At 47.5% G+C, this 259,382-nt stretch overlaps 7 protein-coding genes and 1 non-coding gene across 32 annotated transcripts in view; 3 read left to right on the top strand and 5 right to left on the bottom strand.

Annotated features, from left to right (window-relative positions):
* Positions 1–27,754: 27,754 nt before the first annotated feature.
* On the bottom strand, positions 27,755–80,820 carry TFEB (transcription factor EB). 7 transcript variants are annotated; one of them, XM_009205125.2, is made up of 9 exons: positions 80,712–80,820; positions 34,803–35,037; positions 34,465–34,719; positions 33,544–33,624; positions 31,710–31,830; positions 31,556–31,612; positions 30,901–30,976; positions 29,875–30,022; positions 27,755–28,853 (listed from the first exon to the last, which is right to left on the bottom strand). In XM_009205125.2, exons 1-9 carry the CDS (start codon positions 80,729–80,731, stop codon positions 28,374–28,376), a joined length of 1,473 nt encoding a protein of 490 aa, XP_009203389.2. In that variant the 5' UTR covers positions 80,732–80,820; the 3' UTR covers positions 27,755–28,373. The 7 variants fall into 7 exon arrangements, with proteins under 7 accessions (XP_009203389.2, XP_009203391.2, XP_031522694.1 ...); XM_009205127.4 differs by lacking the exon at positions 80,712–80,820 and adding an exon at positions 79,919–80,180; XM_031666834.1 differs by lacking the exon at positions 80,712–80,820 and adding an exon at positions 79,470–79,493.
* A 1,190-nt stretch (positions 80,821–82,010) lies between these two features.
* PGC (progastricsin) lies at positions 82,011–95,987 on the bottom strand. Of its 3 annotated transcripts, none has more exons than XM_009205130.3 (9): positions 95,593–95,987; positions 89,640–89,790; positions 89,379–89,496; positions 88,272–88,390; positions 87,285–87,484; positions 85,598–85,717; positions 84,908–85,055; positions 83,017–83,115; positions 82,011–82,298 (listed from the first exon to the last, which is right to left on the bottom strand). In XM_009205130.3, exons 2-9 carry the CDS (start codon positions 89,751–89,753, stop codon positions 82,146–82,148), a joined length of 1,071 nt encoding a protein of 356 aa, XP_009203394.1. In that variant the 5' UTR covers positions 89,754–89,790; positions 95,593–95,987; the 3' UTR covers positions 82,011–82,145. The 3 variants fall into 3 exon arrangements, with proteins under 3 accessions (XP_009203394.1, NP_001162218.1, XP_009203395.1); NM_001168747.1 differs by lacking the exon at positions 95,593–95,987 and adding an exon at positions 92,251–92,309 and having other exon boundaries at positions 82,146–82,298; XM_009205131.4 differs by lacking the exons at positions 82,011–82,298; positions 83,017–83,115; positions 84,908–85,055; positions 85,598–85,717; positions 95,593–95,987 and adding exons at positions 85,778–86,226; positions 86,794–86,841; positions 92,251–93,446.
* An 18,426-nt stretch (positions 95,988–114,413) lies between these two features.
* On the bottom strand, positions 114,414–123,935 carry FRS3 (fibroblast growth factor receptor substrate 3). Of its 5 annotated transcripts, none has more exons than XM_009205132.3 (7): positions 123,851–123,935; positions 121,829–121,958; positions 120,721–120,809; positions 119,212–119,398; positions 117,018–117,179; positions 116,056–116,204; positions 114,414–115,771 (listed from the first exon to the last, which is right to left on the bottom strand). In XM_009205132.3, exons 3-7 carry the CDS (start codon positions 120,784–120,786, stop codon positions 114,857–114,859), a joined length of 1,479 nt encoding a protein of 492 aa, XP_009203396.2. In that variant the 5' UTR covers positions 120,787–120,809; positions 121,829–121,958; positions 123,851–123,935; the 3' UTR covers positions 114,414–114,856.
* A 326-nt stretch (positions 123,936–124,261) lies between these two features.
* PRICKLE4 (prickle planar cell polarity protein 4) lies at positions 124,262–133,553 on the top strand. 3 transcript variants are annotated; one of them, XM_009205144.3, is made up of 10 exons: positions 124,262–124,845; positions 125,361–125,532; positions 127,137–127,280; positions 127,798–127,905; positions 128,607–128,744; positions 129,004–129,207; positions 129,786–129,990; positions 130,422–131,484; positions 132,893–132,997; positions 133,226–133,553. In XM_009205144.3, exons 2-8 carry the CDS (start codon positions 125,368–125,370, stop codon positions 130,790–130,792), a joined length of 1,335 nt encoding a protein of 444 aa, XP_009203408.1. In that variant the 5' UTR covers positions 124,262–124,845; positions 125,361–125,367; the 3' UTR covers positions 130,793–131,484; positions 132,893–132,997; positions 133,226–133,553. The 3 variants fall into 3 exon arrangements, with proteins under 3 accessions (XP_009203408.1, XP_017812888.1, NP_001162220.1); XM_017957399.2 differs by having other exon boundaries at positions 124,262–125,532; NM_001168749.1 differs by lacking the exons at positions 124,262–124,845; positions 132,893–132,997; positions 133,226–133,553 and having other exon boundaries at positions 125,368–125,532; positions 130,422–130,792.
* On the top strand, positions 131,103–133,553 carry TOMM6 (translocase of outer mitochondrial membrane 6). Its single transcript, XM_009205166.1, has 3 exons — positions 131,103–131,484; positions 132,893–132,997; positions 133,226–133,553. Exons 1-2 carry the CDS (start codon positions 131,357–131,359, stop codon positions 132,987–132,989), a joined length of 225 nt encoding a protein of 74 aa, XP_009203430.1. The 5' UTR covers positions 131,103–131,356; the 3' UTR covers positions 132,990–132,997; positions 133,226–133,553.
* A 149-nt stretch (positions 133,554–133,702) lies between these two features.
* Positions 133,703–242,962, bottom strand: USP49 (ubiquitin specific peptidase 49). Of its 9 annotated transcripts, none has more exons than XM_021936560.2 (8): positions 242,892–242,962; positions 239,373–239,454; positions 217,150–217,223; positions 149,117–150,500; positions 147,294–147,498; positions 143,411–143,519; positions 142,308–142,513; positions 133,703–140,353 (listed from the first exon to the last, which is right to left on the bottom strand). In XM_021936560.2, exons 4-8 carry the CDS (start codon positions 150,470–150,472, stop codon positions 140,163–140,165), a joined length of 2,067 nt encoding a protein of 688 aa, XP_021792252.1. In that variant the 5' UTR covers positions 150,473–150,500; positions 217,150–217,223; positions 239,373–239,454; positions 242,892–242,962; the 3' UTR covers positions 133,703–140,162. The 9 variants fall into 9 exon arrangements, with proteins under 9 accessions (XP_021792252.1, XP_009203414.1, XP_031522696.1 ...); XM_009205150.4 differs by lacking the exons at positions 239,373–239,454; positions 242,892–242,962 and adding exons at positions 234,009–234,108; positions 234,832–235,650; XM_031666836.1 differs by lacking the exon at positions 242,892–242,962 and adding an exon at positions 241,497–242,195 and having other exon boundaries at positions 136,320–140,353.
* LOC116275569 lies at positions 177,460–177,599 on the top strand. The gene has a single exon (XR_004184686.1). It is a non-coding gene; the product is annotated as a small nucleolar RNA SNORA8 (small nucleolar RNA).
* Positions 242,963–253,133: 10,171 nt separating the features above from the next.
* Positions 253,134–259,382, bottom strand: part of MED20 (mediator complex subunit 20) — a 16,208-nt gene continuing 9,959 nt past the window's right edge. The window contains exons 3-5 of one of the 3 annotated variants that reach the window (XR_002521277.2): positions 257,596–257,849; positions 255,023–255,294; positions 253,134–253,288 (exon numbers count right to left, since the gene is read on the bottom strand). Coding sequence is in view for 2 of the 3 variants with exons in the window: in XM_009205158.3 (XP_009203422.1) it covers positions 255,079–255,294; positions 257,596–257,849 (470 nt within the window). In the remaining variant the exon portion in view is untranslated. 3 annotated transcript variants of the gene reach the window in all.

The following is a 259,382-nucleotide window of genomic DNA, read 5'->3' on the forward strand; positions in this document are numbered from 1 at the left end:
GGGGGCATCCACTTCTCCCACTGCCCTGGAGAGACAACGGTGGGAGAGTTTCCCATTCAGTCCTCAAGGCTGGGGTCTGAGGGGTGTTAGGGAGGCCAGATCAGGGGGTGAAGGGGCTCCTGACCAGCTCGGTATCTGGTCCAGGTGGGCAGGAAGGCCTGCTCCTGGTCCTACCCGCTCCGCAGGGCTGTGGCAGGAAGAGGCGCCTCTGCAATCCAAACAGCGATTTCCTGCTGCAGGCTCCAGGCTGTTTTCTTTAGGACAGTGGCTGAAACCCTAGAGGCTAAGCTGGGTGGGGGCAGGACTGGGGAAGGATTTAGCCAGCCCCACAACACACGCACACACACACACACACACACACACACACTCCAAACACACACCACTTCACACCTACATGTACACACACACACACTCACACAGACTCCATACAGTCACATACTCACATACATTCCGCAGGCTCATACATTCCACCACCCACACCACACACACACTCACACCACATCTGCACACACACAGACACACACTCACACATTTCACAGCCTGCAGCCGCCGCCACCCCTGGCCCGCCTGAGGCTGGGCTGCGGAGACTCATGCCTGTCCATTCCCGTTTCGTCCCACGCCTGCCCTGCCTTCCTCACCTCCCTGTCTTTGCCCAGGTGGCCCTTATCCCTGCCAGGCAGCAAATGGCAAGCCCTGGCTCCGGGCCCTTCCTTCTCCTCGTGGTCCACTACAGGCTCCCAGGCTCTGCTTTCCAATGGCTGGGCTGAGCCAGGAGACAGTTCTAGGCCTGGCTGTGCTGTAGGCCCCCCGGGAAGAGGCCCTTTCCTTCCCAGGCCTTAGTTCCCTGTGTGTATGACGGAAGAGCGGGGAGACTGCAGCCGTAATGGTGGCCACAGCATCCAGGGAACACCTGCCTCTCTCCAGTCTTCTTTCATCTTTGGAGCAACAGATCAGGCCACTTTTGTCCGTGAGACGTCTTAAGAGGCCACCTCCGCCCCCTGGGTTGTCTAAACCAAGGTGAGCACCCCCTGCTTGTGGGAGAGAGGTGGTGAGAAGTTAAGCCATCTGTGTCCAGTACTGTCCATGACCACTCAGTGACCTTGTGTGCCAAACCTAAGAGAGGGCCCCTAATGGCGCAGCTGAGCTTAGGGGCTGGGTTTGCAGGAGGGAGGCAATCAGCCGGACCTCCCCTTCGGCCTGTGGTGAGGTCTCCATCAGCCCCTCTGTATTTGATTTTTTTTTTTTTTTTTTGAGACGGAGTCTCGGCTTGTCGCCCAGGGCTGGAGTGCAGTGATGCAATCTCCACTCACTGCAAGCCTCGGCCCCGGTTCACACCTGGCCTCCTGCCTCAGCCTCCCGTAGCTGGGACTACAGGCCCCACCATGCCCGGCTAACTTGTATTTTAGTAGAGACGGGGTTTCACCCAGTAGCTGCATTACCCCGATCTCCTGACCTCGTGATCCGCCCGTCTCGGCTTCCCAAAGTGTTGGGATTACAGGCATGAGCCACCGTGCCCGGCCTGTATTTGGAACTTTAACTGGCATGGCCTGTTCTCATACTCAGAGCGGGGCAAACTGAACTTCAGGCCCCGTGGCCTCCATGGCTCCAGAGCTGCCAGGACAGAACACCGCTAAGCAGCTCTGACACTGGGCTGAGCAGGTCCACCGCTGCCCCATGCCATCACCCTTAACGGCTTCACCTGCTCCCCAGCATGATGGTCCAGTTGTGGGGGCTGGGGCTGGTCCCTGGGGTTTTCAGGCTGACTGACACTCCTGGGGCTGAGCAGGGCGCAGCAAGACTCCACTTGTTGACCAAGCAGGGAAAACAGCTTAGCTGTCCTTGGGGCTGACCCTGGGCAAAGAGAGGTGAGGGAGAAGCAGGGACAGGAGGCTCAGGCCACAGTGGGGGAGTAGCAGGTCGTGGGGACAGAGCTCACAGACCTGGTCCCTTGTCATCTCTGTGCAGGTGCTCCTCTGCACTCTGACTTTCGTAGGCTGGTGAGGACACGCGGTATGGGATGGCACTCGCAGTCACAGCCCTCTTATCACCCAAGCTGGCCCCTCGTCTTTCACCTGCTCTGGAGAATAGCCATCTCCCAGCCCTTCCTTGCCTCTCACCTGGTTTCACCGCTTTTCCCCGGCTGTAGCCACTTTCCCATTCACAATCCCTGCCATATCTGGGTCTGCTTCTTTCTGGGGGTGGGGCACATTTCCTCCTACTGCAGACAGATACAGGTGGAGTGCGAAGGGGTAGACACACTGTCCACCTGGCACCGTCTCAGTTCTACCACCTTGGGGCCACAAGGCAAAGGCCAGGGAGGCACTCTGATTGGCCCCGCACATGCAACAGGCTCATTCCTGAGCCAATCACGGTGCCAGGGGATGGAGGGCTGCAGCTGGCCAGGCCTCATTGTGTGCTGCCTCTGTGGCCTGGGCAAGTGGGCTACTTGGCCACCCCTCCAGACCCTGATAGAATCAAGGAAGGGAAGCCTCCCGAAGAGGTAGAGGTGCTGTAAGAAAAACAGGGGGAAAACTAACAGATTAAAACAACAGAAGTTACCGTGGGGCCAAACTACCACGGGTGTTACAGAGAAGTCCCTGAGTGGAGGAGACCCAGCTGGAAACCTCAAGTTGTCAAGTGCAGCTGAGCACATTTAGCTGGAGAAGAGGAGGCAAGAATGGCTTTCGAGTACCTGGAGCTTGGGGAGGAGAGCGCAGCTTGTTTTCAGCCTCCAGCAGGTAGGGATAAGACCGAGAAGCAGACATAACAGAAAGAGCATTCCCAGCCCCAGGAAGGAGAGAACGCTCTGCTAGCAAAAACTGCCCCAGGGAGGATGGACCGCCACAGCGGTAGGCAGGGTGGGGGTCATCCCTGTTCCAAGGACTATTCTGGGGGAGCGGGTGTAGATTAGGTCCCTGCCCAGGTATTGACAGGGTGGCAGAAAGGACAGATGGTGGAGAGTTTTTACAGGTGGCCCCCACAATTCCTTCTAACTCAGACCTTCTGTAGCTAACAACATAGACTGCGGCCATCTGATAAGAGAGAAACACAGGATTGAAGGTAGTCGGGGAGGTGGAGTAAGATGAAGAAAAGGAGACAGAGACAAGGAGGCAGACAGGAGAGGGCAGACAAAGTAAGGCCCTCAGAGACAGAAAGGTGAAGCGGCAGGCTGCAGGCACACAGCCCCCAGCCCCTCCCAAGGTCGCCCGCTGTGGGCTGTGGGGCCGTGGTGCCCCTTAGCCCGGGTCCCTCCCGGGCATGGAGCCTCCGCAGAGCTGGGCAGCTCAGCATTAATTAGGACCTGGCTAATGGCTCGGAAGATTGGCCAGTTCTAGGGACGCTGATGAATAGAGACCGCGCTGAGATTTATTCCTAATTATCTCATTTGTCTCCCCCCATTACTCTTTATGGCTGGGATTTATGGGACCATTAGGGGGGCCCAGCCAGGCCAGGACGAGTGTGAGCCTCGAGATGCTTCATGATAATAACAATAACAATGCTCCTCCTGGCCCGGATTAATGGAGAATTTACCTTCTTGCCCTCCCCATCCCCTGTCCTTGGGACCCCAGACACCAGCTGCCCCCATGTTCCTCTCCCATCCAGGACCCCTGGCCCTCAGCCACCTGTGGAGTTCAAGCCTGTGCCCCACTCTGCCTCCTGCTCTACCCCAAGGGCTCAAGGTAGTAGTGGGAGGACCTGATTTCAAAGGTAACACCTCTGGGACAAGGCTTGTATCAATATTGATGTGTTCCGCAGCAAGCCACAAAGAACCCAAATAAATGTGGCTTCAACTGTAAGGACATCTATTGTCTCCTTAACTAGAAATGCAGAAATGGGTGAGCCCTGAGCTGATCAGGAAGCTCAAAGACACCATCAAGGATCCTGGCTTCCATCCTTCTGCTCCGTCATGCCCAGAATGTGGTCCATGGCTCCCCTCCTAGTCACAAAATAGCTACTGCAGCCCCAAGCATTGTGTCTTTACACATGACATCCCTCGAGAACAAAAAGAGCAGGTGGGCTGGGCACGGTGGCTCATGCCTGTAATCCTAGCACTTTGGGAGGCCAAGGCGGGTGGATTGCCTGAGCTCATCAGTTCGAGACCAGCCTGGGCAACATGGCGAAATCCTGTCTCTACTAAAAATACAAAAAATTAGTTGGGCATGGTGGTGCATGCCTGTAATCACAGCTACTTGGGATGCTGAGGTACAAGAATCCCTTGAACCCAGCAGAGGTTGAAGTGAGCCAAGATCATACCACTGTACTCCAGCCTGGGCGACAAGCAAGACTCTGTCTCAAAAAAAAAAAAATAGAAGCACAGGTGGAAAAAGGGGCCTTCTTCTCCCTCACCTTTTACCAGAGCAGGGAGGGAACAATTTCCAGAAGCCCCAACAGGCTTCTACTTACATCTCTGCCCAGATTGGATCATATTCCATCTTAGGTCGGACTCCTCCAGAAGCTGACTCTAGACAAGAATTGAAGTGCAAACAGTTTACTTAGGAGGGGGTTCCAGGAAACACCACTAGGGCAGTGAGGAGTGTTATCAAGCTGGTTACCACTGTGGGCAACTGGACACGTGCTTCTGAGGGAATTGTGATATTTGCACAGCAAACCCATGGTCACCAGTTGAGGACTGTTCCCAGCGGGGAGTGTTCTCCAGCGTTCCTAGCCTGCTGGGCTGTGGAAGAAAATCCCCCAGAGGCAGAAGGGGGCCAGGGTGCTCCTCCCTGAGAAGGACCAGCGAACAGGCAGGCATTAGCAGAACCTGCCCTCACCCGCCAAGGGGAGTGATGACTGATGGTGAGATGAACCAAACTCACTGTTGGGCAGGGAGAAAGGAGCTAGCTTTAGGGACTCAGCCCCAGGGTCTGCCACAGAACTCCTCCCCACCTCCTCTCCCCTGGACTCTACTACCCAGGCCAGCCACAGGGGACAAGCTTCAGTGTGAGGTGAACATGAGAACAAACCACATAGAGAAGGTGTGTTTCAGCCCCTGTCCTGTTTAGAGGGTTCGTGTCAGAGTCCTCTTCAAGAAGATTTCTGGAAGCCACTGTGTGAAAGTTCTGTGAGCTTCCCATTAGCCAGAACTTAGTCACATGGCCACATTCAGCTGCAAGGGAGGTGTATTAGTCCATTCTCACACTGCTATGAAGAAATATCCGAGACTGGGTAATTTATAAAGAAAAGATTTTTAAAGGATAATTGATTCACAGTTCTGCATTGCTGGGGAGGCCTCAGGAAACTTACAGTCATGGCAGAAGGCAAAGGAGAAGCAGGCACCTTCTTCACAGGGCAGTAGGACAGAGTGAGTGCAAGCAGGGGAAATGCCAGATGTTCATATGTTCATCGTCAGCTCTCGGGAGACTCACTCACTATCACGAGAGTAGCATGGGAGAAACTGCCCCCATGATCCAATTGACTCCACCTGGCCCCACCCTTGACACCTGGAGATTATGGGGATGGTGGGGATTACAATTCAAGATGAGATTTTGGGTGGGGACACAGGGTGACTAGATATGAGGGGACAGCTAGATGTCTCAACTACACTACCCAACAGCCATTTGCCTCTTTTTTTTTTTTTTTTTTCTTTTTGAGACAAAATCTCTCTCTGTTCCTCATGCTGGAGTGCAGTGATGCTGCAGCCTCAACCTCCCAGGCTCAAGTGATCCTCCCACCTCAGCCTCCCAAGTAGCTGAGACTAAGGCGTGCACCATCACACCCAGTTGATTTTTTATATTTTGTAGAGACAGAGTCTCATTATGTTGTCCAGGCTAGTCTTGAACTCCTGGGCAAAAGTGATCCTCCCACCTCAGCCTCCTACAGTGCCAGGATTACAGGTATGAGCCACTGTGCCTCACCTTCTTCCTTTTTTTTTTTTTAACAAACCTTCATTTAATTTACTCTTCTCCAAGCAGCCATGAGATTCAAAGAGAGCAGACGCCAGCTCCAGGGGATGAATCATGATTGCTCTAAGCCAACCTTGGTGGTCTCATCCCCCCGTCAGTGCCTGGTTTAGGAATGAGCATATGACACCATCCTAGCCAATGAAACATAAGAGTAAAACTCTCCAGAGGCTTCTAGGACATCAGACAGGGACATTCCCATTTCTGCCCTAAGTGGTTGTTGTCCGTAACCCAGACAGAACAAGCCACCTTGGACCTATTGAAGGCAGCCAGTCTAGGAGGTCAAGATAAGCTCCCAAGGACTCCAGGGTGGAAAGCAGAGAACTATCTACTCCTTATGACATCTTCACCCCTGAATTAACCAGCACTGGAGCCGCACTATCTGTGAACTTCCTGGGATAGAATCATTCTTAAGCCACTTTAATTGGGTTTTCTACTATTTGTAGCTAGAAACGTACTGACTGATGCCCTCCCTTCTCTTGGCATTAGTTTATCTGTGAGACTAATGGAGGGGTTGCCCTAAAGTCTCACTTTCCTGGTAAGGAATTCAGAGAACTCTGTGTCTACCATGTTAGTGACAGAAATCCTGTGCAAACCAACTTAAGCACAAAAGGAATTTATTGGCTCTCATGGCTAGAAGGAACACTCTGGTATTTGTAAAATTAAAGAAAGAGCTTCAGGAATCAGGATTGGAGCTGGGGACCCAGCGCCACTGGGATTCTCTCTTTGTCTTCTTCCTTCTGTCTCAACTCTGAGATTCCCTGTGTGATGGCCTCAATGTCTCCTATTGAAGATAGATCTCCTCCACATTGGTGGGTGGGGAGAAAATGAGGTGAACAGAAACCAGAGATATTGGCAACCCTGGTGAGAGAAAGGACCCTCTGCATAGTTTCTCAATCGCAGGACAGGACGCTAGATGGCTCTCTGGGATCACATGCCCATCCTCTGGATGAATCAGTGTTGCATTGGATAGATTGATCCAGAGGTAAACAGCCTGGGTCATCTGTTTACCTCTGTTGGAGAAGGAGCTTTGGTAATTGATGGCTTCATCAGAACCACATGGAGGGGAAGAGGAGCAGTTCCCAAAGTGTGGGGTATACTGTTCTAGAAGAAGCAGGGAAGCATTGAGAAGACAAAACAAAAACAGATGCTCAATACACATCTCATTCCCCTAAACGCAGAGGCCCCAAGTGATTTTTTTTTTTTTTTTTTTGAGATGGAGTTTCACTCTTGTCCCCCAGGCTGGAGTGCAGTGGCACCATCTTGGCTCACTGCAACCTCCACCTCCTGGGTTCAAGTGATTCTCCAGCCTCAGCCTCCTGAGAAGCTGGGATTACAAGTACCTGCCACCACACCTGGCTAATTTTTGTATTTTTAGTAGAGACAGGGTTTCACCATGTTGGCCAGGCTGGTCTCGAACTCCTGACCTCAGGTGATCTGCCCACCTTGGCCTCCCAAAATGCTGGGATTATAGGCGTAAACCACCACACCCAGCCCCAAGTGATTCTTTTCTACTAAAGCTGCCTTGCATCTTGCCAGTATATTGAGTGAAAGCAACCCTGCTACCCAGAGAAGGGCTTCAATTCTATGTGAATGGTGACCCTTGAAGTGGGACAATGTGGCATCCTGAACTCGATAATACCTTGAGTTTGGACCACAGATGGGTGGCTGAGCCATAAAGGAGACCTGCCACCTCTTGGGAATCTTGTCCTAAAACTCCAGCCAAAGGGGGCATTCCATTTTGGATGATGAATCTATCAGCTGGAGCCAGTTAGGACAATTCAGAGTATTCCAAATTGTGTGTGTGGTGGGGGTGGGGAGGTTGTTAACATGGGGGAATAGGTTACATGGATGATGGAAGAACCAAGATGCCAGTGGTATGATGAGGCACCCCAGAGATTAGCAATACCAGCAAGGGATAGAGAGAAAATAGGAGGAGGAGTGTTAGGTGTTACCAGAGCCCAGAAGCCAGAACCATGTGGAAAGAGCTGGTGAGGGGGCTGCCCAGCAGAAGCTGTGATGGTGGAGGGCAGTCTGGGGAAGCTGGAGCCGCAGAGCTGCTTCTGGAGAGCCCACCCAAGGCAGAGAAAGGGAGACAAATGCCCTGGCTTCTCCCTTCCTTCTAGCTTGTGGACTCCCTCCAGTGGCCCCGCTGGCTGAACTCAGATGGAAGCCAGCTGAAATAGGAGCCCGAGAAACGGAGGCTGCAAGGGCCATCATCCCTGTGGTGCACAGCATAGCAGACAAAGGGCAAGGAATGGGTCTGAGGACACATAGGCAAATGACAGACACAATGGCCAACTGACCTGCGGTGCACATGTGTGTGTCCCCTCAAAATTCATATGTTGACACACTAAGTCATCATAGGATGCTATTAGGAGGTGGGGCCTTCAGGAGGTAATTAGGTCATGAGGGTGGATCGCTGTGATGGGATGAGCGTCCTTATAAAAAGAGGAAGAGACCAAGCTCTCTGCTTCCACCACATGAGGATACAGCGAGAGACAGCCGTCTGCAACTGGGGAAACAGTCCTCAGCAGAACCTGGCTATGCTGACACTTGACCTCAGACTTCCAGCCTCCAGAACTGTGAGGAATAAATTTCTGTTGTTTATAAGCCACTCATTTGTTACAGCAGCCCATATGGACTAAGACGGGGCCCCATCACATCCTCTGCCTTGCAAAGCATGAAGGCCACCAGAATAATTTTCACGAAGCCTGTTGACATCCCAGTTCTGGAAGCTCGGAGCTCCTGAGTGACGACAGTGTCTGCACATTCCTCAAAGTCGCACGTGAGCCCCATCTTCTGAAAGGCCCTTACCATACACATTCCCAGCTGGGATCACCCTGTTGTTCTGCAGTCTCCAGATCCAGCCTGGGGCGGCAGGGTTGCTGCCAAAGCCCCAGCATCCAGCTGCAGGGAAGGGAAGGAGAAAGTGGGGGCCCTGCAGAGGAGGGGCAGCCTGGGGTGCCAGCGCAGGGTTGCAGGAGGGAGGCCCTCTCATGACTTTCTACCCCCACCACTACCACACGCCAAGACATATTTTGGGCAGAATGAAAATAAAAGCAAGGCACAGCATATCAAAATTTGTAGGTTGCAGCCAGGCACGGTGGCTCATGCCTGTAATCCCAGCACTTTGGGAAGCCAAGGCGGGCGGATCACTTGAGGTCAGGAGTCCGAGACCAGCCTGGCCAACATGGTGAAACCCCATCTCTACTAAAAATACAAAAATTAGCCAGGAGTGGTGGCGTGCACCTGTCATCCCAGCTACTTGGCGGCTGAGACAGGAGAATCGCTTGAACCTGGGAGGTGGAGGTTGCAGTGAGGTGAGATCGTACCATTGCACTCTAGCCTGGGCAGCAGAGCGAGACTTCGTCTCAAAATAAATAAATAAATAAATACTGTAGGTTGCAGCTAAAACAGTAGTTACAGGGAGATTTGTACCACAGAATCTTTTTATTTAAAAAAAAAAAAAAGGCTTCAAACCAATGATCAAAACTTCTACCTGACAAAACTAGAAAAATAAAAGCAAATAAACCCCCAAATAAGCAGAAAAACAAATATTGAAGAACAGAGCAGAAATCAATGAAACAGAAAGCAGACTAACAATAAACCAAATGAATGAAACCAAAAGCCTATTCTTTGAGAAAAATTGATAAAATGTATAAACTGCTAGTCAATCCAAAATTACCTGTAAAAACATTTACAATAGCATCAAACACTATTAAATACTTAGGAATAAATCTCACAAAAGATGTGTAAGCCTGGGTACACTGGAAAATTAAAATATATTGCTGAGCGGAATTAAGTAAGAAATGGAAAGATATACTGTGTTTATTAATCAAAAAAATCAATATTGTGAAAATGTCAATTCTGTCCAAAATTGATCTATAGATTCAGTGCAATCCCTGTCAGAATCCAGCAGGATTTTACATGGAAATCAATAAGCTGATTCTAAAATTTATATGACGAGAAAAAGGATCTGGAAGAGCCAAAATACTCTGAAAAAGAAAAAGTTTGGAAGACTGATACTACCTGATTTATAAAGCTACAGTAATCAAGACAGACAAATAGATTGCAGAATAGAAAGTCCAGCAATGGACCCATACGTATATGATCAATTTGTTTTCTTTTATTATTATTATTATTATTATTATTATTTTGAGACAGAGTCTCACTCTGTTGCCCAGACTGGAGTGCAGTGGTGCCGTCTTGGCTCACTACAACCTCTGCCTTCCAGGTTCAAGTGATTCTCCTGCCTCAGCCTCCCAAATAGCTGGGAATACAGGTGCACCACCACGCCTGGCTAATTTTTTGTATATATATTTTTTTTCTTGAGACAGAGTCTCGCTCTGTCACCCAGGCTGGAGTGCAATGATGCGATGTTGGCTCATTGCAACCTCCGCCTCCTGGGTTCAAGTAATTCTCCTGCCTCATCCTCCTGAGTAGCTGGGATTACAGGCACCCACCACCATGCCCAGCTAATTTTTGTATTTTTAGCAGAGACAGAAATACAGAAAAATTTTTGTATTTTCACCAGGTTGGCCAGGCTGGTCTTGAACGTCTGACCTCAGATGATCCACCCGCCTTGGCCTCCCAGAGTGCTGATATTACAGGTGTGAGCCACCATGCCTGGCCAATTGTTTTGTACTTTTAGTAGAGACGGGGTTTCACTATGTTGGCCAGGCTGGTCTTGAACTCCTGACCCCAACTGATCCATCAGCCTGAGCCTCACAAAGTGCTGGGATTGCAGGCATGAGCCACCGCACCTGGCCTTGATCAATATATTTTCAACAAAGGTGACAAGACGATTTAATGGAACAAGATAATCTTTTCAACAAATGGTCCTAGAACAATTGGTTATCCATCTGCAAAAAAAAAAGAACCATACTTTGCACCATATGCAAAAATTAACTTAAAATGGACCATAGGCCTAAGTGCAAAATCTAAAACTATAAAACTTCCAGAAGAAGCAAAGGAGAAAAATATTTGTGACTTTGGGTTTGCTACATATTTCTTAGATGGAACAACAAAAGCACAGATCTTTTTTTTTTTTTTTTTTTTTTTTTTTGAGACGGAGTCTCGCTCTGTCGCCCAGGCTGGGGTGCAGTGGCCAGATCTTAGCTCACTGCAAGCTCCACCTCCCGGGTTTACGCCATTCTCCTGCCTCAGCCTCCCGAGTAGCTGGGACTACAGGCGCTCACCAGCACGCCTGGCTAGTTTTTTGTATTTTTAGTAGAGACGGGGTTTCACTGTGTTAGCCAGGATGGTCTCGATCTCCTGACCTCGTGATCCGCCTGTCTCGGCCTCCCAAAGTGCTGGGATTACAGGCTTGAGCCACCGCGCCCGGCCAAGCACAGATCTTTTAAAAAAATTGATGGATTCAACTTTATCAAAATTAAGAACTTCTATTCTCCAAAAGACACTGTTAAGAGAATGAAAAAACAAGTGACAGGCTGTTCTTTAATTAAGCCCAAAGATGGGGAGACAGGAAAAGGAGAGACAAATATAGTCCATACTGAGTGTCACCAACAATCCAGACTGAAGTCTTCTGTTTTAATCTCAATCCCTTGTTCTGCTTTGCCACCATGGCTCCTCAGGCTGGAAACAGTCTCACTCTTGGTTCCCAAAAGCACTTTCTCCGACTGCTGTGACTCAGTGAACCTTGCCCTTTGCTTTCTATTACTTGTGCATTTGCCTCACCTCTGACCATGTTTTAAATCACCTCTGTATCTCCTTACCTGCTCAATAAATATTTGAATTAAAAAAAAAAAAAAAAGAGTCCCCCTGGGCCTATTGAAGGGAGCCAGTCTAAGAGGTCAGGAAAAGCTCCCAAGGACTCCAGAGTGGAAAGAAGAAAACTATCTACTCCTTATGACATCTTCAGTACTGAACTAACCAACCCTGGAACCACATTGTCTCTGAACATCTGTTATAGCATCATTCTTAAGCCACTTTAGTTGGGTTTTCTATTATTTTTAGCTAGAAATGTATTGACTGATGTGCTTCCTTCCTTTATCATTAGTTTCTCTGCGAGACAAATGGAGGAACTCTCTAAACTCCTTACCAGGAAAGTGGTAAAGAATTTGATATCTGATAAAAGATTTGTATCAAGAATGCATTAGGAACTCTCAAAACTCAATAAAGAAAACAAGCAACCCAACAAAACTGGCAAAAGAACTGGACACTTCAGCAAAGAAAAAATACAAATGGCAAATAAACATAGGAAAAGACGTTCGACATCATTAGTTATTAGGGAAATTATAATTCAACCCACCATGAGATATCACTATATATCTATTAGAATGGCCAAAATTAAAAACTGACCACACCAAATATTATTGAGGCTGTGGAAGAATTGGAATTCTCATATATTGCTAGTGGGAATGTAAAATGATATGATCACTTTGAAAACATTTTGGCAATTTCTTTCTTTTTTTTGTTTTGTTTTTTTGTTTGTTTGTTTGTTTTTGAGACAGAGTCTCACCCTGTTGCCAGGCTGGGGTGCAGTGGTGCAATCTCGGCTCACTGCAACCTCTGCCTCCCAGGTTCAAGTGATTCTCCTGCCTCAGTCTCCCAAGTAGCTGGGATGACAGGCACGTGCCACCATGCCCAGCTAATTTTTTTGTATTTTTAGTAGGAACAGGGTTTCCCCATGTTGGCCAGGATGATATCAGTCTCTTGACCTCATGATCCACCTACCTCAGGCTCCCAAAGTGCTGGGATTACAGGTATGAGCCACCGTGCCTGGCCAACAACTTCTTAAAAAGTTGAACATACACCCACCTCATGACCCCCATTCTACTCCTAGGTATTTACTGAAGAGAAATGAAAGCACTTGTCCCTATAAATATTTGTAGACAAATGTTTATGGCAGTGTTATTCATGATAGTCAAACTTCTAAACAACCCAATATCTTTACATTTGAATGAATAAACAAATGGTGGTATATCCATACAATGGAATATTACACAGCCATTAAAAGGGAAAGAAATACTGATACATGCAACAACATGAATGTGTCTCAGTTATGCATCTCATTAGATTCACAGATGAAACTAATTATGCCCACTGAAGGAAACCAGAGAAAAATAGGTGCATTCTCTATGATTCCAGTTTTGTGAAATTCTATACAGTACAAACTAATCTATTGCACAGAAAGCACATCAGTGGTTGCCTGGGATTGGAGGTGGGGTGGGGAGAAACATAAGGGAGGGATCACAAAGGATCACAAGGAACCTTTTGGAGGTAATGGATATGTTCACTATCTTGACTGTGGTGATAGCTTCACGGGTGAATACATACATCAAATCTTATCAAATTGTATACTTAAATATGTGCAATAAATGGCTTTATATCTCAATAAAGCCATTTTATTTTATTTTTTATGAAGTAGGCTTTTTTCTTTCTTTGTTTCTGCACATAGCTTGCTTTTAGTTGTTTTTTAAAAAAAAAAAAAAAAAAAACAGAAAAATTTATTTCCATAGGTTTTTGGAGAACAGGTGGTATTTGGTTACATGAGCAAATTCTTTAGTGGTGATTTGTGAGATTTTGGTGCACCCATCACCCAGGCAGTATACACTGAACCAATTTGTACTCTTTTATCCCTCATCCCCTTCCCACCCTGTCCCCAGAGTCCTCAAAGTCCATTGTATCATTCTATGCCTTTGCATCCTCATAGCTTAGCTCCTACTTATAAGTGAGAATACACAATGTTTGGTTTTCCATTCCTGAGTTACTTGACTTAGAATAATAATCTCCAATCCCTCCAGGTTGCTGCAAATGCCATTAATTCATTCCTTTTTATGGATGAGTAGTATTCCATCATATATATATATATTTTATATGTATATGTGTGTGTGTGTGTGTGTGTGTATGTATATATGTATGTGCCACAGTTTCTTTACCCACTCGTTTACCGATGGGCATTTGGGCAGGTTCCACATTTTTGCAATTGTGAATTGTGCTGCTATAAACATGTGTATCCAAGTATCTTTTTCATATAATGACTTCTTTTCCTCTGGGTAGATATTCAGGAGTGGGATTGCTGGATGAAATGGTAGTTCTTTTAGTTCTTTTGGTTTGTTTGTTTGTTTTTGAGACGGAGTCTTGCTTTGTGGCTCAGGCCGGAGTGCAGTGGCACCGTTTCCGCTCACTGCAACCTCTGCCTCCCGGGTTCAAGCGATTTTTCTGCCTCAGCCTCCCGAGCAGCTGGGATTACAGGCATGTGCCACCACGCCCAGCTAATTTTTTGTATTTTTAGTGGAGACAGGGTTTCACCATGTTAGCCAGGACGGTCTCAGTCTTCTGACCTCGTGATCCACCCACCTCAGCCTCCCAAAATGCTGGGATTACAGGCGTGAGCCACCTCACCCAGCCAGTTCTTTTAGTTCTTTAAGGAATCTCTACACCGTTTTCCATAGTGGTTGTACTAGTTTACATTCTCACCCACAGGGTAAAAATGTTCCCTTTTCACCACATCCACACCAACATTGATTATTTTTTAATTTTTCGATAATGGCCATTCTTGCAGAAGTAAGGTGGTATTGCATTGTGGTTAGGAATGATTTCACAGAGAAGAACTGAGGCAGAGCAATTTAATGGAAAGGTGCGATATGGAATAGCACATGAGCACTCAAGTTCGGACTATCTGGCCCAGCTCCGCTTGTGTTGGACGTTATAAATGACACCATGATGGACATCCTTGAACATAAAACCTTCAAGCACATCTTGGATCATTTCTTTAGAGTACATTCCTATATTTAACTTGACCTCTTAGTACCTCAGTTTTCTCACCTGTAAAATGGGATTAACAATGATGCCCATATCAGTGGGTTGTGGAATTTAATAAAGCTGTCTGTGCCTGTGTATGTGTGTTACTTAGAACCGTTTCCCACACCTAGTAATTCCATGTTACCAAAAGCTGGATGAATTCGAGGGAAACAAAAACACAGAAGTCCCCATATTCCTGTGGTATTGGCGGATGGTTTCCAGCTAGATTGCCAGCTCCTGGAACTCAGTGACCAGGAAGGGCACACAGCCCAGTGTAAGCCTGAGGAGGGACAGGTGGCAGGAGGCGGTGTTAACAGAGGCAAAAGAGAGCTCAGAGAACCCAGCTTGTCTTCTGGGCAAAGTGTCTGAAACAGAGAAAATCCAATTGTTGTGATCACATATTTTTTCCCCAAATTTCATGCTGGTAGAATTACTGGCCAGTAATTACCTAGCAAATTAGAGAATCTACCAGGTCCCCAATTAGGTACCCAAGGACATAATTGGTCCCTAATTAGAAAAAGTTGCCAAATGGGAGCAATTATCTCTGTTCTCCATTTCGTTTCCTCCCTCCTCCAGCCAAATCTCTCTGCTTCCCTTCCCCAGTGGGTCTTCCTGCTACCCCTTCGGGGTTGGGGGATGGGAGGAGGGAGACAAAGGCTCCTGCCAGTCACCACCAGTAGTGCCCACCTTGGAGGTGGTGCTGGGGGCCTCTCCTTTGCATTCCCAGGAGCCCCAGGCACTCCCCACGTTGCTTCCTAAGGGGTTGTTTACTAAACTATAGGTAAGGGTTAGTCTTATTTGTCTGTCTGTCTCCTGACCTAGGTCAGGGCCTGGCATTCAGAAAACGCTTAGAAATGATTGCTGAAGTGCAAGGATGGCTCTGGGCCAGAGTGACGATGCTGAGTGCCTCCCTCCATTCAGAGAGTAGGGGACTTACTGCACAACCCTCTCTGACCACACGCTGCCATGGCCCAGCAATGCCATCTTGCCCACACCTGGCAGGAGGTCAAGCAGGAGGCATAATCTCTACCAGTCTCCTTCCTCTGTTGCTCTGAAGTTGGAACTATCCCTCTGAGTGGAGGGAATCAGGAAAAGTTTCACAGAGCAGCTGGTGTTTGGTTTGGGAAATTTGGAGTTCGGAGGAAAATCCAACATAAGCAGTCGCAGAAGGTCAGAGATGGGCACCTCTGGGCAGGAGAGGAGCCTTGTCCAGCTGAACGACTGGGGGAACTCAGAGAAGCAGCCAAACGCAACAGAGGGACCACCAAGGACTGTGGGTTTTCTCGCGGAAGCACCAGGGAACTATCCAGGTCAGAACTTACTGGAAGGTGAAGTCAATTGGTGCTCATAATAGCATCAAGAGTAAAAAGATGAAAGGCAGAGGAAGCAGGCATGTGGCAGCTGCAGTGGGGCGAATAGACACTAGAGAAAAGAGGCCTTAAGGCAGCGATGGCCCCAAGCAACTCTGATTAGATGGCAAGGGCAGAGGGGGGTTAGCAGAAGATCACACCAAACGCCTCATCTTTTCTCGTAGTCATGTTCTAAAGAAATGATCCAAGATGTGCTTGGAAGTCGTACATTCAATGATGTCCATCATGGATGAAGGGAGTGGTAAAAAGAGTAGGGACGGCCAGGCATGGTGGCTCATGCCTGTAATCCCAGCACTTTGGGAGGCCGAGGTGGGCGGATCACCTGAGGTCGGGAGTTAGAGACCAGCCTGACCAACATGGAGAAATCCCGTCTCTACTAAAAATACAAAATTAGCTGGGCATGGGGGCTCATGCCTGTAATCCCAGCTACTCAGGAGGCTGAGGCAGGAGAATCGCATGAACCTGGGAGGCGGAGGTTGCAGTGAGCCGAGATCACGCCACTGCACTCCAGCCTGGGCAACAAGAGTGAAACTTCATCTCAAAAAAAGAAAAAAAAAGAAAGTTAGCCAAAAGCAGACGTAGAGAACAGGGTGCAGTCGCTTAAGAGGGCCTTCCACAAGAGCGCCACAGGATAGCATCACTCCGGGGTGAGCAAGCCCTGGTGGTACAAGACAGCCTTGTAGGGCCCCGAAGTCCTCATGACCAGGTCCAGCCAGGTGGGGCTGGGGGCAGCAAGTCACTGATCCCAGAACTGGGAGGGGCACAAGAGGAAGTGGGGCCCCCTCCACACTCACTGTTCCCTCTTCCATCTGCCTCCCACTCCCCCACCTTCCATTCCAGAAGCTTCCAGCAGGAAGGTCTTTCAGGCTTCTCTGAAGAGGGGACTAATTAAACCTTAATTGACACAGCACTAATTAACTTCTTAATTACACGGAACCACATGATTAGCCACGCAGCAGACACTAATTGTTCATTAGGAGGCAGCCCCCTCTGTTCCCCACCCCTTTCCTAGGACCTACCAGTGAAGGTACCTGAGGGGCGCAGAGTTGGTGGCAGCCCCACCACCCAGCCCAGTGCCCGAGCCCAGCCTGCTCCAGAGCCTCAGCTGGAATAGCACTCGCCGCCCTGGCCTGAAGCTAGCTGCCCTTCCAAAATCATGACACAAATGATCACTGAGCATCTTGGATCTTGGCCTTTGCAGCCATCCTCCTTCAAAACCCCCGGCACAGATCGGGAGTAAACATGTGCTCCAGAGCACTGAGCTTCCTCCTCCCTAGGGTAAGAGGAGCCCAGGACAGGCCCAGCTCAGACAGTGAGAGGGAACCAGCCTTCTCGAAAGGCCACTCATGCCAGTCGCCTCCCACAGCTGAGAATGTTGAACCTCCCGACGCCCAACGGAACAGGCCTCTCCCACGTTGAGGAGACCGGCTCCACAAAATTGAGAAATATACCCGGGAGGTTCACCCTGCAAGTGAGGGGTGGAGCCAGGTCCAAACAGGCCGTCTCCAAAGCCAAGCTGCTGTCTCCTGGCCCGGCAGCCTCCTGCAGAATTTGCTGGGTCCCACAGAGTTGGAAACTGGGACCTGGGGGGCAGATGGCTCCTGGGAAGCCCCTTCCATGGAGCCATCTGCCCCCCAGCAACACAGCTTAACTTCTTGGCAGAGCCAGGAGCAGGGAGGGCCCCAGGGAACAGGAGCAGGCTGCCTGGGCTCAAATTTCAGCTCTGTCCTTCCTAGCAGTGTGACATTGGGCAAGTTACTCAACCCCTCTCTGCCTCAGTTTCCTCCTCTGTACAATGGAGACAAGGATAGTACCCTCTCCATAGGCTTGTTGTGGGGATTGGATGAACAAATGCATGAAAAGTACTCAGAGCAGTGCCTTCTTTGTAAGCAGGTGCTCCACAAGGGTGGCTGTCACTGTGATCTGGAATGGGGGTTGTTCATACCTCCAAGCCTGTCTGCAGATTTGAGTCCCCCGACCCCGCTCTCCCACCCTGATTTTTTCTCCTCTGTCTAGCCTTGGGGGCCACTCCCAACAGCTCCACCTTCCTTGTGTCTAGGATGTCACCTCTGGCTCCTGAGATTCTGCTCCTACCTCTCTATACACCTCCACACCCAACCTGTTCTTCTTCCCCAAGGTGAACCAGCCCTAGCTATTCCATGTGTGCACACAGACGCCCCAGCCCATCCCACCACGGCGGGTGGGCAGAAAGGGTGCAGACGCTTCATAGACCAGTGATCACGCATCTTGCTGCTCCGGAGACAGTCCCAGTTGTCGTGTGTTGCCCTGGTGTGACCTTTAACAGTGTCCTCTTCCACTTTCAGGGTCTCCTTATCTGGACAATAAATGCTGTGATCCCTCCTTGGGTACCACCCCGCCCCAGCGCGGGGCAAGTGCTGTGCTAGCTGCTATTCACACCAACCCCGGGGACACCCCAGCCTGGGAGGTTGCATTGTTGTCCCCACCTGACCAAAGAGGAAAAAACAAAGGCACAGAGATAAGGGTGGAGGACTTCCCCAAGCCCCGACACTAAGAAGGGGAGGAGGTGGGATGCCAACCCACGTCCCGGGCCTCGGAAGCCATGGCCCTTCCACTCCTTCTCCACCTTGCCACCTTCTCTACGCGAGCAAGAAAGAAGGGTGGGTGCATGGGTGAGGAGGGCTAGAGGTTATTTGTGGGGCGGGGGAGACAGGAAGTTATTTGTGGGGAGCTGCTTGCTGAATGTCAAAAACTGCACTACAAACAGGAACAGCCCATGAGAAACACTGAGGGGAAAAATCTATGATCTCTCCAAGGGGCGGTGAATGGGCTTGTCAGGCCCTGCAGAGTTTAAAGGACATGAGGCAACAGGGATATTAAGGCCGGTTTGAGGGGAGCCTCAGCGTCCTGGCCCACAGTTTATTCCTCATGTAGACATCTCCAGGAACCAGCCCTGGGGTGCGGCAGTGCTGGCTTCAGGGTGGAGCAGGCAGAGATTTGCTCACTGACCCCTCACCAACTCCTCCATGCTTCTCACCTGTCCAGGTCCCTTTCCAGGGATCCAGGCCCGGGCTCCAGGGCCTGAGCGGGAGGACCCACCTCTTCCCGAGCTGGGTCAGGCCCTGGCTCTTGGTGGGGGAGGAGGCAAGGGAGGCAAATCAGATGCCCAGCTCTGGCCCCTGCCCTGAGCATGCTGTGGGCAGTGCCAGCCACTCCCACTCCCCACAGGTCCCTGTTGTCACTGCAAGAGACACAGCAATTAGGTCAGCGCCCCCTCCAGATGCTCACCCCCTTCTCATTAACTGGAAACTGTGACAGTGTAGCAAGGAAAGCCCTCCGGGTGCGTTTCCCATCTGTTGCTCTATTTCTAACAGAAGCTGCACATCCCGCCTGGAATTCCTGTGCCTCCTCTCCTTTTCTTATCTAGGCCCTTGTTGTCCTTAGATGAGTTACTGAGTCTCTCTGCACCTTTTCCGCCTCATCTCTAACATGGACATAACCATGGTCACCTCCCAGGGTTCGCAGAAGGCTCACTGGGATAATTCATATAAAGCATGTAGCACAGGGCCTGGCACAGCGCAGGTACTCAGTAAATGGAACTACAGTTTTTCAAGGCTCAGCCCTAATCCCTCTTCCTACAGGAGGCCCTCCTTGACTGCCCCAGCCTTATATGGGCATTCCCGCCTCTGCCTTACACTGCCTGCTCCTTGGTGCTTGTCACACCCCAGGTATGTTACTTTGTTGTAGTTGTACACCTTATCACAACACTCACTGGGGCTTACTGCATGCCAGGCACTAAGTGCTTTACATCTGTCAACTCATTTAACCTGATAGCATCCCTTGAGGCAGATACACTATTATTATCCCCATTTAACAGAGGAGACAATGAGGCACAGAGAGGTCAAGTAATTTGCCTGAGGTCATACAGCAAATAAAGTGGTAGACCCAGGCCAAGAGCCCAGTCAGTCCAACTCCAAAGTCTATACCTTTTTTTTTTTTTTTTTTTTTTTTTTGAGACGGAGTCTCGCTCTGTCACCCAGGCTGGAGTGCAGTGGCGCGATCTCGGCCCACTGCAAGCTCTGCCTCCTGGGTTCACTTGATTCTCCTGCCTCAGCCTCCCTAGTAGCTGGGACTACAGGTGCCCGCCACCATGGCCGGCTTTTTTTTTTTTTTTTTTTGTATTTTTAGTAGAGACAGGGTTTCACTGAGTTAGCCAGGATGGTCTCGATCTCCTGACCTCATGATCCACCCGACTCTGCCTCCCAAAGTGCTGGGATTACAGGCGTGAGCCACCGCGCCTGGCCCAAAGTCTATACTTTTAACCTCTACTGTAATCATGGAATTGATACATATTTCTGGGGGAGAGGAGGGAGGGATGTAGTGTATACATATGACAAGTACCCATGGGCTTGTGGGGTTTCCATTTTCACTGGCAGGTACACTTAGGGTACTGCACAGGTGCTGTGATGTGTGTTCACAGTGTGTGTACAGTGTGTGTGCAGAGATGTATCTAAATACAATGTTGTACGTACAGAGAGCTTAGACGCCATTTGGACAGTGCGTGCACAATCGTACAATGCATGTACGTGCACCCAGCGTGTGATTCTGCTGGGGGTTTGTAGAAGGGCACGTCGCAGTCCTTTGTGTAGCTGTCATTCTGCTTTAACAACAGTTAAGTGCTGGGGAGGGAAGTGGAGTAGGATTTATTTCCCCTTCTTTAGAGATTGAGATGCCGAAACCTGGAGCGGCTACATGCCTAGTTCCCCATGTAGGAAACTAGGCTTCCTTCTCCATGATATCCTGCTCACCACGTGTGAGGGGTGCAAGCACCGTGTGACACATGTGCACATATGTGTGTACACACCAAGCACACCTTGCATATGTGTGTCAGCAATGCATAGGTATTTGAACAATGCCTTTGTATGTGTCTTTGGGTGCACAGAGGATCTACGTGATCTGCGGGTGATGACTGTGTGCACACATGCAAGCCCGTGTGTATACAATGAGAGGTGTATATGCATGCATACATAGGAGGAAATATGGGGGCTGAAAAGATTGCAAAGTAAAAACAGCTGGATTCCAGTCCTGTCTCTGTTGCTGCCTAGCTGTGTGATCTTACACAAGTTGCTGAATCTCCCAAGGCTCAGTTTTCCTGTGTCATAAAATGAGAATAACACCTATTTCAGAAGAGATGGGAGGAGCAGAGTTCACAGACATAGAGCTCATAGAGCACAGTAGGTGCTCCATGCATGTGTGCTCTTTGAGAATGTATTTGTGTGCATGCGTGTGTGTGTGTGCTGTGCAGGCTGTGTATATGGAGCAGTATGTATCTGCAGAGTGTGGAAGTGTATGGGGACGCATAACGGGTGAGTGTGCATGTGCGTGTGTGTGACTATGCATGTGCTTTGTGCATACTGGGGGAGTGCCCAGGCTGTGGAGTTATGTGTGGAGTGGGGGGTGGAGGTGCACAACAGTGTGACTGTGGCATGTGTTTTGCATGCCATGTGTGCATGGGGCAAGGGGGCTGTGCCCACGCCCCTTATTCTAGGTGAGGCTGGAGTCGAGGGGCCTGGCTGGGTGGAACTGGGTATCTCTGGCTGTCAATCCCATGCTGGGTGGGGGTGCCCCCGCCAGTGGTGATTGAGCCCCCACTCTCCCACCAGGCCTGCCAAAATACAGCAAGACAGGGTGTAATTACCGGCACTTACCGCGGCCATTACCCCCCTCGCTGCGGCGCGTGACACACGACCCGTCAGCTCCGCGTTTGCACCATTAAGGGGCCTCATTAGCATCCCGGCTCAGAAGCAAAATTACCCTCACTGCTCATTTCAAGATGTCATCAATTTTAATTTAGGGCCCAAAGATAGTACAATGGGAAGGCCCTCCCTGGCCTGCTGCACATGGAGAGAGAGGAGGGGTAGGGGAGGAGACTGTTGCGGGGGAGTCAGGGCGGAGGGGGTGTTGCATGAAGGGAGAAGAGGGGCAGAGGCAGGGAGTGGGGAAAGATGGGGCTGAGCCATGAGGGGAGGAAAACGTTGATTTCCCCCCCCCAAGAAATGTCCCCAGGATAGGGCCTTTGCTGGCACCCCCTCAAGAGGAAAAAGGAATTTCGGGCAGAACAGAAGGCATGGCCCTGACCCATCCACCCTCTCGAGGGCCATGTGTAGGCTAAGATATCTGAAGCCACATCATGTGCTAAATGCAGGGCCGACCTCTTCCCTTCAGTCATTCCTTTAATTCCTACAACATCCTTAGGAGGGAGACATTGCAATCTCCCATTACAGATAGGGAAACTGAGGCACAGAAAGGCTCTATCACACAGCAAGTCATGGCAGAGCCAACGTTTAAATGCAATCTGGGCCCGGCGTGGTGGCTAATGCCTGTAATCCCAACATTTTGGGAGGTTGAGGCGGGAGGATGGCTTGAGCCATGAGTTTGAGACCACCTGGGCAACATAGTGAAACCTAGTCTCTACAAAAATACAAAAAGCAGCCAGGTGTGGTGGTGTGTGTCTGTAGTCCCAGCTACTCAGAAGGCTGAGGCAGGAGGATCCCTTGAGCCCAGGAATTTGAGGTTGCAGTGAGCTATGATCACTCCACTGCTTTCCAGCCGGGGCAACAGGGCGAGACTGTCTCAAAAACAAGGGGAAAAAAGCAAGTCTGTTTGGCTTTGCTGCTCCCTGCCTTTCTGGACCCGACCTATGGCCTTGTCTTCCTGTCAACATGCCTGGGCCCGTGGGTGGGGATGAAGGTGGCCACCCACCCAGCCTCATCTACTGTCCCACCATTCCCTCTTATCTGCAGGTACCCCCATTTGTCAGGCCTTTGCACACTCTGTGTCCAATGCCTAGAACGCCCCTTACTCTCTTTCCGTGCGCCTTCCCTCTCCCCTTGTCAGTCTGGTCCCTCACAACCCAGCTTAATGTCACTTCTACTCCTTTTTCCGAACCCACATGGAATCATGATTGCAGGCTCACGTCTGCCTCCCTGTGCCCACCCCATCACCAGGACCAGCTGGCCCTTATCCACCCACATATCCCCAGCTCCCAGCACAGGGCCAGCTCAAAGTCGGTGCTCAGGGTGTGCTGCGTTAATGAGCACCCACTTTGCTCCACAAACCCACTGCATCCCAGCCAGTCTTCTTGCCCTCAGGTTGAGTTAGGACTGCTGTCTGGACAGAAAGGGACCATGGAGGTCTCCCCACCCCACCCTCCATTGCTCAGATGAGCAGCTGGGGCTTAAGATGAAGTGGGCAGGGGCTCAAGAGGTGATATTTAAGTCTCTCTGATGGCACAAAAGCAGGTGTGCCACAAATGTTTGTTGAATGAACATTTGACTGTGTATGAATAAATGAATAAATGGGTGAAAAGCAGCACTCCTTGGCCACTTTCAGATCCCTCCAGGGACAGAAATCTTAGGCCTCACAGCAACTGGAGGTGTCAATATTCCTGGGGCGTTTTCATTTTATAAGCAGAGGCTGGGCACACTACACACCCGGAAAGAGCCTCTTTTGGAGATGGAGAAGCTTCCCAGGCAGCTCCACAGACCTCTGGCTGGTGGAGATTTTCCAGAAGGCCTGGTTTGGGGAGTATTAGGGAGGTCCTTCTTGTCTTCTCGGTATTTCCAGCCAGCTCTGCCACCTCAGTCTGTCCTAACCCACAGTGGGTCTAAGGCATGTCCCTGAAGCCCATGAGCCTCAGTTTCTCCAAGTGTAAAGAAGGAGGCCATACCCCACTTCTCAGCTCTTCAGGCCACCATGGCATGAGGCCTGGTGACATGGCAGCAGGAGGGCCGGACCCAGGGGTGGAGAAGACAGGCCAAGGGGAAAGGCCAATACCCACACCGCCCTCAGCCCTGACCAGGTCCAGCCTCTCTTCTTTCATGTCTAAAAAGCCCCTAGCTCCTTGGCCACTGCAGGGGTGAGAGGAGAGGGAAGGGCCCCCATCCTGAGCCCTGCGCCAGAGTCCTCGCTGGCGGCAGGCGCCACTCCCCGGCCTCACAGAAGACAGATCGCTCCCTTAATCACTCTGGAAAAGAACCCCAAGCCGATATAATATTATAATTAATTAATTCACTAAAAAGGTATTAAATTTCTCTCCCCCCTGTGGATATTATCTGAATTCATTGACCTTTAGAAAAATCACCCTCTAATTGTAACCAGGTCCAAAAGCATTTGCAGCCTGTCCCTTTTACATTAATAATATCTTCCCGGACTCAGCTCTGGCTGCTTAAATATTGTATAAATTCCACTGCCCCCCTCGGAAAGAACAGAGCAAAGAAAAAAGATGAGGCTGGAGGAGTCTGAGAGGGGGACGGGGCCTGGGCCCCGAGAGGTGGGAGTCCCAGGAGGTGAGGGGCGGGAGGTGAGGGGCAGGAAGTACACCCAGGTGCCTGGGAAGGGGCTCTCTAGCAGCTCCAGCTGAGCCAGGCAGCTTGAAAGACAGGGGAGGGGCATGGGCTTTGAGATAGAGCATGGGGCATGGGTTGAGAGCACGAGTGCTGAACCTGAGGTTAGTTTTTAGGAGGCCATGTGTGTGTATGGTCGGGGGAGAAGGTATGTAGTGTGTATCAGACTCTCAACTAAGTTAATGACGTCAAATAGTAAAGGAAGAATCTCTGCTTTAAAGGAACCATGGAGAATGGAAACACGGCATTCCAAGCAGCACATTCCAAGGCCCTGCAACCGCCTCCCGCCTCCCGGGCTGCCACTCCAACTCTCGCCTCCCAGGCCCTGTTCTGCCGACGGTGGAGCGGGCCGCCCAGCAGATGCAGCTGGACATGCAGAACTTCCTAAGGCTGAGGAGGTAGGTACTAAGGCAGGGCGAGCAGCTGGTGGGGACAGACAGATGCAGGAACTGGAGCTGAGGACAGCAGGGTCAGGGGCTGGGGCGCTGTCTGCATCCTCCACGCTCACCACCTCTGCTACCCCAGCAGCCTGGCTCCTGCTGAGGGCCCCACAAGGGATCTGAGGGAGCTACTGCTTCTTGTCCTCTCTTGCCTAGCTTTGACCTCTTTCTCTGCTTCCTCTCCTACTGTACATGTCTGTTTGTTCTCTAAGCCTTCTTAAAATGAAGGGGCTAGACAGGCTTATCCCTCTTGTGTCCACACCAGCCAATGTCCTTACCTGCCTTTTTATTTTTAGAAACAGGGTCTTGCTGTATTGCCCAGGCTGGAATGCAATAGCATGATCATAGCTTACTGCAACCTCAAACTTCTGGGCACAAGCAATCCTCCCATTTCCGCCTCCTGAGTAGCTAGGACCACATGTGTGCACCATCATGCTTGGCTAATTTAAAAAAAAAAAAATAGAGTTAAAGATCTTGCTATGTTGCCCAGGCTGGTTTTGAACTCCTGGCCTCAAGCAATCCTCCTGCCTCAGCCTTCTGAGTAACCGGCATTACTAGTGCAAGCCACCACACCTGGCCCTACTCTGTTTTTTAAAAAAGGATTTCCAGGCCGGGCACGGTAGCTCACACCTGTAATCCCAGCACTTTGGGAGGCCAAGGAGGGCAGATCACCTGAGGTCAAGAGTTCAAGACCAGCCTGGCCAACATGATGAAACCCTATCTCTACTAAAAATACAAAAAAAATAGCTGGGCATGATGGCAGGTGCCTGTAATCCCAGCTACTCGGGAGGCTAAGGAAGGAGAATCACTTGAACCTGGGAAGTGGAGGTTGCAGTGAGCCAAGATTGCGCCATTGCACTGCAGCCTGGGCAACAAGAGCAAAACTCCATCTCAAAAAAAAAAAAAAAAAAAAGAATTCCTCCATGGACCTGACACCTGGAAAGGTGTTGTCCATCAAATAAATATTGCTAAAGGATGCATTCCCCTCTTATTGAATCAGAATCGTTCATAATCACCAGTCAGATTCCATTCCAGCCACAAGGTGAGGGTCCTTCAGGCTGATCTCAGAAACAGGAACACCTTCTGGTGGCTTATTGAAATACTGGAAGTAGTCCCTGGGCCGGCCTCAACCAAATCGGTAGGACTGCAGGACTCCCAGGCAGAATGGAAGCCACCCAGGCAGACTGCTTGGAACGTACAATGAAGCTGAGAGTCCCCCAACCCCACCAGCCTGGGCAGGCAGCTGCCTAGTCCTGGCCCAGGGCACCCTCTTGTGGACAGAACCCCACTCACACCCTCTGTCCTGTCGAATGTACAGTCCATACTCCAATCCCAGGCTGAAGGAGCCCAGGGGCAGGAAACCAGTAGGCAGGTGGAGGGGGCGATATCAGTGATCTTTTTTTTTTTTTTTAAACATGTTTTAAAACTTTATTTCTTTTTAGCAGACCTCTGCTAGCAGGAAGGGCTATCTGTGATCTTGAAGGGCTGTGAGAGGAAGCAGGTGGGCAGCCCTCCACTCCACTAGGTGAATCTCCGGGGTAAAGTGGAAGAGCCAGTAGGGTCGGGAGAGATTTCTCAGGGGCCTGAAGGACGGGCCTTGGGACTTCCCGGAGCCTTCACCCCCCGGCCAAGGCAGCCCAAGCCTAGATAGATCATCAGGTGTCTCCCAGACTTTAGGGCTTGACCCAGACGGGGCTCAGAGGAGTTTCCAGGGCATGGGTAAGTCCCAGGTAGTGGGGTGGAACCTGGAACTAGAAGGAGACGCCAGCGACCCGGCTGGTTCCACAAGGTCATCCCTGGCTCCATCTGACCTTGAGATTAATCCTGCAGCCTCCGCCAGCCCGGCCACCATCAGCGCCCAGCCGCCCGGCCCATTTTCCTTCTCTCCCCTCGCACGTTAATTGCTCAACGTTGATTTGATCTCCCGTTCTGCACAGAGGAAATTGCCCTCTTACCCATTTTCATCCTGGGATTTTTTTTTTTTTTTTTTTTTTTTTTTTTTTTTTTTAATTAGGCTCCTTCAGCCTCTCAGGGCGATGACGAGGAGCCATTTTGGTCTCTGCCTGAAGCGGCCGTGGAGAGCGGAGGGGAACTGGATGAAGCCCGGAAAGCCCTCTCCCCGTTCCCGCCAGGCACCGGGGCTCGAGCAGCCGCCACTCGACCCCTGACTGTCCCCAGCGCATGTCCCCTTCCTGGGCGAGGTATAAGCACCAACGTCTCCAAGCAGAGGCCGGAGCACTGCAGCCCGGAGGAAAGGCCTCGCCCAGGCCTCGCTGCCAGAGCCAGAGTGGGGCGGGGGGACCCGGGCCCGTAACCCCCACGCAGCGTCCTGGGCTCCCGTCTCCTCCCTGTCTAGCTCACGGGGGTCCCTTTCCCCAAAGCCCTAGCAGGACGCAGCCCCTCAGTTACCAGGAAGCCCGTCTGGCAGACAGAGGGCGAGCGCCGCCTCCAGAGCGCCCAGCTACAGCTTCTCGAGCCGGGTGGCCGCCCACCTGGGGAGGTCACCCCCAGAACAGGGGTGGGACAGAAGCAGCATGCCCCCCACCCCGGGCCCAGGGTGCCCCAAGTAAGCAGCTAACGGCGGCAGACTTGGTTCGCCACATCAACTGGTCTCGCTCGGGCCGCCGCTAGAGGCGTGGGACTGGCGTGGCTGCAGCGCCACCTCGTGGTCGTGAGGAGGGACCGTGCCCCCTTCAGCACCCAAACCCCTCGGGTTCCCCGGGCAAGGCTGAGGCGTGGGGACACCAGGGGACAAGCGTGTTCCCTCTTCCCTGTATCCCCCACCCCGACCCCCTCCAGGCAGCATCCGCACTCTGGAGGGGGCCCACTGGGTTGAATCCTCGCGTTCGCTGTCAGCCCTAGACCCACTCCAAAGAGACAGGACCAGAGGGTACAAAGCACAGTGTTTACTAAAGGCACAAAGTGGGGGGTCGGAGGGCAGCTGCTCTTCCGGCAGTAACCCCTCCCGCTTCTGGCAGCCCCCGCGCTCACACCACCTGGTGGAGAGCTGTTAGCACCAAAGTGGGGGGTGCCCACCTGTGGGAGGGCCGAGGACCAGGCTGCGGGGCGGACCTCCTGCCATCTGAGTCCCAGAAAGGCAGGCCTGGGCACCCCCAGGACCAGTTGCCTCAGGTAAGGAGTCTCCCCGACCCTCCAGCATGTCCTTCACTGGTAATGAGGGGTCGGGCTCAGAAGACAGGGCGTCTCCACCAGGCCCTCTTCTCACCTCTAGAACACCCTGCCCCTCACTGCCCCACGATTCCATCTCCGGGAGAGGGGCTGAAGGCCTCTTCCCACTGGGCCAGTCAAGAGGGCTGCCCTGGGGGTGCTTCTCCTGACCCCACAGGTTGCCAGACAGGCACTAAGTCCAAACAGGGGCCAGCAGGGAGGAGGAAGGCAGGGCAGGTGGCTACTTCACACACAGTGCAGCCTGAAGGGTGGGAGGGAGGTGCCCCCAGCCCTCCCAGCCCCCAGGCCGGCCCCTGTTCCCTGGCACAGGGGCAGCCAGGGTCACAGCACATCGCCCTCCTCCATGCTGAAGCTGCTCCGGCGGCTGCTGGCCTTGGAGGCCTCGGGGGACATGGTGGACAGAAGTGGATCAGAGGCCAGCGGTAGCAGTGAATCATCCAGGAGCATGAGGTCCAGATCCTTCTTGGACAGGCTGGGGAATGGGGAGCCATGCTCTGGCGCCAGGGGTTCGGGGTAGCCCGGGGGACCCTCGTCCTCCCTGCCCCCAAAGCTCAGGCTGTGGCTGAAGTCCAGGTGATGGAATGGGGATGGTGGCTGGGTGGGCAGGGGCAGTGTGGCTTGTGGGGGCAGAGCTGGCAGTGGCTCAGGGTCAGGGACCTCAGCCCCCAGCATCAGGGCCTCCCCTGGGCCCTCTTCGCTAGGCAGCTCCTGCTTCACCACCTGCTGGGCCAGCTCAGCCATGTTCATGCCGGACGGGGAGGTGGTAGGGAGGCCGTGCACTCGAGCCTGCATCTCCAGCTCCTGCAGGGGAGCAGACAGAAAGCTGGGGAACACACCCATGGGTACCAGCCACCAGGACCCCTCCCCGCGCCTCTGTCACAGCACTTGCCCCTGCCCTACAGCACCCAAGACCCAAAGTGTTTCCACTGGAAGAAAACATGAGGTAGCTCTAGAGTCTAGACCAGTGTTTTTTCAGACTACAAGTGGTAACTCATTAGTGGGTTGTAAAACCACTGTAGTGAGTCTTGACCAACTTTCTATTTTTTAATTGAAATTGACTTGTCTAGACTAGACTAGAATAGAAATTATTAGAATGCATTGCATCTATTAAGGATGAGTGGAGCGTTCCTTCATGAAACTTTGATTTTTCACTTTGAGTGTGCCTGTGTGTGCTAGATTTTAATGTAAATTGTATCATCTACCATAAGAAAGAGAAACAAGGTGCAGTCCAATCGCCCTTTGTGTAAAGGGCCAGCCTCAGGTCTAAAGAGGACAAGAGAGCCTCAACACAGAGCCCGGACTAGAACTCTCAGTTCCAGCTGGTAGGGCTGACTCTGCCAAGCTCCTTGTTCTTTAGGTTGGCCCTGTGGAGATTCCTAGTGCCACCCACCAAATGATTGCAGCTCTCCACCTTCCAGGTACGTAATAGGTTTGCATTTTCCTGCCTCTTGAGGTTAGAGTACTCACAGAGTGTGCTTGCATTGGCCAAGCCCATTGAACAGAAGTGACATGTGGCACCTTAAGAGTGGCAATGGCTTTAAGAGCCAGCTCTAGATGTGCCATCAGAGAGCTAGGTCCCAGCAGCCTGGGTCCCAGAATGAGGGTCTCACAGAACAGAACCTCCAGCTGATATATATATGTTGCTTAAAGATGCTGAGGATTGTTTGTTACCAAAGCAAAATATCCTAACTTGATACATCCTCCTTCCTAATGGGCATCGTTCCTGTGTCTCCAACTTCAGAAGTCTAAGTACTGCCCCCCTGGGGCCAGGAGCCAGGTTAAGGGTCAGAGTTACCAAAGAAGTCCAAGTTCAGAACCAGACCTGGATACGGAGCCAGAGTTGCTTGTTGGTCATCTCCAGGCGGCGAGAATGGTTCTCCAGCTCCCTGGACTTCTGCAGGTCCTTCTGCATCCTCCGGATATAATCCACAGAGGCCTTGAGGATGGTGCCCTTGTTCCAGCGCACGTCCCTGCAGCAGCAGGCCAGGCAAATTAGAGGTGTATTGCTCAGAAGAGTGGCCAAATCCTTGCCACTTCTCTGGTTGCAGAGTTTATGTGGCCTGTCCCAGTCTTACCCAGCAACCCCAGACCTAGAGATGGAGGTGGCTAATCTCAGTTTGCACAGAATAGGCCCTCCCTGGTGACTTCTGTTGCCACTGCCCACCTCATTAATCTCATGAAACCAGACAATTCGGAGCAGCCTTCTTCCCAAGACTACCAAGATTCCAGCCCAGCCTACCCTGGACTCTCATTCCTCCTGCCCCGCCAACACCCTTTTTTTTTTTTTTTTTTTGAGACAGAGTCTCGTTCTGTTGCCCAGGCTGGAGTACAGTGCAGTGGCGAGATCTTGGCTCACTGCCACCTCTGCCTCCTGGGTTCAATCAATTCTCCCGTCTCAGCCTCCCAAGTAGCTGGCACTATAGGCACACACCACTGTGCCCAGTTAATTTTTGTATTTTTAGTGGAGATGGGGTTTCGCCATGTTGGCCAGGCTGGTCTTGAACTCCTGACCTCAAGTGATCTGCCTGCCTCAGTTTCCCAAAATGCTAGGATTACAGACGTGAGCCCAGCCTCTTGTCTACCAGCCAAATGGCCTTAAGAAAACTTTCTCAGCATGACTCCTCCTCCAGGAATCCTCCCTTGACCTCAGCCTCACTTCCAGGACAGAAATTCATCTGTCTTGAGCTTTCCTGATTTGGGAGAGGGAGAGATCTTTTCTCAAATAGATGAGCTTCTAGAAGGAATTCTGCTCCCAACCTAGCAACTAGCACAGGGCTGAGGGCAGATAATACTTGTCAGCTGCTGCCCACCACAGACCCATCACCCTCCCCCTCAGAAACCTGCTCACAGGTCATTGGCCTTGGGGATCAGCATTCCCAACTCCTTGATGCGGTCGTTGATGTTGAACCTTCGTCTCCTTTCAACTAAAGGTAACAGATTCCAGAAGGAGCAATTAGAGGGATGGGGATCCCCCGCCCCATGGGGAGACGTATCCAACCCAGGGAGGGGTGCTTCAGGGCAACCTGCAGCTTAGATTTGTCCTTCTAGGAAGTAAGAGGTGACAGATTTGGATTTCTACAGGGATGAGGGGGTCCAGGGCAAAGGCCAGACACAATTAACAGCGCTGAAAGGTAGAATCAGCCCTAGTGATGCTGGCAGCACAGCAAAGCTGTCTGGGGTAGGACTCTTCCCCGCTACACAGAACTCTGACGCCCCAGCTCCCATGCCTTAACCCAGAAAACAACCTGATAAACTGGGGGTTTCATGAATATCCCTTCCAGAAATCCTTCCCACCCCCTCCTAAAGAGGTCTAGTGGAAAGACAGCACTAATAGACCCAGGCACCACTGAGTGACAGCAGTGGGAGGGCTTAAGCCATCTGCAAGTGAATTGGCCATGAGCAGGGAAGCCTTCCACCTGTGCAGGTCAGGGAGTGGCTTTTTAGCCAGCCCAGGTGAGAACAAGGAAGAGGGAGGCAGGGAGACGGGGAAGGGCAGGACTCACTTAAGTTGTGATTGTCTTTCTTCTGCCGCTCCTTGGCCAGGGCCCTGCTCTCAGCATCTGGAGGCCAAAAGAGAAGGAGAGAGGAGCTGAGAGGGAGGGAGAAAAGGATGAGGAGTTGGGTATTCAAAGGCACAGGGATAGAGGGAGGCAGTACCTGTGAGCTCTCGCTTCTGGGTCAGGTCCGCAGGGCAGGAGCTGCTGGTGACACCCACCAGGGAGGCTGTGACCTGGGGGTCGCTGCTGTACACATTCAGGTGGCTGCTGGACAGGGGTAGCTGTGGGGTGGGGGGTGAGGGAGACCCATGAGTATCCCCCTGTCCACGGGGAGCCCCTTCTGGGGCCTGTCATCCCAGAATCAGTCCTTCCCGGGGACACCCAGAGTGTCAGAATTCACCTTGGACCCCTTCACCCAGCAATTCACCCTGAAAGTCTGCAGAGTCCAGAGCTGAATAAGATGCATTCCCTGCCCTCAAGGAGCCCCTGGCCTAGAGTGGCTGAAAGAGTGATCCAACCAATAATATGTGATAGGATTAGGCCCCAACCAGGCATTATGGAAGCCCTAGAGCAGGTCATCTAATCAATTCTAGAGTTTCTGGACAGTTTCCTGGAGGGCGTGGAACTCAGTAGAGTCTGAGCAGAGATGTGAGACCAGGCACTCCGGGCAGCCGCCAGGGCACAAGCAGACAGGGCCGCTTGGCAGAGCATAATTCCAGCAGCTCAAGGGGCAGAAGTGGTGGGGGTGGAGGTGCTGCAGGCAGGGCAGATGTATCTGGATCCCCAGTACAGTGTTTGACTTGCAAAAATACTGGAGTTTTGGAATGGGCAGCCAAGAGAAGTTTAAGCAGGAGTCTGACAGGGAGAGATCTGAGCTCTGGAAAGATCTCCTGCCACAGAAACATGCAGAACAAATCACAGGCCCAGACACCCCACAGTGTACACAGGAACTACTAAAGGGACCAATCGCTCGCACCCTCCCTCCCTCCTCAGCCCTCGCCGCCCCTGCTAGCTGTAGTTTTGGACCCAACCAGTCCCGGCCAGCTCCTGCTAGGCCACTCAGCGATGTCACCAGGGCAGTGGGGACTAAGGATTGACTCCCCACCACAGGAACTGGGGACTTTCCCTTGGTGGCATGGGCTGGGGCCAGGATCAGGGTAAAAGGCTCATGCCCAAAGGCAGGAGTAAGCAGCTGAGATTCAGGAGCTCCAAAGAAAAGCGGGCGGGAGAGGCGCTGGCAATCCCACCTGCTCAGTGCACACACCCGTCACCTTTATACAGCGCTTGCCCTCAACTTCTTCCCTCATCTAATCTTCCCACAATCCTGTGGGTAGACAGCATCACCCCCATTTTGCAGCTGAGAAAACTGGGGTTTAGTATGCTTGAGGGATTTCCTAAGGTCACAGCAAAAGCCAGAAGCCAAGCCTTTTGACTCCAAGCCCAGCTCCTCCCCACCTGCCACCCCACCTCTGCCAGGAGACGAAGGAAGCTGCCAGAGGGAGTGTTCCTGTGGTTGGGGACAAGGCCAGCCCCAGATCACTTGCCCCATGGAGTGAGGGACACAGACAGGCTTTTGCCTGTTGGGCCCCGGGCTTGGTAAAAGAGGGGAGGCCCAGGTCCCCAAAGGAACTCATTAGTTCCACACCTTCCTATAGACACACTGTCCCTCCACCCGTGCAGTGCTCTCCCTGCCTCCCCCTGCCCCTTCCCCAACCTGGAAAGCTCCCCAACCAGGCCCGCTCCATGTCCCCAGCCCCTTCTCCCCTCTGAAGCCCCATGGTGTGCAGAGGCTGAGGCACATCCTTCTTGCTTCTTAATTCCTCTTGGCCCTGGCCCTTGTCACATTATTTAGTGAAAATGACCGTTATCTCTACAGAAGCATGCCAGCTCTGCCCAGTGAGAACCCTGTCTCCAGCTCTCTCCAGGCTCAGAGCCACTGTGGATGCCCCCTCCCTAGAACCCTTGCACACCCACCCCACCCTGGCCAGCAGTACCGTGTTGGGCATCTGCATTTCAGGATTGATGTAGCCAAGGACATCGTCCAGACGCATAATGTTGTCAATGACATCATCAAACTGGAAAAGAGAAAAGTCCATCTGGGGAGGGCCCACCAGGAGATGGGCAGGGGAAAGAGGCAACGGGACAGCCACTGACCTGGAGGGACCTTGGAGCCCACCTCACCCAACCTACTTATCTGGGGAAAGAGGAAATAGGCCCAGAGAAGAGATGAGCTGTCCAGGTCCCACTGGCCCAATGTGAAGCCACGGTTCTTGCCAAGGAGCCTACCTGCCCAGGGAGCTTCCTTGATCTCACTTCTGTCTCTGGCTTGGGGAGTGTGCTGGGCTTTCCCAGATACGCCTTCTGTTTCTCCCTAGCAGAGCTTTTTTTTTTTTTTTTTTGATAAGGAGTCTCACTCTGTCACCCAGGCTGAAGTGCTGTGGCGCGATCTCAGCTCACTGCAATTTCCGCCTTCCTGATTCAAGCGATTCTCCTGTCTCAGCTTCCCGAGTAGCTGGGATTACAGGTGCGCACCACCATGCCCAGCTAATTTTTGTATTTTAGTAGAGATGGGGTTTCACCACGTTGGCCAGGCTGGTCTCAAACTCCTGACCTCAAGTGATCTGCCCGCCTCAGCCTCCCAAAGTGTTGGGATGATAGGCGTGAGCCACAGCACCTGGCTTCCTAGCAGAGCTTTTGAAAGTAAGGATGGCATTTCCTCTGTGAGGCTCCCTGAGGGCAGGGCTGTGTCTCCCCCCCGAGATTGGGGCTCCCTGAGGAGGGCTCTGTCCCCACCTCAGACTGAGGCTCCCCGAAGGTGGCACCCCTGCTTCTGCCATTAGACCGCGAGTCTCAGAAGCACAGCAGTGGGCACGAGCTCTGCAAGCAGCACGGCCACTGGCCAGCTCCTCACTCACCTCCCTCTCAGGGTTGGAGCCAATGTGCAGCATGGCCATGGGGCTATTGGGAGCACTGTTGCCAGCGGAGGAGGACAGCACGTGTCCAGCTCGCACTCCTGGGGAGGCAGCTGGTGGGGGCTTCGGAGAGCCCTGGGCCGGGCTGATGTGGGCGGCAAACTTGTTCCCGTAGGTCTCGGACAGGTACTCCCGCACCTTCTGATGCTGCGACTGCTGCAGATGGTAGGATGTGGGATTCTCCAGGTAGGACTGCACCTGGGACGGGGAAAAGGCAAGGGCTCTAGGGGAGGCTGGGACTAGTGGGGACAGGGTAGGGGGCAGGCCAGAACAGGCCCTACCTTCAACACCTCCCCAGGCACAGGTGGTGGCGACTGGAAGTGGACGGGGGTGTTGATGGCCGGGGTGGGCGGCCCCCCGAGCTGCTGCTGTTGCTGCTGCTGCTGCTGCTGCATGTAATGCATGACAGCCTGCTGCTGCATGCGCTCCCGCTGCTCCTCCTGCTGTGCCTGCTCCCGCATGAGCTGCATGCGCAGCCCTATGCGTGATGCCATGGTGGCTGCCGGCGCTGGCTCCCTGTGGACAAGAAGGGGCGGCAGGTATATGAGGTATGTGTCCTCCTCAATGCACAGGGGCTGGCAGGGATCGCATCCATTTTACAGGAGAAGACACCAAGCCCTGAGAGGGGAAGAGATTTGCCCAGGGTCGCTGAGCAAGCGGGTGACAGCTGAGACATGAATCCAAGTTTCCTGGTTCCTGGACCAAAACTGAAGGTTCTGTCTTCTTCACTCATTGCAGTTGGTAAATCCCAAACTCTAAGAGTCAACCTCCGCTCCTCTCTGTGTCACGCCCACATCCTGATCCTGTTAGATCTGATCTCAGATCCATCCTCCTTTGCTGCCACAAGGTGGGCCCAGGTTATCCCAGGTCTTACCCGGAATCCCGCAGGAGCAGCCCAGTATCCAGACTGCCTCCTCTGGCTTGCCCTCAGACGTTCTACTGGCAACTCAGTAGAGCAACTCATTTAACTCCTGTTCAATCCTAAGTCAGATCCTGTCCTCCCCTCTGCTCCCAACTCCCCATGGCTCCCACCTTCCTCAGGGGAAAAGATAAAGTCCTTACCATGACTGGAAAGGCCCCCTAGGATCTAGCCCACCTCACGTTCCCCTTTGACCCCATCCACCAGCTCTCCCTCTTGTTTTATCTGCTCCGGTTACATCCTCCAGGCACTTTACAATCCCTGAAACATCCCAGGCATGCCCCCACCTCAGGGCCTTTGCACTTGCTGTTCCCTCTGCCTGGAATGCTCTCCCCCTAGATGACATCATGGCTCACTCCTTCACCTCCTCCAAGGCTCATATGTTACCTTACAGAGACCTTCTAGGACCACCCTATTAAAATTACAAAGCCCCCCATCCCCACTCCCTATGCTCCTTCCCTTTTATTTTTATTTTTCTCCCTATCACTTACCACCATCTTAAGTACTATGCATTTTTGCCTAGCTGTTTCATTCATTGTCTATCTCTTTCTTACTGGGAATGCAAACTTCCCTGAGGGCAGGCATTTTCTGTCTTTTTCACTGCTATACCTTGGGCCTCTGGCCCAGGACCAGGGACATGGCAAATGCTGAATGCATGTGTGAAGAAATGTATCTTATTAGTGAGCCAGGGAATGGGGATACAACTGTAGTTCCTGAGCTCGTGCAGCCTACAGCGTAATAAAGAGGAAGGCAAGGCCACAGGCTTAGGAGGGCCTGGATGGGGAAGGCCACTTCCGAGCACCTGGCACTGCCAGAGCCCAGCGAGGACTTCACCACCCAGTACATCAGCCCTAATCTTCTACAGGTCTCAGTGGGACAGGTGTGACTTAAGCCCCCCAGCCCAGTCTAGAAGGAAAGACAGGGAAGAATGAGTCCTACAGCTGGGCCCATTCTGTCCCTAGCTCATTGAGTGACCCTGGGTAAGTCCCTTCCCCCTCTGAGTCTCCATCTCTCCATGCACAAAATGAAGGGGTTGGACCCAGTAATTTCTAAGGTCCTCCCCAGCTGAGACAGGCTGAGACTCTGAGAGATGCAGGGTTCCTGAGTGTGTCCAGACCCCATGAAGGTCCTGGCAGGTGCTGGAGGGTCCCATCTTGGGGATATTGCAAGAGGCAGTATGACTTTGTGGTTGAGCAAGGACTTCTGAACTGAGAAAATATGGGCTTGAATCCTAGTTCTGCCACTTCTTTGTGTGTGACCTTGGGCAAGTCACTTAACCTCTCTGAGCATCAATTTCTCATTAGTAAACAGTCTCTACTTCAGAAGATTGGAGTATGATATGAAATTAATCGGTCTTGCACAGCATGTAGCACCTGGGAGGCTGAGTGCATGAGACATGGATGGGCACATGACTGGCAGGCAAACTGATCAGTGTGGACCAGAGGCCAGAGCTGTGTCTCAAGCTCCTAACAACGAGGCCCAGACCTCAGTGGGTGACAAAAGGGAAGCAGCAAAGGCTGACATGTTCTGGCTAATGCCAGACAGTGGACTTAGTCAGCATTAAAAAAAAAAAAAAAAAAAAAAAAAACTGGCAAATATTCAGTGAAAATCACCAGATCATAGAAATAATAATAACTTGCATTTATTTGAGCATTTACTGTATGTCAGGCAATGTTCCAAACTCCTTCACCTCGAACAGCCCTATGAAGTAGTTCTGCGTATTACTCTCCTTTTACAGATAAGGAGAAACAGAGGCACAGGAGATGAAGTGTCTTTCGGCAGTGAAAGGGACAGAGCTGGAACCCAGCCCCAGGTAGCATGGCCTCTGAGCCCATGCTGGGGAGCAGAGGGTCTCCACACAGAGCAGGGAGGAAGCTTATTGCAGGCTGCCTGGCTGCCAGGCCCAGGAATGGAGCCCATGCCACCTGACTGCCAGCCAGGCTTCCTCCCACCACCACTGTGCCTTCCCGACAAGGTAGGAAGGCAGGCAGTGGCCCTCACCCACCCTCCTTCCTTCTCTGCCCCTCTACACCATGAATCAGTAAAGGGGCTGTCTCAGCCCCTTGGGTCTCTCCGCCAGCTCCCAATGGGGCAGTCCCCAGAAAGAAAGGAGCAGATGCCCACCACCCCCTTCCCATCCTGCACAGGAACACAGCTGCAGCCTCCACCCATGCCTTCACCCACCCCCTTCCTATGCTGCTACAGAGGGGTATCCCTATCTTTGTACCCCCACTGCCAACCACACACACACTAGCCCTACAGACCTCATAGGCTCTGACCCCAGCCCAGCCCACCTCCTCGCAGCTGTACCCCCTACACACCCATCCACACGGCACTGGGTCACCCCCCCAACCCTTGGGGACAATCTGACTTCAGTTGGCCCTGGTGGGGGTGTGGGCACAGGGCCTGGTAGTGCCAGCCGGCACAGGGAGGGCTAGGGGAGAACGATCCCCTTGTTTCTCTGACAAAGAGCTGAGCGTCTGGCCTGGCCTTGCCTGGACTGGAGTTGGCTTTGCTATGAGGAGAGCCTGGGCTGGGCCCTGCCTCTCACTGGCTGGACCAGCCTCAGTTCCCTCATCCGCACAATGGACTTGGGAATCCCTGCCCCACCGCGCCCTGCCAGAATCTGGGGAGCCTCCCGGGAGAGGACGTTGGAGAAGTGGACACAGCAAGGTGTCTGTGCATCAGTGGGTGTCAGTAGCCTTAGCTACCGTCCCCTGTCCTCCGACAGAGGCTGGCAGGGTAGTGAGGCTCCCCATCCCCATTGCTGGAGCTGTCACACCCACAGAGCTTGTCCTCCAGTGAAGCTTCAGTCCTCTCCCCTGGCCCCGGCTGCCAGCCTGGGTTGCTGAATGTGGTGTGGGTGGGATGGATATGGGGTGAGGGAGGGGCCTGAGGGGATCAGAGAGCAATGGGGGTGGTCCAGGACATGCTGGTCCCCCCACCCTCAGCCTCCAAGCATGCCTACTCACTCTCAAACCCTGAGGGGCCACTCACCGCCTCCCTTAACACCCAGTCTGGCCAGGAAGAACTAAGAGGATGGACGTGGGAGAACCAAAATGTCCCTAGCCCCACCCACCATCTGGCCCTTCAGACCCACCATGCCTGGAAAGGGTCCACCGTGCGCACATTCAGTAACACTGGGGGCCTGGAGTGCCTATTGCATGTAGACACCAGGGATGGGGCATTTCCCTGGAGAGCCATCTCCCCTGCCCCTCCCAGGTAACATTCTCCTCCTGAAAGGAAGGGTTTGATGCCCCAGAGAATCCCTGCCTCTCCCCCATCGCACAGCTGTCCCCATCGACACCCCCAGGACCCTCCAGCTGCCTCCTGCTGCTGCCCACCCAGAACCTCTCTGCTGACTCCGCCTCAAAGCCCAGACTGGGTTCCAGCTTAGTCATGTCCAAAATGAGTTCTGCAGTCCCACAGGCTCACTGCCCCTACTGGCTAGGCGACTTCAGAAAGCCACTTCACCTCTCTGTGCTTTGCTGTCTTCCTCTAATCACAGCATCTGCCTTTTGGGGCCATTGGGAGGATTCAAGGTAAGTGTGTGGCAGTGGCTTCATAACCAGGGATCCCAGTCTCCTCTGATCAGGCCATAGCTGGTTTCACCCAGCCTGTGTGTGGGCTTTGCCTGTCAGTCATTTACACCTTAGTATGAACCAGTCTTGTTAGAGCCGTACCTGAGGGAAGATGTGGGCACAGGGAGGAGAAAGACAAGGAGAAATCACTGGTCTCCATGAGAGAGGCAATAAGAAAGAGGAGCCCAGAAGAGAAAAGTCTCAGATGTATGAAAGAAGATATCAAAGATATAGCACTGAGTGGACAAGGTAACCTGCAGAATAAAAGGCACAGCTTGAGCCCATGAAGCATGAAATGGCGTATATGTAGAAAACAGGACGATCATAGTAGCAGCCGCTAAATGCTTCGTGAATGATTGCCACGGGTCAGGGCTGGTCAATGTGCTTTTCCTAATGTGAATTCTGTTTTTTCTAGTATTGTCCCCATTTTTCCTGGAGGAAACCAAGGCACAGAGAGGCGAAGGTACTCACTCAAGGTTACACAGCTGATTAAGCAGCAGAATGGAGATATGATCCAGGCAGCCTGGTTCATAGCCCCCACTCTTTAACTCCTATTCTGGGCTCTCCCAGCACCCCAAACTGTTCAGAGTTGTTACCGCTGGGGAGGGGAGTGGGAAGGGGTGATGGAGGGGGAGGGATAAAGAGGGATTTTTATAGTTCCTCGTTTCACTGGAGAAGCACTCAGCTCTTATAGTGGGAATATGTGTGACTTGTGTGATTCTGTTAACAGGGAAAGGAAGCACAGCAGCTTCGGGGATTTATGGGGGGCCCGACCTGCTTCCAGTGCTTCCAGTCATGTCCACAGGTGGGTCGTCAATGGGAAGGAACCCCCCCAGCTCCACCTGGGCTGGCCCAAACCCTGCCCTGCTCAGTGCAGTGGTCATGAGGCCAGGCGTGGACCCTGGGTGAGGACACCGAGTGGCCAGCAGAGGCACAGAGCCAGGGCCAGCAGCCACTGAGCATTTGGAGCTGGAGGGCCAGGGACCCACTCAGGTTCCACCACAGTCCCAGACAAGGGTTTCTTGGGGGCGTACCACCTTCATGCAGTGCCCTCAAACTACCCTCAGCTGACGCCGGTCCATTCAGTGGCTTGTGAGGCCTGAACTGCCTTGGGGATTTTTCTGCCCTCTAAATGATCCTTTAAAACATGGAGCAGGAAGCTGAAAACACACTCTGCAATCCATGGATTCCACTCCTATGCATGCCCAACAAAAAAGCATCCACGTGGTCACCAAAACACATATACCAGAATGTTTGCGTGTATAGGAGCCAAAACTGGAAACCATCCAAATGTCCATTAAAGAAAGATAGATAAGGAAGTGGTGGGCCGGGCACGGTGGCTCACGCCTATAATCCCAGCACTTTGGGAGGCCGAGGCGGGCAGATCACTTGAGGTCAGGAGTTCGAAGCCAGCCTGGCCAACATGGTGAAACCCCATCTCTACTAAAAATATAAAAATTAGCCGGGCGTGGCTGTGCATACCTGTAGTCCCAGCTACTCGGGAGGCTGAGACAGGAGAATCACTTGAACCCAGGAGGCAGAGGTTGCAGTGAGCCGAGATGGTGCCACTGCACTCTAGCCTGGGCAACAGAGTGAGACTCCGTCTCAAAATAAATAAATAAATAAATAAATAAATAAATAAATATTGAAGTGGTGGTACATCCATACAATCAAATGCTACAAAGCAATGATGGCAAATGCACTGTTGTCACACATGACATAGATGACTCTCGCAGACATAATGTTAACAAAAGAAGCCAGGCACAAAAGCATATACAGCATGCTCTGTGTATATGAGTTCAAAAACAGACAACAGTAATCTACTATGTTAGAACTCAGGATCCTAATTACCCTTGGGGGAGTGCCTGGGAGGGGATACAAGATGGCTTGGTGGGTAAGGAGATTAGGAAAGTTCTGTAATTTGATATGGGTGTTGGTGCTATGAGTGTCATATTTACAATAATTTGTACAGCTGCTCCCTTACAATTTATAATTTTCTGTATGTGTGTTCTCATTTTAAAATCACGTAAGAATGAGGGTGGACCGGCCTGGCATGGTGGCTCACACCTGTAATCCCAGCACTTTGGCAGGCTGAGGCAGGCGGATCACTTGAGGTCAGTAGTTCAAGACCAGCCTGGGCAACATGGTGAAACCCCATCTCTACTAAAAACACAAAAATTAACCAGGTGTGGTGGCACATGCCTGTAGACCCAGCTGCTTGGGAGGCTGAGGCAGGAGAATCGCTTGAACCCGGGAGGCAGAGGTTGCGGTGAACTGAGATCGCACCATTGTGCTCCAGCCTGGGTAACAAGAGCGAAACTCCATCTCGGAAAAAAAAAAAAAAAAAAAAAAAAAGAATGAGGGCAGACATTAAATAGTTTAAAAGAAGAGTTAGGTAAACTACCTTCACCAGCACCATCCCTTCCCCCAAAACCCCGCCTTCCCCAAGTGTGTCTATGACTTTAAAATGCCTTTGGTACCAGGCACCTTCAACACAACTGCCAGAGCATACCTTGGTACAACCTCTTTGGAAAAGCAATTTGGCAATATATGTCAAAGCCTTGAAAAACACTCACCAGTCCAAGGAAGTAATCATAGATGCAGAAAAGGATTTTGTGCATAAAGATGCACTTCACATTATACAGAAAAAAGTCAAAACTAACCTCAATGTCCAGTTATAGGACAGTTAAATCAATTACGGCGTGTCCCTCCTGATGGACTGCTATACTTACAATAAATAACATGGGGACATGTCAGGTGACAAAATGTAGGATGTAGGGGGAATTGTATATAAAATCTGATCATCACAATGTAAAATATGTATAGAAAAACCTCTTGGGAGGAAATATACAAAATTATTACTGACTTCTTTGGATGATGTAACCATAAGTATTTTGTGTGATTTTAAAAGCCTTTTGGAACGTTACTCTTTCTCTATAATGGACATGTATATCTTTCTAATTGAAAAAAATATATATGTTATGCTAACAGCTAATGCTTACAGAGTGCTTACCTTGTGCTAGGTACTGCTCAAAGCACCTATGTAATTATCACAATTATTTCATGATATGAGTGATGTGGGTACCATTATTGTCCCCACTCGAGGAATGAGGAAACACAGGCCCAGAGAGGTTGTCACTTGCTGAAGGTCACAGAGCTAATGAGTGGCAAGGCTGGACCCTGGCAGTCTGGCTGCACCGCCCCAACCCTGGGGCTGGGAGTTTGGCCTCAGTCCTGCATTCAGGGTGAGGGCGGCCACGTTTTGTTTCAGGAATTCTCACTGAAGAAGTCTCCCTGCGATCAAAGAGTTTCAGCAGCTGATCTCTTTCATCCAGCCCAGGGGCCAGAGGGTGTCCAGGATGATGGAACAGTCTGGAATCCCCAAACACAGGCAGAAAAAAAAAATTCTACCCTTCCTCAAAGAGCAGAGATAATTTCCTGTATTCCCAGAAAAGCATATGTCTGGCGGCTGAAACAACAAAGTGTGCAAGCCCAGCGGCTGGGAGGCCTGTTTAAGCCATTGATGACGCTCTGCACCTCTGTGGTCGGAAGAAGTTTTCTTCTGATTCAGTCTGTTACACACTCTCTCTTGTGGGGGAGCTGCCCGGTCAGTCCTGGGGAAAGAAACTGACTGCTAAAAGAAGGCTTCCTGAACAGGTGTGAGGTTCCTGGAGGCAAGGGAAGGACTTTGTGGCCTCCTAGGAACCTTTCAGCCTTGGGAAGGGAAGAGAGGAAAAAATACCAAACTTGGGGTTTTTCTCAGCCCCCTCTGGCAGAGGAGGCAGCAGAGGAAGTCCTGATGAACTAGGAAACAGAACAAGGACATCACATAATCCTCATGGACAAAGCCATTCCAAATTATGGAGGTGGTCATGAGTCACTGCAGGGCCTGGGGAGGGGGCATCAGATGGCCCGGACCCAAACAGGGTGAGGGGTGGAAAGGTGTCCTACCACTCCCAGGAGCCAGCAATCCTGCCCATATGATGCTGTGGGAAAGGCCAAGTGCTTGGGTTCAAGCCGTAGCTTTAGACTGGACTCAATTGTCTGGGCATGGCCTCAGTCTCCCCATCAGTCAAGCAGGGCTTGCCAGCTGGGGCCACGTCTCCCTCAGAGCAGTCGTGCTCTAAGTGAGGAGGCTGGGTGTGGAGGTTGTCTGCAGGTGTGAATTTGTGGGCAGAGGGGAGGTGTCACCATTCTGATCACTGTTCAATGTTCCTCCATCCAGGCCCACTGGGGGCATCCCTGCACAAGTTCCTTTGGGGAAAAGGGTCCCATCCATTCACCCATTCACACACACACACACACACACACACAGACACACACACACACACCATCTGAAAGCCCAGACTGGGGCAGAGCAGCCTAGTGGTAACCCCAGCCTCAGTCTCTCCTTACTAGATAGGGGCAGAAAGCCCTCAGGCCAGCTTTTCCTATTACCAGGAGCCCTCTGTTTCCTCTCCAAAAACCTTGGATCTTTTAAGATTTTCTTTTCCAGAGCTTGTATATCATGTCATTCACTGCAGGAGATGAGAGAGGCAGGTGAGCAATAACAATGTCCACCTCTTTGGGTTCTGAGGGATAAGTAGGCGGAGTGTTTAGCACAGTTCCTGGCACACTGGAGATACTTCATAATATAGCCTTTTATTCTATTAGCTGGCAACTTTCTGATACTGAAACATAGCAAACCCAAGACACCTGGTAAGTGTGCACTGTTTGATTGGAAGGTCCTTGATATCAGAAGCAGAAATGAGGTCAATGGGACACGCAAACGCTTTTAACAGTTTTAATGCCATGTTTTGGTCTTTTTCCCTTTTAATGAAGTGTAACTTATCCTAGCAAAATGCATATATTTGTAGTGTACAGCTCAATGAATTTTTACAGGTGTGTGGCCTTGTGTAATCACTGTTTAGATCAAGATGGAGAATGTCACCATCACCCTGACAGGTTCCCTCCGGGACCCTGTCCTGCATCACCATGGCTGAGTGCTACTGGTCTCCAACAGCACACAAAGGCTGCTATGCAGGATGTGGTCTTCAGTATCTTTCATGAAATGGAACCACTCTGCCAAGTGGGACACTTACTGAGGACTGACCAACCCCTGTTTGTGATGAATAAAGATCAAGAAACAAAGAATGAATTACATGAGGAAGCAGAGGCTCCAAAAGGGGGACCTGCACTATGCACTTCAGTGGCAGCAGAGCAAGACCCCAGGATTCGTTCTGCACCACCTCTCCCAGACCCCCTGCAGGGGATGCACTGCGGGAGACTGCAGGGCTGGGGGCAGGGGGCAGTCAGGGGCTTGTTTTTAAATCTCTGAGCACTAGCAGGAGGTGGGGAGGAGGGAAAGGAAGGAGAGAAGAGAGGAAGGGCGGTCACACAAGCTCCTGGCCCACTTAATGGCCTCCCGTTCCCACAGCTCAGGCCCATCAGCCCCAAGTTTCAGCTCACATCCCACAGGAAAGGGTGGGAACTGGCGCCTCCTGGCTGGCCGGACTGTTGGCCCAGGACAACAGGGGGAGCAGCTTCAAAGGCCATTGCAGACCAGAGAGTCGCCCTGTCCTATCCCACAGGGACCAGCTGGGTCCTGGCAAAGAAGACTGCCACTGGGCACGGCAGGATAGGGACGAGGGACATGTAGCTAAGAGGAACATGAAAGGAGAAACCAGAAAAGGATTCCACCCCTGTGATATGCATGGACTGGCCCAGCCACTCATGTGGACCCTCTGTCTCTCTGTGTCTGCTCCTCTCTCTTTCTCTCTTCTCCCTCTTTCTCACACATGCACGCACACATGCACACATGTCCATGTGCACACGCGTGTAGCCGCATCCCTCAGCTGCCGCTTGCTGTCTAAGGATCCCCTTAGCAGGCAGCCACCTTTCTCCTGGGTTGGGGAGTGGTGATACTGAACCCCCACCCCTTGTGCCCCTGCACCTGCCTCCTGGGCACTCCATCTACTCCAGCCTCCGGCCTGTGTCTGCCATGCTTTGTTCTCTAGTTGTTTCCTTGCCACCTACCCGTCTCCTCAGCTACAAGGAAGTTTCAGACAAATCACATTTCTTCTTCAGAACCTCCACGCCATCCCACCCATCAGACTTTCCAGAGAGAGATGCAGGGCCCTCAAGGGCTGCTGGTCCAATGACCCCCACACACACAGTTGTCACCCACTTGGCAAACGCTCCGAGTCCCTCCCACATTGCACTGCTCGAGGGGCCTCTGTTCAATCACATTCATCCTCACAAACACTTGATGGGATAAACAGCAACAACAGCAGGATAGGAAACCGAGACTCAGAAAGGTTAAGTAGGGCGGGTGCCTTCTTAATCCCAGCACTTTGGGAGGCTGAGGTGGGCAGATCACTCGAGGTCAGGAGTTTGAGACCAGCCTGGCCAGCATGGCAAAACCCCATCTCTACCAAAAATACAAAAATTAGCTGGGCATGGTAGCACATGGCTGTAGTCCCAGCTACTTGGGAGGCTGAGGCAAGAGAATGGCTTGAACTCAGGAGGCGGAGGTTACAGTGAGCTGAGATCAAGCCACTGCACTCCAGCCTGGGCAACAGAGCGAGACTCCGCCTCAAAAAAAAAAAAAAAAAAAGAAAGAAAAGGAAAAGAAAGGTTAAGCAGCTTGTCAGACAGAGGTCACACTGCAAGAACACAGTGAAGTGGGAATTCAAGCCCAGGTCTCTCAGGTATGTGACCACCACCAGCTCCAGCAAAGGACAGGAAACCTGGGACCCATAGGAAAGGTGTCCCCATGTAGATGGCTTGCTGTCCCCTGCACTCCCAGCCCTGCCCCCCCAATTCCATGTCACCCTCAGCAAATCCTACAGAGGTTCCCCAGAGAGGCCTGCATGTTCCTCAGCCCTCCCAACCCCACCCACAGATACTTTTTTTGCTAAATAGCCAAGGTTCATGCCCAGGAGGCTCAGAGGGTGACAAATCTGAATCTCACTGAGACGGTTAGTCCACCCGAGGGCCTGGGTCGGAGGGGGCGGAAGGGGAGGCTATATGAAGTTGGTCAGACAGAAATGTGATTCCAGGGATCAGAGATCTGGCACCAGATCATAGTGAGGTGAGGGTGGTAAGGGTTGGGGGAGGAATGGGGCTCAGCCATAGATGGCTCCTAGGACAGGAAAGGGGCCTGAGGGCGAGAGAGGGGCTTAGAGACTGAAACTCCACTTGCCCCAGGTACCCTCTGACCCACCCCGGTGAACCTGCTCGCGTCCCCTGCAGGGAAGATCAGCTAAGTTTTCACGGATGCTAGGTCAGCCTATGTGGTCAATGAGGTCCCTCCCCAGGGAAGATGAGGCCTAAGACTCTATCTGATTGGCCAGTTCATGCCATTGTGGATTTGGGGCCCACAAGCTCTGACTCTTTGAGATGAGTCTGTTTTGCAAGGGCTCCCTCAGCCCCCACGGGCCCAGCACAAAAGCCTACCTAAGGCCAGAGTGGGACTGGAAGACCTGCATCGGTATGCACCACCCAGCTGCGTGACCTTGAGCAAGTCCTGTCCCTCTCTGGACCTCAAGGCCCTCACAAATAACATGCAGAGGCTGTGTGGGACCTCTCATAGGCTCCCCGTCGTCTGCCTGGTGTGCTGATGGCTCTGGCAGCATGGATGTGTGCAGGGCTGGTCTGGTGGGATCGGCCTGCGGGGCTGGGAGGGGGAAAGCCAGGCACCAGTTTCACTGTCCCATGTGCTGGCTGCCCCGGCATTCGGGAGCTCCCTCTCCGGAGCCATGGCAGCCTTAGGATCCAGCCTTTGCTTTTCCATCTCCTCAGGAGAAAAGAATCCACACTCCAGCGTCTTCTGCTAGCTGCCAGCTGCTGAGGGCAGGGAAGGCTCGTTGACTCCAAGTGTGAGAAGAGGCAGGCACAATGAGCACAGCCGGGCACACAGCGGGCACACGCAGAGCAGCTTCTGGCTCCTGGTCCCAAACCCAGTCACAGGCCCAGGACTCCCTGCATCTATCCTGAGTTGGCTAATAATGGCTCTCAGGGCCCCAGTACCTAAGCCACCCCTGCCTGAGCCCTCCCTGCCCCAGGCCCAGAGTCCTCAGAGCACTCCGACCCCACCAGTGCCTGGCTCCTGCCCCTGCTCCTTCATCACCTGCTGCCCCAGCCTGGCCCCAGCCGCCCCAGCCTCCGTGTGGCTGGTCTGCTGTAAAGAACGACTCCCTGGCTTTGTTTTTAAGAGTCGAACCTGCTTCTGAGTACTTTGGAAATGACCACTGTACAAATGAAGTAGCCAGGTCTTCCTAAACAGAAGACGACACTGGAGAGAGGAATGGGGGAAGAAACACCTATGAGCACGGACAACTGCATTAAATTCCCAGAAGGCGGCCTGTTTTCTCTCAGGTGCAAACCAAGAGGCATTAGTACTGTGCACACTGAGTGCTTGCTCTGCACCAGGCGCTGTTCTGCGTTGATATGTGTTACTGATTTAATCCTCACAACAGCTCCATCCACCATGATGGAGGCGTTCACAAATCCCTATTTTACAGAGGGGGCTGAAAACTTGCCCAAGGTCACACAGTTGGTAGGAGCGGAACTGGGGCACCTGGTCTCCCCACAGTGTGCTGGGTGCCCCTGTGGAGAGTCTGTCTGGAAAGTGCCAGGGGAGGCAGGTAGGGGGTCTTGAGCCCATTACTGAAGGGGCCCTTGGCTAAGCAGGTGGGGGCAGGACGCCAGCCTCCCCTCAGCTCTTGTTTCCTCTAGAACTACTCCCATTCAACCCTCCTTCCCCTCAAGACATTCTTTCCACCCAGAACCACCCAGGACTACCCTTGCAGTTCCCCAACAGAGCCTCAGTTCCCCTGCCTCCACCCCCACCGCATCATCTGTCCCAAGTCCGCCCTCTGGAAGACAGCCGGGCTTAGTGGATCACGAATGTGCTCTGGACCCTGATAGACCAGAATTCAAATCTGGCTTTGCCATTTGTCAGCTTTGTGACTGGGGCAGGTGCTTAACCTCTCAAAGCCTCAGTTTCCCCATCTGTACAACAGGATGGCAGTAATGCCACCTTCCTCAGAGTCAGTGAGGGGGTAAATGGAACTGAAGTATGTGATGTGCCTAGCACCTTGGAGGTGGTCTGTGAGTACTAGCTCGCTGCCTGGGTGACCACCGACCATCTGGCTGGACAGTGAGGGCCTTAGATGGGAGAGGGCCTCTTAAGGCATCACATGTCCTGTTTGCTGGTTAGAAACAGACTCTCAGGCCCCGCCCAGACCCACTGAGTCAGAATCTGCGTTTTAACAAACTGCCCTGGGAGATGTGTGGGCACATTAAAGAAACTTTACTTGTTGTCTTCTGGGGACTTAGTTCTCTGGTTCCAAGCATGAAAATTGGTGGTGGGTGGGAGGACACAGCAGGGAAGCACAGGCCCCTGGTGGAAGCACAGAGCTATTTTAAAGGACAGGCAGGGCCCTTCTGAGCCCCACAGGGACACTGAGCAGGCTGATTCTCAGGCTCAAGAGCCAAGGCGGAGGCCAGAATGCAAGGCTGCAGGTGGGCTCTGGCTCACTCAGTGCTGGGGCTCTGGCCCGTGCGGGAGGGGAAAATAATCCAGGTCTATGGTGAAACAGCTTCAAAGCTGAGATGGTTACCAGTGGAAAAGCAGCCCAGACAAACCATATGAGACACTCTCATTCATGCACATGCCACCTCTTATACACAAACCACTGTCCACACATACACACTCACCATCACACACACACTGCACCAGGACTTGCCTGTCTGCCCAAAGAGCGGCTCCAGAAGAGAGCAGACAACCTTTGGGATAGTGTGTGCCTGGGCCTGTGTGCTCCACAGGAGGCCTGGGAGTGGGGAGGCTCCCACAGCAGGTCTAGGAGCCCACTGGCTCCTCTACAGGGCTCTGCCTCTGCCTCCCACTTGCCTAAACCCCAGCTCCTTCTGAGCAATGAGAAACCCAAGTCCTGCTCACCTGAGGTTGGCAAGGACCCAAATTTTAATTGGTCACCTGCCTGCTGACTCCCCCTCTCCCCCAGTACACCAACATCTTCCTCACCAGGTTGCTCGGGGGTAATCAGCAGAGTGGAGCTCTGACCTCAGGGTTCCCTGAGAGGCAGCCGTACCGCAGAGCCTGTGCCCACTCCCATGCACACTCACACGGGACAGCTGTAAAGCCCATCCTCTCCCCAACCACACAGCTTCTGAAGGGCCAGGGACACTCATCCACCCTATCCGTGAAGAGGTGACAGCTCTCAACTCCACACCCATTTTCAGCTCAGAAACACACACCCACTGACCTCTTTCACCACCACAGGCTGGACCTCTTCCACCATCACAGGGCCCCCCAGGCTCAGATGGGCTCCAAAGAAACCCTAAATCGTGGGGCCAGAACCCCAAGCAGGCCTAGGATGTCCAAAAAAGAACCATCAACTAGGGAGGGTCAGTCTGGCCGCAGCACAGTGTGTGACTTCATGGGTTCTGGAAAGGCCCTCAGCCCCAAAATATCTTCCCTCTGGGTCCGGAAATCCCTCCCAACCCTCAGATTCACTGCCGGGAGAGGCTCCCACCTGAAGCTCTCGTCAGTTCACACTCCTGGGAGAGGCAGCTGACAGCTGGCCTGAGAGCAGCCAAAGATGGGCAGGGGGAAAGTGGGTGCCAGGCCTGGTGACCGTCATCTCACCAGGGCCTCCCTGCCCACGAGTTCCCACCAGAAGAGGGCGCTCTTTCCTCCCTGACCCCAGAGTGCCGGTCCCCAGAATCCAGCACCTCTGGCCACGGAGAGGGGCCTAGCAAGGAGGGACCTCAGCATGGCCCTCCACATCCATGCCAGGGGAAACCAAGGCCTGCCCCAACTGTCCCCTTGAGTAAGCTAAAGGGCCAGACAGCAGGAGGGTATGCGAGCCCTGAGAGCAGGGAGGTCGGGGGCAGAAGGGGGAATTAACCAGGTTCCAAAATAGCACAGTTGGTTCTGCCTCACTTCACCCTGCTCAGTGTCTGGCAGCTTCTGCTTTCGATCTGAGTCACGCCTGGTGGGGGCAGGACGGGGCAGCCAGTGCTGGCAGAGGCCACTAGACAGCACAGGCAGCGGCCCAGGAACTCAGTGGGGGCTCTTCTCCCCTCATAACACACACCTACACCCACCCCCAACCACCCTTATCCCCTGTCCTGCCCAAGAGTTGGGCTTCTGGGAAGAGCTAACAGGGACACAAAGTCCAGGGGGCTCCCGTGCCTGAATCCTATCCCAGCCCTGGGCCTACCCCAGGATTCCCAAATGCTGTCAGCTGCCCTAGACCCAGAACTCAGCTTTGCCCCTGCCCTGTCATGTGCGCTCCAGCTGGCATCCCCACCCCATCTCTGTCAGGGAGCCAGAGGAGACCTGATCTGGAAGCCACCATCTCCCCCCGCCAGAGGAGAAATGGCCTCCTACGGCAACATTCCAACAGCCCACCAAGCTACCCGACCGCCGGATGGAGTGAGTGAGCTGCCCCCCACCTGCCCACATCTCCCCCCCCGCCCACACCCAGGTATGAAAGAAACAGGAAGCAAAATTCACACACACACACTTCCAGCCCTTTTCCTGTCCTTAAACACCATAAGAAGCACTTTGCCTTTACCAGGACAGAGCGAGGAGTCAGGTGCCTTGAACTCTGCGTGTGGTGGGGTGGGGGGAGGAGCATTGGGAAGTCTGCTCTCCCTTCAGCATTCTCTTCCACTCATCTGGGCTCCATGCCCTCCTGCCTGCCCAGCCCCAAGGCTCAGAGCTGCTCTTCTTTCCCCCATAGTGGTGAGACTCAGGCAGTGGCTGCCTTCTACCTTCTCCCTGGACCCAAGATGTTTGAGCTCAAACCTGAGACATAAACCCCACCTTCCAATGCCTGAACCCATCCTCTCTGTTCTCCTCCCAACATCACACCTGCCTGGAGTGAGTGCAGCCACCTTCCTATCCCAGCGGCGGAGTGGGGAGGTGATAGACTCGGGCTGCCATGGCTGGGCCTGCCCACAGGGTAGGGAATGGCACAGGCAGACACACTCCTGCCCCTGCCACCCCAGCACATGCACCCAGAGCAAACTTGGTTTGGAAATGAAACATCAAGGGGAAAGGCTGGGGCTGGCGGCTAGAGGAAGAAGTCAGAGAGGCTGTGACTTGGCACGCATGCCTGTGGCCCGGGACCACGTCTCCAGCGGGAGAACACCGCCAGGCCCAGCCCCTACCCCATCCCCATCTCCTTCCCTTCCCCTAGCCCCCACCCCAGAAGGTCTTACTTACACGCCACTTCCCTCTTTTAATTCTTCCCATTCCCTCAGCCCTGTAGGGTGTGAGACGTGTAGCCTGAAGCTGGGAGGTCTGGGGATGGGAACAGGTGGAGCCCAGGGGGAGAAGGCTCCTCTCCAGGAAGTAGGCATGACAGAGCCTGTGCCAGGGCAAACAGGTATGCCACTGCACTGAATGAGTCCCCCACCAAAATGTCCCTGAATTGCATTCTGTTCTTGACAGAGACACAGAGGGAGGTTACTAAGAGGCTGAGTTCCCGGCTGACTAAAAGGCAGCCACGTGGCAGCCATGGGGCTAGGGGAAGAGGCAGGGGCAGTGAGAGAAAGGAAAAGGAAGTCCGAAAAACCACTACAATCACAGTCTCAGGATGCTAGAGTTGGGAGGGAAGTGGAAGATGGCTCTAGGCTCTGTGGCGCCCAGCACGTCTGTACCTCCCTCTAGGAGAGGATGCCATGACACGGGGGCGTTGCTGGCCTTGCACAAGGCCTGGGAAGGGCGAGCCAGTGTCTGGCACATGGCAGGCGTCTCAGTCACACAGGTCACTTTCCTCTGCTGTGAACACCTGGAGGCATCCTGACAGCTTCCTCTTTTTGTCCATGGCACCTTGTAGATGCTCCTTAAGTATCTGTGAAACACAGTGAGCGTGGAACCGGCAACTGGGGAAGAGTATGCCTGGGGAAGCCTCTTGGATATAAAAAGGGAGATGTGGGAAGAGGGCTTGGCAGACCCCTAGGACTGGGCTTGGTGAGCTGGCCAAAGCTATCAGGGCTTAGCCACATGCTCTGGGCCCTCACGATGTCAAAAGTGCCCACCTTAGAACTTCCGGGTGCCAGCACCTGAATTGGTGCCTGAGCCAATGAAGTTAGCACCCTCCCTTCCCCACCACCCCTTAGTCAAAGACCCCTATCACTTGACTGGGGAACTCTAAAGCATATTCTGCAGAGGCCTCCAATGGCAGTGAGCCTCAGGTGCCCAGTCACCTTGCTCCTTTGCACACATTTTATCAGCTTCCTTCCCTTCCTGTCTCACGAGTCCTACTATACCACTGGTGCTCCCTGGGGGAGCCTCCCAAATAAACTGCACTCACATCCTTGCCTCAGCCAATGGGCCCCGAGGAGGCAGTTATGACCTGACATTGAACAGCTAGCTCTGAAACTTAGAAATAAGGGCCAAGAAAAGGGTCAGAGTAATGCAAGCTGGCCCACCCTGCAGGGAAGGAGAGAGGCAGGCGTGTAAGACTCAGTCACTGGGGAGACTGGTCAAGCTGGATGCAATGGTCAAATGTGTACTTGGAACTTCCCCACTTGGCAGAAGGTAAGACCCGGTCCGCAAAGGGAGAGCTGGGAAGGTGGAGAGAAGAAAACAGGACTTGCCAGAGTTGCAAGTTGCGTGGAGAAGAAACCTCCATACCGGGGGTAGTGACGGCAACATTAGGTTGCCGGTAGCAAATGCCAACAGGACTAGAAGCCCAGCATTGCCTTCTGCCCCTAGGCTGCTCCTAGGATAGAGTTATAGAGATCCAGCATTCCAGAACCTTGGCATGCCCGTTCATTCGATAACACGGCTGTTATGTTCCACACTTAGAACTAGGCACTGGTGACACCAAGAGAGGCCATTTGATTAAATGCTAAGAGAGTGTGCTTTGAACCTAGTTGAGCTGAATCCCAGATCTGTCACTTTCTAGCTGTGTGACCTTCATCAACTTACTTAACTTCCCAGGGTCTCAGTATCCTCATGTGTAAAATGAGGACAATATCCATCCTGGAGAATTTCTGTAAGGATTAAACGTAAAGTATCTAATGTAGTACCTGGCACAGGATAGGTGCTCAATAAATATTTGATGGATGCACGTATGTAATGGATGGATGAATATAATGGATGCATGCATGAATGGATGGGTGGACGCATGAAAAGATAGATATAATGGTGGGTGGATGGATGGATGGATGGATGGATGGATGGATATAATGGATGCATGCATAAATGGATGGGTGGACAGATGAAAAGGTGGATATAATAATGGGTAGATGAATGGATGGATGGATATAATGAATAAAAAGGTGGATATAATGGATAGATGTATGCATGGATGGATGGATGTTTAAAAGAAGATGAAAAAGGCACTAGTTGTCTGCATTGTTCTCATCTGGTTCAATATTCCTTTCCACTAAATTTATTTTTTATTTTTATTTTTGAGACAGGGTCTCACTGTCATCCAGGCTGGAATGCAGTGGTGCAATCACATCTCACTGCCGCTTCACCTTCCCAGGCTCAAACAATCCTCCCACCTCAGCCTCCCAAGTAGCTGAGACCACAGGTGTGTGACAATACACCCCACTAATTGTTTTTAATTTTTGTAGAGATGGGGGTCTCATTATGTTGCCCAGGCTAGTCTTGAACTCCTGGCCTCAAGCAATTCTCCTGCCTTGGCCTCCCAAAGTGCTGATCTTTCCACTAAATTTATAAACAAGAAAACAAGATCCCATCACTTCCTAATTTATCTATTTTGGAAATCTACATTTTCATTAAACAGGTTGACAAATATAAAGTAAGATCCTTCTAATGGGCCTTAGCCACATAACTGGGGTAGGGTCATTCCCTGAAGGATGTATACGGTTACGTCAGAATAGAAGATATCCTCCTGGCTCAGGTGCCTTCATGCCAGCTCCCACCATGTGGTCACGCCATGCCAGTACCCATCTCTCAGCAAGTCGAACTCCACCCAACTCCTATTCCAGAGAAGGTGGGTCAGGGATCAGGTAAAGGAAGGGGAAGCCAGGTGAAAGCACAGCAGGGAGAACAGGCCAGGATGGCCAAGGAGAAGAAGCCAAGAACAGAACACAGCGATTTGGGACAGGGGTGACTAGGGATCAGAAAGAAGAGACTGAAAAGCAGAGAAGATTTATTGTCTTCGGAGACATGAAGAAAGAAAATAGTCCTCAGAGAACAAGGGAGCAAAAACAAAATGAAATAGGCCGGGCGTGGTGGCTCACGCCTGTAATCCCCGTACTTTGGGAGGCTGAGGTGGGCGGATCACGAGGTCAGGAGATCGAGACCATCCTGGCTAACATGGTGAAACCCTATCTCTACTAAAAAATACAAAAAAAATTAGCCGGGTGCGGTGGCGGGTGCCTGTAGTCCCAGCTACTTGGGAGGCTGAGGCAGGAGAATGGCGTGAACCCGGAAGGTGGAGCTTGCAGTGAGCCGAAATCGCGCCACTGCACTCCAGCCTGGGAGACAGCAAGACTCCGTCGCAAAAAAAAAAAAAAAAAAAAGTTAAATTGACTGAGCAACATAGAAAGATCGTTTTCCTGCTCCATCACCCCCAATTGCTCTCCACTACCCACCAGATAAAGTCCAAGCGCTCTAGTTGGGCCTCCAAAGCATGCAGGATCCCTCTCCTTAAACAAGCACTGGGTGCAGCCAAGGGGACCTCCTTGCTTTCTCACCCCCACCCAATTTGGGCCCCCAGACCCTCCCCCAGTTCCTCTCCCACAGATTATCCAACTTCTCTCTGGAAGCCCTGCTCCAGGGTCTCCTCCTCCTCCAGGCAGCACACCCTGACTTCACCCACCTCTGATCACCATTTGGGAACAATTACTTACCCTGTTCCAAGCCTGGTTCTGTGTCTAACACAGGAATACAAGGATGAATAAGACAGTCCCTGCCCTATGGTTCTTATAATCCAGCTTGGAAAAAACATCATTATCTGATATCATATATTGTATTTCTTCCACCACTATGGATACTACTAAAACTTGTATTGAGTTGTAAAACCGTCTATCAAGGGTGGCTTCTAAAGTCATGATAGAGCCGGTGCCAGGCCCTCAGCTTTATCATGTATTAACTCATTTGGCCTTCCCAATGACACTAGGAAGTAGGAAATACTACTGTACTCATTTTACAAATGAGAAACAGCTACAAAGAAGTCGCCTGTCTGGTTTTCTCAGCTGTAGTGTGAACTCCTTGAGGGCTGTCCCTTGGTTTCCTCCTCTCCCACACAGGCTCCAGGTAGAGGACACTCGGACATGGTCCTCTGGGCTCAACGTCCCCACCGCTGTGGCCTTGGGTGAAGGTATGCTGACTGGTGGGTGGGAATGGTATACATGCAGGAAAATGAGCGCCAGCAGAATGGAGGAGACAGACCTCCCATGTGGGGTATGAAGGGACATGGTCTCAGTGTCCCCTTCCAGCATCACTCTTTCCCCGCCTGTCCCCAAGGTCCAGCCCTGGCATTTCACAATCCTGCAGTCACTGCAGAATTCCCTGTCCCTTGCTAAGAGGGCCGAGGTGGCGTAGAAGGAGGGAGCCCAGGCTTCATGCCCAGGACAGACAGGGGAGCAAAAGGGTGGGCTATTGGAAAACAGAGGAGCCCTTCAGCTCCCCCCAGCCCCAGGGGGATCAAGCCTCTCGGAGTGAATAAGCCTAGCCTGGAAAGTAAAACACAGGGCAGGCCCCAAAAGGGTCACGTCTGGGCACCCTCACCTTGGCAGGGGGGTGGAGGAACATGGGCCTGTGGTAGAGGCAGGGCCTTCATGGCACTGAGCTGGGCTATCCCCTTGGCAGGCTCACCCAGCTCAGAGGCCTCTTCAGGCTGGGAAAGCTGAGGAGGTGGGCGACTCAGACCCAACTTAGAACAGAAGCATCAAGAGGCATTGAGTGGGGTTCTGGGTTGGTGAAGGGGGCTTCACACCAGCCTGTAGAGCTCAGGTGTGGGGGTCTAGTCCCCAGCCCTGGCCACACCTCACCTCAATATTCCTATCCCCTCCCAGAAGGCACAGTGGATGTACAGTGTGGGTAGAGCAGGGAAACTGAGGCACAGAGCCTGTCCTCCAGCTCTGGAAACCTGCTCTGCCTGTGTGGCCACCAGCACCATCCTTGAAAATGAACCCCCATGCTTCTCACAAGCACACAGGACTCCAAATCCTATAGTCGCAGGGTCCTCTTCCACCCTGGGGACATGTATTTTCCAGAAAGAGGCTCCCCAAGGTGGGGCTGTGGAAAGAGGGCACCATGCCTTCTCCTGAGTCCTGGTCTGGGATTGGGTGATGAGCACAGTAAGGGGCTCAGCTACAGCTCTGGGCTCCAACCCCAGCTCTGCCTTTCACTAGCCATGAGGCCTTGGACAAGTTACTGAAGCATCTCAGGGCCTCAGTTTCCTCCTCGGGGAATGGGGCTAAGTCTCCCTGCTCTTGTCTCTCATAGTTGATAGTATCCAAAAAGGTCCTGGTACCCCACCCAGGACTCATACCCTTAATCACTAGTCCTCCCTCTTCCTCCTCACCAGGGGCCCAAGGGCTCAAGCGCTGGCAGGGGCTGCTGAGGAGCTGACGGAGCCACTGCTGTTGATAGAGCCGGTGCCAGGCCCTGGGCAGGCACGGGGCCCAGGCACACAATGGGGCTGTGTGTGCACCCAGCGTTACTCTGGAGTGGAGCTGGGCAGGCTGGCATCTGGGGTCAGGCCAAGAATTCATGTCTCTGGAGAAAGCCTCCCCACCCCCTCCCAGGCAGCACAGCTCTTTCCAGGGGTGAGCGAGCACCACCCACTCTCCCACCCAGCCCAGGAAGGGAATGGGAACTTGCCCTGGTGGCAGGTACTGGGGAATGGGGACTCCTGCGTCTAGCCACTGGCTGGGCTGCTTGCTTGCCAGGCATTTTGGACCCATTACGTAATCTGGGGTTGCAGCCTCCTCTGTGGCCAGAGGGAGGGTGAAGTCTGCGGGGGCCAGGAAAAGGAGCAAGAGAAGTCTGGCTGCGACCCCCACCCCATACAGAGGGCCTCAGTCCTCCCTCCCCAGCTTACCAGGGCCCTGGGCTCAGCACAGGTTTTCTGAAGCACCCAGGACTCCTGGCCAGCCAGCCTGCACCAGGGTGCTGGGGTACCCCAGGAGAGGAGCTGGCTCACTCCCCAAGGGAATGAGTCACCAGCCGGCTGTAGCCAGGATGGCAACGCGAGTGGTGGGCAGGTGGAGCTTGTCCTCTCCCATCCCTGGCAGGTCTTCTTAAGCTGGAAAGCCACTCAGCTGGTATCAGTGCTGACCATAGCGTCCCAGCCCAGGCCTCATCGGACCACTTCCTCTGGTGCAGGGATCGCCTGGCTGCAGGAAGCAGAGGGACTTGATGCCCTCCGGTCCCTACACTGACTCACTCTTATAGCTATAGGCATGGGCAGCCCACTCCTCTGTTTGTTTCTGAGAGGGTGTCAGGCTGCGGGGAAGGGCAGCCACCTACCCCCAGGGAGAAACGGGCTCTGAGGCAAGGAGGGAGGGGAGAACTCGGGCACCTGGTGGGCAGCAGGGAAAGGCAGACAGCCAGGCCACCTTACTCCTCAGGTTGTGGCCAAAACAGGGAGGGCCCCTTTGCATGAATCACTTTCTATTGTCCCCAGAGCCAGGAGGCACCCAGGAACAGGAGCTAACTGGCCCTGCTCCCTGTCTGGCTAGACATGTGGCACCCTCCCTCACGACCAGTCAGAACGACACAGATAGGCGCCCTGATGCACGCCCCTTCACTCCCTGAAGGTCATACACAAAGTCACAGTGACGGCCCAGCCCAGTGGACACAGTTGAATGGCCACCCATCCCCTAACACCCACAGGAACCCCCCAGCCTGAGCTAGAGCGGGCCACACCACATCCTGTAGGCCCCAAATGGTGCTGAGTCTGGGAGCACCTCAGCTCCGAGGGCTCCTTCCTGGTCAGAAGGCAAGGACCTTTCCCAGCCAAGACCACTGCACTGAGATCTCTGTGTGTGTGTGTGTGCGCGTGTGTGTGTGCACGTGTGTGTGTGCGCGTGTGTGTGCGTGTGTGTGCGTGCGTGTGTGTGTGTGCGTGCGTGTGTGTGCGAGCGTGTGTGCGTGTGTGCGTGTGTGTGCGCGTGTGTGCGTGTGTGTGCGCATGCATGTGCTTCTACCACCCCTACCCTGAGAAATCACCCCCATGCCCTGAGCAAAGAGACGGTGAGAACCAAAGGGCCTTCAGAACCTGAGCATATTGTGCTTATTTTCCAGATGAACAAACTGTAACTTACACTGGGGAAGTGTCTTTGTTCTAACTTATGAATAAGGCTGAATCTGGAACCCAGGCTTGGGTAGCTTAAGGCTGGTCAGACAAAGCAGAGGATGGGGAAGAGGGAGCAGGGGTGAGAAGGAAGAAAAGGGAGGCAGGGGAAGTTTCACCACTACATCAGAGGTGCGGCCTTGCTGGTACCATTTCATTCATTCATTTCAAATATTTCTTGAGCACTTACTACATGCCAGCACTGTGGCAGGGCCTTTCTGCCCATATCACCCCTCCCTCCTGTGAGAGACTGCTTCTGAGATGGACTGTCGTTTCAGGGGACCCCCATCCTGAGGGTGCAGGGAGACTGGGGCAGCGCCGGAAGCTCTACCCAGCCCAACCCCAGAGAGGCCCTGGAGGCAGCCTCCTCTGTGCTCCACACCCTGAGGGACTCCAGCCCTCAGGGAATCCAGTGAGCACAGCACTCTAGACCCTGATGTACAGGTTGGGAGTCCATGCCAAGTCAGAGGGCACAAAACGCCAGACGACAAGGAGCCTGGGAGTCACCTACCAGAAAGTCCCAGGTTGATTTTAGCAGCAGAACTCCCATTTTCAGACAAAGTCGGCCTGGACCCTTCATATGTAAAACATGAGGATGAAGCAGCTCCATGGAGCACCTGGAGTCAGTATGAGGAGCAGGAGAGCAGCATGGGGAGTGGGGAGGATCACCCCACCTGGCCTCCAACCAGGGCCTCCCCCACGCTCCCAGAGAGTATACAAGGCACCTTCTGGGATTGTGAGGAAGAATCTGAAAACCTGTTTTCTCTGACCTCTCCACATTGCAGAAGCCTGGAGGAAGCAGGGAGTGTGTGAGGACCACACAGCTCAGGGAGAGCTAGGACCACAGCCCTGGCCCTCCTGACTTCCAGGCCAAGCTGTTCCCGACTCTCAAGACAACAGGACCCCATCCTGCACATGGGAAAGGGACACAGCAACACCTCCACTCCCAAAAAATTCTCATGGACCAGGCGCAGTGGTTCACGCCTGTCATCCCAGCACTTTGGGAGGCTGAGGTGGGCGGATCACCTGAGGTCAGCAGTTTGAGACCAGCTTGACCAACAAGGTGAAATCCCATCTCTACTAAAAATACAAAAATTAGCCAGGTGTGGTGGTGCATGCCTGTAATGCCAGCTACTCGGGAGGCTGAGGCAGGAGAATCACTTGAACCCAGGAGGTGGAGGTTGCGGTGAGCCGAGATCATGCCTCTGTACTCCAGCCTGGGCGACAGAGTGAGACTCTGTCTCAATTAAGGCAAAAAAAAAAAAAAGTATCACGGATTCAGGTCCTCCCATGCTCCCAGTACAGGGCAAAATGCTCCACGTACATCATGCCTATGGCCCAGGTATTATCATCTCTTTCTTGTACATAAAGAAATGGGCGTTCAGAAAGATTAACTGATTCATCCAAGGTCACCCAACCTGTGAGTGGCAAAGCCCAGATTCCAACCCAACACACAGCTCTTGACCCCCACTGCAGCCTTGCAGACATCCCCACTGTCATGATGCCAGGCTATAACCACTTCCTCTGAGCCCCACTGCAAGCCTCATCTCACTCAAAGAAAAGCGCTAAGTCTCCTACCCAACTCACCCCAACAGGATGTCACATACAGAGCTTCTCAGTAATATAGCACTACCATTGCTACTAATACCACCACCTCTCTGTTAAACAGCACTTTCCACTTAGGCAGTTCATACAGTATTATCTTACTTAAACCCACAACACTACACTCCCATCTCCATCTCACAGAGGAGGAAACTGAGGCATACAGAGGTTGATGAGTTGCCCAAGTTTACACAGCTAGGATTCAATCCCAGGCAGTCTCACCCCAGTGCTACATCCCCTCCCGATAATGTCTGCTGGCTCCTCTTTCAGTGGTAGCTGTCACAAGCACCCTCAGTTGGGGGCTTGCCTCCCTCCTGTGAGGCCTCTCTGCAGGGGTCAGAGGCCAACTGGACCCCTGAGGGGTGGATGTGGAAAGCCTATCTGAGGAGCACCTTCAGCTCATCCTCTCCAGCTGTGGTACCACCACCCCCTCTCCCACCCACTCACAGGAGCTAGAGCTGGAAGGATGAGATCCTGGGAGAGCAATCAACGCACAAGCATGAATAGGACACTTACTGCATGCCCAGCTTCAAGCTGTGGCAGGTGCAGGAAGTAGAAGACTCTGTCCTTACTCTCCTGCCAGAGGCTCCAGTCCCCAGAAATGTCCAAAGGAGTAACCCCTGCCACCTCCACCCCCTTCAGTGCTGGCTGCACCAGATGTTGGCAACACTTAGAAACAGGGCTAAAAATAGACTCTATAATGAGTCTGTGCTAAGAATAACTTGGGCAAACAGCCCTTCAGGAGAGGACACTGTCTGCCAGGGAGCCACCACCTCCTCCCACCTCCCAACCCGGCCTGGCCTACCCCCTGGCCCATCACTCGGAGTCCCCCACAGCCAGCAGAGGACCTGGAGCATTTCGATGCTGACTGCTGTGTTGATGGAGGCACTGGCATGCCCGCATGCACCCTACATCACAAACCAGGTGACCAGTCACCCCCCATGAAGGGCAGGGGCATCAAAGGGCTGGGCAGAAGCTGGTGGGGACTCCCTGCTCCAGGCACAGCTGCCCTGAGGCGCCAAGTCACTTGAGTTGTTTCCCCACTCTAACACCAACTCCCAGCAGGAAACCAGGAAAACAGGGCCCCCAGCTTGAAGTTCGTGCTTCATTTCACATCTCACCTGTGACATGGGTCCCTCGAGTCAGCTAGACTGGCCCACTTCAGACATGTTCAGGGGAACTGAGAGCAGAGAGGGGCAGCAGTACACTGAAGGGCAGACACCAACTGTGGCCAGGGGAAGGGATCAGAACTTTAGGGCCCAACCATGCTAGCTCCCACAGCCAGGGCCTCCTTTTCCCATGTCCTCTTTGCCTCCAGAAATTATAAAAACTGTCAGACTCATGGATCCCATATCTGCATATGAATTGAAAATTACAGAGCCCGTTCATATCAGAGCTGAACTTCTCAAAAACTCCAGAAGACAGACAAGACAATGAGCTTCATTATACAATTGAGGAGAATGCGGCTCAGGAAATGGAACTAACTTGCTAGGGGCCCTGCAGCTGGGATGAAGCCTTATTGCCATCTATTAGTCTGGGAAGGATCTCCCAGCAGCCATAAACTAGGCATAGCTCCATCTCAGAGCAATGCCTAGAAGGAAACAGACACCCTCTAATGCTGGAAGCCAGCGGGAGGGGGTCAGAAAAAGGTAAGGAGCCCTCAGGAAAGCAGCAGCAGCACACACAACACTTCTCTGAGGACAAAGGAAGAAGGAAGAGGAAGAGGTGTCCTGGGCAGAGCACTGGCCACGGAGTCAGGAGCAAGGAGTCTGGCCCTAACTCTGTTACAGGTAACTGCATAACCTGGGAAAATCCCTTCCTAAGTTTCATTCCAGGTCTTAGTTTCTCTATCTGGAAAATGGGGCTTTAAACACCAGGCCTTTGAGATACCCTAGAGTACACCATGACCACATATTGGAGATGTACAACAAAAATTAGCATATCAAAGGTTCTGACAAGTCCTACAGCAAAGAAACCCATTTGGGGTTTTGTGTAGTTGCATATATTTATGGAGTACAAGGTGATGCTATGATTTATGTGCACCATGTGGAATAATTAAATCAAGTTAATTAACATAGACATCACCTCAAATTCTTGTCATTTTGGGTGGTAAGAACATTTGAATTTTTGTTTTGGGTTTTTTGTTTGTGTGTGTGTGTGGTTTTTTTGGAGACAGGGTCTCGCTATGTCACCCAGGCTAGAGTGCAATGGCATGATCACAGCTCACTGCAGCTTCAACCTCCCAGGTTCAATTGATCCTCCCACCTCAGCCTCTCCCATAGCTGGAACTACAAGCATGCATCATCACATCCGGCTAATTTTTGTATTTTTTTGTTTGTAGAAACGGGTTTCACCATGTTGCCCAGGCTGGTCTCGAACTCCTGGGCTCAAGCAAGCCTCCCACCTCAGTCTCCCAAAGTGTTGGTATTATAAGCATGAGCCACCACACCCAGCCAAGAACATTTAAAATTAACTCTTAAATGATTTTGAAATACACAATACATTATTACTTACTGTATTCACCATGCCGCACAATACATCTCAAGGAAAAAAACTTAGTCCCCCTGTTTAATTGAGGTTTTGTACCCATTGACTAGCATCTCTCCCTTCCCCCAACCCCTATTTTTCTTTTTTTTTTTCCCTTTGACTTACAGTCTCCTGTGCCTGCTTGACCTCTAAACCTTTCCACAGAAAACATCTTGGGAAACCCTGGAATAGATGTGGAGCCACCAACTGAAATGCCTGCAGGGGCCAACAGGAAACATGAAAGCCTGAAGCAGGCCCAGACACAATCCGTCGGGACCTGCGGTTAGCTGCAAACCCTAAAGAATTCCTGAGAGCTCTGGAGCACAGGGGTCCCCAATCCCCAGGCCACAGACCCATACTAATCCACGGCCTGTTAGGAACCAGACCACACAGCAGGAGGTGAGTGGCGGGCAGGCAGGCAGGTGAGCGAAGTTTCATCTGTATTTGCAGCCACTCCCCATCACTCACATTACCACTTGAGCTCCACCTCCTGTCAGATCAGCGGTGGCACTGGATTCTCATAGCAGTGCAAACCCTGTTGTGCACTGTGCATATGAGGGATCTAGGTTGCATGCTCCTTAGGAGAATCTAATGTCTGATGACCTGTCACTGTCTCCTGTCACCCCCAGATGGGACCGTCTAGAGGCAGGAAAACAAGTTCAGGGCTCCCACTGATTCTACATTATGGTGAGTTGTATAATTATTTCATCATATATTACAATGTAATAATAATAGAAATAAAGTGCACAATAAACGTAATGCTCTCGAATCATCCTGAAACCCTCCCCTGCTGTCCATCCGTGGAAAAACCATCTTCCATGAAACCAGTCCCTGGTGCCAGAAAGGTTGGGGACCACTGGTCTAGCACTTCTATTTCACTGAAGGTCTCCTTCAGGACCCACCAACATCCTCAACAACGCTATTGAGAGGATCAAGGAAGGGGTCAGTACCCTGTGTCACACAACTGAGGAGACTGAGACCTAGAAGGCCAGACACCCGGCCCAGGGTCACACGGCAGTTACTGGCATGCAGGAGAGGTCATGAAGCAGGTCCCATTTATTCAGCCCTTATTGTGTACTACATACTTCTCAGTCATTACCTCACACAGCTCTCACAACAACCCTTTGAGGAAGGCACAGAGGAAGAAATCAGTGGTCAGAGAGATTCAGTCACTGTTTGAGGACCCACAGCTAGAAAGCGGCACTACCCAGATTTGAACTCTGGTATCCTGAATCCAGAACTCAGGCCCTCAGGCCAGCTCTCTCACTTACTAGCTAGGTAACCTTGGGAGAGAGATTTAACCTCTCTGGGCCCCAGTTTCCTCATCTGTAAAATGGGATAATAAAAAGACCTGCATTTGATTATTGTATAAAGGTTGCAAATATATAAAAGTGCTTAGCACAGCGCTGGCACACAGGAGTGCCAATATATCTGACCTGTCATTAAACACCACATTCTACTGCGGGAGCTCATGCCTGAGCCTCTGGGCTCTGTGCTCAGTGGGTTGGAAGCCACCCACAGCCTCCTGGAAACTGGCCCCTGCCAGTCAGTCCTGGGTTACTGCCTCTCCACCTGCCACCAGAGTCCCTCAAGCTGGGACTCCTAGGGTACTCAAGGATGAGTGGAGCTTTAGAGGTTGGGGGTTCCCAGATCAGGCCAGAGCTGAGTCTCGTCCTCTGAGGCCCCTACTGGGCTGCCTGCACTCAAAGCTGGGGATATCCCCAGCCTGCCATGGGTCACAGGCTTCTCCTCCCACTGCCCTAGGTCACAGAGTAGGGAGGCCAGGGGCTCTCCAGACAGGCAGCTGATGTCCTCATGACTTTCCCCAATTCTCCCAGCCTTAAAGACAACAATCGTAACCCACCCAGAGCTCTCCATACTTCCTGCAGCTGGTTCATCCACAATAGGTCACAAGATGGGCATTGCCACCCAGGAGGCTGGCTGCTCAGGACAGTGTGCCTCCTTTACAGATGGAGAAACTGAGGCCCTGACTAGGCCAAGCACTTGCCAGGGCAGGGATCTAAATAGTGGGAAGTCTTCTGGCTTCTGGACAGGGCTCAAGCTGAGAGCCAGGTTGCAGGCCAGGCCCACATGGGTCTCACCCATAGTGACTATAGATCCTGCAAGCTGGGGGAGGGGGCATCAGTAAGGCCAAGTCCTTCTCTACCCCACCCCACCCCAGCCAGGGAGACTGGCACATCCCTCACCCATGTATAATTATTCCATCATATATTACAATGTAATGATCGTAGATATAAAGTGCACAATAAATGTAATGCTCTTGAATAATCCTGAGCCCCCAGACAACCTCCACCCAACCCCCTGCTCCAGAGAGCAGCTCCTGCCAGGCCTGGCCCTGCAGCCTTCCACTGACGGCAGCCTCCCACCTTTCCAGGTAGCTCTCCAACCCCCAGCCCCCAGGACCCAGGCCAACCATTCACCCCACCTCCTCTCATCGTCCCCACCTGACACAGGGTCACCGCCCAGGAATCCCTCTCTTACCACTCCTCTGCTGACCCACAGGCTTGGTAGCCATCTTGCTAAGAACTGGGCCCTGATTCTCCAGTCAGACCATGAGGTTTGCTGAGGCACCCTGGCCATAGTACTGCTGCTGCGTCTTATACTCAGTAGGTGCTCTATAAACATGGCACAGGAGGGACAGAATCTCTCATGCGGTGGCACCAAAGTTTTGGACCATGACTCACAGAAAAATATACTTTATTTGACACTAGGCACACATACACACACACACACACACACACGAAACGTGTTCTACACAACAATGCTTACTGATACTGAGCAATACACGTGAATATTTTCTAGCTCTTCTTTCTCATTAAAAAAATATATTCATGGAGACCCACTAATACTGATTTCATGGCTGCATTAGGGTCCAATTAGTGGCCCTAATTCACAATTCAAAAAACCTCCCTCCAAAAATATCTGTGCAGCCCAACTCCCTGCCTGGCGTGTGGCCCTCTCTACAACAAGTGCCTAATAATGGCATCCATCGATCAGACACTTACTCCAGGCCAGACCTGTGCTAAGCATGTTACTATGATGTCTCATTTCATCCTCACCATCACCCTAGGAGATAGGAACTGCTATCACCCCCATTTTAAATGTGGCGAAACTGAGGCCTGAGGCCACACAGTGACTCAGACAGAGCTGAAAACCAGGCCTGTGTGAATCTGAAGCAATATTCAGAACCACCGCACCCGCATGCCCAAAAGGGAGTGGGCTTCAACTGCTCTCTCAAGACTACACACTGGCAGGGAGCTCACTCTCCCAGGAAGTCTCTTCCAACTCCAACTACTACTAAGCCATTCCCTATATTATTATTACTTTTTTTTTTTTTTTTTTTTGAGGCAGAGTCTCCCTCCATTGCCCAGGCAGGAGTGCAGTGGTGCAATCTAGGCTCATTGCAACCTCCGCCTCCTGGGTTCAAGCAGTTCTCCCGCCTCAGCCTTCCAAGAAGCTGGGATTACAGGCGTGCGCCACCACACCCAGCTAATTTTTTTGTATTTTAGTAGAGATGGGGTTTCACCGTGTTGGCCAGGCTGGTCTAGAACTCCTGACCTCAGAGGATCCGGCCAACTCGGCCTCCCAAAGTATTGGGATTACAGGCGTGAGCCACTGCACCTGGTTCCATTCCCTATATTAATTGAACTCTTTATAGCTGTGGGTTACTTTGATTACTTAATTGGAGATGGCACAGAGGAAAGAGAGGGCTCCCTGGCCAGAGCCCACAGGCTGCAAGGCCAGCCCTCACACCCCTCCCAGCAGACCCTCCATCCTCCTCCTCCCCCAAACTTCTATTGGAACCCAGAAAAGGGGCAGGGATATGGGTGAGGGGCCCACCTGTGGGCTGAGTGGACCATTCTGCCATTCTCCCTCACTGATGTCACTGCCCTGGAGCAAGTCACTCTAGCCTCTGTGCCTCCATGTCCCCATCTGCAAAATGGGAATGATGGCAGCATCCCCCTCATGGGGTGACTGTGAGGGTGAAGGGGCTGGCACAGGTGAAGCACTGGGCACAGTACCTGACATGGAATAAGGCCAGGTAAACATGAGCTCTTACTGTCATTCTCAGTTCCAGCTCAAACTTCCACCATCAAAAATGATCGTCAGGAGCCCTGGGCAGCTTTTTGCCATCTGCACACAAACATGCTATGTCCTGGTGAAATGTTAACCTGTGCAGGCGCTTAGTGGGTGGCAGGCTCTATTCTGAGCACTTCACGTGAGTGAAGTCTTTTACTCTTCAGAACTCACAAGCTGGGCACTATAACTGTCATCTCCATTTTACAGATGAGGAAGCACAGGAGGGCAAGTAACTTGCCAGCATCACGAAACTGCAAAACGGCAGGGCCAGGATTCAAGCAGGTGGATGTAGAGCATATGCTCCTAGCCCCTAATGTAAATGGGCATTCACTGTGGCCTGGCCGGTGACATGCTAAGCACATCCTGCCCATGACCTTCTCACTAGACCCTCGAAACAAGCCTGGAGAGATGAGGAAACCGAGGCACAACTCTGGCTGACTCCTGATTTTCCATGCTGTCCATCCCGCACTCCCAAGCTTGGCCACCTGCCTCCCCATTCTTTCCCCTACCCCAGCCTTGGCCATGCTCAGAGACCCCCACCCCTCCCCAAAGACATCCCAATGCCAGGGCAGCCTGAGGGGCCTCATCCCTACCCACCCACCTCCCCAAAGACACCACACACATGCACATACACACACATGCACACAGGCTCACACACATGCATGCACACACACACGCATACAGGCTCACACACATGCACACACACATATGCACACACACATGCACACAGGCTCACACACATGCACACAGGCTCACACACATGCTCACACACGCTCACACACATGCACACACTCACACACATGCTCACACACATGCACACACTCACACATATGCTCACATGCACACAGGCGCACACAGGCACACACACATGCACACACACATGCTCACACACATGCACACACTCATACGTACACAGGCTCGCATACACACACATGCACACACATGCTCACACACATGCATACACTCACATGCACACAGGCTCACACACATGCACACACACATGCTCACACACATGCACACACATACATGCACACATGCTCACACACATGCACGTGTGTGCTTTCATATCTTCGAGAGGGCAGCGCCCTGGAAGGAGGCCCCTGGAATGCTCAGCTCCTCCAGGGGCCGGAGCCCAGGGCCGCTCCCCAGCCCCAAGGCCGGGCCCAGTTTCCTCATTTCCCCGGCGGCTGCTGTTTCTCACCCAGCCCCCTGCACCTCACCCCAGAGGAAGTTGCACAATCCCCTGGGAGCTGCAAATGTGGCCGAGGATTACTCACAGCACAGAGGGAACTGCGCCCCGACAGCCTCTCACACACCGCAGCCTACCCAACACAGACTGCTCCAATCTCACCCGACCGGCTCCACGCGCCCACAGAGCTCCTCTCACAGCCGCCCCGACCCCAGCCTGGCCTCAAAGGGCCCTAGGCACCAAGATGGAGAGACACAGAGCAGCAAGAATTTCGCCAGAGTCCCAATCCCAACCGGTCCAGGGTGGGCCTAACCCTAACCACCGCCCCGCTTCCTAGAGACGTGTCTTTCTAGCCAGAAGTCCCACGGCTCACCATCTTCCTGACTGGCCATACACTTGCAGCCTTGGCCCTGGGCCTTCCCGGGGCCTCCAGACACCCAGGTTGAGGCCAAACTACAGCCCAACTTGACACGGAGCCTGAGACCAAGCAGAGCCTTGGGCAGCTCCGGGAGGATCCACACCACCGCACACTTTTCACTTGTGTAGAAACTGTTCTTGCTACACATGCGATTTCGGTGGTTCCTCAGCCCCCCAGCACTTTTCTAACAGCCTACCCAAGAGACTGGGCAGAGATTTCACTTAGTGCTTCTTTCTGGTGGCCAAGGGATTCCCATCTTTGATAAGCGAATACCCTTTGTTAAGAAAAGTTAAGCTATTTGGTCATCTGCATCTCAGGGTGGATGAGTTTACTGGGCCCTTTCATGAGTGCAAGTTTCAGGAAGGAAGGGGACAGCAGAGGGGAGATGAGGCAGGCTGTGGCTCCTGGAGAAGGTAGGAGATGCCAGCAATGTGAGGCAAGACCAGAACAGGGAGGCCAGAGAGGCCCAGGGAGGACTGACCCAGACTCTGGCCCAACCCTGGGCCTCCCTGGGCTGGCAAATTCTGAAAGGACACAAAGGATGAGTAGGAGTCAGGTCTGGGTGTGCACAGCCCCCAAGGAGGACCCCTGGCTCCCACTCCTTGCTGCCTGAAACCTGCAATGGGGCCTCAGATAAGGAACATGATAAATACCTCTTATCACCCCCACAACCTTGGACTCCCATCCAGCTGAGGACAAAGTTGGAAATGCTTTTGTCCTGGGCCCCAAGGCTCCCAGAGAACCCCTCATTTCTGCAGCCCTCATCAAAAGGCTGGGGCCCGCAGGGACTGTGGGGGAAGCACCCCACAGCCCCTGCAGCAGCACGAACCAGAACTGAGGCTCACAGCTGTCACCTGATGCCTCCAGCTTGGTGGACAGGGAACACAATCAAGGAAGAAGGTCCAGCACTGAAAAGTCCTGGCTCTACTGGAACGCAACAGCCACAAGGCCCCTTTGCAGGGACGCCTCCCAAAATGCCTGTACATTCACCATCTGCCCCATCCTGACAAGAGCCCCATGGTGGGGAGGGGCAGCAACCCTTGCTACCCATTTTCCAGATTCCAAGGAGGCTGAGGCTCAAATCACTTAAGTGACTTCCTTGAGGCCATGCAGCAAGTGTATGGCAAATCTGTTTCCTGGCTCTTTTCCTAGATCAGAGTTTCTCAACCTCAACACCAGACACTCAGGGCCAGATAATTAGTTATAGGGGCTGTCCTGTGCATTTTAAGATGTTTAGTGGTATCCCTGGCCAATATCATCAGACATTGGCAAATGTCCCCTGGGGGGACAAAATCACCCCTAGTGGAGAACTACTGCCCTAGAAGCACTTAAAAGATGGGCACCTGCCAATTCCAAATTGAAGGGTACACCTGCTGAGGGCTCTAGCCTGACAGTCTCCCCCCTCCCCCGCCAGATGTGCTAGGCAAGAAGGCCTGAAGGGTGGTGGGTACTCTGTGGGTTCAGTACCCTCTGGGAAGAGGCTTCTTAGCCCCAACAGGCACTGCCACTTAGGGGGTCTCCCCACAAGACCAGTATCACCTTCCAAGTCCCAAGCTGCATGCCAACCCCCTTCCTGGCATTCAATATTACCCTGATCTTCCAACTGTTTTGCTCATATATTCCTATCAGTGAAAACTTTTGAGCACCCTCAATACATGCCTCTTTCCTTACAAATTGCTCATATATGCCCCGATGCATGAATATATTATAGATGTCAGCAAACATACCCAAAAATTGTATATTTTAAAAATGAGAATGAAAGCCGAGCGCAGTGGCTCACGCCTGTAATCCCAGCACTTTGAGAGGCCGAGGCGGGCGGATCACTAGGTCAGGAGATTGAGACCATCCTGGCTAACACGGTGAAACCCCATCTCTACTAAAAATACAAAAAAAATTAGCTGGGCGTGGTGGCAGGCGCCTGTAGTCCCAGCTACTCGGGAGGCTGAGGCAGGAGAATGGTATGAACCTGGGAGGCGAAGCTTGCAGTGAGCCGAGATAGCACCACTGCACTCCAGCCTGGGCAACAGAGCAAGACTCTGTCTCAAAAAAAAAAAAAAAAATGAGAATGAAAATGCAATACACCACGATGAGACATGTTACACACTCACCATCATGGCAGAAATTAAACTGTCTAAAAGACCAAGTGTTGGTAAGGCTAAGGAGCAACAGGAACTCTATGGGCCACTAGCAAGGAGTAAAGTAGTACAGCCACTTAACAAAATATTTACTAAAGTTGAAATATACATTAAAGGCCAGGCCCGGTGGCTCACGTCTGCAATCCCAGCACTTTGGGAGGCTGAGGTGGATGGATGACCTGAGATCAGGAGTTTAAGACCAGCCTGGCCAGCATGGTAGAACCCCAACTCTACTAAAAATACAAAAATTAGCTGGGCATGTTGGCGGGCACCTGTAATCCCAGCTACTTGGGAAGCTGAGGCAGGAGAATTGCTTGAGCCGGGGAGGTGGAGGTTGCAGTGAGCCAATATCGTTCCACTGCACTCTAGCCTGGGCAACACAGCGAGACTCCATCTCAAAAAATAATAATAAAAAGAAAAGAAAGAAAATTAACAGACTATGGTTACACACAACATGAGTGACTCTCACAAATACACTGTTGGGTGGGAAAAGCATGATGTAAAAGAAGATGTCTAGTGCCATTCCATCTGTATTAAATTCAGAGTCAGGCAAAACTAAACTCGACGTAGGGATGCAGGCATAGGTGGTTACATGATAAAAGAAGCAAGGAGCTGATTATCATACAGTCAGGATAGTGGTTACCTCTGGGGGTAGAGGGCACATGAGTTGATTTTGGTGTACAAGCTACATTCTGTTGTTTATTCACTTGGGTGATGGTTGCCTAGGGGTTCACTTTTTTTTTTTTTTTAGATAGAGTCTTGCTCTGTCGCCCAGGTTGGAGTGCAGTGATACGATCTTGGCTCACTGCAACCTACACCTCCCGGGTTCAAGTGATTATCCTGCCTCAGCCTCCCAAATAGCTGGAATTACAGGCTCATGCCACCACACCCGGCTAATTTTTGTATTTTTAGTAGAGACGGGGTTTCACCATGTTGGCCAGGCTGGTCTCAAACCCCGACCTCGTGATCGGCCCACGTCAGCCTCCCAAAGTGTTGGGATTACGGGCGTGAGCCACTGCGCCCGGCCAGGGTTTCACTTTTATAATTATTTACTATATTATATGTGTATGTCTATGCTTTTTTAAGCAACTATGCTATATTTCACAATTTTAAAAGAAAGAAAAGGGTGCGATATAAGTAAATAGATACAGTATTTTCTTCCCATACCTAGTTTTGCAAAACACTATAATTAGATCCAAAGAAGTAGATGACAACCTATAGTTAGGCAAAGGTCTGAAGTAGTGATAATACTTGGGCTGTCTAGGGAGGGTTCCTTCCCCCAGCTGGCTCAGGCTGCTGGCTGCCCCTCAACCCACAGGAGCCAGCTACCCTAGTCTCTTTCACCTGCCACTCCGCCCTGGATGTCCCGGCCACCACACACCCCTTCCTGGCCATGGGTAGGGGGTTGCATCAGGCTGGGCACCTTTGCAGCCACCTCCCCCTACTGTGGACCATTCCGCTGGGCCCCTGACAGCAGGACTTGGAGGCTCACTATGAGAAAGGTACTGGTGGGGCAGTCCCCAGTCATCCTTTGAACACATCGAAAGAAGGAAGGTGGCAGAGAAGGAAATAAAGATGAAGGAGAGAAGGGGAGACAAAGAGCAGGAGAGAGATAGTCCAAGGCTGCAAATGCTGTGGAACTAGATGGAGGCTCAGAGGGTGGCGGAGGGTGGAGGGGAGGAAAAAGGCTTGTGGTCAGGTGAGGTGGCTCACGCCTGTAATCTTAGCACTTTGGGAGGCTGAGGCGGGTGGATCACTTGAGCCCAGCAGTTTGAGACCAGCCTGGACAACATGGTGAGACCGCATCTCTACAAAATATTTTTTAAATTAGCCAGGTGTGGTGGCACGTGCCTATGGTCCCAGCTACTTGGGAAGCTAAGGTAAGAGGATCACTTGAGCCCAGAAGGTTGAGGCTATAGTGAGCCATGACTGTGCCACTGCACTCCAGCCTGGGCAACACAGCGAGACCCTGTCTCCAAACAAACAAAAAAGAAGGTTCTAGAGGTGGGGGGAACAGAGGCACTGCCCCCAGGTTCCAGGCCCAAGCATGGAGGCTCAGTCACAGGCAGGTCCAAAGAGGCCTGAGTTGTCAGCCCTGATCCAGCACCACCTCTCCCCATGGCCCCAGGGCTTCCAAGTGGCAGGTGGGTGGCTCAGAGCCTCCTTTCAAAGCCTCCAGCAGCCTCTAGTCCTCCTGGAAGGAGGGACTTGTCCAGAACGGAACCTGCAGAGGTGACCCCCAGGTGAGAGGGCCCAGGAGCAGTAGAATTGCCCTTCCCGGGGCCCAGAGGGTGGAAAGGGCTGAGGGCCTAAACCACGCTGAGTCAAGGTCTCTGTGCCAGCAAGAGGCCCAAGGAGAATGCTCTTCAGGGCAAAGGGCAGGTATCACCACGCTTATGTTGTTCAGTACATTAGTCTACACTAGCTTCTCGCATTCTGCCCCCTCTGCCCTCTGGTTACTAAGATTCCCTGGCTAGGCCATCGGCGCTTTGCGGGAGAAGCTGTGATCTTGTTCCCACCCACCCTGCTTGGCCAGCCCAGTGCCAGGTACCTCTGATGTGCTCAGTACATGCCTGTTGACACTGAAGGCCTTGTGCTGCTGAATCCCTGGGCCTCGGGCCCCTCCTCTCGACAACATGGGGGCAGCGCCAGCTGCCCTCTAAGGCCCCCAGCTCTATGGCTCCAATTAGCCCCAAAGCAAGGCCAGCCAGCGCCGTCCTGGCAGGGCAGCAGAAAGTGCACCTGGCTAGAGCCGGGAGGGGACAAGAGGCAGCAGGGGGTGGACAGTATAGTGTGTCACCTCCTGGCCACTCTGCACCCCTCAGGGACTGTGGGGGGCCGCGGCAGGTGCTGTCCTCAAAGCAATTATAAACAAGGCAAAGGACAGGCTGTGACTTCCCTTGGCAAACAGGAGAAAACAAACCGGAGCCCCACCCCACAGACCCACTGGTAGAACTCGGGGAGGGGGGTTGGGGGAGGTGCTGGCAGACTCTCTGTGGGGAGGAACAGACTGTGAGCCCCACACCAGAAGGAGGCTGGGCCTGGATCACTGTGCAGGGAGGGAGACAAGGCAGAGGCAGAGGGCTCAGCACCTTGTGGACCTGTGGGCGAGGCCCCTGGGTGTCAGCTGGTGAAGCACCTGCAGGGTAGAGACGGTAGACAGAGCATTTTTTTGTGTCCGCGTTTCTGGGCACACGATGGGGGTTCAATCTCATTCTCTCATCCATTCCACAAAGATTTATTGAGCAGCCACTATATACGAGGCTCTCTTCTAGGTGCTAGGGGTACAACATGTACCAAATCACACCAAACCCCTGTTCCCAGTCACCAGAGGACTGGCTGGCTCAGATGCCAATCTCACCCCCACTCCCGGCCCCACCTCGCCTCCCCTGCCGCAGGGCTGTGGGACCTGCCACCTCTCCTCACCTTCTACCAGGCTTCACCCCAACTCCCTCCAGTTTCCACAGACAACTCCACCCTCCCTCCTCGCAGGGGCCAGCCCCCAGGCTCTCCCAACCATCCGCTCTCTCACGGCCCAGGATCTCCTGGAAGATGACAGAGACTCCACTACCTCCAGCAGGGGCCTTCCCCCTACCCTCCCTACATCTCTGATCTGGGGGAGGAAAGGAAAAGGGAACAGCTTCTTTCTGTGTGTGTCTTTATTATTTTCATTGTCAACAAGAACTATGATTCAAGCTGAAATCAAATACTTGCCCTCCATGAGGTGGGAAAGTGAAACAATGGGAAGTATTTTAAGAGCCTCCCTTCAACAAAGTGAGGGTCCTCTCTGAACACCTCCCCAATTATTGCAACAATGCTACTTTAGCTCCAAGCACCTTCACAGCAGCTTCAGACCCTGACGCATGTTCTAAGGCCCCTCAGCTAGTGCCATCCTTGTTTGTCCGCCTCATCCTGCCTTCATCAACCAGTGCATAGTTTCAAGCACTTGTCCCAGACAGTGGGACCAAGAGCTGCAAGGTCGAACAGTGGACAGTTTCATGGGAGGTAGGGACATGTGGAGAAAGGGGAAGGACTGACTGTAGAGGGGACACCAAATTGTCTCAGAAGTGATCCGTGCCCCTGGGGAGCTGCCTTCAAAAGGGGACATGCCTACCAGCCCCAAAGTCAGAGGCACATAACCCAGGAGAAGGGCGACTCTCACCTGGGTAGCTGCAAAGCGGCAGGGCCCAAAGCACTGGTTTTCCAGATGTGCTCTGGGGACCAGCAGCATTAGCATCACCAGAGGACTTGTCAGAAATTCAAATTCTAGACCGCATGGAATTTGCAGAAACACCGGGAGGGGCTCAGCATCTGTGTTTAAACAATTCCTCCAGGGAGTTCTCAGGATGCCCAAATTTGAGAACCACTCCCCCAGAGCAAGGGCGTTGGAATCATCCCAGAAAAAAAAAAAAAAAAATTAAATAATGATGCCTAGGCCCCTCCCCAAGAGATTCAGATGCAATGCTGTTGTCTGAGAGCTCTGCAGGTGATCATAATATCCAGCCAGGCTGCAGTAAGATAAAACAGTGCCCCGGTCTCTTTGAAAGGTGTGCCCTGATGGAGGAAAAGATTTGCTTATAGGGAAGGAGCAAGGAAGGGCTAAGAGGAGGGAATATGAGCCACGGGTTTCTGCATGGAGAGTCTGGTGGAATTCCTGCATTAATCCCTATGGCACCACATCTTACTCTGGGACCACTGCTGTATGCCTAAGAGCCAACCAGGTGGCCTGCGTGGCCAGCAAGCAGGTGCTGGATCTTATGGGGCCAGGTGGCTGTTTCCATAAGAAAGCTGGACAAAAGACCTCATTTCTCCTCCTTAAGCCCACACTTAAGAGCCAGGAAGGAAAGCTGGTGATGACCCTGCCTGTTGCCTCTGCTCCTCTTGGCTCTCACCCAAGGCTTTCCCACTTCACAGCAAAGCATTTCCTGTGGGCATGAAAAGTCCCAGATCCTACCCTATCACTGCAATTTTATCTCTGCCCTCAGTGACATCACAGCCAAGGGGGTCTGTATCTCTGGTGCAACGTGGAGGAGGGACAGATGGTAGGAGAGCAGGGGACAGCCACAGCTAGGAGTGCATGGTCAGTGGCCAGACCAGACGCTACCCAGGGAAACCCAAGAGGCAGGGCAGGGGTGGTAGAGACGCTGCAGGGATTGCCAAGTGCCCTGCACCGTCCTGTTCAATGAGGAGAGCAGGCTGGTGTGGTGGGACAGAGAGCTGTGGGAAGCCCCACGTAAAGCATTACATCAGAGGACACTAGACACATGGGGAGGCCTGTTTGCAACCCACAGGTCTTTATTCCTTCCCTAGAGCTATCCAGGCCTCTATTTCCTCATGTAAGAATGAGAAATAAATAACTCACTGAGTCATAAGAGTTCATTAGATGCTATTCTAAGTACCACATGTGCATCAACATCGGCGTACTCAGCCCTCACTACAGCACTAGTAGGTGGGTGCGGCAAGAACCCTCACTTTTTAGGTGTGGAAACTGAGGCACAGTAGGGTTAAGCAGCTTGCCGAGGCTCACACTGTGTTAAGTGGCAGAGCTGTGAAGCCATATAGCCTGGCCCCAGAGCCCATGCTCTCAACAACCCCCGATCAGGTGACACTGGCCCAGTGCTCAATATATAGTGGCTATGGCTGTCCCAAGAAAAACTTCCTGTTTGCTTCCCCAGGACCAGTCTTTAGCTAAAGCTCATTTCTGCGGACTGCAGCATCTCCCAAACACCCCTAACAACCCACCCCCATCACCCCTTCCTTTCTCTTCCTGTCTCTTCCTCCCCAGTGCCTTTGGCAAAGATTTGTAGAAGGTTCACTTTGGAGGGAATCCCACAGATGATCCAGATTCACAGATATGGAAACTGAGGCTGAACAGAGCAGAGACCTGCCCAGCCACACAGTCGGTGAGAGGCAGAGTGGGGGCTCTTGATTTCTGGTCCAGTGCTCTTATGACTTTCACTGCCGTCCCATTCTCACCCAGTGATCCCCACAGCCTCTTCTGCACATCTGATTAAACAAGGGCCTGCTGAGGGCTGCACTGTACGTTAATGGACATGGAGTGCATGGCACAAAGCTGGGCACCTAGGAGGCCATCAGTAAGGATGCCTCCTCCCTTCCTGGGCGTCTGGGCTTCCAAAGAAGCCTAGGAAATCTTGCCTGAACCGGTCTCCTTCCCTGGCCAGTCAAGACAGGTTCCAGCCGGGGGTCCTTTGGTCACCCATGCTGGCAGCTCAGAAGAAAGGCCAGGAAACAGGTATGGTGCTCAGACAGGGCCTCCGCAAGTTCCTACCCTGCTTTTTTTTTTTTTTTTTCTCACACATATTATTTTTTCAATTGAGTCCAGGTCTCGCTATGTTGCCCAGGCTGGTCTCAAACTCCTAAGCTCCAGCGATCCTCCCACCTAGACCTCCCAAAGATCTGCTTCGAGCAGGAAACCCTGGATAGAGAAAAGACGGTCCCTAGACCACCACACCCCACCTTTTAAGAGAGAACTCCTGGGAAACCCCTTGAAGAAGTGGTCTTCTTTAGGGACTGAGAACACAGACTTTGGAGTCAAATAGACCTAGGTTAAAATTCCAATCCTGTCACTTCCAGGCTGTGTGATTTTAAGTGACTTGCTTAACTTCTCTGAGTAAGTGTAATGCAAACAGTAATTCCCACCTCACTGTAAAGAGTAAACACACAATAAATGTTGGCAACTATTGTGTAATAAATCAATCTTACTATAATATTGTTCTAGTATAGCATAAAAGAAGAGATGAATATTCTATTAATATAATCTTGTTTTATTGTTACACTCTCATAGGCACACATTCACAATTCATCTATACCCACATTCGTAGACACTTTAACCACACACACAAACTCACAACCAGTACACAAACTGCACACCAACCCAGAAAGCAACATCATGTACTCACCATGTACCAGGCACTGCCGCACCCTTAGTCCTCACAACAGCCTGTGAAGTGGGTGTGTTTTCATCTCCCTCCTCTCAGATGAGGATCCACACTGCATATGCACATGTGTTCACTGCGTCCTGGGATGTGGACATTTCTGGCAGCTCTGGGAACCATGAACTCCCTCCCTCCGATCAGAGGAGGCCAACCCAATTTCCATGGTCATCTCCAGGGCAGCCCCAAGCCGGGCCCCAAGTGCTGACTGACCTCCATCCCCAGGACAAAGGCCCAACCTGGTTTTCATGACAGCTGTGGTTGGGGAAACCCCTGTTGCCTGCAGAAACCGAGCTGACTTTGAAAAGGAAGAGACAGAACCCAGGGGGTGGCTGGGCCACTCCCTGTGGGGGCAGGTGCTAAGTAACTCCATCAACTCTGGCTAATGATGCAATTACAGTCATAAACAGGGCCCCAGGAGGGCTCAGGGCCAAAAGCTAGACCCTCAAAGGGCAGCCAGGCTTGAGGGGTGGGAGTCCCCTTCCACCTACTTCCCAGCTTTCCAGAAACAGGCTGAGGAGGCCTGTGACAGTGCACGTGGGACCCTGGAAGGGCTCCTGCCTGCCCTGGCCCACTCCCCGCCCACCTCTGACTGTGAATCACCAGGCCATTAGCCCGCAAAAGCCCAGCTGGCTCTCCCTGGATTCGGTGCCCACCTAGGGTGTCCCCTGTCCTAGCTCCTGAACTCCTTCCAGGGCACCCAGGACCAAGATACCTGGGTCCCCATTTGGCTCTGCCTCTCAGAGCTAAGTTGAGGACAAAATAACCCTGCAGCTGTAACAGGCCTTGTAAATGGTAAGCACCATTGGCTTCCCTCGGGGAGAAGCAGAGCATGTCGTCACCCAAACAGCCCTGCCCTTCATTTACACCCTCTGGCTCCCAGCTCTCCGGGCCTCGCGGCCAAGAAGCAGACGGAAAGAAGGGAGCCAGGCGAGTTGCCCATGGTCCTGGGGCTGGGGACAGCGGCATGGTGAAAGCATACCGTCAGGTTAGCAGGCAGGGACCTCAAGGCAGCTGACCCTTCCCCTTCCTCTGCCTCTCCTGGCAGGCCAGGAACTACTGCTGGCTGTCCCTCCCCGGACAGTGCGCTCCCTGAGGGGAGGGCCTGAGGACTGTCTCCCAGTCGTGGCACCAAGAACTGCATTCTAACCGAGCGCGTCCGCATCTGGCCACCCAGGAGGAAACCAGAGACCAGACTCCCACCTCATCTCCAGCTGCCCAACAGTGCCATGTCTGGGCCAATGGAATCTCGGCCAGGGCGGGTGCAGGGGCCTGAGGCCACCACATCCCAGAGGTGTCGCTAGGGGCCTGCATCCTTTCACTGAGGGATGAAGCAGCCCCTCACTCGGGATGGAGGGAGGGCAGGGGATGGGAGCTGGGCAGTAATTAACCTGCATTTCCCCAGCGAGTGCTAAGCCAAAAACTGCGCTCAAGTTGAGTGCAGAAGCTCCGCGCTGAACCGTCCCCAGAACGGACAGGCGAGAAAACGACGGCTGGAGCTAAGAGGGGTTTCGGGGGAAGGCGCAGCGGCCAGGGGCTGGCGGAGAACGGAGGCGGGGGCCTGGGCCCAGCAGGGTTCGCGCAGACAAGCCCCGCCCCGGGCGCCCTCCCTTCCTCCCCCGGGACGCGGGGCTGGGGCGCGCCAGGCGGCTGCGGCGCGAACCTGCTCGCGCAGCCCAGACCAGCTCGGGGCAGCCGTGCGTGAAGCCGGAACCCCGCGCGGGGAGGGGGCCGAGGGGCGGGGGCCGAGTTGGCATCTGCCCTCTCCCTTCCAGGAGGCGAGCGGACGCGCTGGGCCAGAGCTGGTCGGGACAGCCCGGGGGTGGGCGGCGCGGACTCGGGGGATCGGGGGGAAGGGAGCGTGTTTTCCGGGATTCGGGACCAAGACGGGGGGAGGGGGAAACTCGGGGGGCGGGCAGGCGGCTGGGAACTCCGGGGGAGGCAGACAACGGGGCGCACGGAGGGAGCGCTCCGGGGTTGGTGTTCCCAGGGTCATGGAATAACCCACGGGGAGAAAGAGACTGCCCAGGGACTCGAGAGGACGAGGCCAGGGGCGGCTTCTTCAAGGGACCGAGCTGGAGGAAGGGACGGGAAGGGAGGGAGAGATGGTACTTCCACCCGCCCCCCCCTCCAGCAGCCCAGCCCCCGGGGCGTGGCGCCACACCGGCCCTCCCACTCCCCCCGCTGGCCGGGCCAGACTCAGCCCCCGCAAACCTCCCCTACCTCCGACCCCCTCTCCGGCATCGTCTGCCCCAGCCGGGTCCGGTGGAAGGGGAGTGGGCGCGGGGCCCGCGCGTCCCTCAAACTTCTTGCAAGTTCACCATCACGCCTCCCGCCCCTTCGACTCCCAGCTCCGGGCCGGGAAGGCCATGCCCGCCCGGCCCCTCCCGCCCGGTTACATAAGGTCGCAGAGAAGCCGCCCCCGGCCCGCGCCTGAAGGGAGGGGCCGAGGGGGCTCCCGGCTCGGCGGGCAGCGCCGCTCGGGCCACGCGCTGGGCGCCCGGGGGCGGACGGACTGCGGGTGGGTGGCGGCGCGCACGGTCCTGCTTCCCTCTCCTGCCGGCATCCCCCACCCACCCACCTGTCTCCGGGACCCACGGGATAGGGGCCAGGGAGCCTGGGTCGGGGGTCCCGGGCCCTCCTCGCGCCCCTCGCCCCCCGGTCCCGCTCACCTCGCTATGAAGGTCAATCTGTCCGCCGCCCGCGCCCCGCGGCTCCGGCAACTTGTCCCAAGTTCGGGTGCCTGGCCCGCGAGCTGTGCCCGCCACCTGCTCCCGGCTGCTCAGGCCCCGCGCCACCAGGGAGGCCCGCCCTGTCCTCCCTTCCCGCCGCCGTCGGCGCCGCGGCCGCTCCCTGCGTCCCGCCCGGGCCGCCGCCTCCGCTGTCACCGAGCCCCGCGCCCGGCGCCCGGGCTCCGGCTGTCACTCCGCGCACACTTCCCTCCGCTCCCGGCAGAGGGCAGCACCCGCCCCGCCTCCCAGCAGCTCGACCGCGGCGTCCACTGGGAAGCGTAGTTCTCGCTGTATTCCCTCTAGGCACGCCGGGATTTGTAGTCCCGCTCAGCAGACCAAAGCTTTCAGGGAAAGAGGCTCTTGACTCGGAACCTCTGTTCCACTTCTACCCCTTTGCAAGTTTTCTTTCTCCTCTCAGTAATGTCCCAAACCAGGGCTTACTACGATACATTCTGTAGCGTGTCCGACCCCCTAGAAGGAACCTGCAGCCGGCTGTCCTTCGGCAGTCTAAGATAGAGGGTCCCAGATGGTGTGCTGTTGCCATAGAAACTCCACCTGTGGCAAATTCCAGTTTCTCTTCAGGAGTAGGGTGCAAGATCTGGATCTTGCGCTTTTATCCCTGCCCCGATCATAAGGGGCAAGGCCGGGGTGAGACTGGCAAATGACAGGGTAAAATATGACTGTAGAAGGCAGCCTGCCCCCATTATGGATTCTACATTCACGCCCCACTCACCAGCCGGAGCTTGCTGTCATGTTGCTGGACAGAAATTGTCTGATCTCCTTTCATGTCACCTTCCCTTGTTGGAAGTTCACAGGGCGCGGAGGCATCATTCTCTACTTTCTCCTCTTCCCCGCCCCTTTTTCCCTGTCTCCTCCCCCCGCCCCTCCCCTGCTTTTCTTCTCCTTCCCCCTCCTCTTTTTCGTCCTCCCTCTCCTTCCCCACATACCACGTTGCTCCTGGTTTCTGTATCTTTTGCTAAGAGACTCCTGAGGAGGACAGGGATGAAGTCCAAAGGCACAAGATCCCTTGCTGACTTGGTTAGAGCAAGTAGGCTCCATTGCTCTGTGACTCAAGTAGCTCTCCCTCTTCTCCACAGCTGAGAGGAACCCTTCTTCAAATACACATCCTGGGACATAGGGGTCTGGGTAAAAATACTATCAGCCTAACAGCCCTGGCCTTTTGAAGCCCCCCAAGAAATAGTTTCTGGCAGCATTGCCCTCCTCCCTAAAGGACCCCATGACTGTTACAAGTGCACATGGGCATCCAGAATTCTTCAGAAATTTCTAATTCAAATTTGATCAGCAGATGAGGAGACAGCCACCTAGACCTGGAGTGTGTTAGACCACTAATCACACTGCTAGTAGACATACATGTGGGTCCGAGTGTCACTGGGGTAGTTCTGGTGGTAGTTTGGTAAATCGGGTCAGCAGAGCATTTTATTTATTTATTTTTATTTATTTATTTTTTGTTTTGAGACAGAGTTTCACGCTTGTTGCCCAGGCTGGCATGCAACGGTTCAATCTTGGCTCACTGCAACCTCTTTCTCCTGGGTTCAAGTGATTCTCCTGCCTCAGCCTCCCAAGTAGCTGGGATTACATGCATGTGCCACCATGCCTGGCTAATTTTGTATTTTTAGTAGAGACAAGGTTTCACCATGTTGATCAGGCTGGTCTCGAACTCCTGACCTCAAGTGATCCACCCACCTTGGCCTCTCAAAGTCCTGGGATTATAGGTGTGAGCCACCATGCCCAGCCAGCAGAGCATTTTAGGTTATTAGAGTAGGCCCTCTTTGCCTATCACACAGGAACACTCTCCCCACCCTGCCCCCGGCCCACCCACCCATGATGGCGCTACCACTGTCTTCCCTTTCCAGGGGAAAAGTGTGAACTTTAAGTTCTGAGGGTTACAGAGCCCATCCCAAGCCATGCCTTAGGTCCCATTTCTCTTAGAATCACAGTGACCCACCAGGAAACCTCCTAGCCACTCAGGGAAAACTCCCTTTCAAAAACAACAGGATGACCAACATAAAGAAGAACTATTTATTATTAGAGAAAGTCCAGAGTCCAATAAAGGAAGGCTGAATCCAGAGTGGAAAGACAGATACAATGCCCCAGGAGGGTGCAGGGCCAAGAGGAAGAGGGGAGCCCACGTGTCGAGGCAGCAAGTCTAGGCAGCAGTGGCAAAGCCCACCCTGTTGTTGCTCAAGTCGTAGACGGAATAGTAGGACCTGAGGAAGACATCCCCGAGGATCCACAGGGGCTGGCTGTTCTGGGCGGACAAGTAGGTGGGCTCGACTCCCACGGTGCAGTAGCCGTTGTTCTGCTCAACACAGAAAGGCAGCACTCATTCATTTGTTCACACATGAGCTGGGTCTTGCTCAGCTCTGAGCCCCGGACTGGGAGCCCATGTACAGAGCTGAGGGAGCCAGGATCTCTGCCTTGAGAGCTCATAGGCCAGCTGAGCCACTAGAGCAGAGCTGGTGGGAGGATTTCTGGAACAGGTACATTCAGGCTGTGGTGGTCCTCAGCAGGGTCTCTTCTCCCCATGATGGGAAACTTCTCTTCCCACAGACCTCCCTCCTGTTCCCAACTTGGAGCAGATCAGCCTGGTGATTAAACCTTGGAGCCAAACCAACTTGGATTCAAACCTTAGCTGTGTCACCTTGAGTCAGTTACTCAACCTCTCTGAACCTCCAAGTTTTCATTTGTAAAACAGAAATGAGTATCTCCCTCATTAAATACTGTGACAATTAAATGGGATCATGAAGCAAAGTGCTTTACACAGTGGTCTGTAAGTGCTCAACAAAGAGCCCAGTGCCTCTCCCCACTAATTAATAATAATTGATCATACATTACAATCTTCTGTTTCATAGCCTTGTTCCAGAGAAGGGGGTTTAGAATCAATGAATGGGGAAGATAAATGAGTGCAGCACGGAGTCAGAAAATGGCACAAGGTAGGAGACCCAGCATTTCCAGCTCCCCAGCCCTTCCTCCCACCCCCAATCATGGTGGCTCAGCCTGCAGGGACCAGGACTTACATTGAGGATGTAGGAGGAGGGTGGCAGAGGGAACTCCACGCCATTGATGATGAAGGTCAAGGTGGGCAGATTCTGGATGCTGTTACAGTTCACGAGAAACTGCAAGAGGAATCGGTCCCTGGTTAACTCATCTTCCCCTGATAGCACCCACCAGCCCCATCATCTCGGCCCCTGGATCCCAGGCCTGAGCCCCGGACCCAAGCCCTAAGCCTGTTTTTGGACTAGAAAATGCAGCTCCAAGGGAAAGTCCTGTGTAGGTAATGCTGGCATTATACCCATGGACTCACAGAATGGGTGTGATTTAGAGTGATCCCAGAACCTCCCCACTCCTCTTGCCTCAATTTCCCATATTAGAGATTGAACCTCTGCTCTTTCTCTGCAAGTGTCTATATATATATATATATAGGCATGAGCCATGATGCCCAGCCTGCAAGTGGCATTTTAAAACATGCAGATCTGGCCGGGCACAGTGGCTCATGCCTGTAATCCCAATACTTTGGGAGGCCAAGGCAGGCAGATTATTTGAGTCCAGAAGTTCGAGACCAGTCTGGGTGACATGGCGAAACCCCGCCTCCACCAGAAATACAAAAATTAGCTGGGCATGATGGTGCACACCTGTAGTCCCAGCTACTCAGGAGGCTGAGGTGGGAGGATTGCTTGAGCCCAGGAGGCGGGGCTTGCAGTGAGCTGATATTGTGTCACTGCACTCCAACCTGGGTGACAGAGTGAGACTCTGTCTCCAAACAACAACAACAAAAACACAGATGGCTGGGCGTGGAGGCTCATGCTTGTAATCCCAGCACTTTGGGAGGCCAAGGCAGGCAGATCACTTGTGGTCAGGAGTTCAAGACCAGTCTGGCCAATATGGTGAAACCTCATCCCTACTAAAAATACAAAAAAAATTAGCCAGGCGTGGTGATGTATGCCTGTAGTCCCAGCTACTCAGGAAGCTGAAGCAGGAGAATTGCTTGAACCCAGGAGGCGGAGGTTGCAGTGAGCCGAGATCACACCATTGCACTCCAGCCTCGGTGACAGAGACAGACGCCGTCTCAAAAAAACAAAAACAAAAAACAAACAAAAAAAAAGAAAAACACAGATCTGCATGAGCACCCCATTGGTCTCCCAAAATTAAAATTAGTGGTAGTGGGCTTGGGTTACTTAGACAAACCCTTGGCTGGACTCAGGACAGACAGGCGCAGGGGAGCATGACCCTGTGGAGGTGAGGGAGGTGCGGATAAAGGGTCAGCCCTGGTTGCTCACATACTCAGCCCCACATTCCAATCATTTTGCTCTTATCCCAAAGTCCAGCAAGTGTTTCCTCGGTTTCTGCTGAGTGACTGCAGCTCAGAAGAAATTCCTGCCTAATAGTAACCTCCCACTCCCCTTTGGTGCAAGCAGCTGGCCCCACCTGAACAAGCCTCCAGGCCCCCATCCTGCCCCCAGCCCCAGTCGTCCCAGGTCCCCCTGCCTCCAGTGCCTTGGGCAGATAGAGGCATGGAGGTCAAGAGTTAGGCCTTTTGTTTTTTTGAAACAGGGTCTTGCTTTGTCACCCAGGCTGGAGTGCAACGGTAAGATCATGGCTCACTGCAGCCTCCACCTCCTGGGCTCAAACAATCCTCCTACCTCAGCCTACCAAGTAGCTGGAACTACAGGCACATGTCACCGCACCCAGCTAATTTTTGTATTTCTTGTAGAGATAGAGTCTCGCCATGTTGCCCAGGCTGGTCTCTCACTCCTAGGCTCAAAAGATCTGCCTGCCTCGGCCTCCCAAAGTGTTGGGATTACAGGCATGAGCCTAGTGCCCAGATGGCTATTCTTGTGTTCTCAGGAGAAATCATGAATGCCTCTGGACTAGCCTCCTGGGGAAGGGAGACACCCCCACCAGTCACACCTGTCCATACTCGTCCTCCTGGGCCCCAGTGGCCTGCAGAAGAGCACTCAGGTACTGCTGGGGCACAGTGAGCAGAGAGGTGCCTGTATCCACGATAGCCTGGCAACCCTCAGAACACCAGCCGGAGGCCTGGCCGCCAATGAGAAACCTGTATGGGGAGAAGACGGGCAGCCTCAGGACTCCCCCAGTTCAGGGCAGCTGGGGCGGGCTTTCCTCACCGCTGTGGGACAAACAGCTGCAGCTACTTTCTTGAGGAATGTGAGGACCCTGCAAAGATCAATCCAGCTATTCCCCTGCATCACGCCATGGGACCTATTCCTCAAAAGTGTCAAGTAAGTTTCTAAAAACACTGAAAACCAGGGCCACTGATTCATTGTAAGGACTTTGAGCAAATGAGTTGTTAACACACCCTCATTTCTAATCTGTGAGCCCATGATGGGGTTGGACTGCAGGGTCCCTAATGTTCGGGAGTCCAAGTCCTGCCCTATGTTGTCCACACCCACCCTCTTCTCCAGGCTGAGCTGGGCTTTGTCACTCCTGCAGAGGGCAGTTGCAGCTTTGTAGGAGTAAGCCTCAGGGGTCCTCTGCCCCATCCCAGAGCAGTGCCAGACTGTGTGTGTGTGTGTGAGACATGGCCTGGAAGCCCACTCCAAGGAAGTGCCACATCCCCGGGCCCCACCACAGACTCACTCTTCAATGCCAATCTGCCAGTAGAGCTCCTGGGTGACAGGCGCCCAGTAGATCTGCCCCGTGTACAGGCTGCTGTCCACACCCCCAAAGACAACCGCTCCCCCGCTGGAGCCCTGCTGGCTGCAGGAGAGAAAGGGAAGGGGAAGTCAGGGAGCGCCAGGGAAAAGGACTTCCCTTCTAAGCAGTCACCTCCACAGGGAAACAGAGCTCCTTCCATGCTCCAGACGGGGGCTCCCTGAGGACAGGACTGAGTCTCCCCTCAGACTGGGGCTCCCTGAGGACGGGGCTGTGTCTCCCTCAGACTGGGGCTCCCTGAGGACGGGGATGTGTCCCTCAGACTGGGGCTTTCTGGCCAGGCCTTGGAATTCCCAGTGCCTCAGGCTCCCGAATGATGCTGACATCTGGGGGGTTCCCTAGTGGTTGGGACCCCCACCCCACACTCTGCTCTCCTCTCCCCTCCGCTTCCTGCCTCTGGTAGACATGTCCCTGGGAGCCCCACCCAGGCCCAGCTTGTTACTTTTCTGCTGAGATTGGAGACAGGTAGGGTCTTGGTGAAGGGGGTAAGGATATTCCGTGTTTGTTCCAGAGGCTTCCCTGGTAGCTGGAGTGTGGAGCTGGGTGGAGCTGCTCTGTTTACACGCAGAGGAATCGTAAACAGAGGTGGAGAGGAAGTTAGCAACATTAGTAACAGGGTGAGGTCCTTGAACTTCAGATTCCCGGGATTAGCCCAATGAAGCTGTCTCTAGAAAGTGGCTGGCTAAAGCTGGTCGCGGTGGCTCATGCCTGTAATCCCAACACTTTGGGAGGCCGAGGCAGGTGGATCACCTGAGGTCAAGAGTTTGAGATCAGTCTGGCCAACATGGTGAAACCCCGTCTCTACTAAAAGTACAACAATTAGCCGAACGCAGTGGCGCACGCCTGTAATCCTAGCTACTCGGGAGGCTGAGGCTAGAGAGTAGCTTCAATCCGGGAGGTAGAGGTTGCAGTGAGCCGAGACTGCACCACTGCACTCCAGACCGGGTGACACAGCAAGACCCCATCTCAAAAAACAAAAAAACAAAAAAACAAAACAAGCCAGTGGCTGGCTAATTTTGAAGAAGAAAAAAGAAAAGCGGGCCCCAGGCCGCTCTCCCCCACCCACTGCCCGTCTCACTACATGCCTGCACATGCTTGTGTTGACTGGCAAGGATAACAACCTGCTAGGGGTCAGCGGTGGACCTAGACCAGAAGACTCCAGGACCGGGCTAGAACAGTAGATAAAAGGAGATGAAGCAATACATTACTATGCAAAAGAGGGATACAGGTAGAAAACATTCGGTCAGAAGGAAGTGAGCGAACTGCCCCACCCGCTTCTCCACCAGGAGGCCTTTCCAAGGGGTGCTGAGAATCAGAGCAGCAAAACTCAGGGCAAAGTTCAGCCGCTGTGGGAGAGATTCCATCCTGGCTATGGAATGCAAAGACAAGTCGGAAGGGACTGGGGACAGGTGCAGGGCTGGGGTGTGGTGGGGTGGCTGGGAGAGGATTTGAGAGGAAGCCCCGGAGGTAAGGCCCTGGAGCAAGACTGACTGGAGCCAGATGCCCGCTGGAATGTCTCCAAACCCCAAAGCATTGAGTATTGAGCCTCAGTTGTCCAGGGCGGCTGGGGGGAGCACCCCGGGAGGTGGGGACCGGCCAGCTGGTTGCTCACTCGCTGAGGTAGACGCTGAAGATGGGGCTGGTGAGGGCGCCCTCCTGCACCATGCCCTGCATAGCTGTGGTGGCCCCGTCCACGGACAGAGTAGGGTAGGCCAGGCCCATGATGCCATCAAACTGAGCATAGACGAAATTGGTACCAGGCTCATTCTCACTCAAGCCGAACTCCTGGTTGGGGACCTGGATGCTCTGGACCTAATGGGGACACAAACAAGGGGAGGTGACAAGTCTGACTCCACTCACCTCCCCCAGGTTCCCCTAGAGACTCCTCAAGCCTCTGTTCATCCCTTCCTCACCTCTGCCCCCTACTTTTTTGTTTGTTTTGGTTTTTTGGTTTGTTTGTTTGTTTTTTGAGACAGAGTCTCACCCTGCCACTAGGCTGGAGTGCAGTGACACGATCTCGGCTCGCAGCAACCTCTGCCTCCCTGGTTCTAGAGATTCTGCTGCCTCAGCCTCCTGAGTAGCTGGGATTACAGGCACACACCACCACGCCCAGCTAATTTTTTGTACTTTTAGTAGAGACAGGGTTTCACCATGTTGGCCAGGATGGTCTCGATCTCTTGACCTCGTGATCCGCCCGCCTCAGCTTCCCAAAGTGCTGGGATTACAGGCGTGAGCCACCGCTCCTGGCCACCTCTGCCCCTTTTTGACAGGTGTTGCAGGAGCCACCTCTCCTGCATAGCTTTCCTTGACTGCCACAGCTCACCTCCTCACCCATCTCCTTCTTCTCTAAGCTCCCCAGGCCTTATGCTTCTTAAGGAAAAGGACCATGTCCCTCTTGTTCAGTATGGTGCCCCAGTGCCTGGCACATGGTGGCCACCAGTGAGTGTTGGGGGAGTGACTGAATGGACCCGTCTTGTCCTGCCTTCCTGTCCTGCACACCAGAACACCAGCATTCCACTGTGTTTCAGGGGACTCCATCTAACTGTCCCCTCCAGCTTACAGCTCATAGCCTCAGCCTCCACTCCCCATGCCAACTCACAGTCAGGGTGTCGTAGCCAAAGAAGCCGGTGAGGCTGCCGCTGCCATACTGCAGGGAGAAGGTCTGCCCATTGGTGGAGTAGGTGGAGGACTCGCTGGGGTTGAAGCGGGAATGACTGGCTGCAGGGAAGTCAGGGCATGGGGAGTCAGGCTGGCTGGGGCGAGGCTGCTCAGCTCTCAGGCGTGCTGGGTTCCCACCTCAGCTCAGGCTGCGCTCACATCCTGGGACCTCAGCATCCCTGGTTGCCAAGTCAAGGGGTGGCATTGGAAGGTCCATGGGAGCTGGCCAGCCTTGGCCCCAAAGCCCCTTCTGACTTACAGAATCTTCGGATGCCTCAGGACTGTGGCCTCCCTGTGGTCAGGGCTGCAGAGAACCCAGCTCTGAGTCCCTGGCCCCCAGCAGAGCACCTGGCTCACAGCACTGCTGAGTAATTACTCATCAGATGAAAAAGCGAATGGGCCTGCACCACATCCCAGCATTCCCCCCAGCCCTCTAGGGCATCCCCAAGTGCCCCCACCTTCATTCATCAAGAAGCCAGTCATAGCATAGGGTGGGGCCATCAAGGGACCTTTGGGCCAAAGGTGTCAGGACCCAAACCCCAAGGCTTCAGCAGAGACCAAGGCAACCTTAAGAAAGCACACACTGCCCATCTCCCAAAACCACTATAATATGGAGCCCACATCCTATATTGTTCTATTGTGTCTCTTGGAGACACTCAGTGAGAACTTAGTAAATACTGGGGTGGAGCAGAATAGAATGGAGTAGAATGGAGTGGGATGGAATAGACTGAAAATTAGTCACATTGAATGGAATGGCACTGCCCAGAGTAAAGAGAATGGGGACAGTGGAATAAAAGGGAGTGGGGGGTTAGGGGCTGGTATAAGCAAAGGGATACATATTGGCAGGGAAGGCAAAGGGGCCATCCAGCTGCAGGACCAGCATCTTTCCTCTGACTTGGGCATGCTGTGTGGCCCTGCACATGTCCCTGGTCCTTCCCAGGACTGAGTTCCCCTCAGTCCTGAGCTCCCTCTGGAAGTTTGGCCTTCCCCAGAGAGTATCAGTGCCTTGCCCTGCCCGCCGCCCCTCTCTGCCCAGCCCAGCACTCACTGCAGGCCTGGCTCTGGCAGTAGACAGAGGGCACCCACAAGTTGGAGGAGCCGGTGTCAAAAAGGACCAGGAAGTTCTGGGGTGGAGTCCCGATGCTGATCTCACCAAAGTAGGCAGCCTGGGGGCCATGGAGCAGGCTGTTAGTTCCAGAGGGATGCAGGGGCCCCAGGCTTCTCCATGGGCAGAGGAGTGAAGGGACCTGCCCCTTCCCTCCAGCCCACACCAGAGAGAAGGTTACCCCCAGGAAGGGTCAGGACTCACATCCATGTAGGCCATGGGCTCGTAGGACACGCTGAGGTCACCAAAGTGGTACTTCCAAGCAGGATCATACTTGTGCGTCCTCAGGAACTCCCCCAGCAAGCCCTTCTCCTTCATGGTCTCACGGATAGACTTAAATTTCTTCAGGGGCACTCTACAGAAGGGTTGTGTATGAGGCTAGGCCCTCCCTCCTTCCTCTCTTCCCAGTCCTCTCTTTCTCTCTCTCCTTCTCTTAACTGCATGCTTCAACGTCCCTGCCACTCTGTTCCCTCTTGTCTATTTGTGTGTGTGTCTTTCTCTCTCTCAGCCTTTTTCTGTGTGTGTGTGTGTGTGTGTTTCTTCCTCCCTTTGCCTCTTCCTTTCTTTCTTCCAAAGCTCTTCTCAGCACTCACTCTAAGATTCAGAAAACCATTCATTTCACCCATCCATGCATGCCCTCCTCACCCCATCTCAAGGGTCCTCCTATCTCCCTGGCCCTTTGCTGTCAAATATCCCATAGATTCCTCCCCAGGAAAGGAAGAGGGACTTTAGGCATTGCGCTTTTCAGGATATGTACTTTTTTTTTTTTTTTTTTGAGATGGAGTTTCACTTTTGTCACCCAGGCTAGAGTACAATGGCACAATCTCTGCTCACTGCAACCTCCGCCCCCTGGGTTCAAGAGATTCTCCTGCCTCAGCCTCCCAAGTAGCTGAGATTACAGGCGCCTGTCACCATGCCCAGCTATTTTTTTGTATTTTTAGTAGAGACAGGGTTTCACTATGTTGGCCAGGCTGGTCTCGAACTCCTGACCTCGTGACCCGCCTGCCTAGGCCTCCCAAAGTGCTGGCATTACAGGTGTGAGCCACCGGGCCCGGCCCAGGATATGTACTGGTTTTTCTTTCTTTTTTTTTTTTTTTTTTTGAGACTGAATTTCACTCTTGTTGCCCAGGTTGGAGTACAATGGCGCGATCTCGGCTCACCGCAACTTCCGCCTCCCAAGTTCAAGCGATTCTTCTGTCTCAGCCTCCTGAGTAGCTAGGATTACAGGCTAGGGCCACCATGCCCAGCTAATTTTGTATTTTTAGTAGAGACGGGGTTTCTCTATATTGGTCAGGGTGGTCTCGAACTCCCGATCTCAAATGATCCGCCCGCCTCGGCCTCCCAAAGTGCTGGGATTACAGGCATGAGCCACCGTGCCCGGCCCAGGATATGTACATTTTTAACATTTTTAAGAAAAGATTTCAGGCCGGGCACGGTAGCTCACACCTGTAATCCCAGCACTTTGGGAGGCCAAGGTGGGTGGATCATTTGAGGTCAGGAGTTCGAGACCAGACTGGCCAACATGGAGAAACCCCATCTCTACTAAAATTACAAAATTAGCCGAGCATGGTGGCGCATGCCTGTAATCCCAGCTACTCGGGAGGCTGAGGTGGGAGAATCGCTTGAACCTGTGAGGCACGGGTTGCAGTGAGCCGAGATCGCACCATTGCACTCCAGCCTGGGCAACAAGAGCAAAGTTCTGTTTCAAATAAAAAAAGAAGATTTCAGAGATGGCAAAGTTCACCCCAGAGTTCCTTCCTATGGCGGCCCTCAGGCACCTGGCAACAGCTGGATGTGACAGAGCATGGAGCAAGGGCAACAGCACTAGCTGGGACTCAGGACACAGGGTCCTAGTTCTGTCCCAGCTGCTAATTGCATGTCCTAGGCCCCATCATTGCTCTTTTCAGGACACCAGGACCATGGGAAGTTGGTCTGGGTGGTCTGGACCACAGATCAGCGCTGGAGTTGGAACTTAGAAATCAGTTTCTGTCCCTTCCTATGGGCTCAGTCACCCCCCTCGGCACTCTGCTCCCCAGACTTCCTTGCTACCATTGCCTGGGAGTCTCTAGAGGTCCACTCTGGCCTTGCTCTAGGCTCCAGAATTCCTGCTTAATTCCCATTTCCTCGGGACTCTACGTTCTCCAGAAATTCTCTGCTAAACCCCTTCAGTCTGAGCTATGAAAATTAATTAACCACCTCTACCAAATATGCATATTGATAGAAGTTTCTGAGAGGAGCCAGCTCTTGGCCTCAGGAAGTACTCTTGGATAGAGAAATAACAGGCAAGATGGCAGGCTGGGAGCCTTCCTAACGGCCTGTGAGCCATGCCATCTACTCCAGAGTTTTCTCCTGACCCCTCGGGTATAGAGATTTATATTTACTGTGTTTCTGCTTAGATGATTTTGGCATCTGCCAGTAAATTTTCAGCCTTAAAACAATTTTTAGAAAGGATTCTGGATAAGATATCCCTTATCCAGAAAGGATTGCTCCCTTCTGTGGGAAGAATCCACACCTGCCATTCAGGGGCTGCTTGGGCAGTAGTCACCCCTACTATCTCTGTTTCAGGTCTATCTTTTCCTCATCAGATGGGGGAAGGGATTGTGCTTTTCCCTTTGGTGGGAAGTTTCCTGAAGGCAGGGGCTGTGTCTCCTTCCACCCATGTGTCCTGTCCAACATCAGCAAAGGGAGGCTTCCCTTCCCTTAGCAGAAGTCCCATAGTAAAGACAGGCAGGGTGTCCCCTGGCCCGGCTGCCCTTTGCAGGGCTTTAGGCTCCCACCCAGGCTCCCTGCACCAGCAGCCAGGTCCCAGACTCACTTGACCACTGCTGCCTCCAAGAGCTGGAGGCAGAGCAAGACCACCACCAACCACTTCATGATGCTGGTCCCCAACTGGCCACAGAGGAAGAGCCACTCCGAGTTCTGTAGTCACAGTGGAGTGAAGACCTGGGTACTCTTTCCTCTTTTATATGCCCAGGATTAGCCTAGTCGCTGCCCTGGGCAGCCATGCACTCAACCCAGGGTGTGCCCTGTTCTTTGTGTATCAATTGTTTCTGTGTATTTTTCCTTCTTGAGGGTGGCCGCAACAGACTTTCATCTTATTGACTCTTTAGTTCAAGCATCAGAGGCCAGGAGGTGCAAGTGATAAGAGAGAAAGTTGCTGTAAGATGGAGTGGCGAAGATTACGTCTTGTCCCCAAACCAGAGGCATAATGTGTGCATTTGGGGATGAGGGCCAGAAAAAGGTAGAGGCAGAGTGCTGGGATAGATAGGATCTATAGCCAGGGTTTCGCAACCTCAGTGCTGTTGACATTTTCGAACAAATAGTTCTTTGTTGTGGACCCCATCCTGTATACTGTAGAATGTTCAGCAGCATCCCTGGCCTCTACCCACTCAACATCAGGAGCAGTCCACCCATTGTGACAACCAAATATGTCTCCAGGCACTGCTAAGTGTCTTCTGGATGGGCAAAATCATCGAGAACTTCTTGTCTTTAGGTTGTGTACTTGGAGTTTTGACTCTAAGTCCTAACTCCTAGCACCCTCAAACCCTCAGGGGAGGAGATAGGGGTGTCAGAGGGTCAGGAGGTCAGTAGCTAGGATGCTGGTTATGATGATGGTGGTGGTGAGGGTGGTACTGATGGCAGTGTCGGGAGTTCTGGTGCTGGTGGTGGGGCTGGGATGACAATGGCTGAAGTCACAGCTATTTGAGCAGCTTCAGAGGCTTTCAAGATCAAACAGGACACTTGGAGAAATGCTTGTCATAATTCGGCAAATGCTCAGGACACACTCATAGAGTAAGCCACACCAGCTTCTGGTTGTGCCTCTCATACCAGCCTGGATCAGAGGCCTGGAGCAGGGGCATATGAGGAGGGACAGGCCTGCACCCTGCTGCTGTTCCTCATTCTCTCTTCTGCCCCACTGCGTCCCTGCTTCTGTCTCCAGTTCTCCTAAAGTGCCTATGTCTCCCATGACCCACTCCCAAGCCCTTGTGCAGTCCCCAAGTCTGATTTATTAGTTCCTCTATCCCTCATCTTCGGACCCCACCCCTCCTCCTACCTCCTCCAACCCCCACCCCACTTCCCAGCTCCAGCTTCCCATTGCCTGAGGTGACCTGGAGCTGGCCCAGTGCCTGCCCACCTGGCCCAGGATAGCTCTCCATTTTGGAGTGAGTGGAAAAAAATCCCCATGCCAATATCCTCTCTGCCACCTTGTACCCCATACTCAGGGCTCCAAGCAGATTTGTCAGGTCCTTAGGCCCCAGGCAGAAGGCCAGGACCAGATCTGCTAAACACTGATATCATCCAGCAGGTGGGGGATTTTCCACTCTGGCCACTGCCACCCACTGCCCAGCCAGAGCTCTGGAGCTTCCCCAAGCCTTATAATGGGGGAGGGGAGGGAGGACTAGAAGTCGGCTGGGCCTGGCACAGAAGGGAGGTCCCTACCTGATGGTGTCTCAAGCCGACTCAGCTCCCATTCCTCCCTGCAGTCCCTAGAGGTACATTGGACTCTGAGGTGAAAGACAAGATAGGGAGTGCCTTCCCTGGGTTGGGGCGAGTCTCCATATTTGGAAGAGCAGGTAAATAAAAGTTATAGGATCATTGGAATCTTTTTTTTTTTTTTTTTGAGATGGAGTCTTGCTCTCTCTTGGCTCAATGCAACCTCCACCTCCCGGGTTCAAGCAATTCTCCTGCCTCAGCCTCCCAAGTAGCTGGGACTACAGGTGCGTGCCACCACACCCAGCTAATTTTCTTATATTTTTAGTAGAGATGGGGTCTCACCATATTGGCCAGGATGGTCTCAATCTCTTGACCTCATGATCCACCTGCCTCAGCCTCCCAAAGTGTTGGGATTACAGGCTAGAGCCATGCGCCCAGCCTGGGTCATTGGAATCTTGCCAAATCCTTTAATATAACAGAATTCATGGGATGCCGTAAGTCATGTGAAGCCTCCAGATTCCCCAACAAAGGCTTCAGGGACCCTTTTCTTATCTGGTAGGACTCCAGGAGTCTGGCTGCTGCCAGGCTAACCTTCCGCAAACACCCAAGTCCCAACAAATCCCTCTGAGAGTCCCTGACTGACTGCATCAAGCTAGGGCATCCCTGCTTGGCTGCCAGACCGTGGGGCCTACAGCCTCTGCCTACCCAATTGATCTTCTGACAGCTCGGTCAGATCCCAAGTCCTCTCCTGCCTGTGGTCTGCCCTGTCTGCTGCCCCCCATATCTGAAAAACCCACTTTTCTCCCTGCTACATGGTCAAACTCTGCTCTCCCTCAAGGTCTCTCCTCCAAGAGCCAGAGGCCTGCAGTGCCAAAAGATATCTTAGAAGTCTTCCAGGCCACCTCCTGCGAGTACAGAAGCCCCAGGATGCCTGACCTGCTGGCTTTCACCCAAATTCTACCCCTAAATGCTGCACACCCAGCTGGTGTCCTTCCCTTGGTACTGGATCTCACACTGTCTGGGATTGGTCTCCAGTTGTTTCCCAGGGCCATGTTGTTTTTTTCTCCATAGACTAGAAGCTCCCAGAGAGCAGAGCCCACAGCTTCTGATCCCTGTGCCTGGCTCAGAGCTCAGGAAATCTCTGAACAATGGATAGAGCTCAGGAGATTGTCTCTCTGGGGCTTAGTTATAGCTTCCATACCCCATTATCCCAGGGTTCTGATTGCTAGCCTATGTCCCTAGAGGATTTTGTCAAATTCTGGGTCCTCAGGTCCCCTCATGGTGGTGGTGCCCAGGCTTTTTCTTGGCGCCTTCTAGTCTCATTTCCTTCAAGCATCATTTGCATCAAAACTCACCGGAAGCCCACCGCTATCTAAATAAAACTCAAACTTGTTATCTTGGCATTCAGGACATTTTCCATTTCCTACATTTCCAAAATCATCTTTTACAACTAACCTACATATACACTTTGCTTTCTTTCTCCCCAGGAGGCCTATTATTTTCTCACCTCCATGCCTTTATCCACGCTATGCTCTCCATCTGAAATACGCTTCCTGAGCATAGACACCTGTAAAACCTCCTCATCCTTCAAGACCCAGCACGAATGCCACGAAGTCTTCTCTATTGAGCCCACCTACTCTCAAACTGACTGTTATTGTGGAGAATTTTGCTTTTGTTCCCTTAAGGTATTTGTTTCATACCATCTTATATTCCAGTGACTTACTCAAAATCCTAAAGCTTTTAACTGGAAGAGGTTTCTTCCTGCACATGTTCCCTTCAATATCACAAACTCATCTTCAGAAGGTCTACAAAAACGACAAAATAACAATAGGAATGGGAATGTGTCTAGAAGAGGTGGCAACTACCCAGCATGCACACTGCCACTGCTCATTCGTCACCATTGGCAGACATCACTAATCAATCATGTCACTCCCACGGGGCTCAAACATGGCCTTAGAATCCCTCCCTATCTAATGTTCCATGCAGACATTCTCAATCAATCATGACATGACAATCCCCAAGTCCCTTAATGGAGGATTTTTTTTTAATTCTGCATTCTAGGCTGGGCACAGTGGCTCATGCCTGTAATCCTAGCACTTTGGGAGGCCAAGGCAGGCAGATCATTTGAGTTCAGGAGTTTGAGACCAGCCTGGCCAATATGGTGAAACCCCGTCTCTACTAAAAATACAAAAATTATCCAGGTGTGGTGGTGGGCACTTGTAATCCCAGTTACTTGGGAGACTGAGGCATGAGAATCACTTGAACCCAGGAGGTAGAGGTTGCAGTGAGTTGAGATCGTGCCATTGCACACCAGCTTGGGCAACAGAGTGAGACTCAGTCTCAAAAAAAAATCATAAATAAAATAAAATAAATAAATAAAATTCTGCATACTAAATTTATTTAAAATTCTATACATAGGTCACATTTTTAAAAAATCAAGGCAACTCAAAATTGCAACTATTTGTGGCCTTCTAAATTATCTTCCAGCTCTTATTGTACACACTGAGATGTGAACATAGCTGTGATCATTGTGTAAAGGCAACTACTGTTCTGCCCTTGTCACTTTGGATTACTGCATATACACATTTCTGTGCATTAAGATAGGCCACATTTTTATCACTTTCAGTGGCCACACAGTGCTCTATCATCTTGTTAGCTAAGATTACCTGGCCCTATTCATTTGGGTTATTTCCAATTTCTCACTGCTATCAATAGCACTTGGGCTCACAAGCTAAAAATCATCCAAAGGAGTAGAATAGTGAGCCCTCCATTCTCAGAGTCACTCAAGCAGAGGTTAAAGGAGCACCTTTTGAGGAATACTAGTAGTGGGGTCTCTTGCAGAGGTGTGAGAGTTAAATGCCTGTAACTCATAATTACAGAATTACTGTGCCTGGCCTGATCTTGCTACAGTTATTTTGTACAATGCCTCTCAATTTAGGTTATTCTCATGTGTGCTCATATGAGATTAAGGGCATGCATTTTGGGAAGTATGCCACAGAGATGTGCCCTTCTCAGTGCACTGTACCAGGACATACATGATATTGATGTGTCTTATTACTGCTAATTTAACCTGGATCGTGTGGTGAGGTGAGGTCTACCAGATTTCTCTGCAGTAAAGTTACCGTTTTTCCACTGGTAATGATTAAGTATCTTCTGGAGAGATACTTTGAGGCTAAGCAAGTATCCTGTTTCTCATCATTCTGCCCATTAATTTTAGCATCCCTTACTGGTTCATGCTTGCAATAGTCATTACAATGGTGCTGGTGATTTTTCTATTTCCATCATATCTTCTACATTTATTAATTAGGACTCTACTCTAAGGAAGAACTGAACCCAGGGTTTTAAAATGGGCTCTTACACTCCTGCCAAAATATTCCATCACTGAGGATGTGCCAGGCAGGGTACTTTCTACAGGTTTAATCTTGCAATTCTCACAACAATCACACAACATAGGTTACCTTATTCCCATTCTACCATGATAGAATACAGAGGAGTCCATTTTATCTGTCTGTATCTCAAACATCTGAAAATAGATCTCTGTATATCTAGACGGATGAATGGACAGATAAACTATTTTTTTTTTCCTCTGGTCCTTGATTAACATACCTTTGCTTGCAGATGACTGCTTCCTTTCTGGGTTGGTGGAAAGGAGGTTGTATTGGGTGGATGAAGGTGCATTTCGCAGAGCAGCCCAGCTTCAGGAAGGGGAGGGCTAGGGTGGAGCCTTAGGATCAGCTAGAATCTGAGATGCAAACACTACTAGGACCCTTTCTCCATTTCTCATTCCCGCTTCTCTTTGCTTTGCCCTCTCTCCTCTCTCTCTTTCTTCTGGTAGGTTGGCTTTTTCCATGTAACTGACCAACAGCAGCTGAGTCTTACATTTCCAGAGAAATAATTAATCCAAAATTCCCAGGAAAGTTCTCTGATTGGCCCATCAGAGGTCAGGTGTCCTCTCCTGAATCAGTCAACTATGGCCAGCAGGTAGGATCATATAAGAATTTGGTGGCTGGCCGGGCGCAGTGGCTCACGCCTGTAATGCCAGCACTTTGGGAGGCTGAGACGGGCAGATCACGAGGTCAGGAGATCGAGACCAACCTGGCTAACGTCGAAACCCCGTCTCTACTAAAAAAAAATACAAAAACTAGCCGGGCGAGGTGGCTGGCACTCCAGAATCCCAGCTACTCTGGGAGGCTGGGAGGCAGGAGAATGGTGTAAACCTGGGAGCATGGAGGCTGCAGTGAGCTGGAGATCCCGCCACTGCACCCAGCCTGGGCGAGACAGACTGGGCGCCTCAAAAAAAAAAAAAAAAAAAAAAAAAAAAAAAAGAATTTGGTTGCTCTCTCAGGAAGCATTTTGAAGAGTGTGGACAGGAGTTCCCAGAAGAAGTAAGGGATGTTTCTGGGAAAACAATATCAGATATATCCACATAGATTTATTTCTGATGACTTGTGGACTCTATTCAAATTCTTCTCTCATTCTTCCATGCACATATTAAGGAATGTGATGTGTGACATGCAGTTGACTTTAGAAGGCCAATCTCCACCACCTATGAATGCTTTGATCCTGACAATTCACTTACCCTTTCTGAGCCTGAGTTTCCTTGACTGTAGAATGGAATAATACCTACCCTGCAGGCTTGCCATAATGATTCAATAAGGCCCTGGTTATGAATGTGCCAGCACAGAGCCGGCCCTTACTATCAGCTGAGTATTAATCTCTTTCTTTAAATTGGGCAGGGGGGCCGGGCGCGGTGGCTCAAGCCTGTAATCCCAGCACTTTGGGAGGCCGAGGCGGGCGGATCACAAGGTCAGGAGATCGAGACCACAGTGAAACCCCGTCTCTACTAAAAATACAAAAAATTAGCCGGGCGAGGTGGCGGGTGCCCGTAGTCCCAGCTACTCGGGAGGCTGAGGCAGGAGAATGGCGTGAACCCGGGAGGCGGAGCTTGCAGTGAGCCGAGATCGGCCACTGCACTCCAGCCTGGGTGACAGAGCGAGACTCCGTCTCAATAAATAAATAAATAAATAAATAAATAAATAAATAAACAAATAAATAAATTGGGCAGGGGGCTAGAGGCAGGGCATGAAAAGGAAAAAGGATCTTTGGGGAATGCTGATAACATTCTGTTTCATGATCTGTGTACTGGTTTTGTGGGTATGTTCAGTTTGTGAGAAGTCAGTGAGCTATAATCTTGATAGATGCAACTTTCTGTATATCCATTATGCTTCAATACAAAATTTTTATAAAGTCACTTTTTTTTTTTTTTTTTTTTTTGGACAGAGTCTCACTCTTTCACCCAGGCTGCAGTGCAGTGGTGCGATCTCGGCTCACTGCAACTTCCACCTCCCAGCTTCAAACAATTCTTGTGTCTCAGCCTCCCGAGTAGCTGGGACTACAGGCACATGCAACCACGCCTAGCTAATTTTTGTATTTTTAATAGAGATGGGGTTTCGCCATGTTGGCCAGGCTGGTCTTGAACTCCTGACCTCAAGTGATCTGCCCACCTCAGCCTCCCAAAGCGCTAGGATTACAGGCATGAGCCACAATGCCCGGCCAAAAACACATTTTATTTTATTTATTAAGTAATTTATTTATTTATTTTCTGAGACAGAGTCTTGCTCTGTCACCCAGGCTGGAGTGCAGTGGCGTGATCTCGGTTCACTGCAACCTCTGCCTCCCTGCTTCAAGCAATTCTCCTGCCTCAGCCTCCCAAGTAGCTGGAATTATAGGCACCTGCCACCGTGCCCTGCTAATTTTTGTATTCTTAATAGAGACGGGGTTTCACCATGTTGGCCAGGCTTGTCTCGAACTCATGACCTTGTGATCCACCCACCTCAGCCTCCCAAAGTGTTGGGATTACAGGCGTGAGCCACCGCACCTGGCCAATCACATTTTAAAAAGAAGATCAGAACAAAGGTCTCTGAGGATAGACAGAGATAGATAGATAGATAGATAGATAGATAGATAGATAGATAGATAGATAGATAGAAAGAAAGAATAAGAAGGAGGAGGAGGAGAAGGGAGAGAAGAAAGGAGACAGAATACTAGTCCTCAGAGAACCCCAGTGGCAACGAGGGGAGGCAGTCCTTGCTTTCAGGGAGTCCTGGGCTGCTGGGGAGACTACATATTCACACATCATAACATAGCTCACAATGGCAAAGATGCAGAGGAGAGTTCACGTGAAATAGGGATGAGTGACCTCCTTTGAATAGCCATATTTTTGTCATAATACATTTTGCAGACATATATAACAGGTGCATTCCACCTGTGATTTTATGGACGCAATGGGTTAAAGCAAAGTGACCTTCCAATAACTCTGGCATTCACAGGGCTCCAGTGGGCCTTGCCTGTGCACAGCTGGCTGTTCATGTTCCCAAAGGCGACTTCTCCTGCAGTAACTGCATCCTGTTGGCTATGAAACCAAAGACACAGACTTGGGAGGAGGCAGCTGCAGGGTGATCAGACCCCAATGTCAGGAGCCCATTCTCTGAATCAACCCAGCAGCCCTGGCCCACTTTGTCACTATCCTGCTTCTCTTGTACCCACACAGTCCCTGGCTATGGTACTGTGAACAGAAGCTTCTGTTCGGAGATAGATCAAGCATGGAGGAGTGGAGGAGGAAGCTCCTGGAAAGGGTTCTCTCACCTGCTGAGATAGAAACTGACCACGGCTCTGAAATCAGGTTCCACTTAACAAGGCCGTCCGTGACTGCAGTGGCCCCAGCTGCAGAGATGGATGGATAGGACAACCCCATTATCCCATCAAAGGGAATGCTTTAGAAGGTGGTGTCCAGCTACCTCTAGCTTAGGCCACACTCCTGGTTGGTGATGGCCAAACCCTGGGTCTGCCCCCTGAGAGGAGGGGAATCCACTGGGGGTGGCCCTCAGGAGAACCAGGATGTCGCAGCCTCTCAGCAGGAAGGAAGCTGGACTCCCAACTCAGTCGGGCACTGGCTGGCCGCCTGCCCCCACCTATAGTCACAACGTCAAAGCCCAGGCCTCTGCTGAGACGGCCACAGGGAGAAGGGATGGCCCTCCAAGGAGCGCCTGTACCTGGCTGTTAGGAGCAAGGCATGTACATCAGGCCCATACTGCGCCTCCCCTCCCCTCACCCCACATCAGCGCCATCTGGTTCCGGTGGTGACCTACACCCCACCCTGGACCCTGTGCTCTCCTAAATGGTGAGCCGAAGGCCACACTGGCTCCTGTGGCTTCTCCTGCCTGGTGCCCTCACCTTTTGCCTCTGCCACTTCCAATTCTGGTAGCTCTTCCCACCTTGCCTCCTCCATGTAGCCCTTCCTGAATCTCCAGCCCTCCAAAGGGCCTCTCTCTCTCTTTTTTTTTTTTTTTTAGACGGAGTCTTGCTCTGTCACCAGGCTGGAGTGCAGTGGTGTGATCTCGGCTCACTGCAACGTCCACCTCCCGTGTTCAAGCGATTCTCCTGCCTCAACCTCCCGATGAGTAGCTGGGACTACAGGCATGCGCCATCAGGCCCAGCTAATTTTTGAATTTTTAGTAAAGACGGGGTTTCACCATGCTGGCCAGGCTGGTCTCGAACTCCTGACCTCAGGTGATCCACCCGCTTCGGCCTCCCAAAGTGCTGGGATTACAGGCGTGGGCCACTGCACCCAGCCAAGGGGCTTCTTTTTGAACTCTATATTGGACATCATGAAACATACGGCCTACAATCTGCGCTGCTTACCCCTGCCTGTGCTCCTGACCTTTCTGAAGAGACTGGAAGCTTCAGGAGGACAAGAATGATGCCTTTTGCCACTCTAGGACTTACTGCTGCAGCCCACAGGTGGGAGGGACTGTTTCTCCCACAAGCTCTAGACACCTCCCTCCTGTGGGCTCTAGATGAGCACGCACGACAGCTGGGCATTCACAGAAGACTGACGGCACCGCCAGATTGGCTGAGTCCATGCCAAAGAGGATCATAAAGCTCTGAGGGTGTCCCCAGCTTAATCTCCCCAGAGTAATACATTTGGGGAGAGAGATTCAGCCACTGAGGGTGAGTTGGGCCCCAGGCCCACACTGACCCCCAGTCCCACCCTTCAGCAGCTCCCACAGGGCATGGCTCTGACCTTGACAGATGACTTCCCCACTGTCTTGAGTCTTTAAGATATCTCCCCTCAGACTGGGGCTTCTGAGGACCTGGCCATGCTTCCCCTCAGAGGACTGGAAGGCTCCCTGAGGACGGCGCGCCTCCCTCAGACTGGGGCTCCCTGAGGACGGGGCTGTGTCTCCCTCAGACTGGGGCTCCCTGAGGATGGGGCTGTGTCTCCCCTCAGACTGGGACTCCCTGAGGACAGGGCTGTGTCCTCTCAGGACTCAGCATCATTCAGCTTTGGTGACACAGTAAGAAATGAGTCACCCCTGTGAGGAGCTGGGTGGTGACAGGTGGGTGGGCAGAGCCTGACCCTCTCAGGTGTATAGGCAGTCATGTGTTACTTAATGACAGGAAGGTATTATGAGAGAGGGGTCATTAGGAGACTTCACTGTGTGAACATCATGGAGCGCACTTACAGAAACCTAGGCTGTGAGGTAGGGCCTGTTGCTCCTACCCTGACCAGCACAGCGTGTTGCGGTCTTCAATACCTTAGGCAACTGTAACACGACGGTAAGCATTTGTGTGTCTAACCTTAGACAAGGTACAGTAACAATACAGTGTTATTATCTTACGGGACAGCAGTGTATAAGCCTCTGTCATTGATGTGTGACGTAGTTGAGATGTTTGCTGGCAGGGTCCGGCTGGTGTTTCTTCAGGAAGTCTGTAAGTGAGAGCCGCCCCTGCATTTCTTTAGCAGGACCCTGGCAGGTGGGAGTTCAGCTGATTTCACTCATAGCCCAGTTTCTCTTAAGTCCAGCCAACCACAAGTTAAGGCTCTCCAGCCAACGTTAGCATGAGGCCTAGGGCTGAGATGGGCCACAGTCTCACTGCTTTATTTAATCATCTCTTGCTGCCATCAGTGATGGATTCAGTGGGGAGACAGGGTTGAATGTGACGTATGAGAGCAGGAAATCTAATCTGCTCCAAGGGAAATCTAATCTAATCCCTGGATACAGGGAAGGAAGGAACTCCTGAACTTTGATGTCTTTCAAGACTGGGCAGGTTAGCCAGGTATGGTGGCATGCACCCATAGTCCAAGTTTCTCTGGAGGCTGAAGCAGGAGGATTGCTTGAGGCGAGGAGGTCGAGGCTGCAGTGAGCTATGATTGAGCCACTGCATTCCAGCCCGGATGACATAGCAAGACCCTGTCTCAGAAAAATAAGGCCAGGCCTGGAGTACACTCACACTTGACACCTCTGTCCCCACCCCTGATCACCCCCTGACTCTGTACCAGAGCAGCCCTTCAGAGAAATGGAAGCCAATGAGGGCAAGGAGCAGCCACTTGCTCATGGGCAGCTTCCACCTCTTCACCAAAGCTGGAGGGAGAGACCTCACCCTAGCCCAGCCATGAGCTTAGGAAGCAGCAGATCAGGGTAGAGGGGCCTGTATTGAGGAGGAAATGGGAAGGCAGGAGCAGCCCTGAAGAAAGCAGGGGGAAAGATCCAGGCAGGGGAGGGATGTTGGCTGGGGGGGCGGGTATGGATAGGACTCTTGGTAGGGAGCTCCCAGACCTGTTCCAGAGGCGCCAGGAGGAACCCATGCTCCTATGCCATGTTCTCCCAACACCCTGTGGGGGTTGGTGGGGGCAGCAGGAGGCAGTGCAGGTAAGAGAGGCCATAGAGGAGGGGTTGTTTGGACTGAGCTGGACATGGTCCCAGACTAGGTCTCTCTGGGTGGGGTTGAGAAGTGCTGGGGTTTGAGGATTGGGTGGCAGAAAGGGGAGAGCCCAGTGTCCAGGTTCCGGCACATCAAAGGCCAGAGAATGTAATCACCAGGGCCTGGATAAGGAGCAGGAACTGAGCCTAATGCAAAAGTCCCAAACCAAACACTGATAATGGGCTCAGGAGGCTCTAGGCCCGGCCCTCATGTCTTCCACCCTGTGGCCCTGAGTCAAGCCTCATATAGATATGGTTACAGTCCAGGTCCTTGGAGCCAGCTCAGATCCTGGCCAATCTATTTGGGTTCTGGAGAGGTGTGCCTATGAGCCACAGTGTGCCACTGGCCACAGCTCTCCCTGTGCTCAGAGACTCCTAGTGTGGGACACCAGGGGCCCACGACAGGGGCTGGGGCCGCAGCCTCCAGAGGGATGCTCCTTGGTAGGTATGTATAGCACATCAACCCTTCCCAACATCCCAACATCTAGAGGGCCTGGCTCTGTGTGCCCATTGTACAGTGTGGGAAACTGAGAACTAGAGCAGATAGGGGGATCCCCAGCCTCAGGGGTCCCCATAGTGCACCCATAGTGATGGGGAAGAGAAAGGATCCAGAGGCCTTAGATGAGCCTTAAAGCCACGTGCATTGATTTCCTGCCGAAGATCCCCTTTTGCTGATTCTGAGGTTACCTGGGAGGTGTCCATCTGACTGTGCCTGTTTCCTGCCAAGTCTGGGGACCCTCCCTGAGTCCTGCTCAGATTCCAGGGAGCTAAGTCTCCGATCCTGAAGTTCAGGAGGATCTCTGAGGATCTCCACTTTGTCCCTTTGTAGGAGAATATGTCACTGCTGCCTAGTGCTAGGCCCGAGGCCCCAGGGACTTGTCCTCCAGGGTGTCTGTCTCACTTCTGCTGTACTCTCTCTGCTGATTCCCCAGACCTGCTCTGGACATGAATATGCCCTTCCACCCACAGCACTGTTGCTGCATGTCCCAAAGCCCTGGGGGTGTGGTGGGGCTTGGCATCTGGGTCACCCTTGGCCACAGGTTCAGCAGACAGCAGAAGACAAATCACAGGGACAGGAGCAGTGAGGTGGGACTTCCATAAGGCCTGGCCTGGCCCCCAGGAGTGTGGGGCTGGTGGGGACGTCAGCTCTGAGTTGGTGGTGCTTGAAGGACCTGCTCTGCAGTCTCTGGCTCCAGGGATGGGTCACAGTGTCAAGGGACCTGTCCCCCCAGGCCTCCGTCTCAAATCTGTTCCTCTTACCCCCAAATTCCTTTCCCATATCAATAAAAGTTCTCTCTTCTTCCAGTTGTCAGACCCCAAACCTCAGAGTCCTCCTTAATCTTCTTTTTCCTTTTCCCATATCCTCCTACCAATATTTCAATTGTCAATGTCCTATTGGGTCCACCTCCAGAATACATCCCAAATCTGTCCACCTCTCCCCTTTTCCACTGCCACCACCCAATTCCAAGCCACCATCATCTCTCTGTAGGTTATAGCAGTAGCCTCCTGTCCTAGTTTGGGCTGCTGTAGCAAATTACCAAGTACTGGGGTGCTTATACAATAAACATTTGGCTGGGCGCGGTGGGTCACGCCTGTAATCCCAGCACTTTGGAAGGCCAAGGCCGGCGGATCACCTGAGGTCGGGAGTTCAGGACCAGCCTGACCAAGGGGGAGAAACCCCATCTCTACTATAAATACAAAACTAGCCAGGCATGGTAGCACATGCCTGTAATCCCAGCTTCTCTGGAGGCTGAGGCAGGAGAATCACTTGAACCCAGGAGGCTGAGGTTGCGGAGAGCCGAGATTGCGCCACTGTACTCCAGCCTGGGCAACAAGAGCGAGACTCTGTCTCAAAAACAAACAAACAAACAAACAAACACCTAAGCCGGATCTCATCTGCTCAGAACGCTCCAATAGCTTCCTATTGCTCTTAAAGTAAAATCTGCATGCCTCCCCAGGTCCTGGTCCTCACGAAGGCATGAATCCTCCTCATGTCCTCATCCCCAGCTCACTCCATTTCTTCCCTCTGACAGCTGCACTGGCCTCCTTTCACGCTTTTGCTTTTCCTTGAACCCATCCAGCACATTTCCCCTATCGTGCCTTTGCACTTACCGTCCTTCTGCTGGGAATTTCCTTCCCTCAGCGGTTCATTCGGCCTTTGTCTTGCGCTCAAATCTCTGCTTCAATGTCACCCCCCCCAGAGAGGTCTTCCTTGACATGCCCATTCCCGACACTCAACCACATTTTGTGCATTTTTCTTTTCTTTTTTGAGACAGGGTTTCCCTCTGTGCCCAGGCTGGAGTGCAGTGGTGTTAACACAGCTCACTGCAGCCTTAATCTCCTGTGCTCAAGCCATCCTCCTGCCTCAGCTTCCTGAGTAGCTGGAACCACAGGAGCATGCCACTACGCCCAGCTAATCTTTTTTTAAATCTTTAGTAGAGATGAGGTTTTGCTATGTTGCCCAGCCTCATCTTGAACTCCTGAGCTCAAGTGATCCTCTCACTTCGGCCTCCCAAAGTGCTGGGATTACAGGCATTAGCCACCATACCCAGTCTCTATTTTAAAAAATATTTTTAGAGGTCGGGCATGGTGGCTCACACCTGTAATCTCAGCGCTTTGGGAGGCTGAGGCAGGTGGATCACTTGAGGTCGGGAGTTCAAGACCAACCTGGTCAACATGGTGAAACCCTGTCTCTACAAAAAATACAAAAATTAGCCTGGCATGGTGGTGCACACATGTAATTCTAGCTACTCCAGGGCTGAGGCAGAAGAATCTCTTGAACTCAGGAGGCAGAGGTTGCAGTGAGCTGAGATCCTGCCACTGCTCTCTAGCCTGGGCAACAGAGTGATACCCTTTCTCAAAAAAAAAAAAAAAAAATTTATATATATATATATATTAGAGATGGGGTCTCGCTATATTGCCCAGGCTGGTCTCGAACTGCTGGCTTCATGTGATCCTCCCACCTTGGCCTCCCAAGTCGCCAGGATTATACGCAGAAGCCACCACATCTGGCTTCCTTTTAAATTTTCTTTAAAGTTATCTCTTCCCTAAACTTAACATACTAATACTTGCTAGTTAATCGCCTCACCATCAGAAGAATGTAAGTTCACATGGGCATGCCCTGTATCTGTCCTCCTTGCTGCTCTGTCCCCAGCACTCAGCACAGTGCCTGGCACGTTAGCAGGCTCTCCATAAATACATGTTGATTATGAATAGCAGACAGAGTCTGATTAAGATTTTAAAAAAAGAAAAAATTAGACCAGGTGCGGTGGCTCACGCTTGGAATCCCAGCACTTTGGGAGGCCAAGGTGGGCAGATCACCTGAGGTCAGGAGTTCGAGACCAGCCTGGCCAACATGGCGAAACCCTGTCTCTACTAAAAATACAAAAATTAGCTGGGCGTGGTGGCGGGTCCCTGTAATCCCAGTTGAAGCAGGAGACTCGCTTGAACCTGGGAGGCGGAGGTTGCAGTGAGCCAAGATTACGCCACTGTGCTCTAGCCTGGGTGACAGAATGAGACTCTGTCTCAACAAAAAAAAATTAAAACAAAACAGGGCCAGGCGCAGTGGCTCAAGCCTGTAATCCCAGCACTTTGGGAGGCCGAGACGGGTGGATCACGAGGTCAGGAGATCAAGACCATCCTGGCTAAACGGTGAAACCCCATCTCTACTGAAAAATACAAAAAACTAGCCAGGCGAGGTGGTGCGCGCCTGTAGTCCCAGCTGAGGCAGGAGAATGGCGTGAACCCGGGAGGCGGAGCTTGCAGTGAGCTGAGATCCGGCCACTGCACTCCAGCCTGGGCGACAGAGCAAGACTCCGTCTCAAAAAACAAAACAAAACAAAACAAAAACAAAAATATGTGTTGGGTGAATGGTGAGTGAATGTCCACACCTGGTCTGAGACACGCCTCCTCATGATCCACAGCCTGACCCATGCAGGCACACAGCCTGCCATTCCACAGCCTGGAAACTGTAGTCGCCTCCACTTTCCCTGACCACCCCTAACCCAGCCCTCCCACCTCACGCCCCATCTGCTTCTCTCCTCCCAACAGCCCAGTCCTTCCCCTCCCAACTGCCCTCCCACCAGCCCTCCCACCAGGCTAATTGCTAAGCCCACACTTCCCTCTTGGTCCCCAAGTCCTCCTCATGCTCGTGGTCCACTTCCTTCAGGAAGCTTCTCCACATCACTTATTACTGTGACAACCATAACAAAGCTAAGCTTGGGGCTCTGTGCCAAGTACCCACTGAACGATTTATGTGTGTTTTCCTATTGAACTCATAGCAATATTATGGGGTAAGTCATTCGTTCCCTTTAATAGATGAGGGAACAGGTTCAGAGAGGTTGAGCGATCTGCCTGAGGTCACACAGCTACCAAATGGCAGAGGCACGTGTCCCATAATCCTGTCTGGTGTGATCCTCATTCCCCCAACTAGACTGCAAGCTTTGAGGAGTCAGGGCTTTGTCTGGACTCAGCCCACACAACCCAGATTCTGTATCCTGGGCCCACTGTGTCCAGTGTGTGGGAAATCAAAGCCATTATACTTGTGTGACTGTACATTGTGTCCCCCTCCCCCACCCCCATGAATAAAAAAATTGATGTTCCTCAGGCTGTTTAATCCCAGGGACAGGAGCTCACTGGGGAAAGTGGCCAGCACCAGCCCATTGGACCAGAGAGACAAGGAGTCTCAAAGGATCGCTGGTAACTCTTCCCCACCCCACACACCCCTCAGCCTGATGTCCTGCACCCCACCTGCCATTGCTGCTCCCACCTCCTCCCCAGCAGCTGCCCAGCTCTCTCCAGCCCAGGCAGCACACAGTCAAAATGAACAATTTAATTACAATTTACAATTTATTTTCCCCCAGACAGCCAGAGCCCCCAGTTCTCCATTTTGTCACCCCACACACTTTTTCTGGGACACTGTTACCCAGAGGGCAACCGGGCCAGGCTGAACGGGGACAGGTGGAGGTAGGCAACATGGAAGGACTCCCAAGGGATCATGCCTCTCCAGCTAAGGGGGTAAAGTGCAGGGAGAAGGAGACAGCTGTGGACACTCCCCTTCATCAGCAGCGCGAATGGTTCCCTGCCCCCACCCATTAACTCAGTCATTATACTAATGATCCCTGAAAAGTGAGCCTAATGGCCTGGGAAAGGTGGCTCACGCCTGTGATCCCAGCACTTTGGGAGGCTGAGGCAGGTGGATCACAACGTCAGGAGTTTGAGACCAGCCTGGCCAATATGATGAAACCCTGTCTCTATTAAAAATACAAAAATTAGCCAGGCGTGGTGGTGGGAGCCTGTAATCCCAGCTACTCAGGAGGCTGAGGCAGGAGAATTGCTTGAGCCTGGGAAGCGGAGGTTGCGGTGAGTCAAGGTGACACCACTGCACTCCAGCCTGGGCGACAGAGTGAGACTTCATCTCAAAAAAAAAAAAGTGAGCCTAATGACAACTTGCACCTGGAACGCAGGTGATGCTCTCACTTGCCTGCGTCACTCATCCAGCTCCTTTCCACAGGCAACTCTGCAAGGAATGACCATCCTGAGAGAAACAAGAGCCCAGAGAGACCCAGAGAGTGATTCACCTGGTGAAGCAAGAGAAACAAGAGCCCAGAGAGACCCAGAGAGTGATTCACCTGGTGAAGCAAGACAAGTGGCGAGGCCAGGCGCGGTGGCTTACGCCTTTAATCCCAGCACTTTGGGAAGCCAAGGTGGGTGGATCACCTGAGGTCAGTTCAAGACCAGCCTGGTCAACATGGTGAAACCCAGTCTCTACTAAAAATACAAAAATTAGCTGGGCGTGGTGGCGGGTGCCTATAATCCCAGCTGAAGCAGGAGAATCACTTGAACCTGGGAGGTGGAGGTTGCAGTGAGCCGATATCATGCCATTGCACTCCAGCCTGGGTGACAGAGTGAGACTCTGTCTCAAAGAAAGAAAGAAAGAAAGAAAAAGAACAAGTGGCGAGAAGACCTTCTTGTCAGGGGGCTCACAGAACTAAGTTCCCAGAAGCACTTGGCTGAGAGCTCCAGGTACTCCAGCCTCACGATCCACCCTCAGCGGAGACCCTCCTCCTAGACACTTCTCTCAGACACCCCCAGCCACCCCTCTCTACTCTTGTCTTAGTGACAATTTAGTGCCTCTAAATTCCGGAACAGACTCCAGTCATCAAGAAGAAATGTCACCTGAATGAATGGACAGTTAACAAGCCAAGGACTCCAACATAGAAGGGGTCAGGGGTGAGGAATGCTGCAGTTGTTTAAGTGGAGACCTGGTGATTTCAGGTCAGGATCAGCTTTAAGGGCCCAAAAGCCAACAGGGCCAGTAAAGTGCTAACTTGGACATTATACTTATGCTAAGTTGGGTCCTCAGTTCTGGGTCAAACTAGAACACAAAGCGGTAGACACCTAGCCATGCTGGAAAGAACCATGTTCAGGGCCGGGTGTGGTGGCTCATGCCTGTAATCCCAGCACTTTGGGAGGCCAAGGACAGCAGATCACTTGAGGTCAGGAGTTTGAGACCAGTCTGGCCAACATGGTGAAACCTCGTCTCTACTAAAAATACAAAAATTAGCTGAGTGTGGTGGCGGGCACCTGTAATCCCAGCTACTCGGGAGGCTGAGGCAGGAGAATCGCTTGAACCTGGGAGGCGGAGGTTGCAGTGAGCCAAGATCACACCACTGCCCTCCAGCCTGGGCTACAGAGTGAGACTCCATCTCAAAAAAAGAGAAAGAAAGAAAGGAAAGAAAGGAAAGAAAGAAAGAAAGAGAGAGAGAAAGAGAAAGAAGAGAGAGAGAGAAGAGAGAGAGAGGAGAGAGAGAGAAAGAGAGAAAGAAAGAAAAAGAAAGAAAGAAAGAGAGAGAGGGGAGAGAGAGAGAAAAGAGAGAGAGAGAAAGCAAGCAAGCAAGCAAGCAAGCAAGCAAGAAAACATGTTCAGGTAAAAATAACATCTGCCACTTACTGAGCACCTACTATGGGCAGTCGCCATGGTTCATGCTGGGTAGACATTCTCTTGTTTGACCCTCACAACAACTGTTATTATCCCTGTGTGACAGATGAGGAAACTGGGGCATGAGTCAAGTTGTTAGTAAGTAGTGACACCAACTTTCAAAGTTCAGCACCCTTGGCAGAGAGACTAGACTTAGCCATGCTCCGATCCAGGAGCAGAATTAGGACCCAATGGGAAGAATTGTAGGGACTTCATAAGACTTGAGTCGAGGGAGGGTTTGTTAGGTAGTGAGCTCCCCGTCCTGGAAATGTGTGAGCAAACACTAGATAAACATCTTCAGGAATCCTGTTGCAGAAATCCCTGGATGGGTCCTAGTTTAGCTGCCCTACAAGCTCTGAGATTCTATCTTGGACCCTGTGAACTATACAGAGCCCTGAAGCCCTCCCCACCCTTCCCTCAGCCCTCCCTATACCTTTCTGAAGGCCCAAGGGTGCCTCGTTACAAGCTCCCCACCTGTGAGTAGGATGCCCCTTGAAGATATTGGTCAGAGAGCGCCCCAGAACCCAGGGAGCCTAAGCTCTGAGGGCCTTCCCTGAGGCTGATTTGCTCTCCGGAGAGGCAGGCAGGGGCGAGTGAAGTCAAGCTGCTTCTTGCACACCTGCCCTGGCCTCTCCCATCGATACAACCAGGAGCCATTTCTGAGGAAATGAGAGTAGAGGGGCAGAGTTGGTAGGTGGGCGTAGGGCAGGCCCCAGGGGAGAGCAGGGTCACCCTGTAGTTAACTGAGAAGGCCCTGCCTTGGATTTCAGGATTCCTAAGTGGGAGCACTGGAATGTGATCCCCTGCTGGGACTCAACCCAGGGAGAAGCACCCAACACAGTCTCCCTGCAGCCCACCTGAGGGAACGAGGCTCTTTCAGGCCAGGCAGGGAGCGGGGGGTGGAGGAGACACACGACCGGCATCTAGCCCTAGCCCAAGCCACCAATTAACTTCATGGCCCGAGGCAAGTTACGTCACCTCTTGGCCTGTTTCCTCCTCTGTACAGTGATGATAACATCCCGCCAGTGAGTCCTGATAAAGATAAATAACAAGGCCCTGTGGAAAGCTGACTGTGTTTATACCCTTGTAAAGTGCTATTATTACCCGGGGGGACCTTGGGGAGGGCCCCTCCTGGTCTGACCTGAAATGTCACTCCCAGACAGGATGCTGGATCCTGTCCTTTCCTGAGGGCAGCCCAGGGGTGGGTAGGGCCTGTTTCTAAAGAAGAGAACCCAGCACTCGGCAAACACGTACTGATGTTGGTGATGATCTTTGGATGATGATGGTGATGGAAACTGATTCTATCTGTGCACCACACCCTGACGGCAGGGCGGGCTCAAACACAGGGGCGGCAGTTACCCTCCTGTGCATCGCTCCCACCCACCCCTTCCCGCCAGGAAAGCTGTCCACTCACACCCTGTCCTTCCCTCGAGAGGAAAATTCCTGTAGTAGACCCCATGGGCCAGAAGCAGTGACCAGGGGAGGGGAAAGGAAAGGTTGGGGGCCACACTGAGCTGCAAGTCGACTCCCCCAAGCCCCACAAACATGCTCATTGAAGCAATTATGACTTGCTCTAGGGAGACCCCAGGGGTCAGGCCAGGATCTGGGGACCCAGAGAATGAGAATAACTGCCCCTTCTTGATTTGTTCAGCAAAGCGACAGCCTGAGGGACTTAAGAGTTGTGACTTCTAAGGGAACAGCTGGGTTGTTAACACAACTTGCAGGAGTCTTGTCTACTTCCAACGTGGTGCCATGTTCATCGTTTCATTGGTTACTTCTCATACCAGCTCCACGTCTTCCAGGTGCAAACACTGAGCCCATTTGGGTAACCGAATGTTTAAGGTAGCAGAGATAATGACCAAGTCAGGACCCTGGGTCTCTTAAGCCAGCCTCTGGCTACCACATCATAGTATCTATCCATTGATAAGGCGGAACCTGCACTGACGCATGAGTCCCAAGCACGGCCAGGACCCCTAACTCTGGTCCTGGCATAGCCATACCTGCTCCCCCACATCCACCCTCCTGTTCGGAGACACCCACCACCCCGACTGTGGAGGTCACGAGTAGTAGCAGGGGCAAGTGTATGAGGACATCCAGACAGAATCGAACTGCTTGGATAAGCTGCAGAGAGAAGACGGCATTTCCCTACTGCAGCGTGGAAAACTGCAATGAATCCAACCTGCAGCAGGTGACCCCTCTGGTCCAGAGATCAAAAGGATATAAGGGGGAGAAGGGTTTGGTGCCAGCTCTGGGGTTGTGGCAGCTGCCCTCTTGAGCTCTGCTGGGCCCCACTCGAAGGGCCTTTTCACATCCTGTTGTGGCCAGTTGTCACTGCCCATTTCACTGACAGAAAGTGACACCTGAGGTCGGGGGGGTCTGGAAGCTTGCCAGTCCAACCCCCACTCAGTGGAGGTGAGCTCCAGGAAATGAGGCCCAGGCAGCAGTGTCCTGGACAGTAGGAGGGGGAGGGAACTGGATGGGGTGTCTTGCCTGGGCTTGTTTCCTTGGTGAGGAAGAGGACAGGTCTGCTTGCTCCACAGGACAAGGAGCTGGGGGCACAAACAGTGACAAGGCTTTTCCCCAAGTTGGACAAACACAGCTCTCATTCTTCACCTGGGCCCTGAGTGGCTTATCACAAAAGCAGGATTTCCTTTAGATGAACCGCACTGGGGTTTCAGATAGAAATGGAGTTTTGGAGGAAAGGAAGCCAGCAAGAGAAGGAAGAGGAGAGAGGCAGCTTCAGGACAGAGAAAGGAGGTCCTGGAATGAATCAGCACTAGGGTGTGTGTGCAGCACATCCCCGTTGGACCCTGCGCTTCTAGGCAGGTGCTCCAACGTGGCGGCTCTGTTAGCGCCCAGCCTTGTGGCAGGGTAGAGGCATCCTAACAGTCCATTCCTGAAAAGACATTCTCTAGGAAAGACACTTAGCAAGCCAGATTATCTAGTTACACATTACACCATGTTTTTTCATTTTGCGATAATCCTGGGATTTTAGTAAAGTCCTGTTTAAAGGTCTAGTCTTGACTCAACCATGCTGGGGGCAGCTAAGGAGGATCCAGGGTCCATCTCTGGGCCAAGTGGTAAAGGACAGCAGTGCCCTTTGGGGCCTGCCTACTTGCAAGGGCGTCAGTGAAGGCTCCCCGAGAAGGTGAAGGTATCTCTTCTGTAGCTGTGTCCACTCCACTGCACTCCCCACCTGTTGTCAGCCTAAGACGGCTGGGGCTCTACCTCATTAGGGCAGTCCTCACAGGCCCCTCTTTTGGCTTCTAGGACTCCAGCCATCCCACCGCTTTCCTTCAACAGAGCATCCGTCCCCGGCAACTTTAAGTTCATGGCCAGGGCTTCTTGGAGGAGAACAATAAATGACTGGCCGGGTGTGGTGGCTCATGCCTATAATCCCAACACTGTGGGAGGCCGAGGTGGGTGGATCACCTGAGGTCAGGAGATCGAGACCAGGCTGGCCAACATGGAGAAACCCCATCTCTACTAAAAATTCAAAACTCAGCTGGGCGTGGTGGCAGACACCTGTAATCCCAGCTACTTGGGAGGCTGAAGCAGGAGAACTGCTTGAACCCGGGAGGCAGAGGTTACAGTGAACTGAAATCATGCCATTGCATTCCAGCCTGGGCCACAAAAGCGAAACTCCGTCTCAAAAAAAAAAAAAAAATCACAGACTTGTCACAAAAACCATAACTGCCCCAGATTCCCCAGAGTGAAACCCTTACCTCGATTAGGCCTGCCCTGTGTCCAACTCAGTACCACACCAGAAAAGATTCCCTAAGAAGATGATATCCACTGGGCCAGAATTTAAAAATAATTATATTAATAATAAATATGTTAAATTACATTTAAAACAATAAATAGAAAAATAAACTGATAAATAAAATCAACAGGTACAAAATGTTTCAAAATTCCAACCAAAAAAAACACACACGGACAGTCAGCAGACAAGACAAATGGACAGAACGGGAGGGCGCTAAACGCAATCACAGGAACCCTTCACAGTTGATGTCTCGGCTCCCTCCTCGCCTGGTCACCCTTCTCTCCCCAGCCTGGAGACAGACCAGGAGACTCGGAGGCTGATATCTCTGGGGACTCCAGCCAGCACAGGGAAGCATCTGGTCCCACCTCCATGCCTTCTGCAAAGCAACCCTGAACCCTGGGGAGGGTAGGTTCAGAGGACACGAGTGTGAGGCAGAGGCTGGATCACGGTGGGGCAGAGGGTGGTGAGGACCGGGACGTCCCTACAGAGGCAGGTCGGTGCTGTTGTGCCGGGTTTTCCTGGCGGTGCCATCGTCTCGGGGCAGAGCTCTTTGCAGGTTGGACATGGCCACTGTCTTTTTGAGGTCAATCACGGCGTAGGAGTCTGAGCTTCGGGCAGGGTGGGTGGTAGGCATGGGGGCTTGGGGGCTCGAGGGGTTCTGGGGCCCCTTAGGGCGGTCTCCACCCCAGCCCTTTAGCTCCACCTGGATGTAGTTAAGTTGCCTTGGGGGCTCGGGCCCCGGCCGGCGGAAATCAAAGTTGAAGACCCTTGGGGAGCCGCGGCGGCGGGTCAGTGGCACAGGAAAGCTGCCATGGCTGCGGATAGCGGCCCGGGTGCTGGTGGGCTTCTGCAGTGGGGTCTCGTCCTCCTCACCATCAGGGAAACCATTGGAAGAGGGTGTGAGCCCATCCCTTGAGTCCCCATCATCCCCAGCCTCCCCTCCCAGCTGCTGGGCTTGGCTCTCCCACACAGGGGGCAGCGGGGGCAGGTTCTCATAGTGCAGCAGGGCGGCCCGGCGGTGGGCAAGGCCATTCCAGCCCGGCTCCTCTGGGCTCAGTCTCCAGCCGGCCCCTCGCCGCAGCCCCCCGCTGACGTTCTCGTAGGTGCACTTGGGCTGGGCTGGGCACTCGGAAGGGGCCTCATTGTTATTATTGTGGTGTGGGGGGTCATGCAGGCTGGGACAGAGGCCCTGGCACTTCACCATGTGCCGCCGAGCAGGGGTCGGGCCCAACACAAACTTCACCTGGCCTGGCTGCAAGAACACCTGTGGGTCCCGTTGGTCAGGACCCCGGGCCTGCGGGAGGAAGGGCGCCTGACCCTCAGGCAGGGGCTGCAGGCAGTGGCGGCCCCTGCGGTGGTCATCTTCACTGGCCGGTGTGTTGACATAGGTGTGGGACTGGGGACAGAGAGTCCAAGTGAGGCAGGAGTGTCCCAGGGCAGGGAGAAAAGAGAACAGAAGGGACAGGATGAGAGAAGAAAAGCACACAGAAAAAGAGCTGGAGTTTCTTCTTCCTTGTCCTCCAACTCTTCCAAGGAAGCTACTCCCTTTTAGGGACAGGAAGGGACCCTAACAATGTTCTTCCCCTTCCCGTGATCCTTACTGGGAGGAGGTGGCCTTATTTCCTATCCCTCATCCCCACCCAGACCAACAGGGTAGGGGCTGGCCGGCTGCTTGCTCACCTGCTCATCAGGAGCAATGAGGGCATGGGTGGACTCTTCCCCAAGCGAGGGGTGCCGTAGGCTGCTCGTTGAGAGCCGCCGGGGAGCTGAGAATCGTGGGCCCTCTCCAGGGCAGCCATTGGAAAAGCTGGAGACAGTGTAGCCTAGAGCTGGACACAGGGGAGACAAGTCCAGGGGAGGGGAACTTAAGCCACCTGACAACCACTTGCAGCTGTGTGTGCGGCATGCTGGGACTCCTCCAATGGAGGAGAGATGTTCTCAGGGCCTCACAGTGGTTAAACCCCACTGAGCCACCAGCCCCCATTATCCTTCATCTTTCCTCTGCTATTCAAACCCTGCCCTTTCCCTCAAGCTCAGCTTGAAGCACCTCACCACTGTCTCCATTATAGCCTCACCCAAAATGCATAAAGCACATCTTGTTGTCACTGGATCATCCCTTTGCTTCATTCTAGGTCTGCCAGTAAGGTCCAGGGAAGTTCCTCAAAAAAAGGACTGTGCTTCTATTTCTCCTGTCCCCCATGGGCCAGTCCAGGGAGCGCAGAACACCAAGCAGGTGCCTGGTCTGAATTCAATGACTGAATAAGCAGAAATTGTAGGACCCTCTCCAGAATACAGTCATGGCCAGAGATGCCTGCACCAGCAGCAAGGAAAGTATATGGGGATGACCCAATAGACAGAGGAAGAAAGCAAAAAAACTCCAGACTGCCGTTTCTACGGAAACCCAAAGTCTTCCTGTCTGCTCCCCAATCATCCGTCAATACAAGGCCCAGGACTCAACAGCCTCAGCCTGAGTCACCTAGCCCAGCCCAGGATTTATCGATCCTCAAGAACGGTTCTGATCATGGACAACTGTCCTGGAAGGCTGGCTCACCCAGCCTTCCCCTAACCTGCCAGCTTGACTCATCCCTCCAAGATTTGTGCTTCCTGGGCCTGTGCGTGTGTATACACTGGGGGCTCCTCACCATTGGGTGGCTGGGGGGCTCGAGGGAGGTCAAGCTCAGCGGGGTGGCTATTGCGGGTGATGATGACAGGTTCTTCCATCACATTGATGCTGTTGCACTGCATCAGATCCTGAAGGAGGTTGAAGATTTCCTCAGCCCGGGAACACTTAAATGCAAATATTCCTGGAGAAGGAGAGGAAGAAATGACCCTGGGCCCAATAGGGAAGGACCAGAGGAGCTCAACAGATGCATAATGTGCAGGAAATGTCCCTGAACTCCAGTCCCAGTCCTGCGGGGCAGGAGAGCCTCTTCTCATCCCGAGCATCCTTTTTCTTTTCTTTTTTGAGACGGAGTTTCACTCTTGTTGCCCAGGCTGGAGTGCAATGGTACGATCTCAGCTCACTGCAACCTCCACCTCCCAAGTTCAAGACATTCTCCTGCCTCAGCCTCCCAATTAGCTGGGATTACAGGTGTCCGACACTATGCCCAGCTAATTTTTTGTATTTTTAGTTGAGATGGGGTTTCACCATGTTGGTCAGGCTGGTCTCAAACTCCTGACTTCAGGTAATTCGCCTGCTGCGGCCCCCCAAAGTGCTGGGATTACAGGCATGAACCATCATGCTGGGCCTCCACCTTGATTTTGATTCTCTTCTTGTGATACCTGAACTCACACATCCTTATGAAAATGATTTCACCTCAGAGGAATATAGCTGGAGTGTTTAATGTGGTGTGGGCGTGGTGGGGCAGGGTACCTTGGGTACCAGGGTACCCTGTCGCCCAAGCTGGAGTGCAGTGGCGTGATCTCGGCTCACTGCAAGCTCCGCTTTCTGGGTTCACGCCATTCTCCTGCCTCAGCCTCCTGAGTAGCTGGGACTACAGGCGCCCGCCACCACACCCGGCTAATTTTTTGTATTTTTAGCAGAGACGGGATTTCACCGTGTTAGCCAGGATAGTCTCAATCTCCTGACCTCGTGATCCATCCACCTTGGCCTCCCAAAGTACTGGGATTACAGGCGTGAGCCACTGCACCCGGCCAGGTGAGTGAACATTCTACCTCACATGCTGCCCCCATCTTCCTCTGCCTAACACCCCCTGCTTCCTAGGGAGAAAAGCTCCATCCAGAGCACCAGTCCTCAGATCACTGATGACAAGAGGGTCTACTCTGTTCCCTGCTTATTCACTTATTAGCCCAGTGCGTGGCCAGAAAGCAAATGCCTACTGTATACAGGTCCCTGACCTCATACATTAAACTCTGGTGTGGGAAGAAAGAAATGATGGGCAGACTAGCTAAAGGCAAATATGGCAAGGCAATCACATGGCTCCTCAATGCAGCCAGCCTTACAGCCCTTCAAACTGCAACACTGCTACTCAAGGTCCCAGGAACAGCAGGACTGGGCTGAGTGTCTGTGAATCAGGGGACTCAAAGATGCCCTTGGGGTCTTGGGCCAGCCTGGACTCCCACACTCCCCTCTGTAAGAGGGGGACCTGGGACCTAGGGGAGGCTACTTGGGGTGTGCCTGTGCATATACCCACAAGTAAGACACAATTAGGCTGTGGAATGGGATAACTGTGGTTTGCACAAATAGGATGGGGAGGAAATAGTGAAGAAAAAGAAGTACTCTGGCAAAATACAACGAGAAATACAAAAGACTGGGAAAGCCTGGAGTTGCAGGGAACCCTGTGCTGGGGCCAGGGGTAGCCCCCCTGGGAACCCAAGTGTAGATCAAACATCACTAGAAGCAAGGATATCTCTGCCCACTCTGCCTGCTCACCCAGTGCCCATGCCTCTGCCTCATGAACTCCAAGGGTAAGATGTATGGAGGGCTGTCTCCTCCAGCAAACATGACCTCAGAGGCTCACTATTTTGTTGGCAGCCTCATCAGAGAAGCTTCTTCATTCCACCTCTGCATAGTCATAATCCCAAACTGCACTGAACACAATCCCATACAGTATTCCTTTTGCACAGCTTAAGTCTGAATCCTAAGAGATAAACCCAGACCATGCCACTCCTTCAGAGAGCCGTGGCTGGCTCTAGCCTTGATCTCATGGAATAACCTACCACCCCTGACCTCTGACTGCAGGGAGAATATATCACACTCTACTGCCCACAGGTGATGGGGACAACATTAACCTCTTGAGAGCTAATCTGTACATTAGGAACCCTAGAGTCCTGCATAAGCCCCTATCCCACGGTGGAGCAGGGCCTGGTACTCACCCTGACCTGTCTGACATCGGCGGCCACTCTCAAAGGAGAAGAGGTTGGAGTCATAGCCATAGCGCCGCAGGCAGAGGTAGGGCCAGCGGACGGCCTCACGCCGATGCAGGTGCAGCACCAGCTCACTCTGCGTCAGCTCCATCACCCCAGAGCCCAGCTCCACCCCCTCGTCATCCACATTTGTCACCTGGAGGGGAGAGGACAGAAGGGTCAACGAGGGAGTCCAACAAGTGTTCACATGGGTCCCTGAGCCACTGGGAGACAATCTGATGCAGGACAAGAGGTGGGGAACCAAAGGTCACATCTGACTATCACAGACTCTACTGAATGCTACATAACTATATGAAGCAGTTTCATGGACCCACAGCAGTTCACTGGGCAAATCCCACTTCTCTGGGGCTGAGTTTTGTCATATGGACAGTGAGGGAAGAAGTAGGTAGTTGACCTCCAAGGTCAGTCGGTTAGATAACAAACGTTAGATGACCCCAGACAGCCCATGGCTTAGTATCCAAGGGCCAGGTGTTAATGGGGAAGGAGTTCAATTGTAAATTCAAAATCTTGAGACTGGGACACCCTGACCTAGGAAAGTCAAGCCCAAGGCAGAACCAATACATATCTCCTCTACCCCGTCCCCAGCTGTGTGCCCTTGCTGAGGGCTCCCTCTTCTGGTGGGCTGGAGAAACATGTGCTTCAAGATGCCCCAGAATGAGGAGGAAGGAGGCTCCCTCTACAGAGAGGTGGGGCAGGGGAGCGCACAGGTGGACTTGGGTCTGCCCTCAGCTTCCCACAGCAAACAGCAAACACTGATGTTGTGCTTACTGTGTGCTAAGCACTATTTAATTTTATTTATTTATTTATTATTATTATTTGAGATGGCATCTCACTCTGTCGCCCAGGCTGAAGTGCACTGGTGGGATCTCGGCCCACTGCAACCTCCAACTCCTGGGTTCAAATGATTCTCCTGCCTCAGCCTCCCAAGTAGCTGGGATTACAGGCGTGTGCCACCATACCTGGCTCATTTTTGTATTTTTAGTAGAGATGGGGTTTCGCCATGTTGGCCAGTCTGGTCTCTAACTCCTGATCCTCAGGTGATCCGACCGCCTTGGCCTCCAAAAGTGCTGGGATTACAGGCGTGAGCCACTGTGCCTGGCCACTAAGCACTATTTTAAATACTTTACATATATTAACTCACAAATACAGAATTTTGTTTTCTCTAAAACAAAAGGGGGGGGATATATAAAGGTATAAAAACACACTGACAACAGTTCCAAAAGCATCATTATGGCATTTTTTCATTCTTGGTAATATCAAGAGCCATGAAAACAGCAGTAGTCTGGGCCTCTTTTCCTCAGGCTACTTGAGAGGGTGTGAGCTCGAGAAGTCTCCATAAGCCTACAACTCAGCCTGGCATTTGATTTGCTGTTAGAGAAGCGGAGACAACTCCATTAAGTTGTGTCTGAGCCCAAGAGGCCACGTTGGGAACGCAGGAGAGGAGAGGGCTCTGGGTACCTTGAACTTGGTGGGGTGGTTGTCCGGAACGCTGTCTCTGTTCAGGCAGCTGCAGCAGCTCCCCATGGTGTCAGAGCAGCCAGCCTGCCCTAGGAAAAACATACAGGATATGCAGGTCACCAACTTCAGCTTCAAAAAACCCTGCTCTGGGGAACTCAGGAAGAAGCACCTCATTGTGATCACCTACTCTGTCCAAGAGACTGTGTGATACAGACCCTTCCTCAAAGACTTCACATTCTCAATCCAGGCCAGACACACATTTGATAAACCTTAATTCAAGTTACAATGCGTTAAGGATGAATGCTGATGGGGGGCTGGAGAGAGCTTCTCAGAGGTAACCTTCGATCTGGACCTTGAGAAGTATGTAGGATTCTGACCCATGTAATGACAAGGGAAGGACATAGGCAGGAAGAAAAGTAGGGGCCCAGGAGAAGTGATCTACAGCAGATGGAGGTGGGTGCCAACCCAAGGCCCTTATTTGGATTCAGCAAAGAAATTGTCACTTGGGGGGTATCAGACACTTTGGCCTGTACCTGTCTCTTTTTTCCTCCCTTTTTAGCTCATCCATTCCACTTCAACCAAGTTCTCTCTTCTCCCTTACTACCATCCAAACATCCAGCGCAAATTTATCTTTTTGATATCCTCTTCAAATGAGTTGTTACATTGTGATCAAAAAGATACATTCGGAAGACTGAACATTTAAAACCGTGCACAATTTTAATAACCTGAATTGGATATTTCTTCACACACACAAAATGCTGGGTTTGCTTCCCTTTGTCTGAAGGGGAGACCAGAGGCGTTACTATTTGGCTCTTCCCTCCAGGATTCTGGTACTTGGATGATATGTCACAACAGTCAGGGCTGTGCCTAGAATGAAGAGGACACCACCCAGGCCTGAATGACCTAAGGGAACAAGAAACGCATGGACCAATACCAAGCAGAAGTTTTAAGGGGTTGCAACTTGTCACAAGAAATGAGTCTGTAGGATTGGCTATCCTTCTAGAACTTCTGCTGAATGGTAAAGCTTTGAATAACCAGGTGACCTGTATCCTCTGTTCCTCCCAACTTGGGAAACGCCATAAAACTGACTCCTATACACAGCTCTTACCTCACCCAGGCCATTGGGAAGGGCATGGGGAAGGGTTCCCACTTTATTCTCCCTGTCCTTGCTGGGCTGTCATGGCAAACAGTCTGCAGAGAAGTCACCCGGATCCCTCTGGGATACACCTGGGGCTCACCTAGCATAGGAAACAGAGACACTGATTAATAAAACCTTCTATCTTCACCCCCAACTGTTAATGAAACTGACCTGGCAGTCCATCCCACCTGGATATGTGTTTCAGCCCTAATGGGACAAAAACACCAATGAAGAAAGTAAAATCAAGGGCAAAGAGAGCACAAATTCCAAGCCCCATGGGCCCTGAGAGGGACAGACTCCCGGAGCATCAATGAGTTTGAAGTCTAAGACAACCCAAAGCCTTTTTGAGACGGAGTCTCACTCTGTCACCACAGGGCTGAGTGCAGTGGGCGCCGACTGCAGGCTCACTGCAAGCTCTGCCTCCTGGGTTCACGCCATTCTCCTGCCTCAGCCTCCCAGTAGCTGGACTACAGGCGTCCACCACCACTGCAGTTAATTTTTTTGTTTTTTGTGACAGGGCTTCCCCCATCTTGTCAGGATGGTCTTGATCTCCTGACCTTGTGATCCTCACTGGCCACAGCCTCCCAAAAGTGCTGGGATTACAGGTGAGCACACGCCTGGGCTAAGCTTTAAGTCAGCTCTTTAGGGTCTCTCTGAGTCCTGTTACAACAAACATCAAAACCATCACCTTACCTTTGCAGAGAACTTTAACTCTACAAAGAGCTTTCTCAAAAGGACACTGTGATATAGTAGAGAGAGCACTGGTTTAAGATTCAGCAAACCAATATTCCGGTCACTTTTGTTGCTACTAAGTATCTGGGAGACTTAAGTCAACCCCCCAACTCCCATCTGAGGTCTTAGTTTTTGGGGAAACCATCTATAAACTGGGGAGCTTCTAGCTTAAATAACTTGTAAGGCAAAAATGTAAGACACACATCACTAAAATTGACATGTTCCTCTTCCAAGACAGGCTGCTTCAATTTCGCATTTAGAAGCTTGATAGATTTTCTGCTCCCCAAGCTCTGAAAGGTCTAATTTCAACATAAATGTTAACAGTAAGCCAAAATTTCAGGGCCTCTGAGCCCAAGGTAAACACGTCAACAAGCTAGGACCCTGCAGACCCCTGGACATTCCACATTCCTGCTCTGGAGAAACAATACTTCCCAGGGCCCCTTGCACCCTGCAACCTTGGACAACTTCCAGGTAAAAGGACCCCATCCCCTTGGTCTGGCTTATTTTCTGGAAGGAAGAAGCAGGCTCAGGGAGGTGTGCAAGGACTAAAGACAGGTTGCTGGGAAAATACTGGGGCTTGAGCCACAGACGGGGTGGGGGGAGGGCGGGGGCATCAAGAACTCTAGGGTGCAAGATGGGGGAGGGGTTGCACTTCCCTATCACCATCTCTTCTCCTTAAGACATCAGGATGTACCACATAGCTCACGGAGGAAGGACTGCATTGAGTGGAAATGGGGAGAGGCCTCTGGTCTCGGATAGGTATGATCAGGGGCAGGAGTTAGATGGGGTGTGGGGGCTGAAAACGTATGAGGACGTTTGGGGAAACATGAGCAAGAATTTTGGATGTGGGCATTTTGGATAGTGCAAGGAGAATAGGGATATGAGGGATCCTAGGAATTTCCAGGCAGTGGAAGCATTTGGGGGCATCCAAGAGAAATGCTGGGTCCGTGCGCATAGCAGATTTGCTGAGCGAGTGAGGGGGTTCTGAGGGCTCCAGGAGATGCGATGGTGTGTCCAGGGCGGAAAGGGTAGAGGTGGGTTAGGGGAGCCAGAGTCTGCAGGACTGTCAGGGGAATTTCTAGACGCCCGTAAGGAATGAAGAGGTCTGGGTGCGCGCTCTCCCCGGATCCCCGCCCCCAGCCCCGGTGCTCCGCCGCCCGCCTGCCCGGGGCTTCCTAGGGAGGGAGTGGAGACTGCGGCGCGGCGCGACGCGGCCTCGGTGAAGCCGCCTCGTCCCCGCCCCGCCGCGCCCCGACTCACATCGCCCCGCGGCCCGGGCGGCGCCGGGCCCCGCTCCCGGGTCCCGCTGCAGCAGCCGCCGCCCGCCCAGAGCTAAGGCCTCCCCGCCCCGCCCCGCGGCCGCGGGGTCGGAGGTCACCGGCAGCACCAACGAGACGCTGCGGGCGGGCGGACCCGAGCGGGGGCGACCGGCACGCAGCCTAGAAGGTCCCTTTGGAGGACTTTGCAGTCGGGAGCAGTGAGCATGCGCAGACGCCAGAGGGCGCTCCTGGCCAGGGGCTGAGAAAGCCCGGCGGGGGGGGGAAGGGCGGAGCCTGCGGCGGAGGCGGGGCGCAGAGGCGGGGCTGAGGACACCAAAGTTGGGGGTGCTGCAGCGAGCGAAAAGGGGACGGAGGGTTGGGCGAGAAACGAAGGGAAGGGGAGAGGGTCTGAAGGGCCCTGAAGGGAAACGGGCAAGACGATGTAACTCGGAAGAGGGCTGAGGGGAGGGGAAGGGGCCAGGGGGACCACTGGAGACAAGGGGGAGAGAACTGAAGGGAAACACGCGGAGGGGCGGGGCTGGGAGACCAGAGGGAGAGTTTGGGGAGACCTGGGAACTGCAGAGGGACAGGGCTGCGCGCCCGGCGAGTCGTTTCCATTCAGCGAGTGGTTGAGAACCCAGCGTAAACGCGGCTCCCGGCGTCTAGTGGATGCCCGCCGGGCGCAGTCCCAGCCTGAGCCCCTGCACCTGCATGGCAGAGGCCGTGGAGCCCGCACATTTCCACCCTGAGATCCCACAAATGTGGTTTTGTTTTGCTTTCCCCCCCGCCCCCAATCTGCAGCTCCAGGCCCCTCCCTGAGCCGCCCCTCTCCACCAGCAGGGGAGGGGCAGGCGGGGACCCCTGGGGCGTGGGAGAGGAAGGGCCGCGCTGTTAGTGAGGGCGGGGGCGGGCGCTGACGCCTTCGGGTGGGGCCTGGGTGAGGGGCCTGACGGCAGAGTCGGTCCAGAACTGCCCGGACAGCGACGCACAGCGATGGTGAGACCCCAGCCAAGTCCTGGTCCACTCCCCTAAAATCCCAGCAGCCAGACCCGGAAGCCCAGCGGACTCGGGAAACACCGCGTCCCAGCCCCGGAGGCGGGCCCGCCAAGTTCTAGAAAAGCTTTGGGGATCTACCGAGAGGGCACTCGGCGGGACCGAGCACTCCCCTTCCTTCTCCCTCCCACTGTCCCCAGAAATCTTCCCATCCCTCCACCTCCCCAAGCCCTAAGTCCTCTCGAGCTCTGCCCTTCAGGGCAGCGGGGGTTGGGGATGTCCAGCTCCTGAGCCCTCTTGCACCTGCACAGAGGCAAGACAAGGGATTCAGCTCTGTCCCTTATCTGAGGTGGGAGGGGGAAGGGAATTATGGAGGGAATCCAGCTGGCCTGTTAGTAAGGGTGTCCCAGTGCTAGGTGGAGGTGGAGTTTGGCTGCCTTTGGGGAGATGGAAGGGTGAGGAGTAGAGGCCTGATTTCTGAGCGTTGTTTCTGTGTTGGACAATTCCATGCAAACTAGAGCTAAAATGGAAGAGGGTGCAAGTCATTCTCCTGGGGCCCCAGATGCTCCCTCCTTTCTTGCTGCCTGGAGCAGGGGCAGTGCTGTTAGTGGCTACTCCGGGTGTGAACAGCCCATCCTGGCCACCTTCCACAGGAAGCCTGACCTGAGGGACAGAAGAGGAAGGAAGCAGGTGGGTGTGAAGCCAGGAAGGAGGGAAGGGTGGCACAGGACATTTGAAGTGGGAGTGGAGGGGCAGTGCTGAGGAGGGTTCAGTGCTGGGAAGCAATATTAACTGTTACGGTCCAAACCCTCACCTCAACCCCAATACAAATCCCTGGCCCAGTCTTACAGAGGCCAGGGATTTGATGATGACCCTCCTGTGCCTAGCTACTTTGAGAATCTATCCCAGCTCTCAGAAGCCAGATCCCCCTAAGGCTTCCCTTAGCCTCTGGTATGATCTTGGGCAAGTTAATTGTTTCAACTGTCAAGTGGAATAAAAGAAATTACCTCATAAGATTATTGTGAGGATGGACTATATCATATAATATTCTAGAAGAGTCCTTGGCACAGAGTAAATATTATTAAAAAGTTTGCTCTGGTTATTTTTTTCTCCAGGGTTTGTATCTGCCCAGAGCTCTGATCCCATTCTACCTGGTTTCATCTTTGTCTTACCCACTATGAGCTCCTTGAGGGCAGGGCTCATCTCTTCTCTACATTGTCACTTTTTTTTTTTTTTTTTTTGAGATGGAGTCTCACTCTGTCGCCCAGGCTGGAGTGCACTGCACTGCAACCTCTGCCTCCCAGGTAGGTTGGAGGGATTCCCCTGCCTCAGCCTCTCTAGTAACTGGGATTACTGGCACACATCACCATGCCTGACTTATTTTTGTATTTTTAGTAGAGACGGGGTTTCCCCATGTTGGCCAGGATGGTCTCGATCTCCTGACCTCAGGTGATCCGCCTGCCTCAGCCTCCCAAAGTTCTGGGATTACTGGCCTGAACCACTGTGCCAATAGTCACTTCTTACCCCCAAGATATTGTAGTCATATCAGGAGTTGCCGAGAGGAAAACTGAAGAGATGAACTTAGATTATCCAATGCAATTGCTGCTATATATAAAAGTGCAAGGTGTTCCTGTCCTCGAGGAAGTTATAGATGAGGAGCCGAGAGAGATGCAGGGAGCAGAGAAAAACATTAGGTGCTAAATCTTGGGGCACTGAATCTCGGGGCACTGCTTGCTTCAGTTGCTCAGGGAAGGGAGAGCTGGTATGGTCACAGAGGCTGAGAAGGGTTTCCTGGTAAGGAGATCCTTTAACCAGAGGCCCAAGCCTATGTAGCTGGAAAAGCTGGACCCATGTAGGAAGTTGTGAAGAAGCACGCTCACTGGGGCTGTGGGTGCATGGTGAGAAATGGTGGAAGTTAAGGCTGATGAGGTAAGGAGAGAGGGGCCAGCCTGCCCAAAGGCCCACCAGAAAGGCAAAGTGCCCTCTCCTTCTACCATGGGCCTCCGCTTACCTCCATCCCAATCTTGGGAGACCCCAGAATTTTGAACTTCAGAAATTCTGGACCAAAAGACATGACCTCAAGACCTGGCTCCGCCACTTACTGGCTGTTTGACCTCAGGCATGTTACTCATGGCCTGATCCTCAGTTGGGCCATCTGTAAGACGGGAATAATACTACCTAAGTCATTTGGGTGTTGGGAGGACTGAGGGAAATAATACCTATAAAGCACTTAACACTTCCTAGCACACTGTAACGGCCTAATACATGAAGGTGTTCTTATTGTTTTGGGGTAGCCTTTGCCACTAATGTCAGTGCAGAACTCTGGCTGGCCCCACCAAGAGGACAGCCCCAAGCCCCAGGATCCAGGTCCGCCAGCCAACTCAGACAGTGACTCAGGCCACCTGCCGGAGGAGGACCCTGAGGACACCTCTGCTCAGGTAGTAGAGTTGTGCCCTTCCTCTGAGACCAACATATCCTCTATCCTGTGCAGTGGCCACCTTTTTCCACTAACCCGGAGGTAGTTTGACTTCGTGCCTAATCTCTTACTGCCTTTCTCTCTTTTCAGGAATTCCTGTCTCTGCACCTGCTGAGAACATGGGGTTTTGACTTTAAACTCATTCACATGAATATCCATTACCTCTCCTAGGGAATCTGTGTTGTCAAAGCAGACTCTAGGGGCTTTGGCCCCAAGGCGTGAAGGGGGTTAAGATGGGAAAGCATAAGAAGGGAAGCTGTTTTGGGGTGTGGGGCCTCCCCAGCCTCCCTCAAGGAAGACCCCAGATACAGGCATCAGTCAGCTATCCTTGCGCTCAGTGAAGATCTGGAAGGAGGACCCTCCCAAATGGAGGGCATGCTTAGAAGCTGCTCTAGATTGGAGAAGAGATGGCAATGACTAGGGGGAAAGGAGAAAGAAAAACCTAGTTTCACTCCTCCCCTTCTTCCATGTCTCCTCAGGGTCCTTCAGTTCTGAGCTTGGGTTCCCTTTGCCTGGACACCAACCAAGCCCCCAAATGGACTGGGCTTCGGACCCTCCTGCAGCAACTCCCTCCACAGGACATTGATGTGGGTCTCCTCTCCCCATCTTCCCTCTCTTGCCTCTCCCTGCCCCTCTCTTTTCTTACTGTGGGAAGAACCTCAGTCCAGAAGTTAGGGGATGTGGATTTAAGGCCCAGCTATGCCACTGGTTGGGGTGTCATTCTCCCCCTGCCTGAGTTTTCACGTTGGCAGTAACAATAGTGGGTGCAGTAACATCTGCTCTGCCCACCACAATGCTTAGTTCAAGAGCAAATGAGAAAATGGACATGAACGACTTTTGAAACGGATAATGGAATGTACAAATGTAGAGAGTATGGTTGTTACATATTTATTGAGGGTCTACATGTGCCCAGCCTAAAGGCTTACAATTCAATTGGGGAGGCAAGACAGGAGTATATGAAATAATTTGAGGAAATCCAAGAATTGGAAGTGATACTGAGCTCTTAGCTCACTGGGAGCAAGGACCTAATGGTGACAGGGCTGAGTGCTGTGGGCCTGTCAGGACCTGATTGATGACCATTCCTAGGGGGGCAGGGGGAGACTCAGGTGGCCTTTCCTGAGCTCCTTTCCTTCTTCTTCGATTTCTCCTTCTATGCCATTATCTCTGGCATCTCCCTGAGGTTCTACAACGTTTCTCTGACCCAGCAGCCAAGCCTTTCTTCCTCCAACCAATGCTCAATCTTTCCTGCTGGAGCTCTCCCAGTAACTGTAGAGGACTGTTTCTGCAGGAGCACTACTGCCTGGCCCTTGGGGAGGAGGAGCGGGCCGAGCTGCGGCTCTTCTGTTCCAGGCGGAAGCAGGAGGCCCTGGGACAGGGGGTAGCTCGCCTGGTGCTTCCCAAGCTTGAAGGACACACCTGTGAGAAGGTCTGTAGCACCCCTCCCCTCAAGTTCCCCTTCCTCTATTCTTTGCCCTCTCATTTCTGCAGAAGGGGCTAGCTTCTGGAACTCTGGTTGGGAAACAGGAAAAATAGAAACCAAGTTTGGGAGCTCTTGGTGTAGGTTGCAGTGGATGTTGGCCTGCTAGGGTATGGTGAGAACAGGTTGGGATCAGATTGCAAGAGCAAGGAGGGAAGTTAGGACGGTAGTGCCTACTCGGACCAACTCAGCACCTCCCCTCTGACAGTGTAGGGAGCTGCTGAAGCCAGGAGAGTACGGAGTGTTTGCAGCCCGGGCAGGGGAACAGCGTTGCTGGCACCAGACTTGCTTTGCCTGCCAGGCCTGTGGCCAGGCCCTGATAAACCTCATCTACTTCTACCATGATGGACAACTTTACTGCGGCCGCCATCATGCAGAGTTGCTGCGCCCGCGCTGCCCGGCTTGTGACCAGGTACAGCCTGGAGGGGAGGAACTGGGGGTCTGCCCAGGGTCCAGAGTGGCAGGATACAAAGGAACACTGTCCTGGGCCACAGTTTCTCACAGTATCAGGGAGTGGGGAGAAGTAGGAACCAGCCTGGGCAAGTTCACTGTGTTCTGACTTGAGCTCTGGGCATGTGGGACCCGGTGCCCTTCTGCCTGTGGCCTCCCCCACTGCAGAGGTCCTCAGATGTTCTTGGAATGACAGAATTTCTCTAGAGCAGGGACTCTTGGACACATGCTCATCTCAGTAGATGCCAAGTGCCCAGTGCTGTGCCTCATCATGCTAGAAATTCCCTTGATGTCAGCATAAAAGGAAGCCTGGAGCCCTGGGTTGGGAGTCCAGACCCCCAGGTCGCACTTCGGATTGTGCCACTTGCTAGCTGATATCCTGGTTAAGCCAATCAGTCCTCCCTGTGTCCATGAGTGGCTGAGTGAATCAAATGGGAATGTATGCAGACGTGCTTTAGCGTTAACTGGGTAAAAGGCGTGGTTACTGGATGAATGAATGAGTGAATGAATGAATGAAACGTTCCCCTCTCCCTCTCCCAGCTGATCTTCTCCCAGCACTGCACCGAGGCAGAGGGACAGCGCTGGCATGAGAACCACTTCTGTTGCCAGGACTGCGCCGGGCCTCTGGGCGGGGGACGTTATGCCCTGCCTGGGGGAAGCCCCTGCTGCCCCAGCTGCTTCGAGAACCGCTACTCGGATGCAGGCTCGAGCTGGGCCGGGGCACTGGAAGGGCAGGCATTCCTTGGTAAGGGAGAGGATGCAGAGCAAAGCGGGAGGGAGCTTGGGCTGGGCTGTGGGGGTTCTCCCGGGCTGGGACCCTCGCCCCGGTCCCACGCCGTCCCGTCCCTCCAGGAGCACCCCCACCGCACCCCCCCAGATCCGAGCCTCGGGGCCCGCAGCTCTCACCGCGCGTCCCTGGCCGGAGCGTTCCGACGGCCTCCCGAACCCACCCCGCGCCGCGGTCGGGGTTGCGGCGCCGGACTCCCTCCCAGGCGCGGGACGCGGCCGCCCTCTGGTGGAGGCGGGGGACCCTGCGAGGACTCGCGGCGGCGGCGGCGCTCACGGCCCAGGGGATGGGCTGGGCGGGGCGAGAGGCTGGGCTTCACCCCCGCTAGCTGCGGTGGAGGTCCAGCTCCGCATCTCTGAGACCAGCGTTTCCGACCCGGCCCGGAACAGGGGAGACTGGACCCGACCGAACTGGAGGAAGGCACCAAACCTCGGTGAACTCTGCGACCCTCTCCCGAACACTCCTTCTCGCTGCTGCCGGCGGTTCCAGCCTGCAAACTCAAACGGGGCTGCCTGGATCCAGTCCCCAGCAGGAGAACCGACCTGGGGAAAAAGCGGAGGCAGCCAAAGGGCAGGAGCAGTGCCGCTTGGAGACTCTTTGTGATTCCAAGGACACCCTTTTCTCCACCTGCTCCTCCTCCTCTGACTCGGAACCTGAAGGCTTTTTCTTAGGCGAGCGCCTTCCCCTGTCCTGGAAAATCCCCGGAAGCCTCCAAGCAGAGGACAGCAACGCCTCTAAGAAGCACTGCACCATGTGCTAGTGGCGCAGCTCAGAGAGGGGGTGTGAGTGGGAGGAAAGGGGTCTGTAAAGCGGGAGAACAAGGCTAGCCTCCCCTAACAATCCTAGACTGAGACGGAGTCAGGCGCACGCCCGCCAGAGGCGGCGAGGTGACAAGTTTGGAGTGCGCCCCCTTCAGCACAGCGCGTTAGGACTTTTGGTGGAGACTTTCTTGGCAAAACCCATTCCCCAAAGCTACGCTTCCCCTGCTGAGATAGCCCCTACCCCCACCTCCACAGGCTGGGACAGCCCCGTCCCCACCATCCTCCTCCCGAGCCAATTAAATGATCACAGCACGCGTGACGGTTACCGGCTGGAGAGCCGGAGGTGGGACCGGGAACAGGGGACCGTAGAGCCGGGCCGCGCTCCTCCCCTCCTAGAGTTCGTGGACGCGCAGCAGGGGGCCGTCCCTCTTCCGGATGTCGGACTAAGCGAACAGCGCTCCCCTGCCGGTTGGTAGCAGCCGGAAGTGCCAAACCGGAGGTGCGTCATCCACCCGCGACGCTGATACGGTTCCTCCACCGCGGCCCATGCGAAGGTTCCTACTATGGCTTCCAGCGGGGTCCCGGTGAGCGCTGCTGGCTCGGCTAATGAAACTCCCGAAATACCGGACAACGTGGGAGATTGGCTTCGGGGCGTCTACCGCTTTGCCACAGATAGGAATGACTTCCGGAGGTAACCGAGCCCAAGAACTTGGTCCTTCTCTGGCCCTTATGTCGGTATTCCCCTTTCTCGCGAGGCTGGCGCCTCAGGGTTTTTTGTTTTTGTTTTTTTGGGGGTTTTTTTTGGTTTTTTTTGAGACGGAGTCTCGCTCTGTCGCCCAGGCTGGAGTGCAGTGGCGCGATCTCCGCTCACTGCAAGTTCCGCCGCCTCCTAGGTTAACGCCATTCTGCCTCAGCCTTCCTAGAAGCTGGGACTACAGGCGCCTGCCACCACGCCCGGCTAATTTTTTTGTATTTTTAGTAGAGACGGGGTTTCACCGTGTTCGCCAGGATGGTCTCGATTTCCTGACCTCGTGATCCGCCCGCCTCGGCCTCCCAAAGTGCTGGGATTACAGGCGTGAGCCACCGCGCCCGGCCTTGTTTTTGTTTTTTAACATTGCCAGCATTGTGGCGTCTTCGTAGCTCTGCCTGTGCGTCACTGAGGTCCTTGGCCAGGAGGGAGAGTTCCCGTGTGGCAAAAGCGATCTTTCGTTCGTGTGGCTGTATCTGTATGTCACCTTGATCAAGGGAAGAGGTGCCAGCACATAAACAGGCTTTTTTGGCACTGGACTAGTGCTGTCGCTGGGCTTTGCGGATCTTACATTTCTTTTCTTTTTTTTTTGAGACGGAGTCTCGCTCTGGCACCCAGGCTGGAGTGCAGAGGCGCGATCTCGGCTCACTGTCCCTTCCGCCTCCCGGGTTCAAGTGATTCTCCTGCCTCAGCCTCCCCAGTAGCTGGAATTACAGGCACGCGCCACCACACCCAGCTAATTTTTGTGTTTTTAGTAGAGACGGGGTTTCACCATCTTGGGCAGGCTGGTCTCAAACTCCTGGCTTCTTGATCCACCCGTCTCGGCCTCCCAAAGTGCTAGGATTACAGGCGTGAGCTACCCCGTCTGGCCACATTTATTTCTTTTTGAGACAGTCTCGCTCTGTTACCCAGGCTGTAGTGGCACGACCTCAGCTCACTGCAATCTCGGCTCCCGGATTCCAGTGATTCTCCTGCCTCAGCCTCTCCAGTAGCTGGGATTACAGGCGCGCGCCACCACACCCAGCTAATTTTTGTATTTTTAGTAGAGACGGGGTTTCACCATGTTGGCCAGGCTGGTCTTGAACTCCTGACCTCGGGATCCGCCTGCCTCGGCCTCCCAAAGTGCTGGGATTACAGGCGTGAGCCACCTCACCCAGACTTATCTTACATTTATTAGGCACAAAAATAAACTCCAAATTCCCACGTGGGTCTTGAGCAACCTGCCATGTCACAACCATGTATTAACGCCTCGGGAAGGTGGTGGTGATGGAAGCTTTTTCCCCCAGTACATTTCGTTAACTGTACAACAGATTCAGTGACCACAGGGTTAGTAAAACACTTTTTTTTCCAGGAACTTGATACTAAATTTGGGACTCTTTGCTGCGGGAGTTTGGCTGGCCAGGAACTTGAGTGACATTGACCTCATGGCACCTCAGCCAGGGGTGTAGCCAAGTAGGTAAGCACTGAACCACACCCCTGCGTGTCTTAGGAGACCTAGAGACTGGGAGAAGCAATGTTTTCTGTCAACTATTCACGAAATGTACAAAAGAATGTGATGTAAAACCCTTAACTATTCCTAGTTAAATGTGTTTTCAGACGTTGCAAGGGATTTAAGTATCTCTTACCAGTTTCCCTCCCATACTTTTCCAGTTCTAATGCCACCTGTTGTCTTATCCGATTGCAGACAAATGGAATCCTGTGCTGAACCCGAATCTTCCAAAAAACAGCCTACAATCTGTGACCACCACAAGATGTGCCCTGATGGCAGCTGAAGTTTGATTCAGATGGGCACTTTTCTTCCCTCTCCCTGCCTAGTTTCCTTTTGTTCCTTGAGTCCACGCAGAATTCCATTCTCTGGTCAGCAGACAGGCTTATGCTAAAGTATGGCCTCTGTTCTATAAAGTTCTGTACATAGTTCCCAAGCTTCTGCAGGGGGTGATCTTTGCTCTTGTCCTGAGAAATAACAGTGCTGTTTTAACAAACATTTGAAATAAATACCGCACACAAAGGCAGTCATTTTATTCTTTTAATAAGAAACTTTTGCTTACAAAAACAAGGTGTAAAAAAATTTACAAAAATCATAAAAACATGATTTATATTTCACACTTGAGAGATAAAAACAAGCCCCAAACATGGATTTTAATGGAGGTGGTTTGCTTCATTTTAAAAGGAAGGAAAAAAAAAAAAAAAAAGGAAGCTGTAACCATACATTGATGTCAACATAGCATGAAGTTTATTCTTGAAGAATTTACATTGTTGAGCAATATAAGGGGAAGAAGCCATTTGGTGTTGCATAGCATTTTAGTGCACCAGATGGGTTTTCCAGGCACCAGGGAGGCATTGTTGCTGGAATAGTGAGGTTTGGTGGCACAAAGAGGGCAGTGATGTGTAGGGGGAGGTAAAGTGAAGTAAGCCTGGGCAGTGGGCACTAAAGTGACACTGCTGAGGAAGCCGCTTCCTTCAGAAGGAGATGTTTTGTGACCCTGAAATTGATGGTAGTGCTACTGTCCAGGGTTTGGGGGCTCTTTGGAAATGGAGTATGTACGGAACTGGCATGTATAAACTTGTATAGCCATAGAAAGGGGTGGATAGAAACGGGTCCGCCATGGCAATTATTTTTTTCTGGTCAGTTTACTAGACATTAAAAAAAATACTGCTTTTATGTGCCAAGTCTCCTATGAAACTAGTGTGGGATTAAAGGACATTAATTGGAAAGGAGGGTCAGTATATATGGACCACAGTGGCCTGTTAAGAATGACAGATGTCTCTAGCAGTTTGTTCACTACTAAAGATAAACAGGACAAAATAGTCTTTCCTGACCTTGCTGGCATAAATATTAAGAAAATTGCTTGAGAATTAAATTTTTTTAGTATGTATATAAAAACAGCACCATTCTTTGTATAAATCAGATAGATCTTATCTGATAGATGAAGCCAAGACCCTTGAGTCTACACTGGGTAGACTCTGAGAGGTTTATATTTTACTGGGTATTAAGATGAAGAAGGATCACATGAGAGCAAAGCTTAGCTTAGAAGCCATTACCTCCCAAATGGTGACCAAGGAGGAAACTTTTAAGCCATAGTATAGATGCTAACCCCCATTTAAGACCCGTATCAGACCACTTGCTAAGACAAGAAATACCAGCACCTCCTGTTTTTTATAGGAATGAAACTTAGATCCTTAAAGGCTGCTACCTGATATACTCATGACTGAACAGTTTTATTTGATAAAAACTTCCAAAATTGAAAATCAAAATCCAGCAAGAATTAAGACATGGCAGCTTCCAAAAGCATAATTCAAATTTTATTCAAAATTTACTGTTTTGGCTTCAAGTAAGTGTTTACTGTTGGTTGGGTTTTAAAGCCATAATGATGGTTGAGTAAGGATTCATTTATTTATTTTTAAATTTTTATACATTTTTGAAAAGATTTCAAGTCTGTGTTTCCCAGGCTGGTCTTGAGCTCCTGGCCTCAAGCAATCCTCCCACCTTGGCCTCCCAAAGTGTTGGGATTACAGGTGCTAGCCACTGTGTCCAGCCAATGTTTCACTTAAACTGGCTTAATTATTCAAAGTGGTTAAGAATTTAGTAAATAAAACTACTTAATCTACAACTTTCAAAAATTGATAAGTAATCATTAATTCTGTAAATGAAGGAATTGGCCTTCTTTACTGCCAAAACAACATTTTCCCCAAGGAAAGTCAGTTTTATATCCTGTCACACTTTTCAGCCCTGGCTAGTTAACACAGTACTATGAAAATCTCTAGCTAGATTTTAAACGAAATATGCCAGCGGAAGTATGGAATGAGTCCACAAAAATGAGTGTCACAATACTATAGTAGCTATGGTGTATTTAGTGCAGAGTGTGGGTTGAATAAGTACACAGTAATTAAAGTCATAGTCTTGGCCCAACAGAACAGTTATTAAACGTAAGATACAAACTAAAGTCACAGTCATATTTAGAAGGCGCTTTTCAGCTTTAGTGCTGACTTAAAAAGTCTGAACCACCAGGAAGATGCGTACTTAACTAGTTAAAAAATTAAATGGCCATGGAAAGTTTTACCCCAAAGATACAACCTCTTCACTTATTTAGTTCAGTAATGAGGCTGAGGGACCCAATTTTCAAGTGTGCATTTGAGTGGTAAACTTTTAAACACCATTTGGTGAAGTTTCAGGAGTTCAGTGGAAACCTTAAGGTCGGAGTAAAAGAAACTGGCTGTAAACAGCCCTGCAGTGAAGAGACTGGGTCTTAGCACCTTCCACAGCCACTCAGCACCATCTCAGTCAGTGCCTGCCGGAGGGGGGAAGGGCATGGAGAGCTAGGATGGGTGCCTTCTCTTTTGCACCACTCCCTTTGCATATTACACAGTGCACTGGCTTGCCTTACAATCTGTGGTTCACATACAGAGGTTTTCTATACTGCTCCCGGACATTTTTTGCAAAAGAACATCAGAACCAATGAAGGTACCACTTCAGGAGGAATCATTTTTGTTTGACTTCTGCTATATGTTGCCCAGCATTAGTCATTGTTTTGATAAAGACTAAAAGGCCTTTTCTGAACATTTGTGCTCTCCCAACCACCTGGGAAAGCATCCCTTCCACTCACAAGATGTAACCTCAGATAGGGATATAGTATACATTTAAGAAGGGGTAGCCCCCCAGCCTGATTTTAAAAGGCCCAAGTTAATGTATGGAACGTGACAAGGGAAGTGAAAAACAAATGGAGTACATAGTCTGCTTGAAAAACAGCCATTTGATGAACAGTCACAAATACAAAGAATTTGGACATTGTAATATAATTTTAGAACTTGCTGGTAAGAATAATTTGCATTCACACACAAGAGACATGAAATGCTTTTTAAAAGTCTGTGATACCAGATGTCCTTTAAACACTACACAGACCCGTTTGCCACTTGAAATGACAAGAAATCCTTTCCCTTAATCTTTTCAATTCCATGCAAACCATAATTGAGTACAAGGCACCAAATTTTATGAATTGTATAAAATTAGTTCACAAAGCTTTGTCAGTAAGTAAAACAAACTCCATTTCTCCCTCCCGGCCTGCCCACCCTCCTCCCACCACCCGCCATCCCCAACCAAGTTTTCATTCTGCACTACTGTCAACCTCTCTAGGGCTTATGCTGGGGCATGCCCCACTGCCAGCCAATCCACCTCATTGGTTCTTCCCTTGTACTTGGATGGAGCTGTAAGCACAGCCAGAGTAGCAAACTCATACAATCATTGACTCTAGAAGCCTTGCCATTAAAGACAAAAATAAACTCTGCTATTGAGTCCATAGGACACATAACACTTCTACAGTTTCCAATTTTATTCATGACATTTTAAGAGACGTCTGAAATTTTTTTTAATTTTTTTTTTTTTGAGACGGAGTCTCGCTCTGTCACCAGGCTGGAGAGCAGTGGCGCGATCTCGGCTCACTGCAACCTCTGCCTCCTGGGTTCAAGCGATTCTCCTGCATCAGCCTCCCGAGTAGCTGGGACTACAGGCACGTGCCACCACGCCCAGCTAATTTTTGTATTTTTAGTAGAGATGGAGTTTCACCATGTTGGCCAGGATGATCTCAATCTCAATCTCCTGACCTTGTGATCCGCCCGCCTCGGCCTCCCAAAGTGCTGGGATTACAGGCGTGAGCCACCGCGCCCAGCCTGGAAATTCTTTACAGTGTAGCACTGCCCCCCAACCCTGCCCCATAACTCCAAGACTGAGGGGCTGGATCAAAGCTGGCAAGAGCTCTGACTACCATTTAATAACAGCTTCAGTTCCTGGCTGCCAAGGGCATTCCTAACTATTTTTATACTAGCATGGATGTTCATCTCAGAGGCAACCACAGATATGAGAGTTAGGCTAGACTGAGGTAAAAAAAAAATCCTTTTTGAGGGCCTAGGTGCACTCATCTTGGCTGGCTACAGCAGCAAGTAAACATGCCAGCCAACTAACTACAAAGGGTTCCTGGAACGAGACTCTTAACTACTTGCCCTGGGAGAGAAGCAGGCCCATTAAGGTTCAGTTAGGAGACCTTGGGTTTGATTTGGCAGCATCTAGTCAGCTTTTACCTGGTTCTTATTTTCCTCTCTTTAGAATGATTCAATTTAAGATGCAACTGAGACATTTATCTATACCCAATATGTAAATAAATTAAAGGCAAAGGGACAATTCACTCACAATAGCCATTGGCTTATGCAGCAGGGAACTCTTTAATAAAAAATCTCCTTAAATACCAACTTAAGTGTCTAGTGCTGCTGCCTCTGGGTACCTGAGGTGTCTGTAACTGCAGTGGGCACCTTTCACAAATGTGTAGCTCAGTGGAGACTCTGATGTTAGTTTCTTTTATTACTTTGATATATGCGTGCTCAGCTAAGCACTTATTTCATGAAGTCCTTAATCTGCTTAATAAATCCTTATAATATTTGGTATAAAACTATTTTTTAAAATTAAATTGGAAGATCTTTGAATTTTCCATTAAATGTTTATTAGTAATTATCCCCACTGGACAGCCTGAGGGGTAAAGTAGATGCTCTATTAGTTCTTCTCTATCTTGTAAGTTCTTTTTCTAGAATAATAAATATAGGATTCAATGAAAGATGAGGCACGATTCATAGTTTCCTTCCCTTTTTACTCTCCTTGGTTTTTTTGAGTTAATGGGCTTTTCTATTGCCACAAAAAGTCATTACTAATCATGCCGACTTAAAAACTTGGATCTTGAGAGTACAGCTTCACATCAGAGCCTCTGGCAGCATGGACAGCGGTGACACTTTAAAACAGTGTCCAGGAGAGGGTGAGCCCAGGCAAAGCTTATACAAAGAAGCCTGCAGTAGACAATATAAACCAAACAGCATAAAAAATGCCATACGCTATCGCTTCCAAATAAAAGCTAAATATTACAGAAATCTCACAGTGTTGGAAAAAGCAAGTTTAATTTAAAATATAGTCATTCCTTCCCTATCAGGGTGAGCCATTTTTTGTCTGAATTTCCTCCATGTCTCAGTGCTGCCTGGCAGGGCCTATGGGAGAGTTCATTTCAAAAAGTCAACAGCAAATGCTACAGATCTGTGCGGGAAATGTGGCTCATCAACATTGCTAAAGCTATAATCCTCATTCTTTAGCCTCGCTTTCCCCACTTCCCACCCCTCCCCGAACTCCCTTCCACATCTACTCCCTTCAAGTGACAACTGTACTTCTACCTGAATTCAAACATTAATACGATATACTCAGTCAAAAGATGAGCATTTATAGTGACAGGCTGAGTGAGGCTCACTGCAGCAACCACAGCAACAAAAGTTAGGGTTTGCATTCACTTTCACCAGCAAATCTAAGTGAAGAACTAAGAATGAAGTGGCACCTGATGGGGACAAGGGTTTTTATCTGGGCAATTTCATTCTGTTTAGAAACTGACCCAATTTAAAAAGGACGATGTATTTTACTAGCACTGGGGGAAAGGACGGGGCACTCTTGTTTTTTTCTCTGATGGACTGAGTATGGGGGGTAAAGCAACAGTAGGGATTATCAGATTTGGGAGGAAACAGGTCAAGGCCATCGGTAATCAACTCTTCAGATATGTACGAGGTGGATTCCTAAGCAGTTAACATACCCTAGAAAACCAAAAGCTCCCAAACCCTGTGACCATGAATGTTCTACCTCTCCAGGAGCAAGAAAGAAGCTGCAGGCTAAGAAGCTGCATGCTGCACTGAAGTGGTAACGGGTGATAGGCATTCAATAAGCCCTGGACCACCAGCTATCTCTGCCCACCCTCAATTGAGTTCTGAGAAAACCTAAGAATCAATTTAAACCAAACCATGTGCTTGCCCTAGACCTGAACCAGGGATCTGCTACAGAACTGGGATAGCCAGGAGTGTCCTTTGGCTCAACATGCAACATGTGCTGGTCTATTGCTTCTTTATATGACCTGCCCCTTCTTTAGAATGAAGGGGTATTCATGCCAGTCTCAGAAGTATGGAATGATTAAATGACAGCAGCAGGTAGGGAGGGTATGACATACGAAAACCATCCCATTTTGCATGGGGAAATTTGTTCCATGCATCTCACTCCACTCTTCAGCAGCTATCCCCAAAAAAGGAAGTTTGTTTTGAACCCTTGAAGGTTACTTCCTTTGTGGGAATAAACCCTTTAGACTTCATCTCCCATCTTGAAGCCAATCCCATCCAGCAAACTGCTAGCCCAGGGCCCCTCCTCACACGGTCTGTCCAGGGCTGCTCACATCTGGAGGGTTCTTCTGGTGCTGCAAGAGGTCCTGCTTAGCAGGGGAATCACATAATGGAGAGAAAACATGGCTGCTCTCCTGTGTGGATATGATTAATTTACTCCCCCTTTCTTCCACCTAGATCCCTCTATATTCAGAAGCAACTGATGAAAGGATCTTCATAGAAGTTACTTCTTTTGTTTTTAGGAAAGGAGGGAACTCCCAAACTCATTCAAAAGAAAGACTACAAAATTTATGACAGGACACGAATCACCTGGCACCTTCTACTCTAGACCCAGTGAGGCAAACCTAGTAATCTGTTCCTGCAGTAGCCTTATTTCCTATAAGAGGAAAGATGTATGGACACCAATACACAAAAGCCAGTCTTTGATACATGCCTCCCATTCAGGAAAATGTCTGTGGTCTGCCTTCATCATTGTTGCTGGACTGCACCTGAGCTTGGAGATGGGTTTCTGAGATTCTTGCATTGCCCTGCACTGTTCTTTGAGTGTAAAAAAGGATGTAGGCCTGGGTTTTGCACACTTCCTCGACACTGCATACATTCAGCTTTGAGTCATTGCAGTGGACCCAAAAACCTAGGAAACCAAAGGAGAAAAAGAGAGAAAATGACTACCCAATTCATATTTCTAGTCAGCAGGCAAAATCAGGAGATGAAGAAAGGGACAGAGAAGTTCTGAATAGAGCCAACCCTCGATTATTGGTGGGGGAAGGGACAGGTAAATGAAACCGACAGACTTCTGTGTATCCACTGGCTTTAACCCCACCAAACCCCACAGTACCGCTTATCAACTGACTGCAATTTTTTTTTTTTTTTTGAGACGGAGTCTTGCTCTGTCGCCCAGGCTGGAGTGCAGTGGCGGGATCTCGGCTCACTGCAAGCTCCACCTCCCGGGTTCACGCCATTCTCCTGCCTCAGCCTCCCGAGTAGCTGGGACTACAGGCGCCCACCACCACACCTGGCTAATTTTTTGTAGTTTTAGTAGAGACGGGTTTCACCATGTTAGTCAAGATGGTCTCGATCTCCTGACCTCGTGATCCGCCCACCTCGGCCTCCCAAAGTGCTGGGATTACAGGCGTGAGTCACCACGCCTGGCCGACTGACTGCAATTTTTATCTTTGTTTTCTTCAGGCTTTTTTATTGTCCACTAGAGCCTTCTAGAAAGATAGCTGCAATACTGCAGGCTAAGCAATGGGGAGATGAGGAGGAAGATGAGGAGGAAGGGGAGGAGGAGAGGAGAAATGGAAATAGAGGGGAGTGATAAAGGAAAATTAAGAAGGAACAAAAAAGTATTTATTCACATGCTCTGGCTGCCCCAAGGGCTGTGCAGTTCAAGAACAGTGAACAGCTGAAAACACATCTGCAGCCCATCAGTCAGTGCAGTAGCTGGAAGACTCCACTCTGGAGGATGAGGACCTAAAGCACCTTTGGAGGGGCCCTTGCATCCCCACACTTCCCATGGCAGGGGAAGTAGTAAGAACATAGTAAGTGCTCAGTAAATGTTCTCAGCTTTATAAGCTGCAGCTAGTGAGATTTATACAGTATCTCCTTGAGGTTACACAGGTTCTACTATTTCTGCATAACCAAGAAGGAAACTGGGGTGTGCAGAAGTAGCATTACCACAACAATAGTAATATTATCAATAACCAATATTTTTGATAATACTACAATATCCTCAAACACTGACTGAATAAGCACTATGTGCTAGGCAACTGCTCTTTTTATTTATTTATTTGAGTCAGGATCTCACTCTCTTGCCCAGGCTAGAATGCAGTGGTGAAATCACAGCTCATTGCAACTTCAAACTCCTGGGCTCGAGCAATTCTCCCACCTCAGCCTCCCAAGTAGCTAGGACCACAGGTGCACACCATTACGCCTGGGTAAGTTTTTACTATGTTGCCCAGGCTAGTCTTGAACCCTTGGCCTCAAGCAATCCTCCCACCTCTGCCTCCCAAAGTGTTGGAATTACAGGCGTGAGCCATTGCACAGGGCCTAGGTCCTGTTCTAAGCACTTTTACATGTCAGTTCCTTTTAATACGTTGTTACTTAGTAATATACCCAAAATTTGAATCCAACTTTCATAATTCTTTTTTTCTTTTTGAGATAAGAGTCTTGCTCTGTCACCCAGGCTAAAGTGCAGTGGCATAATCTTGGCTCACTGCAACCTCTGCCTCCCAGGTTCAAGCGATTCTCCTGCCTCAGCCTCCTGAGTACCTGGGATTACCAGTGCCCGCCACCACTCCCGGCTAATTTTTGTACTGTTTTAATAGAGACAGGGTTTAACCATGTTGGCCAGGCTGGTCTCAAACTCCTGACCCCAGGTGATCCACCCACCTCAGCCTCCCAAAGTGCTGGGATTACATGTGTGAGCCACGGCGCCTGACCCAACTTTCACAATTCTTGCCATTGGATTTTCATGTATGTAATTTCCCTCTAGGTAATCCATGGGATGGAAATAAAAGGAAAACAATAAAATGTGGACAAATAACCCCTTTCCGTGTCCCCCACCCCACAGAGTAAAGCGCACGCACCTCCCTCTGTGTTGTAGCAATAGGCTGTGTAGTGTCCTGAGCCAAACCCTTTCCCGTGATGCATGACCACTGCGGAGAGATCATAGGCAAAGGTCTCTTTGTCAAGAGAGGAGAGCATGTCCCTGCAGCAGTAAGGTTCCATGGTTAATACCTGGTCAAAGACGACATGGACCCCAATCTTCTCTCGATGGTTACGGCCAGACCACCTAGAACATGGATATAAGCTTGTTACTAGTAAAAACCGGCATATACAATTGTAGGTAGAGGTAGGTATTAATAAAACAGGGAACTGAGAAAATTAAACCTTCTGGTTTTGGTCTTCCCATCAATAAAATGGTGGTAATCAATGTTCATATTTATTTATTTATTTATTTATTTATTTATTTATTTTCAGACAGGGTCTCACTCTGTTGCCCAGGCTGCAGTGCAGTGGTGCGATCAATAAAGGCTCACTGCAGCCTCAACCTTCCCAGGCTCAGGTGATCCTCCCACCTCAGCCTCCCGAGTAGGTGGGACTATAGGTGCACACCACCACGCCTGGCTAATTTTTGTATTTTTTGTAGAGACAGGGTTTTACCATGTTGCCCAGGCTGGTCTCGAACTCCTGAGCTCAAGCAGTCTGCCTACCTTGGCGTCCCAAAGTGCTAGGGTTACAGTCATGAGCCACTGAGCCTGGCCCATTTATTTGCTGTGAATGTTCCATGAAGTACTCTAAACCTAGAGATCCCTAAACAAGCAATTCAAGCAACAGTCTTTTTGTAGTTTCCTGCCTGCCCTTCTTTTCCAGATTATTTTATATTTCATCCTGAAGATGAACCTCTACATAAGTCCAAGCCAGGCTAGAAAATCTTTAAGCACAGATACCCAGTGCAGGCTGGATAATTAATTACACAGGCGCATGACAGCAAAAGCCCAGTCCTGCTGGGCTCCCACATTAATTTGCCTTAGTGGATGTGAATGATTTAATCTCCATGGAAAACACAAGGTCTCAAGTGAACAGGCTTCCCCTCCCAACACCATAGAATACATTTGCCCTCACCAAAGCCTTTGGAGCAGCTATTCCCACAGCTCTCACCCAGCTAGGACTCCCACAGCAAGCTCACCTGAATCTTTTAAGGTGCAGCCGGAGAACCTGAGGTAGTCTGTAGATCATTAACTGCTTTCTAGCTTCACTCAGAACAAGGGGTTTGGGATTGGATTTTCGTCGTTTGCCTATGTGGTTTGGGAAGGTATAAGACATAGGTTGTGAAGAGTTTTTTCTAGCTATGGCAGAGACAGTGACTTGCCATTCAATATGCATTCTCCATATTTCTAAGTACCTGAACCTCAATTTTTTGGGGAGTGCAATGTGACCCTCTTTACTGCATTTCCCGGCTTCACAAGCCTGCATGGTGTGGCCATGGAAGTTCTGGCTAAGATGAAAGGAATGACTGTGTGGGACTCTGCTTATACAAGGCTGACTCATTTGTAAGGTGCATCCCTTTGGCCTTCCCACTATCTGAAACTACTGGAATTCCTCCTGGACCAAAAGGTAACTTTGAAGACAGAAGTCTTGCAACAGGATAGTAAAACAGAAAGACAGAAATAGCTTGGGTCACTGATGACCATGCAGCCACCATGCTGGCCCTGAATGTCCTTCAGACTTGTTTTATGTAACAGAAAAATAATACCTCTCATTTGGGTCGACTGTTACAAGCAACTCAAATCTTTCCAATTTTTGCCATCAGGAACTTTGCATATAATGGAATATAATGGAACGTGCAACAGCAAGCACACAGAGTAGAAGCATATGTTAAGGCTCCATGTCTTTACAATGGCTTATAACTTCAATTATGATACCCCACAATATGATTTTAAGAAGCTTTTTGTTTGCACTAGGTAAGCCTAATTCTACTTCCTGCTCACAACTAGTTGTGTGCTAATGGATAAGTTACTCAAAACTCTGAACCTCCGTTTCCTCACCAGTAAAATAGGGAATAATGCATATATTTCAGGCTTAGGAAAAAAAGGATAAGATTACTAAATGATAGAGTATTTAAACACATTTTTCTTTAGCATGATTTGCTTATGGCATATTCAAACATTTAGAAAATAAACTGTTGGTTCTATATTTTTATGCTGTGCCTAGTTTTTGAAACATATTTCCTAGATAAAAGCACATTGCTGGACATACAAGGACAAAGCTGACAGGTGGCTAAATTCATCTACTCCAAAGCAGAACTAGTGATCAGTCTCTAATTTTGTTTCTAAACGTGGGGGAAATGCATTTCTTGAACTGCTGGCCTCAAGCAGTCCTCCTACCTTGGCCTCCCAAAGTGTTGGGATTGTGGGTGTGAGCCCACTGTGCCCAACCTTTAGGAAATGCATTTCTAAATTTCAGCAAATAAACAATGGAAATAGAGTTATCTTAGTTTCTATCAGAAGCCTTTCCTGTAACCATTTACTGATGGCTGTTTTGTTATATTAAACTGGTAAATGGATGAGAGTAGAAAATTAGTGTTCTACGGCAGTCCCTGCTAATTGTCTTGAGCTGTTGATATCATGGGCTCAGTGTCTGAAGAGCTGGGCATCTGATTCCCAGTCCTGTCTGTACTACTCATGAAAGGTAGCAAATCACAGCCAGATGATGTATCACAGAGCTTTCTGTGACAATAGGATGTGGAGGTGTAGCTTCTCATAACAGACTGCATCAGAATGAGTTGTGCCATAGGAGAAGCTTTTACCAGGGTGTGTAGTCACAATATGTGCTGGCATGAACAGAAATGGAATTCAAAGAGGGGCTTGGCCTTATTTTATATTCCTATTCACCATTTTTTTGAAAATTACTGCAGCTCTGGCTAGGAACCCTGGCAGTGACTACCACCCTCAGCAGAGGGAGTATGTGAGCTAAGATGAAGACAATATAGAGTCAGGCTTTGTTTCCCTAAAATGAAATTCACAAAGAAAAATAAATTACTGATTCAATTGAGATTGATCAGTTCTGTCTCCATTTCATTAAGCTGTCCAGGAAGACAGGTAGAAGACTGACAGTTTTGAAACTTCACAGGCAACAGATCAATGCATCTCATCTCCTCACCATAGGTTTCCTTCTCTGGCATTATTTGCACTTGCCTAGAGAAATCCCGATAAATTGGCACATCTGACAACCAAAGAACAATCCTTTCTTGTAAAGATAAACCAAAGTTATTTCTTGCCTAATCTATCATATCCAAAAATGATGGAGTTAAAGCTGTTAATATTCTTTTGTTCATTACAAGTAAAAGGCTTCAGGAATCACTGGGTTTCTTTGTTTTTTGTTTTTTTTTTTAATATTACTCTAATGAAACAATTTGATTCACCTGACTCTGTATCTCAAAATGGAACAGGATAGGTGAGTCTACAGTTAGCCAGGTATAAAATTTCAAATTTTCTTTTGAAATGGCAAAATGATATCGAGCATAACTTTGTGGGGTTTTTTTTTTTTCTTTTTTTCCTAAAAGAGGTCTTGCTGTGCTACCCAGGCTGGTCTCAAACTCCTGGCTTCAGGCAATCCTCCTGCCTTGGCCTCCCAAAGTGTTGGGATTACAGGTATGAGCCACTGCACCTGGCCTCAAGCCTGACTTTTGATTTTTGTTCTGATTCTTCAAAGAGTGGAACAGGTTTCCCACAATTTAGCTTTTTTTTTTTTTTTTTTAGACAGCATCTGGCTCTGTCGCCCAGGCTGGAGTGCAATGGCGCCCACCTTAGGGCCTCCCAAAGTGCTGGGATTACAGGCATAAGCCACTGCGCCTGGCCTAACATTTTTTTCTTCAAAACTGGTAATCTAAACTATCATGTGACTGAAAATGGATTTCTAGGTCTCTGTACAATCCATTAACTTTATACTTTTAGTTTCCAAATCTATATATGCCACAACCCCCAAACATAAGCATCCACATATTTGCTCTGCATTTCGTCTGTCCATACTGGGTTAGCAGAAGCATTAAGTGTTAGTGTGGCAAGACGGAAGGGCCCTGTATAACACGCCTCTGTAACCATATGTAAAGAGTTCCATTTTAAAATTACAGACAACACAGAAATACTTCCTTATGACCCTCTCTGAAATGTGAACTTTTCAGGCATGTGAAGAATTAAAAAAATGCAGAAAATATTTCATGAAGCTGCCACTGAGCAATGTACCTTAAGACTTACTTTCTTGGTTCCACTGTACCAATCTTTAGCATCACTTTTGACAGACATTAAGTCTGCCAGTTCATTACAAAAGCATGCTTTTCTGATATCGCATCCCTCAGAAAGGCTATTCCATCTGGGTTTAGATTAAGTAAGAACTGTTGGACTCTACATTCATTAGTTTACGCAGCAGCCCCATAGCACTAATAAGCTAAGTACTAACATTCTCAGAGTCCCCATTTCAGGAGCCACACTTTAAAATCCCTTCCAAGATGACAACTAATGTCAATCAGGAGGTCAATCAACTCCTAGGTCTTTGTTTCATTTTTCGTTATTGTCGTTGTTGTTTTTTGAAACAGAGTCTCACTCTGTTGCCCAGGCTAGAGTGCAATGGCGTGATCTCGGCTCACTGCAGCCTCCACTTCCCGGGTTCAACCGATTCTCCTGCCTCAGCTTCCCGAGTAGCTGGGATTACAGGCACCTGCCACCACGCCCAGCTAATTTTTGTATTTTTAGTAGAGACGGGGTTTCACCATGTTGGTCAGGCTGGTCTCAAATTCCTGACCTCAAGTGATCCGCCCGCCTCAGCCTCCCAAAGTTCTGGGATTACAGACACGAGCCACCACGCCCAGCCTTGTTTTGTTTTTTAATACATAATTAAAACAAGTCCATATTTTTTGATTTTTAGAAAAATGAGAGGAAGAGATCTTTAAAAGATGCTTTAGAACCATTCAATATCATTAGTGTTACTTTTGACTAAAGAGGACAAAGCAGCACGTTAAACTGATATTCCAGTTATACTTCCCCACTACGCCCCCTCCTCCACACAGCACTCACTGTTACACTGGTCACAAGCGTAGATTCTTCCTTCCAGGGCCTCTGTCTCTGTGAACTTGGCCAGCATCTCAGTGAGCAAGCACTCTGTCTGATTCAAAGGGACAAACCCCTTTTCTATGCAGTGATAGCGTTCAGGGAATTCCAGGGATAGGTCCCAAAAGGGCTCAATGGTATTAGATTTGTAATTGCATGATATACATGTGACCTAGAATGAAAAGATTGATTTACAGATTATGTAACTTCCATGCTTCCTGCGTACAGTTTTACTTGCTTCATAAAAGACACACTTTATCAAAACTAAGTGTATAATTTTCAAAAAATAGTAATATTAAAATAATAAACATAACTTTAAAAGAATTAGAGTATATTACTTCTGATGTACATTTCTAACTATGGGATGCTAGCTGGAATTTAAAAACCATACTGCATAGAGACTATACCAACCTGCCTTTCTCCTCTCCCAAAATATGCTCTAACATTCAACAGTACAGTAGCACAGACTGCAAGTTATTATGCAGTCTCTCAAGGGATCAGTCTGATATAGAGAATTTGCAGGTCCCTGCCTACTTCCCTCACCCTGTAATTCCTCCTCTTGACTTTAGACCTTCCATAGAGCCCAGCACACCTCTCTTTTTGCCTTTGTTACTTGCAGAAGCCCTACACTGAACCCCTCTGTCTGCACAGCCTCAAAATGCTGTGATTAGACCTCCATTCCCACTATAACCTTCCCAGGTGCACCTTTCTTCCTAAGGGGAGGGGAGACAGAAGAAGTGCTAATAAATACTCCCCTTTTACATGCTCAAAAACAAAAACCTAATTAAATTTTCCCTTTCCATACCATTCATCGTTCTTTCAAAACCCTAAAAACCAAGACACAAGCACAGTGTAGAGGTTTTACCTGAATCTCTTAAGTTGCCCACCAATCTGCCCCCCAACACGTTTTTTGTTTTTTGTTTTTTTTTTGAGACAAAGTCTCCATCTATCACCCAGGCTGGAGTGCAATGGCGCGATCTCGGCTCACTGCAACCTCCGCCTCCTGGGTTCAAGCAATTCTCCTACCTCAGCCTCCCAAGTGGCCGGGATTACAGGCATGCACCACCACCCCCGGCTAATTTTGTATTTTTAGTAGAGACGGGGTTTCACCATGTTGGCCAGGCTGGTCTCTAACTCCTGACCTCAGGTGATCCACCTCCCTTAGCCTCCTGAAGTGCTGGGATTACAGGCGTGAGCCACTGCGCCCGTCTTTTTTTTTTTTTTTTTTTAAACTATAAAAATACTCTTTCTGCATATTCTCATAAGGCCTTATCTCAGAATCTTTGCTTAGGTTACATGGCTAAAGATCCAGGAAATGTAATGGGGAACAGGAAGGAGGCTTGCATTGGTCTTTAGCATGCTCCTAGCTATCTTCCTTCCTTGTATGTAAAGAAGGGAGACAGCTCTTTCAAACTATTATGGAACCAGAGTTACAGGCAAAATCTGTTCCCTAAAATTGATCAAAGGATGGCACACCAACAATGAGTACTTAATTATAACAATGAGAATATTATATTACCCATATCTTCAATAACAGTTAAAGATATTCACTGAAAATTAAGCAATGTGGCAAGTTAAACTAAAAATCTGGCCGGAAAGACACTAGGCAAGTTTCCCCAAAAGGCCATCATAATGTACAGTAGAATAAAAGGTACAATGGCCACCCTCAAAAATGCATAATCACAGCAAATGTTGGCTACTCTTATTAGCCCAATAACCAGGGGAAGGCACTCACAGGAAGCCCAAACTAACATACAAGCCTCTCATTGTCATGGTAGGCACACCCATACCTGACTGAGCAGCTGCCCATGAAATATGGTATTCACCACCTTTAACACCTGTTTGGTGAGCTTCCTCTGGGAGAAAGGGATGAGGATCCGGCGTGTGGTGCCCTCAGACTCGAGTTCCTGCTGCACCTTGTGCAGCAGCTCACAGAGAAATTCCTGCGCGTCCTGTTGGTCGTAGCCGCGGAAGGCAGGGATTAGGCTCCACACTGAGTGGAGCATGGCGAAGGGCGACACTAGGGCCCACTTCCCGGACCACATGACTCGGAAGAGGGTGTGCAGTTCACGGCAGAGGGAAATGTGCTTCGAGCTTGGCTCCTTGTTCTGGATGAGCTCCAGGCTCCGACTAATGGAGGCCCCGCCGTTCCAGCAGAAGCCCTCCCGCTCGCATGCCTCGGCCCTGTCACTCCTCAAGGACAGCTCTGTGGCTGAGCTGTTGGTTGGCTTGCCAGAAAGCTGAGTCTTCCCGTTGGTGGCTTTGGGAAACAGATGTTCCGTTTTGGAAGGGTCAAGGTTGAGGAAACATTCTCGGAACTTCTGGAGGTGGCTGAGCACCTGGAGGATGGAGTTCATGTAGCAGGTGTTGCCCAGGTTGCGCAGGCCCGTGACACCCGGGGCCACGGCAGGCTGGCGACGCAGCTTGAGCGTGGCGGCGGGCGCTCTGCGTGAGGTAGGGAGGGTGGTGGGGCGCGAGGCGGCCGGGCCCGCGTCGCTAGGCGTGTGCAGGAGCAGCCGTGCACTCTTACGCGGAGGGGCGCTGGCCAGCTCCTCCAGCAGCCGCCGTTTCACCTCGCGCCGCCGCCTCCGTGCTTCCTCCTTCTTGCGCTCCAGCGCCTCCTCCTGCCGCCGCTGCTCCAGCTTCGCCTGGCCCCGGGAGCTCTTCTCGAACCACAGCCGCAGCGTCCTGGCCAGCAGGCGCTGGCGCCGGTACCACAGAGCAGTGAGCATCTGCGGCTGTCCCTGAGGAGCGCGCTGCGGCGGGACCACGTCCTCACCCGAAGCCGTGGACCGCAGCGTCCGCCCGCGTCTCACCAGCGTGTCCTGCTTCTGGCCCCGGACCGCCAGGAGGGAGCTTCTTAGCAGCTTCAGGTCGCCCTCTGGGTTATCATTGAGCACGTAGTCCTTGCACAGGTAACAGAACACGTAGAGATCCCGGACTTCCATGGCTAGCGGGTGTCCAGTCTCTTCAAAGTGTTTCAGGGCGTGGTCCTCAATGTAGCGGCCGCAGGCCACGTGGGAGCACTTGAGGCAGGCCCACACCGACTCGGTGGTGGCGCACTCTAAGCAGCACCACTTCTGAGGGTTCAGGATGGAGTGGTCCTGGGCGAGCCGTAACCGCCCTACATGTTTGCATCTATCCATGTCTTATAGAAGTCGCCACTCTCTCAGCCTGTCACGACAGTCCCCCAAAAAGAAAAAGAAAACTCTTTTAGAAAAATGTTTTCCTAAAAAAAAAGAAAATAAAAGAAAAGAAAAAGACTTGCAATCGGTATTTCAACTCTAGATTCATTCATTTTCAATTCCAAATTGGTTCCTTTGAAAGTTAAAAAAAGGCACATTTGGTATAAAAGCAGAGAATTACAGGACAGTTAAATTACTTAAAAAGGAAGAATCTTACGGAAGGGTTAGCACAAATTTGAAACTTTATGGTGTTTCACATACCAGTGGGAGAGATGAAGAGCCTCAAATAAAAATGTCAATTTTAGGTCGATTGCAATATTTTTCAAAGCAGAGATAACAGGATATAAGATAAAAATAAGAAAAAGAAAGTCCTCACCAGTATAAAGTATAATTTTTATGAGACATGACTAAGGAACATTGTATATGTGGTTTTTTTGTTTTGAGACGGAGTCACTCTGTTGCCCAGGCTGGAGTGCAGTGGCTGGATCTCAGCTCACTGCAACCTCTGCCTCCCGGGCTCAAGCGATTCTCTCGCCTCAGCCTCCCGAGTATCTGGGATTACTGATGCTGCCCCACCACACCCGGCTAATTTTTGTATTTTTTGTATATACGTGGTTTCACCGTGGTCTCGATCTCCTGACCTTGTGATCCGCCCGCCTCGGCCTCCCAAAGTGCTGGGATTACAGGCGTGAGCCACCGCGCCCGGCCTAATTTTTGTATTTTTAGTAGAGATGGGGTTTCAATATGTTGGCCAGGTTGGTCTTGAACTCCTGACCTCAGGTGATCCGCCCACCTCGGCCTTCCAAAGTGCTGGGAGTACAGGCATGAGCCACCGCGCACGGCCGTATATGTGTTTTTTAATGTTTTTTTATTTTTTATGCATTTTTTTTTTTGAGGTCGAACCTCGTTCTGTTGCCTAGGTTGGAGTGCAGTGGCGCAATCTCAGCTCACTGCAACTTCCGTCTCCCTGGTTCAAGCGATTCTCCTGCCTCAGCCTCCCAGGAAGCTGGGGTTACAGGCGCATGCCACCACACCCGGCCAATCTTTTTGTATTTTTAGTAGAGACGAGGTTTAACCATGTTGGCCACGATGGTCTTGAACGAACTACTGACTTCAAGTGATCTGCTCGCCTTGGCCTCTCAAAGTGCTGGGAATACAGGCATGAGCCACCGCGCCCGGCCTGTTTTTTTAGAGACACATCTCACTATGTTGCACAAGCTGGTCTTGAGCTGACCTCAAGTGATCCTCCCATCTCAGCCTCCAAAAGTGCTGGGATTACAGGTGTAAGCCACTGCACCCAGCCAACATCTGTCTTTTTGAAAAGAACATCTGCATCTTACAGTAAGGGTGGGAAAACTTTTACCTTCTTTACTGAAAGGATAGGTAAGTAAAGAATTGGACAAATATGACTTAGGTGAAGTGGCTACTGGTATTATAATATTTAACCAAACTACCGAAACAAAAGAAAAAAAAGCAACAAATCTTCCAGCTGATATATATGAAAATGCTTTTTAAAACAGTAGTAACATCCTAAGCATGTTTTCTTTTTTTTTTCCTTCCCATAATACTTCTTCAATATTGTTCATCAGAGAAGCCTTATGGGCAATTTCTCCAAGGGAAAGAAGCTAAACAACTATTTATTTATTTATTTATTTATTTATTTTGAGATGGAGTCTTGCTCTGTCACCAGGCTGGAGTGCAGTGGTGTGATCTCAGCTCACTGCAACCTCCACCTGCCGGGTTCAAGCGATTCTCCTGCCTCAGCTTCCCGAGTAGCTGGGACTACAGGTGCGCGCCACCATGCCCAGCTAATTTTTTTGTATTTTTAGTAGAGACGGGGTTTCACCATGTTGGCCAGGATGATCTCAATCTCTTGACCTCGTGATCCGCCTGCCTCAGCCTCCCAAAGTGCTGAGATTACAGGCGTGAGCCACCGCGCTAGGCTGCTATACAACTATTTTAAAAGAAAATTTTTTGTATCTTTGGAACTTTGAAAGGCGTTTTCCCCTCAATACCAGAACTTAAAATTCCCTAGGCTGGGCACCGTGGCTTGCACACTTTGGGAGGCCGAGGTGGAAGGATTGCTTGAGGTCAGGAGTTCAAGACCAGCCTGGCCAACATAGACCTGTCTCTATCTATCTTATCTATCTATCTATCTATCTATCTATCTATCTATCTATCTATCTCTATCTGCTTGTATATTTATATATTTTGAGACAGGGTCTCACTCTGTCACCCAGCCTGGAGTGCAGTGGTGTGATCTTGGCTCACTGCAGCCTCCACCTCCTGGGCTCAAGTGATCCTCCCACCTCAGCCTCTAGAGTAGATGAGATCATAGGTGCATGCCACTATGCCCAGCTAATTTTGTTTATTTTTTGTAGAGATGGGGGTCTCACTGTGTTGCCCAGACTGGTCTTAAACTTCTGGGCACAGTGATCCTCCTGCCTTGGCCTCCCAAAGTGTTGGGATTATAGGTGTGAGCCACCACACCTGGCCTAGTCTCTTAAAAAAAAAAAAAAAAAAAAAAAAAAGGCCAGGCGTGGTGGCTCACACCTGTAATCCCAACACTTTGGGAGGCCGAGGTGGGTGGATCACCTGAGGTCAGGAGCTCGAGACCAGCCTGACCTACGTGGTGAAACCCCATCGCTACTAAAAAAAATACAAAAATTAGCCAGACGTGGTGGCAGGCACCTGTAATTCCAGCTACTCAGGAGGCTGAGGCAGGAGAATCGATAGAACCTGGGAGGTGGAGCATGCAGTCAGCCAAGATCACGCCATTGCATTTCAGCCTGGGGGACAGAGCGAGAATCTGTCTCAAAAAGAAAATAATAAAATAGGCTGGGTGCGGGGGCGCACACCTGTAATCCCAGCACTTTGGGAGGCCGAGGCAGGCGGATCACAAGGTCAGGAGATCGAGACAATCCTGGCTAACGTGGTGAAACCCCAGCTCTACTAAAAATACAAAAAATTAGCCGGGCGTGGTGGCAGGCGCCTGTAGTCCCACCTACTCAGGAGGCTGAGGCAGGAGGATGGCATGAACCCGGAGGGTGGAACTTGCAGTGAGCCTAGATTGGGCCACTGCACTCCAGCCTGGTGACAGAGCAAGACTCCATCTCAAAAAATAAATAAATAAATAAAAATAAAAACATAAAGAAAATAATAAAATAGGCCTGGTGCAGTGGCTCACACCTGTAATCCCAACACTTTGGGAGACCAAGGCAGGCAGATCACCTGAGGTCGGGAGTTCAAGACCAGCATAGCCAACATGGTGAAACCCCATCTCTACTAAAAAAACACAAAAAATTAGCTGGGTGTGGTGGCAGGTGCCTGTAATCCCAGCTACTGGGGAGGCTGCAGCAGCAGAATTGTTAGTCTCGGAGGTGAGTTGTAGGTGAGCTGAGATTAAAAGAGTTAGTATTCCAGCTCAGGGGACAAGACAGACTTTGTCTCCCAAAAAATAATAAATAAATAAATAAATAAAAAAGAAAGAAATAATTCACCCCCAAAGGGAGCTCCTCTCTTTTTTTTTTGAGACAGAGCCCTTGGCTCTGTTACCCAGGCTGGAGGCAGTGGCAATCTCTCGCTCACTGCAACCTCCACCTCCCAGGTTCAAGCAATCCTCCTGCCTCAGCCTCCCTAGTAGCTGGACACAGGCAAGTGCCACCACGCCCAGCTAATTTTGTATTTTTAGTAGAGACAGGGTTTCACCATGTTGTCAGGCTGGTCTTGAACTCCTGACCTCAGGTGATCCACCTGCCTCGGCCTCCCAAAGTGCTGGGATTACAGGCATGAGCCACCGTGCCCGGCCGGTAATTCCTCTCTCAAGGTGAATTTTTTTCACCTCCATTTATTCTCTACTTTTCATTTCTGTGAGCAAATGCAGTTTCATGATTATGAGGTCAACCCAGAGAAGTTCTAAATCCAATGTACTGTGAGTAGCCCCTTTAATTTTCCAGATGCCGCTTTTGACCTAGTCCTATTTATGTGTGCCGAAATCCACAAATAAATAAATATACTGCAGGACCAAATTAGAGATTCTAACCATTTTTATTGCCTGTTCCAGATGGCAGAGGCATGTCTTTATATAAGAAACCCTCAAATCATACAGGGAAGCGACCTGGACTACCCTCAATCAAGCCAGATCATGATTTTCTTACCGCTAAGCACCCTTTAAGTCATTTTTCTGGATGTTTACCCACTTTCTTTTTTTTGAGATCTGAGTCTCTCGCTTCTGTCGCTTCAGGCTGGAGGCAGTGGCCAGATCTCAGCTCACTGCAAGCTCCCACCTGGTTCACTTCATTCTCCTGCCTCAGCCTCCGGTAGCTGGGACTACAGGCACCACCATCACTGCTGTTTTTTGTATTTTTTAGTAGAGACGGGTTTCACCTGTTCGCCAGGATGGTCTGATCTCCTGACCTCGCGGATCCACCCGCCTCTGCCTCCCAAAGTGCTGGGATTATAGGCTGGAGCCTCATCACAACTCGGGGCCCACTCCTCCTTTCTAACAAGATATACAGTAGTCTCCCCTTGTACATGGTTTCACTTACTGAGGTTTCGGTCACCTGTGGTACAGTACACTAAGATACTCTGAGAGACTACATTCACATAATTTTTATCACAGTATATTATTGTAATTGTTCTACTGTATTATGTTATTGTTAATCTACTACTGTGCCTTATTTATAAACTAAACTTTATCATAGGTATGTATGTATAGGAAAAAAACACAGTATATATAGTGTTCAGTACTATCTGTGGTTTCAAGCATCCAGTGGGGGTCTTGAAACATATCCCCTAAGGATAAGGGGGAAATACTGTAATCTTCAGAGGGGAGATTATGTATATTTCTGTTTTTACTCCCTTATAATGCCAAGACTTGTGGGTGCTCAACTGTTAGTAGTCAAAAGTATTCTGTCAGAATTACCCTCTCACACAGTCTGGAATAGTACTGAAAAAACCATTTTTGTTGACTTTTCTTAGTGCACAGCCAAATCAAAACACACATACATTAAAAGATGGAATAGTAAATAAATGAATTTTCTTTTTGCTACTTAATACCAACTGAGGGTGCAAATTGGGTACACATTGATGCTTACAACTAATTCCTGGGACACAAAAGAAAGTAATGAAGGAATAAAGGGGAGGGAAAAATATCAAGATGTAGGCAATTCCCAAGTTTCTCACTAATTCAATATTCTTTCAAAATGTAGTCCCTGAACTACCTACCAACATCCGAATTCCCCAGGCTACTTGTTATATATACAGATTTCCTGGCTACTACTCCAGTCCTTGTGAATCTGAATCTGGAGAGGCTTCTAAAATCTCAATGATTCTTTTTTTTTCTTTTTTTTTTTTTCAGATGGAGTTTCGCTCTTGTTGCCCAGGCTGGAGTTCAATGGTGGTGCAATCTAGGCTCATCACAACCTCCGCCTCCCGGGTTCAAGCAATTCTCCTGCCTCAGCCTCACAAGTAGCTGGGATTATAGGCAGGCACCACCACACCCGGCTAATTTTGTATTTTTAGTAGAGACGGGGTTTCCCCATGTTGGTCAGGCTGGTCTTGAACTCCCAACCTCAGGTCATCCACCCACCTCGGCCTCCCAAAGTGCTGGGATGACAGGCATGAGCCACTGCACCCAGCCAGATGATTTTTTTGCACATTAAAACCTTAGTACATTAATCCAGTAAATTGTATAGGGATGAAAGACTCTTCATAGAAATCAAAGAAATAATTTTATTTCTCAAATTCTTCCACTTAGACTAATACTGTCCAACAGAACTTTCTGCAATGATATATTCTCTATATATCAATGAGAGGGATATCAATATTTTCTATCTGTATATATTCTCTATATTCTCTATGTATCATCAATCAATATATATCATTGATATATTGAGAATATAGAGAATATATACAGAGAATTCATTATTACAAATTATTATTGATAATATTCTCTATCTGAATATATTACAGTGCTGTCCAGTACTGTAGTAACTAAGTCACATGTGACTACTGAGCACTTGAAATGTGCTAGTGAGACTGAAGGACTGCACTTTTAATTAATTTTAATTTAAAGTCACATGTAGCTAGTGATTACAGTATTATATTAAGACAGCACAGACTTAAACACACCAGGACACTATCTTTAGCTTGCTCTGCTTTTCCTTTTGTTTCCTTTCCATTGAAAGATTTGGTACTAGCTAAATCACATCTGAATAGCCTCCTCTTATAACTCAAAACCTGATGCCTGGCAAATCCCCATTTTAGCCTTGATGTGTCTTCAGGAATTTAATTACTACCAAGATCTTATCATATGAAATACAGCAGAGCTTCAAATCCTACAAGGAGAGAATTATTTCTGTAAATAGGAATATAGCAAAACCACACCCAGAACACTGATGCCTTGCAAAATCAACTCCTCTGCTAAAAAAAATATGCTGGAACAACCAAAAGCCAAAAGAGAAGAACACTAAAAAACCATTCCACATCCTCTCCACGGAGAGCTGTCAAATGAAAAGGGCACTCTGGAAATTCTTTCTTCTGATTTCATTTTCTGATCTATAAATCTGCTGATCACGCACATCCTCTCCTGCACAGCCCTTTTCCCATTACATATCTGTCGTGGCAACTCACTAACCTGCCATATGGGCAGAGTAAATCCATTCAGGAAAACAGAGGGCTACTTTGCACCTCACCATACTGATTTAAGCTAGGCAGACCAGCTTCTTTAGAGGAAAAACATGTATGATCATGAAATGGAAATCTCCCAAGACTGACACAAAAGATAAAAGCCACCTTAACCAATAAACAAAATAGAGAATAAAGAGAATACCACATCAGGTATACTCAGGTCAAGAAAGAAAATGTGTTTAACTCACCTCTCACACATACTCTGACCACTTTATTTCAGAATAGGGCCTAACACTCATTGGCAAAAAGAGGAATTCTATTTCATATTTTTCTGATGTGTACAGGTTTCCCTTCATATTCTCAAAGGCCATCCTTCTAACATTTCCACTTAAAATGTACATCATCCAGTGTGACAGGCACCTAGTACCCCAAACTGATAAACTTACAGTGTAATTGGGAAAGAACATGATGTGTCTGAATACTTCTACATCAGCAAGTTTTAAATAGATCAGCAGCTTTAAATAAATGTCCTGCACACCCTTGGTCGATCTGCATATGAGGAAAGTAAACCTGACAAAATATCAGCTTTTGCCTTTTTAATTACCATAGTTTTATTTTAAAAATCTGAATCAACTGGAGCTAAGAACCATAGTATTTAAAAGCATTCTGTAGATAAATATCACTAAGTATTAAAAGAAAAGATAATTACATCTTTTCAACATTTACCTTTTGTTCTGATGAAAAAATTCTAGATTTATATCATGTTTTAAAAAATTCTCCATATGAGAGATGACAACATTAGGATTCTAAATCTTTCAAAAAAATCTATAGCTTGAAAATATGATGCCTTTTAATTGGAGTATTTCCATTATTCTCAAATAGCAAATTTCTCAGCAGGTCTTAACTATGTAACTACATCACCAGAAATAAAATTTTCTGGGGGTTGAAGGAGAATCAACAAAAACAAAATAGGGGGAGAAAAAAAAGGGTAAATCTACTTTAGAGAAAATTCCATTTCTTCTCTCTCTCATCATATTGATTTCTCCTCAGTTGTTAACTAAGGACCGCTGAATAATCCTGCTTGGTTTGGTGAGACCAAGTGGCATAAATTCCAGCTTCAGAGAGAGTAGACACTATGGTAACATGCTGACAGCCTTCATTTACATAAAAGAATACTAATTACGTGGTATCATCAACATCTGTGATTCTGCTCACTGCCATATGCGACAGCACTGGGTATTTTAACCCTTTAACTCACTAAGTGTACCTAGAATTACCTCTACCACAAAACCTGCATAGACTGCTTAAAGAGACACAGCGAATACATATTTGCAAATAATAAATGTTAAAAATGAATTTCACTTTCTGCTAACATTTCCAGGAAGTATGGGAAAACATAATCTAATATCAATATAATTAAGAAAAAGATTTAAAAATCAAGATAGAAATCAAAACAAAAAAGGGGGGCAGAGACTGAGAAGGGTAGGGTTAGAGAAACTGTTCAGAAGTCCTTTGCTAAGGGACAGTAGATGGGGGAAGAGATTGCTGAATGGGTAGAGTGTCCTCACAGGCTGCTGCATTTTCCCCATCAGTGCCATTGTCTCTGAATAGGGGGTGGATGAGGGGTAAACTATAAGTCATAGCGCAGCTCAGAGACCCCCTGGAAAGGCTGAATTCTCTAAGAAGGGTTCGGAAGCTCTGACAAAATGTGTTCTTAGCTTTCTGACCCAAGAGCTGGAATGTCCACTTACGCAGCAGCTCTTGGCCACAGTCAACGAGTCCTGACATGCTAGGTGTGCCAGAGCCCTTGTGAGGTGTGCTATCACTCATCTGTCATCAGTAATCAAGTGATGATGTTCAAGAATGAGTGTCTAATCATAGGTTACAGCAGATGTAACCTATGCCAGCATGATAGCTCACTTGCATTAGGATCTGCTTTCTTCAATGAAAAAGGAGTAGAGTTCATCTAGGGAACTGGGTTTGGCATACAATACTGGTTTGCCCATGGAAAGGGGCTATCCCTGCTGCCATGCAGGGAAATGACAAAGGCAGAACACCTGACATGGCACAAATGCTTTGTTCCACACCCTCCGTACCTTCATCCTCTGCTCTCTTTTGTTTGCTTCCTTCCTCTTGCTACAAATATTCTCAAGTGTCTTCTGTCTAAAAAGAGAGGGAGATACACAGACAGACAGACAAAAGTTTGTCCTGCCTCTAGACCATCCTTGACACTATATTCTTTCTCCTTGTGGCAAGAGTAATGTGCAGGTTCATCCTCCTCACAATTCACTCCTTAACACCTCCTTTTTGTAGAAACTGTTTTCTCAAAGGTCACTAGCAGTTTCCTTATAGCTAAATGCATTAGCCTTTTCTCAGTCCCCATCCACATTTTTTCTACACTTAACACTGCACAAACATTCTCTCTTGAATTTTAGATAACTGTTCTTGTCAGGCTTGCTTCCTGTGTCTGTAATTACATCTGTTTTCATGTCTCCCTTCCTTGAAGTTTAGGGTTTCCTTAAGGCTCTGTCCTCAGCTCTCTTCTCAATTTTATCTACTTCCTAAAACTTCAAGCATCATTTCAATACAGGATTATGTATTTTGATACTTTTTAAAAACTAAAAAAAATTATTGGTAGTTTACATGCCATAAAATTCACTCGTGTAAAGTAAAAACCTGATAATTTTTAGTGTACTCACACAGAGTTCCACACTTTATTATTATTATTTTTTAAATTGAGACAGAGTCTTACTCAGTCACCCAGGCTGGAGTGCGATGGCATGATCTCAGCTCACCATAACCTTTGCCTCCTGGGCTTAAGTGATCCTCTCGAGTAGCTGGAAACACAGGCGCATATCACTGTGCCTAGCTAATTTTTTGTATTTTTGGTGGAGATGGGGTTTTGCCATGTTGCCCAGGCTTATCTCAAATTCCTGAGCTGAAGTGATCTGCCCATCTTGGCCTCCCAAAGTGTTTTGATTACAGGCATTAGCCACTGAAGCTGGCTATTATTATTATTTTAGAGACAGAATATACTGCCTAGGCTGGACTCAAACTCCTGGGCTCAAGTGATCCTCCTGCCTTAGCTCCCCGAGTAGCTGGGATTATAGGCACATGCCATCATGCCTGGCTCCCACACATGCTTTTTTTTTTTTTTGAGACGGAGTCTTCGTCTGTCGCCAGGCTAGAGTACAGTGGCGCGATCTCGCTTACAGCAACCTTCGCCTCCCAGGTTTCAATGATTCTCCTGCCTCTGCCTCCCGAGTAGCTGGGACTACAGGCATGCACCACCATGCCCAGCTAATTTTTGTATTTTGAGTAGCAACGGGGTTTCACTATGTTGGCCAGAATGGTCTTGATCTCTCGACATCGTGATCTGCCCGACTTGGCCTCCCAAAGTGCTGGGATTACAGGCGTGAGCCACCACGCTCGGCCCTTTTTTTAAAAATCATTTTTTGAAATGGAGTCTTGCTCTGTCACCCAGGCTGCAATGAAGTGGTGCAATCTTGGCTAACTGCAACCTCGGCCCACTGGGTTCAAGTGATTCTCCTGTCTCAGCCTCCGGAGTAGCTGGGATTACAGGTGCCCGCCACCATCTCTCTTTTTTTTTTTTTTTTTTTGAGATGGAGTCTCGCTGTGTCATCCAGGCTGGAGTGCAGTGGCGCTATCTCAGCTCACTGCAACCTCTGCCTCCCGGGTTCAAGCAATTCTCCTGCCTCAGCCCCCAGAGTAGCTGGGACTACAGGCGTGCACCACAATGCCCAGCTAAGTTTTGTATTTTTTGTAAAGACAGGGTTTCACTGTGTTAGCCAGATTGGTCTCAAACTCCTGACCTCAAGTGATCCACCCGCATAGGCTTCCCAAAGTAGTGGGATTACAGGCATGAGCCACTGTGCAGGGCCACTCCTACACATACATTTGAATCTCAGGTTGAATTTTCACATAATAATATCTGCTTTATAGTATACTACTATTAATTATATTTTCAGGATGAAGCTACTGAACATTTTGTACTTTTTTGTTTGGTAGCAGTGATGATCCTGTACTGAGCTATATATACAGTTTCATCCAGGTCTCCTGGTGATCAAGATCTGTAAGATGACTGATGGGTGTTTAGGAGATGCCACTCGTGGTACAAAGCTAAGCTAGCTGGCCCTCAAGGGATCAGACTTTTTGATTAATTAACTTAATATTCTTGCTAAAGAGTTCTGTACCTAAAACCTAACCCCTTTTCCAGGAGGATGGCTGACTGGAGGCAAGATGGCAAAAGAAGACTGATCATATTAAATTCAAGGATTCTGAATACACTGGGAGAACACATGTATACACACACACACACACGCACACACATGCACACACTTAGAAATGTTGACTCTCTGCAGAGGAGAAGGGGCAGCCAAAAGTGGATGAGAACCAGATTGGCTGGGTAAGGATTAAGCTTCAGAGCTTAGTAGTTTGTGCTGCCTCCAGATCAAAGGGGCCCACTTGCTACAACCTGGTGAGGCCATTCATAGAGCTGATGTTAAAAAGGCATGGCATGCATTTTGAGCCACCCCAGTATCCTGTCCCCAATTTGTCCTACTGCTCAGGCCCTGCTCAATAACAGTTCCCTTACTAACCTGGGGAATCAGCTCTGTCCACACCTTGGTCAGCTAACCCAACTTCCCTATGAATCCCAACACATGAATGTTCCAACCAATGGAAGAAAGATGTCACTCACAGGCCAGAATTTTTCTTAAGCCAAGAAAGGATTATCCTGTGCAATAGAACCCCTGATCTCATTTGCTAACTCTTCCTTTTACTGAAGATAAGCATTATACTCTGTCTTTAGCCATACTGTATATGTGACCCAATGGCACAGAGATCAGCTCCATTAAGTGCAGCACATGTGCAATGAGACTTGCACAATGCAATTCCTGTGTCATTCTGCTTGGGATTACCACATTGGTATTAAGGTCTCCCTAAAGGAAAGTGGGATAAAAGTCTGTACAGGCATGAAAAGATTTCTCTTTTTTAAAATACTTGTTGAGATTTTGTGCTTTTGAAATGGAACAGGAAAATCAAAGTGGGGAGAAGAGCCAGAAACAAGGCTGGGTTCGGATAATAAACCCCCAAACAGCATGTGGATATCTGCAAGCAGGTATTTAGGATATCTACATAATAAAACCTGTAAGAGGAAACCCAAAAGCCACTTGAAGTCTTTTGTTTTAGCATGATCTCCCCGACAAGCTAGTGATAAAACAAGGTCCAAACTAAAGGCTCCCTGTTCTCTACTGCCACATGGAAAAATTTTATCCCTACCACTGAGAGAATCAGGATTTACCCTTCTAAAAGCTGACCAAAGGAATCATGGTTTGTCCCTGTAGTATGCCTCTCTAATACCATGTTCTCTACAGCAGCTAGACAGGCAATCATAAATATATATATATACACATATATACACACACATATCAAAGTGTATATAAGTATATATGTCAGACTTTCTTGAATTGTACCCTTGAAATATGTGTGGTTTATTCTATGAAAATTATACCTCAATATAGTTGTCAAGCATTATTCAGACATACACAGATATGAGTAATTTACTCCTAATAGGGGATGTAGGCAGTGGCTTCTTAAAGTATTAGGTGAAAACTGACAGGAAATGTTATAATAGATGGATAAGGCTGACAATACCTAACTCTACTGATCAATTTTGCTTGAAACTAGGGCAACTAGACCTCCCTGATACAATGCCATGAAAGGTTCATAGCAGCATCACCTATTATAAAATACTCTTGCTAAAAGAACTGAGCCTGAGTCCAAGGAAGCCTTTGGATCTAACTACCAGGTTATAGGAAACCTAGGAGCCAAGAACATGCTGTCATAGGCTGCAGTTAGCCAAATCACCAAATCGAAATGTAGCAAACGCTACAGGATCCGTCAGTCATCTGGTTTCTTTAACAAATAAATGGCATGAAAAAAAGGCAAGTGGGAGTGGATTTGCTCTAGATTATTAGAAACCTATAGACACAGCAATCAAATGCAATCTGTAGTTCTTATTTAGGTCCAGATTTGAACAAACCAACCATAAAAAGATATTTTTGAGATAACTGGGGAAAAATGTTTTAAAATACTGTCTGTATCTAGCTACACCATTAGTTTTTTTCTTAAGTTTTACTGAGGTATAATTGACATACAATGAGCTGCACATATTTAAAGTTTATAATCTGGTAAGTTTTAACATATGATATACTTGTGAAACCACTGCAATTAAAACAATAAACACATCAGCCACCCTTAAAAGTTACCTTGTGCCGCTTTGTAACCCCTTCTTCCAGCTTCCCTCCCTACCACCGCCCTTAGTCCACAACTAGAGAAACTGAACATGGACTAAGTATTAAGTGACACCAAGTAATTATTAGTTTAATGTGATAATGGTGCTGTGGTTCCATTTTTAATCTTTGTATGGTAGAAATACCTCTGAAATATTTGTAGGTGAAATATTAATATTATGATTGATATATGGAATTTGCTTTGAAGTACTCCAGGAAAAAAAAAATAATAGGACAGAAAAAACACGATTGTCAAAATGTCTGTAATGGTTGAAGCAAACAATATATCAGTAGTGAGAGAAAACCTTGGGATACAAGCTATTCACAAATTAGAGAGGTTATGAGATAGGTACATGGAATTCATTTTACTACTCTCTTTATTTTGGGGTATGCTTGAAATACAACATAAAAATATTTTTAGGCCAGCATGGTAGCTCACACCTGTAATCACAGCACTTTGGGAAGCTGAGGTGGGCAGATCGCTTGAGCCCAGGAGTTCAAGACCAGCCTGGACGACGTGGTGAGACCCCATCTCTACAAAAACTACAAAAAATTATCTGGGCGTAGTGGCATGTGCCTGTAGTCCCAGCTACTTGGGAGACTGACGTGGGAGGATTGATTGAGCCCAGGAGGTTGAGGCTGCAGTGAGCGTGATTGTGCCACTGCACTCCAGTCTGGGCAAGAGAGCAAGACTCTGTCTCAAAACAAATAAATAAGTAAATAAATAAATAAAACACCTTTAAAGACAAGAAAAGCAAACAATATATCAGTAGTGAGAGAAAACCTTGGGATACAAGCTGTTCACAAATTAGATGAAATACTCTTCATTTTTACCATCATTTCTAGTTTTACTTTGAAATGTACCCTTTGAAAAACACCTCCCACCTGATCCCCCACACCAAATCAAAGTGGTGCAGTTTTTCTCAGTAGCGTTAGTCACAGAGATTGCCTGCATGAGCCTTTCTGTCTGGGCCTCAAGTCTGCCTTTTAGACTCAGGAGGCAACCCCCAGCCACCGCCCCTAACCCCACCACCCTACCAAATTTCTTTCAGTAACCTCACCAGATTTTTATCCACAATTTGTCTACAAAATTTCCTGATTAGCTCTGTCTTTGCGGGGCATGAAGCCACTTTAGTCAGTCTGTTGAAATGCCCTTGCTTAGCCAAACGTTGTTCTCTCTTTCTGAAACTTCCACTTTACTGGGAAAGAAAAGTCCGAGGCCTGGCATGGTAGCTCAGGCCTGTAATCCCAGTACTTTGGGAGGCCAAGGTGGGTAGATCATTTGCGGTCAGGAGTTCAGCATCAGCCTGGCTAACATGGTGAAACCTTGTCTCTACTAAAAAATACAAAAATCAGCCGGGTGTGGTGGTGTGCGCCTGTAATCCCAGCTACTCTGGAGGCTGAGGCAGGACAATTGCTTGAGCCTGGGAGGCAGAGGTTGCAATGAGCTGAGATCGCACCACTGCACTCCTGATTTTTAAGCAATTCTGCTCCTTTCTCATGGACTCCAATTATCCAGGTGGAAAGAAGCTCATCCTATACATTTATAAGTCTCACTGTAGTCTCAGCAAACAACAGAACAAAAATTATATTTTTAAAAATATAGTAGTTTTGTTTTTCTGACCCCAGTCACATAAAGGTTACCCCCAGTCTACATGACATTGGTTTTATGAAGCAAAATCTGGCCACACAGATCCAACACAGTATTCACAAACACCAACCAACAGGTTGGTTTTCAATCATAGAAACAATGTGAAAAATAGCACTTGGTCTAGTTTAAAAAGCCTATTGAATTCATAATGTATGTATAGTAGAGTAATAGAATACTAGTGCTACCACTATAACAGTTAACTACCGAATGTATTTTCTCTGAGAAAATTATTTCAAAGTTGCAACTTGAGACGCCAAGAATTGCTTTCCCAGCTGCAGCTCAAGCAGTGAAATTGGGAATCTCCCTCCTCCCACTTTCTCCACATGGCTGAAGAGGGCTTTCCACACATGGTCATTTGTATGGAAGACACATATACATTAGGAACTGCCTGCAGAGAAGAAAAGGAACAATTTCTGTGAATAGAAAATAAATCTGACTGGAATATACAAATGGATCCTCAAGATTAGATGCTGGTGTCGGTTATTTCGGTGGTTGTTCTAAGAAATGGGAACCCGTCTTCCTGATGTCCTGCTGCTTAAACGACAGCAGTCCATTTAGTTCTGTGCCTCTCCAGCAGCATACCAAAGCATGTCTGTCAGGAAGGAGGCCCATCATATTTTGCATGAAGACAACTTTTAGGCTAGGCGCGGTGGCTCACGCCTGTAATCCCAGTACTTTGGGAGGCTGACGTGGGCAGATCACGAGTTCAAGAAATCGAGACCATCCTGGCCAACATGGTGAAACTCCATCTCTACTAAAAATACAAAAATTAGCTGGGCATAGTGGCGTGCGCCTGTCATCCCAGCTACTCAGGAGGCTGAGGCAGAAGAATCACTTGAGCCAAGATCACACCACTGCACTTGAGCCTGGCAACAGAGTGAGACTCCATCTCAAAAAAAAAAAAAAAAAAAAAAGACAACTTTTAAGTACTTGGTTTCAAGAGAAAAGATGACAAATATCCAAAGAAAAGGAGCCAAATACACAGGAATATTTGTTAAATATATACAGAAGGAGAACACTGGAAGCTACAAAGAGATAATTTATCATTCATGCACTTTAATAGGGAATAAGTTAAATGAATTATAAATCAGCCATAAGTGGAAACCACCAGTTATTTTTTAAAAAGGAAAAAAGAGGCAGGGCTATATGTACAACTCAAAATACAGTATGTGAAAAAAGCAAAGGGGCAGAACAATGTGTATAATATATCATGAATATACATGCAAGCATACATATACACACATGCAAATAAGAGGATAACAAGAAACTGGTAACAGCACATGCTTTGTGGGATGGAGATGGAAAGGAGACTCAGTGGTCAACCTTTGTACCTTTTGGGGAAAAAAGTCACATTACCTATTTTAAAAAAAGGACATGGCACTGAGAAGATTCAGTGTTTCAGTAATCTTAAAAATTGAGGCATCAGCAAGATGACTGAAGATAAGCACAGAGCTAAAATGGTTTACTCTGTTTTCCTTAGGAAATAAGGTTTAGAGATAGGCAATCTGGAATTTATGGCATATAGAGTACCTAAGGAATTCTAGCTAGTAGCACTAGCCATTACAAAAAGAGTCCCCTCCCCACATCTTTTCCATAAGCCGATGACTGCAAAATGCAGGCTCTGAAGAGTCTGTACTCTGCAGAGTGGCAATACAGCAGAGCCTCAGTCAGTCAAGTGTCAATCATTTGACATTTCTTATCAACCAAGGTACCAAGGTAATTTCTAGTCTTCTTCCCCAGGGGCCACTACCAAAAACTGTCCATAGAAGTGAATCTGTGGACAGACTCTCTTTTCGCCAACTCTCAAGAGATCTTCCCCTCATGGAACAGCTCCTAACATTATTGCAGTGTACTGGTAATCTCTTTCAATATCCAACCAACCTCTCTGAAATGGGCAGTGGAGGTGGTGGGCGGGGGTCAGAAGAGAGGGAGGGAAGAAGGCGGGGAGGGAAAGAGAGACAGAGAGAGAGAGAGAGAGAGAGAGAGAGAGTGTGTGTGTGAGAGAGAGAGAGAACAGTTAAGGGAATCAGCTGAATGGTGAAGCACTCCTCCTCCATACCATTCTAAATTCACAAGATGCACTATAAGCCTCAGTTTCTTAGTGCCTAAAGTTGGAGAGCACTAATACCTACACTGCAGAGAGCTGTTCTGAGGGAGGCTCAAATGAGATAGCCATGTACTCTGAAAGTAGTTAAACCTAATCAAAATACTGGCTGACTTGGCCAGCCCTGTTACCCATCCCCAGGCCAGTTATTTTTGCCTCCACAGGGCCCAAAGTCAGGCTGGTTTTCAGCATCTTACAGTAACTGAGTCTCTAGTTTTGATTTTATCCAGAAAATTTCATCTAATAAGGTGTTCATAATAAGCTATTCTTAAACAAGAAAATGAAGGATACTTTTATATTAAAAATTAAAAAAAAATCACTATCTTTTTAGAGCAAATTTGAGGGTTTTCTAATATTATCTATTAAATCTTTAAAAATTGTTTAATAGCAACACAGTGCAAGGATAATAAAAGTCCAATTTAGATGTTTTTAAAAAAACAAACAAACAAAAAAACATAGCATCGCCGGGCAGAGTGGCTCATGCCTGTAATCTCAGCACTTTGGGAGGCCGAGGCGGGCAGATCACCTGAGGTCGCGAGTTCGAGACCAGCCTGACCAACATGCAGAAACCCCGTCTCTACTAAAAATACAAAATTAGCCAGGCATGGTGGTGCCTATAATCCCAGCTACTTGGGAGGCTGAGGCAGGAGAATTGCTTGAACCCGGGAGGCAATGATTGTGGTGAGCTGAGATCGTGCCATTGCACTCCAGCCTGGGCAACAAGAGCGAAACTCTGTCTCCAAAACAAAAAACAAAAACAAACCCATAGCATCACAAAATGCAGTCAAATTAAAGAAAGCAGAATCAGCCTTAGCTCACTCTCCAATGGGGGTATGCCCGTTGAATACTTACAGGTCCAAGAGAACGCGCTGCATGGCAAATACATAAAGGGGGCCCTCTTTCAAATAAGGCATAGAAGGCATTTCAAAGACGTGAACTGTGCATGAACCCTCATCTCTTGTACAAGAATAAAGCAGATGTACTTCTGGGAACTCAACTATAGTAAGGAGGCACAAGAGGTGAGAGGACTGGGCCCTAACTTGTACAAGAATCAAACAGGCTGACCACAAAAAGAGGGCCAGTGCATACCCAGGCAATGAACTTACTACAGTTTAAGTCCCACAAATCTTAGCTACCTCTGCCCTATTTTAAAATATCAACCTCCTGGTGTGCCAGTAAGTCTCACCATTTGAATTAAGACATCGAAGTCCCTATTAAAGGCAAATATTTTAAGGGAAACACCCTAAGCCAATCAACTACCAATAACTAAGTGCAGGTTAATTTACTGTAGCAGGAGATGGAAAGCAGAGCTCAGGCATATGATACTGCCTAAGTAAATGTTGACAGAAAGAAACTGAAGAGGAAGGGAAAAGCATGAATCATTGCCTGAGATCCCACAGAAGGGAGTTCTGAGCCTTAAGGTTCTAATGGACACCAACAAGAGAGGTCACTTAAAAGAAAAAAAAAAAAAAAAGATATGAGAACACGAAAAATCAGTCTCACTGACTTCATAATTTTTTCCAGCATCTCTCCTACATTGCCCGTGGTAAATGTGCTGAACACTGTACATACCCATGAAATTATTATATCAGTGAGGTATATCCTTAGCAAATATTCAATAATAAAACAAGGTATATATGTAATTTATTAAGTTTTTAAGAGATGTGAATAACTAGAAAAGTAATTATTCTAAACTAACCTTTAGAATAATAACCTTTAGTTTATGAACAAGGTGTTGTGTGAGCCTGATTTCTCAGTAAATTTTAAAATTATTTTTGTCTTTTTTTCCTCAAGACCAGCCTACCATTGAATGTTTATTATTTTCAAGTTAGTGATCACAAACAGCCTATAGCCAAGGGTAAATAAAGAATAGCTTGTTTGAAGACAGGACAACAGTCTCATCAAACCACCTAATTTAGCTACAATCAACTTATCAAAATATGTATCATCACTATACCTACCATTTACACAGAAACTTAACAGAACTAATAAGAACTAAACTGGGGCAGGTGCATTGGCTCACGCCTATAATCCCAGTATTTTGGGAGACCGAGGCAGGTGGATCGTTTGAGTCCAGGAGTTCGAGACCAGCCTGGGCAAAATGGTGAAACCCCGTCTCTACAAAAACTACAAAAAGTTATCTGGGCATGGTGGCATGCACCCTGTAGTCCTAGCTACTCAGGAGGCTGAAGTGGGAAGATCAATTGAGCCCAGGAGGCAGAGGCTGCAGTGAGCTGAGATCGCACAACTGCACTCCAGCCTGGGTGACAGAGCAAGTGAGACCCCATCTCAAAAGAAAAAAAAAAAGAAGAACTAAATTGCTTTGAAGGAACTATGAATGAGAAACATCCTATCTAATATTGGCAGAAGCAAAATAATACATATTACACATTCCAAGAGACCAAACAATAGATCTCTATGGGACCATTTAATGCATTACTAATTCTAAGAAGCCAACATACATGAGTCTGCCAACAAAGAAAATATGCCATAGAATTGTTCCAGACATGATTTGCACCTTAATGGGAAGGTGGGATCAGGACTGTTAAGGTGATGATGTCATTGAGCAGGTTCAAGAAATAAGGAATTGTCACATGACAATGATATAAAATGTCTCCAAAACAGCAATTAAGGTTTTATCTTCCGAGGTTGAAATTAGAAAAAAAAAAAAAAAAAACAGTGGACACAATAATCCATCTGCTAAAAATACTATAACCCTGAGGTGTGAATGACAGCAGAGTTCTGGGGCCCCCCAAACCCAATCAAAGTGACTGAGATATAACCTCACAGAACCAAAGAGAATATGACTGTGGAGGACTGCCAGCCTATGCCTGACCACAAATTGAAGGTCAGCAGTTAAGAGGAGAGCATCTTTTGACCAATGGTTAGGCAGTGTTCTTCCTTCAGCTAAAGACAGCAAGTCCCCCAACTGAAAAATACAACTACTCAACCCTGTTGATATCATATAAGGGCCTGATACCAACAGTCGCTAAAACCATCCAGCAGACTCCCTCCGCACGGATTCCTTGCACAGAAAACCAAAATTGATTTTCCACATACCTCGGCTACAGGGAGAGAATGTAATAACAACCAAACTCAAGTACTAGTTGGCTTAACAGTTCTGTTTCTCACTGAAAATGAATCTTCACGCCAATGATGTTGATCATATAAGTCAGTTCCCAAGAAACTGGGCATAATATGTTATTCTCACAAAATTGAGGCGGTGAGCCTTTAGAGATAAGGTCTAGACCCTAGTTATGACTTCACCCAGGTAATGCCACCTGGGAGGGCTCTGAGTAAGAAGCTAGCTAGCTGGCATTTTCAGAGGTAAGTTACTCCCCATTTATTTCAGATTTCTCCAAGTAGAATATAGTCAGGCCGGGTGTGGTGGTTCATGCCTCTAATCCCAGCACTTTGGGAGGCCGAGGCGGATGGATCACTTGAGGTCAGGAGTTTGAGACCAGCCTGGACGACATGGTGAAACCCCGTCTCCACTAAAAATACAAAAATTAGCCAGGAGTGGTGGGGGGCGCCTGTAGTCCAGCTACCTGGGAGGCTTACATAGGAGAATTGCTTGAACCCAGGAGGCAGAAGTTGCAATGAGCCAAGATCGTACCACTGCCCTCCAGTTTGGGCAATAGAGCAAGGGGCAGTAGAGCAAGACTCTGTCTCAAGAAAAAAAAAAAAATACAGTCAGACAAAATTTGCCTGGGTCTGGATACTTTTTGGTATTTTGATAATTAAGTTGCATTACAAATAATTAAATCAGCTATCATTTATTGAACACTTACTACATCCAGGCACTGTTCTAAAACTTAATATATGTCATTTATTTTTCTCAACAATCTAATGAGGCAGTAATTTTAACCCCATTTTAAACAAAACAAACAGGCTCAGAGAAGTAAAGAAACTTCTCCAAGGTTGCACTGCTGGTACATGGCTGAGCTGTGAGATGAATTACAAAGCTGGCTCTTAAGTCAAATTTGATTGACCACTCTCAGAATTTAAAATTTTTTAAATTTACATTTTCTAAATTACTAAAGTAAAATTGAACATTTTTTCATATATCTATTGGCTATTTTTTCTCTACTGTGAGCTGACAAAACATATAATCACCACTAAAGCTACCACTCACATAAGAACTTGCCAAAACTAATAAGAACTAAGCTGCAGCTGTGCGCGGTGGCTCACGCCTGTAATCCCAGCACTTTGGGAGGCCGAGGCGGGTAGATCACGAGGTCAGGAGATTGAGACCAGCCTGGCCAACATGGTGAAACCCCATCTCTAGTAAAAATACAAAAAAAAATTAGTCGGGCATGGTGGCACATGCCTGTAGTCCCAGCTACTTGGGAGGCTGAGGCAGGAGAATTGCTTGAACCCAATTCTCCTGCCTCAACCTCAGGCAGAGGTTGCAGTGAGCCAAGATTGCACCACTGCACTCCAGCCTGGGAGACAGAGTAAGACTCTGTCTCAAAAAAAAAAGAACTAAGCTGCTTTGAAGGTGCTATCAATAGAAACATCATATTTAATACTGGCAGAAACAAAATAATAGGCATTACATATTCCAAGAGATCAACTAACCTTTGCCTATTTTTTGATTAGGTTGTTTGTATTTTTTATATTAAATGATTAGAGTTCTTTATATATTCTGAATACAAGGCCTCTGGCAGTCAGATGTGTTGTCAATATCCTCTGTCTGCAGTTTGTCTTTTGTTTAAGGCATCTTTTGTCATACATAAGATTTAAAGTTAATACAATCATATGATGCATCTTATAATTTCATCTTTTGTTTATGAAATCCTTTCTTATGCCAAGGTAATGAAGGTACCTGCCAACAGTTTCTTCTAAAAGTTTTGAAGTTTACACTTAGGTTGTCAACACATCTGGATTTTTTCCCCCTAGCCTCACCCTTAATCATTTGAAATTCTGATTGGCATTTATTGAATTTATAAACGTTTTTACGGAAAATTACCTCTTTATTATACGAAGTCTTCCCATCCATGCACATGGTATCTCTCTGTTTATTCAGGTCTTTTGATTATGTTTTCTCCCCAAGATATGTATTTCTTGTTTAGATATTTCCTGGATACTTTATGGTCTTTTTGTGGCTACTGTGAAAAGAATCTTTAAAAAAGTATACATTTACTAAATGATTATTGCTGGTAGACAGGAATGTGATTGATTTTTGTATTAGGTTTAATCATATGAAACTGCAAATATTTACTTGACCATTTTGACCTACATAAATTATAATTTCGTATGGTTGAATCAAAAGGTTGCTGATCTGAAACTCAGAAACCTTGCAGAACTGTTATTATTAGCTCTAATAATTTGTGGATTCTCTTGAATTTTCTTTTTTTTTTTTAGATGGTGTTTCGCTCTTGTTGCCGAGGCTGGAGTGCAACGGTGTGGTCTTGGCTCACTGCAACCTCGCCTCCCGGGTTCAAGCGATTCTCCTGCCTCAGCCTCCTGAGTAGCTGGGATTACAGGCATGCAACACAATGCCTGCCTAATTTTGTATTTTTAGTAGAGACAGGATGTCTCCATGTTGGTCAGGCTGGTCTTGAACTCCTGACCTCAGGTGATCTGCCCACCTCAGCCTTCCAAAGTGCTGAGATTACAGGCGTGAGCCACCACGGCTGGCGATTCTCTTCAATTTTCTATGGATATCTACATAGTCTTCAAATACAGACAGCGTGGTCCTCTCTTTTCTTTTTCTTATCTTCTGGAATTAACCAGGAAGTTCAGTTGATTAATAAATATTAAGGCTGATAGTGGGCACCATGTACTGTTGTTAATTTGAGAGGGAACAGGTCTATAGTTTTACTGGTAAGTGTGAAGTCTACTAAAGGAAGTTTTGGTTAACTTTAGGTTAAGAAAGTTTTTTATTTCTAGCTTTGTGAAAAAAATTTAATCAGACTAAATATTAAAGTTTTTTTTTTTTTTTTTTTTTGAGACGGAGTCTCGCTCTGTCGCCCAGGCTGGAGTGCAGTGGCCGGATCTCAGCTCACTGCAAGCTCCGCCTCCCAGATTCACGCCATTCTCCTGCCTCAGCCTCCCGAGTAGCTGGGACTACAGGCGCCTGCCACCTTGCCTGGCTAGTTTTTTGTATTTTTTAGTAGATACGGGGTTTCACCATGTTAGCCAGGATGGTCTCGATCTCCTGACCTCGTGATCCACCCGTCTCGGCCTCTCAAAGTGCTGGGATTACAGGCTTGAGCCACGGCGCCCGGCCTAAATATTAAAGTTTATCTAATGTTTCTTCTGAACCTATTAAGAAAATAAAAAGATCTTCCCATTTTAAAAATTAATATGTTGGATGATATCAGTGATGTATTTTCTGATATGAAACCATCCTTGCAATATAATAATTTAAACAAACTATTTGGTCCTGATGTTTTGTTTTTTAATACAATGATACATTCAATTTGCTAGTACTGTATTTAGATGTTTCAAATCCATTTTCAGAAGATTAGCCTTTCATTTTCTTATATATACTGACTTTCCCTGTTTTGTATCAAGATTACACTAACCTCAAAACCTGAGATGGACAGCTTTCCCACTTTATCTCTTCTCTGAAACAGTTTAATTCTTCTATGGTTTATCTGTTCCAAGAAGGTCTGATAAAACTTACCTCTAAACCTGTCTCATCTAGGCATTTTGCAGGATTGTTTCAATGTTTAATACAGCTAAGTTCAGAGGAAGATCCAAAAATCCTCCCAGTGATCACAGGTCTCCAAGTCTTGGGAAATTATGCCTTGGTAACCTAGTGTCTACTTTAACCCCTACAGAAATTCCATATAAGTTTATACTTTTGAAAATAAATAAGTAGTATGTTAATGATAGAAAGACAATGATGGAGCAAACAAAACAGATTTGCAAGCAATTCAAATTTAGGAAAGCAGGCCAGGCGTGGTGGCTCACACCTGTAATCTCAGTACTTTGGAAGGCTGAGCCGGTGGATCACCTGAGGTCAACCAGTTCAAGACCAGCCTCGCCAACATGGTGAAACCCCATCTGTACTAAAAATACAAAAATGAGCCAGGCGTGGTGGTGCATATCTGTAATCCCAGCTACTCAGGAGGCTGAAACAAGAGAATCACTTGAACCTGTGAGGTGGCAGTTGCAGTGAGCCAAGATTGCACCATTGCACTCCAGCCCGGGTAACAGAGCAAGACTCCGTCTCAAGGAAAAAAAAAAAAAAAAAAAGAATTTAGGAAAGCAGCATGAAGCACCAGTGCTGACTGGCCAACAGATTGTTATACACTGGTGCTACCTGTACAGGCTGATTGATAGGAACCTCCACACAAGATAACCTGCATTGTCACTATAAAAAGTAGAGCTGATTGCCATTCTAACTGGTGTGAGATGATATCTCATTGTGGTTTTGATTTGCATTTCTCTGATGGTCAGTGATGACGAGCATTTTTTCATGTGTCTGTTGGCTGTATGAATGTCTTCTTTTGAGAAGTGTCTGTTCATATCCCTTGCCCACTTTTTGATGGGGTTGTTTGTTTTTTTCTTGTAAATTTGTTTGAGTTCTTTGTAAGTTCTGGATATTAGCCCTTTGTCAGATGAGTAGATTGCAAAAGTTTTCTCCCATTCTGGAGGTTGCCTGTTCACTCTGATGGTAGTTTCTTTTGCTGTGCAGAAGCTCTTTAGTTTAATTAGATCCCATTTGTCAATTTCAACAGGTGCTGGAGAGGATGTGGAGAAATAGGAACACTTTTACACTGTTGGGATTGTAAACTAGTTCAACCATTATGGAAAACAGTATGGCAATTCCTCAAGGATCTAGAAGTACCATATGACCCAGCCATCCCATTACTGGGTATATACCCAAAGGATTATAAATCATGCTGCTATAAAGACACATGCACACGTATGTTCATTGCGGCACTATTCACAATAACAAAGACTTGGAATCAACCCAAATGTCCATCAGTGACAGACTGGATTAAGAAAATGTGGCACATATACACCATGGAATACTATGCAGCCATAAAAAAGGATGAGTTCGTGTCCTTTGTAGGGACATGGATGCAGCTGGAAACCATCATTCTCAGCAAACTATCGCAAGAACAGAAGACGAAGCACCGCATGTTCTCACTCATGGGTGGGAACTGAACAATGAGATCACTTGGACTCTGGAAGGGGAACATCACACACCAGGGCCTATTATGGGGAACGGGGAGTGGGGAGGGATTGCATTGGGAGTTATACCTGATGTAAATGACAAGTTGATGGGTGCTGACGAGTCGATGGGTGCAGCACACCAATATGGCACAGGTGTACATATGTAACAAACCTGCACGTTGTGCACATGTACCCTGGAACTTAAAGTATAATAATAATAATAAGAAGAAGAAGAAGAAGAATAAAGTACAGCTATCGACCGGGCACGGTGACTCACGCCTGTAATCCCAGCACTTTGGGAGACAGAGGTGGGCAGATCACCTGAGGTCAGCAGTTCGAGACCAGCCTGGCTAACATGGTGAAACCCCATTTCTACTAAAAATACAAAAAACTGCCGGGCACCGTGGCTCACGCCAGCACTTTGGGAGGCCAAGGTGGGCAGATCACGAAGTCAAGACCAGCCTGACCAACATGGTGAAACCCCATCTCTACTAAAATACAAAAATTAGCCGGGCGTGGTGGCACACACCTGTAACCCCACCTACTCAGAAGGCTGAGGCAGGAGAATCGCTTGAACCCAGGAGGCGGAGGTTGCAGGGAGCCGAAATTGTGCCACTGCACTCCAGCCTGGGCAACAGAGCAAGACTCTGTCTCAAAACAGAAATAAAAATAAAAATAAATAAAAATACAAAAAATTAGCCAGGTATGGTGGTGTGCACCTGTAATCCCAGCTACTCGGGAGGCTGAAGCAGGAGAATTGCTTGAACCCAGGAGGCAGAGGTTGCAGTGAGCCGAGACCGCTGCACTCCAGCTTGGGCAAAAAGAACAAAACTGCATCTCAAAAAACAAAAGTAGAGCTATTATTTTTGAAATAAACTAATCATTTTTCTCCACCACTAAATCTCCTGAGCTTCTAAATCCATACTTCACATTAAACATTACTCCAAACTAAAAACAACCACCACAACAACCCATAACCTCCACTTTTAATGGACTGTCTGTATGAAAAAATCCAAGTTCCTCAGACAGACCTTCAAAAGTATCGCACACAATCTGACCCCAAACAAGCTTCTCATATTATCTCCCACCCTTTCTTTGCATCCAAACCACCAGATGGACTGGTCTACTCACTATTTCCTCAGAAGTCCCAAGAACAGTCAATTCCTTGAGATGCTATCCTTCCTCTTCTGTACCAACCCTCAAAGGCCAGCTTAGGTCGTGTCCTTTTTTTTAAGGCTTTTCCTGATCATTCTACCACCCAGTGAATCTCTCCCTCAAAGAACACCTCATTGTTCACAGTCCTTAATTGTTTTATCTGGTCTACTAACCATAGTCCAAACTCCCTAAGGCAAAGTCTGTACTGTTTTGTTTTTTTTTTTTTACCACTCACCCCCTGCACAAGGCTCTTGATATAAAGAACTAAGAACTTGACCCCAGATATTTCCTGGGCATCTTTTACTCATGTTACCTGATAGTCTTGATTTGTAATTCTAGGTGGAGCTGCTTCCCTTTGATAAATTAACTGAGCAGAGATGATTATCTTCTGAAATTCTGTGATGATTGCTCATTTAACCTATTCTTTCCAGTTCTAGCTCCTTTGTAGGGCACTATGTAAGACTATCATGCTTTCCTAGCCACAGACGTATGTACTGGCAAATACCTAGGTCCTAGTATAAACAAAATTGGGTATGTACAGGCAAAAAAAGTCAAATGTTTAAAAAGACTTGGCTTTCAATAAACAGCTCACACACATGGTATGTTGCTTGCAAAGAGAAAAAACAAGCATGGTAAGGATGCCATTTTTAATGGCTCCTGAAAATATGACATACTTAAAAGTGTTTTTTTTTCCAACTAGAAACCTGGTGTTATTATGAGGAAATGGGTTGTTCAAGGATACCAGCTTCCATGAAAGGGGATTTTTGGCAAGCACTTTATCACTAGAAATTAGTCAAAGAAAACATTTTCTGAGCACTCGCCTACGATGTATCAAACACTATGCTTTAGGTGTAGAAATCAGCCAAAACAACATTAGGCAACATTACAAAAATCTCATTTAACTAAAATGATTGACTAACTGGATGTCTTAAATCTTAAAACACTAGAATAATTTAATTGCATTGCCATGGTATCTGCACTCAGTAGTTTATTCCTGCTGGGTGTTCAAAGATCAGTGCCATAGAAATTCAGTATCTGGTATCACTGGTTTTCTTGGCTTTGTGCTTGTTAAAACTTGGTATTTCTACTGACACAGTATTTATTATTTATTTATTTATTTATTTATTTTGAGACAGAGTCTCGCATTGTTGCCCAGGCTGGAGTGCAGTGGTGCGATCTCGGCTCACTGTAACCTACACCTTGCAGGTTCACGCCATTCTCCTGCCTCAGCCTCCTGAGTAGCTGGGACTACCGGTGCCTGCCACTACGCCCAGTGAGTTTTTTGTATTTTTAGTAGAAACGGGATTTCACCGTATTAGCCAGAATGATCTCGATCTCCTGACCTCATGATCCGCTCGCCTCAGCCTTCCAAAGTGCTAGGATTACAGGTGTAAGCCACCGCGCCCGGCCTTGACACAGTATTTCTGTAGTTCTATAGTTTTCTCATACTGTTCAGATTTATATAGTCTTCAATAGAAGCTAGAAAAAACCCACTAGAATAAATATAATCAAATATTTTTTATTCTTTTGCTGCTCATTAAATGTTTTCTCATTAGTTCTCGTAGTAGAAATAATTTCAGAATTATAATAATAAAGTAAGCACTGACAAGAAACACTACTCCAATAACTTCTTCCATACTCCCACAATTTTTGAAAGATTTTTAAAAAGTGATTCTAATTTGAAATTCAAATAGTGCAAGTAAATCCATGTAAAATACCTATACCTATACCTACCTATCAGTAGTTCTTACTGGTATGGGTAAAAAATTTAGGTTAAAATAAGGCAGAGATGGACAAGATTATCACAGCATATATGTAAGATTTCTGAAATGTAAGAAGTAGTAGCAAGATTTCTGTACCCTAGAAAGGGCCAAATGATGAGGTTTGGGATGGTAGTGCATTTGGAAAACCCTGGTTGTTAACCTAGTCCACGCTATTCAGCATGTGATTTCAAATCTGTCTTGGCAGTGTTACCTACAAAGCTGTTGTTGAATTCTGCCCTTTTGGGAAAACACTGCCAATGTTGGTAAAGTGAGCACAAAACTAGAAAACATGTTGAGTATATTAAGTGGGTCCATTTTGTTTAAAACTTTAAACAAAGCTTTAAAGTATACACATATTTGAATAGCTAAGAACACTGAAACATGCACGCCCATCACTAGGAAGAAATCGAAGTAGGCAACTAAAGGAAATTTGTCCTATTTAAAGTTCTCATGAGTTCTTCTGTAGTATGGGGCATTCTTGGGTCTCTGAGGTCCTTGAGATGTCTGACCTATGATTCTCTAGTTAATAACTACCAATTCCATTCCTATGATACCCATACTTTACCTCACTCTATCATAACATCGAGCACTGAGCACTATCTAAAAAGTCTCCCATGCTGTTGAGAAAATGGAAACAATGATTATACAATAATAACAGCAATAACAGTTAGTAAAGAACATCAAGTATTAGGTATTTTTCACATCTTCTCTAGTCCTAAAATGCCCAGATACTATTATCCCAATTTTATATATGAGGATCTTGAATATCAGAGAGGGTAAATGATATGGTTTGGATCTGTGTCCCCACCAAATCTCATGTTGAATTTTAATCCCCAGTATTGGAGGTGGGGCCTGGTGGGAGGTGATTCGATCATGGGGGCAGTTCTCATGAATGATTTAGCACCATCCTCTTGATGCTGTTCTTGTGATAGTGTGTTCTCACGAGATCGGGTTGTTTAAAAGTGTGTAGCACCTCAACACTCTCTATCTTGCTCCTGCTCCAGCCATGTAAGATGTGCCTGCTTCCCCTTCACCTTCCACCATGATTGTAAGTTTCCTTAGGCCTCCCCAGAAACAGATGCCACTATGCTTCCTATGCAGCCTACAGAATCATGAGGTGATTAAACCTCTTTTCTTTGTAAATTACCCAGTCTCAGGTATTTCTTTATAGCAATGTGAGAATGGACTAATACAGTAAGTATTCTCAAGAACACTCACATAGAAAATAGCTGGGTCAAGGTTCCAGCTCAATACTGCCTCTCTTCAGCTTTTACAATATATCATTGTATTCAATAAATAGGAAAGAAAAAAATAATGTAAGAGTAGAAATGGAGAGATGGTAATAAGGAAAGATGAAAGGCTGATGATTCTTAAGGAGATGAATCATTCTAAGCCCAAACCACCACTAGTCTTCAATCTGGGTCTCTACCCACCATCAAAGGGGCAATCATTAGGTTAGAGAATACAGTTTCCTTACCACCGGGTGCTGTGTCTTACATTTGCCTGGTACATCCCAGAGGGGGAAAGATTTAATAATGACTTTTGGATGGGTGGATGAGATGGAAGGATGACAAACACACATTTAGCATGCAAAGGAGGCTTTAGCCAACTTAAACGAATGCTGATGCCATTAACATTTCCATTACAAGATTCCGAAATGCAGTCATGAAAGCCGATTTAATTGTAATTTAGATTTGCTAGGTTAGTCAAGTATGGAAAATGGAAGGAACTGGGAAGTAAACACAACTGTTATTTTAAGAACTGGAAAATCTGGCCGGGCGCGGTGGCTTATGCCTGTAAACCCAGCACTTTGGGAGACCGAGGCGGGTAGATCACGAGGTAAAGAGATCGAGACCATCCTGGCCAACATGGTGAAACCACGTCTCTGCTAAAAAAATACAAAAAATTAGCTGGGCATGTTGGTGGGCGCCTGTAGTCCCAGCTACTCGGGAGGCTGAGGCAGGAAAATCACTTGAACCTGGGAGGCGGAGGCTGCAGTGAGCTGAGATTGCGCCACTGCACTCCAGCCTGGTGACAGAGCGAGACTCCATCTTAAAAAACAAAACAAAACAGGCCGGGCGCGGTGGCTCACGCCTGTAATCCCAGCACTTTGGGAGGCCGAGGCGGGCGGATCACGAGATCAGGAAATCGAGACCATCCCGGCTAACACGGTGAAACCCCGTCTCTACTAAAAAAAAAAATACAAAAAATTAGCCGGGCGTGGTGGCGGGCGACTGTAGTCCCAGCTACTGGGGAAGCTGAGCCAGGAGAATGGCGTCAACCCGGGAGGCGGAGCTTGCAGTGAGCCGAGATCGCGTCACTGCACTTCAGCCGGGGGACAGAGCGAGACTCCATCTCACAAAAAAAACAAAAAACAAAAAACCAAAAAAAAAAAACCCAGAAAATCCAAGCTAACAAAAGGTAGGTAAAGTAAAAGTTTATGAAAGGATATAAATTGGCTGGGCATAGTAGCTCATGCCTGTAATCCTAGCACTTTGGGAGGTCAAGGTGAGAGGACTGCTTGAGTCCAGAAGTTCAAGATCAGTCTGAGGAAGATGGTGAGACCATCTTTACAAAAATAAAAAATAAAAAAATTAGGTGGGCATGGTAATGTGTACCTGTAGTCCTAGCTACTCAGGAGGCTGAGGTGAGAGGAGCACTTGAGCCCAGGAGTTCCAGGCTGTTGTGAGTTATGATTACACCATTGCACTCCAGCCTGGGTGACAGAGTGACACTCTGTATCTAAAATAAATAAATACAATACAATACAAATTGAGTAAGAAAACAGTTAACAGACATAGGTAGAGTAAGCTGGAAGGGAGCTGAAAAAGCAGGGTTTTTTCTGGCTCATAGAGAACACCAGGTCTTTCTTCACAAAGCAGTACCCAAAGGCTCTGAAATAGGACACCCTGACTACATAAACAGAACTAAAAATAAAAAACACATGATCATCTCAATAGATGCAGAAAAGACTTTTGATAAAATTCAACATCACTTCATGTTGAAAATCCTCAACAAACTAGGCACTGAAAGAACATATCTCAAAATAATTAACAGCCACCTATGACAAACCCACAGCCAGCATCATACGGTATGGGTAAAAGTTAGAAGCATTCCACCTGAGAACTGGAACAAGACAAGAATGCTCACTCTCACTACTCCTACTCCGCAGAGTACTGAATTCCTAACCAGAGCAATCAGGCAAGAAAAAGAAATAAAAGCATCCAAATAGGAAGAGAAGAAGTCAAACTATATTTGCAGATGATATAACGTTATAACTAGATCTTGGACAAGGTAGCATAAGAAAAAATATATCGATAAATAAAAATACAAAATACAAAATAATTTTATACCTAGAAAACCCCATCATATCTGGCCAAAAGTTCCTAGATCTTATAAACAACTTCAGCAAAATTTCGGGGTGCAAAATCAATGTACAAAAATCAGTAGCATTTCTATACTGAGTATCAAACTGAGTGCCAAATGAAGAGCATAATCCCATTCACAACAGACACACACACGTACACACACACACACACACACACACAGAAACAAAATACCTAGGAATACAGCTAATCAGGGAGGTGAAAGATCTCTACAGCAAGAATTATAACACTGCTCAAAGAAATCAGAGATGACACAAATGGAAAAATATTTTATGCTCATGGATAAGAAGAATCAATATTGTTAAAATGGCCATACTGCCCAAAGCAATCTACAGATTCAGTGCTATCCCTATCAAACTACCAATGACATTCTTCTAATTAGAAAAAAAACTATTCTAAAATTTATATGGAACCAAAAAAGAGCCTGAATAGCCAAGGTAATCATAAGCAAAAGAACAAAGCTGGAGGCATCAATTTTACCCAACTTCAAACTATACTTTAAGGCCACAGTCACCAAAAAAGCATGGTACTGATATAAAAACAGACACACAGTCCAATGGAACAGAATAAAGAGCCCAGAAATAAAACTGCACACCTACAACCATCCGATACTCAACAAAGTTGACAAAAGCAATGGGGAAAGGACTCCCTATTCAATAAATGGTGCTGGGATAACTGGCTAGCCATATGCAGAAGATTGAAGCTGGACTCCTTCCTTACACCATCTACAAAAATCAACTCAACATGGGTTAAAGACTTAAAAGTAAAACCTAAAACTATAAAAGCTCTAGAAAACCTAGGAAATGCCATTCTGGACACTGGCCCTGGCAAAGATTTCATGACAAAGACACCAAAAGCAATTGCAACAAAAGCAAAAATTGACAAATGGCACCTAATTAAAGAGCATAGCAAAGAACAACAACAATGACAAAACCTATCAGCAGAGTAAATAGACAACCCACAGAATGGGAGAAAATATTTGCAAGCTATGCATCTGACAAAGGTCTAATATCCAGAAGCTATAAGGAACTTAAATTAACAAGCAAAAAAACAAACAGCTCTATCAGAAAGTAGGCAAAGGACACGAACATACATTTTTCAAAAGAAGACATATTGCGGCTAAGAAGCATATGAAAAAAATGCTCAGCATCACTAATCATTAGAGCAATGCAAATAACCACAATGAGATACTATCTCACAGCAGTTAGAAAGCTATTATTTAAAAGTCAAAAACATCACAGATGATGGCAAAGATGTGGAGAAAAGGGACCACTTATACAATACTGGTGGGAATGTAAATTAGTTCAGCCACTGTGGAAAGCACTTTGGTGATTTCTCAAAGAACTTAAAACAGAACTACTATTTAACCCAGCAATCCCATTATTGGGTACGTACCCAAAGGAATATAAATCACTCTACCATAAAGACACATGCATGCATATGTTCATTGCAGCAGTAATCACAATAGCAAAGACAGAACCAACCTAAATGCCCATCAATGGCAAACTGGATAATTCCACTGCCTGCAACATCTTGGCTAACCAGAAGTCCTGCGTCTATCCACATGACAGTTTCGCTGCTAGCATAACCAGCATTTGAGAGAGCCAGCCCGCTAAACATATCTGCAACCAAGGACTCTCACAGAGTGTACTTCACTCCCTTGTTACCTCCACCAGAGCAGGTGCTGTTATCCATGGCTAGGAGACCTGAAGATGAATCATATCACAGGACTCTTTGCAGATATTCCCCAGCACCAGCCCAGGGCCTGGTAGCTCCACTGGGTAGCTAGACCCAAAAGAGCAATAATAATCACTGCAGTCCAGCTCTCAGGAAGCCCTATTCCCAGGGTAAGGGGGCAGAGCACCGCATCAAGGGATCATTCTGTGGTATAAATAAATCTGAACAGCAGGCTTTGAGTTCCAGATTTTTCCACTGAAATAGTCTACCCAGATGAGAAGGAATCAGAAAAGTAATTCTGCTAATAAAACAAAACAAGGTTCTATAACACCCTTAAAAGACCACACTAGCTCCCCAACAATGGATCTAAACCACTGCAGAATATATATTCTTTTATCAGCACATGGAACATTCTCCAAGATAGACCATATGATAGGTCACAAAACAAGTCTAAATAAATTTAGGAAAATCAAAGTATATCATGTATCCTCTCAGACCACAGTGGAATAAAACTGGAAATTAACTCCAAAAGGAACCCTCAAAACTATGGACATTAAATAATCTGTTCTTGAATAATCTTTGGGTCAACAATGAAATCAAGATGGAAATTTTAAAAATTCTTGGAACTAAATGATAATAGTGACACAAATGATTAAACCCCTGGGACATAGCAAAAGCGGTGCTAAGAGAAAAGTTCATAGCATTTAATGTCTACATCAAAAAGTCCAAAAGAGGCCCGGTGCGGTGGTTTATGCCTATACTCCTAGCACTTTGGAAGGCTGAGACCGGTGGATTACTTGAGCTAAGGAGTTTGAGACCAGCCTGGGCAACATGGCAAACCTTGTCTCTACAAAAAATACAAAAATTAGTTCGGTGTGGTGGCATATGCCTGTAGTCCCAGCTACTTTGGAGGCTGAGGTGGGAAGACAGCTTGAGCCCAGGAGGCGGAGGTTGCAATGAGCCAAGATTGTGACACTGCACTCCAGTCTGGGCAACAGGGCCAGGCCTTGTCTCAAAAAGTCTGAAAGAGCATAAATAGACAATCTAAGGTCACACCTCAAGGAACTAGAGAAATAACAAACCAAAGCCAAACACAGCAGAAGAAAAGAGTAACAAAGATCAGAACAGACCCAAAATAAATTGAAACCAAAAAAAAATACAAAAGATAAATGAAACAAAAATGCCTATCAAACAACGAGTGGATAAAGAAAATGTGGAATATATGTACCATGGAATACTACTTAGTCATAAAAAGGAATGAAATAATGGCATTTGCAGCAACCTGGATGGAGGTGGAGACCATTACTCTAAGTGAAGTAACTCAGGAATGGAAAACCAAACATCGTGTGTTCTCATAAGTGGGAGCTCAGCTATGAGGATGCAAAGGCATATGAATGATATAATGGATTTAGGGGACTTGGAGGGTAAGGTGAGAGGGGTAAGGGATAAACGAATACACAGTAGGTACCAGTGTACACTGCTCAGGTGATGGGTGCACCAAAATCTCAGAAATTGCCACTAAAGAACTTATCCATGTAACCAAAAATCATCTGTTCCCCAAAAACTATTGAAATAAAATAAAATAAAAAAGAACTCTGCAATACCTTCTGCAGTTTGTCTCAGCAAATACCATAATGTAAATATCAGTATAATGAATTGATTATTAACATTAAAAAAATAAGAAGTGCTATAATAGAGATTTTGGAAGAACACAGTAATGGTATCTTATGAGACCTTGGGTCAGTAAAGTTTTCTTAGAGAAGCTGGCACATAAAAGGAGTTTTGAAGAACCAACAGTAGTGGCTGACTACACGGAAACAGGAAAGAGAGGAGGAAGTGAGCAGCTGGATGAATCTCAAGGTTCTTTCTTTTATAATTTACAGGGTTAGGCTTGATTTAATCTGGTCTTTTTCTAAACTTGCTTTTTTAAAGACATGTGTAAACTATTGTTATTTTTGTTCTTTTCATTTTATAACACTGTGGATGGATTTACAATATAATTTGTCAAAGTCTTAGCCCAACCTCCTATTTTTCTTCAGTTAATTGAAATAGTGGGTTCTGAATCTGTAATGTCTAATTTTTAAAAAACATTTTTAATTAAATAAAATTCTGCTACTATGAAGTCAGGAAAAAAATTAAATATTGGCTTGGCAGAGTGGTGCATACCTGTAGTCCTAGCTATGCAGGACGACTGTTTGAGCCAAGGAGGTCGAGGTTGGAGTGAGCTATGATTTTGCCACTGCGCTTCAGCCTGGGTGACAGAGCAAGACCTTGTAGACCTTGTTTAAAAAAAAAAAAAAAAACCCAACCAAAAGTTTTTCACTATCTGGCCCCTGTCATCTTCTCCAACTATTTCTGAGTATTTCCCATAGGCCCCATAGGCTCCTTGCAATGTAGACAAACTAAATTACTCATTGTCTGACTCCCAAACTAACCACACTCTTGCCTTCTCACCTTTGTTCATACTAACCCCCCAACCCGGAAGGGTCTCTTGTACTTCCCTTCTGCTCATCCATTTGTTCAGTAAACAATCTGGATATCTATTGGGCATTCTGTGGGCCCTAGAAATATTATAGTTTAAAAAAAAAGACACAGTTCCTGCCTTCAAGAAGCTTACCATTCAGAGAAGCTTATTCTTTCTTCGATTCTAGGTTGAAGGCCCATCTACTTATGAAGTCCTACTCCGAGCTCTTATTGCATTTATAGGTTGTTCACATACCAGTGCTAATCATAATCCCTAAAAACACAATCTCAAATGCCATAATCCTGAAAGATCAAAATCTCTAACGTCTAAAAATCCCTAACATCTAAAATCCTGAAAATCACAATCCTGGAAGATTAAAATTCAGCACGTTGAAATCCTGAAAGCTGAATTCTGGGGAAGTTCATTTTTTATCGTAAGCAGGGTAGCTGCAGCATGTTACTTGTATCATACTAGGTGGAACTATTCTCATCCTGTTTTTACTTGCATTTGGCAGAAAATTCAGATGAGTAGATTAGTCACATAACACAACAACAACGAACACTTCCGTTTAAAAATGCATCATTTGGCTAGGGGCAGTGGCTTATGCCTGAAATTCCAGCACTTCCGGAGGTCAAGGAGGGTGGATTACCTGAGGTCAGGAGTTCAAGACCAGCCTGGCCAACATGGCAAAACCCTGCCTCTACCAAAAATACAAAAATTAGCCACGTGTGGTGGTGCCCACCTGTAATCCCAGCTACTCAGGAGGATGAGGCAGGAAAACCACTTGAACCTGGGAGGCAGAGGTTGTAGTGAGCTGAGATCGTGCCACTGCACTCCAGCCTGGGTGACAGAGCAAGACCGTGTCTCTAATAAGAAAATAAAAATAAAAATGCATCACTCGTCCACACTGGCATTCCTTCCAGCTGATAAAATTCCAGGAGCTTTTAATGAATTAAAGCCACATTTGCCCAAAAGAACTAGCAAAATTACTGACTGGTTCAAAAATAATTATGTGCATGGTAGGATAAGAAAACACATACTTAGCTGGGTGTGGTGGCTCACACCTGTAGTCCCAGCTACTTGGGAGGCTGAGGCAGGAGAATCACTTGAACCCAGGAGGTGGAGGTTGCAGTGAGCTGAAATCACGCCACTGCACTCCAGCCTGGGTGACAGAGTGAGACTGTCTCAAAACAAAACAAAACAAAACACATACACAATGGTGTTGCTGTTCAATCACCAGTATTATTTGTGCCAAATCTGTGGTCTGTATATGATTTCACGTGGAATGGATTTCTGTGTACCTAAAACAACATAGAAGTATGGCACAAAAGATGGGCAAATTTAATAGGAAATGCTCATGTCTGTGTATATCATGTTGGTGTATGTCAAATGTGAATGTATTCTATAAGGAGAGCCATGCCCTAAAAGAAAAAAAACCTATTTTTCATTTCAATCACAGCTATTCATTGTGAGGTAAGACTTCAAAATATAGTTAAATTACTGCGAAAGTCAGCCAGGTCTTATGGACAACCTCTATGCAACTAACTGCCCAGAATTTATTCCTGTAATACATTTTTTAGAAGTTAAATTTTATTTCCAGTTTTTGGGTTTTTCCTCAAGTTTTTTATTCCACTATTTAGTCAGCTTATTTATTTATTCACATAAATACTATATGTATGAATACTATATATTATATATAAATACTATATATATGAATATGTTATATATATATGATGGAATCTCGCTGTGTTGCCCAGGCCACAGTGCAGTGGCTATTCACAGACATAAGCATAGTGTATTACAGCCTCAAACTCCTGGGTTCAACTGATCCTTCTGCCTCTGTCTCAACCAGCTAGAACTACAGGTTATGTGCCACTGCACCCAGCCATCTTGGCTCACGGCAACCTCCACCTCCTGGGTTCAAGTGATTCTCCTGCCTCAGCCTCCCGAGTAGCTGGGACTACAGGTGTGGGCCACCACGCCTGGCTAAGTATATGTCTTCTTATCCTACCATGCACATAATTACTTTTGAACTAGTCAGTAACTTTGCTAGCACTATTTTTTACAATTCACTGTGCTATATATTTCAGCTTTGCATCATTTCCAGTACTAAAAGTATAAATTATATACTTTTACGGAGTTACAATTTGTTTTATGTATTTTGTAAATACGACTCCAAAAAAGTGCATTATCATGTTGGCTTTCTGTGTAAGCATTGTGCATGTCAGAAAAAAAAGGTCGAAACTTCCTCAATAAATAAAGAGATGTCTTTTCTGTGTATCTGCATTTGTGGAACATAGAATTTTTCAGCTGGGTGCAATGGCATGTGCCTGTAGTCTCAGCCGCTTGGGATGCTGAGCTGGGAGGTTCGTTTGAGCCCAGGAGTTCAGGTCCAATCTGGGTAACAAAGCAAAACAATATCTTTAAAAGAAATAGGCTGAGTGCTGTGGCTCACACCTGCAATCCTAGCAGTCTGGGAGGCCAAGGCAGGCGGAGTACCTGAGCTCAGGAGTTCAAGACAAGCCTGGGCAACATGACAAAACCCTGTCTCTAATAAAAATACAAAAAATCGGCCGGGTGTGGTAGCTTATGCCTGTAATCCCAGCACTTTGGGAAGCCGAGGCGGGCGGATCACCTGAGGTCAGGAGTACAAGATCAGCCTGACAAACATAGTGAAACCTGGTCTCTACTAAAAACACAAAAATTAGCCATGCCTGGTGGCGGGTGCCTGTAATCCCAGTTATTTGGGAGGCTGAGGCAGGAGAATCGCTTGAACCTGGGAGGCGGAGGTGGCAGTGAGCCAAAGTTGCACCATTGCCCTCCAGCCTGGGCAACAAGAGCGAAAATCCATCTCAAAAAATAAATAAACAAATACAATCAGCCAGGCATGGTGGTGTGCGCCTGTAGTCCCAGCTTCTTAGGAGGCTGAAGCACAAGAATCGCTTGAACTTGGGAGGCGGAGGTTGCGGTGAGCCGAGATTGTGCCACTGCACTCCAGCCTGGGCGACAGAGTGAGACTCTGTCTCAAAATAAATAAATAAATGAATAGTGAGACTCTGTCTCAAAATAAATAAATAAACAAACAAACAAACAAACAATTTTCTAAATGATTGTTTAAAAATTTGTTTTTCTCTTTAGGCAACTGCATATGTTGCAGGGTTTTTTTTTTGTTTGTTTCTTTTGTTTTTTTCTTGAGACGGAGTCTCATACTGTAGCCCAGGCTGGAGTGAGGGGCACCATCTCTGCTCACTGCAACCTCTGCCTCCCAGGTTCAAGCGATTCTCTTCAGTCTCCCAAGTAGCTGGGATTACGGGCACCCACCACCATGCTCAGCTAATTTTTTGTATTTTTAGTAGAGATGGGGTTTCATTCTGTTGGCCAGGCTGGTCTCAAACTTCTAACCTCATGATCCACCTGTCCTAGCCTCCCAAAATGCTGGGATTACAGGTGTGAGCCACTGTGCCTGGCCAATCATGGTTTTGATCAATTTCATCAAAAGACTTACGTTATCCATCATGGTATTCCAGAAGACCACAGTTATAAAGCTGGGTACACACAATTACCAACTACAGTGATATATATTTATACATTTCATTTTTTGACTTATTTCTTTATGAATATGGTTCATCTGCTCATAACTGCTATATCTGTATAACTACTATTAATATACTTGAGTGAGTTTATGCTTGTAAAAATATATTATTACCTATTTTATTGTATAAAGTAACTTATGAAGATTTCTGGGGTTTTTTTTGTTTTTTGTTTTGTTTTGTTTTGTTTTTTGAGATGGAGTCTCGCTCTGTCACCCAAGCTGGAGTGCAATGGCACAACTTGGCTCACCACAACCTCCGCCTCCCAGTTTTAAGTGATTCTCCTGCCTCAGCCTCCTGAGTAGCTGGGATTACAGGCACGTGCCACCAAGCCCAGCTAATTTTTGTATTTTTTAGTAGAGATGGGGTTTCACCATGTTGGTCAGACTGGTCTTGAACTCCTGACCTCAAGTGATCCACCTGCCTCGGCCTCCCAAAGTGCTGGGATTAGAGGTGTGAGTCACTGCGCTCAGCCTTTCTGTTATGTTTTTATATGTTTCTCAAATAAATTCCCTTTAAAAATGTAAATAGGCCAGGCACGGTGGCTCACGCATGTACTCCCAGGACTCTGGGAGGCCAAGGCAGGCAGATCACCTAAGGTTGCAGGTCGAGATCAGCCTGACCAACATGGAGAAACACTGTCTCTACTAAAAATATATACTTAGCCAGGGGTGGTGGCGCATGCCTGTAATCCCAGCTACTCGGGAGGCTGAGGCAGGAGAATCGCTTGAACCCAGGAGGCGGAGGTTGTAGTGAGCCGAGATCGCGCCATTGAACTCCAGCCTGGGCAACAAGAGCAAAACTCCATCTCAAAAAAAAAAAAAAAAAAAAAAGGTAAATAAGCTGGACATGGTGGTGTGTGCCTGTAGTCCCAGTTACTTGGGAGGCAGAGTCAGGAGGCTCATTTGAGCCCAGGAGTTCGAGGCTGTAGTGCATTATGATCACACCTGTGAATAGCCACTGCATTCCAGCCTTGGCAACATAGTGAGACCCTGTCTCTAAAAATAAACAAAAAGTAAGTAAATGTCTTTTAAATAATTTAAAATAATTTTTTTCCCAGAACTACATTTTCAGGATTTTCATCTTTCAAGATTACAATTTTGGGGATTTTACACTTTAGGGGATTTTGATCTTTCGAGATTTTAACATGCAGGATTGTTTCTTTTGGGATTATGGCACAAACCCCTCACTTACTATAGTCTACCAAATATTGATAGTTTTAATTTATAAATCCTGTCTTCCCAGCCAAAAAGGAAGTTATTTCAGGGCAGCTACCATTTCCTCATATCTCCAATGCTAAATAAAATGCTTTAAAAATAAAAATCATGGCCAGGCATGGTGGCTCACACCTGTAATCTCAGCAATTTGGGAGGCCAAGGCAGGTGTATCGCTTGAGGTCAGGAGTTCGAGAGCAGCTTGGCCAACATGGTGAAACCCCATCTTTACTAAAAATATAAAAACTAGCCAGGCATGGTGGTGCGCACCTGTAATCCCAGCTACTTGGGAGGTTGAGGCAGGAGAAGCACTTGAACCTGGGAGGTGGAGGTTGCAGTGAGCCAAGATCATGCCACTGCACTCCAGCCTGGGTGACAGAGTGAGACTCTGTCTGGAAAAATCATAAAAATAAAAATAAAATAAAAATCATTAGAGAAGTAGTATCAACAAGATGGTAGATTAGGAAGCAACAGATCCTTCCCCAACAAAGACACAGAGAAGTCAGGTACTGTGCATTTTTCACTATATTTCCAGAGCCAACAGTATGCCAAATAAATATTCAGATTATTTACTGAACAAATGAATGAGTGAGAGGCAGTGTGGAGACTCTTCCTAGATAGGAACAATATGAGCAAAGTCAAGAGAGCAAGAGTGTGTTTAGTGTGTTAACAACAATATATGGACCAGAATACCTTTGTGTGAGAGCTCTGAAGAAAAGCTGAGAAGCTACAGCACCAGGCCACTGTAAAACCAAAAGGAGATTACAGCAAAAGGGATAGGAAATTTCACAGTGTTTGGCATGTCCTTTCATGTCCTTTTTCTTATGTGGCATAGTGCAGAGAAAGTTGGAGGAAACCCCCCTATACTGGGTCTACTCCTTCTGGAAACAAAAGAGTTGACTATGTGTCCAACATTCTGGCTTGTCTGGGGATTCCTGAGAGACTGGTTTCTATCTCACATGACTCAGAATCATGTCATGTGAGATATGAGTGGTGAGCACTCATGGACAGGTTCCAGAGTACAGAAGACACTGAAAACAGAGGAGAGCAGGATGTTAGCACTGAAGTTCCATAGGCAGACATCAGGGGGAGCAAGAGGTCAGAAAAAGGTTGAGCGATCCTAGAACCAACAGCCAGGATAATTGGTAAAGGTCTTCCTCTGCAAAGTCACTATACAAAGACTGGAGAGATGGTTGGTTTAGGTTCTTAAAGCCCAGCAAGAGATTATAAGGCATACAAATAAACAGGGCAATATGGCTGAATTAAAGCAATAAAATATAACTCCAGAAACAGGCCCTAAAGAAATGCAGATCTGTGAGCTGCATGACAAAGAATTTAAAATAACTGTTATAGATGCTCAATGAGCTAGAACACAGATACAAAACTAAATGAAATGAAGGAAACAATGCATGAATAAAAAGAGAAACAATGAAAAAGATCCAAACAGAAATTTGGGACCTTAAAAAATTCAATAACTGAACGGAAAAATTCATTAGAGAGGTTCAACAGCAGGTTTAATCAGGCAAAAGAAAGTAGAGTCAGCCAGGTGTGGTGGCTCACATCTGTAATCCAGCACTTTAGGTGGCCGAGGCAGGTGGATCACAAGGTCAAGAGACTGAGACCATCCTGGCCAACATGGTGAAACCCCGTTTCTACTAAAAATACAAAAATTAGCTGGGCATGGTGGTGAGCATCTGTAGTCCCAGCTACTCAGGAGGCTGAGGCAGGAGGATCACTTGAACCCAGGAGGCAGAGGTTGCAGTGAGCCAAGATCGCGCTACTGCACTGCATGTACTCCAGCCTGGTGACAGAGCAAGACTCTGTCAAAAAAAAAAAAAAAAAAAAAGGTAGAGTCACAGGAGCAAAAAGGAAACAGATTGGCAAAGAGTACATAAAGAACTTATAGGGCACTATCAGGACAACCCATTCTGAAATGCACATTATGAAAACTCAGAAGGAGAAGAGGGAGAGACAAAGTGGCAGAGAGCTTATTTGAAGAAGTAACAGCTGCAAGCTTCCCAAATCTAAGAAGATAAATGGATATGCACACTAAAGAATCTCAAAGGACTTCAACAAGGATAAATCCAGAGAGGATCACAAAGATACATTATAATTAAATTATCTAAAGTCAAAGGCAGAGAACATATTCAAAGCAGCAAAAGAAAAGCGATTCATCACATACAAGGGAGTTTCCAAAGATAATCACCAGATTTCTCAGCAGAAACTTGAAAGAAGTAGTTTTCTGTATGTGAATGAAGTTTTTAACAATTTAAAACAGAATGCTGTAACTTTAAAAATGGTTTATGTAATTACAACAGTAAACACAAAGTATCTATAGAATATATATAATAGGAAATGAGAAGAGAATCGACATATATTGCTACAAAAAAATCAACAAAACACAAAAAAGGCAGTAAAAAATAAAAGGACAAAAAAGCTACAAAATATACCAAAAACAATTAACAAAATGGCAATAGTAAGTCCTTCCCTCCCTATTGGTAGTTTATGTTTTGTTTAAGATAGGCTCGCATGCTGTTGCCCAGGTTACAGTGCAGTGGCACTATCATGGTTCAGTGCAGCCTTGACCTCCTGGGCTCAAGCAATCCTGCCTCAGCCTCCTGGGTAGCTGGGACTACAGGTGCATGCCACAACATCTGGCTAATTAAAAAAATACATTTTTTCTGTAGAAATGGGGTCTTCTCTATGTTGCCGAGGCTCGTCTCTAACTCCTGGCCTCAAGCGATCTTCTTGTTTTGGCCTCCCAAAGTGTTGGAATTACAGGCATGAGCCACCATGCTGGGCCAGTAATTAACTTTAAATGTAAAGTCATATATTGACTGGAGTTTAAAAAGGATCCAACTATATGCTGTCTACAAGAGACTCACTTTAGATCTAAGGACACACAGATTGAAAGGAAAAGTTTGGAAAAAGATACTCCATGCAAATGGTAACCAGAAGAGAGCAGGAGTGGCTATATTAATGTCAGACAAAATCGATTTTAAGTAAAAAACTCTCACAAAAGATAAAAAGCGACATTATATAATGATAAAAGGGTAAAGTAGGAAGATATAACAATAATAAATATCTATGCACCAAACACCAGAGCTCCTAAATATATGAAATAAAAACTTAGACAGAATTTAAAGGTAAAAGAGCAACACAGTTATACTAGAGAATTTCAAAACTCCACTTTAAATAATGGACAGAACAACCAGACAGAAGGTCAACATGGAAAGAGAGGACCTGAACAACATTATACACCAACTGGACCTAATAGACATACATAGAGAACTCTACCCAACAACAGTAGAATATACATTCTTCTCAAGTGCACATGGAAAATTCTCTATGACAGACCAATGTTAGGCCACAAAACAAATCTTAACAAATTCAAGAAGACTAAAATCACACAAAGGATCTTTTCTTTCTTTCTTTTTCTTTTTTTTTTAAAGACTGAGTCTTGCTCTGTTGCCAGGCTGGAGTGCAGTGGCGTGATCTCAGCTCATTGCAACCTCTGCCTCCCAGGGCCAAGATGGTCTCGATCTCCTGACCTCATGATTCGCCTGCCTCAACCTCCCAAAGTGCTGGGATTACAGGCGTGAGCCACTGCACCTAGCCACAAAGTATCTTTTCTAATGACAATGAAATGAAACTAGAAATCAATGGCACAAGGAAAACTGGAAAATCCACATATATGTGAAAATTAAACAATCCACTCATAAACAGCCACAGGATCAAACAAGTCACTAGAGAAGTTAGAAAATACCTTGAGACAAATAAAAAGGAAAACATACCAAAACTTACGGAATACAGGAAAAGCAGTGTTAAGAGGTCAATTTATAGTTGTAAAAGCATACATTAAAAAAGAAGAAAGGTCCAGGCATGGTGGCTCATGCCTGTAACCTCAGCACTTTGGGAGGCTGAGGTGGGCGGATGACCTGAGGTCAGGAGTTCAAGACCAGCCTGGCCAACATGGTGAAACCCCATCTCTACTAAAAATAGAAAACTTAGCCAGACAAGGTGGCACACGCCTGTAGTCCCAGCTACTCAGGAGGCTGACGCAGGAAGAATCGCTTGAAGCTGGGAGGCGGAGGTTGCAGTGAGCTGAGATCATGCCACTACATTCTAGCCTGGGCAACAGAGTGAGACTCAACCTTAAAGAAAAGAAAAAAAAACCATAAGTAAATAATATAAAATAAAATCAGAAATGAAAGGGGAAATTATAACTGATGTCACAGAAATAAAAAGGATTATAAGAGACTACTATAAACAAACGCACACCAACAAACTGGATAACCTAGAAGAAATGGATAAATTCTTTCTTTTTTTTTTGAGACAGAGTCTCGCTCAGTTGCCAGGTTGGAGTGCAGTAGTGCCATCTCAGTTCACTGCAACTTCTGCCTCCTAGGCTTCAGCAATTCTCATGACTCAGCCTCCCAAGTAGCTGGGACTACAGATGCGCCACCATGCCCAGCTAATTGTTGTATTTTTAATAGAGATGGGGTTTCACCATGTTGGCCAGGCTGGTATCGATCTCTTGACCTCCTGATCCGCCCACCTCAACCTCCCAAAGTGCTGGGATTACAGGCGCAAGCCAGCACGCCTGGCCATGGATAAATTCTTAGAAACACACAACTTACCAAGACTGTATCATGTAGAAATAGAAAAGCTGAAAAAAAAACAGTGAGTAACGAGATTAAATCAGTAACCAAAAACCTTCCAACAAAGAAAAGCCCAGGACCAGATGGCTTCACTGGAGAATTCTACCAAACATTAAAAAATAATGAATGCCAAGTTTTCTCAAACTCTTCCAAAAACTGAGGAGGAGGGAACACTTCCAAGCTCATTCTATGATGCCAGCATTACCCTGACACTAAACCAGACGCAGACATTACAAGAAAAGATAACTACAGATGAATATTCTTTGTGAGTATTGAGGCAAAAACCCTCAACAAAATACTGGCAAATTCAGTAGCATGTTAAAATAATTACATACCATCAATAAGTAGGACTCATTTCTGGAATGCAAGTATGATTCAACATATGAATATCAATCAATGTAACACATCACTTTAACAGAATAAGGACAAAAAGATGACCATCTCGATGCAAAAAAGGCATTGGACAAGATTCAACACAACACCCTTTTATGATAAAACATCAAACAAATTATAAATAGAAGGAAACTGCCTTAAAATCATAAAGACCATGTATGAAACCCTCACAGATAATATCATACTCAGTGGTGAAAGACTAAAAGCCTTTTCTCTAAGATGAGGAACAAGCCAAGCATGCACACCCTCACTTCTTCTATTCAACATAATGTTAAAAGTTCTAGTTAGTGCAATTAGGCAAATTGGAAAAGAAGAAAATTTATCTGGGCTAGGCGCAGTGGCTCATGCCTGTAATCCCAGCACTTTGGGAGGCCAAGGCAGGTGGATCACGAGGTCAGGAGTTCAAGACCAGCCTGGCCAAGATGGTGAAACCCCATCACTACTAAAAATACAAAAAAATTAGCTGGGCGTGGTGGCGGGCACCTATAATCCCAGCCACTTGGGAGGCTGAGGCAGAGAACTGCTTGAACCCAAGAAGCGGAGGTTGCAGTGAGCCAAGATCGCGCCACTGCACTCCAGCCTGGGCGACAGAGATTCGTCTCAAAAAAAAAAAAAAAAGTAAATTTATCTGTTTTCAGATAACATGATCTAATACATAGACAATCCTGGGCCGGGCGCGGTGGCTCACACCTGTAATCCCAGCACTTTTGGTGGACAAGGAGGGCAGATCACCTGAGGTCAGGAGTTCAAGACCAGCCTGACCAACATGGTAAAACCCCATCTCTACTAAAAATACAAAATTAGCTGAGTGTGGTGGTGCACGCCTGTAATCCAAGCTACTTGGGAGGCTGAGGCAGGAGAATCACTTGAACCTGGGAGGCAGAGGTTGCAGTGAGATGAGATCATGCCCCTGAACTCCAGCCTGGGCAACGAGAGTAAAACTCCGTCTCAAAAAAAAAAAAAAAAGGAAACAAAAAGAAAATCCTAAAGAGTTTGCAAAAAAATTGTTAGAATAGACAAAGTCAGCAAAGTTGCAGGATTCAAAATCAATATGCAAAAATCTGTTGCATTTATATACACTAACAATGAGCAATTCAAAAGGAAAAATTTAAAAATCTCATTAATAACAGTATAAAATACACTTAGGAATAAAACTAACTGAGCAAGTGAAAGACTTGGACGCTGAAGACTATAAAACATTGTGGAAAGAAATTCAAGACACAAATAAATGGAAAGACATCCATGTTCCTGGATTGGAAGACTTGGTATTGTTAAAATGTTAATCCTACCAAAAGCAATCTACAGATTCGATGCAAGTCCTATCAAAATCCCAGCAGCATTTTTCAGAAATAGAAAAATTAATTATAAAACTCATATGAAATTTCAAGAGACCCTGAGGTATTGGTATTTGCACACCAATGTTCATAGCAGCACTATTCATAATAGCCAATAAGTGGAGGCAACCAAAATGTCCATCAATGGATGAACGGATAAGCAAAATGTGGTATACGCATGAGATGGAATATTCAGCCTTAAAAATGAAAGAATTCTGGCCAGGCACGGTGGTTCACACCTGTAATCCCAGCACTTTGGGGGGCCGAGGCAGATGGATCATCTGAGGTCAGGAGTTCGAGACCAGCCTAACATGGAGAAACCCCATCTCTACTAAAAATACAAAAATTAGCTGGGGGTGGTGGCATACGCCTGTAATCCCAGTTACTCAGGAGGCTGAGGCCGGAGAATCGCTTGAACCCAGAAAGTGGAAGTTGCAGTGAGCCGAGATGGCACCATTGCACTCCAGCCTGGGCAATAAGAGCGAAACTCTGTCTCAAAAAAAAAGGCGGGGAAAGAATTTTGACACAAGCTACAACATAAATGAGCCTTGTGGACTTTAGGCAAAATGAAATATGTCCATCGGAAAAAGACAAATACTGTATGATTCCATTTATATGAGGTATCTAAAGAAGTCAAATTCATAGAGACAAAGTAGAATGGTGGTTGCCAGGAACTGGGGAAGAGGATGGAAAGTTTTTTAATGAGTACAGAGTTTCAGATTTGCAAAATGAAAAACTGTTGCAAAATGAAAAACTGTTGCAACAATGCAAATATATTAAATACTAGTGAACTCTACTCTTGAAAATGAAGGGTTTAAGATGGTAAATTTTATGTTTTTTTTACCACACATACAAAAAGATAAGCACTAAAACATTTGTCCAATATAAGATCTCTGACCTCAGAGTTTACAATCTCATATAGAAGATGAGAAATAAGTACAAAGAACCTGGATAGGTAAGGCCATCTTAAGGTGCCAAGGCAAACACTAAAAGTCTTACTAAGAAGCAGGGTAGACCAGGCACAGTGGGCTCACGCCTGTAATCCCAGCACTCTGGGAGGCCAAAGTGAGCAGATCACCTGAGGTTGGGAATTCAAGACCAGCCTGACAAACATGGAGAAACCTCATTTCTACTAAAAAAAAAATACAAAATTAGCCAGGCAAGGTGGTGCATGCCTGTATTCTCAGCTACTTGGGAGGCTGGGGCAGGAGAATTGCTTGAACCCGGGAGGTGGAGGTAGCTGTGAGCCAAGATCGCGCCATTGCACTCCAGCCTGGGCAAGAAGAGCAAGACTTCATCTCAAAAAAAAAAAAAAAAAAAAAAAAAGAAGCAGGGTGGGTCAGGCAGAGTGGCTCATGCCTGTAATCCCAGCACTTCGGGAGGCCAAGGCAGGTGGATCACCTGAGGTCAGGAGTTCAAGACCAGCCTAGCCAAGATGGTAAAATCCCACCTCTACTAAAAATACAAAAACTAGCTGGCTGTGCTGGTGCACACCTGTAGTCCCAGCTACCCAGGAGGCTGAGGCAGGAGAATTGCTTGAACCCAGGAGCTGGAGGTTGCAGTGAGTCAAGTTTCTGCCACTGCACTCCAGCCTGGGCAACAGAGCGAGACTCTGTCTCAAAAATAAAAAAAAAGCAGCAGCAGCAGCATAAACTACAATTCAACTAAGAGTCCCCTGAATATACTTCCAGCTAATATGATAATATCATTTGCGAGTTCATTCTATCCCAAGGTAATTTATCCTAACCCAAAATAGGATCTAAACGTACCAGTCGAGATGAATGAGTTCCCCAACCACTAATCTTCAGACTAATAATTTCACTCACCAGGGTAAGATTACTATCTATTTTGTTCTTGGGAAACACTGGTTTCTTTATAAAGAGATTATATGTCTCCAATGTTCTTGGTGTTAAAATACTCTTTCTTGTATGTTGATGATAGCAGATGTTAGTTTAGGTTGGTGTATATGTGTGTGTATGTGTGTGTGTACACACACGTGTGTATTTTAAAGATCCATTAAAGCAAAAAGTCTGAGAAACAATGTTTTAAATCAAATCCTCAGAACAAAGCCTTGGAGAGCCTTTTATTTATTTATATTTTGAGACAGGGTCTCACTTTTTTGCCCAAGCTGGAAAGCAGTGGTGTGATCTCAGCTCACTGGAACCTCCGCCTACCAGGTTCAAGTGATTCTCCTGTCTCAGCCTCCTGAGTAGCTGGGATTACAGGTGCATACCAACACGCCCGGCCAATTTTTGTATTTTTTGGTAGAGATAGGGTTTCGCCATGTTGGTCAGGCTGGTCTCAAACTTCTGACCTCAAGTGATCCGCCCACCTTGGCCTCCCAAAGCGCTGGGATTACGGGTGTGAGCCATTGTGCCTGGCAGGAGAGCCTTTTAATCTTATAATTCTATGATTGAAAATGTCATAATTTTCTAGGGAAGAGCTTCTCAAGGTAATAACTGCACTGATGTTGAGCTCTTCTGCTATAGAGACTTTTTTTTTTTTTTTTTGCGGGGGGGGGGGGGGGGGCATAGTACTGTTTCTTTATTAAAAGTACTTTTATTGGCCAGGCACGGTGGCTCATGCCTGTAATCCCAGCACTTTGGGAGGCCAAGGCAGGCAGCTCAACTGAGGTCAGGAGTTTGAGACCTGCCTGACCAACATGGTGAAATCCTGTCTAACTAAAAATATAAAAATTAGCCAGGAGTGGTGGTACATACCTGTAATCCCAGCTACCTGGGAGGTTGAGGCACAAGAATCACTTGAACCCGGGAGGCGGAGGTTGCAATGAGCCATGATCACGCCACTGCACTCCAGCCTGGGCAACAGAGTGAGCCTCTCTCTCAAAAAAACCAAACAGACAAACAAAAGACAAGTATTTTTATTATTTTTGACCCTTAGCACTCTGCAAAATGATTAAGGAATAAAATTTTAAGCTGTCACTTATAAAACCTGTTTACTGCTACACAATCGGATCCCGTCATTTTAATGCTATAGGTTTATTATTTAAAACTACCTTTTTTCAGACCCTTTTTTCACTCACACCACTGGAAACTCGACACACTTAAGGCTTTAAAAACTTGTAATATAAGGCCAGGCACCGTGGCTCGTGCCTGTAATCCCAGCACTTTGGGAGGCCAACGCAGGTAGATCACATGAGGTTAGGAGTTTGAGACCAGCCTGGTCAACATGGTGAAACCCCATCTCTACTAAAAATACAAAAATTAGCCAAGCGTGGTGGTGCATACCTGTAATCCCAGCTACTAGGGGGGCTGAGGCAGGAGGATCACTTGCACCTGGGAGGCGGAGGTTGCAGTGAGCCGAGATCGTGCCACTGCACTCCAGCCTGGGCGACAGAGTGAGACTCCATCTCAAAAAAAAAAAAAAAGTAAATAAATAAAAACTTGTAATATTAATAAGCTATTGTAATATTAATCAGTGCTCTCTCAAACATACTTTTTTCCCTTTGCTTTGCATTCCCAAATAGCTGCTATGTGGTAAGTTGAACAAAGATATGCAGAATTTGCAAAAGAAACACTCTGAAGACATGCTAGCATGCAACTTCAAATGACACAGCACCACTGGGGACTCAGAGAAATCACAGAGGCAGATAAGCCTAGGGGGCATTGACAAGCACTTGATGTATTTATTTCTGAAGACAGGATGTCAAGTGCAAACTCTGCCAAACTCAATGCAGACTCCTCCCTTATCCACAGTTTTGCTTTCTGAGGTTTCAGTTACCTGTGGTCTGAAAAACATGAGTACAAGTACAGTAAGATATTTTGAGAGAAAGAAACCACATTCACAAAACTTTTGTCACACCATATTGTTATAGTTGTTCTATTATTGTTGTTGTTAATCTCTTACTGTGCTTAATTTATAAATTAAGCTTTATAGGTATGTATATATAGGAAAAACATGGTATATATAGGGTTCGGTACTGTCCGTGGTGCTGGATACCATGGTACTGAAACAGGCATCCACTGGGAGTTTTGGAAATGTATCCCCTGAGGATAAGGGAAGACTATTGTTCCTGGAGTTTCCAGCTACAAACCAAGGACCAGTGTGTGCAACTGGTAGGGATCTGCTGGCTAGACGGCAACTGCTGGTCAGTGGCTGTCATCTTCAACTACAAAGGATAAAGTGTGGCTATCAACATCTGCATTCTTCAACCAGTTATTTACCTTAGTGCTAAAGTGACAGTTGGCCTTGAGGCATATTTACTCATCTACCTAAAAATAAAACTGGAAGTAAAGGGAGAACACATAAAAAGCTTAATAAAATTTGTATTGAGCATGTTATCTCCTTTCAGCACGTTATCTCCTTTTAACCCTCTTTGTATCTTACTATAGAAAGATCTCATCTGGGCGTGGTGGCTCAAGCCTATAATACCAGCACTTTGGGAGGCCAAGGCAGGTGCATCGCTTGTGCTCAGGAGTTCAAGACCAGCCTGGGCAACATGGCAAAACCCCATCTCTACAAAAAAGATACAAAAATTAGCCGGGCATAGTGGCGCATGCTTGTAGTCCCAGCTCCTCGGGAGGCTGAGGCAGGAGGATCACTTGAGCCTGGGTGGCAGAGGTTGCAGCCACTGCACTTTAGCCTGGGCAACAGAGTGGGACCCAGTCTCAAAAAAATAGTTTGCCTAACCTCATCTAGAATATGAGGAACTCTTCCTTGGTATTCTAATACCTTCTTCACACCCAAGATTATGGCATGCCTAACTATAATTCCTGTTTTCCTTTATCCACCTGATTAGACTCTGAAGTCCTTAAGACCTGGGATAATGAGCCTGTTATTGTTATCTCTGTAACACAGGCATTACATGCATACTTAAAAAGTTCATCAGTAAGTGAGGATTCAATGGATGGATGAATCTCCTGAAGCCACATTTAGTACAGACACAGTCAAAGTGACTTCTCTCTCAGTAGAGCAGCTGCTATACTATTCAACTATGGTAATGTCAACCAGCGATTTAGCAGATATCTTAAAGACTGAAGATACAGACAAAATGCAGATGGTGTGTGTGTGTGTGTGTGTCTGCGTGTGTGTGTGTGTGTAGCATGTGGCGCTGTGTATCAGGGAGCACTTTTCAGTATCCTAAGGGCTCCATCCATATTTAGCCTAGCATTGCTGCTCCATCATTCAGGCATCTTCCTGGCTGCTGAACAAAGTCGGTCCCTAACTAGAGATCTACCAAAACCAAAGGAAAACCCATTCTAAGATGAGAGACTTCCCCCTCATCATAATGGGTATAATAAATATTACCTCTTCCCCAAGGTTGTCATAAAAGAGAGATTTACACAATAATAGGTATCTATGCTTGCCTGCTCCAGCTGCTTTATTCTTTTAAATTAAGTCACAGCATTCATATTATGAGAGCACTGTGTTCCTTATCTTAGTGATAGTTCCCTATCTCAAGATTCCTTCCTCCTTCACCGCTTCCCATATCCCATCAATTCCCAAATCCTATTGATTCTTCCTTCTGAGCTTTGACTATTTCTCTCCATCATATCTTTATAATGACCAATCAGGCCCTACATGCTCGGATCCCTTTTTCTCTCTGATCTCATTATTCTTCCTCTCACTTACTCCCCATGAGCCACATTGGCCTCCTCACTGTTCTTCCAACACACCAGGCAATCTCTCATCTCAGACCTGTGCAATTCTGTTTTTTTTCTGCCTATAATGCTCTTCCCTCAGATATCTACATGGCTTGCATCCTCACTTCATTCAGATGTGTGCTTCGATGTTTCCTTCTCAGTAACACCTTCCTTGGTCACTCTATTATAAAATTCCCCACTTAATACTCTCATTTCTTTTCCCAATTTGTTTTCCTCCCTAGCAATTATCGCTATCTAAGCATAGTATGTATTTACTTATGTATAGTCTTTCTCCCCCACTAGACTATAAGCTCCATGAGGGCAGAGAGTTCTATCTGGGTCACAGCTATATCTCAAGCACTTGGAACAGCACCTAGCAGAAAAAACATGCTTAGTACTTATTTTCTGAAGGAATGAATAAAACTACCTCCACATCCATTGCCTCTATTCTAATTTAAACTATCATCAGTTCTAGCCCACATTAGTGTAACTGCCTTTTAATGGGTCTTCCTGCATTCAGCCTAAAACCTAAATATGTCATTCTCACTGCCTTGGGGAGAAAGTCCAAACTCCTCAACATGGCTTGTCTTTCATAGTCTGATCCTGCATACCTCTCTAGCTCATCCCTCTTTCTCTACCCCATGACTATGCTCCAGTTGTTCTAAAGCATTTTAAGTTCCCCAAAGGAACTATTCTCTCTTACTTCTGGGTCTTCCCATAAGCTGCTCCCTCCCCTAGAACATTGTCATCATTCCCCTGGCTATCCATTCCTTCCTTAGCCTGACTCTTACTTATCCATCACATCTTAGTATAGTCACTCCTTCCTCCAAGAAACCTTCCACTACCCTCCAAGGCTGGATTAAGCATTATCTTCTATGTGCTCTCCGAGCACGTGTGTATACTTTCCCTTATTCAGCATCTACCATGCTGCACTGTAATTTTCTGTCTGCTTGACTGTGTCCCAACTATAAAAAACCTGAAGAAAACACGATGCCGAGAACAGAGCAGGTACCTAATAAATTTTGTTGAAGACCGAATGAATAAACAAATAACGCTCTACTTCAGTGTCCTCTTTGGCAAATTATTAATTGCTATGTCTAAGATTTTTTTACACACAGAGCTGAAAAAATATTCTGATAAAAACTGAGAAAGCTAAAGTAATTTTTAAATTAGAGTTCAAAAAATAAGACAACCTTTCTGATCAAAAAGAATACTTTAAACCATGATGAAAGGGTCCTAAAATAAACTAGAATACCAATGGAAATAGTTGCAGACAATATAAAAAGAAAGTGTGTAACCTGTGTCTAAATGTTGTATATCCTAGAATATCGTCCGGAAACCATCGCAGTTGACCGAAGACAAAGTGGACGACAGATGGGTGTCCGGGTCAGGATGAATAAAGGAAGTCGAAGTCGAGGTCGGGGAGAGAGAGAGAGGAGGTGAGGCAGTTGAGAGAGAGAGAAAAAAAAATCAACTAATTGCAACATTTGAACTTTACTGGGATCCTAATTCAAATCAACCAGTAGATTTTTTGAGACAGAGTCTGGCTCACCAGCCAGCCAGGCTGGAGTGCAGTGGAAGTAGCGATCTGCGGCTCCTGCAAGCTCCGCCTCGGAGTTCCGCCATTCTCCTGCCTCAGCCTCCCGAGTGTAGCTGGGACTACGAAGCCCACAACTGGCGCCCGGCTGAATTTTGTATTTTTGTAGAGGCGGGGTTTCACCGTGGTCTCGATCTCCTGACCTTGTGATCCGCCCGCCTCGGCCTCCCAAAGTGCTGGGATTACAGGCGTGAGCCACCGCGCCCGGCAGCAAATGATTTTTAAAATGAGATAAATGAGGAAATTTGAACACTGACTACTAGATAGTCGACGATATTAAGAAATTACTATCAATTTTTATATGCTTGAAAATTATTGTAGTTTTTTGTTTGTTTGTTTTTTGAGATGTAGTCTTGCTCTGTTACCAGGCTGGAGTGCAATGGTGCGATCTCGGCTCACTGCAAACTCGGTTCAAGTGATTCCCCTGCCTCAGCCTCCTGAGTAGCTGGGGCAACAGACATGCACCACCAGGCCCGGCTAATTTTTTTTTGTATTTTAGTAGAGATGTGGTTTCACCCTGTTGGCCAGGATGGTCTCCCTCGTGATCCACCTGCCTCAGCCTCCCAAAGTGCTAGAATTACAGGCATGAGCCACCACGCCCGGCCGATAATTATTATTATTTCTTAAAGAACTCATCGGCCGGGCACAGTGGCTCATGCCTGTAATCCTAGCATTTTGGGAGGCTAAGACAGGCAGATTGCCTGAGCTCAGGAGTTCAAGACCAGCCTGGGCTAGATTGTGAAACCCCATCTCTACTAAAATATAAAAATTAGCTGGGTGTGGTGGCACACACCTGTAATCCCAGCTACCCAGGAGGCTGAGGCAGGAGAATCGCTTGAACCAGGAGACAGAGGTTGCAGTGAGCTGAGATCACGCCACTGCACTTTAGCCTGGGCAACAGAGTGATACTCTGTCTCAAAAAATAATAATAATAATAATAATAATAATAATAAAATAAAACAAAACCAGGGCCAGGTGCAGTAACTCACACCTGTAATCCCAGCACTTTGGGAGGTCAAGGCAGGCAGATCACAAAGTCAGGAGATCGAGACCATCCTGATTAACATGGTGAAACCCCGTCTCTACCAAAAATACAAAAAATTAGCCAGGCATGGTGGCGGATGTCTGTAGTCCCAGCTACTCAGGAGGCTGAGGCAAGAAAATGGCGTGAACCCAGGAGGCGGAACTTGCAGTGAGCCAAGATCACGCCACTCCACTCCAGCCTGGGCGACAGAGCGAGACTCAGTCTCTAAATAAATAAATAAATTAATTAATTAATTAAAAAACCCAATATAAGTATAGAACATTAAAATTCTATGAGTAGGCCGGGCGCGGTGGCTCAAGCCTGTAATCCTAGCACTTTGGGAGGCCGAGACGGGCGGATCACAAGGTCAGGAGATCGAGACCATCCTGGCTAACACGGTGAAACCCCGTCTCTACTAAAAAGTACAAAAAACCAGCCGGGCGAGGTGGCGAGCGCCTGTAGTCCCAGCTACTCGGGAGGCTGAGGCAGGAGAATGGCGTAAACCCGGGAGGCGGAGCTTGCAGTGAGCAGAGATCCGGCCACTGCACTCCAGCCTGGGTGACAGAGCGAGACTCCGTCTCAAAAAAAATAAATAAATAAATAAATAAAATAAAATAAAATTCTATGAGTATTCTCCCGCTGCTTTCTGTCTCCAGTAGCCTCTCTAGAGGTAACTACTGTTAACTGAGCATCCTTCTGGGGCACATTTCCAGGAATATTTTATGCATTTAGAAATATGATGCTTAATGTAAGTTGTATCCTATATGTTATTCTAAATTTTGCCCTTTTTAACTTAATATATCTTAGACATTTTCCCATATATCTGGCTTTACATTGCTCTTTTTTTTTTTGAGACAGAGTCTCACTCTGTCACCCAGGCTGGAGTGCAGTGGCACGATCTCAGCTCACTGCAACCTCCACCTCCCTGGTTCAAGCAATTCCCCTACCTCAGCCTCCCGAGTAGATGGGATTACAGGTGCACACCACCATGCCCAGCTAATTTTTTTGTATTTTTAGTAGAGACGGGGTTTCACCATATTGGCCAGACTGGTCTCAAACTCCTGTCCTCAGGCAATCCACCCACCTCGGCCTCCCAAAGTGCTGGGATTACAGGCGTGAGCCACCGCACTCGGCCACATCACTCTTTTTAAAGACTGTAGCATATCCTATGATATGAAGTGCATAATGCATTTAACTAGCCCCCACGAGAAGAGAATTATGCCATTTTGGTGTTTCATTATTATAAACAATACACCATAGATATGGTTGGGTATATATCATGGAACACTTACACAAGTGCATCTGTGACATAATTTACAGAAAATGAATTGCTGTGTCAAGGGATATACGCTTTTAAATTTTGGATAGAGATCATCAAACTGGCCTCCAAAACGTTACGCTACTTTACACACTACCCCCTAATTACCCACCAGCAGTATTTGAGAATGCATTTCCCTAATACTGGAGACTGATACAACTTTAAATATGTTTCAATAGGACATTTGAAAAATAATATATACATATATTTTGTTTGTACATCTTTACAGTGAATATTGATCTATCTTTTTTCTTTTTATGTGAACTGTCAATTCATGTCTTTTCTTTCCTTTTTTTTTTAGACTGAGTCTCGCTCTGTTGCCCAGGCTGGAGTGCAGTCACACGATCTTCGCCTCCTGGGTTCACGCCGTTCTCCTGCCTAAGCCTCCTGAGTAGCTGGGATTACACACCCGCCACCACGTCCGTCTAATTTTTTTTTTTTCCGTATTTTTTAGTAGAGACAGGGTTTCACCATGTTAGCCAGGATGGTCTTAATCTCCTGACCTCGTGATCCGCCCGCCTCGACCTCCCAAGTGCTGGGATTACAGGCGTGAGCCACTGCGTCCAGTCAATTCATGTCTTTTCTATTGGGCTCTCAACCTTGTAAAATTGATTTGTAAAAATATTTTGTGTTCTAATGAAATCAGAGTACATGGTTTCAAAAGGAAAAGACGGTCCTCAAACTACAGGTTTAAAAATACTAAAAGATCAGCTTAAAAATAAGAGCACATTAAGGAAACAATGTGATTTAATGAACTCAATTTTTTAAATAGTGTATGATATGTTTACAGCACATTCAGACAAATATCAAAAAACAAAGGAATACAGAAGACATGTTAGATGATCATATATTTAACCAACCATGAAATTCACACTTATTTATTTTATTTTATTTTGAGACAGAGTCTCACTCTGTTACCCGGACTGGAGCGCAATGGTGTGATCTCGGCTCACTGCAACCTCCACCTCCCAGGTTCCAGCAATTCTCATGCCTCAGCCTCCAGAGTAGCTGGGATTATGGGCATGCGCTACCACACCTGGCTAATTTTTTTTGTTTTTTATTAGAGATGGGGTTTCACCAGGTTGGCCAGGCTGGTCTCGAACTCTTAGCCTCAAGCAATCTGCCCATCTCAGCCTCCCAAACTGTTGGGATTACAGGCATGAGCCACAGCAGCCTGTAATCTGCTCTCACGCTTAAGCCGGCCTCTCATGCTTAATATTTGAATGTACTAACTGCTCCTTAATTCAGCACTTCTTTCCACCTTCCTCCAGTTCTAGATATGGCACTCCTATTTACCTGACGTGAAAACCTGACTTTCTCTTTAACTCCTTATTCATGTCACAATCAAGTCAGTTACAAAGCCTACTAATTTGTATTCAGAAAGGGGAGTATTAGATCCTAGTCTAGGCTCTCTGTTATGATAGCTCATTTAAGAGTATGAATTCAAATGCCCCCCTTGCTTCTTGACTTCTTGAACCTCGTCACCCTCCCCATTTCCACTGCTATCCCCTTGCCCCAAATCTGTCCTTACACTGCATGCCTGCATTATTACTGTTTTAACTGCTAGTGGATCTTGATGCCTACAATCTTTCTGGATCTACTACAGTAAATCTTAAGTATTATCATGGGTATTAAACAAAAACAGCATTTTCATTCTATACTGATTCCCCTGCTTAAAAACCACATCAGCTATCTGATATCCAATAGCTAGGCACAGTATAACTTAAATTTATTATTTAACTTTCCTGAATTTGTCTTAATGTTCTCAGAGTTGATGTGATTATATAAAATAATGTATGTGATAGTACCTAGCATATAAAAGGTGCTCAAAAAATTAGATGAACATTAATGTAAATGAATTTTCGAAACCTCAATATTTATTTATTTATTTGTTTGTTTGTTTTTCATTCACCCTCACCCACGCTGAAGCGCAGTGGCATGATCACAGCTCACTGTAGCCTTGATCTCCTCAGGCTCAGGTGACCATCCCACCTCAGCCCTTTGAGCAGCTGGGATTACAGGCATGTGCCACCACACCTGGCTAATTTTTGTAATTTTTTTGTTTGTTTTGTTTTTTTTTTTTTTTTTTTTTTTTTTTGGTAGAGACAGTTTCGCTGTGTCTCCCAGGCTGGTTTCAAATTCCTGAGTTCAACCAATCCTACCACCTCAGCCTCTCAAAGTGCTAGGATTTCCTGAGCCACCACACCTGGCCATAAACCTCAACATAATTTGACGGGATTTTTAAATTAGAGAAAAGACCAAATGTCTAACACAAGTCTTAGTATTTTGCATGCACTTGATAATATATGTTAAACCCTGGGCTTCCAGTAAAACAAAGCAGAATGAATATATTTACCTCTTTTCTCTCTTAAAATCACAACAAAGGGGTTTTTAAAAGGGCATAAATTCATAAGGACAGAAAAAATAGGGCTGGGCGCAGTGGCTCATGCCTGTAATCCCAGCACTTTGGGAGGCCGAGGCAGGTGGATCACCTGAGGTAAGGAGTTCGAGACCAGTCTGGCCAACATGGTGAAACCCCGTCTCTACTAAAAATACAAAAATTAGCCAGGCATGGTGGCACATGCCTGTAATTGCAGCTACTCAGGAGGCTGAGGCACAAGAATCACTTGAACTCGGGAGGCGGAGATTGAAGTCAGCAGAGATGGCGCCACTACACTCCAGCCTAGGTGACAGAGTGAGACTCCGTCTCAAAACAAAACAAAACAAAACAAAACAAAAAATCTCCTTTCATACCTTCAATGAAGGGAAGGCCAAAATGCCACCCAATTAAAAAAAAAAAAAGTTTCTATTAAAGTGTATTTTAAACTTAAAATAATCTTTGGAAAAAAATTTGGGTCATTCATGTTTTAAATGTCAGTTTCTTTTTCCATTAATATTCTAATGGTATTCCAGTTGTCAGTATTTAGAAATGGCTGAAGTTAGTGAGTGATAAGACAGACATCTAGCCAGTGAGCAAAGAGTCTGACAGCCATATTAGTTAACCTTCAAGTCGGTATTAAGTGACTCAATCTAATGAGCCAAGTCATATCTTTTTGTATAAAAGTCTATTAAATAAATTACAGGGTTTGGGGAGCAACTCACCAGGAAAAGAAAATCTCATGCATTTAAGAATATTTTTCTTCAAATAATAATAAAAAAAAAGAATAAATTTAACATCCATTGGTATCTCATTTTCTTTTTTTCTTTTTCTTTTTTCTTTATTTATTTTTGAGACGGAGTCTTGCTCTGTCGCCCAGGTTGGAGTGCAGTGGTGCAATCTCGGCTTGTTGCAGTCTTTGCCTCCTGGGTTCAAGCAATTCTCCTGCCTCAGCCTCCCAAGTAGCTGGGATTACAGGCACCCGCCATCATGCCCGGCTAATTTTTGTATTTTTTGTAGAGATGGGGTTTCACCATGTTGGCCAGGCTGGTCTTGAACTCCTGACCTCAGGTGATCCACCCACCTGAGCCTCCCAAAGTGCGGGGATTACAGGCATAAGCCACCGCGCCCAGCCCTCATTTTCTTTATTTCTTGACAAAACTAGCACTAACTCTGAAAGCAAAACAAGGTAAAATCAACCACAATAATAAGAGGACAGGCCCATCTTTATTGTTACTCTGGGGTTCCACGTAAAATTTGAAAAATCCTAAACCATGTTGTGCCTTTGTTGTGTTTTTATTTATTTTTATTTTTGGAGAGCGGGTCACACTATATTGCCCAGGCTGGTCTCAAACAAACTCCTGGGTTCAAGCAATCCTCTGGCTTCTGCCTCCCTAAATACTGGGATTACAGGTATGAGGCCACCATGCTCGGCTTGTTTTTTTGTTTGTTTGTTTGTTTTTTGTTTTTTTAAGAGATGGGGTCTTGCTCTATTGCCCAGGCTTAAGTGCAGTGATGTGATTACAGCACACTGTAACCTCGAACTCCTGAGCTCAAGCTATCCTCCTGCCTCAACTTCCTGAGTAGCTAGGACTATAGGTGCATGCCACCATGCCTGGCCTTTTTCTCCCCCCCCAGAGTCAGGGTCTAACTATGTTGCCCGGGATGGTGTAGAACTCCTGACCTCGCCGGGTATGGTGGCTCACGCCTGTAATCCCAGCACTTTGGGAGGCCGAGGCGGGTGGATCACGAGGTCAGGAGATCGAGACCATCCTGGCTAACATGGTGAAATCCCGTCTCTACTAAAAAATACAAAAAATTAGCCGGGCATGGTGGCGGGCGCCTGTAGTCCCAGCTTCTTGGGAGGTTGAGGCAGGAGAATGGTGTGAACCCGGGAACCAGAGCTTGCAGTGAGCCAAGATTGCGCCATAGCACTCCAGCCTAGGTGACAGAGCGAAACTCCATCTAAAAAAAAAAAAAAAAAGAACTCCTGACCTCAAGCAATCCTCCCACCTCAACCTTCCAAAGCATGCCTTTATTTTTTTTTTTTTGAGACAGAGTCTCCCTCTGTCGCCAGGCTGGGGTGCAATGGTGCGATCTCGGCTCACAGAAAAACCTCCGCCTCCCAGGTTCAAGCAATTCTCCTGCCTCAGCCTCCCAAGTAGCTGGGACTACAGGCGCCCATCACCATACCCAGCTAATTCTTGTATTTTTAGTAGAGACGGGGTTTTGTAGTGTTAGGATGGTCTCGATCTCCTGACCCCGTGATCCACCCACCTCGGCCTCCCAAAGTGCTAGGATTACAGGCGTGAGCCACTGCGCCCAGCCCTGTGTGGTGCCTTTTTTAACAATCAAAATTCGCAAAATGTCAAGCCACTCTATCCTAGCACTCAGCCACTGAGACACACTAGTGCTATCAACTCTCAGATTCCCCTAAAGAGGCAACTGTGTCTAGGCAAAGAACTCAAAGGCTAAAATGGAAGCTGTTAATAGCACATAAGCTCCATGATGGTAGAGATTTTTTTGCTTTAATAGAACAGGGCTGGCCGGGCGCGGTGGCTCAAGCCTGTAATCCCAGCACTTTGGGAGGCCGAGACGGGCGGATCACGAGGTCAGGAGATCGAGACCATCCTGGCTAACACGGTGAAACCCCGTCTCTACTAAAAATACAAGAAAATTAGCCGGGCGAGGTGGTGGGCGCCTGTGGTCCCAGCTACTTGGGAGGCTGAGGCAGGAGAATGGCGTGAACCCGGGGGGGCGGAGCTTGCAGTGAGCCGAGATCGCGCCACTGCACTCCAGCCTGGGGCACAGAGCAAGACTCCGTCTCAAAAAAAAAAAAAAAAAAAAAATAGAACAGGGCTAGAACACAGTAGGTGTTCAGTTAATACTGTAAAACAAAAGGTTGAAAGGACATGAAAGGGCCTGTCCAAAGTTGGGAGCAACTCATACAAACAACATTCTGAGTTTGGTACCTATCAGTGGGAGAGACATCATGACTTTCAGCCCACACTGGGATCATTACAATGTTCTGAGATAGAAAGAAACCACAGAGCTTATCACAGCAAATCTAATGAGAAGAGTGGCCTTATTTTACATTTTTGTTAATCTTTTAAAGTCTAGGTTAAGGAAAACAGCTATATTCTCCTATCTGCTTCTGCGTTCAGTCAATTGTACATTATGTAGCCTCTGGAAAACTTCATTGCACACTTGTAAGAGAATGAGGGTAGAAATTCTAGAATTGTTAGGAAAATTGTTTTAACTTCATCAGCCCCTGAAAGGTTCTTGAGGGGCCCCTAGACCACCCTTTAAGACATTGTTTTAAAAGATATGTACAATAAGAGCCATAACTTTCATCAATATTCAGAAGAGATTCTCAAACAAGGGAAAGGGGTTAAAAAAACATGGAGAGAAAAAGAGGAAAACATCACTGACTACCTGCAACCATACTCACAGGAGGGCCAAGACATTTTATTAGTGTACTTGTTGTTACTTTAACTGTCGCTTACTCTGTAGTTCACCATATTTTAACAAGAAATGAATTGCTATTTGAAGAAAAGTCAGACCCCAGAACAAAAATCACATACAACACTTCCTCCTAGTTCCTATATAAATGTCAATTGCTAATGCACATTTACTCTTTAGGCCATCACATTCTAATGATATGACCTGTAAGTCACCTTTCTCCTGGCTTTTCTTCTCCTGTACAACTTTCTGCTGTCACTCAAATATTCTTTAACAGGATGAAAGAGCAATTTCCAATTATCAATCAGTTCCAAACTGCTGCGCAGTTCAATCTTTCTGTCTGCATGTTTCTATGAATAGCAGCTAAATGGCAATCTACAAATCAACTCTAATCCCTTCTAAACATATGTTGTTCTTTAGTTAGGTAATTTCTATATACTATAAATGATTCATAATGAAGCAAAACAGCAATATTCATTTAAGCACGGTCAAGAAAAATAATTATTTATGAATAATCATCTCATATCATGTTTCCCATACTTAAAATACAAGATTTCAAATTTTTCTTCACACAGGCAAACAAAACCCAATAGTTAGGGTGACTTTTTCAGGAGATATTTGGTTTTTATGTCTTATTTAAATTCTCACAACCATAGTAAACCTTATAAGAGTTATTAACTAGGCCAGCACTCCCTGGTCAATAGCATAGGCCTAGGTTTAAATCCTGAAGCTGCCACTTGCAATGTGACTTTGGGCAAATTACTCAATCTGCACCTCACTTTTCTCAGCTTTAAGATGAAGACAATAACAGTATCTACCTTATAAGTGACAGGATTAAATGAGATAATAAATAAATGAGTAAGGCACTTAAAACATTGTCTGACACACAATACATACTAGTAAATGTTAACTTCCGTTTTTATTTATTTATTTTTATTTTATTTTATTTTTGGAGACGGAGTCTCTCGCTGTTGCCAGGCTGGAGTGCAATGGCGCGATCTTGGCTCACTGCAACCTCCACCTTCCGGGTTCAAGAAATTCTCCTGCTTCAGCCTCCTGAGTAGCTGGGATTACAGGCATGTGCCACCACATCCATCTAATTTTTGTATTTTTAGTAGAGATGGGGTTTCACCATGTTGGTCAGGCTGATCTCGAACTCCTGACCTCGTGATCTGCCCGCCTTGGCCTCCCAAAGTGCTGGGATTACAGGCATGAGCCACTGTGCCCAGCCAACTTGTTTTTATATTTTAGCCTTCTAAAATAGCCTCACTATCTATAGTCACAGCAGATAGAATAGTCCATAATAATCTAATCTAATCCAGAGCAATTCAAGAGGGAAATACTAAAAAGAGATTACTGTTTCTGTTTTGTTGTTGTTGTTTTGAGACAGAGTCTTGCTCTGTCACCCAGGCTGGAGTGCAGTGGCGCAATCTCAGCTCACTGCAACCTCTGCCTCCTGGGTTCAAGCAATTCTCCTGTTTCAGCCTCCCAAGTAGCTGGGATTACAGGCATGCGCCACCACGTCTGGCTAATTTTTGTATTTTTAGTAGAGATGGGGTTTCATCATATTGGTCACGCTGGTCTTGAACTCCTCACCTCAGGTGATCTACCTGCCTCGGCCTCCCAAAGTGCTGGGATTACAGGCGTGAGCGACCACGCCTAGCCTGTTTCTATTCCTAGTCTTTTTTTTTTTTTTTTTTAAACACTGAGATAACAGGAAACAGTAAAAATAGATTACTGTTTCTAAGTGTTCTTCCTTCTTAAAATAGTTAATTGTCTATACCACCTAAGAAAGTGCTGACAAGCCATACAAACAGTATCAGAAATATGATCAAAACTACTATGATTCTAGGCCCAGGTACAGTGGTGGGCACCTATAGTCCCAGCTACTCAGGAGGCTCAGAGAGGTGGATCACTTGAGTCTAGGAGTTAAAGGCCAGCTGGGTAGTACAGCAAGACTCTGTCTCTTTAAATTAAATAAAAAATAAAATAACCACTATGATCCTGTGTGTAAAAAGGAAAAAAAAAAAAAAACAACTTCAGGCTGGATGCAGTACCTCATGCCTGTAATCCCAGCACTTTGGGAGGCCGAGGTAGGATCACTTGAGGCCAGGAGTTCAAGACCAGCCTGGCCAACATAGCGAGATTCCATCTCTACTAAAAATACAAAAATTAGCTGGGCACGGTGGCACACACCTATAATCCCAGCTAGTCAGGAGGCTGAGGCACAAGAATTGCTTAAACCTGGGAGGTGGAAGTTGCAGTGAACCAAGTCTGCACCACTGCATACCAGTCTGGGAAAGAGAGGAAGATTATCTCAAAAAAAAAATAGAGGCCGGGTGTGGTGGCTCACGCCTGTAATCCCAGCACTTCGGGAGGCCGAGGCAGGCGGATCACGAGGTCAGGAGATCGAGACCATCCTGGCTAACATGGTGAAACGCCGTCTCTACTAAAAATACAGAAACAAAATTAGCCTGGTGTGGTGGCGGGTGCCTGTAGTCCCAGCTACTCGGGAGGCTGAGGCAGGAGAATGTCGTGAACCCGGGAGGTGGAGGTTGCAGTGAGCTGAGATCGCGCCACTGCACTCCAGCCTGGGCTACAGAGCAAGACTCCATCTCAAAAAAAAAAAAAAAATAGAAAAGAAAAAAAACTCAAGAAGGCACATCCTTCAAAATAGATTGACAGAAACACAACACAGCATTTGACATAGCTATCTAGAAACAAGAGAATTGTGTATCCTGCTTTACAAGACACCTTTACAGGCAAGATGAACCTATGTTAGCCTGAAGATAGTTGTTTATTTATAAATAAATATCATATTTATTTATTTATTTTTTTTTGAGACGAAGTCTCGCTCTGCCACCCAGGCTGGAGTACAGTGGCCGGATCTCAGCTCACTGCAAACTCCGCCTTCCGGGTTCACGCCATTCTCCTGCCTCAGCCTCCCAAGTAGCTGGGACTACAGGCGCCTGCCACCTCGCCTGGCTAGTTTTTTGTATTTTTAGTAGAGACGGGGTTTCACCGTGTTAGCCAGGATGGTCTCGATCTCCTGACCTCGTGATCTGCCCATCTCGGCCTCCCAAAGTGCTGGGATTACAGGCTGAGCCACCGCGCCCGGCCTATAAATATCATATACACCATAAGATATACAGTAAAAGGTAAAGGTATAGAACTTTATTCTGACACATAGTCTAGCAGCATACTTAGAGATGAAGTCAAAAAGAAAATTTTTCATGAAAAAAACTAAAAAGCTTTTGCCACCATGTTTAACCTTATCTGAGATGGTTTAACTCTTAGAATGTATCAGAGAAAAATTTATGTGTAGATGGCTGGTACATAAAAATGCTAATTGGGATACATATGAGAATCATAGTTAACATTTACTAAACACTTACTTCGTTCCAGACATTATTTCAAGTTTTTTATATGGATTAACAAATCAATTGCTATGAGATAGCATTTTATTGTCCTCACCTTATATCCAAGGAATTGAGGCACAGAGATAACATGCCCAAATGTCAAGTTAATAGTGACTGGTTAAAAATGGTCTGGCTCCAAGTCCATGTTTTTAACCACTAGGCAAAGAAGGTTGCACAAATACATGCCATATACTTATAGATTCTGGGAGGAGGGTAAGATTCAGGTAGAGGATTGTAGTTATCTGGTAGTTTTAAATTATTGACATGAATGTATAAACTTGCATAATTTAAAAAAATTTTATATCTCATAAACTTAGTCAAACCTTTTACTGGGCTTTCTGTAGAATCCCATTTCTTTAAGAAGGTCTTACTCTGTTGCCCAGGCTGGAGGGCAGTGGAATGATTATACTTCGCTGCAGCCTCAGTTCCCTGGGCTCAAGCAATACTCTCACCTTAGCCTCCCAGGTAGCTAGCCATCACACCTGGCTTTTTATTTATTTATTTATTTTTTGGTACAGATGAGGTCTTGCTATATTGCCCAGGCTTGTCTAGAATTCCTGGTCTCAGCCAGGCGCAGTGGCTCACGCCTGTAATCCCAGCACTTTGGGAGGCACATCCCAGCACAAGGTGGGCAGATCACTTGAGGTCAGGAGTTTAAGACCAGCCTGGCCAACACCATGAAACCCCGTTTCTACAAAAATTAGCCAGGGGTTGTGGCAGATGCCTGTAGTCCCAGCTAGTTAGGAGGCTGAAGCAAGAGAATTAATTGCTTGCACCCGCGAGGCAGAGGTTGCAGTGAGCTGAGATCACACCACTGCACTCCAGCCTGGGTGACAGAGCAAGACTCCATCTCAAAACTAAATAAATAAATAAAAGAATTCCTGCCCTCAAGTCATCCTCCCACCTCAACCTCCCAAAGCAGAATTATATTTGATTACCACCAGACACACATCTGCACTTGCTCAAATGAACGGGATCCCCGTGGTGGGACAAACATAGCAAATGATAGCATTTGGAGAAAAAGAAGAGGTAGATAATTATTCTTGACAGGTCATGACAGATATGAGCTCTATCTTGCCACCAATAAGTTTCAAGACCTATCCTAGACTTGTTTTAGTATGGTTGCTGGTCTTTAGGTCCCATTTTAACTTCAAATATGGCTGTGTCCCCTTATAGCTTAAGTTAATTCGTGGTACTAAAAAATTCACAAGGTTAAGATGAAAGTAAGCGGTGAAAGTTCAGAATGGAGTAAGACAAACAGTAACTGATCAGTTACCCTCATAGTATGCCAACCTCAGCCACACATAATACTATTATTACAAATAGCTTTCATTAATAATGTTTTATTACAGTTTTTATTTCTTACCCATTAAACAAGTTTTTTCCATCTTCTTCCATATTATTCCACAGTCATTGGTTAGGTTTCCTCTTCTCTATTACCTACAAGTGGGAAACCATCTGTAAGGCTGGGCTAATACACGGCAAGAAAAAAGCAATTTCATGAATTGTAATTACAAATTCAAAAAAGGACCAGTATATTACAATGCATTAAACTCCCGACAAGTCCTTAAAACTGATGTAAGAGTGAAAAAAACTGTGATCTTTCTTTTTAGCTAAGAGTAACCAAAGAGTCAGTCACTTATGGGTAGACTGATCAATGGAAGTATTAAAGGTTTACTTCCTGAAAAACGCAATTCTGCATTTGTTTTAGGTCTTAAAAATTACACATTATATTTGCATACAATCTGAAACTCAGAAAAGAAACACACAAATTCATGGTAACAAAAATACCTGAATATCAAAAGCTAAAATTATTTTAGCGTAAGTGAAATATAAAATAACAAGATGGCATGAGGTGACTCTTTTGTGCTAAGTGGGTTTATGACCTATATGTAAGCGGCATGCTTCTTTAAAAGCGGTATATATTCTGTACACAAGGACGATATATTAGCCAAAGACATCTAGAGTTTATGATTTGGACAAATTACATGTATAAGAATATTTAAGGTTTCTGACACTTTTTCAGGAAGCAGGACTCAGTATTAAGCTTGAGATCGGCAAGCTGGGCCACCACTATACGAGGAAAGAAGATTCTCTATTGTGTCACCCTAACAGCTAACACAGATTTCCTCTTGGAAGAAACTTTAAGAAAATATGTTCCCGGCCAGGCGCCCGCCGCCCTGTCTGGGAAGTGAGGAGCGCCTCTGTGCGCCTGCTGTGCAACCCTCCAAGTGTGAAGTGACAGCCTTATGTGTTATCTTTCTGCCCTTAACAAGTTTGCATTATCGACATTAAAATTTACTTTTTAATTAAAAGTTTTATAATTGGAGAATATATATATTTTTTTTTAAAAAAAGAAAAAAGACAATATGTTCACGGCTGGGTGCGGTGGCTCATGTCTGTAATCCCAGAACTTTCGGAGGCCAAGACGGGCAGATCATGAGGTCAGGAGATCAAGACAATCCAGGCTAACATCTTGAAACCCCATCTCTACTAAAAATACAAAAAAAAAAAAAAAAAAAACCATAGCAGGGCGTGGCGGCAGGCACCTGGGGTCCCAGCTACTCGGGAGGCTGAGGCAAGAGAATGGTGTGAATCCGGGAGGCAGAGCTTGCAGTGAGCTGAGATCATGCCACTGCACTCCAGCCTGGGCGGCAGAGTGAGGTCCATCTCAAAAAAAAAAAAAGAAAAGAAAATACGTTCCCATAATATGGGCTCCCATCACTCATGTACAGTTCCCTTGGAGTAGGTGGTTCGCTGCAGAGTGGCTGGCTGTCAAGATCCTAGAATGGTTGTCAAGAAAGGGAAATTGCTCTGCATTAGACAGGGAAGAATTCGGTTTTATATCGCTGAAAGGAATGGGGAGAAGAATGAGGAGGAGAGGGAAAGAATAAGAAGAAAAGAGTTAGTATAATGGAGCAGAGCTGGGATTAGGTGGGGGTGAAGCTCTTGGGTCAAGGGAGGTCTGAAAACATTTTAAGAACAGGAATGTTTTACTAGGGAAGTTGTTTACATTAATGCAAAGTAAGGCTCACTCCATCTCTATTTTGCCCCTTTCTTCAGGTAGGTACACATAATCTGCAAATGCCCTGTGTGAATAGTGCCTTTCTGAAAATCAAAGAGGGAGCCAAGTTTCACATGTGGGTGCACTATGGTGCAAATCAGTGGCATGAGGCCAGAAAGTAGGTCCCAGGAAGCATAAGAGGTTACAAGATCATGAAACCCAGCAAATAAATATTTTTAGGGAAAGCTTACAACTTCTAGTTCTAGGTTGGGGGTTCTGAGGCAACCATATCCATGAAAACCTAAGCTGACACTTTATGGATAGGGGTTTCACTTCCATAAAATGTCCCTCAAATGACCCTACGTTCAATCTAAGAACACCAAAAAATTTAAAGTTAACTTAATTACATTTAAAACCAAGTTATTCCAATTAATTTGGGATGCTCCCCCAAAGCTGACTATAATAATCAGTTCCATACCAAGTAGCACCTAGGATATGTACGTAACCATATGGAGTTTAGGCTTAAAGCCCTAGGCAAGTTATATTAATAAATGTGAAGATTAGCAACTTCAATAATTACGATGGTAATCTTGAACACTGGGAAATTATAATAAATCAGCTCAATGCTGAAAACTATTAATAAGATTCCACAGTTCAAATATTTTCTATCCAGGTCCCACTTATATCATTTACACTACTGCAATATACTTTTAAATGGGTGGGAACTGAAATTACAGACATAAAACAAATCACTACAGTAGGAACTAACTAAAAATGTGGATGACATCCCTTTAAATGGTCATTAGAAAGGAAGTTCCCAAAGTTAGGAGGCCATATTCCAAGCTTACCTGTTACTGAAACATGCTGAACTCTCAGGGGCTGTCTGGCTCATGCAAGAAAAGAGCACATGATGTGGAGTAACAGAGACCAGTCATCATCATGGTGTCCATTTATTACAAGACCTTCCTTAACTTCTCCGAGCCTGTTTTCTAATCTACTTCACAGCACTGGTGTAAGGAATAAATGAGAACGCAAGTAAAACACCAGTGTACTGCCTGGCACATAGCTGATGATCAACAAAGGTTTAATTCTCTTCCTTTATCTACCTTTGGTTTAAAGCAATTTTCAGGGCTTGAAAAGGAGAAAATCCATTCTTGAAACCTTACCCAATTTACTCTTATTCTGCCAAATAATAACAATGATGATGATGGTGATGATTATTATTATAGCCAGCAACACTGATAACAGTGTTTAATGTGTGCCAGAAACACAGTTAAGTGCTGTTATATATATTAACAAATTCAATCCTCACAACAACTGTGAGGTAGATATTTTTATTCCAATTTTACAGATGAGGAAACTGTGGCATACATAAGTTCCACAGCTAATAAGTGGCAAGGCAAGGATTCAAACCCAGGTTTCTGCTCTTTAGAAATATACCAGGCTGGGAGCAGTGGCTTACATCTGCAATCCCAGCACTTTGGAAGGCCAAGACAGGAGGCTTACTTGAGCCCAGGAGCTTGAGACCAGCCTAGGCAACACAGGGAGACCCTACCTCTACAAAAAATAATTTGCTGTGTGTTTTGGCATAAGTCTGTAGTCCCAGCTACTTGGGAGGCTAAGACAGGAAGATCACTTGAGACCAGGAGGTCAAGGCTGCAGTGAGTTGTGTGTGATTGTACCACTGCACTCCAGCCTGAGTGACAGAGTGACACCTTGTTGAAAGAAAGAAAGAAAGAAAGAAAGAAAGAAAGGAAGGAAGGAAGGAAGGAAGGAAGGAAGGAAGGAAGGAAGGAAGAAGGAGGGAGGGAGGGAGGGAGGGGAGGGAGGGAAGGGAGGGAGGGGAGGGAGGGAAGGGGGAGGGAGGAAGGAAGGGAGGTGGCAGGGAGAGAGGGAGGGAGGGAGGGAGGAAGGAAGGAAGGAAAGAAGGAAGGTAGGTAGGTAGTGGTGGACACAGTGGATAGAACATAATGGAATGGATGGAATAGGAAGAAATATAAATATAATGAGAGGAAGAAGAGAGAAATATATTTTATATCAAAAAATATTTTAATGTACATTTTATATGTTTTAAAGTTTAAAAAGTGGACCAAGAGAATATTAATACATTTAAGTCAGTAAATAAACTTAACCAAGATTACACCTTTTTCAGCAAGCTCAATAACGTGGCACATTCCAAACTACAAACATTTATTAACCTATGCTGTACCTCATCTGTAAGTGCCTTGCCCTGTAAGCTCCTGGAGGACAGAAATAGCATCTTGTCTTACTTATTGTCATAGCAATACCTTTGATGTCTGAAAAAGTGCCTTGTCCTTAGTAGGTGCTTCAGTACATACTGACCAAAGAATGGAGAGGCTGGATACGAAACACAGACAAAATTTTCTAGTCTGCCTATTATTTCCCTTTACATTCTAAGGCACTAGCACACTATACTTGTTTTCCACTATCCACACACTCCATAATTTTACTAATAGCAAGGCCTTGATGGATTTAAGTGTTTTCCTTGACCCAGTCACATTTTTGGCCTATCCAAATCCATTTCTTTTTTTTTTTTTTGAGACGGAGTCTCACTCTTTCGCCCAGGCTGGAGTATAGTGGCACCATCTTGGCTCACTGCAACCTCCGCCTCCCAGGTTCAAGTGATTCTCCTGCCTCAGCCTCCTGAGTAGCTGGGATTACAGGCACGCGCCACCACACCTGGCTAATTTTTGTATTTTTAGTAGAGATGGGGTTTCACCATATTGGTCAGGCTGGTCTCAAACTTCTGACCTCGTGATCTACCCCCTCTCAGCCTCCCAAAGTGCTGGGATTACATGTGTGAGCCACCACGCTCAGCCCCAAATCTATTACAATCTATAAGGTCACATAGCAAAATGTCTTACAACAAAAAGTCTCTAATATACAATTAGAAGATTCATGAATGAAAGCAAAACATACTGTTATGTCACTTAGGTTTTTCAAAGTGCTTCCACGCATATCCCCTCGGTGCCTCAAGACAGCCGTGAGAGTAGGCAAGGCAGTCTATAATAATCTAGGAAGTTGCATCTAATCCTGTTTTGGAGTGGAAATATATCCTCATTGTCACTGCCAATGAATCAATGGCTCAAAACCTGAATTAGACACTTTCTCTGCATTGTGGTACAAAGTCTATAAGAATAACATATTTTTAAGTCAATGTCATAAATGACTTTTTAAATCATAAATGATCAACCATCTAATTGAACTTTTTTTTTTTTTTTAAATTAAGACAGAGCTTTGCTCTGTCGCCCAGGCTGGAGTGCAGTGGCACGATCTCGGCTCACTGCAGCCTCCGCCTCCTGGGTTCAAGTGATTCTTCTGCCTCAGCCTCCCAAGTAGCTGGGACTACAGTGCATCACCACACCTGATTAATTTTTGTATTTTTAGTAAAGAGGGGGTTCACCATGTTGGCCAGGATGGTCTTGAACTCCTGACCTCGTGATCCGCCAGCCTCGGCCTCTGAAAGTTTTGAGATTACAGGCGTGAGCCACTGCAACCAGCCGTAATTGAAGTTAAAACAGCCCAAACGCCTTGGAAGACACAAGGCAGAGGAAATTCACACAACTAAATAAAGAAAAAATTTACATGCATTTACAGTTAAATAAAGAAAACTTTAAAATTTTAAGGAGACCACAATCAGCAATTACAATTAAATCTCTCTTGGCTGCTAAATTGGGAAGCCCAGTACAGGATAGCAGGAAGAGAACTAAACTAGGTATCAGGAAGCCTGGGTTTCAGTCCACACTCTGCCACTGATTAATTATGTTATCTCCAGTCCCACTCAAATTTAAAATTCTAAAATTTTGTACATATTGCCCAGAGTAAATAAGAAACATATAACATTTTACATTTCAGTGCACCACACAGAAAGCATGAAAAAAAGGTTCAAGATCTGCTGACTTTACTAAGATTCAAAAGTATTAGTTTGCCATGGGTTTTGTCCATTTATGGCTCTCAATAATGGTTTAAGTTCAAACTCAAGGCCTCTGCACAGAAACTGTAAAACAGAGATTTTTGAATTATTGTGAAATACAAAGGGTAGAAGGAATGCATTTACACATTTTGACTATGATTCAGAATAATCTAGGTGGTAATAGTGCTGTTCATTTGCTACATGAATTGACTTCTTAGAAGCTATTTATTAAAATGCTTCCTCACCATTAAACAGAAATGCAGTCCACAAAGCTGTATTTACAGTATACATGGAATGGTAATCTAGACTGTGAGATTCCTGGGAGGAAGGATTATTTATCATCCATTATTGTGTCCTGTTGACATAGCATAGTACATAGTACAAAGGACATATTAACATATACTGCTGGCCAAATGAATCACTGATAGGGGATCCCGGGTTTTTTTTTTGAGACAATCTCACTCTGTTGCCCAGGCTGGAGGGTAGTGGCATGATCTTAGCTCACTGCAACCTCTGCCTCCCAGGTAAGTAATTTGCATGCTTCAGCCTCCCAAGTAGCTGGGATTACAGGTTCGCACCACCACATCCAGGTAATTTTTGTATTTTTAGTAGAGACAGGGTTTCACCATGTTGTCCAGGTTGGTCTTGAACTCCTGGCCTCAAGTGATCTGCCCAGGCCTACAAAAGTGCTGGGATTATAGGTGTGGGCCACCACCGTGCTGGGCTGAGGATCCCATTTTTTACATTTATCTTAAATTTTACTTCCTAGGCAATATGCTGCCTAACATTTATAAAATACTTTTTTTTACAGACAGGGTCTCACTATGTTGCCCAGGCTGGTCTTGAACTCCAGACTCCAGGGCGCAAGTGACCCTACCACCTCAGCCTCCCAAGTAGCTGGGACTACAGGCACCTGCCAGCCACCCCACCCAGCTCTTAAGTACCTATTTTCATTAAAAACTTCATGTGATATTTACCACTGCAAATGGTAATTTTATCATCTCTCCACACATATATTTTTGTATTAGAGAAAAAATTATCATATTGTTTTAGCTTGCTTTTTTTTTTTTTTTGAGACGGAGTCTTGCTCTTATTGCCCAAGCTGGAATGCAATGGCATAATCTCAGCTCACTGCAACCTCTGCCTCCTGGGTTTAAGCGATTCTCCTGCCTTAGCCTCCCAAGTAGCTGGATTACAGGCACCTGCCACCACACCCGGCTAATTTTTGTATTTTTAGTAGAGACAGGGTTTTGCCACGTTGGCCAGGCTGGTCTCAAACTCCTGACCTCGTGATCCACCCACCTCGGCCTCCCAAAGTGCTGGGATTACAGGCGTGAGCCATCGCACCTGGCCGTTTCAGCTGTCTTAAATAAAAACAATTTGGGATCATTACAACGATGCATAAAAGATCCAGAGTCTGACTGAAAGATGGCCAGGCCCCACATCATAAATTTCCTTCTCTAAATGGCTGTATGATGACTAGGATCAAAATGGCTTTAGGAATCCACTTGCCCTGTTGATTGTCTTCCATATGTTATAAGATACTAGATGGATCTGTTAATGTGTAAGGGATATATGAGCACGAAAGATTGAAAAAGCCTCAGATTTAGAATGAGATGGCTTCAGTTTAAGGTCCAGGTTATCTACTTAATACCAGTGTGACCTTGGGCAATTCAGTAACGTCTTGAGAATCCCTACTTTCTCATTTGTAAAGCATATAACATCAGCTCTACTTTCTTCCAAAAGAGTTGCAAAGATCAAATAAGAAAATGTGTGTAAGTGCATTATAAACTGGCAAGAGCTGTACATATGTTAGGTATTCTTTCTTTGCTACCAAAGAAAGCAAACACTTTAGATCATTATTCTAGCAAAAAGAAACACTGACATTCAAACATCCCAGATGTTCTGGGGCAGGCTGGGATAAAAGAGCTTCATCATTCAGGTAGAATTCAAGAATCCTAAAATGTGTTGGGTATCTGGGTCTTTACAATTTTAACTGACAGCTTAATAAGAACTAAAAGACATACGATCTTAGCCAGATTGGGAGTTCTTCTCACCAAAAAATAACATGACCTGAGAGCAAAGGAACGTGCTTGCATTCTCCTCAGTCATCCAAGATAAATGCAAATAAAAACAATACCAAATCCCATTTAGTTTGTAGAGCAGCAGCATCAGCCACAAAGATCACCTTTTATATAGTTTCTACTTTATCACTCTGCTTAAAGCTAATCCTGCTTCTTATATGTCCCACATATAATAAATATTAATTGGTAGAGTTCAGTCTGTCAGCATACATTAAAATCATTAATTCTGTCATTATCAAGCACTTCTTATAAATACTATACAGTAATTTTGTTAGCAAAGCAACAATTTTAATAAGAGATTTATGAATATTATACTTCCTCCTAGATACCATATTGTGTGAGGTGTTTTCATGTATACTTGCTCAGTTAATTCTCACAATGAGGTGGGTATCAGCAGCATTTTACAGCATGAAGCACAGAGGGCCCAATTTCATTAGGAAATGACCCAGGATCACACAGCAAGGAAGCAGCAACACGTAGGCCCAAGATAATTGCTTTGAATTGCTGCAATTCTAGTATCCCTACATCAGTGCCAAGGAACATACAATTTATTTAAGTAGGTTTTTTGCCTGTGGTAAAACTTAGTTGGAAGTTAGCCTTGTTTGAGAAGTTACTCAACTGTGAATCTGCACTTATCCTACAAAAATGGTTTCTAACTTTAAACATAGGTCAGACAGGTATGGTGGCTCATGCCTATAATCCCAACACTTTCAGAGGCAAGCATGGGAGGACTGCTTGAGGCCAGCAGTTTGAGACCAGCCTGGCCAACAGAGTGAGACCCTGCCTCTATGTTTTGTTTTTGAAACAGGGTCTTGCTCTGTCGCCCAGGTTGGAGTGCAGTAGCGCAATTATGGCTCACTGCAGCCTCAAACTCCAGGGTGCAAGCTATCCTTTCACCTCAGCCTCCCAAGTAGCTGGGACCACAGGCGCATGCCACCACACCTGGCTAATTTTTTTTTTTAGTTTTATGTAGAGATGGAGGGTCTCCCTATGTTAAGGAGAAGCCCAAAGCAAACTGAATTGTGCTAAGACAAACCAGAAAAACTCAAAATGCCTCTGAAAGTGGGGATAGCAGACAAGGCTAAAAAAAGAATGGGGTAGAAGTTCTATCCCTAGATTGCCACCCTGTCTCCAAGCAGCTGCTGGGCAGAGGATGGGAGGTTTGTTCTCTGGAAAGATTACTAGAGAGACTCTGGACTAGGCACAACTGGGGCAGGCCCACCAGTCTAAAAAAGATGGTGATTAAGAGAAAGTTGATATCCTGAAAGGTGAGACATCCCTAGCCATTTTCCCCACTCAGCTTCCCAAATGTTGCAGCCAGGTTTGTAAGCCCTAAGCAGATAATAGGAACATTCTTTCTGGGGATGAACCTGGTCAAGAGAAAAGCACAAATACTGACTGTTAGAGGTGTCCTCTCAAATATGGGTCCTTGACTAATCAGCTTACAATGAAAACCACCAGTTAACTTTTAGAAGCCGCCACTCCAAAAAGCTGGCAAATCCAGCTTTCAGTTTTTTCGTGGCTCACTCTTGAATATGAGTAAAACAGCCAAAGCTATACTTTTAACAAAATTCCCTAAATGAAAGATCAAAATAAATGAAATGAACAAGTAAGGTATTTTAAGGAAACAGAGATTTTACAGAAAGCTAAGGAAATAACACGTTCAGAGAACAGCTAGCCCATCTATGAAACAAAAATAATGCTACTAAAAAAAGCTACTAAAAAGCAACATTCACAGAAAAAAAAACTCTTGAATATTAAAAATATGACAGCATAAATATAAAACTAATTAGAAAGGTCTTAAGATGAAGTTCAAGACACCCCCCAGAAAGCAGAGTAAAGAGACAAAAACACGGGAAATAGGAAAAGAAAATTAAAGGAATCATCAGTCTAGAAATTCCAAACACAAGTATTAAGAGTTCGAGAGGAAGAACAGAAAACGGGGGGCAAGGAGGAAAAGGAAGGGATTGGTTAGAATTTAAGAATTCAGGCTGAGTGCGGTGGCTCATGCCTGTAATCCCAGCACTTTGGGAGGCCGAGGCGGGCGGATCAAGAGGTCTGGAGATGGAGACCATCCTGGCTAACAAGGTGAAACCCCGTCTCTACTAAAAAAATACAAAAATTAGCCAGGCGTGGTGGTGGGTGCCTGTAGTCCCAGCTACTCGGGAGGCTGAGGCAGGAGAATGGTGTGAACCCGGGAGGCAGAGCTTGCAGTAAACGAAGATAGGACCACTGCGCTCCAGCCTGGGAGACAGAGCGAGACTCCGTCTCAAAAAAAAAAAAAAAGAATTCAAGAAAATTTCCCAGAACTGAAAAGTCTGTTACCAAATTGAAAAGGCCCGCCAAGTGTCCAGCATAAAAGACAAAACAAGGCCTAGAATAAGGCTAATTGTATTAAAATTTCAGAACATTTCCAGGGAGGAAAAAAATAGTCAAGAATCAGAAGAACATCATCAGACTTCTCATCAACAGCAACAGAAGCTAGAAGCCAATAGAGTGATGCCTGATAAACTCAGAGAAAATAGAAAATATTCTCTTATCTAGAATTCTATACCCAGGTAAACTATAAATCAAGTATAAAAGAAAATAAAGACATTTTCATATATGCAGAATCCCAAACAAATTTACATCTCATGTACCTTTTTCTCAGGAACTTCTGGGGGACATGCTCCACACAAATTAAAATATAAACAACAAAGGAGAAAGATATCAAGTCCAGGAAAACAGGGGGTTCTCCATAAGAAGGCAAAGGAAATACCCAGGATATGAGGGAAGTAGATCCCAGGATAAAAGCTGGGCAGGTTTAGAAAAGAACCTACACAGATTTTTATTTATTTTATTTATGTTTTATTATTTTATTTTGAGATGGAGTCTCGTTCTGTTGCCCAGGCTGGAGTGCAGTGGTGTGGTCTCAGCTCACTGCAACCTGTCTTCCGGGTTCCAGCAATTCTCCTGCCTCAGCCTCCCAAGCAGCTGGGATTACAGGCGCCTGCCACCACGCCGTATTTTTAGTGGAGATGGGATTTCACCATGTTAGCCAGGCTGATCTCAAACTCCTAACCTCGTGATCCACCCACCTCGGCCTCCCGAAGTGCTAAGATTACAGGTGTGAGCCACCCTGCGCGGCCCCTACACAGATTTTTGTAAGCATAAGCCTACTGCTTAGAAATATGGCATTAAATACCAAAAAAAAAAAAAAAAAAAAGTCTGAGTTTCAAGGCAAAACAAAAGTATTTGGAAAACTCAAATGGTATGTGTGGCTGTCTTTGAAAAAAATTAAGGGCAGGAAATAATGTTTTTGCTGATAGATACTCAAAAGTCATAGTTATAAAACCAGCAAAGAGAAAAAGAAAAGAAGAATGTTTAACATATTATGATGTCACTGGAGAAGGTTCATGGTTTATACCTACGTCAATCACTTAATGAATTAAAATTCCTTTTTCATTCAAACAGATGCTAAACCAAAGTCAAAAGAACAACTTGACTGAATCACATTTCGGTGCGGAATGAAAACACTTAAAAAGTTGTAATGCTTCCTCAGGAAAGGAAAGCACAAATACTACAAGTCTGTTAGAACAAGGCAAGGAGCATGTGGAATCAGAGTCACTTGTTCTTTCCCAAAGACTTAAACTACAGAATAATGATGAGACTCAAATCTGAAACATCTGCTGCCCCACTGTCTCTAAAACCTAAAAAATGACTTCCCAATTAGGATATATGCTTTTCTCTATCTCCAAATATTTAAAAAAGTAAAACACCTATATTTTCTATTGACCTTTTATAGCAAAATGAGGAGTGTCATATGGTATTTTTAAACATAATATCACCTACTACTAATCAATGAGTGTTAAAACCATACTTCTTGTTTTGCTTGACGGCATCAAGGAACAAAAACACACTTATTGATCACATGTTGGGCTCTGCATGGACAGGCACGTAGAAAAGGCATCTAGGGAATCTGTAAGTGAGGAAATAGCTGGACCTGATATTTTTTGATAAGTGATTAATTTTGACCAGGGATTTTTAAAAATTAAACTAAAACACATTCTGGCAAAAACATTTGCTCTCATTTTTTACCATAAAGGAAGACAATGAGAATAGATTAGCAAGGTGGTTTAACTGTAGCATATTCCATAGCTTTCAAGTTGAACGTTAAAAAATTTTTTTTTGTTTCATAGTCTGGAATCAGGAAGAAAATTATACTTTATGCAGTTTATGCTTCTGCATAAAGTATGGTTTTCTTTCCTTTTTAAACTTTGAGAAAATATACTATTCTCTTACAAAACATAATACATACCCAATAGTTCCTCCAGTTAAATAATAATAAAATATTATGTTCATTCTTTCATGCTCATGGATGTACTGACTTAACTTTGTAAAAAGATGCCAAATCTTGGTAAATTAATCTAAATCAAATTATAATCTCAATAATCAAAATTATAACAGGACATTTTGGGGAGGGAGGAAATTAGAAAAACTAAATCTAAACTATTTATGAAAAAAAAAAGATCTACAGATAGTTATATCAATTTTGAAAAAAAAAGCAAAGAGAGGGAATCCATCCTGCCATGTCTTAATAAACACTAGAAAGGCACAGTAATAAATATGATATGGTACAAGATCTCATCTAGGGTGTGTCTGGAAATGCATGGGACATCATGGATGTCACAATGACAGGGCAACACTACTGACACTGAGTGGACAGGCCCTGCAGTGCTAAACATACCTACTCTACTAACTGTGCCCCCTTTAAGAAACTTCGAGATAAATACACCAATGAGATAGAATAGAAAGGTGAGAAACTTGATTTACAATAAGGATGTTACTACAAATCAACTGGAAAGTTCAGCTAGTTTAGTAGATGGTATTGGGAAATAAAAAAAAAATAAGGCTGGATCCAACTTATACCACATCTAAAGATTGCTCCATATACATTAAAAACTTAAGGGGAAATGTAAAGCCATAAAGCTAAAAGAAATTTAGGGAGACAATCTGGATGATCTAAGTCTAAGAAGCAGTAATAAGGCAAATACAGTAGGCTAAAAAATGATGGATGTGTCTATATCAAAATCAAGAATTTCCATTCAATAGAGAACACCAAGCAGCCACGCATGGTGGCTCACGTCTGTAATCCCAGCACTTTGGGAGTCCGAGGCGGGCAGATCACGAGGTCAGGAGATCAAGGCCATCCTGGCTAACACGGTGAAACCCCGTCTCTACTAAAAATACAAAAAATTAACTGGGTGTGGTGGCACACGCCTGTAGTCCCAGCTACTCAGGAGGCTGAGGCAGGAGACTTGCTTGAACCCAGGAAGCAGAAGTTGCAGTGAGCCAAGATCATACCACTATACTCCAACCTGGGCAACAGAGCAAGACTCCGTCTCAAAAAAAACAAAAAACAAAAAACAAAAAACACCTAGGCAAAGTTAATAGATGACACCCCAGAAGATGATATTTATATGGTCCAAAACCAACCAGGGATTTAAGAAATATTATATATATTAAGGAGTTCTATAAATCAACAAGAAAAATACAGGAAACAAAGGATATGAAGAAGCAAAGGAAAATGGCTAACTAGAATTGAAGAAATTATTAAACTCGCTGGTAACTAGAAATAAAAATTAAACAGCCTAGCCAACATGGCAAAACCCTGTCTCTACTAAAACTACAAAAAAATTAGCTGAGTGTGGGGGCACACGCCTGTAATCCCAGCTACTCGGGAGGCTGAGGCAGGAGAACTGCTTGAACCCAGGAGATGGAGGTTGCAGTGAGCTGAGATTGCACCACTGCACTCCAGCCTGGGAGAGTGAGACTGTCTCAAAAACAAACAAAAAAAAGGGCCGGGCACAGTGGCTCACGCTTGTAATCCCAGTACTTTGGGAGACCAAGGCAGGTGGATCACCTGAGGTCAGGCAGGAGTTCGAAACCAGCCTGGCCATCATGGTGAAACTCCATCTCTACTAAAATTAACCAGGTATGGTGGCACACGCCTGTAATCCCAGCTACACGGGAGGCTGAGGCAGGAGAATAGCTTTAACCCAGGAGGCAGAGGTTGCAGTGAGCCGAGATCGTGCCACTGCACTCCAGTCTGGGTGACAGAGTGAGACTCCATCTCAAAATAAATAAATAAATAAACAAAATAAAAATTAAAATGAGACATTACTAAAAGGCCACAATTAGAAATGTGGACAATACCAAGTGTTGGGGGGGCGGTTATAGAAACACAATGCTTGTTGTTATAAGCTTATATAACCATTCAACAGCCTCATAGTACTTATGCCGCAATGCTACTCCTGGGTCTGTGTCCCTGAGAATTCTCAAACATGTCCATAATGGACATGTGCAAGACTGTTACCGGTAGCATTGTTTACGGTAGCCTAGGTGCCCATCACTATGGGAATGGATGCACACCACAGAATACTATGTTGCAGCTAGAAGCAATTAGCTAAATCTACATCCACATGAACAGTTTTTTTTTGTTTTGTTTTGGTCTTTTTGAGACAGAGTCTCACCCTCAGCCTGGAGTGCAGTGGTGCAATCTTGGTTCACTGCAACCTCCGCCTGCTGGGTTCAGGCAATTCTCCTGCCTCAGCCTCCCGAGTAGCTGGGACCACAGGCGCGTACCACCACACCCAGCTAATTTTTTGTATTTTTACTAGAGACGTGGTTTCACCATGCTGGCCAGGCTGGTTTCGAACTCCTGACCTCGTGATCTGCCCGCCTCAGCCTCCCAAAGTGCTGGGATTACAGGCGTGAGCCACCATGCCCGGCCCATACATAGCTCTTAAAATATAGTGCTCACTGAAAAAAGTAAAAACCAGAGTAAGATCTACAGCATTTCTACAAGGAGAATTCTATAGCCAAATTCTACAACAGTGTAGTATAATGAGCAATTTTGTAATTAAAAATATATATACCAAAAGAATCAGTAAGTATTTTACAAAGATGCATACACAATCGAGGACATACCAAACACATTAGAGAGTGTGACTGTGAGGTGGGGAGGAAAATAGACATGGGAATGAGGGCTGAACAGAGAGCCTTTGAACACCAATGCTATACTGTACCCAAATTATAGGAGTATGAAGTCCAAATTCAGAATAATATTTTTCATTCATGCATACATTAATTTATTCCATAAAAACTTATTGAACACCTCTTAAGTGCCAAGAACTCTGCTTAAACAGAAACTTCTTACTTCTGCTGAAGGCATTTTTTTAAGTCAGATATGTTTTAATTGGAAGTGGAAGGGAAAAATAATTTACAGTAGTATATAATATATACTAAAAAATGAGAAACTCGCCGTCCTTAAAATGTTTTACAAAACTTTTTTCATCAAATAGAAATGTACCTTGAAGTTGTTTAAATGACAAAGTTAAATGAAAAATCAAAATACAAAAAGAACTCTATAAGTCCAACGTAAATTAGACAGCCACATCTCAATCCACAGATAAAATGCCTTTCCTCATGGCTTTCAGTGGTGAAACAACTACTTTTTGGAGGATAAGTTTTTTCTACTTTATTTGTCCTATGTAACGCCCTCACTCCGCACCCGACAATATTTCAACTGCTCAGGAACACTTCTCACCACATTTCTGTTTTCTAAAAGATTTCACAAGCAGACTGTTGGCTGCCAACGTAGGTGTTGTAGTTAATATGCTCATTACGCCATGCTGCTAACAAAAACTGATTAACGTATTCAGTGTAGAGTGACATGTCTATTCCATATTCCCTGGGCACTGAGAATAACATTTAAAAAAAAAAAATTACCTGTTCACCCTTTTTTAGATGTCTCCTAATGAAAGGCCACAAGTTCCAAATGTTAGCTAGTATACATGATAATACTGGTAAAGGAAAATAATAGCAACCTGTAGTAGGACAACATCTGCCTATAAGGCTCTAAAATTGCAATACTTCAATATTTCAGATTTAGATTACTGAGTGCCAGCACACAATCATATCTTACTATAACCTTGAACTCCTGGGCTCAAGCAATCACTCCCACTCAGGTGGATCACTTGAGGTCAGGACTTCAAGATCAACCTGACCAACAAGGCGAAATCTTGTCTCTACTAAAAATACAAAAATTAGCCAGGCGTGGTGGCACGCACCTGTAGTCCCAGCAACTGAGGAGGCTGAGGCAGAACGGCTTGAAGCCGGCAGGTGGAAGCTGCAGTGAGCCAAGATCGCGCTACTGCACTCCAGCCTGGGGGACAGAGTGAGACTTCGCCTCAGGAAAAAAAAAAAAAAAAAAAAAAGAGAGATTTTCCCACCTGGGCCTCCCAGTGTGCTGGGATAACAAGGTAAACTACACACTGGGCCCAATTTGGGATTTTCAGTATGAAGTAGACAATGAGGCCACTCACAGATGAGACTGATGTCTTCATTAAAGCACACTTACCTTTCACTTGAAATGCACTGTTATAAGCTCTTCAAGTTATGTCACACATTCCTTTTTTTTTTTTTTTTTTTTAAAGACGGAGTCTCGCTCTGGAGTACAGTGGCTCCATCCCGGCTCACTGCAAGCTCCGCCTCCCGGGTTCACGCCATTCTCCTGCCTCAGCCTCCCGAGTAGCTGGGACTACAGGCACCCGCCACCACAACTGGCTAATTTTTTGTATTTTTAGTAGAGATGGGGTTTCACCATGTTGGCCAGGATGGTCTCGATCTCCTGACCTCGTGATCCGCCCATCTCAGCCTCCCAAAGTGCTGGGATTACAGGCGTGAGCCACCATGCCCGGCTGTTATGTCACACATTTCTAAAATATTTATTTTAAGAGTAGATTCAATTCCACAGTGATATGTTTGCTCTCATCTTTACTTATAAGACCCCTCCTCTAATCAGTTGACCATATTTTACTTTTTTATATGAATGTTTTTAACCTGACCTTTGACCTCTTTTAGATACAAGCATGCAATCAGTGTATAGCCATAAGCATCCAATTGATACAGCTGATTGTATCAGAACATAAAAAAGGAGAGTGAAAGATGTAAATGTTAGCAGTGACCATCTATAGGGATATTCTTGGCATTCTGATTTATAAAAACATAACATTAATACAGTCCTACATACTCTATGAATGCCTACATAAATGAGATGACCTCTGTTCATAAATGCTGATTCGCTGTCAAGGGCTAGATGTCTATGATCATAAAGCAATTAGCAATGACGGCTGAACTGAGCAGTTCATACATTTTCTTACCTGATTTTCTTTGTGGCTACCTCCAATTTTTGTCAAGTAGAATCTAATTAGCTTTAACAGGGACTTTGACCTTATTGTCCTGATAAGTTAGTATCCATAACTGCAAAAATAAGTACCATAAATTACCTGGCATTCTAGAAAGGTCTGGGCTCAAAACTGATAAATCAAGGCCGGCCATGGTGGCTCACGCCTGTAATCCCAGCACTTTGGGAGGCTGAGGCAGGCAGATCACCTGAGGTCAGCAGTTTGAGACCAACCTGGCCAACATGGCAAAACTCCATCTCTACTAAAAATACAAAAAATTAGCCAGGCGTGGAGGTGCATGCCTGTAGTTCTGGCTACCCTGGGGGCTGAGACAGGAGAATCACTTGAACCCGGGAGATGAAGGTTGCAGTGAGCCGAGATCGCATCACTGCACTCCAGCCTGGGCCACAGAGTGAGACTCCGTCTCAAAAAAAGCTGATAAATCAGTAAACCCCTATCTACTCTTCCTTTCATTTTCAACTACAATTTATATCTACAAAACAAATTGATCCTTAAAGACTTTATTTCAAAGTCAAAGCTCTTGCTATTTTAATGCACCCACATGGTCCATCCAAGTGAGCACATGACATATCCTACACATCTTTCCCATGTTAGAGACTAAAAGACAGAGCAGGAGGCACGAAAGAGCAGGACACCAATGCGACAAAATGCTAAAGCCAAGCTATAAATTATCTTTTTGCCATTCTCTGCTGCATTTTGAAAAAGCTAACACATAAGCAGAGCCTATCCTTCCTTTGGAAAGATACGAGCATCATACAAAAGTATCCTTCTAACTCACTAGCAACAGTGCTGCCCTCCCATCTTTCACACAACTTGCCCAGCAAGAGAAGCACTGCTGGGTTCTAAAGACAATGACTGAAAGCTCTGTATTCTGATGATGGGAGGGAGCAGTGAAGACCAGCTTCCTGGGCTCTAAACTATGCCAGACTGCCGTGCTAATCCTCCCTAAATCCCACGACACAACGTTTCGGTGGGGGTGGGAACAGGATAGAAAACAATCCAAAACTGAATCAAGAACAGTAGCTCTGGGTTACGGAGGTCATAACATTCCTATTTGAATGAGGGTAGGGGATAATGGAGTGGGGCAAAGATATAGACAAAAGCCTTTAAAACATATCTTTAAAAATACAAAAGAAAAATGAATTTTATTCCTGATCCTTCTGATGTGCTAACCAACATCTGCCCCCAATCATTTGCCAGCCCTGGCTGCATAGAAGGCACAGAGTAGCAGACATTTTCACACAGTAAAGCTGGAAGAGATGCTACTAGAGTGTAAATCACTAATTAGCTCAATAAAAGACAAAGAGAGAAAATACCTGTCACAGAATGCTGTTTACAACTTGACATATAATAAAAAACCCTGAAAATTTCAGGAGAATGCCTTACTTTCCAGACTTCTATTAACATGTGAATGGAAAAGGGATAGTATTATAGTCTTTAAAAATAGCCCATATCTCCAAAACAATAACTAGAAAGAATGCTTTTCCAAACAATCTGTAATTTTTTCATCCTTATGAAAGGGGTGTGTTTTTAATTATTACAATCAGCTTTTGTTTTGTTTTGTTTTTTGTTTTTTTTGAGATGGAGTGTCACTCTGTCATCCAGGCTGGAATGGAGTGGCACAATCTTAGCTCACTGCAACCTCCGCCTCCCAGGTTCAAGCAAATCATGTTCCTCAACCACCCAAGTAGCTGGGATTACGGCATACACCACCATGCCCAGCTAATTTTTGTATTTTTAGTAGAGACAGGATTTCACCATGTTGGCCAGCCTGGTCTCGAACTTCTGGCCTCAAGTGATCCAACTGCCTCGGCCTCTCAAAGTGCTGGGATAACAGGTGTGAGCCACTGTGCCTGGCCTATAATCAGCTTTAACAAGGAGTTATATTTCATAGCTTTGATAATTGCTTAAAGAGGGGGGGGAAGGAAAAGAAGCCCACAAATGCCATTTTTTTGTTTGTTTGTTTTGTTTTGAGACAGAGTTTCACTCTTGTTGCCCAGGCTGGAGTACAATGGCACAATCTCGGCTCACTGCAACCTCTGCCTGCCTGGTTCAAGCAATTCTCTGGCCTCAGCCTCCCGAGTAGCTGGGATTACAGGCAACCACCACCATGCCCGTCTAATTTTGTATTTTTAGTAGAGACGGGGTTTCTCCATGCTGGTCAGGCTGGTCTCGAACTCACAAACTCAGGTGATCCACCTGCCTGCCTCAGCCTCCCAAAGTGCTGGGATTACAGGTGTGAGCCACCGCGCCCAGCCACAAGTGCCGTATTTTGCATTTGTCAGAATACAGTTAATATTCCTTCCACTTAAACTGAGGATCCCCTTCAGGTCACAAGTTTATCGAATAGACAGGCCATCATTTTAATGAAGATTAAATGACCGGAAAGGAGTCAGTTAAATTTCCTTATGTGACAACAACAGAAAAGACTCCCAAAATTTAAGTTTATTTGGGGGGAAGGTAATAAAATATTAAGATACTTCCATTTATCCCCTCATCATATGGCAAACCTATTTGTATTAATCCCAAGCAATGTTCTTTTTTTTTTTTTTTTTTTTTTTTTGAGACAGAGTCTTGCTCTGTTGACCAGGCTGGAGTGCAGTGGCTTGATCTCAGCTCACTGCAACCTCTGTCTCCCAGGTTCAAGCAATTCTCCTGCCTCAGTCTCCTGAGTAGCTGGGATTACAGGCACGTGCCACCACGTCTGGCTAATTTTTGTATTTTTAGTAAAGGTGGGGTTTTACCATGTTGGCCAGGCTGTTCTCAAACTCCTGGCCCCAAGGGATCCACCTGCCTCAGCCTCCCAAAGTGCTAGGATTACAGGTGTGAGCCACCGCACCCAGCCAACCAATATTCTTAAAGCAATACATTTTTCACTTTGATCTTTTCCAGCTCCTTGAAGCTACATAAGAGTCTTTAAAATATGTATTTCACCTAAATATTTCTTGGTTGTGGTGTTGAAAGGCCCCATGGCTCCTGTTTCTCACACAATAATCACCCATACCTCCATAGCTAGCATGTCCTGAGGACACATCCGTACATGAGCACACATGTCACATGCTAAGGAGGTTCCCAACAGACGGGTACACTATGATAGAGTTTCTTCTAATGGGAAAGACCTGAAAACCCATCATTCACAAGTAAAAGAATCTCAGAATGTACTGGAGACAAGACCATAAAAACACAAAGTCCATTCTAAACCCAATCTTGAGATTCCTTTGCTTCAAGTATTTGACTGAAATCAAATACAAACTAAACTTTCTGAAATACTCAAAACATTCTCCCCTTTTCTTCTTTAAAATTAAGGTCTTCATATGCATCTTCTTCAATCTGACTTGTTTAAAAATACTCAAGTTAGAGAAAATGATAAAGCAAATGGGGCAAAATGAAAAAAAATTGGTAAAACTGAGTAATGGTATACAGAATTTCTTGTATCATTTTTGCAACTTTTCCATACATTTAAAAAATTGTAATCAACAGCCACCAAAAAATAGAGTATTAACAACAGAAGTTCTCTCATAGGGCTGTTTCAAGTTTCAAACAATTCACATACTCAGTTAATGCTGGACACCTAGTAAACACTCAGTAATTGTTAATTATTTTTTTAAATGAGTGGATCAGTTGGGCACGGTGGCTTACGCCTGTAATCCTAACACTTTGGGAGATCACTTGAGGTCACGAGTTCGAGGTCAGAAGTTTGAGAGCAGCCTGGCCAACAAGGTGAAACTCCGTCTCTACTAAAAATATAAAAACTTGTCTGGGTTTGGTGGTGGGTACCTGTAATCCCATCTACTAGGGAGGCTGTGGCAGAAGAATCACTTGAACCTGGGAGGCGGAAGTTGTAGTGAGCCAAGGTGGCGTCACTGCACTCCAGCCTAAGCTACAGAGCAGTACTCCATCTCAAAAAAAAAAAAAAGACTGGATCAATTTACTTAACCAGTTAAAGTATAGGGGAGCCAGGCACAGTGGCTCACACCTGTAATACCAGCACTTCGGGAGGTTAAGGTGGGCGGATCGCTTGACCCCAGGAGTTCGAGACAAGCCTGGGCAACATGGTAAAACCTTGTCTCTACAAAAAATACAAAAATTATCCAGGTGTGATGACGCGTATCTGTAGTCCCAGAGAGGTACAGGCTGCAGTGAGCTTACATGGCGCCACTGCATTCGCCTGGGCGAAAGAGCGAGATTCTGTCTCAAAAATAATAATAACAATAATAATGTATGGGGGAATTGGTATATCACTTAGGCACACATAAAGAGAAAATAGTAAAAAAATAGTGAGGGTATAAACAGGTATTGCTTATGGATATTTGCACTGAAATCTGAAGTCAGAAAAAAATTCATTTTTCTTCAAACAACAATAATCTTTCAACTGTAAACATGTCATAGTATACAACAAGTCCAGGGCAGTTTTCTGGATGCATAATCTGCAATGCAATAAGGCATTTTTTACTGGTGTGGGGTTGTTTTGTAAATACAATTTTGGAATGAAAAAATAGAAGCATGCAAGAACCTCGATGTAATCTTTACATTATACATAATCATTATGGTGTTTACCCCAGGTTCCCCATCTAGAAAGGAACTGATAAAAGGTTAGTAACAGGACTACAGGAATAATTTTTAAAGATTGGCAAACAAGACTTGTTAAGTGTTGAATCTGAAGAAGAGCATGGTGAGGGAGAACTTCACAACAGGCAAACCAGAGGTAAAACCAAAGCACAGACTCTGCTGGCAAAATGCAAAGGTTGGAATCCCATCCCACCACTTAGAACTCTAACTTTTGAACTAAAATAAAGCTTAAATGTATCACTGGGTTACTATTTAACAAAATATTATTTTGTATTATTTGTATTATTTGTAATATAAGATAATTAACTACCAAATAAATAGTTGCAGGAATGTCTAAGTAAAACCTTGGACGAACCATTTAATCTCAAGGACACTCTATTTCATCACCTGTAAAATGAGAATAGTAATAGTACCTACCTCATAGGATTGCCATTGAGGAGTATACAAGTTACAATTTGCAGTGCTTACAGAAGAATCTGGCACAAAAGCATTATATGTGTGCTGGTTACTATTACTAAGCTTATGAAGAACTAAGGTCTTATAAATACAAAAGTACACAGATTTTTTTACTCAAAAATTGAGAATGGGGCAAGAGGAAACAAACAAATATATAGCATTAAGCATGTGCTGGTTAGAGGGAAGGCAGACTCTCCTGATAGATAAATTATTAAATGCTTGCAAAGATTATCTAGAGGTTACCACATTACTGCTGAAGATTTGTTTTAAAAAATAGGATAAATTTTTATCTACCTGGAATTATTTAAGTGGGATATTGACTGGAGTTGCTGGATAAACTAGAGGTCCTTTCAAGGTCTCTTCCCATCCAAAGAATCTACAATTAACCAGGAAAACATTTAATTATGTACAACCTAACAAATCTAAAAATATAAATTTAAAAGCTTTTGCTTAGCAAATAAGATTATAACCAAAATAAAGTTAAATCGGGTAGAACTGTACTTGACGAACAAATGAAAATAAAGCTTAAATTTATCATTGGAGTCCTTATTGATAAACAGCATTATCTCAATTTTTAAAAATCCATTTTCAGTTTTAGAAATAGCGACTGAGAAATAACCATTGACAATGAGGCTCTGGTTTAGCACACTAAGGCCGTTGCATACAGAAACAAAAGGCAGGACTCACTCTTTCCCTTGGCTGATCTCACAGTTTATATTTTCTTCTTTACCAATATCAAATAAGTCTATAATCGTTTATATAAAAATACTGAGCATAAAACAATTACAATTACATTATAAACATGGCAATACCATACAGAGTACATCCTACTACTAATGCCAGCCCAAACACATCTATAAAGAGAATATGCACACACATCTCACTGAAACAAGTGCCTCATATTAAAGTTACTCTTCATCTTGAAAGTCAACTTATCAAACTAATCCTTTTAAAATGTAGTGGCAAAAATAGTAATTTTTACCAAAATCCTCTGTTAAATTGCTAAATACATCTAGTCACCTTGAACACTTGCTTAATACAATCCAGGAAACAAACCATAAACTAAATACTATGCCACTAACACAGTAGCTGAATGTAGAAAGTTTTCTAAATTATTCATATACATTAATAACCATTGTTGCTCAAATCCACAAATCAAAATATAATCTTTGTTAACTATTATGAATGTCATAAACCTAATCTTTGCTCTTTATACAAACACCAGCAAAAGAGTGTCAATCCAAAATTTATACAACTTTGAAAAAAAAAGTCTCTTTGTGCATCTGAGTGTACATAATGAAATAACCCAACAAGATTCTCAACAACTGTTTGCATTTTTCCCTAAGTAAATTATATGCTATCCTTTGGCACCATCAAATGCAAAACAAATATTCATTCATATTCTTAGCTAAATGTAAAAGCTTCTGAATAAAATCATTAAAACAAAATTCTAAGAATAATTCAAATTTTGCCCCAAATTTCTTATCTTCCTTTTCATTTCTAAAGGTGTCTTAAAAATCAAAAGCTTCTAGAAAATTAGTATTAATCTGGCCTTCTTTATTCACAATCATAAAACACGAAAGGCAGTGGAGCTGTCCAAAGACCCAGCATGCAATATTATCTTGTAGAGATGTTTTTCCATCAAAATTACTCATAAATTTATTTACCGTAAAAAATAAGTCTGCCACTCTAAAATCCTCCACTACTCTACAATTCTCTCTTTCTTTATTCCATTTTGTTAAATGGGTGGGTTACCAACTACAGCATGAAACGTCCCACACAAAGCTAAAGGCAGCTCAGGAACTCAAAGCCCTCAGCTCTGATTTAAATCTCTCCCCCAGTAAACTTCCTTGGTTGGTTATTTGCCTTTCTCTGAAATGACTTCTTAACATTCTCCAGCCACTGAAAACGATAAGCAGAAACCTGGTTGATTAATCATCTTTCTCTATCCCAACAACAGTGTGTTCTCCGTGGAAAATGAAAATGCTGTCCATAAAACACAGCCCAGCACTTGTCAGGTACAGCACTCCTACAACACCAGAACTATCACATCACTCGAGTACACTCTAAATAAGCACACCCTTTCCCCGCATTATCACAACACTAGTGAAATGCAGAGGTTTTCAACACCCAGAGTTTACGCTTTATCACCCATACAAGAAAAAAATCAAATCAAAATGAGTCTCATTTCTTCAAAGTGGACAGGAAACTCAAATCAAAAGCAATGAAGGGTGGAAGTGGATTCAAGATTCCTTGAAGAGAGAAAGAGGTTTCTGGAATTTCCTACTTTTAGGGACAAAAGGATGGACAGTTTCAACACACAGTTCTCTCCTCAACAAAGAATTCCTTTCCTGCACCCCCCACCTCTGCCCTTACTTTTTAGTCTTTACCCCTGTCTCTAGGTCCCCTTTCACTCACCATGGTTCCTTCTCTTCTGCACCAAAGGCTCTCTTACACTTGATCTTTCACTATAGCATTTCTGCCCTGACCCTTGCAGACCTTCTGGAGCAACTCCCCACAACACGCACATTCGATTCCCACCCCCGTGCAGTCTACCCCCGTTCTACATTCATCAGGACTCCCCGAGCTTCCCTTAGCCCCCTTCTCTTCCCTTACTCCCCATCTCATCCTTTAAATCCTGGGGCCCATCTCTTCCTGCTCCTCTCACCATTTGTTTTTAGCCTTGTCTCTTCACCTCACTGTTTTCACCTTGGATCTTGCTGAACCTCTACAATTAACGTAATTCCCCAGTTATCCTGGTTCCAGATGGCCATCACTTCTTACACCCTAACTCTAGTCTCCTTTCAGCTTTTCTGCTCCCAGAATTGTCCTACAGACACCCATCTCTTATCTGTTTCCCTTGGCCCTTCCACCACACTCTTATTCCGGACTCCACCTGGTTCCAATCCAGGTCTCATTTGCCCCCCCTCGCTTTACAGAATTTACATCCATCGCCCACCCACTAACCCATTCCTTTCTCAGAACCTCGCCAGCAGTTCCCACCACACTGCTGGTCCTAGTCCTTCAGCTCATCTCGCTCCGCACTAGTTCACACCCTTGTCACGTCTGGCTCTTAATCACTCTCTCTTTCCTACTCCCAACTATTACCCCAGCTCTGCCCCTCCTTGTCTTCCACTTCCAACACTTACCCCGGTACCCCTCACCCCAACACCACCCCCTACGAAGCTTTCCCCTTCAAACCCCTGCTCTTACACCTAACCCCACGATCCCTTTTCCCAGCCCTAACCTCATTCCCTGCCCGGCTTCCTTAACGCCCACCACCCTGGCTTTTGCCTCCTTCCTACCTCCTTGGCTGGCTTTTTCTCACTCCTCCTCTCCCTGGCTTCTAACCCTTTCTCCCCTTAATCCTCCTCATCTCATTCTCAACCCGGTTCCCCCCATCGCCCCCAAGCCTTCCTTTCCCTCTCCCTTCAAGGCTTTTGCCCCAACCCAGCCGTCGCCCACCCCGCCAAAATAAGACGCCGGAGCGCCCCGACTCCCGGCTCTCGCTTCCCGCCGCCCCCGCCCTGGGCGCCCCCAGCCCGCCGGCGCCGCGGTCCCGCCCCCTACCGCAGCTCCTCCCGCCCGCAAGGCGCGCGCTGCCTTTGTCGCCCCTCACCCGGTGTGTGAGGATTTTGCTTCTTTAAAGGGGAGGGCTAGTGAGCCGGAGACTCCTATCCCCGCCTCCGAGTCTTAGAATGGGCTCCCTGGCCGTCGCGGCCTCCCCGGCCCCCGTCCCCCCTACCCCCTGGAGCTACCCACTTTGCCGCCTCCCCACCGCCTCCGTCCCCTCCCCCGGCCCCCTCTATTTACCGCCATCATCAGCACGCGCGAGCTGTCACCAGGGCGCGAGACAACCGAACGCGGCCCCGCCCCCTGCCCGCCTATTGGCCCGCCCGCTGGAGCCCCGCCCCTGGGGCCCTGCATTGCGCCAACGGCGCAGCGCTGGGCCGCGACCCCGGCACCGGCACCCTTTCCGAGGGTTCGCGCCGCAGGCGCAAAGTTTAGGGTCAGCCACAAACGCGCGGCCGCTTTGAGCTTGGCGTAAGGGGCGGCGGCGTAGGGGGGCGTTGTGAATGGCTGGTCGAAGTTTGGTTGAAGCACAGGAGGGTAAATAAGAAGGTTTCCAGACAAAGAGACTCTTAAAGGTACAGACTATTATGTCTGTCCCTCCTACTTAAAGGGCCAGAGACGCTCCCGAGCCCATCTCCGCCCCCTTCTTCCCGGGGAACTGTAAAGGTATTTTACATGAGTTTCCCATACTTTTTTGGGTTCACCTTTAACACCTCTCCCCACTGCGAAGGACAAAGGCTTTCTCACTATTCCGTCCATATGTTTTGTTTTGTTCTGTTAAAAGACGTTATTTCTGTGTTGTTCCTAAAGCAGCAGCCCGCAAACCGTGGGGTTTCCGGAGGCAGCAGCAAAAGTTACTATTGGCTCCCAGGCGGGCGAGCACGTGTCTGGCTTTTGCCACTGATGACCCAAGAGAGATTCAGCTGTTTTATGGAAATTTCCAAGTTAGAGGATCGCTGCCGGAACTGATGAAGTTCAGCAAATTGTAGAGCTTGGGAAGTAAACCAGACTGAGTTGGTACTGGTCCTAAGGACTTCTTTCTGGAGGGATGGGGATGGACACCGTTGGGAAACAGAACAGCACCTAAGCTACAAAAGGCTTGGTTCCTAAGCAGTCTCGTAGGTGCACTGTCTTGAAACTACTTGCGGGGTTGTGAGGGAGGATGGGAGTCTCCCAAAATAAGATCAACAATTTCAACATCCAACACATAGCTAAAGGCAGATAAAGACTTACATTTAAATATAAGGACAAGTAAAATAAACACACATTAGCTACAGTGGTGGCTCAAGTTACACACCTGTAAATAGGAGAACTAGGTAAGCACAAAACACAACCCACACACAATAGGAAGGGGGAAACTACAATGCCTGGACCAGGCGCTGTAAAGGCAATTTATTAATAACTTGCACTTTTAAAAGAGGTTTGATAGAAGGAGAGGAAGTGGAGTGTTTCCTGAGGTTCAAGACCTCAGAGTTAGATTCAGAATTTAGCTCTCTCGTCCATCACAGTTAACACAATTCTTTTTAAGGAATTCTTACATTATAACTCTAATTATCTGTCTTATTCCCTTACTCAGCAATCCCCAAGAAAAATCTTGGAGAAGAAAGATTTTTACTTATTCAATGTTAGTTCCATAACAAGGTGCTTTTGCTGAGTGAAGAATTTGGGAGCCACTTAAAACTTCTAATGGAAGGGATGCTCCCAGAATAGCAATACAGGAGGAAAAGTTTCTCAATGCTGTGAGCACGTATTAGATCAGTGTTCTCAAAAGTGTGGCCCGGAGGCTGGGTGTGGTGGCTCATGCCTGTAATCCCAGCACTTTGGGAGGCTGAGGCAGGTGGATCACGAGGTCAGGAGATCAAGACCAGCCTGACCAACATGGTGAAACTCGGTCTGACTGGATGTGGTGGTGCATACCTGTAATCCCAGCTACTCAGGAGGCTGAGACAGGAGAATCGCTTGAACCAGGGAGTTGGAGGTTGCAGCGAGCTGAGATCGCGCCACAGCACTCCAGCCTGGCAACGGAGTGAGGCTCCATCTCAAAAAAATAAATAAATTTTTTTAAAAAGTGTGGCCTGGAAAGCCCTAGGGATCTCTGAGACCCTTTGGGCTGGGGGGATAGTGGAGTGCCTGAGGTCAAAATGATTTTCCTAATAATACTAAGACATTATCTGCATTGTCACTGTGATGACATTTGCACAATGATACAAAAGTAGCAATGGGTAAAACTACTGCCTTAGCACAAATCAAGGCAACTGCACCAAGCTGTACTAGAGGTCAAGGTATTTTTCACTGCCACAGTAAAAAAAAACAAAACAAAACAAAAAAACACCTGTTTCAGGCCAGGCGGGTGCAGTGGCTCACACCTGTAATCCCAGCACTTTGGGAGGCCGAGGCAGGCAGATCACTTGAGGTCAGGAATTCGAGACCAGCCTGGTCAACATAGTGAAATCCCCGTCTCTACTAAAAATACAGCAATTAGCTGGGCGTGGTGGCATGCGCCTGTAATCCCAGTTACTCAGGAGGCTGGGGCAGGAGAATCACTTGAACCTGGGAGGCAGAGGTTTCAGTGAGCTGAGATCGCACCACTGCACTGCAGCCTGGGCAACAGAGTGAGACTCTGTCTCAAAAAAAAAAAAAAAAAAAACACCAAAAACACCTGTTTCATTTAAGAGGTCTTCGATGAAGACAATAAAAATTACTTTAAGTACACATGTTTATGTGATTAAATGTATGTATGTATGCATCAAGCACTTTTAAGTACGACATTTGTCTTGAGGAAAAGCACTTTTGTAATTTGAGTTTGGAACTGAGTTAATAGCTTTCTTCATGGAACACCATTTTTTTTGAAAGAACAGCTAACAGACTGTAGTTGTTCACTGGATATTTGGCAGACATGTTCTTTTCTTTTTTTTCTTTTTCCGAGACGGAGTTTTACTCTTGTTGCCCAGGCTGGAATGCAATGGTGTGATCTCGGCTCACCGCAACCTCTGCCTCCCAGGTTCAAGCGATTCTCCTGCCTTAGCCTCCCTAGTAGCTAGGATTACAGGCATCTGCCACCAACCCGGCTAATTTTTGTATTTTTAGTAGAGACGGGATTTCTCCATGTTGGTCAGGCTGGTCTCAAACTCCCAACCTCAGGTGATCCGCTCGCCTCAGCCTCCCAAAGTGCTGGGATTACATGCATGAGCCACCGTGCCCGGCCGACAATGTTCTTAAAAATAAAGTTGAGTCTGATAGCATTGTCCGTTATGATAAAACTCAACCATTTATTTTTATTTTTGGAGACGGAGTCTCACTCTGTTGCCCAGGCTGGAGAGATGTGGCGTGATGTCAGCTCACTGCAACCCCTGCTTCCCAGGTTCAAGCGATTCTCCTGCCTCAGCCTTCTGAGTAGCTGGGACCACAGGCACACACCACCAAGCCCAGCTAATTTATTGTATTTTAGAGACAGGGTTTCACCATGTTGCCCAGGCTGGTCTTGAATTCCTGAGCTCAGGCTATCTGCCCGCCTCAGCTTCCCAAAATGCTGGGATTAGAGGCGTGAGCCACCCCGCCCGGCCTAATAAAACTCAAGCATTTAAGTCAAACAGAATTTCTGACAACTGACTTGTATCTCCCAATATAAGCTTGATAGCTTCCCATGACTTTTTCTAATAAATAAGACTGGTAGTGGGTGGGGCACGGTGGCTCACGCCTGTAATTCCAACACTTTGGGAGGTCAAGGCGGGCAAATCATTTGAGGCCAGGAGTTCGAGACCAGTCTGGCCAGCTTGGCAAAACCCCATTTCCACTAAAAATACAAAAATTAGATGGGCATGGTGGTGCATTCCTGTAATCCCAGCTACTCAGGGGGCTGAGGCACAAGAATTGCTTGAACCAGGGAGGCAAAGGTTGCAGTGAGCCAAGATCATGCCACTGCCCTCCAGCCTGGGCAACAGAGCAAGACTCTGTCTCAAAAAACTGAAATAAGGCCAGGCACGGTGGCTCACGCCTGTAATCCTGGCACTTTGGGAGGCCGAGGTGAGGGGATTGCCTGAGCTCAGGAGTTCTAGACCAGCCTGGGAAACAAGGTGAAACCCCATCTCTACTAAAAATACAAAAAAAGTTAGCTGGTCACGGCAGCGTGTGCCTGTAGTCCCAGCTACTCTGGAGGCTGAGGCAGGAGAATTGCTTGAACCTGGGAGGCGGAGGTTGGAGTGAGCCGAGATCGCACAACTGCACCCCAGCCAGGGCAACAGAGTGGGACTAAGTTTCCAAAAAAAAAAAAACTAAAATAAAACATTAAAATTAAACAACAAGGACTGGTAGTGATATTAATAAATATGATTTTTTGATATTGTATAATGTGTCAATATTTAGGAGATGTGCAGTGTTTTTCCAAATGACCAATGCATGACACTACAAAATCACACATTCATAAAAGATCCATTCAAAGTGCAAAATAAAGCCAGGTGCAATGGCTCACACCTGTAATCTCAGCACTTTGAGAGGCTGAGGCAGGTGGATCACTTGAGCCCAGGAGTTCGAGACTAGCCTGGGCAATATAGCGAGACTCCATCTCTAAAAAGAAAAAAAAAGTGCAAAATAAACCAATAAACATTAATAGAATATAAAAAGTTCACTAATATACTTTGAGGTTCCACACTGCAACTAGCCTTTAGCAGAGTTTTGACAGCATCAAAGAATATCCACAATTATCTGAAACAGTTATGAATATACTTCTCCCTTTTTCCAAATACGCATCTGTGGGAGGTTGAATTTTCTTCATATTCTTCAACCAAAACAACATTGAAACAGATTGAATGCAAAAGCAGATATGAGTATTTCAGTCTTCTATTATGCCAGACATTCAAGAGATTTATGAAAATTAAAAACAATGCTACTCTTCTCAAGAAATTTTATTTGGAAAAATAGTTACTTTTCCTTAAAAATATTTTATCAGCTAGGCATAGTGGCTCACGCCTGTAATCCCAACACTTTGGGAAGCCAAGGTGGGAAGATCACTTGAGCTTAGGAAGTTTGAGACCAAGCCTGGTCAACATAGTCATCTCTACTAAAAATAAATTAGCCAGATATGGTGGCGGGCACAGGTAGTTCCAGCTACTCAGGAGGATGAGGTGGGAGGATTGCTTGAGCTTGGGAGATGGAGGCTGTAGTGAGCTATGATCATGCCACTGCATTCCAGCCTTGGAACAGAGCAAGACCCCATCTCAATAAATAAATAATTAATTAAATACATAAATAAATATTTTGCTCGCACCTGTAATCCCTGCACTTTGGGAGGCTATGGTGGGTGGATCACCTGAGGTCAGGAGTTTGAGACCAGCCTGGCCAACAAGGCGAAACCCCATCTCTACTAAAAATACAAAAATTAGCCAGGCATGGTGGCAGGCGCCTGTAATCCAAGCTACTCGGGAGGCTGAGGCATGAGAATCGCTTGAACCTGGGAGCCGGAGGTTGCAGTGAGCTGAGATCATACCACTACACTCCAGCCTAGGCCATAGAGTGAGACTCTCTCTCAAAAAAAAATTATTTATGTTAAGTGATGGGCTTATTGTTACCTTTAAGCAAATTAATAAATATTTAGGTCAGGCATGGTGGCTCACACCTATAATCCCAACACTTTGGGAGGCCGAGGATCACTTGAGCCCAGGAGTTTGAGACCAGCCTGGGAAACATAGTGCGACTCTGTCTTAAAAAATAAAAAATTTTAGAAAATTAAGACCTGAGAGCAGAGATGGCATCTTCTTGCCTACAAAACACTCTTCATGTGTATTCTCCTTTGAGCCTCTCAACAACTCTATGAAATATGGAAAGCAGGCATCATTATTCCCACTGTACAGATGAGACTCAGAGACAACAGCTTGATTGAAGTTACGTGGCAAGTTAGGGCCAGTGCTATGGCAAGCACTCAACCATCTGTCTCTTAAAGACGCATTCTCTTCCCTCGAGCAGGCCACCCCAGAACACCCTTCACGTTCACAGCCTTGCCTTTCCTACTTGACAAAAGACTTCACATTCACAGCCTTGCCTTTCCTACATGACAAAAGGCTTCTACTCGTGAATTCTGGCTTCAGGACAATCTAGGCTATATAAATGTGGTCCCTAAAATCTCTTTTTAAAAGTCTCCAAAGAAAATTCAGTCAAATTCATATTAATCTTAAAAATTAGTCTGTGCTATCTGATGGGGCAGCGGTATGTTGGGAAATGAAACAGAGAATGCAAGAGAATTAGGAAACTTTGCCCTAATCATTTCAATAATTTTTCAACTTGCTAATTTCATCACAGAGGCAAGGAACTATTTCTCTGCCTCATCAATTACGTTTTTCTGAAAAATGAAAAAGTATATGCATTATGCCAAATTCCATTTAACAGAATACTTGTCAGACCCCATGGAGTGTCATAACAAAAGAGTAACTCTGAAGCCACAGAAGTAGCTATCAAGATTGCTTCTTATGTATTTACTCCTGCCTATTTTCAAAAGAAAAAGGGGAAACATAGGAAGATAGCACAAACTCAGTCCATCTTCCCAGAAACTGTCTGAAAGGCCCAAAGGATTGGCTATAAAATGAAGAAGGAAAATCCTCTGGCTTGACACCCAGATGTAAGGTCCAGAAGGCAGGGAAAGATCCTGCTCACAAAAGCTGGCTAGACCAGCCTCAAACTTGCTTAACTTTGTCCTCATACTGTTTCCATTGCAGGATTTGTTCTCCCTTTAGAGGCTCTTTTCTGGATCACAGAATTTTTTTTTTTTTTTTTTTGAGTCAGAGTCTCACTCTGTCACCCAGGCTGGAATACAGTGGCAAGATCTCGTCTCACTGCAACCTCCACCTCCCAGGTTCAAGTGATTCATTCTTCTGCCACAGTCTCCCAAGTAGCTGGGATTACAGGCGTGCACCACTACATCCAGATAATTTTGTATTTTTAGTAGAGATGGGGTTTCACCATGTTAGTCAAGCTAGTTTTGAACTCCTGACCTCAGGTGATCTGCCCACCTCAGCTTCCCAAAGTGCTGGTATTACAGGTGTGAGCGACCACACCCCACCGAGATGTGGGTATTGAATGATTGAGGGATCATCATTCAATTATTGACTCTAAATCAAGCTGGGTGATTTAAAGAGTTATTCTAACCAAAAAGACTTATTTGGGAATGCTCTACGCAATCATAGTGACTCATCTTGGAGAGCTCCCACCCCCAAGAAGTGAGTACTCACAAGTCAAAGACACCAAATTCTCAGGGGAGGCCCAAACTTGTAATGCAATTGGTTTCAGCCATTCCACATGAGATAGTAATTGGGGTCTGTGCCTTAAGAAACCCATGCAGTAACAGAAATGGAGAAGGAGGGTGTGGCAAGAGAAAGGCAATGTTGGGAGTTAAAGGTATGGGGCTGGAGATGACAAGGCCATACATCAGTCCTGCCTGTCAATTTTTGACACCTGGAGCACATGCTTAGGTGGGGAACTTCTAACCACAACCCTTACCTTCCAGTATTTGAAGAGAAAAATTTCAATAACTGCCTTAACCTGAAGTCTCAGAACACACTGGGTTGGGGCAGATCTGGTGGAGGCAAGGAGTGGGTCAGTCCCTAGGTGTTTTCTTCAGTGAAGAAGCGACACCAACTCATGGTGGGGGAAATGTGACTACTTGGTCCTTAATATCTGAGGAAAGCCAGCAGGAGGCAGTGTGGGAGCAGGGTACAGAGAATCCAGCATGGAAGAAAGACAACAGGAAAGCACAGCCAGGGCAGGAACCATCAATGGATGTAGGAAATAGACTAGACGCAAAGTAGTTTACAGTGGTTCCCAAGATCCAGTATTTGCCTTCCCCTTCCACAGGTTTTGAGGTTGGCATGTATCCCCTGTACTGTAACTTAACAGATCATTTGAAAAGACTCTTCCAGGCTGGGCAACAGGATGAGACCTCCATCTCTACTGATAAATAAATAAACAAACACTTAAAAACACCCCCATCCTAAGGAATAAAGTGCTAGTTATACTTTTCTCTTAATACAAATTAGAATAAGACAGAAGTACTAGTATTAAAATGTTTCCACATTCCACCTAAAATCATCTGGCACCTCAGGGAGGTCCAGCTACTGTACTTTGGCACATGCTGGTAGCCAGGAGTCCCGAGCCTCAAGTTTGGTCTGACTCCACCCTCATCTCTCTGCATGACTTCTCTGGGAGCTACAGCCTCTCCATTTTACACTGAGAGAGAACTAAATGAACTCTAAAGCTGCCCTGACAGCTGACAGTCAAGGTTAGCATGTTTCCGTGTGGCTCTGGCAAAAGTACCCCAAGATGACATTGGCAAGGCCCTAGCAGTTTCCCAGTTTCTGTTCTTTTGGGGTAGCTACAGATGGGAAAAAGGCTAAAGCATCTGGAAACAGAGGAAGGAGGGGTAGGAAGATAGCCTAGAGTGGCAAGAACATGAGATGTGAACCAAAGAAATATGGCATCTCCATTTACTGGCTGAGTGTAAGATTTATTTATAAAATGGGAATAATCACGTCCTTTTCCCCTTAATTTATATAAATAGCCCTCAACTTTCACTTTCAAAAATTATACACAAACATTTATATCCTAAAGTACTCCTAAAAGCCCCACTCAGAAATGCACACAAGAGCTAGATAACATATGGGTCCTTCCCACAAGTCATCAGTTTAGTTTTGGCAGCTTTGCTAATGAAGCCATATTTCTTAAATTATTTAAGAAATGTAGGCCGGGCAGGGTGGCTTATGCCTGTAATCCCAGCACTTTGGGAGGCTGAGGTGGGCGGATGACAAGGTCAAGAGATCAAGACCATCCTGGCCAACATGGTGAAACCCCATTTCTAAACATACAAAAATTAGGCCAGGCGTGGTGGCTCATGCCTGTAATCCCAGCACTTTGCAAGGCCAAGGTAGGCAGATCACAAGTTCAGGAGATCGAGACCATCCTGGCTAACACAGTGAAACCCCGTCTCTACTAAAAATACAAAAAATTAGCTGGGTGTGGTGGTGGTCACCTGTAGTCCCAGCTACTCGGGAGGCTGAGGCAGGAGAATGGCGTGAACCCAGGAAGTAGAGCTTGCAGTGAGCCGAGATCGCACCACTACACTCCAGCCTGGGCGACAGAGCAAGACTCTGTCTCAAAAAATAAAAAATAAATACATAAAATAAAAATACAAAACTGCCAGGCACGGCGGCGCACACCTATAATCCCAGCACTTTGAGAGGCTGAGGCGGGCAGATCACGACCAAGAAACCCCGTCTCTACAAAAAATACAAAAAAAATTAGCTGGGCGTGGTGGCACGCGCCTGTAGTCCCAGCTATTTGGGAGGCTGAGGCAGGAGTATGGCGTGAACCCGGGAGGCGGACCTTGCAGTGAGCCGAGATCACGCCACTGCACTCCAGCCTGGGCAACAGCGCAAGACTCTGTCTCCAAAAAAAAAAAAAAGAAGCTGGAAAAACACAAAAATTAGCTGGATGTAATGGTGTGTGCCTGTAGTCCCGGCTACTCAGGAGGCTAAAGGAGGAGAATCGCTTGGACCTGGGAGGAAGAGGCTTCAGTGAGCTGAGATCAAGGCACTGCACTCCAGACTGGCAATAGAGCAAGACTCTGTCTCAAAAAAATATATATATATATATTGCATTACCTGCCTCTTTTAGTGACACATTTCCTTTAATTGACACAAAGGAAAAAAGTACCCAAGTGGCAGTTCTTAAATCTGGAGTTCTCTAGACTTAAAGCTCGTCAAATGTATGCTTAAATGTGAAGGAAAAGAACAAAAGTGAAAAACGCTGGAAATGTATGAGCCAAGACTGTGCCTAAAAGGCAAAGCGGGCTGGCTACAGTGGCTCACACCTGTAATCCCAACACTTTGGGAGGCTGAGGCGGGTGGATTACCTGAGGTCAGGAGTTGGAGACCACCCTGGCCAACATAATGAAACTCCATCTCTACTAAAAATACAAAAAATGAGCTGGGCGTGGTGGCGGGCGCCTCTAATCCCAGCTATTCGGGAGGCTGAAGCATGAGAATCGCTTGAATCCAGGAGGCGGAGGTTGCAGTCCAAGATTGTGCCGCTGTGCTCCAGCCTGGGCAACAAGTGTGAAACTCCATCACAAAAAATAAGGGTCGGGCATGGTGGCTCACACTTGTAATCCCAGCACTTTGGGAGGCTGAAGCAGGTGGATCACCTGAGGTCAGGAGTTCAAGACCAGCCTGACCAACATGGAGAAAGCCCATCTCTACTAAAAATATAAAATTAGCTGGGCACGGTGGCGCACGCCTGTAATCCCAGCTACTTGGGAGGCTGAGGCAGGAGATTCGCTTGAACCCGGGAGGCAGAGGTTGTAGTGAGCCGAGATCATGCCATTGCACTCCAGCCTGAGCAACAAGAGCAAAACTCCAACTCAAAATAAATAAATAAATAAATAATACTAATAATACAAAATAAAGGCAAAGTTTTTATACTTTTTTTTTTTTTTTTTTTTTTTTTTTTTTTTTAGCTTTTAGGGAACAGAGTCCCTCCTTACAATGCACAAGTCTAGAGAGTCTGTATTTACCACAATCAACTTCTGGAGATTTTCAGGAAATGCATTGTGTTCAAAATGTTGCCTATGCATTGTTTCATTCCATAAAAGCTGCAGCCTACAGAAAAATACAAATAAATAAACCTGGGTGAGAGCAAATGTAAATCAGGAGGCCAAAAACACAAAGATCTGTGCATTTTATTTTTGTAAACAATATCTAAAACATACCTCAATATAAAAAACCAGAAACAAAATAACAAAAACAGGGCGTGAGAACAAAAAATACAGATGACAGGTTCTGTAGTTATGATACTGAATTGAGCTTCCTGTCAGCCAAAACTAGAAGGGAAACATGACCACTACCTGACTTTTGCAGAGGCTTTAGATCTGAGCACTTGGATCTGAAAACAGTTTCTCTTTAGATGTCTTCAAATAAGGGACAGTATCCTTGATGACAATACAGTACATATATTAACAATTCTCCTAAGACCATCTCTGTGTATATCAAGGTTATACCTGGATGAATATTTCTGCAGCAGGCATGGGGTAGGCAGGCAATATGACCAAATATGTAGTTTGGATGCTCAAATGAAACAGAAGAAGGAGCTCAGGCAACCATGAAGCATGGTGCACGTATCAGGGTCAAATGTTCTAACCCTAAGATTGGGGTGCATGAGAACTGGAGAGGCCTCAATACTGAGACTTAGACGAAGGGTGTGGAATTAACTTCCTAGTGTGACTAATCCAACTTAGCTCAAAGTGACTCTGAGATCAGCCCTTCTCGCAAGTCAATTCATAAACGAATGCTTTAGTTACAGGAGGTATTAACTGCAAACGAACAGCCAAGAGCATTCCTGGGCATGTCCATTGAGCTCCATGTAGCAGAGGCCATTAACTGGGTCTCAGCAACCAAATTCTCTTTCATCTTGTAGTCACAGCATCCCTGAGTCTTAACTCGGCACATGACTGCCCAGATAAGAGGCTCTATGTCCCAGCATCTCTTTCAGCAAAGTGTGGCCACAGTGATTTGAGCAATGCTCAGTCCTATCTTTTTTAAAAAAAACATATCTTCTCTCTCTCTCTTTCCCCAGGAGAATGCAGATATGGAGCTGATGAGTCTTCTTTGATATTGTGGGTAAGAAAACATACTGGGAATGGCTGAATAAGACAGAAGGAAACCAAGTTCCTGATAACCTTGTAGAGTTAAATCTGCCCTAGACCATCTGATTACCTCTCTATTATTAGGTGAGAAAAAAAAAAACTTCAATCTTACAGCAGTTTGGCCTGTGGCTTAACATATTTCACAACAGAAGGGAAAGATGTCAGAAGGAGAGTTCAAAGGACTCAGGCAACATCCTAGGAAAGTCAATTCACAAATCACTTCAGCAAACAGGTCAGAAAATGGTAACTATCAAACCAGTTGTGCCTTCCACTCTATCTCCAGGATAGAAGCCCAGTTACATCCTCTGACAAAAGGAAGAGGCTCTTATTACAGCACAATCCAAACATAAAATGCAGCATGTTCACGGTGGGCCTGAGACAAATCCCCAATAGTTGAGGACACAGACTGTTTCCCCCACCAATACCAGGCAGAGACATTCCTGTCCTACCTTTCCCCTAAAGGAGGCAGGGTCCAAACTTCTCCATTCTTCATAATTCCATTCTTGAGGATAGGCCAAATCCAGTAAGGAATGGAATAAAACAGCTGATGGGGGGCTATGTGTGAGAGTCAGGGGGTTGGGGAGGGGACTCCAGAGCCCCAGAACAAAAGCCACAGCTGGGAACCAGAGAAGGAGAGTAGATTCCATGTCTACCCTGGGTTTCTGAGGTCCGGGGACCTGAGAGTCAGCACCTGCTTCTCCTGTGGAGTACCCCTGGTGACAGAGCTCAGCTGGCAGCTGCTTATCACTAACGAATCCCAGCCACCGGCACCTGCTGCTGCTTGCGGATCTTGTTGAAGAGTTCCATGTACTGGACCATGGTATCTGCTGGGCCGTAGACTGCATCATGTCTGTTCCCAAACACTGCGGGAGCGCCTGGTGTGTGGCTGCCTAGAAAACTCTGTAGGAACTCAAGCAGCAGGCTCCAGCAGTCACTAGCTACCACACAGGGGCCATACTCCACCTGGGAACCAAAAGCATAGAGAATGAGGGTGAATGAAGGCTAAGACAAGGTCTGCTTCTCTTGCACCTCCTGCCTCCTGCTCCCATCTTCCCCAACCCCAAGCTAAAGACACACACCTCCTAGCACAGTGTTGGTCCACAGGAAACATTCAACCCAAACACTGGGCTCAACACCCACATCTTTAGGCATCTTTGACATTTCTCTTTCTGGAGCTGTGCCAACCTGCAGCCCTCCCAGAGGATCCAGAAGCAGATCTGGGCCCCTTTTGATGATCTCAGGACTGTGTTGTCCCTGCTATGCTGGGTAAAGATTCAAAGAGAGCTCAAGAAAATTCTAAGAGACATGACAAAGATAAAGAGAAGGAAATGTGTGTGATGGTGTTAAGTAGAGAGCAGAGTAGACACAAATGCTTATGAGTTTTTTTCAAGACCATATTTTACTCCCTAGGTAGAACCAACCTGGGCTCCAACCCTAAGAAAGAATTTCCCAAATAGTGTGGCATGGGCCAAAAAATATACATCTTCGGTTTTCTCCTTCTGCTCTCTTAATTTTTTACTGGAGAGATGGCAGGGCAAAATTACTGGCAACCCTAAGGAGAAACAAGTAAATAAACAGGTGGGGTGTGTTTCTACTACAAGATTAGAAATGTGGAGGATAAACAGTAGGTCCTCAGTAGGTCTCAGCAAATCCAAGGTCTATCACAAGCTGAAAGGGTTAGGAAGTCTTGGTCCTAGAGGTTGCTGAGCAGAAACTACCACTAATGCCCTTTTCTCCAACTGGGATTCTTCCTAGACTTTTCTATCCCCATGTTTCTACATTTTAAATCCCTACATAAATGTTGATCCTCCAGGAAGCATCACAACCAAAGTCAGCAGTGCTCATACTGGCTTGAATTCCCAGAGCAAAATGCCTCTTTTATGGCATTTTCAGACTAACTTCAAAAATAGTTTGTGTGTTTCGGCCTCACTCAATAAATAAATCACAAATTTTCAAAGGGTAGACCCTGCAAGCTTACTTGTTTTCTTATCTTAGTGCTGGGCACATTATAAGTTGTGAACTTTCCCTGGTCCCAAAGAAGCCAGCTACTGCCACACTGCCACTCTCACTCCTTGTCACTATGTATGTGTATGTATGCACGCACACACACACACACTCTCTCTCTCAGGGTCACAGATGAAGTGATCTCACACACAAACACCTCTTTCTCCATGAAAGAATGCAGACAGCATGTCACAAGGAAAAGCACATTTTTGCTTCCCAACTTTTGATACCTATCTTAAAGCATACTAAGGAGAGCTATATGGGCATATGTGATTTAGGGCCCACCTCCAGAAAATTATTCCAAGAGTTGTCTTGGTCTGCTCCAGTACTTCTTCTCATGGGTGACTGTCCCTCCATATCATAACTCACCTGCCTTCCTTGACTATCTTTTCCCTTCTCTAGCAAGCCACCCTTCCTAATGAAGCTTTCTGCTTGCTTTGAACCCAGCTTCCCACTTCCTACTTCCCACCTTGTGTTAGAGAGTCTCAGTCTCTGAAGGATAAAAGATTCACGGAGAGAAAGCACAGATGCCTTGGAGTCAGGAATCAGGTAGGCATAAATATCTCTTTAAATTGAGAAGGACTGGAGGCCAGGTGTGGTGGCTCATACCTGTAATCCCAGCACTCTGCGGGGCTGAAGTGGGAGGATCACTTGAGCCCAGGGGTTTGAGACCAGCCTGGGCAACACATCAAGACCTCATTTCTAATTAAAAAAAAAAAAAAAGGCGAGGCTGGTGGCTCAAGCCTGTAATCCCAGCACTTTGGGAGGCGAGGCGGGCAGATCCACCCGGAAACTCCAGGAGATCGAGACCATCCTGGCTAACACAGTGAAACCCGTCTCTACTAAAAATACAAAAAACTAGCAGGCCGGAGTGGCCGAGGCGCCTGTAGTCCCAACTTCTCGGGAGGCTGAAGGCAGGAGAATAGGCGTAAACCGGAGATGAGACTTGCAGTGAGCTGAGATCGACACTGCACTCCAGCCTGGGCGACAAGCGAGACTCGTCTCAAAAAAAAAAATTTAAATTAAATTTGAAGGTATAGTCCCAGGTACTTGGGAGACTGAGGTTGCAGGATCACTTGAGCCCTGGAGGTCAAGGCTTCAGTGTGCCAAGATTGAACCAGTGCATTCCAGCCTGGGTGACAGAGCAAGACTCTGTCTCAAAAAAAAAAAAAAAAAATAGTGAAGAACTGGAAAATCTTCAGAGCCCTTTGGTGAGCAGCCCCCTCAGCACATCCTGCTCCTATTTTCACCAAGTCTTACCTCCACAGAGATGCCCCGGGCACTGGGCCCCATTGTGACCGTGCCCACCTTCACCAGGAAGTCACAGTACTGGTACCGGGTGCCCCGGGTTTCAATCTTGCTGGCCTTAGCACTCTGGAAAAAGCCCTTGAGCTTCACCATAAGGACATCAAAGTTGGTGTCAGCAGTAAGACAAGGGCCATTCTCAAAGAGAGCGAAACAGCTCAATGGGTACTCTGAGTTGTGCATCACATACATCAGCTTCCCGGTCTGACCTGCAAGGGACAGAGATCCTATTCATCATCAAGACTCTCACTGGCAAACCCCAGAGTAGACTCAAATGACTCCCCCCGGAATGAGGCGAGACAGCAATCTGGCACTACCTCAGCAGTTCTTGGTGTGGGGTGTGGGGAATCCTCTCACTGACAGCCTTTTCTAGAAAGGTAGGGGGGAATAGCAGGAGAGGCAGCATGTGGTAAGACCCACCCTGCTCTACAGAAAATGGTGAAGGGCACACAGGAAACTTTAGTGTCGATTATGTTTTAGTGCTCTGTTGCCCAGGCTGGAGTGCAGTGGCACGATCTCGACTCACTGCAAGCTCCATACTCGGGTTCATGCCATTCTCCTGCCTCAGCCTCCCGGCGAGAGTAGCTGGAACTACAGAATTGCCCACCACCATCGACTAATTTTTTTGTATTTTTTTTTTTTTTTTTGAATAGAGGCAGGAGTTTAGCCATGTTAAGCAGGATGGTCTCGATCTCCTGACCTCGTGATCCACCTGACACTCAGTGCTGGGATTAAGCGTGTTTGATTATGTTTTAATTCTTAAGTTGGTGGTGGGCTCACCTGATGGTCTATCACATTAAGATCCTAACTCCACAGACTTTACATATAATCTTTTGTATGTTATCATGTATTACATAAGTAAAATGAAAGTAACAGCATTTGGGCATGCCAAAGGAAGTAGCTGCTCCCTTCTTCTGCGCACTCTTCCTCACCTCAGCTTCCTCCCTCTTTGAGATCTAGTAAATGGTCCTACAGAAGCAGCAAAGGGGAGTGTCTGAGCATAAGCAGGGAAAGGTAGATGGGAGCCAAGCTGTGATAGGTCTTGTCTACCATGCCTCAAGAAGTTTAGACTGTATCCTGAAACCAATGGCAAACCATTGGAGAATTTTTAGAAGTCTAGCCAACTTGGGAAGCAAGCAGCACACTACAGCAGAGAGAATTCAGGATCTGGTTTGGAAGTTCAACTTTCAAGCCCCAGCTCACCCCTTCCAGTCTCTAAGAAATGAGTTTTCTCATTGATTTCCATAGACTTTTTGCAATAAGAATGGAAAGCTATATACATTTAGTTAAGTAGAAAACAGAAGAAGGAAGGGCTGGGAACAGTGGCTCACATCTGTAATCCCAACACTTTGGGAGGCTGAGGTGGGTGGATCACTTGAGGTCAGGAGTTCGAGACCAGCCTGACCAACATGGTGAAACCATATCTGTACTAAAAATACAAAAATTATCTGGGTATGGTGGTGCATGCCTGTAATCCCAGTTACTTGGGTGGCTGAGGCACGAGAATCACTTGAACCCAGGAGGCGGAAGTTGCACTGAGCTGAGATCATGTCACTGCGCTCCAGCCTGGGCAACAGAGCAATACTCTATCTCCAAAAAAAAAAAAAAAAAAAAAAGAAGGCAAAAACTGGAAAGCAAGATTCCTCTTTCATACACTATAAGAATTAATGGATAGACTGCCACAATCCCACATGCTTATTACATACATAAGCCATTCCCAACACTTTTCTTAGGGCTTAAGA

This window comes from Papio anubis, chromosome 6 (genome assembly GCF_008728515.1).
Source record: "Papio anubis isolate 15944 chromosome 6, Panubis1.0, whole genome shotgun sequence".
In the NCBI taxonomy this organism is placed as follows: domain Eukaryota; kingdom Metazoa; phylum Chordata; class Mammalia; order Primates; family Cercopithecidae; genus Papio; species Papio anubis.

Bases quoted from the DNA above. Each gene is read 5' to 3' on its own strand.
- TFEB (XM_009205125.2), bottom strand. From the start codon at position 80,731: ATGACAGCAAGCTCCGGCTG. The intron at 34,720-34,802 runs GTAGGGCCTGTT...TCCCCGTCCCAG, and splicing joins TGCCTGGGGAGGTGTTGAAG to GTGCAGTCCTACCTGGAGAA. The intron at 33,625-34,464 runs GTGAGTGAGGAG...TCTCTTTTCCAG, and splicing joins GCTCCAACCCTGAGAGGGAG to TTTGATGATGTCATTGACAA.
- PGC (NM_001168747.1), bottom strand. From the start codon at position 92,309: ATGAAGTGGTTGGTGGTGGTCTTGCTCTGCCTCCAGCTCTTGGAGGCA. The intron at 88,391-89,378 runs GTGAGTGCTGGG...ACTTCCCTGCAG, and splicing joins CTGCCAGAGCCAGGCCTGCA to CCAGTCATTCCCGCTTCAAC. The intron at 83,116-84,907 runs GTGTGACTGGTG...TTCCTCTTGCAG, and splicing joins AGGAGGACGAGTATGGACAG to TTTCTCGTGAACTGTAACAG.
- FRS3 (XM_009205132.3), bottom strand. From the start codon at position 120,786: ATGGGGAGCTGCTGCAGCTGCCTGAACAGAGACAGCGTTCCGGACAAC. The intron at 119,399-120,720 runs GTACCCAGAGCC...TCTCCCCTCCAG, and splicing joins ACCACCCCACCAAGTTCAAG to GTGACAAATGTGGATGACGA. The intron at 115,772-116,055 runs GTGAGCAAGCAG...CTCTGTCCCCAG, and splicing joins TCATTGCTCCTGATGAGCAG to TCCCACACCTATGTCAACAC.
- PRICKLE4 (XM_017957399.2), top strand. From the start codon at position 125,350: ATGCAAACTAGAGCTAAAATGGAAGAGGGTGCAAGTCATTCTCCTGGG. The intron at 127,281-127,797 runs GTAGTAGAGTTG...ATGTCTCCTCAG, and splicing joins CTGAGGACACCTCTGCTCAG to GGTCCTTCAGTTCTGAGCTT. The intron at 128,745-129,003 runs GTCTGTAGCACC...CCCCTCTGACAG, and splicing joins AAGGACACACCTGTGAGAAG to TGTAGGGAGCTGCTGAAGCC.
- TOMM6 (XM_009205166.1), top strand. From the start codon at position 131,357: ATGGCTTCCAGCGGGGTCCCGGTGAGCGCTGCTGGCTCGGCTAATGAA. The intron at 131,485-132,892 runs GTAACCGAGCCC...TTTTTTTTCCAG, and splicing joins GATAGGAATGACTTCCGGAG to GAACTTGATACTAAATTTGG.
- USP49 (XM_021936560.2), bottom strand. From the start codon at position 150,472: ATGGATAGATGCAAACATGTAGGGCGGTTACGGCTCGCCCAGGACCAC. The intron at 142,514-143,410 runs GTGAGCTTGCTG...TCCATGTTCTAG, and splicing joins CTGCACCTTAAAAGATTCAG to GTGGTCTGGCCGTAACCATC. The intron at 140,354-142,307 runs GTGCGTGCGCTT...TTGGTTTCCTAG, and splicing joins TTGCTACAACACAGAGGGAG to GTTTTTGGGTCCACTGCAAT.